This window comes from Polypterus senegalus, chromosome 5, assembly GCF_016835505.1.
Source record: "Polypterus senegalus isolate Bchr_013 chromosome 5, ASM1683550v1, whole genome shotgun sequence".
NCBI classification, from domain to species: Eukaryota; Metazoa; Chordata; class Cladistia; order Polypteriformes; family Polypteridae; genus Polypterus; species Polypterus senegalus.
This window is the reverse complement of record NC_053158.1, coordinates 64613857-64902214: the sequence shown is the minus strand read 5'-3', so window position 1 is coordinate 64902214 and position 288358 is coordinate 64613857. Positions and strand designations below refer to the sequence as shown.

Sequence of the window (288358 nt, the reverse complement as noted above, 5' to 3'; positions counted from 1 at the left end):
AAACATTTTCAAAAGCCCTTTGAATAAAAATATGTACAGTATAAACATTCTCAAATGTTTTTCAACAATCAACAAAATCATCAGATGCTTAATGAGAACATTTGGCGTGATTTCTGTTCAGACCTTTTCATTTAGTGAATGTTTATGTCATACACTGTATTTTTTTTGTCAACTGCGCACTAATATTTGGTTTGTTTTTATAAATTTGAACCATGGAATACAGTTGTGCTTGAAAGTCTGCGAACCCTTTAGAATTTTCTATATTTCTGCATAAATATGACCTAAAACATCATCAGATTTTCACTGAAGTCCTAAAAGTAGATAAAGAGAAACAAGACAAAAATATTATACTTGGTAATTTATTTATTAAGTAAAATGATCGAATATTACATATTTGTGAGTGGCAAAAGTATGTGAACCTCTAGGATTAGAAGTTAGTTTGAAGGTGAAATTAGAGCCAGATGTTTCAATCAATGGGATGACAATCAGGTGTGAGTGGGCACCCTGTGTTATTTAAAGAACAGGGATCTATCAAAGTCTGCTCTTCACAATACATGTTTGTGGAAGTGTATCATGGCACGAACAAAGGAGATTTCTGAGGACCACAGAAAAAGAGTTGTTGATGCTCATCAGGCTGGAAAAGGTTACAAAACCATCTCTAAAGAGTTTGGACTCCACCAATCCACAGTCAGACAGATTGTGTACAAATGGAGGAAATTCAAGACCATTGTTACCCTCCCCAGGAGTGGTCGACCAACAAAGATCACTCCAAGAGCAAAGTGTGTAATAGTCAGCGAGGTCACAAAGGACCCCAGGGTAACTTCTAAGCAACTGAAGGCCTCTCTCACATTGGTTAATGTTCATGTTCATGAGTCCACCATCAGGAGAACACTGAACAACAATGGTGTGCATGGCAGGGTTGCAAGGAGAAAGCCACTGCTCTCCAAAAAAAACATTGCTGCTCATCTGCAGTTTGCTAAAGATCACATGGACAAACCAGAAGGCTATTGGAAGAATGTTTTGTGGACGGATGAGACCAAAATAGAACTTTTTGGTTTAAATGAAAAGCGTTATGTTTGGAGAAAGGAAAACACTGCATTCCAGCATAAGAACCTTATCCCATCTGTGAAACATGGTGGTGGTAGTATCATGGTTTGGGCCTGTTTTGCTGCATCTGGGCCAGGATGGCTTGCCTTCATTGATGGAACAATGAATTCTGAATTATATCAAAGAATTCTAAAGGAAAATGTCAGGACATCTGTCCATGAACTGAATCTCAAGAGAAGGTGGGTCATGCAGCAAGACAACGACCCTAAGCACACAAGTCGTTCTACCAAAGAATGGTTAAAGAAGAATAAAGTTAATGTTTTGGAATGGCCAAGTCAAAGTCCTGACCTTAATCCAATCGAAATGTTGTGGAAGGACCTGAAACGAGCAGTTAATGTGAGGAAACCCACCAACATCCCAGAGTTGAAGCTGTTCTGTACGGAGGAATGGGCTAAAATTCCTCCAAGACGGTGTGCAGGAATGATCAAAAGTTACTGGAAACGTTTAGTTGCAGTTATTGCTGCAAAGGGGGGTCACACCAGATACTGAAAGCAAAGGTTCACATACTTTTGCCACTCACAAATATGTAATATTCAATCATTTTCCTCAATAAATAAATGACCAAGTATAATATTTTTGTCTCATTTGTTTAACTGGTTTCCCTTTATCTACTTTTAGGACTTGAGTGAAAATCTGATGATGTTTTAGGTCATATTTATGCAGAAATATAGAAAATTCTAAAGGGTTCACAAACTTTCAAGCACCACTGTAGGTGCTGCCAATGAATGTGATCAAAACATGGAGTAAATTGCTTTTTCCCCTTATTATGCACTAATTCAATTCTTGCCCACCACATTACTCCTTCTGTCACTTTTACCACTTTCCATGGGATTTTTTACCTTCCTTTTTTTCTGCTCTTTACACTATCATATGATATCAGTTTCTGTGTTGTTTATTTTTTCTCTCCCCTGGATATTCTTTTGTATTTCACTTTCCATCACCCATTCTTTATGTGCCAATTTACATTGTCAAAAAGCATACAATTGTAGACACTTCATATTTGGAATAATCCCACAACATTCTTTAAAAACCATCAGATGTCAGTCTCAGCAAGTAATCTGATTTGTAGACTCCCTCTGCTTACTGAAAGACATGGATGATGCTCATTTGTCACAGAGGGTATTCAAATGTAGGGTAGTGCTGATGTCTTGCAACAAGGAGGCCGTGGTTCAATTCCTTGGTCCTTCCTCTGTGGAGTTTGTATGTTCTCCCTGTAGCCATGTGGGTTTCCTCCCACAGGTCAAAGACACGCAGAGTAGGAGGACTGGCAATATTAAACTGGCCCTAGTGTGTGTGGATGCGCATATCAGTGTTCATGCTAAGATGGGCTGCCAGCCTGTCCAGGTTTTGCTCTCTAGGTAAGGCTCCAGCTTCCCCGTGACACTGCTCAGGATAAAGTGTGTTTAGAACATGAATGGCTGGATGGTATTTTTAATTTACCCATACTGTTCTCTATACCTAAATGCTGCTTCCATTTATCTAATAAAATGGCAGCAGTAGGAGAGCAGACTGCTTATTCAAATATACCTGAAGCTGTTAATGAAACTATTGTTCATGTTCTCTCTAAAACCAAAACTGACACCTAAAGTATATAAACAATGCTCCACTTTCTTAACATTACAGGACTAAATCCAAAAAAGTGTGTACCTGAACATGTGAGAGGCTCTCATTATTTGCGTCATAAAATCAGTCACGTATAAGCTGACTGGTAATCATGTATAAAGAGTAAAACAATGGCCAGTACCTCTCCAGCTGCTCAGTTGGTGAGTCACTGAAGAGAATTTGGTTTATTTCCACAGTGATTTATTCAGCATTCAGAATTAATAAGTCACATTAATCAGAAATATAATATCTTAAGACCAAAATGAGATTATATAAAATGAAATGGCTCCTTCTGGCATGTCTCCTCAGACAGAGTGGTGTCATGAAATCTCTTGTATCGGAAACTGTAAGTTTATTAGAGAGAACCTACATAAGAGTTTGTTTTATGAGGTTAAGCAACTGTGTCACAAAGTAGAAAGCAAAGACATGACAGTAAGTGTGTAATCTGTGACTAAACCTTTCAAAGTAAAGTAGTTATAATCACCAATCGTGGAGCTGATGACCAATGACTTTGATGCTTGTTGATTAGCACATCCAAGTAAGAATTTCATTGTACTCTGTACACATGACAATAATGTCCTTGTAAAACTGTGTGTGCAGCACTTAATTTTAGAAATGCATACTTCTAGGCTTTTTCGCTGCTTGTTGATTCCAGGTTTTACTACATATTTATTCTGGCACAAATCTTATGTAATTCTTGCCTACATATTTCTTAATACCACCCCAACCCCAATGCATTTGAAGAAACATATTTAATTACAAAGAGTGAAGATTTTACCTCCAAATCTATGACAGATAACAACAAAAATAGACACCCTACAATTAGACGTACCTAAAAGTCAACATACATGCTGAAATTAAATGGTTAACTTGAAGATAGGTCATCTGACTGAAATATTCTGCATGTGCATCTGAACAAACAGCTTAAATTACTAGGAGCTGCTCAACTACTGACCTGAGCAGGATTTCGTCCAGTCAGCTAGCACTTGATGAACTGCACCAATCAGTGCTGTCGTCTTCTAGGGTTCATAGAGTTCCTGGAGCCCACTGTGCCTGCAACCAATTTCACAATCTGAGTTAATGTACCAAAATTGATCTCCTTAATTAGCCATCCTCTCCCACCCTGCATGTATCCAAAGAGAACTCGCTTCCTTTCCTTAATAAGTTTGCAAATAGTTTTTTTTATATAGTTTCAAGAAATTGTTTCATTTTTCACCTAATTTCCCTCTTCAGTTTTGAAATATATTCAATTTAAAAACTTCCTTCTTTCTCAGTGTTTATTTTTCATAGACATAAGGTAATGCTGGGAAGATACACCTTGCTGACATCTTTATTTTGACTTTCTCTGAGATATTGGCAGTTTTCCAGATTTCATTCAGTGCTGTAAAAGAACTCTGTGTAATAGCCATTCTTGTTTGAGCCATCATTGCCACTTATTATCAGGCTACATAAGTAAACAAATTGGTCTACACATTTAAGTTTCTTTCCACCTACATTTATATCAGTCTTATTGTTTCACATCACCATTACTTTAGTCTCATCTTTGTTATTGAATAAGTCATATTCTTAGTCTAACACAGTTAGTTGCTCTTACAGATCCAGTTAATTCATTGTTAAATCCTCCTCCTAAATCTACTTCCATTATTTTCATTTTTCCTTCTAATACTGCTATGAACAACAGCTGTGACAATTAGTTCTTCTTGTCTGGTTTTTATTGTTGTCTTTACCCAGTTGCTCAACTCTCCTCCCACACTAACAGACTCTAAAGACAATCCTTTCTGCTCTCCAATCAGCTTGGATGGCCATGCTTTCCAATGCCAACCTGAATCAAATAAGTTTTTAAAATCTATAAAGCAATACTTTGACACCTAAACTTCGCTAACAATCACAACACTAACATCTGTTTTTCCTCACTAAAATGTGTATCTTCGAAAGGGTGTCCATAATTATTCTTGAAGGACATTGAAAACAACTTTTAATCCTCACACTACTTCTCTATTGTAAATTCAAAATATGAGAGTAAAAAAAGGTCAGCTAATAAAACAATGAGATTATTTAGAGGTAAAATCACTTGCTTAATGTGAAACTGGTTGGAACAAAATCCTGCACTCACAGTGGACCCGCAGGACTGAAGCTGAATTTTACTGTGTAGAGACTACCGTGGGTTCTCTAAACTCATTAGGTGCTTTCACATAACACACGTTTCCCAAAAACTGTGGAGAACACTAGTGTGAAAGATTCTTTCAAGTTGGAGAATAAAAGGACAAACCGTATCTAATTAAACTGTCGCTGTGACCCCCGTACTTGCACACAAGATTTCCAACCTGACAACCGACCTGCAACATCTGCGCAAGTGCGTTGAGTCATCCACTGGAAGATCCGCCTACAAAGTTCCGGGTCGTTGGTTCCGGAAGTAGAAGTAAACTTTGTGTATGCCGAAGCAGCGGAACACAGTTGTGCTGTTAGGAAGGCGACAGCTTGGGTGGGAAATGTTTTTATATTTTTTTGGAGTCAGGATGGCTGTATTTGTTGGGCACCAATATCGCGTTTGTAAATATGTAGAAAGAATACATTTATCTTAGTGGATTTTTTTATTTGTTTGTTTTCAATTATTTTTCCGAGTGGCATTGCCGCCGGTGAGTCTCCCGGTGCTCTGCAGCAGCCATGGACCTGCTGATGACTTTTTGCGAGAAGTGTTTCGGCTCTCCTTTCTAACGGAGTCAACGCAGAGAAACAGCTTGAAGGTGAGTTACCACACATCTGAGGAAGGCTATTTTTTAGTGAGTTTTTTTTTTTTCCAATGGTAATATACGTAAACTAACACGATTAGATGAGGCTGATGACTGCTCAAATATGTATTTATATTGCTGGGATAGGCTCCAGGTGCCCCTTCTCTAAATGAGCCGGTAGTGAAAATGGGTGGATGGTTCGATGAATGATTTGTCCAGGTTTCTTAAGAGTACGCGGCTGTCTTTGTACATATATATGTATACATATTTGTTTAGTAAACTCGTAATGAATGATATACGTATTGCCATGCAACCTGTTAGTGAATGAGTAGTTTCGCGATTTGGTGTGATTCGTTTCGATCATGCTGTTGTGTGTTATTAAATCTGAAATCCGAGTAACCAGATCATATATTGCTACCGGGCTTCATTCAGTTTGCATACAGATCAACAACAGACGTTTAAGAATATTATAAAATTACATTTTTTTTGATTATTCACGTAGGATTTTTTTTTTAAATCTCATTTTATCGTAAATTGCTTTAATTATATTTGAATATGGATTAAAATAATAAATGTCCGAAATATAGTTTATATTCGCTTAACATTGAAAACGTTTATCAGCATTTTAGATATTTACACGTTGTTCGATATATTCAGTTTGCTGAATATTCATGCCTGGGGGAAAAGCTGATGGGGACAGTTGTACTGTCAGTTGGCATTAGTTTAGCAGTTAGGTTTTGGAATCTATTCAAATTTCCAGCACTGTGAATCCTAAGTCGGTTAATGGAATGAGATGGTATGACTAAGGAACTCAGTTTTCGGGGAAGACACTGTCTTTCAGGTTTTTGTTCACAATATTTTTTCCAAAAGCATTTTTTCCCTCATTAAAGGCGCGTTACGTTTTATTTAGAATTCTTATTTCTGGTTTCCAATTTTTTTTTATTTGTATGAGTGTGTGTTTTCTGTAAAAATGGCAAAATGTTAATTTGATCAAATAGGCGTTTTACTACCCTCTCTCTGTCGACATTTTTTACTACTTTTACTTTCCAAGCGTTTCAGTAAAACTGCTTTTTGTTATACCCATGAGATTATATGATTCTAAACTTGATACTTTGCTAGTTGTGTCTGTGTCTCGTTGGTAAATTACCAGCTATCTTGAAAAAATAAGCAATTAATTTTAAAGAGTTAAAAGATTGGGTAAGACCTAAATAAGAGGTGTGGCAACGAATAACAAAAAAAACCTACAGAAGTAAAGTACACATAAATTAGTGATTTCTCTGCAAACAGAACAGTGGTAAGTTATCTAAGTTAAGGGGCTTGTAACATGGACACAAAGTAACTACAATTAGTTATAGTAAAAAGTGAAAACCGATTGTGGCTGTCAAGGAGCTGAGTGTAAGATCTCAAAATACATAATAATGTTTTATAGTGTTTGTTTATTTTTTTTATTTCAGATAAATTTTGTATTCTATGGAAGCGTATTAGGGCGACAGAGAAGAAAAAAAAATATGGACACAGTGAAGAAAAAAGTGTATGTCGAGAATACAGTCAACATGCCGACTTAATTCTCGACATTTCCAATTTAGTGTGTTGAGAAAAGTTGACATATTGACTTTATTCCTTGGGATTAATAAAGTATCTATCTATCTATCTATCTATCTATCTATCTATCTATCTATCTATCTATCTATTCTCGACATTTCACTTTACCCTGGACATTTATGCTGAGGTTGAAGTCGACATGTTGACTTTATTCTCATAGTTTATTTTGTCATTAAAGTAGAATGTTTATTTTAAAATCAATGTTTAACTTACTAGATTTTCTCAAACCCTGTCATAAGTAATGTAGCACTTTAAGTGATTTGTGTTTAGTGTTCCCTGACCCATGTTAATCGTTAATTGTTGTACATGCTTCTTAAACTGACTTCCTCTTGCACTGAGAGGAGGTGCAGACATTGATCGCCACACACAATTCATTAATTTCATGATATTCCTGCTCTTTAAAATTCTAAGATAAAAATACTTGATATCGTTTTCATGATGAAATGCATTAAAGCATGTATTAAACCTGCTGGCACAGTGGCGTGAAGTAGTGCTGGGCGGTGTGACCAAATTTCTATATCACGGTATTTTTCAAAATTCTACCGGTTTCATTGTATTCAACAGTAGTTTTTTCCCCATGCATGAGTGGATGTTAACCTAATTTTCCACTGCAATTAATGCAGTAGACTGGCTAAGAATAACCTATTCCACTGTCATGAGAATTGTTCATTGTACCAAAAAATATTTCAATGTGCACACAAGTATTAATACAGGTTTGCATGGCCCCATAAAGTGATAGTTTTCAAGGGGGTGGCACTAATGAAGAGAATGAATCACATTGCATGACAGTTGCAGTCAAAATATAGAACCTTTTTATTGAACAAATTTTGCAAACAACTTAAGATAAAATTTTGACAACAAATTGTCAAACATCCAAAGAGGCATTTAGGCTTAGTAAAACATCCAGAGGTGCTTGTCAAAAGTTGTATTGCACTGAACATGTCTTAAAAAAGGAATAATAGTAAATATTTCTTGTAAACCAACTACACTTTCTGTTAATGTTAACAATCTCTGTCCACTGACATGTTAGCTATATGGATTGTAATGGCGTTGGTTATCTCGTTCCACTGCTTGCTTTTTTTTTTTCTGTCGTAGGCAGTACCTCTAGCAAACGCGTTTACAAATGACGTCTGACTCTATTGTCCTCTAGCTTTCCCTGAGGACGTGGAGGGTGCCAATCTTAGTTCCATACATTCATGGTACTCCAAAGCATGTTTGTGGCTAAGGTGGTGCAGCAAATTGCTAACATGACAGCATTTGCAGTAAATAGTTGTCTGGTCCACATTTGACCTTTTTAAAATCAAAGTATTTCCAGACAACAGACACGGCTCCTTTTTTTTTGGCAAAAGTTCTTCAGGGTCATCATGTTCAACTTTATCGTCTGCAACAGCTTCAGTTTTGGAATGTTCTCTGTCCATTTTCACCACTCAATACCTCCACTAATGCATGTACTCCATCGCATGCGTGTTTAGCGGTGTAGCAGTGAAAAAGTTCCCCCCTTAAACATTTTGCCGCTGTGCCATGTTCCGAACGTTGTTTAGACTATTTAAACTTGTGTTGCGGTATAAGAAAAATCCATGTATAACCCAGTGCAATACCCATTCATACATCCAGCTTTTTGGAGCCTCGTCACACCTACCATAAAGGTTCTCTACACTCAACGTACACCTGGGGACCCCTTACTGCACGGGAGCAGCACTGCCACCATGCACCTGCCCCCAGACACACACATTTAATACATGCTTTAATGCATTTCATCATGAAAATTATATCAAGTATTTATCTTAGCATTCTAAATGTTCAGAGAGCAGGAATATTGTAAAGTGAATGTTTTCTTTGTGGCAATTGTTGCCTGCACCTCCTCTCAGTGCAAGAGGAAGTTAGTTTAAGAAGCACGCACCAATTAACAACTGGGTCAGTGAACTCTTAATACAATGTATTTAATGTGCTACATTAGTTATGGGGGGTTTGAGAAAATCTAGTAAATTAAACATTGATTTTAAAATGAAGTTTACGACATGGCAAAGTTAAACCAGAGAAAGAAAAAACAAGGGTTTAAAGTGGAAATGTCTACTTTAATCTCAATATAAACGCTGAGAATAAAGTGGAAATAATGACTTTAGTCTTGACGTAAACACCGAGAATAAAGTGGAAATGTTGACTTTATTCTTGACGTACACTTTTGTTTTCTTCACTGTGTCCATTTTTTTTTCTTCTCCATGGTCCTAATAAACTTCCATAGAATTCACAAAAGGATACCAATTACATTGGAACCTCGGTTCACGACCATAATTCGTTCCAAAACTCTGGTCGTAAACCGATTTGGTCGTGAACCAAAGTAATTTCCCCCATAGGGTTCAATGTAAATACAATTAATCCGTTCCAGACCGTACGAACTGTATGTAAATGTATTTTTTTTTTAAAGATTGTTAAGCACAAATATAGTTAACTATACCATAGAAAGCACAGCGTAAAAGTAAACTAAATGTAAAAACATTGAATAACACTGAGAAAACCTTGAACAACAGAGAAAACTAACACTGCAAGAGTTTGCGCTGTAGCGTTACAAACTGCTCGCTAAAAACACTTTTTTTAATGAGTTTTAATTAAGCACAGGGGAAAAATGAACATTTGAAAAATCCGTAATTTAATAAACCACCAAGAAAAGTAACATTGCAACAATGCACGCTATGAACCGATCGCTATAAACAGAAGTGAAATGGAGGTTAAAATCCAACAGAAAAAAGTCTTCATTCAATACAACGAGGTTAAAACAATGCTCAGATCTGTCTCTTTAAAAAACAAGCCTTATGCATCCAGCCGTCTCTCTCTCACGTGCATCTGTGTGTGTGTCTCTTGTGCACGCGTCTGTGTGTGTGTGTGTCTCTCTCTTGCGCGTGCGCATGCCTGTGTGTATGTCTCTCGTGCGTGCTTGTGTCTGTGTGTGTGTGTGTGTGTGTGTGTGTCTCTCTCGTGCACATGTCTGTCTCTGTGTGTGTGTCTCTCTCTCGTGTGTGTGTGTGTGTGTGTCTCTCGCGCGTCTGTGTGTGCGTGTGTGTCTGTCTCTCTCTCGTGTGCGTGTGTCTGTGTGTCTCTCTCTCTCTCTCGCCGCACAGGGAGGGACTGAACATGTGCGGAAATCATCGGCGCGCACAAACAGAAAGGGAAATTGGCTTGTTTCTATACCGAGTCAGTGGTCATGAATAGATGCAAAAGTTTGCCGAACTTTTTGGTCGTAAACCGATTTGTACGTGTTCCGAGACGTTCGTGAACGGAGGTTCCACTGTATGTAATTTAAAAAGTTATATGTAAATAGCATTAAGTAGTGTTTTTTAAAATTCGTTCTTATTTCAAGTAATTGCTGTGACACTTTATTTTTAAAAATTGTTCAAGTATTTGTATGTTTTTAGATATTGATAAGAATTAGCATGTGATCAAATACTGCCTTTTTTTTTTTCTTCAGAATGCAAACATTGAGAAGAAAATGTGCTTTACTTGATTCTAATATGAAGGAAAAAAAGCCTGAACAGTCCCAAAATGATTCCTTGTGTTCCACCAGGAGGTCCGGTAGATATAAGGGAGTAAGTGATGTGGAAGAAAGGCCTTTGTCTAACTCTCTGGGCAAGAAGAAGTGTGTACTTCTTCAGAAGAAAAATACAAATCTCTCAGTAGCTAAAGGGTCTACTCAACAGACTGCAAAAATTAATCAGTCAAAAATAGTTGTTTCCAAAAGAAAACAAAACTCAAAGGAAACAAGCTCTTATGAGGGCGACAGTAATGTTGAAAAAAGCCATAGGCCCTTATCAAAATGTAATTCTCGCACCTGTAAAACCAAAAAGGAAGTGAAAGAGACTTCCTCTAAAAGAACTCTAAGACCAAGTAAGAGCCAGCAAAGTGGCCCTGTTGGCCGTGACAGAAAACCGAATAATAATTCTGGGAACTCTAGCACTTTCAACTGTGTAAGACTAAGAAAAAAAACTGAGCCTCCCTTGGCCAGAAGTTCTCTGAGAAATGCACATGATATTGTGTTGAAGAACTCCCCTCAGAATCAAATAGGCATGAGGCTGAGAAACCGCCAAGAAGCTGTGAAACCTGACACTTTTAAGGGAGATGGTAAGGTCCAAATAAAATCTGACATCAAAAAAGAAGTTGGAACAAATGGGGACAAAGTACGTGCATGCAAAGATCTCTCTACTCTGTCTCTACGTACTCGAGAAAGCAACACTATAACAAATGCTTCTAAGACAGTTTTACTCAACAGAAAAAGGTCATCAAGTATAGAAGACTCACCTTTTCATTCAAAAAGAAAAAGACAGAAAATGGAGCCTATGTCCAAAACAGCAAATTCTTCTCAAAAGAGAGTTAAAACATCCAAAAGTGGAAAAAAGTTCAGGAATGGTATTATTCATATTAAAAGTAATGGTAATAAAAAAATGGTTAATTCTGGAAAAACAGTTGTAAAGGGTTGTAGACAACCTAAAATACCCCAAAATCTAGAAAAGGGTAAGGACAGAACAGGTAAAAATATGAGAAATCTAAGGGATCCTATAAAGAAAGTCTGTAGCAGAGTAAACAGAAGATCAGTTGCATCCTCTGAGAAAAAAACCAAAGCCAATTTAAACTCCAGATATATGAACCAGGAGCATGAATCTGTTCAATGTAAAGAGGGCACTTCAGTGACTAAGCACGTTGGTGCTAATACAAGAGCATCTCCCCCATTGGTAGCTCTGCTGAAAGTGATCAAAAAGTCTAAGCTCTACAAATCTACAAAGCCACATATTGACAGAGCATGCACAGCACATGTGCATGGTGAACATAACACAAAATGTTCTAGCTTAATAGAAGAGAAACAAAAGCTAGATCTGAGCTCTTCAGTTCAACAGAGTGGAGATGAAACAACCTGCAGCAGGAAAAAGAGGCAGAAGAAAAACAGTGAGCAGAAGTGCTCGGATCCCAAGTCAGGTGTAGTTGACGATGAAGAGAAGGGAAAGGAGTTAAAGACAGTGGCACATTTTTCAACACATGTTGTTGATCCATGTGATATTTCACTGCAGGGACTCGGGGCACACAGTCAAAGAGATCACTTTTCTAGTAGTGACTTACAGAATCATGACAAATCACAGACACTTCCAAAGAAAAGACATTCAGAAAAAAAAAAAAATTCTGGCTCTTTAGGAATACAAAAGGAGAAAAACGACAGGCAGTCTTCTGCAAATCGTAAAAAGCCCACAAGCCCAGGTGTACTGAAGACTAAGTCTAGCCACCAGAAACGCAATGAAGAGAATCCTCAAGCAAAGGCAAAGCCTTGCTTAACTGCTATGAAAGAAGAGGTTCCAAAACCCAGTAAGCAGTTGAACTTGCTGGCTCTATGTGAGGAAATTGCAGAGGAAATTGCTTCTGATACAGTAGAGGTGTGTAGGACTGATGAAGGCAATTTGGCAGGGGAAATCCAAGTACAACCAGCTGAGATGGATACAACAGAAAAAAATGAATCTGTTTCTCCCTCTGATGTCCTTCCTTTGCCACAGATCCAGGATGAAACCCCAGCAGAGCCACCAAAAAAGCGTTTTTTCACAAGCCAGATAACTGTACCTTTAAAAAGTAAAGAGAAAAAGAAAATATCAATGACTGAGAGATTACGACAAAGTGAACTTCTCAAACATAGCTTCAGTTGGGCAAGAGTTAAGCAATTTAAGGCAGCTGAAAATGCTCAAAAACAGTCCGCAGGCTCCTTGCTGGCGAGGGAAAACACAGTGCCCACTGTGCCTGAGCAGAAGAGATTACAGGCATTCAGCTGTAAGCTACGGCTACCAGATTTGCCAAATGGTATTCTTGGAAACAAGAGGGAGCCTACTGTGGAAAATTATTTCAAACCTAGAGCAAAATATTCTGCAGATGACTTTGAACTTGATGGCTTGAATGATGAGCTTAAGAATACTACAGAAGATAAATTGCAGCAGAATGTGAACCTGCAGCCTCAGGTGGAAAAAACTGTAAGTATGTTGATAAAATAAACTATGAGAATAAAGTCAACATGTCGACTTTAATCTCGACATAAACGGGCAAATTAAAGTGGAAATGTCGAGAATAAAGTCAACATGTCGTCACACTATTACACAGTACCCAGGTACATTACACAGTATTGAAAAAAAATAAAGTACAACTTGGCCTGAAATATTATCTAGTAGTATAGAAACAGTATTCACACATTTGAACATAATGGTCCACATCTGACCTTTTAAAACCAAAGTATCTCCAGGCAACAGGCATGGCTCCTTTTTTTTGGCAAACATTCTTCTGTGTCATCATGTTCAACTTTATTGTCCGCTAAAACTTCAGTTTCGGAATGTTCTCTGTCCATTTTCACCACGCAATAACTCCACTACCGCGTGTACTCCGTTGCATAGGTGTTTGGCGGTGTAGCAGTGAAAAGGGCACCTGCGCAATACCTCCACTAACACATGTACTGCGTTGCATGCATTTGTAACGGTGTAGCAGTGCAAAAGCTCCCCCCTTAAACAGTTTCCTGCTGTGCCACGTTCCGAACGTTGTTTAGACAGTTTAAACCAGTGTAACGATATAAGAAAAATCCATATCATAAAAATAAACGGTTTTCGCTATGAACCGGTATACCGCTCAGCACTACTAATGAGTAACTTAAAACTATAGAGAATGGAAAAAATCCTAAACAATGTATTAACAGTATGCTGCAGCTTATTATTTTGCTAGATACAAAAAGGAAATCAATAGTTTTTAATACAAGATTTTAAAACCATGTTATGCATTATACATTGTGGGTCACTAAAACTTGATCGATTAGTTACACTACTGAAATGACATATAAAGTAATTTGAGAACTACAGTATGCTGTATGTTTTCATGTTTAGAATCTTATGACTTGTGATGGACCATACTTATATTTCAAAAAGGTAATTCTGCATGTTGGTGAAGAAAACTAAAATTAGATAGATAGATAGATAGTGGAATAGTATAAGATATAATTAGTCCTTCTTATTAATAACTTTTTTTTTCCCCAACAGCAGCTTTAGGATTTTACTAAAGGCATCTCTGTTCATCCAAATCTATGCGAAAAAATTGTGTGTTTGCATTTGTCACCTTTGGAAGCTCTACTGGGCATTGACAGTGCTATATTTTGTAGAGGTTCAGGCCTGAAACGTTTCAGTGGAGTGTTTATAATGTTTTTTTTATTCTTGTATTTATGTACACAATGAGAATATCTTTTTCATTTGTATCTTGTATGTGAATCTGTGCAGTTGTCGTAATGCTTAAAGTACTCCAGTATTCTAAAGTACATGCATATAAAAGTGCCTTCCAATCAGGTTCACTGCCTGAGCTACAGTGAAGCTGTACAAGTAAAGGAAAAGAGAGGTAATGTTAACGATCACATGACTTTTTTTTCCTTGTGATTTAATTTCCATGCAACTTTTATCACTGAATAGTCTTCACTAAGAAAATCGCAAGCTAATGAACCACATGCACCTCATGTCAAAAAATGTATGTAGCGCCAATAATTTTAAATGCACATTTGCATATGTCTATAGAAGGAGTTCAGTTTGGCCATTTATGGAATTATGTCTGCCTTCCCAAGTGTGTGATTTTTGTATGTGGCAGTGTATGAATGTATCACCTAATTGTAAATCAATCTGGCATTTGTGTTACAATCAGGAAATTATGTATAGATATAGATAGGGTGGTCCAGATCTAATTATGCAATTTTCATTACGCTATAACGTATTAAGTTTATTACATAGAATATCGCCCAAAAAATCCTGGAAAATCGAGAAATGTGCAAACTGACGACATGAAGAATCGTCTTCGCGCTGAACTGGAATCGTCCCTGCATAAATCAAAGTCATCCAGACGATCTGGATCTGCATAATTAGATCTGGACCACCCTGTGTGTGTGTATTTTTATTTATTTTTTTTTAACCAGAATATGTGATTACCTTGGAGCATTTTTGAAACCGTGACATAAAATGAGAACCAAACCACTCCTATTTTAGAATACAGGCAGCAAACTACACAGGTGGAGGTAGAATAAGTGCTAGTATTTTGTGCTACTGTATTTAAATTTACATATACTTAAGTTTTATTTTTAACTGTTCCCTATCAGGATGTAAACTCCTTTCCTGAAAGTTCCCTTGATGGAGGCTTCTCTGTATGTTTGAAACTGAAAGAAACTCCAAAGAAACCATCTTCTAATAGTGAGTGCCTTATTTTATTTTTATTTCTAAATGTTTTTATTTCCAAGGAATTTAAGAAAATCTAGGCAACTAAACGTCAGCCCTCAACTTGCTCCATACCAGGCGAACAGTGAGGTTATGCATATAATGGATTTGGGAGTTCATAGATTTCCATTTGATGAAAACCTTGGATAAAGTTTCCCTTTTTTTTGTTTGCCAAATTCTCGCTTAAATCATCTGACACGTTCTCTACAAAATGGTAAAAAGTATAACCTAAACTATTGATTGAAAATGAATGTTTAAATGATGTCATTCATTTTGATGGGATTGTTTAGCATATATATTGTTGCAGCATTCTTAGTTATACTATCACCAATCTGACATTTGTTACAAAGTGGTAAAACATTAAAGGCTATACTGTTTATTGAAAAATGACAAGAATTAATAATATACCATATTTAAATTATTTCGTCCTTTGTCCCTGTTGCCTTTTTTGTCAGCAAGAGACAAAAGAAAAAGATATCGTAGTAGTAATTTAAAAAGTTATTAAAAAAAAAAACAGTTCTAATTTAGTAAAATTCTTTAACTCTAAAGCAGTGGATGGTGCAGAGGCAAAAACTGCTGACTTATAACCGAAAGTTTGCTGGTTCGAGTCCTAGCGCTCAGCATTTTGAGTAGTGAGCTGCTATTATTATTATATTACTATAAAAAAAAAAAAAAATAGATGTAATTGATTTGAGTTTGTAACACCCGGTTTAAATTTTGGCTACTTGTAAAAGTTAGCGCTTTTTTTTTTTATTTTATTATTTATTCTTCAGTTTTATTCTCTCAGTGACGTTCATGTTGTATAACGAACTTGCCTCTCCTTCTCTGAGTTCATTGTGTTTACCTCTTTTCATAAGAGCAGCAATGACCACAGTTGGTTGATGCCTGCTCAGAATTATTTGTTGTACTGACAATCAAAGATACAATTACCCATGACCTCTATCAGACTTGTTAAAGGCAGAACCGTAACAACAGACAAAATCTTCACAGCACTTTTGCTCGCTAATAGACTGCTGCACTGCAGCACAACTCTGCTTGGCACCATAAAGTCCAACGGGAACTTCCATCTAAGTAATACCATCGAAGAACACTTTCTTTTGATTGACATTTGAGCTTGGGTTTGTAACTCATTGACAGCAACATGTAAATCGATGGATTTTTTTTTCTTTGGTTATATTCTTGAATAAAAGCGCACACATTTATTTGATATTTTGACTAAAATCTTTACACATTATACCCTTTGTCATTATTAGTATAACATGGAAAAATTTTTGCTTTAGGTATGTGTTCAACATTTCTTGCCTCGCATTTCCTCTCATCCTACACTGACCCAGATCTTTGTAGACACGGAATACATGAAATGCATGTGTTGCAAATAACAATATCTGTATTATTTACCCTATACAACTCTGGGCACCTCAGACACCGATAAGGAGCCTTGAGCTGGGAGAACTTTTTGTCTCTTAGTTGAGCTCCATCAAGGGGGGTGGAGGGGGTGGGATTAGCAGGCTGCTTTCCACTTGTGCTGATCGACACATTTCCAAGACAAAAGACGCCGATGGAGAGGTGCGAAGGAATTTAAGGTGACCCAGGATTACGCGTGTTTTTTCGTAGGCGTCAGGGATTCTGGTGTTAAATACAATGAGGGAGTCGGCAGTATGGATGGATGTGGGTAGCCTGTTCCACCAACTCAGAACTACATAGGAACAGAGTCTGAATTGGTATGTGATACCATTCAGAGGTGGCATCACCAGACACTGTTCACTGGTAGAACTGAGTGAGCGAGAAGGAACATAGCACTGACAACAGTTTTCTAGGCAAGCATCAGGGATTTGAACTTCATATGCTGTTACAGAGAGCCAGTGCCCCCCAACCATGGGAGTTGAGGAAAGTGCTGTCAGTGTTACCGTGTTTTCTGGTTGAATCCTTGTCTCTATCAGACCAATCACTTGGAGACCCCTTTGGACAAAAGCTGGAGTAAAGTCTTAAAGTCTCCTTTGTTGACCACAGACTAGCAGTTGCACAAGCCAGAGTAGAAGAGAGTATCTGACATGGTGGCTTGATACAGCACACAAAGGTTGTCTGGGTCTCTTCTTCTCCTGGTAAAGGGGCAAGAGAAACATCTTTTGTTAATAATGGGAATGTATTGTTGAAACACATTGACAGCAAAACAAAGAACAGTACTTTGTTCAAGTAGGAGTGCCTATTGCTTTGCTCATTGGACTCACACAGGTAGACTCCCAGTCTTTACACAAGGAGGGCTGCAGATGAGGGCTGACGCTTGCATTGATGCTTGTGCAAGTGCACCCCAAGTCTCAAGTAGGGAGCAGTAATGAGCCCAGTTGAGAGCAACAATGCAAATAGCAACTCAAAGTAGGGGGCAGCACTCGTTAAGCAGAGCATTACTAAGCAGTAGTAGGCAAACAAAGATGTGGATGTATTGCTAGGTTTAGAGCACAATGCTAAGCAGTTAAATCAGTTTTATAACAATAATAACTACCGTAGATCCCGGAATACAGGCCGACCCGGTATATTAGCCGAGCCCCTTCTCTACCTACTAAATTACATGTATTTGCCGATGACCGGTATTTAAGCCGACCCCCTTTTCCATGTTCTCCACCGATGTTTATCGGTGAGAATTTGAGACTGCCGGCATTTTTGATATATAATATAATGTGCATAATTTACCAAAACGCCAATCATTTTTCTAATGCACTAACCAAAAAGTTATAAAAAGTGCCAAGCCTACTTCAATTAAGCTAGGAGCATGGCGGCAGCGGCTCAGGGCTCTCCTTTTCAGTGCACTTTTTTGTTGTTTTTGTACTTTTTTTTTTTGTCCTTGTTTGTGCACGATCGGTTTGGCGAACATCCGCTACACCATTCAGAACCTTATAGACATCGGTGTCCAGAGCCAGACATCTGTTTCGAGTGTTTTTCATCACATTCAATTCAATTCAATTCAACATCCCAGACAACATAGCGAGACCAGCGGGCTCTCCGTGGATTGTTGTCGGGTCTAGGAGACAACACAGACGGAGGAGGGAAAGAAAGCAGAAGCCGGGCCGCAGATCCGGCGTTATGCTAAAGCTAAAAAACAACCATACAAGCCTTATACAGAACCTTTTTCTGCACTGAAGGAGCTGCTTTTAATGTCCATCTTTGTTTCGATTGCGATCGCTTACTTTTACCTTCTTTTCCTTCCCTAGCAATTATGTGTCTTGCTTGCATGGTCTTAATGAATTATATATATAGGTAAATCACTGCAATGACGGAAATTACATCCACAAACACATGTATCTGGGCTCCGACTGACGCTACTAACGCTCTCGGTTGTTTGTTTACAATCGCGCAAGGGGATACACGTGACCGCATCCGTTTCGTAACGCAAGATGTTGATCGTAAATCAAAACAAAAAATTTCATTTTAAACTTCCTGATTATTTATTATAAATTTTATTAATAAAATCAACAACTAAAACACTTTTTTGAATAAATTCTTTATTTAATTTAAAGTACCGGCATGCAAAGTTACTTCTTCATCTGAAAGATGGCTCTGTGGTTTCGTCATTATTTACTTCCGTATTCATCGGCAAAACCGGCATTGCGCTGGAAATCTTGAATCTGAAACGATACTCGTTGTATAAACCGACCCCCAAACTCCAAGCCAAAAATCTAGGACAAAATTCTCGGCTTATATAACGGGATCTACGGTATGTGCAGAGAAGTGTGTGAAATACAAGTATAATCACTAAAGGAAATCCAAACTTGAAAACATTTACCTCTTGAAACAGAGGTAACTTCTGGATTTCCTTGGCATAGTATATAATATATAATTAATTATCTTCCCAAACATCATAAGTGCAATAGTCTGCACTTATATACGAAGATGAATGAATAAATGAACGAATAACTGCACCTCCAAACTAATAAGAGACTAAATTTGTAAAATACAAATGCCTAGCATCAATGCACAGTTCAGTCCCTTTGATTTACCAGGGCATGTATGACCAGTCGTATTATCCAATATGACATTCCATAGAGTGCAATCTCCTTCAGCAGAGCTCTGCGCTGGGGTATTGCTCGCACCAGTAACAGAAGATGCAGTTTTCTTTGATTGTTCATGGTACAATATATGTTTGCATATAAATATATATTCTAGGAATTCTTAAGTATGTTGTTGTTTTCAATTGCTACCAAATGAGCTTTAAATTGCAACTGAATACTTGTTTTTAAGTGTTTCAAGAACAACATTTGCAAATTAATACATTTACATGTTTTGATGTGAATAATGCCATTATTATTTAATTATGTAATGTCCTTATTCATAACTGTAACGTAGTTAGGCATTGGTCTTAGTTGTCTCACAGGCTCCCTAGTTTTCATAATAGTAGATGGCATTATTTTTTTGTGTTATTATTGATTAGTTATTATTTCTTGGTCAACTGCATTAAGGACCTCCACTCTCACATTTACACATTCTATTTTATGTCAATTACCAGTAAGTACAACTTTTCTAACTAAATAAAACAAAATTTTAAGCTGTCCCACAATAAACCATACATCGCAACAGTTTCATGGTTAAAGTCACAGGTACTTAATCTGCCAATACGGCATCATCCTGTGTGCTTTTTGTGCATTTATAGATGTTATCAAAGATTGGTTCTTGTCACTCATCTTTGATATTTTAATGACATCTTCCTCTTGTTGAAGGTATTGAAATAAACCAGCACTATGAAGCCTCTGTCAACAATCAGAATTTGTCAGAAAAAGAAATGTAAGTACCATAATACATTCTGATGTATTCTAAAATAACTTAGAAAATATCTTCACTGGCCCAGAATAAATGGATATGGGTGTTCTATGCACCTTGTGCTTCAGGGATTGTGTCCCTATGATGCAATGGAGTAGGCAGTTTCAGAGCATAGATGAAAGGATATTGTGGCAACTGGCTGTGAACCAAGAAGAAGCAGTAAACTAATGAAGCCTGTGATTATTTATTTATTTATTTTTTGTTTGTGAGTGTTCGCTCACAACAGTATTATGAAATAATTAACAGCACTCTAATCCACAGTAAATGCAATGTAAATGTCAATATTCTCCAAAATTAATTTGTCCAGTTTATTATTAGTAAACACATTTCAGTTTAGTCCAGTGTGCAAAAATAATAATGACTAATGTTGTTATTATTATATGGTTGGTGTGTTGAAGCATAAACAGATAAACATGCAAAATATATTAAGAGAGATGCTAGGAAATACACATTTATACTTGTGCCCCAACCAGTCCACATTCCAACTGTTATAGGTTAGCAATGTTCAGAAATGGTTTACACATTTGCTCCAGATCTGAGCAAGTACTACAGTGGAGTTTAAGAAGATAGATAAAAATAGGAAAGACGTAGTTATGGTTAATGAAAACCATGCTGTTAACTAAAAGTTATTGTGAGTAGGAGATACAAGGAAGATAGAGTAGTAAAGATAAATAGGAAGAATACAGAATGAGGTTTACTTATGGTCAGGATTCACAAGTTACCTAGCAGGGAGAGCTATTGTTTAAATCTCAAGGGTCAGTGGTAGCCCAAGATGGAAAATTAGATGGAGAGAGAACACGTAGAGTGCAGTGTGGATGGAGTAATTTTAAGAAGGAATCAGGATTATTATTAATGATTATTATGTGTTTAAAGAATCAAGGTGATGGTTAAAGGTAAAATTTCTAAGAAATTGGTAAGGCACCAGGGGGAGAACAGGATGTGGTAGAAATGAGAATGTTGAGATGGATGTATGGAGTTATTTGAAAAAAAAAATCAGAATAACAAATGAAACAAAGGGAGGAGAAGTATCTAAGAAAGTACAGGAAAGTAGAGTTAAGTGGTATGAACATGTGATGAGGAGAGACAATTAATATGTGGACAGAAGAGTGATGATAAAGAAACTGCAGGGGAAGAGATAGCTGGGAAAGCCAAAGTGGAGGTGGATTGATAGAGAAAAGAAAGACTTGAAAGAAAATGGTCAGACTGGGGAGGAAGTGCAGGACCAAGCTGTAGGGAGAAGGTGGGTCAAACAAATCAACCCCACACAGAACAGTTGAAGACGAAGTAGTAGAACATAGTTGCATCACTTCGGCAAAAGGTTTCCCATAACAACAGGTTCCCTCAATCATTACTGCATATTTTTATTTGTGTCACATACACTTAATCACTTCTAGTGGTGAAGTTTGATAATTTTCACAAATATGACTACTTTACAAAAATGAACATGTTATCAAGCAGATGTACTACTTGTTAACACTGTTGCATTTTGTCTTCTGAGAATAAGTATTAAGATATTTCATATAGGTGTAGAGAATAATTTCTGGTTAGAAAGATATACGTAAAGTGCCCCTTTAGCTTGAACTTCATTATTTAGTATAGATAATATAGTGTGTGCTTGGTGTGTGGGTGTGTTTGTGTGTGTCCTGCGGTGGGTTGGCACCCTGCCCGGGATTGGTTCCTGCCTTGTGCCCTGTGTTGGCTGGGATTGGCTCCAGCAGACCCCTGTGGCCCTGTGTTTGGATTCAGCGGGTTAGAAAATGGATGGATGGATAATATATGAAATGGGCAGCACAACTGTGTGTTGGTTAGTGCTTCTGCCATAGAGCTCCAGGGGCTCAGCTTTGATTTCCAGGCTGATTACAGTCTAGTGGAGTTTGAACGTTGTTCCCATGTTAGCATGGGTTGATTTGTGTAAGATTGTGTCTAATATTTAGTACCTAGTAAAAGAATGCTGCACCCTACAATACTTATGTCCAGCATCCTTTGTAGTCAAATGCTTCTGCATATTTTCCTAAAAGGTTTGTTTTGAAAGACAGCAGTGTTGATCACTGCACAGTATTTTTACTTTTTTGAAATTTACTTTTAGGCAGGAGACCTAACAGATAGCAGACCTGTTGATTGTTGATATAAACATTAAGAGAGACTTGCTTATTACAGGTTTTCAAACTATTAAAAATGTTCTTCATGGACAGATTAACACCGCTGATTAAATGTTGCATTCACATATACATTATGGCTTTTGTTGAAACTGTAGTTTTAGATTGGGTCAAATATATCATGAAGTTTAACTTTCCTCTTTATGACAGGGTGCCTTGTCCGACTCGTCCTCCTCCAGGAAAGATTGTCCCTCAGCCCTCTAATGTAAAACTGCAAAAAGAAATTAAGAAGTTGAAAGAAGCTGAAAAAGACGGCATACAACAAACAATTATTGTAAGTGCAGTTTGTTCCACCCAAAAAACGTAGCTTGAGATAGAAAGTGAACATGCACTGGTTCTGTTTGCTGTTATAGTCACTGTCTGTTGTTTTAAGAGTTTGCGTGTATCTGTTCAACTGTACTGTATTCTTCAGAGTTGTGATTAGCACCCTGTTATGGTCCATTTTGATTTAACACATAAAGGGGGCAGAGTTTAGAGTTTTAAGGATCTGAATAAAGTGAAAACTGATTTGATAGTCCATCATGTGAACTGACTAATTAGTAGCAATTCTCTTTACACAGGATGCTGGTCAAAAACGGTTTGGAGCAGTTTCCTGTAACCAATGTGGGATGTTGTATTCTGCATCAAGTCCAGAAGATGGGGCCCAGCATCTTCTATTTCATAACCAGTTTATGAGTGCAGTGAAATATGTGGTAAGCATGACATGGCATACAAAGTCTTGTAAAGTTAAGCAAGTGTTGAGGTCTATCTTTTTCTTCCATCACACGTCTGCATTATACATTCTCAATTTAATAAAGCCTATGAAAGATGTTTGTTTTCCTGTTCCATAATTAATAACCACAACTTTAGAGTCAACGTTCATTGATTTTTCCTGAAATGGCTAAATCTGCAATAGGATCACTGGGCCTAGTCCAGCTGTGTTGAGTGCTAGGAAAAATGCAACACTGAATGGCACAGCAGGTCACATTCTTACATGCTTTCATCAACTTAATATAAACACTTCTGGGGATATGGGTGGAAACTAGGCCTCTTCTTGTGAAAAAAAAAATGCACAATATGTTCAAAAAATCATTTTTAACACAAGCACTGATTGTAAGGCAGTAACTTACCCAGGAAGAGATGCTAATCCATTGCAGACCATATGAACTCATAACTACATTTATCAAAAAGAGCTCATTTTGAGACGCCTATTAACCTAATATGTACATCTTCACAGTTTGGGGGGAGAACGTCTGAAATCATCATAGTTAGCAACTATGTGAGGATTCAAGTCAAGATCCCTGGATCCATGAAATAAGAGTGCACACTACTTTACTTTCCTGGAACTCAGATTTTCTTGTAAGATCTAGGAACATGAAATTTGGTGGGCACTGCAAACCTAGTGATACTGCTGAGTGACAGAAGCAAGGATTTAACCAAAGTAGGAAATGTGACTGTATGTGTGGGTGAGAAGATGTTACTCAAAAGTGCTTTATCTGAATTTTTTTTTCCAATGTGCACCTGTTGATTTTTATTCCCCATATTGTACACACACATAGGACACACTTTAGTGTAATGTAATATTCTTTAATGTGTTTTATCTATGTGCTCATGATTTTAAGTGTTTTATGAAAAATAGACACTTGCAAGGGAAAATAGAAGATAAAAATTAATTCTTGGTATTTAAATTTTTGCAGTGGTTGACTTTTTTCAAATTAACTTTTTTTTTTTTTAAAAACTATACTAGGGTTGGAAAAAAGAGAGAATCTTTGGGGAGTACCCTGATGGCAAAATTATAGTTGTTCTGCCAGATGATCCTAAATATGCACTAAAAAAGGTATTGCTTAATTATAAAAATATGTAAAGTATCATCACTGGAATTGTTCACCCAGAACTTCATATTTATATTGCTTTTCAGATGGGAGGCAAAAATGGGTGGCACAGGATAGTGGTGGAGTCCAGCAAGGCTCCAGGAAGAAGAGAGTAACAAGTACTGGGATGGATATCCTGTTTTATCATGCCAGTGCTGAACCAAAGGCAAGGTTAGGGGCAGCACCTGGTGGGCATGCCTTCTGTTTGTTAGCAGTGTCCCGGAACGGCTAAGAATAAGAGTGATGTAGAGAGAAGATTTTGGCCATGGCAAACTTGCTGTTTCCTCTGATAGCTTATAGGGCAGGCAACCCTGCAGTTGTTTGGAACACCAGGATTTCTTAATAAAAAGAGACTTTGGTCATGAGAGCTGACAGGAGGTTCACAGACCTTTAGGCTGACAAGGGGCATCACCTCCCTCTAGGCTGAGAGACCCGGGTCAAAAGTTGCTGTTTTATTTGCAGAGGAACTATGAGTGCTGCACTAGATGCACGGTCCTTTTAAGGGTACTGACCGTTCAGGTCAGCAGGGACACCAAAGATCAATTGAAAACCATTTGCCTTCTGTTAGAATAGAAACCCTGCCCCTAATTAGATCTAGGGCTGCATTGGAAGTCATGTCAGGAGGGAAATCAAACCCAGATAATTATCTTAGGGCTAAAGAGACAGTAGAGTTATGGTTTTCTTCTGTTTAGTTTGTGCTTTGTGTTCTCCCTATATTTATTTCTCCCTAGTACTTACTTTTGTCTAATAAAGAAACTGTTTTTGAATATCCTGCTCTCCTTGGCTTTAGTTTGGGTTTGAGGGCTGCTAGTATACAGGCCACTCTTTATGACAATGAATATTGGGAAGCACAGGAAAATCAAAAAACAAAATCATTTCCCAAAGAGTTGGGTATAGAGATATAAGAAACACATTTTATTTTGCAGACTGGCAGTTGGAATGGAATTAAAATAGTGAGCTGGTAACATATTCCTTATATTTGTTTTTTCATATAGATATGCTTGTTAAGTCATTCTTAACATTAAAAAAACATTACAAAAACTTTTTGTGGACAAATGAGTCTGTGGTTTCCAGTCATATAACCAACTAACTATTCATGCTTTTATTTTAATTTTAATTTATTCTATAGGACATTTTTGAGTAGCTAATGAGAACTTGGTTACTGTGTTCATCATATTAGCTTATGGGTAGTCAATCTTAAACCTGTCATATGAGCTGTCAATGTGTGCTTAAAGTGTGTTTATTCCCTGCTTTTTCTGATAAGAGATCTGACCAGTCATAGTTCAGCTGGAGTTGCATTTGAAAGTGCTACTGTTGGGTACATTTTAGGCCTTTGCAGGCTGCACACACCCTTTCTTTCTTTGGTCGGGTGTCACCTTCAGCATATCCTCAGACCACAGGAAAAAACCAGAGCCCAGTGTTGTATTCAGTCTCATAAGATGTAAGCTTCCTCACTGATGCATTCAGTCCTTAAGATCAAAATGATGGGACGTAAAGTGATTTTACAGCATACATTTGTTTATGCCCATTACAGAATTGGTCAGAAATTTGGTTTCCCTCTACAATGACTTTTATATTGGCTAGTGCTGACAAATTCATGGAAATAAATGTAGTGCTGCTTTATAAATGACCCTTCTGGAATTTAGTGGTGTACTTTTTGAATTATTGCTCTCTTGCAAACTGCCATCCAATCCCACTAGCCGTGTATTGTCTCTGCAGTGAGATCTAACAATAAATCCTCCAGAATAACATCTCTGCAGCAATTTTTATTTGAAGCAATCCTTCCATTCACTCTGAGGAGACCAGCTTTGCAAAATGAAGAACAATTTTTTTGTGCATAATTTAAATTTAAAATAAACAGATTTTACACAAAATGCCCTTAAATGTGATGGAGAAACAGCCAGTTGTTTCTGAGAACAGGGTAAAAAGCTAAGGAATAAACAATATACTGGATGTTAAAATGTTAAACAGTTAATCGCTGTACATATTGGATGTACAATCCTGACAGAGCTTTCTTGTTTAATGCTTTATAGATCAACTTTTACAATTCACAAAACAGAAACGTAGTGTGTGTTTTATTAGGTGTACAATTTTATTTTAATGTTTGCTTATTTTCCTAATAACATTGTTTCAGGTTGAAGAGATAAGGGAGATGGTGGACAAGGACTTGGGCTTCCAGCAAGTCGAAACAAAGTGTCCTTCTAACACCAAAACCTTTCTTTTCATTTCTAATGATAAGAAGGTGGTTGGCTGCCTTATAGCAGAACATATTCAGGAGGTCAGTTGCTTAAACCTAAATGCTTTGCTAGTTTTGGTAATAATTAATCTTGCAAAAGACTATACAAAATAGCAGAACACATTCTGGTGTTTATAGAGAGCATTCTTGTAATGCTGTGCAACACTGTGATCCAGATGTATGTAAAAATTCCACTTCACTACTTTAAACATTCTACTCGTCGGTTGAAGAGGTAAAAGAATATTTATTTTGAAACTAAAATAAAAAATAGTAAAAAAAAATAAATAAATAAATTGAAGTACTCTCCAGTCTATCCATGTTATCTATGTATGTATTTATGCATTCCTTCATTCATACAATTAACCCAGTTTCTGTTTTTGTGGGCCCAGAGCCTATCTTGGCAGCATTGAACAAAAAGCAGTCCATCAGAGAGCCCACTGAAACACACACAGTGGGGTAGTCTGGTATTCCCAGTTACCCTAACAAGAACATGTTGGGTGGGGGTTATGTAGACTCCCAACAGTCAGAGGATCTGAACCTCAGGATGCTGGATCTGTACGGCAGCAGCACTAACCATTTTGCTAAGGAGCTGCCTTTGTTTCATGAAGTATTTTTTTTTTAAACACAAAGAGAAGCGTACTGTAACTAGATTCTCACGTGACGCAGCCTTAAAATCAGCAGTGCAAGTCAAGGTCAAGCTGTGCTCCTTTAAAGTGCGGCTACACTTGAGCAAGGCCTCTCCATAGTAACACTCTCTGTAACAGTCTTCTGAAAAGTGATAAATGTACATTCTAGTGCTGTCTGGCAAGTAATTCTAGGCATTCATGCCAGCACTTTGGGATCATTGGCCTTGTCTCGGTGTCTTTGTTTCCAGGATTCCTTTCACCATTACTAGAGAAAGTCAGTTAGCATGATAATCTGTTTTTACACAAGCTTTCGAGTAGGGCTTATGAGGCATCAAAGACCTAATGATGCAAAAATGATTGTGCTTATAAGTTTTTAATTGTTTTAGATTGGACCCCAAATCAATATCAGGTAATCAATAAAATAACTACTTCACTACATTGTTTATAAGTAAAATTAAGATTTATATTATGTCATTCTTGTTTATTGTCATGCAAATCATCAGTCCATTTAAACATCTTTTAGTTCATACACTCCACTGGTACAGAGCTTATTCTTTAAATTACACCTCAGTTTTGATAAACATTTCATATGCTGAATATTTAACATTTGAACTACCTTTTGTAAACATTTGTCTTGCTGATTGTGGTGGAATTTATGTAATCTTTTTAAGTAAGATTAAAACAAATTTTAAATGTAATTTATTAGGGATATTAAGCGCACCAAAGGAAACTTTGGTACCTCATGTAGTTACCTTTTCTTTTTGCCTGTGATATTATAACTTCTTTTTGTAGTTAATCCATTTATGGATAAAAGTGGCAAACCTATTCCAAATGAGTGTTTTCATAAAGTGCACCTTTATGTTAATCCCAGAACAAAAAACAACTGTTCTTTGCTGATCTTTAGGGTTTTAGGGTTATAGAAGAAAAGGTTCCAGACGGTCCAGAGGGTGAAAAAGTCATGTTTGAACGACAGCGAGCCTGGTGCTGCTCCACAACCCCTGAACCAGCCATTTGTGGAATTAGCCGTATCTGGGTGTTCAGTCTTATGCGGCGAAGAGGAATTGCTTCTAGAATGATGGACTGTCTGAGGTATTGTTTAGTCTCTTTCCTTGTCTGTGATAGATAATGCCGTCTAGCTGATATATACTGTAACGTTGTGTGTCTTAGTCTGCTATACATGAGCACATTATGCTGCACCCCCAGATTGAGATTCAAGTAAAAGCCCAGTAGGCTAATGGCCATTATAAATGGGACTAGAGTTCTTTACTACTTCATGCAGTCGTATTTAACAGAATTTAGTAAATCCCAATAAATCTCTTACTTCTAGCACATTCTTATAGCTGTTTATTTTTCATGAACTTTCAACTTGTTTTTCAAGTTATAACTAATCACTAATAACTATAACTAATCAGCAAGTCATAATTGCTTCACATGCCTAATGTTAAATAAACTACATCAGTTCAGACAAATATTTTCTGTTGTTTTAATCCTGTTGCTGTCGTTTTAGTTGCGCTTATGGGTCTCATTGTTGATGGGCACCATCTCACCCTTTAATGTGACCAAGCCCGCTGGTTTTAAATGTACCAAGATCACCATTCACTCCATTTTACGAGCACACCCTGCTGTTCATGGCATGTGGAGTATTTACGAGCAAAACGGAGGTGTCTGGAAGCTGCAGAGATACTAACTCGATGTTGCACTCTGGGTGCACTGCCTATCACAGAGGCGAGTCGCCCTTGGTTCAGTGTCAATACATTAATCTGTTGAATATTTTGCACTTTTGCTGTTTATTTCATTCCTTATCACGTATTTTAGATTTTAAATGTAGTACTTGATCTTTTGAAACAAACACTAACAGTGGGAAAATATTTTTTATCTATGCATTTATTTTTTGCAAATAACATGCAGGTGTTGCTTGTATCTCTTTTCTTGAAGTAGATGTCTTATGCCTATTTGTGGATTATAAAGTGTTTTTCCTCCCTCAGGAGCAAATTTATTTATGGTTCCTATCTCAGTAAAGAAGAAATTGCATTTTCGGATCCGACCCCTGATGGGAAGCTCTTTGCAACACGTTATTTTGGGACTCCCCAGTTTCTGGTCTACAATTTTGTCAGTGCCATCCATAAATGAGACAAAGTGAGGATTAAAGAGTCTGTAAAACTGTCAGCACATGTGGCTGCTGCTTCCAGTATTCGCATGTCTGCTCCATTTCACTGGATGACTGATGCTGATTTCTAAAGCACTGACTAAAATCCAAACTCTACAGCAAAATGTACTTTTGAAAATGTGATCAGTGGTGACGTTGAATCTTGTGGGCCTCCCTTGATGACCATTTGTAAGCCATTAAAGTTGGAATTGCTGGTCAATCCATTGGTTGTTCCTCACTATTAGAAAACCTTTTCGGCGGATTTTCCTCATGAAGGACAAACATGAGAGTTTTTGATTTCAAGTGCTCAGGTCTTCAACAACTATCTTATTAATGTATATTTTGGCTTTCTTTTTAACAGAAAAACAACTGTTTATTTTTTCCTTATCCTTTCAGTTCTTTGCTATTTTTAAAAGAGTATTTTGTGAGTACATTTTTTAAAGAGAAAATAATGTATTTTAAATGTAATTATTGAGGAATAAATTTTAAAAGTATTTTTCCTTCTTTGAGAGTGCCAAGTTAGCTAGCTCAGTGGATCATCAACTAATAATGGAGGTTTAATTTGGACGTACGGTATTTAGTAGCATACCATTTGACACAAAGTTGACCATTTGAAGAAGTATAGGGAGTTGTTTTTTCTTTTTGTTTTTTTTTTGGGTTATCAAAGCACTGGAAGAGAGAAGATGACTTTGTTCACCAGATTATTTAACATGTGGAAAAACTAGCACTTTACTTTTGCAAAATGAATGCAATGTCTGTAACAATACCTAGAGGATGCTGTTTCACTGGTCAATAAACCCAGCTCGCATAGGTGCTCTCTGAATGTGTTTGTGTTTAATTTTATTTAGTCTGCATCCAAATCAGGCCTTGACGTCTTACTACTCGTTGTCCTTTTTATCTGGCACCAGCAGGAGAGTAAAGAGAACATTTTAGTTTTGCATGCCGTGGTGTTTTTGTTCACTGTGTTGTTCATTGGTAACTAAACGCCGAGTCACATTAGACAACACTTCCAGCAATTTTCGGTCATAGCCTTCATTTACATAGTCTTAGTGCAGCGGTGGCAGACTGTGGTGCACTTCTGAGAATCCCTTCACCTAGTCTGACATACCCAGTGACTTGCCCTGATTTAGCCGCTGGGTCAGGCTTTGTGGGCATGAAAGCTGACAACCAATTAATGCTCATCCAGACGTACAGTAGTGATGGACCTTATAAACAGAAGAGAAGATCGTCTGTCTGACATCTCATGTTTTTGTACCGTGACAGAATAGAAAATGAAAAAGTGTAGAGACTGCAGCTGAGCTTGCTGTAGCTGTTAACCCTTTGTACAGCATTGTCTGCTGACTAGAAGTCGTATAATGTAACACGGGCTTAAGCATCGTGCTGAGGAAGGAGACCGATAGTGAAAGTTTCGGTTCAATACCAGTACTGATATCTACAGAGCGAAATACATTTCTATTACTGTATAGTTGATACAGGTCTCTGAAATTTGGCTCTAAAAGGAACATTTAGAAGGTGTGAAAAAATAATTGCGTTTATGAACATGTGATCAGTTAGCTTACTTTATCATTAGAAAGCTTTTTATCTACCTGCTTTCTTGTACAAATCCAAATCAATAGTTCCATACATCACTTTTATACCAAGGTGATATGGAACTACTGAAGAAGATCAGCAGGTATTCAAGGTCAGTTTTATATGGAGATCTGACCAGAACTAGACCTGATGTCAATGTACCAGGGGACAATGTCAGGCAATTTTGAGTGTTTTCTAAAAATGCTGGTAACCGTGACAGCAGCCAAAAAGGATTTTCAACTAGCGATGACCTATTCAATAAAATTCAGCCTTTTTTGGGCAAAATAATGTAACATCTGCTCATATAATATCCAGCAGGTAATTGAGCAAAGAGGATTTAAAAAAAAAAATAAAACTCTTTGTTTCCCATTGTATCACCGTTTCAGAGGAGCGACCGTGTCTCCTTGGGGTGCGTTCAGCCCCCCTCTTCACAATGCGAGCGGCAGACTGGCTACAACTGGGGGTTGGGTGCTAAAGGTGCCGGGGGGGCTTGCCCCTCTAGTTTTTAATAAAAATATCCAGAATATTCAATCCATTGCTTCAGGCAGTCAGCTCAGGTAAATTTCATTTGTTTCTTATAATCCCAGATCTTCCTGTGCAATTAAGAACAGTAAAAACTTTAGTTTCATTTTTAACTAAAATACACTTCTAAGAAGTGAGTACAAGACCCCTGGCTTGTCCGAGCTTTGCATAGGTGTTGACACATTGATTATTGTGAATTTCTCTAAGCTGTGTTGTATTGTCAGACTAAATGGAGGCCAAAGTTGTGCTGGTAAGCCCCCGTCTGTTATTGACAGGCCCAAATTCACACCCTTGCCAGGTTGAAGCCTAACAGGAGCTCCATATCATAGTTTACAAGGGCTTTATGTGCCTCCATATGGAGAACAGGTCATTATGCTAACTTGCTAAATCCTCAGAGTGATGTTATGACAGTGAGGCACACAAGTACAGAAGGCAGAAAGGAAAGTAAAAAGAAAAGGAAAAAAGATGAACTTGGCACCAAGCAAACCGTACAAACTGCAACCTCCCACAGATCATATAGCCTTTTAAAATGTGACATACAACAAGACTTGACGCTAAGCTGCTTTTTCTTAGTACATTAGTTTATGCAAACATTTTACTTTGTCGATTTTAGATTCAGAGCAGATTGCTCAATGTGTACCCAGCTGATAAAAAGTGCACCCAAAACAAGGTCAACATCACACAAGAACTTTATAATGCAGTATCTTGTTGATTATTACTTAAATATACAGTGGGATGCAAAAGTTTGGGCAACCTTGTTAATAGTCATTATTTTCCTGTATAAATCATTGCTTGTTACGATAAAAAATGTCAGTTAAATATATCATGTAGGAGACACACACACAGTGATATTTGAGAAGTGAAATGAAGTTTATTGGATTTACAGAAAGTGAGCAATAATTGTTCAAACAAAATCAGGCAGGTGCATAAATTTGGGCACCACAAAAAAGAAATGAAATCAATATTTAGTAGATCCGCCTTTTGCAGAAATTACAGCCTGTAAACGCTTCCTGTAGGTTTCAATGAGAGTCTGGATTGTGGTTGAAGGTATTTTGGACCATTCCTCTTTACAAAACATTCAGGTTTGATGGCTTCCGAGCATGGACAGCTCTCTTTAACTCACACCACAGATTTTCAATTATATTCAGGTCTGGGGACTGAGATGGCCATTCCAGAACGTTGTACTTGTTCCTCTGCATGAATGCCTTAGTGGATTTTGAGCAGTGTTTCGGGTCGTTGTCTTGTTGAAAGATCCAGCCCCGCAGCTTCAGCTTTGTCACTGATTCCTGGACATTGGTCTCCAGAATCTGCTGATACTGAGTGGAATCCATGCATCCCTCAACTTTGACAAGATTCCCAGTCCCTGCACTGGCCACACAGCCCCACAGCATGATGGAACCACCACCATATTTTACTGTAGGTAGCAGGTGTTTTTCTTGGAATGCTGTGTTCTTTTTCCTCAATGCATAACGTCCCTTGTTATGCCCAAATAACTCAATTTTAGTTTCATCAGTCCACAACACCTTATTCCAAAATGAAGCTGGCTTGTCCAAATGTGCTTGAGCAGACCTCAAGCGGCTCTGTTTGTGCTGTGGGCGGAGAAAAGGCTTCCTCTGCATCACTCTCGCATATAGCATCTCCTTGTGTAAAGTGCGCCGAATGGTTGAACGATGCACAGTGACTCCATCTGCTGCAAGATGATGATGTAGGTCTTTGGTGCTGGTCTGTGGGTTGACTCTGACTGTTCTAACCCTTCGTCGCTTCTGTCTATCCAAAATCTTTCTTGGTCTGCCACTTCGAGCCTTAACTTGAACTGAGCCTGTGGTCTTCCATTTCCTCAATATGTTCCTAACTGTGGAAACAGACAGCTTAAATCTCTGGGACAGCTTTCTGTATCCTTCCCCTAAACCATGATGGAGAACAATCTTTGACTTCAGGTCATTTGAGAGTTGTTTTGTGGCCCCCATGTTGCTACTCTTCAGAGAAAATTAAAGGAGGAGGGAAACTTACAATTGACCCCCTTAAATACTCTTTCTCATTATAGGATTCACCTGTGTATGTAGGTCAGGGGTCACTGAGCTTACTAAGCCAATTTGAGTTCCAATAATTAGTTCTAAAAGTTTTGGAATCAATAAAATGACAACGGTGCCCAAATTTATGCACCTGCCTGATTTTGTTTGAACAATTATTGCACACTTTCTGTAAATCCAATAAACTTCATTTCACTTCTCAAATATCACTGTGTGTGTCTCCTATATGATATATTTAAGTGACATTTTTTATTGTAACAACCAACGATTTATACAGGAAAATAATGACTATTAACAAGGTTGCCCAAACTTTTGCATCCCACTGTAAAAGGGAATATTTTATTTCTTGTACCCCCATGTGTTGGCAATGATTTTTGCTGTAGGATGTCGCATAATCTTAAAGAAAAGACGCACCTATGGTCAACGTGTTGTTTTATCAGCAGTGTCACGGTCAGTACTGGGCTACAAAGACTCTTAATGCTTAATGTCTGAATGCCACTCATTTACATGAAGAACGTGATGCGATTATTTACACCTAACAGCAAATGGTCAGGTTTACATGTCTGTTACACAAAAATGCTGTGTAGGTGTTCATAGTCCTCTGCTTCCCATTCACATTTCTTAATGATTCAGATCCATTGTGTAGTGTAGTGTCACCCCAGCAGTGAACTCTCATTCACTTATAAAATGCATGTTTGTGGTTGTCTCATGCAAATGTTGTCTGGAGAGTCCTCCATTGTCCATTAAGTCAGAAGAAATTGCAGAATGTTTCATTACTTAACATACGAGGGCGAGTCAAAAATGATCTGCACTCCGGTTATATTAAAACTTCTGTTGGCAGCACTGTCTGATCAGTGCTTTCCATACGAGGTCCCTGTCTCCCCAGTCACTGCTGTGCAGGTGTGAATGTTTTACATTAGATCATTTGTGACTGCGGGGCAAGAAACAATGGCTGACCCACTTGTGGTTTGCATGAAAGAGGAGCAATGGCACTGATTTTGTTTTTTTTGTGGTCTGAGGGTGTGCCTGGTGCTGATATTTATCGAAGACTTTGTGCACTGCATGGAGAAAGTGTTTCATCGCAAAGAAATGTGTATGAATGGATAGAGAAGTTCAAGGAAGTTCACACAAGTGCCCGCAACAAAGAAGGAACTGGATGCCTGTCCACGACTGAAATGACTCTGTTGAACAGACGAGTGCCAGTAGATGATGTGGCAAATCAGCCATGGCTCTGCCTATGCACGACAGACTTGGGTTTTGAAAGAAGAATATTCATGTGTGATGAAGAGGTGAAGACAGCGATGGATTCGTGGCTCGCAGTTCATCCTAAAACATTTTTTAACGAGGGAATAAGAAAGCTTGTTGACAGATAGACAAAGTGTATTGAAAAGCTGGGAGATTATGATGAAAAATTATGTATTTGTTTTTTCTGGAAGTTGTTTAAAATAAATTCTACTCCTCGTACATTCTCAAGCCTGAATCCAATTCAGGACTGTACACATGGAGATGCTTCTGCTGTGTGATATCCTGATACAAGATAACTTTTTTGGAATCAATTTATGAATGTTCTGTATTTTCAGTTAAATATTACTATCTTTTATCTTTTAGGGAGAACTACAAAAGCTGTGTTTTATTTTATAATTAAATTCTTGGGACTCTTGAAGAGCTGTGAACAGTGTCAGTGTCTATGTCATAGAACAATGACTGTGCGTTATGTCTTGCATAAATTTCCCTTTTTTGGTTAGACAGTTGAATGAATTTCCAAGCTGGCACACTCCTGGATTTTGTCTGCTCAGTGCTGTTCTGATTTGCTTCGGGTCTTCTAAATGGACAATGGAGATAAAGAGGCCGACAGCTATGTCTGCTTGGTGAGGGTTGTATTTAGATATTCTGGTAATAACTTGTTGCTCATTGCATTTTTTCTTCGGTTGGAAACAAAATGACACATTTAAGGTGCTGGTCCTTCATTCCCTCTCTGAACAGCCTGAACTCATCAGAGTGTGGGCTCAGCCAGCGGTGCTGCCTCATTTGCCTCTCATACTTGCTGCAGATTTCCAGAGGTTAATCTGTACTCAGAATTGCTGATGGATGGGTGAGTACATTGAAATCTGATGACTGAGGAGGTCACTGCTTTAGGATGAGCTGCCACATTTCTGGTACCTTTGTAGGACTTGACCTTGTACCAATGGACTCTTATCCAGCTGAGCAGACCTCGATTTGCAGATCGATGCACCTGACCCATTCTGAATTATACTTTAGCATTCACATGTCAATGTCAATTTTATTTATATAGCACATTTAAAACAACATAGGAATGCTGTGGCCAAAGTGCTTTACAATAATAGAATAAAAGAAAAACATACAATTAACATGAATAACATAAATCGAAATAAAATAAATGAACATAAATAAATAATAAATGAAGTAATGTTACATAATCACAATGAGGAAACCATCAGTATTGATGAAGGGCACGGAATGCAAATGAATAGAAATGAGTCTTTAATCTTGTTTTGAACAGGTCAATTGTAGATGACTCCTTTATGTGATGAGGTAAAGAGTTCCACAGTCGAGGAGCAGCAGCTGTAAAAGCTCTGTCCCCCCTTAGTTTTACACTTGGTATGAGGGACAACAAGAGACAACTGACCAGAAGATCTATGCACTCTAGATGGCTGGTGTAAAATGCACAATTCGGATAAATAGGCAGGAGCAAGCAAAATCAATTCGAAAACTGACAGGCAGCCAGTGTAAAGAAGCTAATATTGGAGAAACAGAATCAGACTTTCTTGCCCCAACCAGAAAGCGAGCGGCAGCATTCTGGACCAATTGTAACCTGAGCATCAGGGATTTACTAATCCCAGAATACAGCAAGTTGCAGTAGTCAAGGTGAGAAAAGATTAAAGCATGAGTAGCTTTCTCAAGAAGATAAGAAAGGCTTGATCTTACCTAATAGACAATGCTGGAAAAAGCAACTCTTGACTACAGAATTAACCTGTTTCTCAAAAGAGAGGTTACTGTCAAAGATAACCCCAAGATTTCGGACTTGTGGTTTGCAAAGGACAGAGAAAGCTGAAAAGTCCAAGACCAGTTTGGGCTTTAGCTGATGGACCCACTATAAGCACCTCTGTTTTATTTTGATTCAGACCAAGAAAATTATTAGCCATCCAGGATCTTAGTTCAGAAAGACAGTTGTGCAGTTGATTTATTGCAGAGATGCAGACAGGAATATCAACCTGTGTATCATCAGCATAGCAGTGAAAAGAAATGTTAAATTTCCTAAAAGTAGCTACAATAGGGTGAAGGTATATTGAGAACAAAATAGGACCCAAAATGGATCCCCTGAGGAACACCACATTTAAGAGGAAAAGTAGACGAAAAAGAGGAATTTAAAGTCACTGAAAAGTGTCTACCAGTTAGATATGACCTGAACCAGTTAAGAGCAGCCCCTTTAAGCCCAACAAGATGTTCAAGCCGCAACAGCAATATCTCATGGTCAATAGTGTCAAAGGCAGCAGACAGGACAAGGACTGCTGCGCCACCTGAGTCAGTAATAATAGAGATGTCATTGAATACTTTAGGAGGGCCGCTCAACACCATGATAACGCTTAAAGCCAGATTGGTAGATCTCAAATAAATTATTGGAGTTAAGGTGATCAACCAATTGATTATAAATAATTTTTTCTAATATTTTAGCCAGAAATGGCAATTGGGAAATCGGGCAAAATTTGGCTAAAACTCCATTATCTAATTCTGCCTTTTTAGACAGGGATGTACCGCAGCAGGTTTAAAAAATGAGGGCACAACTCCCTCACTAATAGAACCATTGATAATGGTTAGTAAAGATGGACCCAAAACATCAAAAGCTTCCACTACGAGGCGTGGTGGTACAATATCAAGAGGACTGAGAGCTGGTTTAAGGGTTTCAATAGTTCTTTTTAACTGTGAAAGTGAGACAAGATCAAAAGATTCCAAGACAATACCATGATTAGCAGTAGGAAGTTCATAGCCAGTTGGAACAATACCACAGCGAATTTTATCAATTTTACTGACAAAGAATGAAAGAAACTGCTCACATGAAAGAACAGTGCTATTTAATCCCATCACAGAATGAGGGTGATTGGCCGCATTATTTGAATTAAATAAGATCCTAGGATTCTTAGAATGATGGGATACTAAATCGGCGAAGAAATCATGTTTAGCTTTCATTACTGCAACCTGGAAGTTGAATAGAGAAGTCCTAAAAATCTGTTAAGAAACAATCTGTCCATCTTTTTTTCAACGCCGTTCTGCAGTTCGATAGGTGTGGTGCAGTGATCGCGTAGTTTCATTTAGCCAGGGAGCAGGTCTTCCCTTAGTACAGCGTAGAGTATCTTTAGCGAGCAATTGAGTCTAAAACCGTTTTACAAGAAGAATTCAATTCTAAGACAGAATCATCGATACCATCATATTGGATATGTACATCAAGACTAGAGAATATGGTTTTAAAATCTGATATAATAGAAGAATTTAAAAAGCGAGAGCAGTGCAGAGCACAATTAGTAGTAGGGACATCTACAGTGATATTCAAATCCATCATTATAGAAAAGTGATCAGTAAAAGAAACATTGCGTAAATCAATGTTGCTCTTACACGTGATATTTCAGTTAATGAGATCAAGGGTGTGACCGAGAGAGTAAGTTGGCGTATTAATATGCTGGATAAAATCAAATGAGTCCAATAGTGATAAAAAGTCACTAACCAAAGGTTTCGATTGACAACAAACATGAATGTTAAAATCATCAACAATAAATACTTTGTCATGGGAGAGGGTGATATCAGCCAGAAGATCAGAGAATTCAGAAATGAAGATATCATTAATTACAGGAGGTCTATAAACCACAGCAAACAACAAAGAAGGGGAGCTGCACACTTCGAAAAGTTGCAGTTTGAAGCTACTAATCGGACCCTTTGTAAGGCTCTGACACAAGAACATACTTTTAAAAACAGTGGCAATATACCCCACGATGAGTCAGCCAAGGAGAGTTTAAAAATGAATAACTTGATGGTACCAAGTCAGTGAACTTTGGAGAGTAACCATTTACAATCCAGGTCTCAGTGATGGAAAAGAAATCCAGATTATTTGAGATAATAAAGTCTTGCAGAATAAAAGTTTTATTAGATACTGATGTCACGTTCAAGAGAGCAGCCTTGATAGAAGTAGAAGAGCTCGCTGTGGGATGACCATGGGTGAGTGTGTGAAGATGATAATAAATGATAAATGATTTACTAGTAGTATGGCCAAATTAACCAATGGAAAGATGGAATGCTAAAGTAGATATACAGTAATCCCTCCTCGATAGATGAAAATCCGCGAAGTAGAAACCATATGTTTGTATGGTTATTTTTATATATTTTAAGCCCTTATAAACTCTCCCACACTGTTAACATTATTAGAGCCCTCTAGACATGAAATAACACCCTTTAGTCAAAAGTTTAAACTTTGCTCCATGACAAGACAGAGATGACAGTTCTTTCTCACAATTAAAAGAATGCAAACTTATCTTCCTCTTTAAAGAATGCGTGTCAGGAGCAGAGAATGTCAGAGAGAGAGAGCGAGAGAAAAGCAAACAATCAAAAAATCAATACGTGCTTTTAAGTATGCCGAAGCACCGATAAAGCGGCATTTTGTAGAGGAGCGTCCGTATCTTCTAGGCAAACAGCCTCTGTGCAAACAGCCCCTCTGCTCACACCCCCTCCGTCAGGCAGAGAGAGACAGAGAAAAGCAAACAATCAAGCACCGCTTGGGAAGCACATCGTATATCATTGAGGAGTTTTAGATAATATGTAATACATGCTCTGATTGGGTAGCATCTCAGCCATCTGCCAATAACGTCCCTTGTATGAAATCAACTGGGCAAACAAACTGAGGAAGCATGTACTTTAAATTAAAAGACCCATTGTCCGCAGAAATCCGCGAACCAGCAAAAAATCTGTGATATATATTTATATATGCTTACATTTAAAATCCGCGATGGAGTGAAGCCGTGAAAGTCGAAGCGCGATATAGCGAGGGATCACTGTACTTTTAAAAACAGTGGCAATGCCCCCCCTATGATGAGCCAGCCAAGGAGAGTTTAAAAATGAATAACTTGGAGAGTAACCATTTACAATCCAGGTCTCAGTGATGAAAAAGAAATGGAGATTATTTGAGATAATAAAGTCTTGCAGAATAAAAGTTTTATTAGATACTGATGTCACGTTCAAGAGAGCAGCCTTGATAGAAGTAGAAGAGCTCGCTGCGGGATGAGCACAGGTGAGCATGCAATGATTAGCAGCATTTACTCCCAGAGAGCACACCGAGGAAGAGTGATGCCGCCTTGAAATGGAGAAGTTAAATCCGGTATCCAGCGCCCAGGGATGGTGATGGGTCATAGACGACTCGCAGGCATCGGGAATCCAAGCTCTGGGATTTGAGTCGCCGTTGTTTAACAGCAATACCGGCTCTTTTTCCACAGCGGCGGGTGCCTTTGTGTCTCCAAGAGGCACACTGATACAGCTCACTGATACAGGTGAACACCGGCGTCCAGGTGAAGAAGTCAGCAGATGAATAAAACAAAGGTGGAGGTTCACATAATATACCATCAGGAGATGAAAACTGAGAGGAAAGCAGGCAAGAAAATATGTTAAGTACAGAATGACGATCATAGGACAGTGGCCGTTGAGATAAACTAATACATAAAAACAAAGATAAAACATAGATTAGCGAGACGAGCAGACGGCCACCCACACCAGTCAGCGCCATCTTACAGTATGTTGCTCTGCTTGTATTAAGAAATGCAATGTATGTGTTAAAAACTAAAAGATTCTTTCATACTTTAACTGGAATGGTTTAAAGGGTTTTACTTATCTAATTTTCAGTTTTACTTTTGGGCAGCTAACCTCCAACTTTTGAAACTTTAATGAGCAATTTATTACAACCCTCTCAGAGTTAAACTGCAAGCCAGTGACAGAAGATCTGGTACCCCACACTTGTTCCTCCCTTTCCTCTTGACTGTGTGTGCCAATGGCCATAAGATGCTGCATACGTAACACAAATCCTTCATTCATTCTTTACTGAGAATCTGCTATTGGTGCAGAGGACGCTTGAAAGCACATACTGCTGGAGATGGACTGTAAAAACAAGCACATTTTACATCTTATCATCTGAAATGTTTTATAGCCTGCTTGCTATAAAATTAAAAAATAATCTTAATTTAATTCCAGACTTTACCACCCCTATCAGACAAAAACAGAAACCAGTAGGTTATCTATTTATTTATTTAAGTCTTCCATAAGAGTAAAGGTTAATGTGAGAAGACAACTCCTTCTCTGCATTTTGATAAGAGACAAACTGACATTTTATTAATATTAAACCATTGTCTAATTATTCAAAATAGTGGTTCATGCCACTTTACCTTTAGGCTAGGTGTACTTGGGTAAGTACCCTGTAACAAGGCTCTCTCCAAATCAAAATGAGCACAGTGGCCGGTGAGACTGGACAATGGAGGTCGTCAAGGTCCTTATTAATAATTTGATCACTGCTGGCCTTTCAGACACTCCGCTGTATTTCTTGGTTGGCAAAAGATTCTTTGCCTCATGTGTAGGAATGTTCTGAAGGCTCTGAGGATGCTTTAGCAGAAAACAATCTTTTTAAAGATGATCTCACACATTTCTTGTTAATTCCTTGGCCTTAATCTCGAGTGTTACTTGGGCTTGCAACAATTTATTTCTGGTATAGCCCAGAATCACACAAGGAATGCCTCAATGGGATTTAACAAGTCCTACTTTTGACAGCCTCCCGCCCTTGACTCCCTAAGAAGACAAGAAAATTTTGCCCCCAAAAAACTGAAGAAATCTTGGGAAAGGCAATTCAGAGACCTCCTTCCAGGTAGGTTGGGTGTGCAATGGGTGTCAAAAAATGGGGTTAATACAATACATACATCAGAACAAAAGTCATTCTCTTCACAGAGCTTGATGGCTAATCCATCATGACCACCTCAGATACAATAGTATAAACTACAAGGCACAATGCAAGAATAGATTATACCACTCACTAAATACAGAACTATCACGAATGAGGATACAGATTTGTTCAAATACTTCAAAAACAAAATAGAAACTAATTAACAACAAGAATCTTTATATATAATACATTACCGTGGCTGTTCTTTTGTCTTTCCAGAATTTCAAATCACCTGTAGCTCACAAACCATTTGACCTACTGACCTGAAATTTGGTACACACATTAGAACGCTCTAGACGAGAACAGGCCATTCAGCCCAACAAAGCTCGCCAGTCCTATCCACTTATTTCTTCCAGAAAAACATCAAGTCGAGTTTTGAAAGTCCTTAACGTCTTACTGTCTACCACACTACTTGGTAGCTTATTCCGTCTATTGGCTTTGTGTAAAGAAAAACTTCCTAATGTTTGTGCGAAATTTACCCTTAACAAGTTTCCAACTGTGTCCCCGTGTTCTTGATGAGCTCATTTTAAAATACAAGTCTCGATCTACTGTACTAACTCCCTTCATAATTTTAAACACTTCAATCATGTCACCTGTTAATCTTCTTTTGCTGAAACTGAACAGGCTCAGCTCTTTTAATATTACTTCATAGTTCATCCCCTACAGCCCTGCTCTGGACTTTTTCTAGCTCTGCTCTGTCCTTTTTGTAGCCTGGACACCAAAACTGCACACAGTACTCAAGATGAGGCCTCACCAGTGCATTATAAAGGCTGAGCAAAACCTCCTTGGACTTGAACTCCACACATCATGCTACATAACGTAACATTCTGTTAGCCTTCTTAATGGCTTCTGAACACTCTTGGGAAGTCGATAGCTTAGAGTCTACTAAATCCTTCTCATAAAGTGTACTCTCGATTTTTCAACCGCCCATTGTGTATTCAGCCCTAACATTTTTACATCCTATGTGTAATACTTTACATTGATTGACATTAAATTTCATCTGCCTAAGGCCGGAGTTATACTTCACGCGACGTGACGCATGCTGCAGCGGACGCTCCTGCTACACAAGCATTGTAGTGTTTATACTTGTGTGCGTACTTTACGTAAATCTGGAGGAATCCACCAGGTGGCAGTGTGAGATATTATCACAGTGAGAACAGGTTCGGCTTCTCTGTGATGTGAATTGCCTGGAACACTCATTAAATTCTGATTACACCATACCGCAATATCTCTGAAAATTATGCTTATTGATTAAATCCATCAATCCAGGGATGTGTCCATTCTAGCAAGCATTGGGCACGAGTGAGAAACAATCCCTGGACGAGGCCTCCACTCATCGCAAGGTGAATACAAGCACAAACGTACACTAGCGTCATTTTAGTGACACCAAATCCCCAAATCTGCATATCTTTGGAAGGAAACTGGAGCACAGTGTGGAATACCAGCAACATAACTCCCTGCGAGACAGCAGTGCTATCGCTCCGCCACCGTGACACCCCCATGTGTGTAATTATTAACAGTATTCATTATTTAAATGAAATTATATGTAAAATGTAACATACACACTTTAATGCATTTCATCATGAAAGTGGTATCAAGTACAAATCTAAAGATTCAAAATGTGCAGAGAGTTTGAATATCATGCATTTAATTTATTCTGTGTGGTGATCTATTACTGCTTGCCACTGCTGTCAGGTCCAAGAAGCTCGTAGCGATTAAAAACTGGGATGACGTTTACGATGGTCTGCATTAATGATAAAGTAAACTATGAGGTTAAAGTGGACATTTTGAGATTAAAGCCAAAATTTCCTCTTTAATCACAAAATACACGTTTTCACCGTGTCCTTTATTTTTTTCTCAGTGGCTCAAATACAGCGCTATACATTATGTTGCTGTTGTTAAGTTGCAAAAAAGACGGCACAAAAGATGGTATGTGAGACTTTTAAAATGTATTGTGTTATTACGATTGGGAATATGCGACGCTTGAATATAAAAGTACCACGAATGCATCTGTATGTTGGCATTTTGCTTCACCACATTGATGCATTCATCCCGTAGGATCTGCATAGAGGCTTTCTGTCACATGTAGATAGTAAACAGAAACACTGATGTCACGTTCCGACTTTTAGCACACTGCGCCCCCTGACTTTTTGCTGGTACTGCAACTCGCACACGCGTCAATTTCTGAGGACCTGCTCAGAGGACGTGTGAAATGAACGCTGGGAACGCGTGGCAGCCATGAAGCGGGCGCATACGCAATCTGAGTGTGAAGTATAAATGAGCCCTAAGTCTGTATGCTATCCAAGTCCTTCTGTAATGATATAATGGATTCCAAATTATCTGCTAATCCACCTATCTTGGTATCATCTGCAAACTTAACCAGCTTGTTACTTATGTAACTTACTTACTTCCTGTGTTTGAGCCAATTCTGCACCCATCTAAAAACATCACCCTGAACTCCCACTTCTTTTAACTTGATGCCCAACCTCTCATGTGGCACCTTATCAAATGCTTTCTGAAAGTCCAGATAAATAATATCATAAGCTCCACTTTGATTGCATCCTTTTGTTTCCTCCTCAAAGAATTCCAGCATGTTAAAAACACGACCTCCCTCTTCTGAACCCATGCTGACTGTTCAGAATAACTCCTGTCCTTGCCATGTGTTGCTCAATCTTATCCTTAATAATTCCTTCCATTAATTTTTCTGTGATACATGTTAAGCTTACTGGCCTATAGTTGCTTGGATCTGCCCTGTCACCCTTTTTATATAATGGGATGATATTTGCCATTTTCCAGTCCTTCAGAATCTCTCCAGTGCACAGTGACTTCCTAAAAATATGTGTCAAGTGTTTATATATGTACTCACTAGCCTCCTTAAGAACACGAGGATAAATATTATCTGGGCCTGGTGATTTGTTTGATTTCAGCCTATTTAATCTGAGCAGCACTTCTCCCTCTACAATTTACAAATCCCTCAGTACCTCCTTAGTAGTCCTGTGTACCGCTGGGAGGTTATCTACTTCCTCACTTGTGTGTCTTTTAATTCCCCTTTACTATTCCTGATGAACTTGACCTCCTCCTTAACTGTTCTTTTACTACTAAAATACTGAAAGAATCTCTTGGGGTCTTCTTTCGCCTTATCTGCTATATTCCTCTCCAACTGTCTTTTAGCCTCTCTGATATCCTTCTTAATGGTTGCACTCATTTTCTCATACGCTCTACGATTCTCTTTGCAGTCATTAGTCTTATATGCCTTATACAGCAGTTTTTTCCTTTGCAACTCCTTTTTTAATCTTTATTAATCCACCGTGGAGTTTTTTTAGTTTCCTATTAATTCCAAATTTAGGTATGTATCTGTCCTGCATTACATGTAAAACATTTTTAAACCTGTTCTACTGCTCCTCGACTGTCTCCACATTTAAAAGCTTATCCCAGTCTATCCTACTTAGACTTTGTCGCATCTGCTCAAAATTAGCCCTACCAAAGTTCAGCTTAACAATTTTAGTCTTTGCATCTGTTCTCTTACAAAATACTGAAAATTATATTATATTATGGTCACTTGACCCTAGTGGTTAAATCACCTCTACACCCTCAATTCTGTCCTGATTATTACAGAATACTAAATCCAGACAGGCTTCACCCTGTGTTGGTGCTTTAACATGCTGTGTTAAAAAACAGTCGCTGATTACTTCTAAAAACTCCTGCTCTTGCGCTCCTCCATTTGCAAGGTTATCCCAGTTAATATTTGGATAATTAAAGTCCCCCAAGACTATAATATCCCCCTGTAAACTTGCCTTTTTGATATTACTAAAAAGATGTGTGTTGAAATTACTGTCTGAATTGGGTGGTCTATAACACACTCCTTATAAGACCTTTTTCCCGAATATTTTCCAGGCGAAGCCACATGTCCTCACTAAGATGGGGCTCATCATCCAACTGAAGATGACTTACATTTAAACCCTGTTTGGCATAAACAGCAAGCCCACCTCCTTTTCTGTTCTGTCTATCCTTCCTAAAAAATGTGTATCCCTCTATGTTACACTCATCCCCATCTTTGTTATTTAGCCAGGTTTCCGTTATTGCTATAATATCATAATTAAGCTCTGCTACATACAACTCCAACTCACTTACCTTATTTTTGATACTTCTAGCATTAAGACAAGCTATTTTTAATGTGTTAATCCTTCTACATTTAAATGTTTGCTTAGAATTTACATTACTCTGCATTTTTATTTCTACACCATTGTTTGTTCTTCGATGTACAGTATAGATCTAAATCTGGCCTGTCCTAAACTCCCTGCCCCCCCATTCCCTAGTTTAAACAATCCTTGACTAGCCTACACATACACCTCCCCAATACATGGGTGCCCCTGCGGTTCAGATGTAACCCGTCACGGCGGAACAGGTCCCATCTGTTCCAAAAGGAGTCCCAATGCCCCATAAACCTATACCCTTCTACCCTGCACCAAGATTTGAGCCTTCTAATCTCCTCAATTTTTCCTGGACTGGCGCATGGCAAAGGCTGAACTTTGGAGAAGACTACCTTGTCAGTTCTGCTCCTCAGCTTGACACCTAACTCTTGTTTGGATTGCAGAACTGACAGACTACCCTTATGTACATCATTTGTTCCAACATGGACAATGAAAATGAAAATGAAAAGACAACCGGCAGCATTTGCTCAGGAATAAGCCGTGCCTCTCATGGCCCTGGAAATAGAAGTGCCAGTGTGCCAAATTTACATTACGTGGAAATAAACCCTGATCAAGGCTCTGTGCAAAAAGAAGCCTCATTAACTAATATTGCACTGTTTAACTCGAAATCTCTTAATGGCAAAGCATTGGTGCTGTCAGAACTCACCACTGACACCAAACTTGATATACTGGGCTTAATGGAGACTTAGTAAAAACCAAACAAATCTACGTCTCTCAGGGAGACGGCAAAGTTTGACATGACACAACATGTTGATTTTCCCACCCACTCTGGTGGTCATATATTGGATCTGATCTGCACTTCTGGACTATCTGTTGCCAACATTTACAGCACTGATTTGGGACTCTCTGACCATAAAGCAGTATTTTTCACTGTCTCACTGCCTTTCCCTCCTCTTACCTGTAAACGACAAATTTCTTACAGAAACCTTAAAAATATCTGTCCCTCTATCCTTTCTGGATTCATTTCTGATCTTTTACTGTCTGCACACTAGATAGTCATGTTGACCACTATAACTCAGCCCTTCATTCAGCATTAGATAAAACAGCTCCTTTAAAACATAAGGAGGTTTCCTTTAAACGTTCAGCTCCTTGGCATAATTCAGAATTGCGATCTATGAAAGCAGTTGGCTGACGGCTTGGGGGAATGTCACGTAAGACTGGCCTCACTGTGCACATCCAGGCTTTCTCTGACCACCAAAGAGCTTACAGAGAAGCACTAACTGCTGCTAAGAACACCCACTATGGCAGAATAATAGAAAGTGGCCATGATAACCCAAGGGTTTTGTTTTCTGTAGTTAATAAACTACTCAACCCACATCTGGCCCAACTACCTCTTCTACTGAAGTCTGTGAGGAATTCCTCCACTTTTTCCGTAACAAAATTAAAGATCTAAATAATTCAACTAACATAAATACATCATCTGTTTATATCTCTCCCTGTTTTCCCACTCCATCCAGCTCCTTCTCTAAGTTCTCACCAGTCACATCTGTGTTTGTTAATAACCTGCTTTGTAAAATGAGGCCAGCTACTTGTGTACTGGACCCCATCCCCAGCACACTACTTAAATCCTGCCTTCATGCCATAATCCAGACTGTTACAACAATAATAAACTCATTCCCTGACACTGGCTCTGTGCCGCTCACTTTTAAAATCGCTTCTGTAACCCCAATGTTAAAAAAGTCTGGTCTTGATGCTGACAATCTTAACAATTTCCAGCCTATTTCCCACTTACCTTTCCTGTCAAAAGCTCTTGAGCGTGTTGTAGCCTCCCAGCTCACCAATTACTTAACCACTAATAATTTGATGGAACCCTTTCAGTCTGGTTTCAGGGTGCAGCACAGCTGTGAAACTGCTCTGCTACGGGTAACCAATGATTTGCTTATGGCAGCAGACTCTGGACAAACCAGCATATTAATTCTGTTAGACCTCAGTGCAGCATTTGACACTGTCAGACATGACATTCTACTGTCCAGAATGGAGAACATGCTGGTATCTCTGGCACTGCCCTCCAGTGGTTCAAGTCCTATCTGACTGATAGGCAAGAGTTTGTTAGTCTTGGCAACAGCAGATCCAGCTCGCGCCAGTCACACAAGGAGTTCCTCAGGGCTCTGTCCTCGGCCCTCTTCTCTTCTGTATTTATATGCTTCCCCTTGGCCATATTATTCGTAACTATGGACTGGGCTATCATTCTTATGCAGATGATACTCTACTTCAATGGTAAAAGTGGAACTTCATCAGAGCTTTCTCAGCTCACAACCTGCCTTAGTGAAATTAAAACCTGGATGGAGCAGAACTCTTTAAAATTAAACTGCAACAAAACTGAACTCCTGCAAATTGGGACTAAAATGCAACTTAATAAAATGAGCTCCTTCCCAGTCAATCTTGGTTGTGATCTCATCAGACCTGCCTCTACTGCAAAGAATCTTGGTGTCATTTTTGATTCCTCCCTTTCTTACTCCACCCACATAAATCACATTAAGAAACTTTCTTACTTTCACCTCCATAACATATCCGTGTTCGCTCCTTCCTCTCCTTTTCTAATGCTGAGAAACTTGTCCATGCTTTTATCACATCCGCATAGATTATTGTAACTCGCTGTGGCAGGTGCCCTTCTAATCTTATATCACAGCTCCAGCTTATTCAAAACTCAGCTGCAAGAGTCCTTACTCGAACCAGCAGCAGCGAGCACATCACACCCATCCTGCTCCATCTTCACTGGCTCCCTGTGTCTTACAGAATCGAATATAAAATCCTACTAATAACCTACAAAGCCTTAAATAACCTCGTGCCAAACTACATCAGTGACCTTCTCCATCATTATGTGCCTGCCCGCTCACTAAGGTCCTCTGATTCTGGCAATCTTGTTGTGCCCCACACTAATCTTCACTCCATGGGTGACAGGGCCTTCAGCTGTATAGCGCCCAGACTCTGGAATGACCTACGAAATTAATCAGGTCAGCTGACTCCATGAATTCTTTTAAAAAACAACTCAAAACTCATCTGTTCAGGAAGGCTTTTAGCTCTACTTGACTTTATTACCCTTCTCTCAGTTTACCTCTCTGTCAAGATGCTCATGTAACCTGTGTGTGTGTGTGCTAGACCATCAATTCTGTTGTCTGTTAGGCTTTCTCTGAATTTACTGTCTTAATCTTCTTTATTTATTTATTTGGTTTGTACAATGCTATATACTGTATACCCTGCCATTCTTTCTTATATTCTGTAAGTGCCCTGAGCATGGGAAAGGCGCTATATAAATAAAATGTATTATTATTATGATTATTAATGACAACTGGATCCACCCCCGCTCTTTCCAGGGAGGTCTCCCACCTGTGCTCCCGGAAGGCAACACACCGTGCGAGACCCTCTCTCTCTGGAGCACACCTGCGCTTCAATCCCCCTAATGATTGAGTCCCCAACTATCACTACCTCTCTCTTTTGGGAACTGGTTTTGAGGTGGCCCGTTGGGGCTCCTCAACCCTGCCTACCACCTCAAAATTATCAGAGTCACCGTCCAGCTCCGCTAGGACATAACGGTTAGACACTTCTAATTCTGGGGTTGATGCCCCCGGACAGTGTGCACCCTTTACCTTACGCCTTGTGACCGTGACCCACCTATTCCTACCTGTCTGGTCTGGAATCTCCTCCCGCGCCACCTTGAGAGTGCATACTATCTCTCTAAAGGACACCTGGGCCAAGTCCGCCAATTCTCTATTACAACGCAGGTCAGCCAACTCCTCCAGTTCAGCGACCCTGAGCTCGAGGTGCTGGATGAGCTGGCATCTCTTGCAGATGTAGCCCTCATAGACAACTGGCTCTTCTAAGCCATCATCTAAAAAGTCCAACATTCAATAGGACTTGCATAGATAGATAGATAGATAGATAGATAGATAGATAGATAGATAGATAGATAGATAGATAGATAGATAGATAGATAGATAGATAGATAGATAGATAGATAGATAGATAGATAGATAGATAGATAGATAGATAGATAGATAGATAGATAGATAGATAGATAGATAGATAGATAGATAGATAGATACTTTATTAATCCCAAGGGGAAATTCACAAAATTGCACTGGCCTCATTATTAAAATTGGATTTGGGATTAGTAAACTGCCTTAACTTTTTTTTTTTTTCTTAAAATTAAATTTCTTCTTCTTTCAGCTGCTCCGTAACTTAAATGGTAACACTAAGATCTGCTACAGATATTTTACACCTTTTCCCCTTAAGCTCCTGTACTGTTCTCCCTCTCAGCTGCCTGCTATTTGCCTTTCTATGAGGTTAACTTTACTTTTCTCTGCCTCTTCTCCTAACTTTGCGCTCCTCTTACTTATAAGCTCTTCACTCGCACTGTTTGTATTCCCCCGTATTAATGAACCAATACGCTGTCGCCCACTTAACTGTTTACCTCTGGACCACTAAGGACTGTTTAATATAAAATAAACAAATAAATAAAACTTCACTACCTTATTTGCTCCTACTACTCGTGCCAGATCGGCGTCTTAACGCTGGCCGCTTACCTGCGCACTGCTGAGCCTTCCTCTTTTACTGCTCTGAAGTCAGCCGCGGCCTTTTTTTCTTTTCCTTTAAACTAAGGAATCGCGGTTACAACAACGCAGCTATTTGCTTACAAATGCCGATATCAGTTACTGCTGCTTTCTACCCTACCTCCTCGATGCTAATTCAAATACAGATAAAAAGAACACGTACACGTACAAGTAACTTTTCCAAGCGCACCTCCAAACACCCAGCTACTTTTGCTCTTGTGCAGGCAAAAAAAAAAAAAGAAAAAAAACCCTTCTAAAGGGAAAAAGCTTCAAAAATTCCCACATGGTTCCTTAGCGGCAATCAAAACCCAAGTTTTTAACAGCAAAATTAATTTTTTTATTTAAATCTCACCACAGAACAAACCAACAACTCTCAACAGCCTCAGTGTTTGCAAAGCACACGTCAGCCACGTGACCGCATATACTACATGACGTCTACTATCTGCTTTCGGGGTGATGACTGACCTCCAAGGTTTTTCCTTTTTTTATTTTTATTTTATTGTAGAATGAGCTCTCGGCTGTGGCCAGCAGGGCAGCCATGTGGTGTATGCGTACGGACGCTGTTCTCATCCCTAGCACTTCCCAAACCTCTTATCTTAAATCATTCTTATGGCAGATTGAAGACTTAAGTGCCTGCTTAAGTGAACAATTAAAGAAAATGTACTAAGTAATTACAACACAGACACTGACTTAATCAGTTTTAACGCGAAAAGATGCAGACGAAAGAAGAGAAGCGGCGTGCCGCTAGGGTGGAGAAAAGAAGAGCTGCTCAGGAAGCAGCAAGTGCATCAACCTCTGAGCAAACAAATGCTAAATGTACAGAGAAAGAGTATAAAAACTAGGAATGCTCAAGTCAAGTGTATTCACTGCACATTACCATGCAGTGTGCCGTTACTGGTATCTTATAATTCTATACAATTGCAGTTTCCATTGAGGAGACTTGAGGTGATGTTTAATGATCCGCTTTTACAGTGTTAAGCTTGATTAACTCTCCAGACAGTATTCTGTTGCTACCTGGTGGATCAAATAACATGCTACAAAACAAAAAAAAATCACGAATAATTAGAATTCTATGGGTTTTGCCGTAACTCGTCAGTATTCTTGAGTGGGGCGTAGGTTTCTATCAAAAAACAATTACATGTGAGAAGATGTAAAGCCAATTTTAGAACAAAGTGAAACCATTAGTCGAATCAGCCGATAGTGATGAAACTGCAGTTCGGTTGTATCAACACCACATGCATCAGTTTCACGCCCCATGTCAACTTCAGATGACCAATTTGCATCTTTTGTCACTATTGCTCAATTCAAGCAATGGTTCAGTTTCAGCTTGTTCTGCAGTTGGCTTTATGGCTTTACATTTACCATTGAATATTTTGTTGGCGGCTCTGCCACAATCATGAATATTAATAGATTACCCTAGAGTTACCATAAAGTGGCAGAAAGCATGGAAATATATCTATTTTTTTCAGCATGATATTATTTCATGCACAAGATGGCAGCAGAATACCATCCTGAGAGTTGCTTGGGCTTAACACTATAATGTGCATTTTTACACATCACCCCAAGCCTGCCTTAGGTTTTACCGTAATTGCATAAAATTCTGAGCCCGAGCCTGAGTTGGGGGTAACGCCAAGGAGGTTTAGGCAGGCCTGAAATTAACGAACCCCAAAAGACACCCTCATGCTGATGTAAATATAAGGTGCCACCTGTATGAACTGAACTTTGACACAACAGGAGGACCTACCGCTTAAAACATAATGCTGCCCTTCCAAGATCATCCCTTTCAGTCTTGAAAGATTTTCTCTGAAATGTGTGGATTTTCCAATATGGACTCTCTAATTTTTTTTCTCAAATTCTTAAGCCTTCAAATCAGGTTGACTTGTACCCAAAGGTGGACAGCATCCTCACCCAGAGTTGGCGCACACTGCTTTTGTAGTATAGTCAGTAGGTTCCAATTCCTACATACAGGACGCAGCAGTTTAGAAATAAAAAAGGAACGGCTGCAGCTCAACTATAATTCCACAACTTCTTACTTGGTAAGAAATACAATAAAAAGCATTCTTTTGAATGGGACACAATTTCTGAAATGGCTGTGCAGTCTGTGCTGTTTTGAGTCATGTTTAATCTAAAAATGCAGGACTAAACTGTTCAAAGATGCTTCTGTTTCTGAGTTTGCCTCATTCAAGGTGAACTCCAGCCTTCTCATACGTATCTCAGATTCTACCAGAACTCTGAATACATGTAAATGTGTTCTGTTTCTCTGTTTGCATACATGCGTGTATAAGTACAGTATACAACCAAGGTCAAAATTATTAGAGCCCCCGCAGTGGAATTGATACAAAACTGTTACCTTTACCAAGGAAGTGGCCAGCAACGAAAGTGTTTGCAAGATAATCAATGTCAACCTTTTACAATTCATGGATTTGCCTTTTTACATATTTGTCATCTTTCCAGGTTTTGCAACCTACTATGGAAAACTTCAGACAACCTGTGCAGGGTAAAAATTTTAGAAAACTAAAAAGGCCCAGTAAGTCATAAATGTATTAAATATATAATTACTCATTTTATTGTTTAATACCATAAATATACACACAAATGCATTATAAGTTAAATTTTGTAAAGAGTTACCTTCAGCAAAGAACTACAGAACTAGGGATGCCACGCATTTTTGTCTTGGCAGTCAGACTCATACACGTGATTTACTTGCACAGTGATCATTTTATCTCACGTTTAACACAACTTTTTTATTTAGTGCAATAATATAATCATATGGCCAAGATGTATGCATGGATATTTACCTCTGTAGGGGTCCTGAGCCCTTAACCCCCACAAAATGCAAGGCCCGACTATACTTCCAAACGAATAAATACAAAATCCCCAATAAATCTGAGGAAAATATTTTATTGATGCAGTGAGGTGAAAACCAGAAAACAAAAATGTCAATGCCAAGATTATTAGACCTCTGCCAATGAATAGTCAATTGTTTGCTTACTCACAACTGACAGCAACGTGCTAGTACAGTCTTCAACAAGATGTCTCTTGGGGAATCTTATTCCATTCCTCTATGGCAAATTGCTCCTGCTGACCCAAATTACATGGTTTTCGAGCATGGACCTCAACCAAGAACACCCGCCAAAGATTCCCAATAGGACTGGAGATCTGGTAATTGGGAAGGCCACTCCAGGATTTTGATTTTGTTGTCCTTTAAAAATTTCTGGATCAACTTCAAAGTATGCTTTGGGTTATTATCTTGCTGGAAGGCCCAATGGCAACCTTAAACCAGACTGGCAGCAGAGTTCTTCACAATATCCTTCAAAATGTCAGCATACTGTTCCTTCTTCACGATCCCATATACCTGGACAAGGTTCACTGTGCCTGAAGCAGCAGAGCAGTTAATGTTATCACCTCCATCTTTAATTGTGGAACTGTGTTTTATGGCTGAAGGTCTCTCCCCTTCTTCACCAAACAACAGCAACATCTATGTGCTAGAACAACTCCATGTTTGTCTCATTAGAACAGAAGACAGATTTACGAAATTCATCACCACTCTTCAAATGGTTCCAGGCAAATTTCGGTCTGGCTTTTGATGTGCCTCTCTGTGAGCAATGGAGTTTTCCTTGAATGATGCCCTTGAAGCCCATTACAATGAAGAGCCCTCCCAACAGTCTTTTTTGAAACTTCCAATTCTGGAAGGGGCCAGTTCAGCAACAATGATCTTCTCAGAGATCTGGGGGTCCTTGTTGACATCTCTGATGATTTTCCTATCAAAAAGTATTTGATATCTTGCACGTGTGCTCATGCCCAGGCTTGTTTCAAACAGAATGGGTCTCCTTGTACTTTGCGATAAGACGCTGTACAGCTGTTTTAGAAATTGTTAAATGCTTGGCACTGGCAGTATAGCCTACCCTTAGGATGGGCATCTACTACCTTCTTTCTGAGGTTCAGACTTATTTCTTTGTTTTTTTAGCATTATGAAATTATTTGTTACAAAGAATGTAGGAGCAGTGCCTCTCAATCTTGTTTCAAGTGTGACTAACCCTGCACAACTGATCCTATTTGGCAGTGCTCAGTGTTGATTGACTGGGCCAATCAAGTCATATGGAGTTACGGTGTGGTTCAAGACTTGAAAACTTCAGTTTGCTCCGCTTTTTATGAGGAATTCACATGGGGTCACAAAACTTTGGCCATCCCTATTTTCAACATATTTATTACACAGTAACCAATGAGATTTTTACAAAGTCCAAAATGTACCAAATGGGGCCCTTTCCTTTGATTACTGTTTTACTCTTTAAGGATTCATAGTGTTCACAATGCAGAGAATTTTAGGAAAATCTTCAATTTCTACAGAGTGGGGGGTAATAATTTCATTCTTAACTGTATAAATGAGGATTAACCCCATTGTCCCAACTCAACCTTGGGATGAGAGGTGCTAGTCTTCAGGGAACTGGTTTCAGAACATGGCTGAATTCCTGCCAAAGAAAGCAACAAAGTGAACTGCACTGACTTTCATTCTTGTTTTAAAAGTTTTTATTACATTCACCATTTGTAACCAAAACACAGTTCAACATCATGTAAGCCACAATTTCCAAAAAATGCAAATAAAAAATGGTAAACACGAGGTAGATCACATTGGTGACAAACAGGCCACCAGTATAGGCTTCATTTTAAACACCTACAGAAAATAAAAAATAAAAATAAAGCAGCACTTTAGACAATACTTCAGGTGAAAATTACAAAAAGCGATTGCATAAATTATAAGAATAGCATTCATGTGTGTTTATGTTCTATCTAAAAAATAAAAAAAAATAAAAAAAAAAGTTTTTATAGAATACTGCTTACATTCAACTGGCAATCAAATCGCAGAAACAAAAGCCCCACGCTCCATGGCAGACGAAGAGCTTGTGTTCGGATTTTCATTTTGGTCAATGGGTTAGGCATTTGCCTACCAATAGTGCAAACTCCCTGTTCGGGACGCCATATTATCTCTTGAAGTTAAACACAAGCCTGTCAAGTTCCCTTTTTAACACTGATGTCTGAATGTAGTCACATCTTGGAAAACAAACAGGTTTGGCTTTCTCTTTGTTAATCCATCTCTTTGACTGCGTGACGTCCAGCATTTAGGATTCACCAGGACCACTGCTACTTGTGGTCTTTGATAAAGTGACTTATTTGCATATGGAGGATTTGTGTAGAAAAAGACTGATTGAGTTTTATATTATTATCAATAAATAACAACAAAAAATGATTGGAAAGTAACACATTTATACATAAATACAGCAGTAGTAAGGCAATCTAAAAAGGGTTTAGGGTTAACCAACCAACAGGACAAGAAGTGATTAAAGCGTCAAGAGGGCAAATGTTTGTATTGTAAAATAGAGCAACTACTTATATCCACAATAAAGCTCAATAAATGTTGTGTGTAAAATTAAATGAAAATAATGCCAGCATGGGAACAAAAGATTTTTTCCTCATTAGACTTAAGAGCAAGCCAGGGATCTCCTCTCTGGTGGCAGTTTTATGCTTATGCACCCCAAGTTCACTGTTCTGCACTGTTTAATAAGCAGAAATAAAAGAGTAGTGTAAACAGAAGCATGAGCCATATACAACATTTCAGTGAGTTTATGGTCCCTTGGGTTTTGCTAGTTTCAGTATCAATAAATGTGCAGATAGATAAAACTGGACAGATGTCTGAGTAGCTCTCCACTTAGAAGACCATGCCTGCTTTTTGAAGTGTGTCTGCCTACCTTGGTGTCTTAACTCTGATTGTTTTTCCAAGCTCTCAAGCTGGGAGGTTTAACAGATTTGCAAGTGGAAATCAAGGGCTTCTTCAAGTTTATCCTATAACATCAAGTATGAAATGATTACAAATGTGCAAGATCTCAATGGAGAGAATGGAGAAACGTATGCTCGGATTGACGCCAAACACTTCAGGGAGTGAGAATACCTCTAAAAAAAGAGATGTTGAAGGGTAGGCTAGATAAAGTCTAGCACTTGGCCAAGAGTGAGAAGGTGACTAGTTATCCAACTGTTGTGCAACTCCTCCATAAAACAGCCCAGTCTGAAGTGGGACAGCAATAAGAAAAGACAAATAATCCTCAGAGTGATGTGAGATAAGCAGGAAAATTACATTTCAGGAGTCTTTATAATTATGTTTCTAGAGTTACACCTCCCTTATCAGTAGACAGGGAAGTGACCACATTACAATGTAATTATTGTTATTATTATTATTATTATATCATCAAATACAATGATGGATCCCTATGTGTTTTTTACAGTAAGCTAAAGCCTACTTTAAAATTGTATCACTGATAATAGAAAAGACTAAACATTCATACTTGAAAGTCTAGACTCTAAATAATAATATTGTAATGAAGGAGAAAGTCCATGGGAGGAAATCAAGGTTTAAAAAAGGTCACAGATACAGATTCCAAATTTGTGCATTGAAATAACGCACAGTCCAACTATACTCATCCAACATCAAAGCCAATTAAGCACTTCTCTTATGATTAGACCAGCAGTTTACATCTCTTAAATAAAGAGATTTTGTTCTTCTGGCCAAAGCTGATTTTTGCTGTGTAATTGCTGTTTCTGGGAACACACTGATTAAGCATCAACTGCATACCCAGCCTTTCAACTCTTATGTAGAATTGATGCCACTGAAAGAAAAAGGTAACTTTTAATGATATAGCACAAAATAACTGACCAAGTTCTTTCAAAGAACTAGGAGTGCTAAATTGAAAGTGGGAAAATGACAAATTCCTATTAGAGTTTAATTAAAAAATTTAAAAAAACATCACAACCTGAAGGTCAGCAAAATAATAGGCAGAAAGGCAGAAAGGCTGGCTGCACTTGTGGAACTTCATTAACATTATCAATGTAACAGCTCTGCATCATAATAGCACAAACAAAGTGCTCAAATATGTGACTCTGAATACACATTGTACCCCCAATGATACATACAACAACACTGTAAAAGACAAAATCCTTTAAATTCTAAAAAAAGAAAAAAAATGGCACTCCAACCTCCATTGTCAAACGTGTTGTCCTATGGTTTTTTTCTTTTACTTTAAGCAACTCCACCAGGCATCCCATTTTCTTCACAGCAGTGTTAATATCTGGCCATGAATCGTGAAGATGACACTACAAGGCACACAAACAGAGCTATTACCATAAAGGTGTTGTTCATCAGTTCACTGTTTTCCACCTGAATTCTAAAGACTGGGAAGCACAGCTTTAGTAAAGTGTGTAGTTGTACCCCTGTAACAACATACTGACATTCAAGATTTTAAAACCATGTTTAGAAATGATCTTCTATAGCTGGTTAGCCATGACTGGAGTTGCTACAACAGCTAATTGAAATCCCAGTCTTAAATATGATGAGGAGAAAGGTATTGGAGGTGTTTTAAAGGAACTGGGTGCAAAGGTGATGCCCAAAAGGCAGTGTGTGCAGACGCCTGCATAGTACATTGCCCTGTTTTAAACAAATCCATTCCTTAAAAATATCAGAGTACACAAGGTGGTTAAAGAACTTCTTTTTTGTGTATCATTTTGATTTTTTTTTTTGTAAATTATGCTTTAAATTTCCATCGTATTTGTTCATTTTCTAAAACCCCTGAGATGTCTGTACTTTGTGTACAGCATAAGCTGAGGATTGGTCAACCCTCAATTTACAATAAAAAAACACACACAAACATTTACAAATCATTGGCATTAAAAATAGTAAAAAAAAAATCCACACTGATTGAGAACAGCTTCTCTAAGCTGCATTTTGCATTTGGTGATGGTGTGCCCAGTGAATGCAGACTGCAGGAAATGCACACTTCAATGAAAAAATTCAACAGTGTCGTTTTCTAGTATTTTTTTGCAGCTACTGGCCAATCCATGTTAGTGCAGATGCAGATTCAGAGAGAGTCTGTGCCAAAAATGGCTGTCCAAAATCCGAGGTGCAAGTACAGAAAATTCCCAATGCATTTTCATACAGTCCAATGACTACTTGGATTTAGCAGTTTTCTTTGGGTATGATTGTAATGTAGCAAAGGCCAAATGAAACTTCGACTTCTCATGATTAGCCTTTACGGCATAAGAATAAAAAAATAAAAATAAAAATATACTCTGTTTTCATAGTGTGTGTCAGATATGACGTCCAGTGAGAAAGTACAAAGGTCTGTCATCACTGCTGTTGGCTGTTTGGAATTCATCCCGCAGTCTAAACTGCCATTCATCCTCCAGCTCAAGACGTACAATAGTCTGCCGTAACGAACTTCTGTCCTGGCAGATAACACACAGTGTGGCACCTTAAATGAAGCAAATAAAAAAAAAATATAAAAATATAGTAGTAAATAAAAAGAGAAATTGAAAAATGAAGAGGACCAAAAATAAATTCTCAAAATAGCTTTTCCACTCCCACCACCCCAAAAAAGTTTACATTCAAAATTGGTCTAGCACAGATGACATGCAATGCAACTTGCCTGTGCAAAAAATTAAAAATAATGGCTATGATCAATGTGGCACTACCACATAGAATTATCACTTAATTTCATCCCTGCCTTTATCTCTGATGACAGTATGCATGTGTTATAGATATATTGTTCTAAAATATAAACAGTTTATTGAAAAACGCTGTCTCAAAAAAAATGGTATCAGGGCAGCAATATGTGATGAGATTGTTGTTTGGTTCTTTGGTCCCATTCTAGTTTGGAGGCAGGTTATCTTTAAAAGCACTTATTTTGAATCCGACAGAAAAGTAAAACCATAAAACCATTTCCATGTGTGGAGATTATGAGGCTTGAGCCTAGTCACTCTCTGCAAAAATAATGTTTCTCTGGTTGAGAAGTCAATTATGTGGGATGGGAAGGTGTATCTAATGAAGTGAGTGCTCAGTACAATTCTGAATGATACGCAGAAATCATTTATTATGTCAAACAGTTAAAGGTGACATCAGCACACTTGAGTCACTGGATCCCAGCAGCCGTACCACCTGCAGGTACTCCATCTGAAGCTAACCCAGGTGAAGCTATCTTAGGCCCAGCCTGTACTTAAATAGGAAATCATCTAAGAAAACCTTAAGCTGCTGCTGGAAAAGTTGTTGGTGACTCCAACAGGGGATGCTTACACTCTGGTTTGTGTGTAGATCCCAATGCTTCAGTGCAGTCATAGGAACACTGTGGCGTGAATACTGAACTTCGGATGTCTTATGGATTAGATGCAAAACCGAGATCCTGACTCCTGGTGGTCATAAAGATCCCTGGGAATATCTGGAAAACAGTAGGGTGTATCCCAATGTCCTGGTACAACTGCCCACCACTGTCTGGTCATTCTGGCCCCTTAATCATGCTTGGCCTTTATTTATTAGCTGTCTCTCTTCTTCACCACCTACTAGCTGATGTGTGGTGAGTGTACTGGCATGCCATTGCATCATCCATGTGGATGCTACACATTGGTGCTGGTTAAGGTGGTTTCCCACTAACAATGTAAAGTGCGTTAAGCAGTAGAAAAATGCTATATAAATGTAATTCATTATTAATATAAATATTATGCTCCAAAGCTGGATTACTGCTTTAACTAATTCTTCTGTAACAGTTTCTTGTATAATTTAAGTAGTAAGATCTCCTATAAAAATGTAAGAAAATAAAAATTAGATGATGAAGGCACAGCTTAGCAGACTGAAACTTTAGGTCAGGTTAAAGCTCAGTGTATAAGGGAATAGTGTGCAACATGGCTGTGTTAGCAGTCTCTACCCTAAAATTTATAATAACCCCAGTCCTTCACCTCTAAAGATCTTTTACCTTTGAGGAATTTGAACTTCTTCAGAAAGTCCGCTGCCACAAAGGAGTCACAGAGGTAAAGCAGCAGCCCGCTGAACACCAGTCCTTCATGGTTCAGGTTGACTGAATGAGGCCGGGAGCTCATGTAGAAGACAGTCACCTGAGGAAGTTGGAAGAAACGTTTTTTAAATGGTTGAATATAACTGGCAAATCAGTTAGTGATTTTTGCAATGACTAATTAAAACAAAAAAAGTTTTCTTTTTTGAATTTCAGATCTTTCACAAAGGAACTCCTGATAAATGTTTGACCATGACATACTATTGAAGAACTGAGTAGCTAAACACTCTGTGCTTGGAAATGCCAACACTCTAATATTAGCATCATATATCATATATCACCATATGAAAAAGATGACATAATCTCTAATTGTTCATTTAAGTTATGTTAAACATGTTTAGTTTTAATATACATGGATATACAACTGGAAAGCATATTATCATCACAGCAAGGTGCTGACACTCCTTACCTCTGTGCCAATATTCAGATAGCAGTCGATGGCCAACACTGGATTCTGTCCATTGCAGGTGGCTTTGGGAAACAACTTGTAGTTGGTGTGCTCCAAAAACTTCTCCAGTAGAAACTGAGCAGGGGCTGCCAAGAGCATCTGCTCACTGTCTGGGGCACACACATACTGTAACGGACTGATGGGAACCACTTTTTCAGACACCTGAACAGAAAAAAAGATCATACAAGGGGCATTCATAATTTATCTACCTCAGTAAGAAAGAAAAGAGTTTTCAAAAATTTTTGTTTTAGTTTTCATTATAGTCCCATGATATCTCCATACACTTATTCCCCTTTTCCTACAATGACTTTAACCCCTTCGAAAAAAAATCTTCTGTTTGACATTCAAACAAGGAGGTCACAGCTGCCTTGACGTCTTGTCTTCATCACCTGAAAATCGTTGTCCATGGAGAGATTTCTTCAAAACTCAGAACAGGAAATAATAATCTGAGGGAGCCAGGTCAGTGCTGTAGGGTGGATGGTTCAGCTGCTGGAACCCACATTCTCAGATGGCAGCCTGTGATTGATGTGAGATGTAAACCGGCGCAGTGTCGCGAAGAAGCTTACTTGATTCACGTGAGGACTTTCCTGACATCCTGTCTCTTGGGAATGTTAGACTTGCACTGAGTCACAACTATGCATGAGTAACCTTGAGTCATGTCATAACATGCTTAGACTTATTACAACATTCTTGCTACTTTCTTTCATTCTCAGGTGGATAAATTAAATAAAAAATAAATAAGGCAAACTGGGAACCTAGACAAAGAAAAACAGCCTTTAGCCGATTAGACCCTTTGCCTCTTTGTTTTAAGTCTAATTGGACTGAAGACATGTTTGCATTTTTCAAGCACCTTTTAGCCCTGTTACTTGTGTTTAAAGAAGACTAAGGGGAGGGGGGATTGGAGGGTTCAGGTGGGGGTTGGAAGATACCACAACTGTCAAGAATTTTCTGTAGAAGTCCATCATGGATCTTTTTTAAGGAGAGTTTAAATCAGATACTGAACTAACTAGACCTGCTCAAGCACTAAGCTTTTCAACAAGCCTTCCCTTTATATCAAAAAAATTCAGATGCCCTTTATTAATGTAAGAAAAGTTTTTCAATTGGCCACCATTACATCACATGCAACACAGCACATGACCAAACTGTCCGGCAACATGCAGTATAAGAGAGACCAAAATGGTGGTGCCATCTAACAAATATAAATTAAAATAAAATAAACAAAAGTGTTGCTATTTGTACATTTCTGACCGTGGCAAGTCTTTAAGGGGGCACTTGCATGGTGCTGATAAACACGAAACTGATGAAGACTGCTTTTACACCAACAGGCAACAGAGTCTGTCTGTCATTATAGGTGAAGATATTTAACTGCAAGATTTCTACTGCTCTTTGTGTGGCCATGAGATATAGAAATGCAGTACTACAGCAATAACGATGGTGGCCCATGAGGTTATGTGTACAGTACATTGGGAATTGCACTGATGGCTACTGAAATGCCTGACTTTACCAAAGTGATCAGATTTTCTTTGCTGAAGTAAGCTGGCTACAATGATGTTTGTCCAAGTTCCTTTACTGCTAAGGTATATGGTTGTTACACTGGATTCTACCTGTCAAGCTCAAAGTTGCTACCATTGGACTTTGTGAGATAGTTTGAATTGTTTTTCTATACTAATAAAAGTAGCCAAGTTTCCATCCAGTTTTTTGCGACGTTTTGTTATCGACAAACAGAATATATGTAAAAAAAATGTGCGAAATTTGCTGTCTCCAGCCTGTTTCCATCCAACTGGCTTTTTATCGATAAAATGGTGTGCGTGAGTACCCTCTGTGCGACGAAACCCACGGGTATGGGAGAGACGACAGAATAAGACCTTCTGGGAGGAGGTGGTGAGGAGACACTTCACAGAAAATCTCTGGCTGCAACATTTTAGAATGACACGGCCGATGTGTAAGATGTTGTGTGGATTCATCAGACCTGACTGACTGACTGACTGACTCACTCATCACTAATTCTCCAACTTCCCGTGTAGGTAGAAGGCTGAAATTTGGCAGGCTCATTCCTTACAGCTTACTTACAAAAGTTAAGCAGGTTTCGAAATTCTACGCGTAACGGTCATAACTGGAACCTACTTACGTACATATATACGGCCATAGCCTGCAGCTCGGTCGCTGTGAGAAGCGGAGTTGTGTCCCCCATCATCAAGCCTCCCACGTAATTGAGTGCCTGCCCATATAAGGCCGTCCGTCAGCAGCAATCCAATAGACACGCTGCCGCTAAATATTCACGGGTGAAGGACTGTGCTTATGCAAACGAAGATGAGATGGTCAGGGATAGACTAGTGTTTGGCACAAACTCAGCGAAAGTGCGAGAGAAACTTTTAAGTGCCGGGTCTTAGCTAACATTAAATAAAGCCGTGGACAGCTGAGAACCTTCAATGCATGTACTCCGAGTGGCTCACCTGAACTGACTGTGAACGCAGTACGCAGAGAACAAGCAAAAGCTCCAAAGAGCGCTGAACAAAAAATGCATTACACAATTCAGAAGGCAACAAAAGAATATGAAGCGAGTGACGCATACAAGCATATTCATAAGTGCAGCTGCTGCGAAAACAAAGCACTGTGTGAACCGTAAGTTTAAATTAAGTTTATAGACACGCTCCCGCTGCCATTTGTCATGCCTACGACGAATACGGTATTCGCGAGATACAAGTTTAATGAGAAGACACGAGGAATAAACGAGACTTTGGATCACTTTGTAACGGAGTTAAAGAAGGACTGTGCTTGTGCAAACAAATAGGAAAGAAAGGTGTAAAGCTTAACTTTAAATTAGGTTCATAGACACGCTGCTGCTGGCATTTGTCATGCCTAAGACGAATACGATATTCATGAGATACAAGTTTAATGAGAGGACGCAGGGTATAAACGAGACTTTTCATCACTTTGTAGCGGAGTTAAAATTGCTAGTGAAGGACTGTGCTTATGCAAACGAATATGAGATTGTCAGGGATAGAATAGTGTTTGGCACAAGTGAGAGAGAAACTTTTAAGTGCCGGGTCTGAGTTAACATTAAATAAAGCCGTGGACATCGCAAGATCGCACGAGATAGCACAAGCACAGCTGAGAACCTTCGATGCATGTACTCCAAGCAGCTCACATGAACTGACTTTGCAGGACTGGGAAAGGTAAACCCGTGCATGCAGTGTGTGATGTCTCAGATAAAGAGGAAAACTAGCTGCTTATTGATGCAGTAGGAAAGGAACAACCCTCTGACGCTGAACAAGCCTTTGTGGACATATCAATAGGAAAGCAAGGTGTAAAGCTTAAGTTTAAATTACGTTCATAGACACGCTGCGGCTAAATATTCGCAGGCAAAGCCACAACTTAATACCGGGAATGCCTGTTAAACATCTTAGATTCACGAGTACCGATTTGGGTAGTGATCACTTTGATGAATGAAACCTGTTATCTTTACAACGGTTGACAACGAAGATGAGATGGTCAGGGATAGACTAGACAAACACGGAATGTAACTTGAACACAACACATCCTCCAAATACGAACCTGACTGAAAGAAATAATGATAATCAAATCCTTGATGACAGCAACACTCATAACAGTCACAAAACAATTACATTGACAATCATGTTACATTATTTTTAAAAGGTTTCCTTTTCTTTTTTGTAACTTCTTTAACACACTACTTCTCCGCTGCAAAACGCGGGTATTTTGAAAGTAAAGTATAAATTGGATGGTTTTCAGCATGAAATACACCATTTGAAAAGATAATTGACAACTCAGCTGTGGATAGGTGTCAGGCCATAGTTTTATGGCTTGTGGTTTCAACTAATTAATGTAAACAATTATACACCAACGAAAACAATATAAAGGGCTCATGTCCAACCCTATGCATGCTCAAGCTGTCATTATGTCTTATGTTTATTCCTATGCACTGGGGGTTAAAGCATGAGTTCCGGTTTTGCTTTTTAACAGCTTGTGGTGAGAAAAATTCCTTACCATCATTTTCGGTTTAACAACGAGGTCCTTCCGTCCTCCAAAAGGGATGTGTTTCTTCATGAAACTGAAGTTGTTGAAGCGACAGATTGGTAGGCTACTGCTGTTAATCCTCAGATTAAAGTCTATCTCCTCACAGAAATACCTGTTGGAAAACAAAAAAATTACAACTACAATGACATGCTTTCAGGAGAGAATCATATCTCCTATGGAGGAATGAGTAGAGGCAACTCACCTGCTCAAGTCATACTGTACATTCTGAGTGAGATCCACATTGAGTAGCACAAAGTTATGAATGTGGCAACAGGAGAAAGGGTTACAAGGTTGTCTGGCTGCAAGGTGGCGATTCCACTTCTGGATACCAAGCATGGCATACTGGGTAATGTTAGGTGTGAGCTCCATGTGCTGCATGACTGCCTTAAGAGAAACATTCCTGAAACCAGGGGCTTCCTCTGAGGATGAACTAAGAGAAAACAGAAAACGTGTAGCAAATCAAATAAAAGTAGACTTTCTGAAGATGAATGTTTGAACCCATTCTTTCAAGTTCATATTTGTAAGCAGCTGAAGTCATTCCTGTGAGCAAGGTGAAACACATAAATACACACACACACTCAATGTGTCAGTTTAGGTTTGTCAAACAGTCAAACAACATGTCTTGGAAATGGGACAGCAACCACATGAATATGAAAGAATTTTCAACCTTCAGAGAGAAGAAACTCTCTTAAGATACTACCAGCTGCACCAACACATGCACAAAGTATATATAGTGGCTTTGGAATATGTAAAAATGTATGAGTGTGAATAAAACAGTTATGGAATGGCTAATAGGCATGAACGTAACTGCATTTTGTCTTAAACAATTACTGAAAATGTATGCAGCTCTCTAAACTCTTTCTGTGTTTAGATTTTTAAAACAATGCCTTAATGTACAGAGCTAACACCATAAACTACAAGACAGTTTATTGAATGACTGCAACTAACTCAATCTGTGACCTTGACTTAATCATTTAACATACATGTGCTCTAAATGAAAAAGAAGTGATTTATTAATTTATCATAACTTTAAACTTCTAATTTACCATGTAACGGTGTTCTCTTTGTAAAATAAAGGTAATTTGATCTACCTCCAATATTAAGGATGTTTTTAAAAAGTACAGGAGTATAGAACACCAAGCTTAAAAAGCTTGAATAAACAAGATCCTTTCTGTCATTACCTGCTCTGATCTTGAGTGCCATGAGCATTCCACAATACACAGGAGTCGTCCATAATAACAATGAATGGCCACACATCTGTCCTTCTAACACCTAAATCTTCAAGGCGGTTTCGCTCAAGTTCCAGGTTGTGGTATGAAAGCTCTTTGATCATGAACTTAGCTGCTCCTATTAAGAAACAAGGAATATTACATGGTCAGCTAGCATTTACACAGAGTTCTACTTTAGTAAGGTGAAACCTTGAAGATATAGAAATACCCAGATTTTCATTTTATGTAAAAATTACAACTTGTTTTGAAGGGAACAAGTTTTAAAAAGTCTCTAGGCAGCAGCTCACCAGTGGACCAAAAGAATAATGTCAGAGAAATGACCAACAAAAAGAATCAGGGTTCAGATTTATAAAACATGCATATGCATAAAAAGACGCTTGAAATGTCTTCATGAAACTTTCCATGCAAAAGTCAGGATTTATACAAGTAAACTTGATGAGAGAACTTGTGTATATTTATGGTAAATTTGACCCAACCATATGCAACATTTTACATTTTCAAGTGGGAAATGAAGACACTGTGATAAAGTACAGAAATGCAGCCAAACCAGCTAAATATAGACTTGTGCTCACAATAATTAATATAACTAATATCACTATTATAATGTGCATTGACATGGCAAACATATTAAACCTGAAAAGCGATGAATATGATGTACATATTCTATTTTAGTGAGGCCTATTGCTGTGTATTGGCACTGAATAACTTTTTTGTTTTTTCATCGGTTTATATTGGCTACCTGATGTCACTCCTTACAATTAGAAACTAATGCAATCTCTTGTTGTGAATAATTGCATTAAGTAAATTCACAGGCAAGATTCACTCCTGGCATACAGAAAACTATAAATATCGTGCCCTACAGCCTAATGGTGTGACACAACATTGCTTGTTTGGTGCTGCTTGAAGACTAAGCAAACTGTCACATACAAAGTGGATGAACTTTTAGGGACCGGCAGGATTTGCTTCAAAGAGCCATTCTCTTGAAAATATGTGCTGAATTAGGCAAGGCATTAGAAAGACATTACAGCCGTAACAGCCAGTAGGTCCATTAATCAATGAAAGAGAGGGCTTGAAGAATATCAAGTTCTGAAAGGAAGATCTCCATAACTGAACAAAAAGTCAATTAAGGGCATTCCAGGGAGAAGTCATTGCCTGCTCAGCACCAATTGTATCCAAGGATACAATACTGAATAACAGAACACTGGAAAGTCTAGGAGAAATAGTATGTGAGGTGAGAGAAAAATCATTAAAGAGTATCAAGGAAAGACAATTATAGACAAACAGGCAAAAGGAGGAATGTTCCAGAAATGTGTAAATTACAGTAATGGCAGTATGGTCTGTAGTGAAGCCCTAAGCAAATGTTTGCAAGATATAAGTGATAAAAAAATTAAACAAGTATGTGGGTTTTTGGAAGAAAGAGTGACTAATTTAAATATTGCAAAGTAAACAGCATGGGGTGGAAGTCATACTACTACACTGAACTCAAAGGAAATGGCTTGTAGGTTCCTCCACAGCAGTAGTCTGCAAAGTCAGTGCTAGAGGGCGATAGTGGCTGCAGATTGTTGTTCCTAACAGATAGCTGAATTAGAAAACAATCCTTGCCAACAACAGATCGTATTTAATTTCAGGCATTTTATTCAAATTCAAAGGGAGTTTAGGACAGGCCAGGTTTAGAACTACTACTGCACATGGAGGAACAAACTATGTAGAAATAAAAATGCATAGTAGTGTAAATTCTAAGCAATAATTTAAATATAGAAGGAGTAACATTAAAATAGCTTGCCTTAATACTAGAAGTATCAAAAATAAGGCAAGAGAGTTGGAGCTATATGTAGCAGAGTTTAATTATGGTATTATAGCAGTAACGGGAACCTGGCTAAAAACAAAGATAGGGATAAGTATAACATAGACGGATACAAATATTTTAGGAAGGATAGACAGAACAGAAAAAAGGTGGGATTGCTGTGTATGTCAAACAGAACTTAAATGCAAGTCCTCTTCAGCTGGACGATGAGCCTCATCTTAGTGAGGATATGTGGCTTTACCTGGAAAGCATTAAGGAAAGAGGCCTTATTTTAGGAGTGTGTTATAGACCACCCAATGCAGACAGTAATTTCAACAAACATCTTTTTAGTAATATTAAAAAGGCAAGTTTACAGGGGGATATTATAGTCATGGCGGATTTTTAATTATTCGAACTGGGCTAAACTTGCAAATGGTGGAGCACAAGAGCAGGAGTTTTTAGAAGTAATCAGTGATTGCTTTTTAGCACAGTATGTTAAATCACCAATGTGGGGTGAAGTTTATCTGGATTTAGTATTTTGTAATAATAAGGATAGAACTGAGGGTGTACAGGTAATTGAACCACTTGGGTCAATTGACCATAATATAATATAAGTGCCTTGAGCATGGGAAAGGCGCTATATAAAAAAAATGTATTATTATTATTATTATTAATACCTGGGATGCACGATAATATCGGCCACAGATAATTATCAGCCGATAATAGACAATTATGACGTCATACAGATAATTCCGATAATGAAAAATCCACCGATAAAATGGACCGATAATAAAACCCTCAAATTGTACACTTGCCCGACTGTTTTCTCCCCCTACTATGCTCTCGGCTCCTCACCCCCGCCCATCCTGCAAGCTTCTGTCGCATGTAAGTGACGTCACAGATCTGTCTGCAAGACAACACACTGGAAAACATGGCGGTGAATTCCTCCGTGTGGGCTTTCTATAGCGTGTCAGAGAAAGATGATTCACTCGCTGTTTGTAACGCATTTTCTGCAAAAGTGCCACTAGGGGGTAAAAAAAGAACAAGCTACAACACAACAAATCTTATAAGTCACTTAAAAACCAGACACCGCGACAACGTGTGGAAGGAATATGAAGCTGCTACCAGTGCTAAGGTTAGCGCTCTTCTCGACAACAAACGAAAAGCCTCTGGACTGGTAACTATTGGCGAGGTATTTGATAAATGTAAAAACTTTGCTAAAAAGTTCAACAAGAATGACCCATGAGCTAAGGGGATTAACGACAGAATCATGGAACTAATAGCCTTTGCTGACCAGCCGTTTTCTTTCGTAGAGGACCTAAGCTTTCAGCAGCTAATGCACTATTTGGAGCCACGTTATGAAATACCCAGCCGCTACTTTTCAGACACCTGTCTACCAGATCTGTACCAGGTTCTTGCAACACACATTCATAGTTTGCTTGACAAAAATGCGAAACACATCAGCCTTACCACGGACATATGGACTTCTGATGTTAGTCAGGTGAGCATGCTAAGCATGACTGCTCAATGGCTTGATGAAGAATACAACATGCACAGGGCCACGCTCCACGCACAGGAACTCCCTGGATCCCACACTGCCCAAGCGATCAACAACACATTTGAAAAAATATTTCAGCACTGGAATATAGGGAAGGAGACTTTGCATGTTGTGCTGCGGGACAATGCACGGAACATGATCAAGGCAATGGAGTTTTGCGGGGTTGCCAGCCTGGGCTGCATGGCCCATACTTTACAGCTCGCAGTAAACGAAGCTGTCCTATGTCAAAGGACTGTATCTGACTGTATTGCTATAGGGCGTAAAATTGTTGGCCATTTCAAGCACTCACAAGTAGTCACTTCAACTCTGGCACAGTTAAACATGAGACTTGGAATAACACCTGCACGTCTTCAACAAGATGTGCCCACTCGATGGAATAGCACATTTTATATGCTCAGGAGCCTATTGCAGCAAAAGCAGGCGTTTGCAGCGTATGGAGTTGACAATAAATTACCCACAACACTGAGCCCATTGCAATGGACCCTTATTGAGAACATGCTTACCATTCTAGATCCGTGTGAGCAGCTGACGAGAGACATAAGCAGAGCCACTGATACAGCTGCTGATGTTATTCCTGCAGTTCAAGCTTTGAAACACTTCTTAACAAAGAATGTTCCCACAGACCATGGTGTGAAAACATCCAAGAGCACGCTGTTAGAGGCTGTTAACAAACGGTTTGATCACATTGAAGCGGAGCCACTGTACGTACTGGCAACCATTTTGGACCACAGATACAAGGACCGGTACTTCACTACAAGCAAACAACAGGCGAGAGAAATGCTACAGGAACGGTTGGAGTCCAGCCTGGACCCCTGTGATTCACTATGTAAGTTTTTTTTTCATATATTACTTTTTAAATAAATGTGTATTAAACATTTTTAGAGGACTAGCGCTCAATTGCAGGTTGTGTTATAAATTGACATGAGCAGTTAAAATAATAAACCTTGTTTTTTGTGTCCCAGCAAACAGTCCAGATGAACCACAGGCACAGACCACCAAAGCAGATGGGAAGAGTTCAACTTCTCTCCTTGACATGTATGCTGAAATCCTTAAAGAAAATGATGATGGCACTCAACATGCAGGGCTGAGCGATACTGTTGTTGTGGAGGTACATTGCTTTCTTTTTTTTTAAATTAAAATTTACTGAAAAATGGACTGACTGAACTTAAAAATATTTCTATTTTAGATGCAAACATATCTCTCTGAGTCTACACTTCCAATGAGCCCAGAGAACCCACCTGAAAACCACGAGAAGACCATGACACCACTTGAGTACTGGAACAGCAACAAGTACCGTTTCCCACACCTGGCACAGCTTGCACGCAAATACTTGTCCGCCCCCTGCACTAGCATTGATAGCGAGCGTTTGTTTTCTGCTGCTGCAAATGTACTGGATGAGAAAAGAAACAGACTAAGCTGTGACAAAGCAGAGATGCTGCTTTTTGTCAAGAAAAATCTCCCACTGATCAGACCCCAGTTAACAAAGAAAAAATAAATGAAATATAGCTGTTGTTCTATGCCTTTTTGGCATTCTGATTTGTAAGGTCATGCTGTTGTTATGTTTGTGAAAAGTCCAGTTTGTTAAGGCCCAACTTTATAAGACTTAGCTAGCAGCCATTTATTTTGCACTTAAGTTGAAGATTAATGCACTTTATTACAAGACTAAGCAAAATTCACTTTATTTGAAGAGTAAACAAGCATTTTATTTTAAGAGTAAGCTAGCATTTTTTGCACTTTTATTTAGGCTAATAATTTTTGTATTGAGAAAATGCACTTGTTGCATTATTTAAGATCAAGTCTTATTTGTTCTGGCAATTGTAAAGGCCTTTCATTGTCGACAGATTATCAAAGCATGTTATTTATGCTGAAAAAATTTAATAAAATAACTTTTTGTACAATGTGTTCAGTTTCTTTACAGATGAATATAGTGCTATAGGTTTATTGGGTTAAATCAGAGCTATACTTACTTTGTACTTATACATTTTTACTCAGGTATTTTAAAAATGTAATTATCGGTTGGTTATCGGTTATCGGATATAAGAAGCAGGAATTATCGGTTATCGGTATCGGCTGTGAAAATTCATTATCGTGCATCCCTAATTAATACAGTTTTCAGTGTTTTGTAAGATTGACGTTACAAAGACTAAAATTGCTAACTTTAACTTTGGCAGGGCAAATTTTGAGCAGATGCGGCAAAGTCTAAGAAGGATAGACTGGGATAAGCTTTTAAGTGTGGAGTCCGTCGAGAAGCAGTGGAACAGGTTTAAACATGCTAGCTGTTCAGAAATACTCCTGTACTTTCCATGTGCTGCTCAATCTTATCCTTAATAATTCCTTCCATTAATTTTCCTGTGATGCATGTTAAGCGTGCTGGCCTATAGTTGCTTGGATCTGCCCAGTCACCCTTTTTATATAATTGGATAATATTTGCCGTTTTCCATCCATCCTTCCATTATCCAACCCGCTATATCCTAACTACAGGGTCATGGGGGTCTGCTGAAGCCAATCCCAGCCAACACATGGCGCAAGGCAGGAAACAAACGGCGGGCAGGGCGTCAGCCCACCGCAGGGCACACACCACCTAGGGACAATTTAGAATTGTCAATGCACCTAACCTGCATGTTTTTGGACTGTGGGAGGAAACCGGAGTACCCAGAGGAAACCCACACAGACACGGGAAGAACTTAAAAATACCCTTTTGTAAGTAGTTGTTGATAATACTATAATGATTATTTTATTCTGTCAGACATAATCAAGGACACTAGATATATTGACATTTAAAATTAAGCTTTGAACAACACAGGAAGTGGCTGGTAAGCTGGACCCATAACACCACAAGCTGGTCATGAAGCAGATAAAAGATAGTCAAAACCAGAAAGCAGAAAGGGTAAATAGGTAAACTAAAGGCACATTTATACTCAAATGCAGCCAGCTGCAGACACAGTCACATACAGGGGATGTACACACTGGTCAGTTTATTGTTCAAGTGTTCAGTGTATGGCACTGCGTGATGCTGGAGGTGCGCAACCTCTCAGATTTTCCCCCTAAGTTTTTTCTTTACTTTTACATATTGATCTCACAGATATTTTCATTTCTGCCTGCACAAACTTTCATCTTTGTCCAGAGTCCAGGTGATGTTTTCTCAGCATGAATCTGTGGACATTTGGCTATCGCTGCATGCTTTTAATGTTGTAATGTGTTGGTGCAGGTAACAATACTCAACACAACTGTTCCTCCAATGAGTGTGTGTTTTCTTGTCTGGCGCATTTGCTGTTGACGCGTACAGGGCCAAACAGTTCCAAAACTCTGAAGCCATGTGGTCACCGACGTGAGGGTCTGCATGCCAGGAGTGATAATGCAATTTACATCACATGCAATCACATCAAATATAACCATGCCTTAAGGCTCAGCCACATCGCCTTGGCCAATCACTTTTGATAGTAAAAGACTTTAAACCTACCCACAGTCTCCTATCCGCAAACCCACCCCATAAACCCTAAACCAGTCAACAAAAAGGAGTAGACACTCTTCTCCACATTCTGTACCCACTATGCTTGCAGGTACTACCTATGAGTAATCTAGACACAAAAAGACCTTTTATTCCTGAAAGCACACTTTCATGATGCTAACTTCTCACCATATGATAAGAGAAAACATAGCAGAGAAGTACTGAAAATAAAGCCCAAGTCAGGAACAAAGAGGGATTTGTACAACCTGTTAAAACATGGAATAATAAGGCAATAACTATTATTGTACAGTACATAAGCAAGGGAAGTATCATGTAGAAGAAAGAAGAATGTTACTGAATGAACACAGAAAACATAAAAATGGAAAGAAAAAGTACAGTCTAATAAACAGCACTTGAATATCCTGATGGTGGATATAAATAGGGAAGTCTGAAAAGGTCAGTAGGTTTGAGGGTGGAAGGTTTCCTGCAGCTATCTAAAGAATATTTTTTGTAAAGTTTTGTTGTACACAAGTGCATAGCACTCTTCTCTAAAACAATATAAAGTCAATCTGAATCTTGGAAGAGAATATTTTAGCAAATAAATGATTTTTAAAGGATTATATAAAGTTGATTTATTTTCTTTTCCCAATGTACACAAAAATATTTTATCAAAAATCAACTGAAATACTGCATTAATATTGTATTCTCAAATTTTATTTTCAGACCTAAGTTATACCCCACCAAAAAGCTTCTCTGTTAAAAACATAATCAATTTGACTTTGTCGTGCTGTGGCCATTAAGATGGTCCTAATGTTAGTGAAAAGGAGGATTACACTTGAAAAAGCATCCTTACACTCTGCAGTGTTTGGCCCAGTAGTAAGAAGCATTTTCACAACCTTCAGTATACCTGTTATGTGCTCTGCATAGGTACTGATTAATGGTGGGCATCTTATTTTTTTATAAGTTTCTCTCTGCGACTGTATGGGAAAGATCTGTTTGTAATGGAGATTATCTCTCTGATTTCAAAAGGTTAATGTCCACTTCCTGAGGCTGAATACTTGAAAATTTGTGACAGGAGCATTTTTGAAATATTCAAGCCATTACATGTGATCAACAAACTGCTGGATATCTTAGGTCATTTTTTTAGCTGTAGTATGTCTTGCAAGTTAAAAAGAGTTACAAGAGTACACTGGTGTATGTTTTTATTTCCAAGTTGTACACTTCCATGAAATGACTCTGCACTGCATCAGCATTTGTTAAATATTGCAGGCTGACTAGTAAATAGTCTGTTACTGTGCTTCATCACCTTTTCAACCCTTAAATTAGATTTGCCTGAAAACAAAATATTCTTTTATATGTGGTTATTGGACACTTGGATGTGATGTTTTCAATTGCCTGCTGTCATAGATATTTTGCAGAATATTGTCTGTATTTGACTTACTAAAAAGCTCCTTCAGCATCTGAAAAGTTTTTTTCTATTTATTTTTGTCATAATGCTGTTTTCTCCTCACTTGTAACTCGTATTGAAGCTGCAGTGGAACCGTTCGCCTTGCTCTATCCTGTTTTTTTTTTAACCCACAACAAAACATGCTCTCAACCCCCCTCCCCCCAAACAAAGTATGCATTAATTATTACTTTACTAGTTTATAGTTTACTTTATTATTGATTTATACCATGGTAAATGACGAAAGGACAAGATTTACTTTTGAGATTATTGTCCTCACTGCCCCTGTTGCTTTATTGCTATAGCTCTTGCTTGATTTATAGACGGGCTGCACAATTTTGCCATATTGCTAACTAGTGTGTGTGTGTAGATGCAAGCCCATTCACCAAAAGCATTATAGAGATAAAATTCTTGTAAGTGGGTGAGGGGCATGATGAAGTGCATTTAAAATATGTTTGAATGTCTTCCATTTGCTTTGATGACCTGTTGCTTTATATTCAGCCCTTCTCTTATCATTCTGGACCCAAGTAAACAGACTCTCCCCGAAATTCACCATCAGAGTACACAGCGTCAACACCTATACAGCCACGTAGTTAGAAAGTAACCAGATGCATCAAATATAAAATAAATCAGGCTTTAGCAGATGTTATGGCAGTCTGGTGCACTTTAAGCAGCTTTCTTTAAAAGCAACACCAAACTTAAAATTTTACATGAAGAATTGGACCTTCATGGACCAAAACTCCAAAACATCTGGTAGTCTGTAGTTTGATTGTCCAGAATTAAAAACTGTTAGACTCAAGCATCAAGACTACGGATTTTTCCACCCCTGCCTTCATGTTCATCAGGGCCTAAAACTTTGCTTTAACATCTTTTTGCTTCTTTTTAACTTCATAAGTGTGCCAATTTTTCAAGTTTGAAGTCCCTTCAAGTCTACAACTGGCACACAGCTCAACACTGTACTCTGAGTAGAATGCTAGTGTTAAAAACTTAACTTGCTTATATCAACACTCCTTAAAATTCACCCAAATTGTTTCTCATCTTTGTTATTGCTTTGATAACTCTACCTTTTTAATCAGACTTACCCACACCAGCATTGTTGAAAACCGCAGGCAACACTAACAAGATGTGGTTGGGCCAATACTTTCGATACAAAGGCATTTCATGCTCCTTTACCACCAAGATGTGCAAGTGCTCTGCACCTTCCATAGCATGGTAGATATTCAGCAGACCATGCTCATGACGACCTGTGGTTGGTGTAAAAATTGGGCTCTTCAAAATATTTGAGTTCTGTAAAAAGAACATCAAGGATTAACAATTTTCAAAATTGTTCCCAATACCAGATGCCAATTTGTTAGTTGAAACTTATTTATTGCAAACCTGGCCTCCACTATCTGTTTTGTGGTATAGAAGTTTGTTCAAGTAAATCAATATGCTTAACAAATGATTAATACTGCAGGACACACAATGAAAAAACAAAAGCAACAATTCTTTGCAACTATTCTGCTAGAGTTGAGAAAAATAAAAGGACTTGGTAGATAAACTTATTGAGAACCAATGAATCCAATAGCTTTGCTTGTCAGATTATGTTTAATTTTGTTTTTACTTACTATTGCACACAGCGAATTCAAATTAATTATTGCCCACACACCAAGTCAGATTTGTCATTATTAAATCAAATGTTATAAACCTAGATGCACTATAATTTTTGCTTGCCATCTTTTCCTGATGCAACAATGCTAAATATTCTGTGTACCAAAATTTAATTTAAAAAACTGTAATGAGTATTTTTAATTAATGAGTCCCAGACTATTACCTTATCTGAAACTAAAGGTAGCCTCAGACTTTCAAGATGTCTCCCTTGTTGGCTAAAAACAAAGTGATGCTCCTTGGAGTTGGGGATGATAAAGTGAAGCTGCACCTCTTCCCCCAGCATAGAGGATGAAAACGTGAATGAGTGAATTGTTGAATCACCAACCTGAGAAAAAAGAACAACCAAATTAAATTCACTACACTGTTATCTAGCAAGTCATGCAAGGCAATTTAAAAGTGATGTATATATATATTGTGACAAATTAGGGTTTGTACCCTCAGACCACACGTCAGACACCAGATAAAAAGTCCAATTATTATTTATTATAATAATAATGTGCACAAAGTACGCTCCTCTCCACAATTCTCAAATAAACAAACAATACTCAAATAACCAATCCTCCACTCCCAGACGCTTAGCCACCCTGCCTCCCAACTCAGCTCGCCGTCTGGGAGCTCCCACAGTCTTTTTATATCTCCTGACCCAGAAGTGTTCCTAATCCCCAGTCCATCTGGCTCTCAATCACTTCCGGGTCAGGTACAAGTTCTTTTCTTCACCCCGGAAGCACGCCATTCCTTTTGTCCACGTGTGCTTCCGGGGCCTAGGGAAAATATCCATTACTCCTCCCTGCAGCGTCCCCTAGTGGCCCCCATGGCATCCAGCAGGGCTGTGCATAAAAACTCCATTGTCCATGATGCCCTGCTGGTCTTCTGGGGACCTCCATGCTGAAAGGAGGGCTCCACCTGGCGGCTTGGGGGTATTGGCCGGGATAAACAGCTGGCCATTCTCCACAATATATATATTATATAAATATATATATATAGGGGTGGGCAAAAGTAAGTTTTCAGCTGTTCGTATGGAAAAGGACATGCAGGTTATGATTATTACAATAACTTTATTAATTCAATAGCTTTATTAACTTTATAAACCCAAAAGAATGTCACAACGGCACAGTGCATTTTGATACAATCTCATTAAGTATTCAAATTACTCAAAACGGTAAACAGGGTGATCGCACCCCAAGAAGATATAGACGCCCCTCGGAAAACCCCAACCCCTGAAACACAGACTACCCTCACATTGCTCCTTACCTTCTCACTTACGCTATAACGTGTAATACAAGCCTCGCGCTTGTCAGTTTGGAAATTGATTGTTTGCTTTTATCTCTCTCTCTCTCTGACATTCTCTGCTCCTAGCGGAACTGTCATCTCTGACTTGTCATGGAGCACGTTTAAGCTTTTGAAAAAGAAACTAATGTTTGTTTGCAGTTTTTGAATAAAATTCCTGTTTTCTACAACCATCTGTGTCTCTGTGCAAATCTGTGACCCAAGCGTGACATATATATATATATATATATATATAGTTACGCATGTGTGTAAAATATGTACATATACAGTCGACCCTTGACATATAACTGCCGAGAGTGTTTGTAAGCGTCAGTCAGAGCCCAGATACATGTATTTGTGGACGTAATTTCAGTCAGTGCAGTGATTTATCTATATATATAATTCACTATGACCATGGCAAGCAAGACGCATAATTGCTAAGGAAGGAAGAGAAGGTAACGAAGGTAAAGAAAGCGATTGTTAAGGGATGTTAGCTAGTGGGCTGGCGTGGCACATGATGATGTCATCAGGCTGAGTCAGCACCGGCTTGCTTTGGAGTGTATTATTACAGCAGTTCACAACACGGCCAGCTTTGAACTGAGTGCTCAACTACTGTCATTATTAACTTGAGAAACCACGATCACAATCAAAATGAAGAAGAAAATTGTGCGGAAATATGAGAGTGGCGTTCGTGACCGATCTCGACAATTTTACAAAGAAAAGATTTGCATAAGGAGGCTCCTTCTAAACAATAACCACCTTCCGTTTCATTCTCCTCCTCCTCCCTTCCTGCAGCCCAAAGATGTCAAATTAAATGGTGAGTGCAGTATGAAATTGTTGTTTCTAGAATAGAATAGAATGCCTTTTATTGTCACTATAAACATGTACACTGAGATTAAAAGCAGCTCCTTCAGTGCAGACATATGTGTAGAACACAACGAGTAAATACACAAATAAACAAATGGTGCAAAAAGAATCAAAGAAGTTGCAAAAAAAATGTTCTGTATAGGGCTCGTATGGTTGTTTTTCTTAGCCTTAGCATAACGCCGGATCTGCAGCCCCGCTTCTGCTTTCTTTCCCTCCTCCGTCTGCGTCGTCTCCTAGACCCGACAACAATCCACGGAGAGCCCGCTGGTCTCGCTATGTTGTCTGGGATGTTGTGATGAACATCAAGTGTGATGAAAAACACTCGAAACAGATGTCTGGCTCTGGACACCGATGTCTATAAGGTTCTGACGGGTGTAGCCGATGTTCACTGAACCGATCGTGCACAAACAAGCAAAAAAAAAAAAAGTACAAAGACAACAAAAAAGTGCACTGAAAAGGAGAGCCCTGAGCCACTGCGACTATGTGCGCCGCCATGCTCCTAGCTTAATCTAGCCTACTTCTGGTAGACTAGGCACTTTTTATAACTTTTTGGTTAGTACATTGGAAAAATTATTGGTGTTTTGGTAAATTATGCAAATTATACAACCCTTTTCTATTATGAAAAGGTTAAGTAAGTGTTGCAGTGGGAGGTTCGGAACGCATTATGGGTATTTTCATTATTTCTTATGGGAAAAATTGTCTTGACTTACAACCAACTTGAGTTACAACCAGCCCTCGCGAACGAATTAAGTTCGTAAGTCAAGGGTCCACTGTATATATATAGTGGTCCACAGCCACAGACATTACCCGGGACACCATACAGCAGCCCTCCTGGGTGGCTGTGACACAAAGAATTCCCGTAGGGCATGCCGGGAGTTTTGCACAGCCTTGTTGGGTTCCATGGGGGCCACCAGGGGGAACTGCAGAACCCTACCTTGGGCTTCACCACACCTGGAGTGATTCCAGATCTGGCTAACAAGCCACTTGGAACAGCCCCAGGAACAACATAAAAGGAGCCGCCTCACTTTACTTGGGGAGCCAGAGTCAGAAGGAGGTAGACAAAGCTTGAAAAAGAGGAAGCTTAAAGGCAGAAGGACTGAGAGTGATACCAGGGAGAAGGAAGGGACTGCGTCTCGTATACTTCAGTGCTGTACTGTGCTGTGGTCTGCACTTGTATCTCTGCCTGTCTGTGTTGGGTTAGGGTGGCTGTATGTACCCTGGGCTATCACAATATACAGTATATAACATATACTGTATATATAAATATATTCATGGGATGGCATGGTGGCGCAGTGGTAGCGCTGCTGCTTCGCAGTAAGGAGACCTGGGTTTGCTTTCCGGGTCCCCCCGCGTGGAGTTTGCATGCTGTCCCCGTGTCTGCATGGGTTTCCTGCGGGTGCTCTGGTTTCCAAAGACATGCAAGTTAGGTGGATTGGTGATCCTAAATTATCGTGTGTGTGTGTGTGTGTGTTCCCTGTGGTAGGCTGGCGCCCTGCCTGGGGTTTGTTTCCTGCCTTGCACCCTGTGTTGGCTAAGATTGGCTCCAGCAGACCCCTGTGACTCTGTAGTTAGGATATAGCGCGTTGGATAATGAATGGATGGATATATACACACACACACACACTTTTGTCTTTAAAAACAGGGCACCAGTTTAAGCAGTTGCATTTTAATCATATCGATGCTCATGATGGAATATAGCTATAAAAGGTGTGAAAACAACAGCCGACTTGTTTCCTTGAAATCTAATAAAATATGGGAAAAATACAAGTAATACGCACTTGAGAGATTTTTATTACTAAATTGCTAAAAATTCAAGAGAATAAGAAAAATCTGTTCAGTTTTTACTAAAATGTAAAATACAAGCTATACAATTCATACTCAAGTGCACTTGATTAGTTAATGTTCAGAAAGTGCTATGAGCCCTCTCTAAAGGAAAAATCTTTTGACAGTTCAGAATAAGGCACATAGAGGTTTCTTGTAATGTAACACATTGGAATATACCAAACATTCAGTAACAGAACCCCCTGCCTGTTATGAAAAATTATACCAGTTAATATCTACCTTTAAATATAATAAAAATCAGTACGGAATGGTCTATTTAGTACTTCCATGTAAATTTCACATTTGTGATACCGCAGGAAATCACTCATAACATAATACAATTGATTGTACTATATGATAATACACAATGAAGTACATTAACATATTTATAATGTACAGAAATACTGTAAATGTTGAATAAAATGAACAGGAAACTGTTCAACTGTATTGAAAGTGAACAATATTTAATTTGAAACTAAATAAATGCATGGGTTCAAATGAAGTAAACAAGCTGCACAGATACCTAGAATAGTACTGTGGTGGCTTAATGCCTCTCAGTATGTCAACCTCACAGATGTGGATGTGTGCATGTGTTTTTAATTTTTCTTTCTCTTTATCATCCAGCAAGTACTCTGATATGGCAAACAATCAGTCAGTTACCTTCATTTATAAATTTGAGTGTGTGAGTGCATGTTCATACATCCACACATGCGAGCGCTTGTGTGCACCTCCATCTCTGCATTCATGTATATTTAGATAAATTATTAATCTCAAAAACTACTCATGTAAAACCTTTGCAATTCAATAGACCCTGTCCCATGACTATGCTGGGCAGACTTCAAAAACCCTGGTTAAACTGAACAATTTCTACAGCAATTGACATAAATCAAAGCGTGTTTGAGGGATGTATAAATAAGTACTGTAACCGACCAAACTGTACCAACAATAATAGGAATGGACCAAGTAATGAGGCAAACATGATACAATTTATTTCAAAATGTTGAGTCAATTTTTTCAGAAGTTATATTTCTACACAAGTTTTCACAGGTAAACACACAAACATAAAGACACACATAATGACACCATGCTAAAATCAACTTTTCTCAGCGGTTTGAACAACCTAGAATCAGAATCTTAGCTCAATAGTGAATTTATAACCCCCCACCTAAACATAATTTAGAAATACAAGTAAAGAACCGGCAATTAAGAGCATCACAAAAAGCAGAATACCACTACTACCTTTTCTTATTTTTCATCAGAACATTAAACAGCGTGTCCTGACAGAGCTGTTTTTCATTGTAGTTTTACAATACACACATTAAAAATTGCCAGTATGAGTAACTCAGCAGAAGCAAGTGCATTCTTGAAGTAGATTTTTAGGTATTTTTGTTTTTAAAAGTGTGAATTTTGGACAAAACAGATATTTGGGTTATTACATAGCCTAATTCATAAAACTTGAATTTTTCAGCTCATGCAGCTAATTTAGAATTTGCCATTGAGCTCTACTAGTATTCAGCTCTGAGGTACAGTACCCTTTTGCACGTAATAGATCATAATAAATCGAATGTAGTGTTTGTTTACAATAAACAAGACAGAATAATTGCATTTCTGTTTACACACACAATTATTGACCAGGTTTAATGATCTTCTTGTACTGAAGTGAAGATAAAAGCAATTCCTATTTCATAAAAAATCTGGTCACTTCAGTAGAGAATTATTATCCTTGACAGAAGACTTTTTATTCCACTGCAAAGGACAATGCTTCTAGATAACACACACAAGCAAAAAAATTTTCTTGAGCTAAATGTAGACACTCAGGTCACATATTATTAAGGAAAGCAATTTGTTACTGACCTGTGCACCTAGACTGACTTCTGTATAATTCTGACATTGTTCACAGTGGTGAAAGCTACTGTAAGCAGCATATTTTGTCAACATTATGGATACAGTTTCCCTCTTCACAGGAGCATCTTGTTTTTTTTTCTCCTTGTTAACTGCAGAATAATAAGAAATACAGTACATCATATGCATTGTATACAGTACATAGAAAAAATATTTCCATTTACTCTTATATTTTTCAGATGAAGATCATGTCATGCAGATAGTTATAAAGCCAGTGTTTTAAAAGTGCATACCAATTTAAATTTCCAAAACTAAGCAGAGCTATGACAAGCTATCTGAAATCAGTTCAGAGGTGTGTACGGTATGCATGTGAACGTAGAATAGCCACAGAGTGCTGTCAAACACCGGTGTATCCTTGCTAGGGCCTATGTCTTTAAATGATCTTGTAAACTGGTTTGTCAGGACTTTATGAGACTCATATTTGAGATATTTGGAATCTAAAAATAAAATTGTACATGGTCAATACTACACTCAGCCAAAGTCTTTACAGAGCTTTAATTTACATGCTTTTATGTACAGTATTAAAATACACATTTAAATATATTTGACAATATCTAGTAAAGTGCTTTCATCAAGCAGTCATTTCAGCTGGCACCTACTGTAGTAGTACAAAACAAATTCTACATGCTGTGACTGTCTTTTAAATATATTCATGCAAAATGTACATACTTTGAAAATTTCCTCAAAATGGCACAGATTACTTTCCTCACAATACTTGTCAGAAAATGTTTGTGGTAAAGAATACAAAATGATTATTTAAACATAAATTATTAAAACCTGGATAAATGAATGTGATTTAATGGCACAGCTTTTTTTGTACTATAATTATATATTTCTTAGTCCTGGCTTTAAATTTCCACTGTCATTACTAATATTCAATGTTACAAAGCTTCTTATTACTCACTTAAAATACATTTAAAATAATTAATTATGAGTGTAAAAAAGGTATGCAACACGTAAGGAAGGTTTCACACATAAGTTTTCACTTAAAGATAGCTCAACACATATTCAAACAATAGAGTTCACCCTCCAATTTTAAGTTGACTCTGCCATATGAAAAACACATTAGTCCTAGGCAAGAAATAGATTAACTTCAGGAAAATGGTTATGCACTGTCATAAGGATAACTGATGCCTTATTTTTGGTACAGTGGTATAAAGTCACACATTTTAATGCCCAGTATTATGTTAGAAACCAGGTTGGAGTGGCAGTATACACAAAAATCTAATGAGAAAAAATACCAATAGTAAAATAGAATTGGCTATAAAATGAATGTACTGACCTTCAGAAGTACTGGACAGCTTTTCTGTGTATATAGAACTGGTATCACGAAACTGAGCATCGTGAGGGTGCATGTCAAAGGGCATCTTCGTGATTATTTCAATATCTGGCCATTGATTGTCTGATGGATGAATCACCTCAGGGTCATCTCTAAATTCTGCAAACATTTTAAATTAATTCATTTTTGTTTAATACAGCGAGTTTTCAACTTTTTAAAGTACTTATATTACAATTGAAAAAAACAATGCCCAGATGTAAGCACAAGTAAGTATAGTATATAGCGGAAATGTTATATAGCCAGTATAAGAGCCTAAATTAATAACAATGGACAACAAACATTTGTTTCCAATACACTTTTGGGTGTATCTTATGGATTCTGATGTGCTGATAACAAAAATCACCTTCAAAATTTTCTATAATGTACCTTTTTATTTCAATCACCTATTTCTGTGATTTCATCTCATATTATAAATACACATATACAGCAGGACAACTGGACCACAAGTACAACTAGATCTACAACTGTGGTGATCTAAAAGTAGTGGTACTGCTACTAGGAATGTAGCTCAGATATACAAAGTTCTGTTATTTCATTTGCAAATTGGACAGCTACACTAAACTGTCCCATTACAGGCTGCTCCATAAGCATTTGTTTTCAGTTGGTACGTAAACCACTTGTTGACTCAACAGGATATTTTCACCTCCTGTGTATACAACTTGGCCAGATGAAAAATTTCATGAAAACGATGAATGAGGAAGGTGAAGGACAGATGTCTCTATCAATAACTGATATCAAGAAGGAAGCCATTTTTGTTGGTCCACAAGTCAAAAACATCATAAATGACAAGTGGTTTGATGGCCTGCCAGTGGGGATGGAGGAAATCACAAGGAAGGTATTCAAGGATTTTGTTGAGAATTTCCTTGGCAACTACAGAGCAGCCACTACATCCAGCTGATTGGTAACATGCTTCAAGCATACAAAACTATGAAGTGGAACACACCATCTAAGATTTTCTGCATTCATACTTGGACTTTTTCCCTATTAATCTTGTTGTATTTAATGACGAACATGGCGAAAGGTTTCAATAGGACATTACAATGAGGGTAAAGCGGTATAAAGGCAAGTGGAATCCATTAATGCTGGTTGGCTATAATTGGATACTCAGATATGAAGCATCAAATGCCAAGTTCAGACGAAAATCTTCAGCAAAACATTTCTATTTCATCCATCCATCTATTATTCAACCCGCTATATCCTAGCTACAGGGTCTTGGGGGTCTGCTGGAGCCAATCCCAGCCAACACAGGGCACAAAGCAGGAAACAAACCCCGGGCAGGGCGTCAGCCCACCGTAAATTTCTATTTCAGTTGAACTCATGTCACTAACAATGTGTCAGCATCATTATGCGATTAAACATGCTGAATTCAATAAAAGCTAATTTAATGTTTCTCCAAATTCTAGAGCTACAGTCAATTTAAAATTCTATTCATATTCAGCTTGCAAATGTCTATCAGCAGAACATTTTCAGAAATCAAACCATGTGAGAAAAATTGTTGCCCAGTGTAATACATCACATACATGTCTCATACTTGGCAATACTAATATTATTGCTATTACTACTATTACTACTACTACTACTGATACTTTTGCAGGTAAACAACTGATTTTGGTCAGAAGCACTCTTTTTGAAAACTCTATTGTAGCTTTAATGAAAAGATGTCACTTTAGGATTTCCAGAACAAAGTCAATTAATTGAGTAAAGTCAATAAACTGAGTGTGGTTGATTTGTGTTTCATATAGAATATACTACAATATGTTTTTATTTCCCACTTCATCCTCACTCAAAATATAGTGAGTCTCAAGCATACCCCACTTAACAATAGTTATACATTCTAAACAGAGATTCAAGTACATTGTGTTCAATTGTTTCTCAAACACTCTGGTTGTGGAATATGCAGCTTGGCTTTCATTCAAAATTCCTTAATTATATCTTTCAATAAAATGGTAATAATTGAAAATTTCTTCTCAGATTTAGAGCCATTGCTTCTTGCAGCATAAGAGATACAAATTGATGTGGTCTGGGCATCTGGTGAATATTCCCCCAGGCTCCCACACAAAGTAACAATACTATTACTACTGCCACTACTGTGTATAACCAAATAGGACTGGAAACTGACAGCACTTTCACGATACAATATTCATTGTGATTAAATATGATACAATTTATTATCTTAAGACACTGTATAGCATGTCTGATTTAACACATGAATGATACATTTTACTGCATTTTAAATGCAAGTTCTTCCATCTAGGGTTATAGATTTTTTTGAGTTTGTTTTTGGAAGGAACAACTTCTGACCTGTATGTTCTGGTGTCAGAGAAACTCTATTGTGCCAAGATAATGTCACCAGCTGTGAAAAGCACCCTTTCTGCCACCACACTTATCCCTGGGATACATAGGACTTGTTGCTTTGCACCTAATAATCAAATTTATTAAGTATTCAGGAAGTTAGTGGCTCTTTACCATCAAGAGGCAAACTGTACTCATTAAGTATTATGTTACAGAATTGAACATATGGCAGTCAATGCCATTGTTTTTAAAAATTGCTTTGCAAAAGAAAAAATTACACTGATGATTTTTCCATACATTACAAAAATAATTCCATTCATTTTCATTTGTTTGTTTTTTAGCTGTTCTTATTTTCTGATAGCTGCCAGTAGTAGCAGACAATATATACTGTACAGTACATGTATAAGGCAAATTGCATGTTTGTTTTTGTAGATGGCTCATTAAAAATCAGCAGTCTAAGTGGTATTGGTGAAAAAAGTACAGTCTTTTTGCATACTTTTTTCTTAGTTAAAGTTTTCTTAGAAAACATCTTTCACTGTCAAGGTGAACGTAGTATCTTGCACCTTGTTTACACTGCATGGGCCTCTAATTTTTTTAAGATGGATGGATTTTTTATAAATGCACATACCTTGTGTGTGCACTACAGTAATTAAAGCAGTCAACACTAAATATATTACTGCAAAACACATTCATTTTCAGGGTTTCATCTGCATATTAGTTTGCTAGAAAAATCATCTTTTATTCATTTGTTTCTCATGATATTGAATTTGGCAAACGAACAGCGGAATAGTTCTCTTCTGGTTGTGCTGTGACCAGAAATGAGCAGAATTGAAATTCGACCTATGTAAGAGCAGAATAAGACCCTTTAAAAAACAGCCACGAGCAGGTTAAAAATATGACTTAAAATGTGGGCCAAATGCCAAGGCAATAGAAAGCAACTTTTTGCCATCCACATATCTATTTTTCAAATCCTCACAAGAAAGAAACTTGGTTTCTTTGGTGATGGTTTAATCACTTGAGTTAACTTGAATACTCTGAATGAGCCGAGAAAATAAAGGTGCTACAAATGACAAGGTACTAGTGTTTTCCGAAAATTACACCTGTCATACTCCTTAGTAGTTTCATTTCTTTTAAAATGTCTTTGGCATTGTTATTTTCAAAGTACTCCTCATTCATGTCAAAAGAGTTATTCCATCTTGTCCGAACATTGGTCATTAGCTCGTGTTTGGATTATTGTTAGTTTTTCATTTACAGTGCTGCTATTGCTGTAGTATGAAGTACAGGGCTATTCAAAATGAAAGAGCAGATTTCAAAAATGTATTTCAAACAAACTGTATAAGACAGAAACACATTCTGCACATAACAGTTTCTTTGACATAAATTTTTCAAATTTGCTCTTTCATTTTGAATAGCCCTGTATTTATTCTGAAAAATGTGAAAGACGGCTAACACTTTTGAAGTAAACCAAGGTGCTACATAGGTTTGCCACCTGCTGGAAATTGTGAATATCACACTCATATTTGAACATAGTATTGTTTTCTCATATGTGCATGCTCTACATAAAAAGTAATTTCATAAATAGCAATACAGCAATGACTGCATCAATTCACACATTGCCACGGGTTTATTTACAATACATTGCCATATCAATATTTTCAACACAGTCCTCCAACCCACTGGATAAAGGCAAAGGGGAATAGCACCGGACTTATTACGATGACTCATTGTGAAGACAATCTGTCGAATATGGCCTTATGGGGCATATGGATGGTACTGTTGAAGACAGGGAAATTTGGTGAGCCCTGCTCAGCCTTGAGGAAAATATAAGTATCACAAATGTTATCGCCTATGCAGAAAAAGGTAAGAAAAGTTTTGAGAGAAGATGATGAAAAGTTAATGAGAATCAAGCCTAGATTTTTTAACCAAAAGCTCAGCCTAACTTTCACCAAAACCAAGAAAACCAGATAATGAATTACTCAAACACACATCAACAAGGAGAGGTTTATTATCCAATCTGATACTAGGAAGTGCATGTACCACAGTAACACTACAACGGTACTGCACAACATGGTGGTATCTACGAGAAACAAAACAGTGTAGCAGGAAGATGTAAAATATTCTTAGAACACTTAAAACACTAGAATTCCAAAGAAATAATACCAGAAATCAATTACAAGAATAACAAAACACTAAACAGAAAAGAAATATCAAAAGATGTTAAAATAAAGCAAGAATGCAATTATATTTTGAAAGCAGATCGTGGCAAAAGGTAACAGAACAGGAATGAGATGCCTCTGTCAACTAACTTTCACAGAAAATCCCAGGTAATTTTTACTTTATTTATTGCTGCTAACTGCTGACTAAATATGAAAAAAAAATTTTGAAAAAAGGGATGCAGAATTATTATTACATTCAGAAACTGGGAATATTAGGAATGTCTTGGTGAGCTGATTCAACAGAAAACCACAACATTGTAAAAATAATGAAAAGGTTATGGAAAACATGTCAATCCCATAAAAGAGGTACTTCTAGCACAGCAAAAAAACATGTTACAGCCAACAGCATTATTTAATACTCAGCAGTTTTTAGTGTCTTCATCTACATGGTTTGGATGTGTCATACTTGGGAATAAACAGTTCTGTTAAGCAGGATCACATTTGCTTTGTTTAAAGATTAGAGGCAGAAACCTCAAAGTTGTAGATTGTAGACCAATCTCTGTCTCACTGGCTAGCTAGTGTTGTAAATTTAATAATATGCATTAAATTAGTAATATATGCAAATATTTTAGGTTTGGAGGTCAACCTAGAGCATACCAGTTAAAGTAAAAAATAACTGATGTAGATCAGGGCTAAAAATGATTACTTTGGAGGAAGCACAGGGAAGGTGTTTGACACAGTACGAAATTAATGTGATATCCATAATTACAGTTATTTCATAAATTGCATGGATTAGTTAACTCACCCATATTGATTTCCACCTCATCGTATATGTCCACCTCCAATAGTCGAATCAACATACGAAAAAGAATTCGTAAAAACTGCAAATAGGCCCCTGTTTTTCCCACCTGAAAGACAAGCCAGCCACAGTGACTCTTTAAGAAAGATCTCTTGTCCATTCTTTTGTTAAACCATACAAATCTTTTCTCTTTGGCTAGTATACAGTGTGTAAACTCACCTGTGGTGGTCCTGTTAATAGCAGTCGACGTGGATGGAAGACTGCTGACTCATTTACATCTTGATTGCTGAAATCAGCATGATGCTGCCGAGCGGCAGTCCACTGGCGGTAATAGAGTGATTGCTGTTCAGTGCTTTGGTCTTTGTAGAGGAGTGGTCTCAGAGAGCTGATCCAACAGACATCTGCATGTGGTAGCAGGGCGGTTGAGTGAAGTTGACCATTCTTCTTGCTGCTTAACAAGTTGTATGCAGACCGAGAAAGAATAACAATACGAGGATGAATAGTAGGACATTTCCGCTTTTCTTTTGAGGACTGACTAGGTTGCCAAGAGCTGTGTGAGGCAGAAGATGAGGTGGATGCAGCAGATGAGGAAAGTTGTGGGACTGCATTAATACTGCTGTTGGCCTGATTCCTCTGGGAGTCACACTCCTGTTTCACGCTCTCTGGGGAGTGGCTTATCTCAGTCAGATTACTGGCAGGGTTTTGCAAACTCTGAGAAGAGGAGGGTTTCTGGGATGTATCTGCCGAAGAACTAACCCCATTCTCTGCTACAGAACCTAGCATGAAAAAAGTGGACAAGTTTATTTTTGTACAGTAATCAAAATGCATTTTAGGTGGACATTTATACATGATTTTAGATGTTGACACTGTGGAAGAAAAAACATAGATTTATTTGTGACAGAAGAAGGACAGTTATATAAAACGAAGACAGAGCAGGTTCTTAAGGTGGTGACACAACAAAAGATTAGAATAAGAAGAACGAAATACTGTAATCAGGTAAAAGAACACAAAAGCAGATACACGCAGAACTAGAACAAAGTGCCAGTTTCATATTCAGCCTCATAGGAGACACATGACACTCCAAATGGACTTTTCAGAAGCAAGAGGAGTATAAACTATGATAAGTTACAAAATTTGACGACAATTTAAGGTGTGCTATGTCAGTGGTGGAAATAATTCAGAGGTTTTGTATGACATAGAGTAGCAACATTCCTACAGTAGGAAGCAAAATTATATGAGTTAAAAGCATGGAAACATAAGAACTTCATTGCTCCCCAAACAATTACCTTATAGATACAAGCTGAAAGGGAACAAGATGTAAGTTTGACCTGTCTTTCAAGAACAACAATTTGTAACATTTTTAGTTGTCCTGTAACTAAAATGTACAGGATAGGGATCAGAGGGCATCTGGAAAAGTGGGAGGTAAAAGGGTGCTATCAAAGTGGCGGGTCCTGCTCATCTTGAAAGGTGTCAAGACAGCAGCACAAATGTAGCTCTGCCAGGCTGTTCATTCTATGCGTACACATAAAGCAGTACTTACAACACAATTAAAAACCTTCTTCACAGGAGATTAAGTTCCTATTTGACATAACTGTGCTGTTTTATTTTATTTGTTTTCTTTAACTGAGGTCCAAAATAATTAAAAGGAGAGTACACAACCACCTCCTGAGTTCTAAATAATTATTTTCAAAAAGCAGACAAATATGTAAAGTATTCATTGGAGATAACTGTAACATAAACTGAAAAAAAATCTGTTTATGTAGCTTTATAAATGAACCAAGACAAGCTAATACTGAGTCTTGCATTTCAGTCACGACCTCATGAAGGTCAGGGATCAGCTAGCATACATCCAGTTTCTCCATCTTCCTGGTTGCCTAGATACAAGATAATTCACAGCTGATGAGATGCTTAGATGCTGCTACTGTTGTGAATTGTCCTTTGTGTGCAAAATTATACTTTAAAAAGAATCAGATTGGTCTATTTATGTTTGCATGAAATAATGTCCAGTCCATGGTAGGCAAAAAAATCTGTCTTTGCACCCAGTGGAGGTGAGAGGTGACACTGTCTACTAAATGTGGATTTGTTTGGCTTTAGAAAGCAACCGGCTATTAGCAAGGACTAGACCTAAGATGATTCTTGCTTAATGAAAGTTGCTTTCCACATACAGAGGGAAGAAAGTAATATGGTGATACTGTGGCAGCACTGTGAATCCATCAGTCTTTTTCAATTCTAAACTCCTGACATTAAATATATAAATGTTTTTGTTAAAATAAACTATAAGAAACTGTACTAACATCAAGAAAACAACACGTTTTCCACTTTTTTAGTGTATGGCTGGGCAAAATGCTATGCAGCCATCTTACTACAAATCTATGACTGATACCATTTCTGCAAGTTTGAGAGTAGGGATTTGTCCTGTTGTTAACATATTGAAATGTTGACTTAAAAAATGTAAGAGATGATTCAGACTGTAATATATAAACTTATAATGTTACGTCACATTTCTGTTATAAAGTAAAGAAAGAGAAAATAACTCCAGTATTCCCTCTAACAAAGTTCCTTTATATTGCCTCTTTTGAAAAACAAAAAGTACACAGGATACTATGTACATATCAAATAATTATCACTGCCTGTTAACTTCATTTGTATTATTTTAGATTACCTGAAATTTCAGAAATTGAATCGGCATAATATTTTGCTTTTTTGCCGGGCTAGGTTGCCAAATGGACTTTAGTTTAGCAAGCCTTCAGCTTTATGCTCTGCAGTCTCAACCATTGTGACAAATTATTGGAATTGTAAAAAAGCAGAAAGACCTTGGACTTAGATGTTTTAGTTACACTAATGTTTGCATATGTCAAGCATACAAATGAAGGAATTTTGAGTACTAATTCTCTTTTATTTAAATTCAATAGTAACATACCAAAGTAAAGAATGATGACATAGTGATAAGATGCACTTTTTGCTTTGGGTCTGCCTTCTGGACCCTTTAACTTACTATTTTTAACTTATGCTGTGTTTGGAAATCTTTTGTTTGTGATTAAATCAAGACCTGCCATTAAAAACCTACAGATTTAGGAAGTACAAACATTTCATATGGTGGCTGTGCTGGGGAAGGACTGACTTGATTGTTATTACTCGACTATACCCTGTATTGTGCATACTGCATATATAATTCAGAGTAGCAGCAAAATGACACACACCTTATGTAACAGTAGTTTCTGGATTGAGCTAAGTATTGTTTCAACCTCCTGCTGCTCCACAATTAAATAATCATGTTTGAAAAAAAATGATGCTAATTTTTTTTACTGATAACTTATTCATTTTGACTTTAAAATTCTGCTTATGGTTAATAATGCCTTAAATAATCTCGCCCCATCGTATATATCGGAATGTCTGACACCTTATATTCCAAATCGTAACCTCAGATCCACAAATGAGTGTCTCCTTAGAATTCCAAGAACAAAACTTAAAAGAAGTGGTGAGGCGGCTTTCTGCTGCTATGCATCTAAAATCTGGAATAGCCTGCCAATAGGAATTCGCCAGGCTGATACAGTAGAGCAATTTAAAACACTGTTGAAAACACATTACTTTAACATGGCCTTTCTATAACTTCAATTTAACTTAATTTAACTTAATCCTGATACTCTATATGTTCAATTCATCATAATAACTATTCATGGTGGCTCTAAAATCCGTACTGACCCCTACTCTTTTTTCTGTTTGTTTTTCCGGTTTCTTTTTGGTGGTGGCCTGCGCCACCTCCACCTACTCAAAGCTTCATGATGCTTCAACAATGATGGATGGATTAAAAGGCAGAACTCTACGTGATCATCATCATCAAGCCCTTCCGTGAGAACCCTAAATCCAAAGAGGACTGTTTCATTTATGTTAGGTAGAATGCCCAGAGAGGACTGGATGGTCTCATGGTCTGGAATCCCTACAGATTTTATTTTTTCTCCAGCCGTCTGGAGTTTTTGTTTTTTCTGTCCCCTGGCCATTGAACCTTACTCTTATTTGATGTTAATTAATGTTGATTTATTTTGTTTTCTTATTGTGTCTTGTATTTTTCTATTCTTTATTATGTAAAGCACTTTGAGCTACTGTTTGTATGAAAATGTGCTATATAAATAAATGTTGTTGTATTTTTCCAATAATTTTAATGGTGCAAAATGACCCATTATATCTGTTTCAGTTAAAGTTGCCAATAAATATCATTAAGTTCTGTCTTAATTGCAAAAATCAGACTTTAAATGTTCTTCTTGAAAGGTATAATTGACATTTCATAATATTCCTATTTAATGACAGTTGTGCAGGCAGTAAGGGTCACTGACTACTGTACTACTACTGACTACTGTATTTTTGTCTGGTGATTATGAATAAAGGACAGCACTAACCTGAAGTGCCAGTCACAGCACTTCCATTGCTCTGTGGTCTCTCAAGGTCAATATTAAGGTCATCACAATCATGGTCCCTTTCATCTCGCTGCTTCTCTGGCAGGTTTACAGCTCCTAAAGGATCCTGGATTGCTACCTGTGAAACATATGTACATGCTAGGCCAATTTCCTGCTCCAGAGCTGTACGTGTTACGTAGCTTGAGTCAATCAGCCTAAGATCACAGTACTTCAGGGATCTGTGCAAAAACAATGGCATCAACATTAAATCACACATAGTTTAAAAAATAAAAAAGAATGAAGCCATCATTAGTTTAAATAACTATACATGATCAAAATGCAAAGTACTACAAATTGATGCTTGCATATTATGAAATGAAAAGCTGTGGCAGAAAGTGGCTCATTCTGGCAGACTTCTGATTAAACTACTGCTCAACATTTAATGTAGCACAGCTGTTCAGGAAGAAAGGTTTTTGGCTATATCAGTTTTATTCCATATTTCCCAAGCCTACTATATATAAATCTTTTCTCTTTCATCCAGTTTCTGAATAGGTTCTTTCCATTACACCATCACAGGAAGTCTCAGCGTATCTTGGCACCATTAGGCACAACTCAGGAAACATCTCCTGAATTTACCAACACTTTGTAAGTCAAGCCAGTTTATAGTTAATGACCACCATTAGGGCAAGAGGAACTGAAGATGGACACATAGATGGCTATCCAATATAACTGATTTTTTAGAAATATAGATTAAATGTCAATTGCAAATATAGGGACACTGCTTTTGCTCAGAAAAAGGAGCTTACAAAAGTGAACACTTTAAAACCACATTTCATATTGAGTGTATATTTCTAACACTCACTTGGAAGACAGACATTCATGAAAAAGGGGAACAGAACCAAATAAGGGAGGACACCAGCAGTAAAACAAAAATAAAGTCAGGAGTAGACAGGTAAAAATACAAAAGACAACACCACAAACCTGATAATTATTTGCATCAAGGATATGGTAAAGGTATGATTAGTATCTGCTTAAATAACAAAGCTCATAAGTGCAAAATGACTCAGATAGTAACCAGGGGCCTCATGTATAAACGGTGCGTACGCACAGAAATATTGCATAAGAACTTTTCCACGTTCAAATCGCGATGTATAAAACCTACACTTGGTGTAAAGCCACGCACTTTTCCACGGTACCTCATACCTTGTCGTACGCAAGTTCTCCGCTCAGTTTTGCAGACTGGCGGCACCCAGCGTCAAAGCAGTGCTACTGTTCCTGTGTGGTTACTCTTTATTTTCCTGACACGGCTTTATAAATACACTGAAACTAACTGCATATTGTTTATTAGTGTAATGCATCTGATTGTAATTAACTTGTAACAATATAATGGTCCAGGGAATAGCCATAGTATTCCAAATACCATAACTGCTTTAGCGTTGTTACTCTAACTGCACCTTCTTCTTTCAGCTTGCCCTGTTAGGAGTTGCCACAGCGGATCATCTTTTTTCATAGTACTCTCACTGCAGCACTCAGAGTATTTATATCACTGTATCTTCAAACTGTATGTTTTGAAGAATCAGCGCTTTAAGCTTACAGATGGCTTAACGTGTATTACAGAGCGGAGTGTGTGGGGATCGGTTACTTGGAGAAAGAAAAGCAAGGACTGCATGGGCAGCCATGCCAATACTGTATATACTGAATATAAAACAGAAAGAGAAAATAACGACACAGCTAAAAATGCAGCGGCAAATTTTGACAAAAGTTAAACGCTTGTGTCATGAGCATGAGGCGGCTATGCAGTGTCCGCAACGGATGTGGCCATCCACTGTGCATAAGATACCATATTGACATTGGACTTTCTCTGTTGGACAGAGCCGCCCATGAGTACTGCTGCAATAAGTAATTTCATCAAAGGTCGCACACAATCAATAACATGCTTTAACTATCATCATGAAAATAATATCACGTATACATCTCAGTATTTTAGTTATTCAGAGAGCTATAATATCATGAATGTAATGGATTCTGTGTCCTGTCAGAGGAAGAGAGCCGGTTTAAGAAGCAGGTAGTGATTCACACACATAGAGCACATAGAAGATCAAATACAAAACAAAGCATTTAACGTGCTACTTTAATTGCGATGTGATTTGAGAAACTAGTTAAACAATTTTAAGATGAAGTTTATTATGTTCTATTTTAATGACAAAATAAACTACGTGATTAAAGTGGAAATTTCGAGATTGAAGTTGACATTTCGTGCTTTTTTCCCACTGTTTGTCTTTTTTTCTCTGTACCCTAATAAGCTTTCATATGACACTCAGACAGTGGGCTACAACTCGCCTTTTCACGGCGACTTTGATATGTGACTTCTTTTTTATTTCCAGCACTGTGCGATTTTGTGAGCGTGAGCTTTCAAGTTTCTCCAACACGCTATGTCACTCGATCAACTTCCTTTTGTTGATTATACCACGGTTTAATTAAACAAATAGTATGTTTTTCCTTTGCCTCCACTTGATATTCGCTGAAATTCTTATATTTTCCCCGTGCTTTTCCCATTGTCTTTTCACAGAAGGCTGCGCTTAAGGGCGATTTATATTGATTTGCATATTCAAAGAGGCGTAATTGTGGGAGGAGTAGGGGCGTTACATAAAACGCGTGCACGAGCATTACTTTTGACGCTGATCGGGATTTATGTAGCGGAAGAACGTAGAAGTTGGAGTACACACAGATTCCTGCATCTGGATTTTTCTGTGCGTAAGCACATTTCGGCTTTTGTGCTTACGCCATGTTATAGTGCAAATTCTACGCACGGCGTTATACATGAGGCCCCAGGTAATTTTTGTAGTCATATGTGGGTATGGCCAAGTATAACAGTATTAAGCAGAGAAAAATTAATTGAACAACTGTTAAAAATGCCAAGAAAATAAAGAGCTACGAGCTAATACATTACTCAGAAATAATACTTTGCCTATAAAGGTACCCACCCCATTGGAAATGTTCACATTTTATTATTATATAATATTGAATCACAGTGGGTTTAATTTGACATTTTTGACACTGATAAATGTAAAAAGATTCTTTAAAAGATAAGTTTGATATCTTCAAAATGTCAAAGTTATTTCTTCACAATCATGGCAAATATTAGTTTGCCACACAAAATTTCTTTCTGAAGTGAAGCATATTCTAAAAAAAAATCTATTCCGCTCTTATGTTTTATAGTGGAACTTATAGATACCAGGGTTCCGTTGTGGAAAAATGACTTAAACCTTAGCGAATATATCCACTTTGAATCAGCAATGGTTTCAATGTAAGAAAACATTGCTTAAGCATTTCTGAGGCTTGTGACAACAAAAGTAAAGTGGCAAAAATACATTTTATCACAGATTCACACAAACCAGGTTTCCATCCAAGGAGTTTTTGCGGAAAAATATTTAGCGCTTCAAATTTTAGCTGATGGAAATGCTAATTATCGATAAAATGTTGTACATGTCGACATAATATTTTTCCGTTTAACTTTACCGCATAAATTCCATATCGATACTTCAGATGTCGCAAAAGCTACACTGGAAACACTTTTTGTCGGAAAAAAAGGGCTTTAACGCAAATAAATGTGTCACATGATACATTTTCATCACGTGCAATCAAAACGAGAATAGCGGAGTGGTCACATGGTCTGATGAAGAGACTCGTTATTTCTTGTGATGAGCCAATGCAGTAGCGGATAGGCTGGATCTCCTGCTACCAAAAGGGGTACCTGAACTCCCTCCACATCAACTGTAGCCTGGGGGTGTCTCTCAGGATGTCTAAATAATACAAAAACCGCAAAGGTAATTTACTGTTCCAGTCAAAATATTTAAGAAACCGTGTGTTTCATTATCTAAACATTTTTTTCTTATTATCAAATGGCAGATGTTTTAGCATATATGAGAAATTCTCTCATTAATATTCTTTAGTTTTTTTTTATTAAACGTCGTTAAATTGTATTAATTCAAATTTCAGTTTTAATTAAAAACCTTAAGGGAAGCAGGTTACACTACTAATTCAGTTGTTATCGCACTGAGAAGGGATGTTGAAAGGTAGGCTCACCTGTACAGATCCGATGCTGCAAAAACAGCTGCATCATCGGCACTTCCAGGAGTGCCAACGCAAATGTCTCGTTTCATGCACCTGTCATCAACAAGGGCCTGGAGAACAATAGATGGCCACCCTTTGCGATTAATGTAATCGCGTAGCCTTCCGTCGGGGGAAGAATAGGCACATGCGTGCCATCCAGCGCACCGTAAATCTGTGGCACAAGATGCACCAAGGAATTGCGGTATGCAATTTCATTGGCCTCCGCTACAGTCGGAAGTCTGATATAACGCTGCATTCATTTTTCTTTAATAGCGGTGCACACAGCATATACACATCGATGGACGGTAGTTTTACTAACCCCAAAAGTTTCTCTAACTACTCTATACTTGGCGCAGGTTGCCAGCTTGTAAAGGGCGATGGCAATCTGCTTTGGGGTTGAAACCGGTGGTCGGTGACAACCTGTGATGGGCGCAACATCAGGACTGATGAATCCACACAACATCTCAAACATCGGCCGTGTCATTCTAAAATGTTGCAGCCAGAGATTTTCTGTGAAGTGTCTCCCCACCACCTCCTCCCAGAAGGTCTTATTCCGTCGTCTCTCCCATACCCGTAGGTTTCAGCGCACTGGGGTACTTTCTTCGAGCTCTAGGGCTATCAGACAAGCAACTGCTTCATTCTGCTGTCGTCTTCGGATATTATGTACAATACCAATTATTTGTGAAACTGAAATAACAGTAAGCTGGCAAATTTCAAAAAACTGTCTGAATAATCTCTCCATTTCTTTGTTTAGTGGAGGGGGTGTAACGTGGAAAACAAAAGGTAGATAATTTGCGACATACACAAAATTATGTATGGAAACGGCTCAAGGGCAGATTTTTTTTCGCGATAAAACAAAACTTATGCGACAGTTCGTTTTGGAGGGGATGACGTCATCACGCACACCATTTTATCGATAAAAAGCCAGTTGGATGGAAACAGGCTGGAGACAGCAAATTTTGCACATTTGCAAACATATATTCTGTTTGTCGATAACAAAACGTTGCAAAAAACTGGATGGAAACTTGGCTACAGATAGTTTTTCTCAAGGTAAGCATTCACTTCTTACTCAGAAATATCCTTTAATGTTCACGTAAAAGCAGATCTCTGCAAAGTAATCTATACTAACTAGAAACGCAAAACATAAAATAACTATGCACAAGTATTCAAGTTAGTATTTAGTAGATGCACCTCTGGCAGCTGGTCTCTATCAGCTTTGCACATCTAGACACTGCAATTTTTTCGTTTGCAAAACTGATGAAGCTCAGTTAGGATGCGCTGGGGATTGTGAGTTACCAGCCTTTTCTATTCCAGACACAAATTCTAAGTTGGATTGAGATATGAACTGTGAATCAGCCACTCACTCCAGGTCGCACCTGAAACGCAGTTGTCTGCTCAGTCTCTCAAATCTCAGCCATTGAAGCTTGGTGACCTCCCTCAGTAATCTTGTTGCATGATCACTCTGTGGCCAGCTCTAGGTCGACTTACAGCTTTGCAGTACTCTTTCTACTTCTTAACGATGGATTGGACTGCAAGGGATATTCAGTAACTTACATATGTTCTTGTCCCCATTTTCCGACTCAGGTTTTTCAAAATACTTTTTTCTGGGAGTTGTTTGGAGTGTATTAACACTATAATCAATTGAAACCACTATACTACAGACAGGTAATCTCCATTGGCTATTTATGTGACTGTACCAGTGATGATATGGTGTGTCATATTACAATACTTGTGCAATCAATTATTTTCTCTTTTTTATTTGCTATGCATTTCTATACTTTGCACAGATGTGTTTTTAATTTGACATTAATGAGTCTTTTTCTATTGATCAGTGTGATTCAAAGTTGTATAACAACAAAATGTGAAAATTTCCAACAAGGTGAATATTTTTTAAAGGTACTGCATGGTCGAAATGGTATGCTACATTTTTCAGACTAAACCAAAGTAGGGTAATCATCATAATCAAAAGTAAAAGCAACTGAAATTACCATTTCCACCTCCTCAGAAAACAAGGAATATTGGAAAAATAAAGGATAGTATAATAAAAACGGTGGTATTGATAGACTATAACAACTTCTGTCACAAAATAATAAACCAGGTCTATAGAGATCTGAATTATTTATTTAATTTTTACTTATATAACTGCAGAGACACACATCAACTTACAGTATTAACCAGTGTGAAATGCATTGTACCATCAGTTGATTTAGTTATACTGTATCACAGTTACTATTTTCCTTTCGACTGGAATGATTGACAGATCAGAACTTTTTGAGTCACCACTATTTATCCTGGAGTTATGGCTCTGACTTTATTTATTTAAGTTTCTTCCAGTCTAACATTTTCTGTTTAAATAGCAGGCTTTTGCAAATATGTTTAAAAGGTGTATACATTAATGCTAAAACATTGATAAGCATTTGTATTAAGTCCAATGTACTGCTGCAAGCTAAATAATTCCAAGTTTTAAGTGGTCTTCCACTGTATAAAAATGTCAATATTAATCTTATATTTTGTTGGTTATATCATTGTAGGGCAGTTTCAGAATCTTCTAGTCATAGTAAGAAAGATATTAGCAAAAAAGTTCAAGAGAAAAACCCTTTTACTTACCTGGGAAAAGTTTCTCCAAGGGGATCCTTTCCAGTAAGGATCAAAATACAAGGCAGACCATCAAGATCCTCATAGGTGCGAGGGACCCAGTCTTCATTTTCAAAGCCTCTCCATGCCTGTTTGAATGAAAAACTTGATTTAGAACCATCTTAATTTAGGAAACCTCAACAGAATGGCAAAGGTGAATCATATTTACTTTATATAAACTTGAAAGATTTGATATGCTGTGCATATAATCTGAGGGTGGAGAGTCTGTCTTAACAATTACAAAAATGTATAGGGCACAGATGATTCTACATGTACAAATAAAAGAAAACTATAGGCTTATATTCACAACTTGTAACAAACAGTCAATGAAAATAATGTGTTTTTTTGGTGAAAAAACTTGTATGCGTATAAAATACACTACACTATAAACTAGGATATTTGCCATCTGCTCAACTTAAATTCTCTTTAAGCCCTTCTGTTAACTTTGGTAAGTCCTCACCCTAAGTCTGGCTACAAAGTGCTTGGCAATGTTGAGCTCAGATGTGGGGTTGCCAAGGATGATCTCAAATCGATATTGGAGCCCCAGTTTATTGCGGACCTCTTCCAGTCTTTCTCTAGCCAGCATTGCCAGTTGCAACGAGGGCACTCGAATAAGAAGCATGTGACCAAGGCCATTCTGGTTTTTTCCAGGTAAACTGATGAGGTCATCCACAATGCTCAGTGTCTCAGGAGTAGTGTGATCTCGAAGAGATGTCATAAAAGTCAGTGCCATCATTGCCTCTGTATACTGCTGGATGAGGAGGTAACTATGAATCACCATACTATGCAGTCTTGGGTACCTATAAATCAAGGATGGGGGAAAGAAATCAGCAATTATTTTAGCAGTGTACAAAGCAAAAATTTGCTTTTAGAAACTTTTATAATTTTACAACATTTTAGGTTACAAGACACAATAATGCTGAGTAGTGCATCCAAGTTACTTCACTGTACGCTTTATATGTGACAATAATCCACCTTAATAAGACGACAAGTGTCTGTGTATGTGTTGTATGTCACTTGGTATGGGATTCATAGAAGCAGTTCCAATGTTTGTCACGTGCCATCTGTTGGAATGAAAAATGCAATGCATTTTATTACTATAATGCATTTCAAAGTACATTCTATAGATGGTGCACTGAAAATGTTAATGCCCAATCCATCCAACAAACAGTAATTGTCAGACAGACAGAAATCAGCTTATCCATCTTAATAAATGGACAAGTGTCTGTGTGGGTCTGTGTGGTTATTATGTCTCTGTTATATATTATTTGATATGGGATTTGTAAGTGCTAATGTTTGCCATGATCCATTTGTTGGAACGATACAATGCATTTTATCACCACATGCATTACAAAATAGATTCCAATAGATGGGGCACCACAAACATTAACGTGCATCTGCCCAGGCCTAAAAATAAGAAAATTGGTCTTGTAGGCCTATTCTGTTGTCTGACATTATATGCAGGCAACAGCAGCATGGCATTGACTTTCCTTCACTCTCTTGAGCCATGTGAAATGAGATATATAGCTGTAACGCTTATCTATACTAATAAAAGGCAAAGCCCTCACTGACTGACTGACTCACTCACTCACTCACTGACTCATCACTAATTCTCCAAGTTCCCATGTAGGTGGAAGGCTGAAATTTGGCAGGCTCATTCCTTACAGCTTCCTTACAAAAGTTGGGCAGGTTTCATTTCGAAATTCTACGCGTAATGGTCATAACTGGAAGCTATTTTTCTCCATTTATGTAATGGAGTTGAGCTCGAAAGCCGTGGGGGGCGGAGTTTCGTGTGACATCATCACGCCTCCCATGTAATCACGTGAACTGACTGTCAACGCAGTGCGTAGAAAACCAGGAAGAGCTTCAAAAAGCGCTGAATAAAGCATGCATTATACAATTGAGAAGGCAGCGAAACAATAAGAAGCGAGCGAATGACATATACAACCATATTCATGAGTGCTGCTACTTCGGAAACAAAGCAAGGTGTAAACCTAAAGTTTAAATTAAGTTCATAGACAGGCTGCCGCTGGCGTTTGTCATGCCCACGGGTAATGCGGGATACAAGTTTAATGAGAGGACGCAGGATATAAACGAGAGTTTTGATCACTTTGTAACTAAGTTAAAATTGCACGTGAAGGGCTGTGCTTATGCAAATTCCGAGAGACTGTGTTTGTGGGGGATTGACACTTAAGGTGGGTGGGGGAGTCACGTCATCATCTCCCCTCCCATTCACCTCATTTCGCTGTGAGCTGAGCTCCGTAGCTAACGCACGCAGTGTTATGGAAGCGACTTTGTGACGCTGCCACCAAATACTCACAGAAAAATCCACAAGTTAATACACATGCTGTCTCTACAGTTTCTCCACATTGAATCCTCCAGACACTACTTACAAAAGGTTACATTGATAATCGAGTTACGTTATTTTTAAAATGTTTCCTTTTCTTAGCACAAGCACAGCTGAGAAGCTTCGATGCATGTGCTCCATAACGCGTTAAAAAATCACACATTTAATCACACTTTGCAATACAAGCAAAGGGGAACTTATGTCAATGCATGATTTCCTGGTACACCGATTACATTGATCAGCGCTTCCCGATTCATTTTACCCTCGCACACCCTTGGTTTGAGAAGAAGAATGAAAAAATATGAGGTTAACACAGAAAAACAGATCACCAATTGAAGCTTTATGAATAATCGATTCGCCATCAATAATTGTTTTGGTAAAGCCATACTCAGTGTAATTCTTCATCCATTTTATAATTTTTCCGCCACTAGCCACGATTAAATGAATGGTAAAAAAGTAAGAGCGAAGCGAGGGTGACTTATTCAGGCAGGCAGGCGACAGCTCAATAGCTCGAATTTGGATATAAGTAGGTTCTATTTAGTCGCCAAAAATATCTTTGTTAGGAATGGAAGTTGAATTTAGTCTTTAAATTTCTATGGTAAAGAAAAAGTTATGCAATGATGACTACATTTAACTATATAAAGTCAAAACTTGATTATATAAAGTCACTGTCGGAATAAATAAAGTCAAATCTTGAATATATAAAGTCAGCACTGGAATATCCATCCATTTCCCAACCCGTTGAATCCGACCACAGGGTCACGGGGGTCTGCTAGAGCCAATCCCAGCCAACACTGGGCGCAAGGCAGGAACCAATCCTGGGCAGGGCACAGGCATCATTTTCAAAACATTCACCGAACAGTGTTTTTTTAATTTATTTTTCTAAATAAACTAAGTTTTTGTTCACTTAGTTCAGTTCAGAGTCGTTTCAATCAATAGATTTTGACTTTATATATTCAGGAATGAGTTTATATACACTCACCTAAAGGATTATTAGGAACACCTGTTCAATTTCTCATTAATGCAATCATCTAATCAACCAATCACATGGCAGTTGCTTCAATGCATTTAGGGGTGTGGTCCTGGTCAAGACAATCTCCTGAACTCCAAACTGAATGTCAGAATGGGAAAGAAAGGTGATTTAAGCAATTTTGAGCGTGGCATGGTTGTTGGTGCCAGACGGGCCGGTCTGAGTATTTCACAATCTGCTCAGTTACTGGGATTTTCACACACAACCATTTCTAGGGTTTACAAAAATGGTGTGAAAAGGGAAAAACATCCAGTATGCGGCAGTCCTGTGGGCGAAAATGCCTTGTTGATGCTAGAGGTCAGAGGATAATGGGCCGACTGATTCAAGCTGATAGAAGAGCAACTTTGACTGAAATAACCACTTGTTACAACCGAGGTATGCAGCAAAGCATTTGTGAAGCCACAACACGCACAACCTTGAGGCGGATGGGCTACAACAGCAGAAGACCCCACCGGGTACCACTCATCTCCACTACAAATAGGAAAAAGAGGCTACAATTTGTACGAGCTCACCAAAATTGGACAGTTGAAGACTGGAAAAATGTTGCCTGGTCTGATGAGTCTCGATTTCTGTTGAGACATTCAAATGGTAGAGTCAGAATTTGGCGTAAACAGAATGAGAACATGGATCCATCATGCCTTGTTTCCACTGTGCAGGCTGGTGGTGGTGGTGTAATGGTGTGGGGGATGTCATTTCAAGGACTTAATAAAACTAATAATTCTTTGTAGAGAAAGTATCGATTTCACAAACGTAGAATTTGTAGCTTGATTCAATTGGGCTCCCAGTCGCTAGTAACTGATAAACTTTGCGTGGTGGCTAATGGTAAGTGAAAAAAAAAGCATACATCAACAATCATGTTGAAAAACCAAAACCCTGGCACAACTTGGTTAGATTTTCTAAACCAAGCCAATGTAGCTATGACTACTGCAGCATTTTCCCTGCAAAACACATCCACATGCAACAGTGTTCAGTGTTGAGTGACACCAAGAGGAAGTGGCGAAAAAAGGTGGCTTTATCCAAACAAGAAAAAGCAGCCATAAGGGAAAAGGTTCAGGTTACATTATTACACCAGACAAAATGGACAAACAATTCATCAATTAAAAAAAAAAAGCATAAGTCTATGTTGATTACTTATATTTCAATCCATTTTACAAAAGTAGAACAGCTAGTGACCCTATAAACCTATAATGTTAAATGGCTAAGGTGAAAAGTAGTGATGGCTATAAGAGAAAAATCAGATAATGCCTGCCATTGCTAACAAGTTGTGCTGCCCCTGCATAGGGCATCTTTTACTTTGCAGATCACAGTCCACATACTTAAGATGACAACGCAAAATTTAGCCACAGCTAAGCATTTCAATTACATTAGATGAATTTCTGTCATACTGGAATTGGAGCTTTTGGAAAAACCTTACAAAAATAATCAAATTATGTCACTAAGTCAACTGTCTGTGCTAGATTCCAAATTTATATCTCTGTGGGTTTAACTAATGCCTTTATAAATCAAATCAAAGTGGTTTTATTCTGAAGACTCAAGAAAGAGACATACACCCATATATCCTACTATCCGATTTCTAACCTGATATAGATAGATAGATAGATAGATAGATAGATAGATAGATAGATAGATAGATAGATAGATAGATAGATAGATAGATACTTTATTAATCCCAAGGGGGATAATGTTGTTCATTGCAGTACAGAGCTGGTCGATGTTCTGGTAGCACAGGGCACAAAGTAGGAATCAAACTGAACAGGGCACCACACCATCACAGTGCACACTTGAGCACACCTCACTCAAGCCACAGCAATTTAGAGATGCTACTATAGCAGGCAAGGCTTTGCAATATGATAGGAAAATTACCCAGTGGGAAACATATAAGTAAACAGAGCAAATGTGCCCACTCAAAGACTCCACAAACATATCATTATGAAATCCACTATAAAGGTAGTTCAGTATTTTTCAAATCAGTTATTTCTTCACACTCCTGGTATATATTAAGTTCCTTCATGAAACTAAAGTCTAAAGTGAAGCCAATTTTATATATGTTTAAAAAAATAACTAGCCTGCTCTTGTGCTTAATAACAACAGCCTGTGCCCCATTATGAAAAATGCCTTTAATCTGATGCAGAGCCACAAAGTCCCAAAGCACTGGCCAATGCTGGATGGGGCACCTCAGGGTCCCCTCAAGCACACATGACCATGGTAGGCAACTGAATTGAAGTATAAAATTAACGTAACTTATAAAAACTAATTACTGTACTTTGTAAACAATCAATTAATTAAACAAATAAAAAACTAATTGTTTTCTATTTATCTGGGTGGGATACTGGTACAATGGTGAACTTTGGTTATTATATATGTTTGCTCTTTGTTCTTGTGTCCCTGTAGGTGTTACATGATATAGAATGTAACACCAGAAATGTGGTCAAAAGTCAGACAGAGCTCAAAACTGTAAGGACAAAGAGAATGAGACACACCAACATCAAAGTTAAAGTCGAAATTCAAAAAGGTGTTCAAAGACATGATACTTGGGCCTATTTGAGTTAAAATGAACAACTGAAAGTTGTTTTAAGTGATTAAGTGTATCCACGGACAGACAGCAAGTAATATGATTATTGCCATATTTAAAGCATCCTATCCTGTGGCAACAAGAATGTAGCTGAATTGAATTGCATAAACAACAAAAACAAGGTGTTAATCTTTGTCAATTTAAGTCAAAATAAAAAATAAACCACAAAAACTAAATCCTTAACATAAAAAAGCATTAACCGAATAAAATGATATGTATAAAATGTCCTACAACACTTAGAATAGGATTTTCCTGAGTGCTTTATTATGTATATGCAAGGATATATGATGATTTTACACTAGTGCATGGGTGTGCTCCCTAAAAGCCTGTTCTTCTGTTTAAAGTTACTTCCTGCTTTTAATCTGAGCAGGTTCTAGCTCCCCCACAAAAAGGAAAAAGCAGAGTTCAGAATATGGAATAAATAGCATTTAGCACCTTGCATACCCGGTTATCACTAGATTCTTGCTAAGCATTGTGAAAACTCAAAATTACACCTAAAACTATGTCTGTAGTCTAATCAAAATGGGATTACAGATTGAATTCTGATTAGTTAAAAGTAATTACAGATCTCTAATTTAAGTTTTAAATAGTTACAATGTAATTGTAGGTATCTAAAAACAAGAATTAGCAACAAAAATGGAACATTAAATAGTCTTGCCTTTCATTCATAAAAACATTAAGAATAACAAAATGCAATCACATAGCACCAAGAGAATTACAGATCTTTAAACCATGTCTACCATAGTAGTACATAATCTGTCTGATGTCATGTTTTACTTGAAACCTGGAAACAAGCGTCATTAATTTAGCAAGAGGTGTCTCACTTACTTTTCTAAAAGTGTGTTTACCATTTTTTCAAAGGCATCATCGCATCTCAGAAGTGGACTGGACACTCCCCAGTTCAAAGATCTACTATATTCATTTAGACTGAAATATACCAATTCCTCTGTGCTCGATTCCTCCTGTACATCGAAAGAAAATTAGATATGTAGTCAATAACTAACTTGTAAAGTGAACATCCAGAAAGTGTAACAAAATGTACTGTCTTTGGCACTGACATCACATTACAGATTGTTGCTGGATGGTGGGGGTTTAGGGGTGTTGTCTCTTGCAAGGATTAAAGTTTATAGCTAAACTAGGTGTTCAAAGATAATAAACACTTCTGAATTAAATGATGGTACTGTATATTGTGTATGACTTTCTGGAATACAGGACATATCTGATGACTAGAAATCTGTGTTACGAGTTTGGAAATGGGAGAGAAGCAGATACTCTTCTAAAACATAGTCAATAGGTACCACATTTAGCATAATTAGATTTATTTTGCAGTGCATTTGCCTTATTTTAACTTTTATATCTTGTATCATTTACCATGTTGTATTTACACCCTGCATGTGACATGCCTTTGTGGTTTAATTCTATACCTACTGTATGCATGGGTTTTAATGGGAACATTTGACCACATGTATACACATACTAAAGCATATAGGCAGCTTCCCCTCTTTTACTTCTTCAAGATTCTCTACTAGTACAAAGACACTTTCATAATGATAATGCCTCTATAATCAGAAGGCTGCACTGCAAAAAAACCCCATGTGGTTATGCAGATACCTGATGCTGTTGGTACACTTGACACTTCAACTATACCACTACACCAGGCTGCTAGTATTAAATGAGCTCCTGTTTCAGACCAACATAGATAAACAAGAGGTTTCTGTACTTTTGTGATGCCACCTAAATACAAATTAATATTCACTAAGACACAAAATACTTCCCTCTGACAGTTTTGCTCACATCTTATGTTTGGCAACATAAAAAAATCCTCATATTGTGTATGCTCAGTCACTCAAAATGATATTGCTCTTTACCACTAATTTTTATTGAGCTTAAACAAAAAAGGCATTTACTTCTCAATGGATGAATAAATAACACTATTTTTAAAAGCTCTAAAATTCAGACATGTTTTTACCTATAGTTGTAGCATACATGTTTACCCACAGATACTATGTAAAGTATAGTTTGTAACACTGCACCACTGTGAAAAGAATGGCACTTACATTGCACTGGTGTTGAGGCCAGTGGATCTCATTTGAAATGCTGATCCTGGACTGTTGTGTCTGCAGAGTGAAAGGGAAGGAACTGACCTGTAAGACCAACAGGTTTTGTGCATCCAGGACTTCCCTACAATTAATCACCCGGTCTGCAAGGCCTTGAAATTCTCCATGAGATGCTGACCCAGAGACCAGGCTATGGAAAGTAGACAGGGTTAGCATAAGGACCCTTTTAAACACATCTTACAAAAGTCACACCTTCTGTAAAATTTCTTTACCTGGTGAGATCAACATGTGAATTGTCATGAATGATAACAAACAGTGTATATGGACTCTGCTTCACTTTTCTTATAAAAACTTCAAATTTTCCATGCACATCATTGTCAAGGCGCACAATGTATTTTTCCAGCTTTTGATGACTTGTTATATTTTCCTCCAGGCCCAAATCCACCAAAACACCTTGAAAACAAAAAAGACTATACAATTAATAATTAATACTTTTCATGTCAGGTCGATAATTTAAAAAATTATAACAATAGTAGATTAAGTAATTTGATGAAAAGTCAACGGTCCAGAAACCTAATGAACTTTAACAAAGAGGTACTTCTTATTTTGGTAAGAAGTTTGATTACAGTACTAGCTTTCTACAACACCTTCTCCTCATCAATATGTAAAGCTTATCTGTCTTAATAAAACCAGTGAATAACCTAGAAATAAAATCACAAGGAAAATAAATCCTTCAACTAAAACCTAGAACTGAAGTTCCTGTCTTAAAATTCCCCTTTGCTGCTTTTCTGGTGATTATAAACAAGAAGCTATGTGAAAAATGAAAGTAAAGTGATAGTTATCATTTAGAACTGAGGTACTCAATTACAGTCCTAGAGGGCCACAGTAGCTGCAGGTTTTCACTTTAACCAGTTTCTTAATTAGAATCTGTTTATTTAATAATAAAGCAATCATTTTTTGGTCTTAGTTTTTGTGAACTTGTTCGTTATAATTCAGAAGCCTTTACTGCATATTTCTACATTGCTGCATTTCGGTTTTAATTCTTTCCTGTGTTAAAAGAAACTTCACCGTTCACTTGGGTATAAAGAATGAGTCAGGATCTATAAAATGGCCAGCAGCTTGCCACATTTTGCTTTGGTTCTTAATTTAGTTATCCACCACATTTAAGCAGCATTGAGCTCAAACTTAAAAGAAGCACCCAATTAGGGATATGGAAATTATGCACCGTATCTAAATAATGAAAACTGTTTTGTGCATGATACAGACTCAAGACTGGTCTATTGAAACATTACAAAAGTTAACTCATCTTACAAACAAAAAAGCTGCAGGTTTAGAATTCTTGAAGCCTATGAAAAAACTTGTAATCCCGAGCCACCTTAAATTCCTTCACACCTCCTCATTAGCATCTTTTGTTTTGCAAATGTGTCGATCAGCACCGGCAGGAGGCAGCCTGCTATCCCATCCTCCTCATTGACGCAGCTTTAGTCATACACAAAGTTCTCTCAGCTCAAGTCTGTTTATATGGGTGTGAAGTGCCTTGAATTGTATAGGGTAAATAATATATCACTATTTGGATACATTTCATGTGTGTTCCGTATCTACAACGAACCGTGTAAATGTTGCATGACAGGAAATGCGAGGCAAGAAATGCTGAACACATAACTAGAACAGAAACTGTTTTCATGGTTTACTAATAATTGGCCAAATGTTGATGTGAAGTATATAATGTGTGAAGACTGAAGTCAAAATATCAAATAAACACTTTCACAAAAGACACAGATATAACAAAACAAGTGCGCTTTTGTCAAGAATTTAAACAAAGTAAATTAAATTGGTATAGGGTATAACACACAGACATGCCCACAACATATATATCTGCTTGGCTGATGTAGAGGAAAGAGGTAGTGGTTCGATCCCGGGGTTTTCATGCATCAACTGTTTTGAGGACTGAGCTGCTATTATTACTACTATTACAGGATAAAAACATACAATTGATTTATTTGAGTCTGTAACAACTGGTGTAAATTTATGGTACTTGTAAAAGTTAGCATTTTGTTTCATTATTCAGTTTTATTCTCTCAGTCATGTTCATACTCCCCCGATCTGACACTGTTAGTTTTCAAATAAAGATGTGTTATAACAGAGGTGAACTCAGATGAGGATGAGGTTTCTACTTCGGAGAAAGAGAACAGAAGCCCTCCCAGCAAGAAATGTCCACTCACACATAAGAACAGCGCAGCTGCAACAGGTGTATAAGTGAAAGGTGGCACCATTTGGATGCAGCAAGACGCTGGGCATCATCCTGCCAATGAATCTAACACACGCATGTCCTTCAATGAAACAGCAGGGCTTATAGAGCTCACCAAGGTATCATGCAAATTCCTGCTTGTTATTATGTTTTGTGAAGGTCTTTATATAAAAAATATTTATATGTTACTTAAATAAAAGCCAGATCGAATGTTATTTAGTTATTTACCTTGATTTGTTTACTTATCTTCCTACAGCGTAAAGTCACAAGTAGACTGCAGCGCTTCCTGTGTTTGATCAACATGGGCATGCTGACAAAGTACATGTGCAGTGCTACAAAGTATGCGAATGACTGCAGGTGGACGCTCCTGTCACACTTTACACAACTGTTGTTACGGTTCTGCATCTGTCCAGAAACAGCTCCATAAGCTTTATGACCTGAAGTCTTTCCCCCATAGGACAACTGGCATCTTTTTCTGAATAAGGAGTGGCATATAATTCCTATATTGTTCCCAAAACACAGAACTTGGGAAATAACAGTTCACTTAATTAGCCCAGGAGTCCAATAAAAAAAAAAAGCAGAAGCTGGATGGAACAAAAACCTGCAGCCACAGTGAGTCCCCAGGACCCAGTTTGGGAAGCACTGATTTACAGTATCACACTAACATAAAAGAAAAGAAAGCTACAAAGTATCCTGGTGTTAGCAGACAGAGGAAAATCATTAAATAGTTCTCAAAGTAGAAGTCTTTGTGCTGTGTAAAATAAAACTATATGGAAAAGGTTCATAAAGATCTTGTTTAGTTACTGAAAGCAGGTCTGAAGTTCTTTAGTGACAACCCCCTCTATCACCTCTGCTAAGTATGGAAGGTTGAAGTTATGCCTGAAATATCAAGACAGAATGGATCAAGACTAGATTTTTTAAGAACTGGTATAACAGCAGCAGTTTTAAGGGAAGATGAAATGCAGCCTGAAGCTAGAGATGAGAAGTGAGACCAGAAATACCTGAGGCACCGAACCTAAGAAGAAAAGCAAGAGCAGCACTGAGTTGTGAGGATTTTCATTTAGTAATTAACTCAGAGACACAGAAATAATCAGTAATGGTGGAATCAGTGAAGAAAGGCTCAGAACCATCAGCAAGATTATCATTAGAGAGTTTAGAGGTGCTAATTGTAGAGAACTGTTGATAGATGTTATGATTCTATCCCAAGAAGTTTAAAAACAGCTCACATTGCTTATCATCTAGAAGTAGATGATATGAGAGGTTACAATTTTTGGGATTGCTACTATGTTAATTTATGATGGAAGAAATAAGAATAAAATACTTTACTCAAAGCATCCCTATAGTTAGGCATGTGTTCATTATAAGCCGGTCTCAACCAAAAACTACCTGTTGTTTTCATTAACCTAAGCTCTAGGGAGTATCAATAGTAAGGATGAGCAGCAGGAACCATTATGGTTCTTAGAGGGACAAACACTTAATTGTATTAGAACAAATGCAATTTTATCAAGAAACCATGCCATCTGGACAGGAGAGGACAAAAAAGCATACAGTAGTTTTCTCCTGTGCATTTGGAAAGGAAATGCAAGGGTTATTTTCTATGAGTTTACGATTAGAGATCCCAACCAACGAACACAAGACAGTAATATCAATAATACTAAAAGAACAAATATCTGGGGTAACAACATTTTGTGTGCCTACACACTTTTAAAAGATGCTGTCACTGATAGTATTTTCTTAACTGCATCCACGCATGAAGTTTAAGACAAATAGCATGATTGCTATGCACTGGTGACTACCTGCCTTTCAACTCACATTGGTCTTTTGTTCTGGTTCGAAACTAAATATGCATCTTGCACAAATCAGTCACCTTCAAGTCTCCAACTTTCATTCTTGACAAATTAAAGCGTTCTTGGAAAAGGCTTCACAGTCTATTTTTTTTGCCTGTCAAAGTTTTTACTGATAGCAAAACAATGTGAATTCACCATGCCATCTTTACTTGTAGCCAATGTATTCTGTCTGAAAAATGTCTATCTTACAGTTGTACTCCTATCTAACCTCTGCTTCACTCTTAATGTGTGCTATTCATATAGGCCAAGGAATTTTTTTTTAATTTTGTCCTTTTCCAGCTTACTTGTCATGTGGTTGATACCTCGTTAGAACTATTTGTTGTACTGGAAATCAAAGATACAATGCCAGCTATCAAAGTATCATGCGCCATTTGTTCTTTGACAACAAAGACACCCGTGCAAAATGTGTGAAAAACAACAGACTTGCTGCAATCTGCTTGCTGAAGGTGTATGGGCCCAAAAAGAAGTCTGTCTGAATTCTCAGTTCCATGCACCATAACGTGGAGAGTGGGCAAGATCATAAAAAAAAAAAACAATGTTCAAATGACATAGCGTTTTCAAATAATGCCGTTTTTATGCATGGATGTGTGTGTGTGTGTGACGATGCAGGTTCAGCTCCATGTTCCAATCGGCTGCTCGGGAGCCCTTGAACCCAACATCGTCGATAATGTTACCGAGATGAGCTAGACAGTGAGGCAACATAACAAGGGGATGATACAAAGTGCAAAAGTGCTTTTATTAAAAATCCAACAAAACAATGTCCAAATCAAAGTATTCAACATAAATAAAGTGCAGTGCCTTCTACAAAGTCTTCATTAAATAAATAATCCATAAAAACAGTGAAATTATGGAGGTTAAAATCATTAGAAACAAAAACAATCCTTTAAAAACGAGGTTAAAAAGCAATGCAGAAAGCAGTCTTCTAAAAACCAATTACAAGCCCAGTGCCTCTAATAAACTAGCGTCTCACCTGCTTCTTCCATTTGGGCCCTGCAGCAGGCGGGATGCTCTCTCAGCAGCTGTCCTTTCTTTCCACAACACAGGTCTGGAGGCCTCCCAATCCTGGCTTCGGTCTGGCACTCATCCTAGGCCCAAGACTTGGAATCCTTGATATCCAGGACACTCACACCAAGGACTTCTCCACCAAGCCTCCCGACTCCCGCGGCCAGTCGCCATTCACTGGTCACTCCCGCTACTCGTTCACTCAGCGGGAGCGACCACTACTACACCTCCTGGATGTCGGCCTAACACCCCGGCTTCCCATACAGGTGCCTGCGAGCGTTCGCTCACTTGCTCGCTCACCTGCACCGGCTCTCTCTCTCTCTCTCCTGCGTCCTGCTTTCTCCAGCTACCTCCATCTTTCTTTTTCCTTGTTCTCTTTTTGTTTTTCTCCCTCTTCTAGCCGACTCGTACTTCTATATATTGAGAAGGCATAGCAGCTGCAGCACATTAGCATCCTCAGGAACAATCACGGATGTGGGCAGTTCCTCACCTATGCACTTTGGTGAGAAACGCCCACACTGCAGACTGCCCTGAGATCCGCTACAGCCACCACGCCCCTTCCGTTAAGCCGCGAGCGCTGTGATTATTTATTTAATAAAACTGGCCTCTGCTTAGAGAGCTGTGGACCCATAACACCACAGTGTGCATATGCAAGAGAGGCAGAGGCAGATTTGATTTAATTTAAGTGGTTACTGGAATATAAAATAAACACTTTCGTAGAGGTATAATGAAACAAATGCGCTTTTATTCAACAATAAAACTGAATAACAAAAAAAACAAGATGCCAAGAAGACACAGTTGACCATGATTATTTTATAGTAAGCAAAAATGTACACCAGGTGGTACAGACTCAAATCAAATGTATGTTTTTATTATACAATAGTAATAATAGTAGTAGATCACTACTCAAAACAGGAAGAACCCAGGTTCGTACCGCTAACCTCTTGATTATGAATCAGCAGTTCTTACCTCTGCACCAGCCAAACAAACATGTCAGCTCTCTGTCGATTGACAGTTGGGCTTCAGTTTTTAGACATTGTCAGTAACATGTAAATTGAATGATTTATTTTTCTTTGATTATATTCTGGAATAAAAGTGTACTTGTTTTGTGTATACCTTTTGTGAAAGTGTTTATTTGACATTAGGACTTCAGTCTTCACATATTATACATTTCAGGTCAGAATTTTGTCAATTATTACTATAACATGAAAAAGTTTCTGTTTTAGTTATGTGTTCAACATTTCTTGCCTCGCATTTCCTGTCATCCTACATTGACACAGATCGTTGTAACAGGAATACACTTAAAATGTATGTATTCCAAAAAAATGATATATTATTTACCCTATACAATTCCAGACACCTCACACCCAGAGAAACATACTTGAGCTGGGAGAACTTCAACTGCGTCTGTGGGGGTGGAATAGCAGGCTGCTTGCTGCCAGTGCTGTTTGACACATTTGCACAACAAAGACGCTGAGGAAGAGGTGCGAGGGAGTTTAAGGTGGCCCAGCATTACAACTTTTTTTTGTAGGCTTCAGGGATTCTAGTGCTAAAGATTACACCCTAGGTGTATGTCAACTTTTGACTTCAACTGTATATCAAGATAATACATATTCAGCCAAATACTTACTAGAGCACCTAACACTAAAATGTCAAACAAATATTCAGCAAATTAAACAGTAATGTATTAAAGATCACATTGAATTGGTTGTATAGCAGCAGGTCATGGTCTTGGAGATGACCCTTCAAATCTGAAGTGTTTTCCCTTTTCCCTGAAAGTTTATTTCTTCATGCTCTGCAGACAGGGTAGACATTTTTCAAAAAAACAAAATAGGACCATACTTCAGACCTCGTCCTCTTCAATGAGTGAAAGAGCTCTAAACCATTATCACTGCCTTCCTCCATAGTTATATTAAATTGTTAGGTGACCATTTTACATACTATGCATGCTTCATTATGTATTTTTAGCAAATGCTCAAGTGTTTCAAAAACATAGTAATCAACAACAGTTACAGTATTTATTAAAATATAAAACAGTTTAATATCAGTCGAGAATTTCACACTGGTATACTGTAAAAACCAGTAGCCATTCTATCCTTACTAGTCGGACAATGGTCTTTAACTCTTACCTGATTGTCTGACTCTCTGTGCAGTCTGATGAACAAGGACCTCAGAAGGTGGTACCAAGATCAAGAAATCCACTCCAGAGAAACGGCCAAGATCCAGGCTGTGGCTGCCAGAGTCAGCAATGGAACACACCTGCGACAAAAGCTTACGAGCAATGTTGAGCTGTGGCGAATAGATCTGGAATACTTCCCCAGTAATGTCTATTGAATAAGAGAAGAATTGTCATGGAAAAAGAATAACAGACCTTTACATTAGAGTGAAAAAAGGGAAAGGAACAGCTGAACTTTGCCTACCTGCATTCCATGAAGGCACCATGGAAGCTGCCTCCTGGATCTGAACACAGTTATGAACACTTCCACGAAAAGGCACTACAACCTGATCTCTTCTCCTCTGCAAAAAACGGTCAAGCTGCTTTTCTAAATTATCTCCTAGAGAAATAAAAAGCCAAACAAGTTTCATTTATACTCCATTATCTCTCTATAAATTACCCTCTTTCCCAGTCCTCCCCACAGAGGTAAAAGTTACTGGCTCAAGTCAAAGTACCGTATATACTCCCGTTTAAGTTCTTCCGCGGATAAGTCAGGGCTTGATTTTACCGTATAATTTCCGATATTTTATAATGTTGGTCGTATAATTCGAATGCGGAAAACTTACGCTATTGGTCTAAGAGATTATGATATGCTAATGCGAACCTAAGAAAGTAACCACGGAGCATACTGCCTTTTATTTCTATGTATTGTTCCTATGTGACCACAATGTAATACCCCAACTATTCTGAAGTGACATTTGCACTGTTTTGTATTTTTTGTATCTCACACCCTCATACACCTTTATGATAAGAGCATCCCTTATCTACGATGGAGCATTCGATTAAAAGAAAATATGAAGCTAATATTTTTTAATGGCAAAAGAAATTGGTAACTGCACTGCTGCAACAAAATTCGATGTGTCTGAGAAACTGGTGCAAGATTGGAGGAAACAAGAAGATGTAAAAAAAAAAATGTAAGAGTTGTATTTATGAACTGGAGTATAAATCAGGGTCTGATTGATTTTTCAGGTTTCAAAACCCGACTTATACACGAGTATATACGGTAAATAAATGTTATTAAAAATAAGCCATTATAAACATTCTTGATATAAATTATAGGAAAATTGTTCTTGATCTGCATTTGTTAAATGATATCCAATTTACTATAATTTTATATAGTTACTCCAGGAAGTTGTTAACAATATTGTTATGAGCTGAGGATAAAATAGTATGGTCCATATAACACATTATCTGTTAATTCTGTTAATATCTGATAAAATTCTGTTAAAAAAGGAGAGATGCGATAACGTACATATTTTTATTCCTATTCTAAGTCACCAAAAGGACAAAACAAATAACAATGATCTGTACGTTCAATGCCTGCCAGAAAAGTTATTGTAGACTTTCTTCAGACACTGGCCTTACAGCTGAAGAATTTAACTATATACCACAAGAATACCTATATAGCCTGCACCACTAATTCAACAAGAAACCCTGAGCAAGGATCTTAATCTATCTTTATGCTAACTGCAGAAATAATGAGCAGCAGCACTATAGAATAAATATTATTAGCCTTGGAATGGTTTTTCACTATACAACCATGCTATATAAAACATTCTGTCACTATAAAGAACTTCAGACTTATTCAGTATATAGACAATGTGCAGTAAATACAGACTATTTTAGCCTACAATTCACACATGCTGTATATTTAATTAAAGCATTAAGTATGAACATACACTGTAAGGCTACGCGCTCACCAATATCCACCGTCTAGGAAAAAATTTACCTCATTAGTCACACTTTTTTGAAGCTCATATACAGTGGATGCAGAAAGTATTTAGACCTTTTCACTTTCTGAGAGAGATAGGCTCAAACTGATGAAAAAGAATGACACAAGCAAGAGGAACAGAATGGTCACCCATGGAGGGTACTATGTGGGATACAATGTTGGCAATTTTTTTAACAAAAAATCTTACAGACTGTTGATGATATATCAGAACATGTAGGAACAAAAGGATTAAGGAATTTGGTTATAGTGATAAATAAAATTGTAGGTGTATGACAATTATTTGCAGTAATATGAGAAAAAAACTTTGTTCTAGCATTTTTCAAAGCTTTCTCTTATGACTACTGAGAAAGAAGTCCTTCCGACAGGTTCTCCCATCTCAGCAGAAGACTTCTGAAGCTCTGTTAGAGAGACCATTTGGTTCTTTATAAAGCTCCCTGAACAAAGTCCAGTTACTCGGTTTGGCCAGCTGGACAACTCTAGGAACAGCCCTGGTGTTTCCACGTTTCTTCCATTTCACAATTATTGAGAAAACTGTGTTTCTAGGAATACTCAAGGCTTTAGAAATGGTTTTATATACTTGCCCTGATCTATGACTCACCACAGTTCATCACAGTCTACAGCAAGTTCTTAGAACTTCTTATCTAGGCTTTTGTCCTGGCATGCTGTGAATTGTGGGGCCTTACTCATGTGGACTCCAATCAGGTTCTAAACACATCTCAAGAACAATCAAAGCAAACAGTATGTACCTAACCACAATTTGAAGTGTTACAGCACCTTTCTGAAAGCATGTTTCACTTTCTCAATATGGATATAATGGCACAATTGTCAACTTAAAATTAAATCTACAACACAATAAAAAGTGTAGAAAGTGAAGAGTTTTTAATACTTTCTGAAACCCACTTTATATACAAGATATACTGTATATCTGTAAAGAGGGGCTTTCATGTGGTATAGAACTGTGAGAAATGACTGGTTTTTTTACTGCATTTATATGAAAATGTGTCCTTAACTACCTGGTCTTTTCATTTTAATAATATTTTAACTGTTAGTACTGTTCTTTGATGTGAGCAGTTTCTTTCATTTTTTGTCAGTAAAATGGATACAATCCGCTGTGGTATTGTTACAACTGGCTATGAACGTCCTACTGTTATTCATGGCATTGTCTTGGAATCTTTTGATCTTGTCTAATTTTCACAGTTAAAAAGTACTATTGACACCCTTAAACCTACTCTCAGTCCTCTTGATATTGTACCACCATGCCTCTTAGTGGAGTTCCTTTAGAATTCTCTGATATAATTCAGAATTCATTGTTCCATCAATGAAGGCAAGCTGTCCTGACCCAGATGCAGCAAAACAGGCCCAAACCAAGATAACTACCACCACCATGTTTCACAGATGGGATAAGGTTCTTATGCTGGATTGCAGTGTTTTCCTTTCTCCAAACATAACGCTTTTCATTTAAACCAAAAAGTTCTATTTTGGTCTCATCCGTCCACAAAACATTCTTCCAATAACCTTCTGGTTTGTCCACATGGTCTTTAGCAAACTGCAGACGAGCAGCAATTTTTTTTGGAGAGCAGTGGCTTTCTCCTTGCAACCCTGCCATGCACACCATTGTTGTTCAGTGTTCTCCTGATGGTGGACTCATGAACATGAATATTAGTCAATGTAAGAGAGGCCTTCAGTTGCTTAGAAGTTACCCTGGGGTCCTTTGTGACCTCGCTGACTATTACACGCCTTGCTCTTGGAATGATCTTTGTTGGTCAACCACTCCTGGGGAGGGTAACAATGGTCTTGAATTTCCTCCATTTGTACACAATCTGTCTGACTGTGGATTGGTGGAGTCCAAACTCTTTAGAGATGGTTTTGTAACCTTTCCCAGCCTGATGAGCATCAACAACTCAGAAATCTCCTTTGTTCGTGCCATGATACATTTCCACAAACATGTGTTGTGAAGAGCAGACCATGATAGATCCCTGTTCTTTAAATAACACAGGGTGCCCACTCACACCTGATTGTCATCCCATTGATTGAAAACACCTGACTGTAATTTCACCGAGGTTCACATACTTTTGCCACTCACAAATATGTAATATTCAATCATTTTCCTTAATAAATAAATGACCAAGTATAATATTTTTGTCTCATTTGTTTAACTGGTTTCTCTTTATCTACTTTTAGGACTTGAGTGAAAATCTGATGATGTTTTAGGTCATATTTATGCAGAAATATAGAAAATTCTAAATGGTTCACAAACTTTCAAGCACCACTGTACTCCCTTTAAACTGAAACTAAGGTATTTCATACATTTTAGATTTTTGAAAGGTAGGAAGACAGAAAAAAATCACTTTACCTAAAGATGTAGTTTTAAAGTGTGAAGCAAGGCTGCTAACTTTTCCAGTGATCAACTCGTAACTGATTTCTTTAAGAAATTCACTAGTTGTAAGCATGCTCTCTGCAAGTATCCGGGACTGATATTGACCTAGAAATAAACAAGAACAACAAAAATAAAAAAAGTGTCATAAAAAGAACTAAGGTGAAACCTTGAACATTTCTACAACTAAATATTAACACAAATGCTTTCATTCATTTCAGATACTATAGTAAAAAGGAATGCATTTATATGGGTTTTTACTTTATGTATCTTTTTGTTTTTGCCTCACATTTTTATCATTGAACTACTAATTTTATTGACTTTACTTCTTCTACATATTGTTGAATTGGTTGAAGAATACAAAAAATGGAAGAGCTGAGTTTTCTTCCTGATGACCAATGTTAAATGTGAAAAGGAAGTAAAAAGAATACAATTGAAGCAAATAATTAATAAACCTAATATAACTGTAATATAATATCTCCAACTGTATGAGACTGTTCTACAGCAGCAGATGAAATGTCAACACTTTATTACTGGGTGCTGAGTCAATTTACAGTTGCCTTACTCTAAAATGTACTCCTTTATATTTGAAAAAAAAAAAATCCAAGTATACCCATATTCAAATCAGTAGCCTCCCCGGGTCTATTTAACAACCAATGTAATTTTTATTAAAAAAGTAAAATGAAAACTGATTTAAAATACAATTTAAAATGTATTAAAACAAAATTATTTATACATACTCGCACACACACACATACTGTATATACTGTATATTACACATATATATATATAAACACACCGTACATTGTGTGTACTGATAATATGTATATTCCAATTACGAACACTGGTTACATATCAATAACTGAATAAATTATGGGTATGGAATTTTCTTCTTTATATATGCAGAATTTTTACATGACAACTAATGTAGTAGTACAATGAAAAAGTCAACAGAATATTAAAAGCTTTTCCTGCCAATTTTTAAAGATAAAAGGTATTATAGAGTGCCTTTTTATAGAGTACATTTTTGGCTTGGCCTCTTTTTTTGCCCAAAATAAAATGGCATCTCAGCTATGGTTAGAACTGCCTCTGGTTCACTGCTGTGGGCATCATTGTGGTCCTATTTTACAAAATTTCAGCAACTTTTTAGTTGTTCTAGAAGTTAATGTTAATACTGTTTCAAAACACACTATATTAGATACATGTAAGACTCTCACCAAGCACTAGCACACAGAACTCATTGCCCCGAACTTTGGAGGAACAGATAACTACAACGTAATCAGGTAGGCGCTGCTGAGGTGGGAGTTCAGTAAGGGAGCGAAGAGTCTCTGAAATACCCTCTCCTAAGGAATTGTGTGTAACAAGGACATGCACAGTATCACGGGAAACACTGGCAGCCAGCCGAGATAGCCAAGGTAGCTGTGCTGGGGAAATGCAGTGGTAAGGGAAGGTGGTACTGCCAAGCTGCCCAGTCAAGCGCTCCTTCAAAGGCTGGCCCTGCATGACTTTCATAACAATCTGTTCAAACTCCTCCCGCATTGGGATCTGTTCTGAACCTGCACAAGAAATATAAAAGCCATATGAATGTAGTAATTAATTTTTAAATGATAATAAGAAATAACTGTACTCCAATTTCAAATTTACTTAATGTCAGCATTAGTTTAAAGTACAGTTTACAGTATATTTGAATAACTAAGCATCAGAAATACCTCAGATTTTAGTGACAGAATTCTTATTTTTAAAGAGCACTAGTAACATTAAAATTATTAATAAAACATCAGATAAGACTGGAACATTTAATTTTAACAAAAATAATATAGCTACACTGAGTTTATTCCCTACACCACAAAATTTGCTAGAGCACACTTATCAGTTTTGCTTATAAAAACACTTTAGGACATTATACTATGCAAAATCTGGTCATATTTACGAATTCAGGATGCATCATTGTGTTAAAGCATGCGCGCTCTTCAATATTGCCTTTAAAGCAAAAAAGTGCCCTGAACTCCAGGCTTTGCAATATATTATTTTTATAAAAAACAAATATATAAATGATTAAAATCTTATTTATGTGGCACACTCTCTCTGTAAACATACACTGTCTGAGAACTTACCAAGACGGACCAAATACTGGAGTGTGAGCAAGATCATAGTCTCCACGCTGAGAAGATGATTGCTGGAAATGCCTAATTTCTCCATAGCTTTTACATTCAGCTGCTGGCTCTTATAGCAATTTACAAGTAATGGACTGACCACAATATCACCCACATTGCCATAAAAATATGGTAAAGTGCCATAGCCTGGAAAGAAAAAAGAATACAAGGTCACCAACTGCAATGCATATTGCCTGTTCACATGCTACTTAGTTAGCAGGGAATTCAACTCCACTTTCCTCTACCGGTGCTTTATTTCTGATACTCACTCACGTCCACATACATTGCTTAATAAAGAAATTCTAGTACTGACAAATTTCCCTATTCAAACACATTTAGTAAGATATTTATTTTTTCTTTAAAACCAAAATGAGATTAAAAACTTAATTCTAAACCTATTGTGGCATTTTTCATTCGTAATCCTTAGAAAAAACCCCTTGTTCATGCCATGATACACTTTCACAAACATGTATTGTGAAGGGCAGACTTTGATAGATCCCTGTTTTTTAAATAACACAGGGTGCCCACTCACACCTGATTGTCATCCCATTGATTGAAAACACCTGACTCTAATTTCACCTTCAAACTAACTGCTAATCCTAGAGGTTCACATACTTTTGCCACTCACAAATATGTAATATTCGATCATTTTCCTTAATAAATAAATGACCAAGTATAATATTTTTGTCTCATTTGTTTAACTGGTTTCTCTTTATCTACTTTTAGGACTTGGGTGAAAATCTGATGATGTTTTCGGTCATATTTATACAGAAATATAGAAAATTCTAAAGGGTTTGCAAACTTTCAATCACCACTGTATGCCACTGCTGGAAGATTCGCTGGACAGTACTCTTTGACATACTCGCAAGGGTGGCTACTGTCCTTTGGCATGGCCAAATGCAATAATACCTTTTTGCCTATCATTCATGAATTCTTAAAAGCATGTAATCTAACATAATAATAATAAGTTCATAGTCACATACAAGTACGGGTGTATTATACCACTGTTTATAGAGATCTTACTTGTAGTTCTGACAAACATGCAACACATTGCCTACGATTTGTTTAGGAAGTAACCTGAAAATCTCAGAGATAATAGGTGAATATCAGAATTAATTTTGTCCTAACACTGTTTAACATTTTCATCTCTTTTGTAATTGTTACAAAGGTCTTATTTATTTTATCATGGAAAGTTGTTGTTGTAGTGTCAGTAGCATTAGTACTGGTGTTTAGGTTGGAAACTTCTGTATTCTGTATTTGGTGTTCTAAACATTTTTTTGTCTTTCTCATTCTTTTCAGTGTGATCAACCTGATTTAAACAACTGTTGTTCAGTATTTTTGGTAAATAGGAAACACACATTGGAATGTAAAAATCTGAGATTGGCATTTTTGATCTTCCTCAGTCTTCAAGATTTAGATCTGCCAATTTTAGTATTCTCCATATGGAGTGGTGGCTGTGAGGCTAGGTGTTTGTGCCAGCAATCCGAAGGTTGTCGGTTCTAAAACACTGGAAGTGACTATTCTGTTTGGCCGTTGTGCAAGGATCTTAACTGGCAATTGCTTTGTCCTGGGTATGATGTTAATCTGCATCCAGCTCTGCAAGCATGTCCACTAACTTGCAGGGAAAACTTGGGGGTTGGTGGCAGGACTGGCACTGAAGCCACCACAAAAAGCCTCACACTGTTCTAATGTGGTGTTGAGGTGTCATCCGCTGCACTCAGGTCCCAATCCAGGTGGTTCGTTGTTTGGTGTTTTGCTGCTATCAGTGCATGCTCCGAACCTCTCCATATATTATTTATTTAATACTTTTTAAAAGTCTTGAATTACTTGAGCAACCTCTCAGATATTTAATTATTAAGATTGGGTGTATGATTAAATTAAAAAGTGCAGTGTAAAATCATCATTTACTTTGTGTTGGTAAACAGACATGTTAAGGTGATTGCAGTGGCTTCAGTCATGTAATTTACCCTTAAAAGTCTTCTGTTTCCTATTATATTAAAACTACAATTGCAAGTGAGCCTCCAAGAACAGTGATGATACAGGAAGAATTGGCTTAAACAACAACAACAACAACATTTATTTATATAGCACATTTTCATACAAACAGTAGCTCAAAGTGCTTTACATATTAAAGAATAGAAAAATGAAAGACATAATTATAAAACAAAATAAATCAACATTAACATCGAATAAGAGTAAGGTTCAATGGCCAGGGGCAGAAAAAACAAAAAAACTCCAGACGGCTGGAGAAAAAATAAAATCTGTAGGGATTAAATATCATATATATTATATAATATATAATAATAATAATATAATATATATATAATATAATATTAAATATTATTATACGTATTTTTTTCATGTTTTGGAGTGGCATTTATAGAATAATATCTGTTCCAGTTATCCTTCACTTATTATACAATAATGCCTCAAACAAATAAATGCTTTCAGTAAATAAAGCAATAATAGCTTTGGGATTACTGAGGTATGTTGTCACTTTTTCCATTATCCACCATTTCTAAAACTGTTTTTTTTATTAATTTTATTGTAATCATTCCATACAAATCAATGAATTTTTTACAAAAAGTAGGATTGAGAACAAGTCAACCCCCACCCCTGAGAGAAAGATCATGGCCAACGGCGTAAAACTTAAGGCTTGTAAACATACCTAAATTGATAAGTTTGATAAGCCAATAGAGATGCATGGAGAAGAAAAAGAAATGCAGAAATAATTGCTTCTTCTGTGCTTTAAGAGCTTATTCTAAAATATTATTGATTAGATCCTGCCATGTTTTGAAAAAAATCTGTACAGATCTTCTAACTGAGTATTTAATTTTTTTCCAATTTCAAATAGTATAAAACATCAGTTTCCCACTGACTTAAAAGAGGAGAGTTATGATTCTTCCAGTTAAGCAAAATAAGTCTGCGTGCCAAAAGTGTAGTGAATGTAATCACAGTTTGTTTGTCCTTCTCCACTTTAAACCCATCTGGAAGAAACCCAAACACAGCTGTCAATGGGTTAGGAGGGATTGTGAGACCAAGGCCGAAAGGTAATTAAAATTTTTGGTCCAGAATGATGTTAAATTTGGTGGAGGACATGTGACCCAGTGAGGCTGGGACTTGATTGCAGCGTTCGCAGGTTGGATCTTTCCCTGGAAAGATTTTGGACACTTTTAGGTGAGACAGATGTGCTCGATATATAATTTTGCGTTGAAAAATTGTATGCTTTGCGCATATGGAGCTCAAGTGAATTCTCTGCATTGCTACTTTCCACTCCTTTTCTGATATATTGATTAAGAGATCTTTTTCCCAGTGTCCTCTTGGATCTTTGAAAGGGAGGGATTGTAAAATAATTTTATATATTGCAGAGATGGTGTCTGAGTCCTTGGAATTGAGCAATATTTTTTCCAGCATGGACGAGGGTGCAAGATGAGGAAAATCGGGCAGGTTTTGTTTAAAAAAGTTCCTAATTTGAAGACAATGAAAGTAATGTGTAGCTGGAATGTTAAACTTGGAATGTAATTGTTCATAGGATGCAAAGATGTTGTCTATATAAAGATATCTAAGAAAGTTAATTCCAATTTTTTTCCAGATATTAAAAACTGCATATGTTTGCGAAGGTTGAAAGAGGTAGTTCTCTTGCAGAGGTGCCACAGATAAAAGCTTCTCCATCTTAAAATGCTTTCTACATTGGTTCTATATTCTGAGTGAGTGAAGCACAATTGGGTTATTAGTATATTGCAGATAACTTGCATTTATTTGGGCACACAGCAGGAAATATAAAGAAGTACTGCAGGATTTTATTTCTATTGCAGACAAGGCATGTGTATGTTCATCTATTTGTGTCCAGGTTTTCATAGCTTGTATGTTTGCTGCCCAGTAGTAAAACTGAAAGTTATATAGAGCCATGCTACCCTCTGCCTTTGGTCTTTGTAGGGTCGCTCTTTGGATATGTGGATGTTTTGAGCTCTAAATAAATGAGGTTAGTGTTGAATCTAATTGCTTAAAAAATGATTTATTGATGTATATTGGAATGTTGTAAAATAAAAAAGCTTAGGAAGAATATTCATCTTAACAGTGTTAATTCTTCCAGTTAGAGTGAGATGAAGGGTTGACCATCTATGCAAGTCTTGCTTAATTATTTCCATGCAGACGGCAACATTTTGTTGATAAAGAGCTTTATGTTTACTTGTGATGTTTACCCCTAGGTATTTAGAATCTTTTGCAATGATAAAAGGTAGGGTGTCTAATCTATTATTATATGCTTGAGAATTCGCTGGAAAGAGTACACTTTTATTCAGATTAATTCTGAGACCAGATATCTTTTAAAATTCTGTGAGTGCTGTTAACACTGCAGGCACAGAATTTTGTGGGTCTGATATATACAGTATCATATCATCTGCATATAGGGAAATTTTCTGTTCCAGTCCTTCTCTGATAATCCCCTTAATGTGATCTGTATTACGACAGTGAACCGCCAGTGGTTCAATAGCGACTGCAAACAGCAGCGGTGAAAGGGGCATCTTTATCTGGTACCACGATCTAGTTTAAAGTAGTCTGAACAAATGTTGTTGATACAAATTGAAGCTTCTGGATTGGTATACAGTAGCTTGATCCATGCACAAATGTTTGGGCCAAACCCAAATTTCTCTAATGTAGTAAAAAGGTATTTCCATTCAATCATGTCAAATACTTTTTCTGAATCCAATGATAATAATATTTCTGGGGTGTTTGACTTAGTTGGTGAGTATATTACATTAAACAGGCGTTAAAGATTGGAAGATAAGTGTCGACCCTTGATAAATCCAGTTTGATCTTGTGATATTACCGAAGGTAGCACTTTCTCCATCCTTCTAGCTCTAATTTCACCTTCAAACTAACTGCTAATCCTAGAGGTTCACATACTTTTGCCACTCACAAATATGTAATATTTGATCATTTTCCTTAATAAATAAATGACCAAGTAATATATTTTTGTCTCATTTGTTTAACTAGTTTATTTTTATCTACTTTTAGGACTTGAGTGAAAATCTGATGATGTTTTAGGTCATATTTATGCAGAAATATAGAAAATTCTAAAGGGTTCACAAACTTTCAAGCACCACTGTACATTGCAGTTAAACCAACCTCTAATTGTCATGAGGACTGCTGCCAAAAGATGGTGCTCACAGATAGGGACCATCACTGTGTGCCACACATTGTGACAGAAAACTTCTTTGCCACCAGGCAATAACTGTTGCAGACAGACAATGCAGGCTCACAACAAGCCATTTCTGAATGAATACTCAGTAGGGATCTGCATGCCATGGATACCTGAAGCAGGGTACTATGGAAGAGGCCCATGCTAACAGCTATTCACAAATCTGCACTGTTACAGTGGGCACTGAGCCACAAACACTGAACTGTTGGCACATAGAAACAAGTTATTTGGTCTGAGAAGTCATGTTTCTGCTTGTACTGGAATGATTTGAGATGACAGGTATATAATAAACTGCACGATGCCTTCCATAAGGGCTGTGTTCAAGATGCTATTCAAGCTGTAGATGAGTCTCTCAATGTTCTGGGGGTGTTTTAATTAGGAGGGAACGTGCCCTTTGGTTAAGGTGACTAAGCACTTGAACCAGAAAGGCTACATTGGGCTACTGGAGAATCATGTGTTACCTTTTGTGCTTCAACTCCAGAGTAAATACAGAATAGCTACCCCAATCTTCCAAGATGACAACTGGTACAAAGAACATTCCGAAGAAGCAAAACCCCCGGATTTAAGTCTTAAAGACAATTTGTGGGTGTATTTGCAGCAACTAGTGAAGCACTGACTGAGTCATCTAACCAATCTGGCCGAACTATGGGATTTGGTGATGGAAGAGTGGATGAAAACTGATGTTGCCTACATCTGCAAATTGGTAGCTTCCATGCCAGACAGAAATACAACTGTTCTTTTGTCTCTGAGGAGTTATGCACTATTAGATAAGATTTAGCTAGTGATTAGTTTTTGTCTGGTAAGCTTTATTATTCCCCAAATTTCAAAAGTAATCAAATGGATATAAACATTTTAAAAAAATAGTTCATCTTCACTTCATACAAATAATATAAATTTAGACACTCCTCATTTACATCATGATACAATAGAAGCATGCCCTCTTTTTTCTTTCCTTATTGCTGCTGACTTCCATATTAAGCATGATAATGTGTAAGCATGGGAAATTTAAAAAGGTGCTCAAGTTGTCCTTTTATACTGATGATATTTATCCTATTTATCATACCAGTATCATTCACTTCAATATGCACTGTAGATAATGAAAAAATATTGAATATTTGAGAGGCCAAAATAAATGATTAAAAGAATATTATTTCCTATAAATTACAGTGCAAATCAGTCTAAATCTGAAGAGTTGTCTCTCACTGCTTCATACATATTGACATACGTATTTAGGAGTCATAAGTAATGGCAATAGCATTAAAAATTTTACACAAATTTTTTTTCTCCTTTTGGACTGCATCAAACAGGACATTTCTAACTGACCAAGTATTTCATAATTGTAGAAATAATTAAGACACTTAAAAATATCTACAAATAATTCAGATTAATTTGTTTATTTATTTGATAACATAGTTACAAAAATCTATGAAAGACAGTGGTGTAACACTACCAGGTTTCCTGCTATTTATTTGGGCATGGGTAATGGAGCTTTGTATGAAATACATATTTCTCACTCCTTACCAACAAGGATTACTTTGGAGAGGAAATCAAGTGCATTAATCCATTCTTTACATTTCCAGAGCAATCCTAGATCTTGTATTGTTTGCCACCTAATATGCAATATTATTTAGTGGTGACTGACTGAGATTATCAAAATGACAGACAAAGGATAATATTTCATATTGGATAAGTTACAAATACAGAATATAGCCTTGCAATATTTGTTTTTCAAAACTCCAATAAAGATATTATAAACATACAGAAAGAAAGATTCGGAAAAGGGAGGAAAGGTCCCTAGCCACTGTTTATGAATAACACAGTGCCATGCTCTTTACTGAAATGCCTAGGATTATTAATGGAATAACCCAGTATCTCTCCTGACTCAGTTGCACAATGCGGCACAGTTCCTATCCTTGTTCTATTATTTAATACAGTGTAAAGTTAGGAGTGTTCCCTGGACAAAAGTATGTCTTTCAAGCTGGCAAGCTTTCAAGATGATTCTGGAAATTAACTGAACTGCAGAAAGACGACCAGACACTAGTGGCAAAAGAGTTAGAAAACAGGAAAGATGTTCAAACAAAGTCATTTGTAAAGTAATGACACTTGGGGGTCTAAGAGGAGAACAGATTAGCTGCCCTCAACTGCCCTCTTTAGTATATATTGACTCCTGTAACAGTGAAGTGGCTACTCTTAACTACAGCACTACCATACTGCCCCAAAATCAAATACATGCAGTAAAATAAAAGTAAGTAAATCCTCATTTAAAGTAAAGTCTGTCATGTGTTGTTTTGTCATCTGAGGTAAGATTTAGATAACTTAAGGAGTTGGCAAGGACAATATCATTTGCAGTTATTCTATGTCTATTGCAGAATTGAAATAGGATGTACTTATCTTTCATATTAATATTTTCCTGTAAAGCAATGGGATCTCCAATGATTTTATTTTTAATCCACATCACTGGTGAGTAATGTGACTACTTTAAAATGTCCAGATTTACAAGAGAAATAAAAGTATAATTTCACTTGAATAATTTCAGGTATGCTATACTTACTCTCATCCATTCTTTTCAAAATAAAATGCAAGCAGATTAACATACAAGCGTAATACTGGTTATTACCTATGATTTTAATTTGTATCTCTTATTGACACAAACATACTGAATGTTATGAATTCTTACCAATTAGAATAACTGGCCTGATTCCTGAGTTATTTAGCAGATTATCTGGAACAATCACTGTTTCCCCTGCAGGGACAGCTTGAGGATGCACAACACTGGAAGCTACAGGCTGGGGTGAGGAAACTGATAAAATAGGATCTATGAAGAAAAGAAAAAGCAATTGTCAATATACTTGCTTAAACTTTAGATACTATATACCTGTTAACATCTTTATAGATAGAAATTATTTTTGTTTTGTCCATCCAATGTTATGCCACAACATCATCAAATGTTGCAAAAATTAGCATGAAGTATTTTTTAATAAAGTTGGCGTATCTACATATAATAGTATAAATACTGTACATATTTGCTTTGTAAAGCAAGAAAAGCAAATTGAAATATGTATGGTTCTTAAGCAGCAACATTAGAGTTAAAAGAAAGATGCAGATACTACATGCCATAAACTTTTAATTCCACATATTAGTTGAATGTGTCTTTGTGATTCAGATACAAATGGCAATAAATCTGGACTTGAAGTAAATTCTGCAACAAAAACGGATGACTTTGCACTATGCCATTCCTGCTGGCCAATGTTAATTTTCTAGATAAAGAAAATCTTTTTTCGGCCTTTCAGAACCACTGTCACTTCTCATGTGAATACCATCAACTAAGGAAAATGTAAAGTCTTTATAACATGTGTGAATGAGTAAATCCAGTTAAATACATGAGTGAAAGGGGCTTAAGACTCATGCTAGAAACTTCCTACTGAACAAATAAAAACTGTGGTAATCTGTTGTTAGCACAGATTTGTAGTCTTAGTTGATAATCTCAGATTAATTTTGTTAACTTATCGTTAATTTGCATTTTATGTATGGCTTCACCAAGCAAACAGAAGGCATTATTTAGGGGTTTCAAGAGAAAAGATGACAATTGTCACAAAGTTACACTGATTATGCACTTTCTAATTCTATTAATTTTGTGAATCCAACATTGTCTTTCTATTAAAAGCACATGTATTCCTCCTGTCATAATACTCTACATTAAGAGAGTCTGATTTCAAACTCAAAAATGCCACATGACAATAATGCATTACAGCTCTCTGTCTGTCCTCCATACTCCTTCACTGCTTCTGGCTCACTATACATAAACTGCTTGTCAAAATGTTATTTAATATGTAAACCTCATAAGAAATATGTTGAAATAAAAGTTATTAGTTCCACCAAATACAGGATTTTCACAGATATATTTTTCAATATGTGTTAAGAGTTACAAAGCTGACGCATGTTTTGTTTGAACTATAAAAAATAAAATATTGGAAGAAAGCACTTCACCAAACTCAATAAGGAATAACATGACCTGTTTTATTAAGAGCTGTTAAGTCTTCTTAAAAGGTGTTATTTTCTTAGAAATGTGCCTATAATACGTCATATATTAATTATTTCAAAAAGATTTCTAGCACTTGATTGATCAAATTGAAAGTCAGGGCAACATGGCTTTTATTTTCTTGCAGCACTGACCGTAATCTAATTTCCATGGAAACCAACAGCCATGACCTAATAAACATTGTAGAATGGTTTTCATACAAGTGAAAGGTAGGCAAACCAATTATCTCAGTTACTAAAGCAGGTGACTTCTATAATGATAGATCAATGGCTCAATACCTCAGCAAGAAGAAGAACCTAAGATAAAGATATTAAGTGCATGCTGTGGGGTTGAGTGAGTGAAAGTGAACAAGCTCTGAATCTTAAACATTCTGGTTGCACATTTTATTAAAAATTATGAAATGTTCAAATACAGAGTTTACTATAATTTTGGTAGTTTTGTCGTGCCTCAGTTGTCATTTGAGCTATATGTGCAAAGCCTTATGGAGTCTTTGTTCAGTAATAAAAGGTGGATCTGTTTAACTGACATGTCTCTTTCTCAAAATTATGGCTCCCCAGTAACAATATTCTGGCAACAATGGTTGCCTTGCTGACTGGAGTTTCACATGCTTTCAGAAAAACAGTGAAAATGAAATTTAAAGTTAGTTTCCTTGTTCAAATTGTTGTTGGAGACACTAACAAATGTTACTTTTTGATGTTCTTATATCTTTAGTAATAACACAGAAACAGGCAACAAACCCTGTACTGAAAATGGAGATAAGTCACTACAAATGTGAATTTTCGATGTTATGTCTTTTAGCATTATTAGTATACCTTCAAACATGTATCTTGGGACTAGGGAGACGAGACATGATCTTCTCGGAAGATAATTTGACATCCCGCAAGAGACACTTAAACTTCACACGATACAAGGCAGTGAGACAACATTTAAAACAAGTTCACGGACATCTACCCTAGCAGATGTTGGAATGCTTTTGACAGACACACATCATGTGCTCCCAGCTCTTAAAACAAAGACAAGTGACAAGCAGAACACACAGCTCGCCAGCAGCAGCAAGCCAGCAGATGATCCGACTGCTTCTCCTGAGTGTGCATTCGGCATCTTCTCTTCTGAGCTTGAATTTCCCCATGGGATTAATAAAATTGATCTCGTACCTAGGTGGGGGCTGGGCGGTCTCATGGCCTCAGAACCCCTGCATAGCTTGTTTTTTTCTCCAGCCCTCTGGAGGTTTTTTTTGTTTTTTCTGTCCTCCCTGGCCATCAGACCTTATTTTATTCTTTGTTAATTAGTATTGCCTAGTTTTATTTTTATATTTTTTCTTTTTCTTTCTTCATCTTGTAAAGCACTTTAAGCTACAGCATTTGTATGAAAACATGCTATATAAATAAATGGTATTGTTGTAATCTAATCTAATCTAATCTTTCTTGTTAATGTCTTGTGTTAATGTATCTTGTCTTGTGTTAAGTAACAGCATAGTAGATGTGCAAAAAAAAAACCACTCTGTTACCTGGTGTTCGAGTCACAGGCCGTATAGCAGGTACAGGAACTGCTGTTAAAGGAACAGGAACTGGGGATCCTGGATACCAGCTACGATGTCTTTTCTTAGGTGGTCCTGAGCGCATGGCAGCTAAAGTGAAAACAAATTAAAGTGCAATTTGTTTAAGGCAAACAAACAAGCTAATTAGGACTTTAAGGAATGCCACTAATGGTTAAGGTGCAGCTTTACACTCAAATAAAATCCAGTACTTTAGTTTTGATGCAATCATACTTGACTTGTAGCAACATTTATAAAAAAAAAAGGTTTTAGTTTTTCAGAACGTCATGTAAGGAAATTGTACAGCATATTGAGCCTACATAATTATCTATGAAACAATCTAAGTTACAGTCATGATTATATGGAATTTGTTTAATTAGACACAGGTATTAATTAATTATAAAAGCAGTGTGAAATGACTAACTGAAAGATACTATGACATTAAGCTGTAATTACCCTAATTCCAACAACTTCTGAAATGGTTCTTGTTGAAGAGTCATTCTAACACCCTCTGAAACTCTCTCTCCTGTTTCCTACCAAATTCAACTTCAGCTCTAGGTTAAAGACACTCATCTTCTCAATTTGTATTCTGAAATTTATTTTGTTGAAATGATTTTCTACACCACACTAAGATGTTTTGCATTACTGATTTTAGAGATTTACTGTACATATAAAAAATGTGTGTATTAACTACTTTGCACAGATTTCAGAGGCGGAACTTAGTATGAGAGACTCTATGCACAAGAAATATTGATTGATCATTGATTTTAGTGTTGTGTTCTTCAGGGATTGTAGCCCTACTAGAACTACCCTGAGCACCCATATTATGACAAATAAAGCATGGTTCTAAAATAATACATTTATTTTAATGCTATCTTACATATCATATATTTGGGGGATAAATTACCATTAAACATCACAGATTATTAGTGTGAAGACCAATGATCATTTGTGAAGTCATGAAGGGAGCAAAAGCCATTATCTGAAGATATGGGCAACAGGATGTCATGTTTGTCCATGAGTAATCTTAAACTTCACTGGATTATGCCAAAACACTTACTGTGTGTACTTAAGAGCAAACATAATACCACTCCACAAATGGGCACTCAAATGTTGGCTTGCTGTAAAATTACATTTTTTGGGTGGAAGTCCCTGCCTCTAAAATATCATAGCTTGTGTTTTTGTTCCTATAGTTAGCTAAATATATACATTAAATAACAATGAATTCTCAAAATTATTTATTATAACTCAAGAGTTTCAGGGGGCTCTCATCACACTCAGGAGCAAAGCAAAACTATAGATGGGGCACCAATCCCACTACAGAAAATATATACCTGTACAGTACATATGCAAACGTATATAAATTGAGCATATCTTAGCATAATACTAAACAGCTCACAGACCAAATTTAATTATTGTTACCTGCCCACAGAACACTGGAACAAACCAGCTACCTTATTAACACCCCTTTAACTAGTGGCTTGAGGCTAAACAACAAAAAGTAAGTCTCTGGATACACCAAGCACCTGAAAATAACTTTCTCAAGTCCTTAAGCAAACTTAAGAGACATAACCTATAGATCAGAAGAAAAAGTGTTATTATAAAAATTGCAATTGCTTTTTTAAACTACACAGAGAGAAGACGAAAGGATGGGATTACCTGTCTCTGAAGCAAAGTAACCTGAACACAAAGAAGATGTATGCACAGAAGAGTGAAAGGATTGCGGAGAGCTGAAAATAACGCTTTTTCCAGTGCTCCCATTAGCTATGCCATCAGGGGGAGCTAAACAATAAAAGCAAAAATAATAAAACAAATTGCAAAGGGGGCTAATTGTCACAAACTAATCCAAACATTACATAGAACTGAAAGTGGTTACTTTCAATGCATACAATTAAGGCTACAATTTCACATAGTAAAAGTAGACAATGTATTATACTAAATTTGCTATTTACATGCTGTATATACAAAAAGGGCATTAAAACAATATTGCATAACATAGATGAAGATTAAAAGGAACCTTAAATCTACAGTATATGACAAGGTTAATAATGTATACATATGTGAGACTGAAGTTGGTGAAATGCAACGGCACTCAGAAACTGGTGCTGCAATACAAGTCAAGTCCTTGGACAAAACTTTCAGTTTGACAATTACGTTACATCTCTGTCCTCAAGGTTAATTGTAAGAACTGGTTGGTGATGGTAAAAAATTAGATTCTAAGTACAAGGAGGCAAAATTAGATTCCTAAACATGATTAAAAGGCTTAGATTTTAAAGATTCTAATAATCTGTGATTATATCAGAGCAATTTATGTTTCACATTGAGAAGAAGCAACTCAGGCAATTTTAACATCTAGAAAGCATGTTCCAAAGGTATTTCCTAGAAGACCATTACTTTTCATAGAAGACTAGGAGGAGACCCATGATACAGTAAACTATACATCTAAAATAAAGCAACTTGGGGATTCTCCACAAGATGTCAGAGTCTACTGGTTAGATAGGGAAGTCTCATTAGACATTCTCAGCTTATTATTGCCAAGACTATCACCAAAAAAGCAAGAGAAAATTTACATGAGTCTGAGTTCCAGTAGGCAAATAACTGAAATTTAAAGTATACATTGGAAAAATCACCTCTGACACATAGTAATTGCAAAAGAAAAATGTATTCATGATTAAGTCTTCTATTAATATTCAGTTGAAACATTGCTCAAAATGAATAAAAATAACTACCTTACAAGATATTTGTCTCAGTTAAAATAAATAACTTAAACATAAATTGGCCACCACGGAAACTTTTTCAAAATGTTTTATAATCTACAAGTTATTTAACTTTATAAACTCTAGCTATAAACCATGCATTATTTAAATAGTGAAAAACATGTTATTGTGGTAGAAAAAAGTAATACCAACCTGCTGCTAGATTCTTAGACACTGTCTGCATGGAGAGTGCAATAGGCTTTACCAGGTTCTTGTCCCTGGAGAGGTCCTGGCTACCAAATAGGCTGCCCATAGAAGATGTCAATGTTCGACTACATGGGTAATCTGTCAAAGAGAGGGCCTTTTCTGTTAAATTAACGTAACTAGATTTACTTTTAAAAATTAATAAGAGTCAATTTTAAGTTCACAGGTAATTTTTAAGAAATCATTTTCCATACCAGTCTGTGCAGATGTTGTGCTATATTCATTACTTGGTCCACTATCTGGATTCACAGTAGGGGACGTAGAAGAACTTGGTTTGACAGACAGCTGACTGGGAACCAGCTGTCTTGTTTTGCATTCTAGAGTAGAAGGAAAAATAAGAAAATCTTACCTGATTAAAAATGTATAATATTCCGTGTATTTTCAGAAATATTTTTAATATTCATTGCATCACATTCACATTTTACTTATCTGCTGAACAACTATAACGCTTATTATAAAGTATATGCTAGACAATAACTTCCTTTATAGAAGGACTACAAAATAATTTAAAGTAATTTCAAAAATTTCTACTCTGTGCTCTTTTGTCAAACACCCCTCTTTGCCACTGCCCTAAATGGGCAACTTGTGCTTGGCTACATCTCTCTCTCTTTTTAGGTTGGAGACACCAACCACAAAGTGGCTTTGTGATGTAAACATAATATCTTTCTTTATAGCTCCTTTAAATGTCATTTAACACTTTCCCTGTATTAAAATGTAAACCAGATAAAAGGATAGAAGAAGAGATACTGCAGTGGTCTTAGACCGTTGAGGATAAAATTCATCATAAGGCATTTTAGAAGAGCAAATGCATGCATTAGTTTTTCTTGATCTTTTTCCCACTGAGACCTTCCTTTGGTGTTAGTACAAACAACACAATATCCATTTATGGCATGTTTGGCAGGTCAGAACTTTAACTGAAAGTGAATATATCATTTACCTCTGCACACAAAGTTGCACAAACAAGCGAAGATTAAGTGTCTGGGTATATAACAGGAGGCTTTCCCTACCTCTGTTTCCTATTCATCGATGTTAAGTTTTGTCTGGGCTCAAAATTGAAATGAAATGGCGGCAACAATGTTATGTCCCTTCTAAAATGCTATCCTGTTAACAGTGAGCAGCTCCAGACTCTAGGGTATTGACATACAGTAATACAACAGAAACACCAAAACACCAACAAGTTACCTAGTTATTTAAATTACTATATACAGTTATTCAAATCATAACTGCACATTGAGGAACCACTGCAGGAATGCAAATTGTATTACATTTGAAAAAAAGAACATTTGGAAATTAATTGTGCTGACTGTACATTTAAAGCTAAATCATTTTCTAAATTGTATGAAGAGAATAATTTAGATTATAAATAAACTTAATCCACAGCTGTCTGTATTCATTTCTAGCAGCAACGGTTCAAAAGAAGGTTCACATTATTTAATCACTGCATCCTTCTGAATATCTGTGGTGCTTTATATGGATTATGAAATCTTCATTTATAATTTATATATAACACAGAGGAAAATAAACAGTAGAATCTTGAGTAATTTATTAGAATTCAATGTTTAACTTGGTTTTCTTAGCGTTCTATGCTTTTTGTGCCTTAGCAGTATTAAAAGTTAAGCTAAGGGGTATTATTCTCAAATATTCAATTATTTTGACCTTTACTATCTGTGAATTTTATGTTTATGAGATGATAAGTGCAGACAAGAAAATAATAATATTTTAGACAGCTTGTATACTCCCAGTGAAATAAAAATGTCTCATGGAAGCCAAATTTTCAGTTTTGTGTGGGTTCTGAAAACCAAACACAAACTAGCCGTATGCACTGTGGTAACACAGTCCCACCTGTATCTGCTGCAGTTAATACCTAAACCCACCCATACCCGCGGAGGTTTGTAGAAATTAATTCACCCTACATACACAGTAGATTTACATTTTCTGATTCTGTACAGACTCTGGCTGTTAGTTGTTACTTAATAAAAAACAAAATAACAGTTCCCTGTAAAATATAACTTTTTTTATCAAAACCCAGATACTGTCTGTATGGACTTTGTAATAAAAGTTCTAATGGGTTATAATTCCTCACATATTAGGATTGGCTGATGACCATATGATGTGATGAGTTAGTGTGTGCCATGTAGACTGGAATCCCATTTAGAACAGCTTTTTGTGAGGTGCCTATTATTGTGATATTTTCTTTTGCACTATGCACACATCTACAAGAGAAAATGGGCGGATATGAAGAAAATAGAAACAAATATGAAATAATGACTACACAGGCTCCCTTTCAAAAAGAACCCTTATCATGCCAAACAAATAAAAATGTTTAGGAATGCATCCCTCAAAAATTGGCAAATACCTAGTTCATCCTATAAACATGCATAGAGCATTGTATATACGGTATTTAACTTCACTTCAATGTAACATGGATACAGTATTTACTCATTACATGAAATGGTTTAAGAATAAGTTTGTAATTTTTCAAGTTAAACTTACTTCTTTATAATCATGGTATATATTAGTTGGCCACATTAAATTGTGGAGTTTAATGAAGCATATTTATAAATATAAAAAATAACTAGCCTGGTCTTGCATTTTATAATGAAGCTTATGGATACCAGGGTCCATTTATAAAGAAAAGCATTAAAACTTACATAAATATGTGTATTTTTCAAGCCAAAAAAAGTTGTCATGTATTGACCAGCATCTTAAGATTACACATACATTTAAAAACTTTATTATCAAATTATTACCAAAATATTGGTTCTTATGATATCCCCACTTCAGAACATAGATGTTTTTTTGTTACAATTACAAAAAAAGAAAAAAAATTAAACCACCTGCTGTATTTGGTCTCTTTACTATAGTCAATGTCAGCAGCAACACAAGTAAGGCAGTTACTTTTTAGAGTGGATGTTATTCCTTCAGATATATATGTTTGCTTTTGAACTGTTGGAAGAAACTGGAGTCTCTAAATGAAAACACTGAAATACCTGGGGAATGTTCAATCAAGGTTCTACAATTACTCTAAACAGATGTAAAAATCACTACTCATTTCAAAAGATGTGGTAAAATTGTGCAACATGTTTGTACATTAGCCTTTAAAAAAACAGCTTTCAGTGTTTCATGAGGATATAAAGTTAGGTATGTTGTCCATCAGCGCTCAGTACTGGGACTCCTACTGTTTTCACATTATTTTTTACAGTTCAAAAATATAATATTCTGTTTCATTCATATGCCGATGCCACTCAGCTAAATCTAACAATAAGAGTTTGAGACTCTATTCTAATATTTTGTAAGTAACTGCTTCCAATTAACTAAAACAATGAATAACCATGATGTACTAATATGTAATTATAAAACTATACTTGAATTGTATAGAAAGTAACAAGGTGCTGTCACATTTTAACTCTGTTTAAAATTAGTTTTGTAGAATAAGCTCACAATTTAAATGTTAAACCCCTATGACACTAATCTATCCTTTTGGACTTATTACACTGCACTATCCATGATCTGCTTTATACTGCAAAAGTTTATCATCAATTTAAAAATCCTGCACATTCATAGAACCTAGTTAGCTTGTTCTGTTGTCATTCTTACATTCACACACAAATTCACACTCACTCATATAGGGCCAATTGCAACAAACCAATTAACCTAACACAAGGAATAAGGGAGGGAAATTGGAATAGCCAACATAGACATGGGGAAAGCTGCCCAAAGCAGGATTCAAATGCAAAAATCAAATGCTAAAAGGAAGCAGTGCTAAATGTTCCCCAACCATTACACCTCCTTCTAATGTATTCTAATGTGTATATAGTACCCCTCTTCACTTAACAAACCTTATTAATTCCCACATTCTAGAATTTACTTTGTGAATGGAATACGGAAATTTCCTAAAAATTTCAAGGGGAACAAAACTTTCTCCAGTAAATGCACACCTTTAGCTATGGGAACCCTAGATTGTGGAATTATCTGGAATAGTGTAAAGAACTCGTCATTTGTCTCAGCATTTAAACGCGGGATATAAAATTACTATTTCAGTCAATTCACACCATTACTAGAGTTGCCGAGTGAACTGTAATTTCAGTTATTATTGTAGGTATTTTCCAAAAGTGATTTACAGAGTGATTAGAGCAGATTTTAATATAGGACCAGACCATCTATTTTTCCTACATTTTTATAGTTTGTACTGTTGTGAATTTCAACATGTGGCATATAAAATTGCAGAACAGAAGGTAGGAGGAGGAACTTAAGTTGGCCTAGGTACACAGTGTTCTGTTTGTGGATTTAGTTTGTAGCATAAACATATTGTTCAAATATGCTACATACTAAGTTTGTGCACACTGATATTATTTTGGGATGGTACTTAAAAATAAAGTAATGCAGTTTAATAGAATTATTTTATCTGGGTACTATCTTTGTTTATATTTTCATTATTGCATTAATGTAACTGTACAAAAACACAACATATAGGCAACGATAATGAACTTTAAACACTGATGCAGTTAAGCTGAACATTATTCACAACAAAGAAAAAAAGAAAAGTGAACAGATGCCAGCTTCTGCAGAAAAAGCAGTGAGTCAACCGAATTTAATACAAAACTGAATAAAAATGTCAAGGATATATTAGAAATAGCGTGTTTGACACGACTGCCGAAGACTGGCCTACATATATTGAAAGGGTGGAACTTTTTGCAGTCAATGACACTCAGAATGAAGAAAAAGGTAGCGCTGCTACTAATTGCCATGGGTGCCAAAACATACTGTTTACTCCACAGCCTTCTAGCACCTTAGAAACTATCTTTGAAAACATTCACAAACATCAATGATATTCTTCAAAATCATTGAATCTGTAACCTCTAGTAATTGTGGGGAGATTTTGTTTTCATAAACAAAACCAGCCAAGAGGAGAAAGTATAACCAAATATACTGCGGAATTAAGGAGATTAGCTGAGCACTACCAGTTTGCCTCTGGACTTTTGATGCATTGCGAGACAGGCTAGTTAGGACATGCACTGTGAAAGCATACAGAAATGGTTGCTTTCTGAAAGAGACCTGACACTGGAGCAAGCACAGCATATTGCAGTTTCAATGGGAATTGCTGTAAAAGATGCATCTGAACTGCAACAAAAAGAACTTGAGTGTGCTATGAATAAAATGTCAGAGAAACAAAGCAGCAAATATGCATGTTTTCGCTGTGGTAGAGTGTCACGCAAGTCAGATGACTGTTGGTTTAAGCAAAAAACACAGAAAAAGTCTCAAACGTGGTCATATTGAGTGTATGTACAAGGTAGCCAAAACACTCACAGATAGCAAACAGAGTGCCCAGAGAGTGAAACGGAGAAAGTTAAATGTGCATTAGATGATTGGAACAGATTAGTGAGACTGACTCAGACCAAGCTGAATAGGATCTGGAATATGGAAAGGATGGTCATTTATGGCTTGAACTGTGTAGTGTTACTGAAAATGATCATGAAACCATATGGAAGTCTCCCGTAGTGTAAGGAATACAATTATAAATGGAACTGGACACAGGTTCTGCCTTATCTGTGAGTTTTGCAACAGACAACAAAAATTTGTTTTCAAAAATACCATTAAAGGAGACTGCAGTTGTACTCAAGACATACACGGGAGAAAAGCTGTCCACCAATGGAAATATTAATGTACCAGTGAGGTATCAGGGCAAAACACAGTATTTAGACCTCTATGTGGTAGAGAAGGGAGGGCCAGCCTTGTTTGGTTAGGTATGATTAAGGAAAATTAAGTTGGATTTTCCTTTAATTAAAGTACTAAACAATGTCACCTAAAGGTGTTAGCTGCAAGAACACTGCTGAAGGACTATAACAGCTACTCAAGGTAGTCACAAGAAGTTTCTGAAAAAGAAACTGTAACTTTAAGGACAATAAAGCATGTATAGAATTAAATGAAAATGCCATTCCTGAATTTCATAAACTCCACCCAGTGCCATATACTCTTTCTCCTAGAGTGGAGTTGGAATTACAGGACTTAGAATTACAGAACTTAGAACGTTAGGGGTTCTGTCAAAAGTGGAGTGGAGTGAGTGACCTACACCCATTGTTCCTGTTTTAAAAAAGAGAAAAACAGGTGTTGTCCACATATGTGGGGATGTTAAAGTTACAATTAATCCAGTACTTCACACTGTTCAATACCCCCTGCCTCGCATAGAGGATAATTTTGCTTCTCTGTCTGGAGGTGAACGCTTTACAAAGATTGATCTGCTACAAGCCTACTTACAAATGGAGAATGAAGAATCTTCTAAGAGGTTTTTCCCCATAAATACACATATGGGGTTATTTCAATATAGCTGTCTTGTTTTAAGTATTGCTACAGTACTGGCAGTCTGGAAAACAGCAATGGACCAAGTACTTCAGAAAAACCTAATAGATAGTGCTGATGTTGATAATATTCTTGTCAGAGGTATGAATGATCAAAAACGACCTGAATAATTTAAAATTAGTGTTTGACAGACTTGAGGAATATGGACTTCATGTTAATAAGTACAAATTAGAATTTTTCAAAGATAAAATTTTATATTGTGAACATATAAGTGATAAAAATGGGTTGCAAAAATCTGAACGCTGAAGCCATAATAAAAGGTCCACCTCCAGAAAATATGTCTCGGTTGCAATCACATTTAGAAGTTGTTAACTACTACCACAAATTCCTGCAAATTTTTTCTACAGTACTACACCCCTTGAACTATCTTTTACGAACAGGGTCAAAATGGAAATGGTCTAAGAGTTGTGAACAAGCCTTCCAAAAAACTAACAGAATGATAACATCGGACAAGGTACTTATACACTTTAATCCACTATGTCATAAAGGCTGCCATGTGATGCATCATCATACGGAATAGGTGCCATTCTATTACACAGACTAAAGGGTGGCAGTGAGAAACCAATTTCCTTTGCTTCACGGTCATTGACCAAGACTGAACACAATTACGCACACATTGATCAAGAAGCACCAAGTCTTGTGTGGGGAGTGAAGAAATTTCACCAGTACCCTTATAGCCAAAGATTGATATTGATGACAGTCCATCACCTTTAGTGTCAATTTTTAACCCCAAAAGGCGTGTCTGTCTGGCTACCGCAGCATGTTTACAAAGATGGCCTCTTTATCTGGGAGCCCACTTATATGATACTGAATTCAAAGGAACTCAACAACATGTTAATGCTGATACGTTATCACGTTCACCATCACAAACAGAAGAGCATATATCTGCAGATCCACTTATATTATCATAAAATTGTTGAGCAGCTGCTACAAATGCCGTCATTCCAAAGAGTGACAAGGAATGATCCAACATTATCAAGTTGTATATGATATTGTTATTAGAGCTTAGACAAAATGTAGAAAGTCTCTCTACCCAGAATTTGCTGTTAGAAAAGAAGAACAACTATTTTTTTGTTATGGGACTCTGATATATAGATCACATGTAGTGATTCCTTCAAAGTTGTGTACCATAGACACAGCATGAAGGACATTTGGTTGCTGTAAAAATGAAGACTCTGGCCCATAATTACGTATGGTGGCCTGGTATTGATAAGCAAATCTAAGACCTTAAAAAGAACTGTACAGGATGTCAGCTAGTACAGAATTCTCCTCAACAAACACCTCTGCACCCATGGGAATGGCTTTCAGCACCACGGCAATGCATACATCTTGATTTTGCAGGGCCGTTTTTGAGCTCTATGTTCATAGTTGGCCGTGGATGCACATTCTAAATGGCCAGAAGTTATTTCCATGACTCCAACAACTTCTGAAAAGACTATCTCCATACTGAGCACAATATTTTCAAGAAATGGCTTGCCAAAACAAGCTGGCAGTAATAATGCACCACAGTCCAGTTCAGTAGAATTAAAAATCTTTACAAAACAGAATGGGATTGAACATATCACATCTGCCCCTCATCATCCAGATATAAATGGTTTTAGCTGAAAGATTTATTCAAACACTGAAAAGGGCTATTGAAGCCATGAATAAAGAAGATTTGTCACTGCAACACAAGTTTGACAATTTTCTATTTGCATACGGAAATGAATTCATGCAACAACAAACACCACTCCAGCCTTAATGTGTTTTTGAATAGAAATTTAAGGTCTCACATCTATCTCATGAAAGCAGATGTACAGAGGGAGGTACAAAACAAAAAATTTAAACATATAACAAAGGTACCAGGAGTTTAAACAATAGACAAAATCTTCTAGTTTGAGATTACAGAAATAACAAGTGGCAACTAGGAAAAGTTATTTCTAGAATAGGTTCATTATTGTATATTGTTGATGTGGGAAATACCATGTGGTGAAGACCGATACGGAATGCTCAAACACAGGAAGGTTCAACTAAACTAGGTTCCCCGCAGAGTATAAATGCAAATGAACATCAACTGAACAAGCAAGCATAGATTTCCCTCAATCCTGCAATTTTCCTGGAAACCCAAGTAGTTGACCAAGAACAAGACAAGACTGAAGATCCTCTTACTTCTGAAGTTTCATCTCACATGTCTGGAAACACTGCTCCACAAAACCAACAAGAAGCAGAACAACATTATCCTGAGAGAAAGAGAAGACCTCAGGAAAAGCTGAATTTTTAATAATATGTAATGATGCATTCTCTTAGCATTGACTGTATATGTTATATTTAATGTTCGAACATGGTTTCTTTAATAAGTGTTCAACTGGTAGGAGAGAAAGTGTTGTGTTTGGGCATCTAGTTTATAGTGTAAACACATTGTTCAAATATGTTATATGCTAATTTTGTGTGCGCAGATATTCTTTTCAGACGGCACTTAAAAATGAAGTAATGTACTACAATAGAGATATTTCACCAAGTTACTATCATTGTTTATATTTTAATTATTACATTAATGTAATTGTACAAAGACACAACACACAGAATTGTTGAGTGTGTCTGTTTCAAAGGACTGTGGAAATTACTGAAAATTATTTTATTAAGTAATACTAGTAAGCTATAGTTTTTGTTTTCATCTCCTTTGATGTTAGCTGCATATATCTTTTCAAAGAGAGAGAGAGAGACACACATAGTCATAAACAGCACATGCCATTGTGGGAACATAGTGGCTGCTATGTTATATATACAGTATATACTGTATACAGTATATAGAGAGAGCAAAATATCCTGATTACAGAGCATATTGTCCCAGAGCTAGGGAGATGCTTTAAAGTCCTGGCCCTTAAAGGGCAACTAAGAGCTCCCAGAGTCCAGGACTGCTAGGGCATTTCCTTGAGTAAACAGAAGAACATTCTTGAGTTCAGAAGTGATTGTTTGACTTGGGATGGAATTCCAGTCTGCCAAAGGCTTTTTGAGTGAAGAGTCAAGTAGAAAGTGTGAAAAAACACTGAATAGGTAGGAGGAACAGAGGACAGGCTATGAAAAGACAAAAGGATACACCTAAGAAAGACCGAATGCGTAGGATAGTGGTGCATGAGGCAAGCTGACAAACCATCTCATCAGATGAAAGGGTGCAGAGGACAGGAGGCTTATTTTTTGTTTATTTGTATTTATTTTATACTTTGCCTGCCTCAGTTTAACCATCCTATACTTAATTTTGTTCATGAAAGTGTTTTCATTTATCTTATCTTTATTAGTCTAACACAATCTTTGCAAGCAATCACAACACTTTCTAAGTATAACTTTTGCAATTAACAACCACAATCTGAACACATACATATGTCATAATCGGAAGCTGTATCAGAAGCTTGTCAGCTGTATAAAGACAAACACAAAATTGCTACATCAGTATCATCTTAGCAGATATTTAGCCTGAAGACACTTTAAATGACCATGAAAAACTTAAATAAAAATGTAGATTTACAACATCTAACTATAGGCAATAATATCATGTACATTTAAAATAGCAATGTAGTAGCAGTATATATGCAAAGATGTCATGAAGCTATAAATAACTTAATCAGAACATCAAATCAAGAATTATGAAATAACTGAATGTTAATTCTAAATGAATGTCTGAATGCGGCACGGTGGCGCAGTGGGTAGCGCTGTTGCCTCGCAGTTAGGAGACCCAGGTTCACTTTCCGGGTCCTCCCCGCATGGAGTTTGCATGTTCTCCCCGTGTCTGCGTGGGTTTCCTCCGGGTGCTCCAGTTTCCTCCCACAGTCCAAAGGTTAGGTGCATTGGCGTTTCTAAATTGCTCCTAGTGTGTGCTTGGTGTGTGCCCTGCAGTGGGCTAGCGCCCTGCCCAGGGTTTGTTTCCTGCCTGTGTTGACTGGGATTGGCTCCAGCAGACCCCCGTGACCCTGTAGTTAGGATATAGTTGGTTGGATAATAGATGGATGTCTGGATATTTGACAATATTCTATGAAATGTTTCTGTAATTATGATATTTGACAATATTCTATGAAATGTTTCTGTAATTATGTGAAAATAATATATAAAGGAAAACAACATTAAAATAAAATTATCCTTTCATTGAAAATGTATGCTCAGTAAACATTTCTTAATTTGTATTCTATAAGAAGTATAGAGATCACAAATCTTATTTTACATTATAATGGATACCAGGTATGGGCTGGTGTTCGGGCCGGGATGGTTCATAGTTCCTTACCCGGCTGAAGGTCAGTTTAACGGAAGGGTGGGGGAGAACAATCCCATGGACAATTTGTTCTTCCAGTATAATAGGTGGCAGGCTTCCTGAGCTATGGTGCCTGCGTGGATACCCAAGGGGCAGGCTGGGAATTACAGTCCTGTCAGTCAACCCTACGGAGTTCCATGGGTGCTACTAGGGGGAGATGCAGGAACAGATTGTCCAGACTTTATGGAACTTCCGCCTGACCTGGAAATGCTTCCAACCTGTAGTGCAGTAACACTGGAAGTACACCCGGGTCTGGCATAAAGGAAGCCACTTGACCTCATCCAGGCAAGTCAGAGTTAGGAGAGGACCTGGACAACGCTGACCTGGAGAAGAAGAAGGAGAGGAAGAAAGAAAGAAAGCAAGAGCAAACGGGAGGTATTGTGTCTGTGCTTTGTTTGTGCATTACCTGTGAAGTTAAAATAAATTATTACTTTAACTGGGTCTTGTGTTGATGCTGGAGGATTTGGGGGCTCAGTGAAGCCTGCTAAACGTCACAGTATACATACAAATTGCTAATAAATACATTTCTTCAGTCCTATTTTTATTTTGCAAACTACAATATCTATTGTATTAGTTTATTTGAACTTGCACTGATCTTTTCTTTTAGTTAAATAGTTTACTCTTTTATGTTATGCCTCCACTCTTCAACTTCTCTTTACATTGCATTATATTTCTCTAATCTTGTACACAATACTGCAATATCTACCTTTGTTTTATTTTTTGTCTTTTCAGTAATAGTCACGTTTGCCGTATTCTTTATATTATTCTTAGCAGTGGCCCACTGTGCAATGAAACACCGTGCCTCACAGTTTTCTGCTTATCCAGTATTATACAATTTTCCTTTACTTATTATATGGTGTACTGTCATGTATCACTAGCTTTTATTCTTGCTTATTCTTTATTATACCCCCAGGTGTCTAGTTTAATTAATTGATTGATTGATTTATTGTTGTACATAAAATATTTCAAACTTCTAAACTGTACTTTTTGAACACAGTGCAGTCGTTATACATCTAATTTAAATTCCTCCTGTCTTCCTTTATTATGCTTATTACTTTGTATTCTTTTCTAACCAGAACTTTTCCCATTTCCTGACTGTTTTAACACTACACCAAACTGTACCTTCCAATTAATGTAATGAACCCAGGTCATTTCACAGTTTCTTCTTTTCAATGCTTTTATCTTTTCTAGCACTAATAAGATATAAACACCTTAATAACACAGCTTATTCTCTGCTGAATCATTTTTAATGTAACTACTTGCCTCCATCTCCTTGACTAATAAAACGAGGAATACCCTTGCATGTGCACCTACAGAAGCACAGACTATAAATGTTTGTATGTTTTATGAAACATAGTCACTATAGTAATCATTCAGCCTGTTACCTTTCCAGCAGATGAGAGGCCCTTTACACAAAGCTCCCTGTGAATTTTTCACAAGGTAATACTTTAAGTGCTTCTGCTTCTTTGGTTGAGTGGCCAGCTTAAGGTTGATGTGGTTGGAAAACTCAGTAAAGTAACGAAATCCCTTCTCCCCACAGCCTATACAATTTCCTGAAAATCCTGTAAAAAATAAATGTACAATATGTATCATTACAGCGATAAAATATGCTTTTATTACACTTACTACAAATTAAAAAAAACTAAACTCTCCATTGCTTTTACTTCCTACTCCAATATACGGTCACTCAGAGGCTGTCCTATATCATAAGAAACATAGCAAGAACTAACCCTAGACAAAGCACAATAGCACACATACTTGGCATATTTATCATTATATTTTCTAATGTGGTTGTCTCTGCAAGGAAACTCAAACATCTGGCGAAAGCCATCAGCATTCCTAGGAATTAAATGAACATCTCAGTAGCAGTGAAGAAGCAGTGTTAACTACTTTTTCACCATATACTCTTTAGTAAAAACAGTTACTGAAAAAAGAAACTTGAGAAAATAAAATATGCAACTTTTAATGATGTTAGAAGCTAGAAATTACTATATCTAACAGAATCTATATGCACTCTGTGATGAGTAATCAAAGTAATCATGAAGGGGAAACACCCATCCTACCACCCTTTGTAAAATTAATTATGATAGCCATGTCCACTCTAGATGTAAAATCTGGAAAGATCATCAGAAATTATGAACATACCCTACTGAATTTGCTATAAGACCATATTTGAAGTATTATCTAAAGAAGTAAGTTATAACAGTTATTTTTAGACAGATGCCCTTCCAGATTGCAACTGAAACTATTAACAATAACAATAAGGTATTTACACACAAACATTCAGGAAGATTATGGTAGAATTTTTCTCAATTGTTTTGGCATAATTCTAGATAGATTTGTCAATTTATGCTTGTGAAACAATATGTGTAACTTCCAAACCATTAGGTCACTTGTACATAAAAGAAAAAATATTCTCATTCTTTCCCACAAATGGCAAATGTTCAGTACATGCATGGAAATGATTAAGTACAATTGTTCACATTTAGACAAATGATCTTTTTTATGCGTTGTTGATCAAAATTAATTTCTGTAGCTTCTCAGCCAGGGCTGTAGAGTCAGAGTCAGATTTGGAAGCAATTATTGAGTTACTGGAGTTGGTGTCAGAGTCTGTAAAAATGTACTAAACGTAAATGGTAATAGTATGTTACAATTTTAATTTTCATATATACTAATTTGATTAAACTATTTTTTCTTTTAAGGATATGTTTTAAGTCACATTGAAAGGTGAATTCTAGTTCTCTTCAAATTTTAGGGTATTACATATTTATGGTAGTTTAAATCTATCATGCAAATTCTCAATGGCAAATACAGGTCTAACAAAGTCAGAAAATGGCACTTATACTGTTCATCCAAAGATGCTGCACTTGAGATAGAGATCAATATCAATATTCCATCTACTTCAGAGCTTAAAAAAGATCAAAAATCTCCTTGAAGACAAACACAACTGTCAAGATTATTTACTACTGACAAAACTGCAATAACAGTGACATCACTTGAGATCAGAAATCGCATCATTGAAATGGTGATGAAAAATAGCGTACCTCTATCTTGTTTTTTATAATCAGCCTTTTTAGGCATAAATGGAGAAATGGCTAGAAAACTCTAGTTTTTTCTGGAAAGAGAAAAGTATCAAGAAACTGGTAATTGAATTGGACAAATATAAGAAAGAAAAATGTCTGAAGTGAGATTTTGTCTTTATAAAAACTGATGCATGCACACATCACAGAGTCAGCTATTTTGCCATTAATGTTGCATTTGTTTATGAGCACATCAATGATAACTCAAACACTGGTGGTAAAGGACACCCAGGAAAATCACACCAGCAGATATATTCAGAAGTTAGCGGAAAACGTTTTAGGTGATTTGACATTAAAAATAATAGATATAATGAAGTGTAACAAATGATGCTTCAAATATGTTAAGCAAAATTGAGAAAATGAATAAAGCTAATGAAGAGACTATCCAAATGATGGAAGTTGATCACTTTTCCATAAGCAATCCATAAACAGGAGAGGGGGTGAAGTTTAGATGATATTGTTGAAGAAGCATGCAAGCTATTTCCACTTCAACATATGTTTTATGCTGTATACAAACTGTAACTAGCAAAAAGAGATGGGTTGAAAGATCATCACTTAGCTACTCTCATTAGAAAGTTGAGGCAAGTAGAGACTGCAGCCAAAATTCATAATAAAATGCTATTCTGCAGAGGTGTACTCGAAAAGGAGCCATTTTGGATCAAAGAAAACACAGTGGAAGCACTTATTTAATGATCAAGCATTTATCTGAAGTGAAATTCTTTGTTGAAGTTCTGTATAACAAAACTTTTTCAACAACTAAAAGCCAGTGGGCACAAGTGACACAATAAGAAAGTTTTTCACCTTTTTAATGTTACCAAGAAGTTGCAATCTGAAGATTTAACACCTGGTAGGTTTGTTGGACTAGAAAAGCTTGATATATTGCCTGATCAAAAGTGAAGAATTAATTGCTGATGGCACTGCATCTCCAATGAAAAAACACTGGGTCACTTGCTGGATAATCAAATCCTATTAGCTTTGATTTACATTGATCCTATTAGCCACCCATCCAAATCAGTGCTGAAAGACTGTTTTCTGCAGAAAAATTAATCAACTAAGATTTAAGGGTTTCTATTAAGGAGGACCTGGCAAAAGGAGTTTATTTCTAAGAACAAGATGTTACTACATTTTGGATTTGGAGTTTTGCTTTAAACTCTGTTCTACAGATACAATGTGTATTTAATTAATTTTGTACAGATAAACTTTTTTATCTCCAAAAAATAATTTTTATTCCAATTAAATGGAATATTGCTTGTTCCATTTACTTAAGTATTACATTCAAACAAAACACTACTTCAATCTTAAACAAAAAAGGATATATACCTAAATTAGACTATTTGCTTTAAAATAATCATTCCTTAAATTGCTTTAAGTTTTAATTTTTATTTTATAATTTGAATTCTTTGTAGCATGTAAAATATATTTAAGATTTCTGAACTAGTATAGGTAGATTATCCTAATATTCTTTTTTTTTTATATCCTTTAACATGATAGCCTTTTATAAAAATATAACCTTTTATAACTTTGTAAGTTTTGTCTTATGTTTAATGATACTTATTCTTTGTAACTTCTATAATAAATTATACAAAAAAGCCAAAATGGCATAGCTACATCCTTTAAGTCTCTGATTTCAACAGCAGAAGGTTTTGTCCTGTAAAATTTCACTTTTGATCTCACCGAGTCTGATAGCATTATTTTCTATTAACTGTGTTGCAGATTTGTTGATCTTGCTGAGATGTAAAAAGACCTCTTCTGCCACCAGTATGAGGTGGTCATCTCATTCTGTATTCGGAATTCACAAACTGAACAAACTACATGTACTGTACTGTGGGATACATGGATTTCTTAACGAATGTCTTTTAAACATGCAGTACACTATTGTAACTATCACTAGATATATTGCTAAAACTGAAACAGCATAAAGAATTACAGTATTGATTTACATCCTACATTACCTCTTTTTTTATATGCTACACCGATCCCTCTCCCACTTGGACAGAAGCAGTGGTGCTGCAAGAATTATGTTTCTGGACTTCTCTAGCGCCTTCAACACCATTCAACCTCTGCTCCTTAGGGACAAGCTGACAGAGATGGGAGTATATTCATACCTGGTGGCATGGATCGTGGAATATCTTACAGACAGACTTCAGTATGTGCATCTCGGGAACTGCAGGTCTGACATTGTGGTCAGCAACAGAGGAGCGCCTCAGGGTACTGTACTTTCTCCGGCACTGTTCAGCCTATATACATCGGACTTCCAATACAACTCGGAGTCCTGAAACGTGCAGAAGTTCGCTGGCAACACTGCTATCATGGGCTGCATCAGGAGTGGGCAGGAGGAGGAGTATATGAGCCTAATTCAAACCACTTACACCTGAACACCAGCAAAACCGTGAAGCTGGTGGGGGATTTTAGGAGACCCAGGCCCCTCCTGGACCAGTGATTATCAGAGGTGACTGTGGGTGACTGAGGGTACAGACCTATAAATACCTGGGAGTGCAGCTGGATGATAAATTGGACTGGACTGCCAATACTGATGCTCTGTGCAAGAGAGGACAGTGCCGACTATAATTCCTTAGAAGACTGGCATCCTTCAACATCTGCAATAAGATGCTGCAGATGTTCTATCAGATGGTTGTGGCGAGTGCCCTCTTCTTCGTGATGGTATGTTGGGGAGGCAGCACAAAGAAGAAGGACGCCTCACGCCTGGACAAACTGGTGAAGGCAGGCTCTATTGTAGGCATGGAGCTGGACAGTTTGACATCCGTGGCAGAGCGACAGGCACTGAGCAGGCTCCTGTCAATCATGGAGAATCCACTGCATCCACTGAACAGGATAATCTCCAGACAGAGGAGCAGCTTCAGCAACAGATTGCTGTCACTGTCCTGCTCCAATGACAGACTGAGTAGATCGTTCCTCCCCCACACTATGCGACTCTTCAATTCCACCCGGGGGCGGGGTAAACATTAACATTATACAAAGTTATTGTTTGTTTTACCTGCATTTTTATCACTCTTTAATTTAATATTGTTTTTCATCAGTATGCTGCTGCGGGAGTATGTGAATTTCCCATTAGGGTTAATAAAGTGTCTGTCTGTCTGTCTGTCTGTCTGTCTGTCTATCTATCTATCTATCTATCTATCTATCTACCATCTTCTGCCATTGTAAAGTCATGCTCCACAAATGTGGCCCGTCTTTCATCAGGGACAGCTCTGTTACTTTGCACTCTTCTAGCTCTTCCTTTATCTTATTGTTATCCCTCATACCACTGCCATGCATCTGTATGCATTTTCCTCCTCCACAATCAATCTGTTGCCCAAATTCAATTTTTGCCTGTGCAGGTTCCTCCATGTTGAAAAATAATACAAATTCAGCAGACATTCAGTCTCTATAGATGTGTTTGGCAATATTCACACTCATGAATTCCAACTGAGAGCTAACTTCACAAAAAGTGTCACTGGTTGATCTAAGATGTGAAAACCTTTGTTTGTAAAGTTTATATTCCACCTAGGGAACAATTTATCATTTTACGAGTCATTACAACAAAGGAATATAGGACTGACAGATATTGACAATAGGATGGATTTTTGTAGATGGTATGACTTACACAATGAGAAAAATTATTACATGTTTTGAAGTGTAAAACTATTCAACTGAGAAGCAACACAATGCAAAGACAAACTCAATTGATAATAGTTCAAATTCTGGATGACTGTACTTGTATATGGGCGGCACGGTGGCGAAGTGGTAGCGCTGCTGCCTCGCAGTTAGGAGACCCAGGTTCGCTTCCCGGGTCCTCCCTGTGTGGAGTTTGCATGTTCTCCCTGTGTCTGCGTGGGTTACCACCAGGCACTCCGGTTTCCTCCCACAGTCCAAAGATATGCTGGTTAGGTGGACTGGTGATTCTAAATTGGCCCTAGTGTGTGCTGGGTGTGTAAGTGTCCTGCGGTGGGTTGGCACCCTGCCAGGATTGGTTCCTGCCTTGTGCCCTGTGTTGGCTGGGATTGGCTCCAGCAGACCCCTGTGTTTGGATTCAGCAGGTTGGAAAATGGATGTACTTGTATATTTATCAAATATACTAAAGCATTTACAATTTGTAAAAAAGAATGAGAAATGCAATTGTGTTGTAGCCAAATAACCATGACTTGTGGAGAAATTCACATGTTGTTTTGAGAGCTTAAAAGTATCTTTAGAGAATTGATCGACAGCAACTGAAAAATAATAGAAATGAAAATGTGAGTGCTTTCTTCTACCAACGATGTTTACATACTGCAATGTGGAACCTGGCAATGTTCAAACTAGTGACTGTAGCCTTAACAGCAATCAGTTTGTTAAAAAAAATATCAGTGGCAGAGTGAAACTATACAAATTTTGTAATTCAGAATTTGGACATAAAGAGTGTACTTTCAGAGCACACTACCATTTTTGCTATAAGTCTAAATATTTTAACTGCTATGTTTTAAACAATGATGAGAGTACATTTTACTTTGGTGACAATTACTTTTTCACTGTAGGAATTGCCTTTGGCAACTTAATTACAGTGTTTTGCTATACCATGTAAATAATTTTGACAAATGTGCTCACAGTAATGAGAATGTTAACAATGTTCCTGGATTTATGCCAAAACAACTGAAAGCTATTATCTGTTTTAAAAGACAGAGTGATGGACATGTTATGAAAATGTGGTTAATTAGTATTATCTTTAGACACAATTAAAATGACATTATAATGCTAACCTATTTGTTATGACAAACACAGGATCCCTGGGTATCAGAATAATCCTCCATGGAAGAAGTTCTAAGGATAATGGTTAATGCATTGAAAAAAGAAGTGACAGAAATTCAGACAGAGAAAAAATAAACTGCATAAAATGATACCATGAATAACTAAGAACCCAGGGCAATGTGGTGGCATAGCTCAAATGTTAAGACCCCAAACTACATATTTGTAAAACCAAATGTTTCCACTACCTAACTGTAAATGTAAATAACATAACCAGTTGTCACTAAAGTAAATATGAGTGAATATGTATGTCAAAAAGTTGTACATTCTTTTGGGGTGATATATTTACCTTACAATTGACAAGACCAATGTAATAATTTCTTTACTGAAATTGTTTTATCCAGTGCTGGGTTGCAGGACACACAACATGTCATTTCAGTATTGGACACTACCTTGTATATACAGTAGATCTGTAACACTAAAGAAACTAATTTAAATATGCTGAAATAGATTAAGAGGGTCTAAAAATGATTGAAGGATGATGTTAAAGCAAACAGCTCCTCACAATAATTTGCAATCAGTCATATTTGACCTTTAACGTTCAGAGCATTTTAAAAGATGCCACAATGCTGGTGACAAAGTCTATTCATAATTTCAAGCTATAGTTTGAGAAACTGTATATTCCCCTGTGCTTACTTCAGTATTACATGCTGTTCAGTGACAAATCTGAATGTTGTCTGTCACTTTGCTCCATGAGAAAATGGAAGGTGTAACTGTACAAATTCAGAAAATTAAGATGAGCTATTCCACCCCCATCCCCAATGTTTTAATGCTATCACCAAACAGATTGCATAAAATACAAGTGAACTGCATCTACAGTAACGGCTCACCTAAAAGTGCATTTTTTCCATTGCCATCTGGCAAAAACCTCTTGTCTACTGCACAGACTAGAATGTGCTCAGGGATGTTTGGTGACTTTGCACCAACCAACTCAAACCCTGCAGGAACCTCAATCTGCTCCAGGCTAACAGACACTAGTCGCAAATCCTTTCCCGCTTGGCAGAAGCCTATAGAAAGAAAACAATAAAAGGGAACATAATGGAAAAATAATTTTAAAGGTAGTTGTTTTCAAAGATTTTCCATTAGATCTACAACTGAGTTTCCAGAATAAAGTATTATCCTCAATAAGACAGAAAATTTTAACTATTCCAATTTCCATTACAATTTTATCTTAATTTACACCTTGTGTATCATATTCTCAGCGAACAAATGCCGCTGTATGACAAAACACACACAAGAAAATGTGTAGCATAAATGATTTAATTGTCTTAAAATACCAAATGTCTTGGTGACTGAAACACTGAGCTTATATACACAACCTAAAATAACATTCTCTCAAACATACTTAATCCAAGTCAGAGATGTAGGGCACCTAACATAGGGCAGAAATTCTAGACAGAGTACCAGACCATTACCCCCATGTTCACATGGCACAAATTAAAAATTGACATTTGACCTAACATCCATGTTTTTGTAATATGGGAGGAAAACCTACATGAGCATGGTGACAATATGTAAAGTCCTCATACAGAATGGGCATGGGAATCAATCCTTGGATGCCAAGGAGCACAAATTGCTTCATTAACGTGCTTATTCACATTGAGATTGCTAATTATGTTTTAATGCCCTTGATCTCTGCCAGCTTTTTACAGGTTATGTAGCCTTTTGTCTGTAAAGGCATATGCTTCCTTTGCATTTGAGGATTTTCTGTAGAGTGTAACCCTAGTGATTCTCAGTGAGATCTTGATAGGCTTGTGTCAGTTAGTTTGAATTGTGTTAAAGTAAGATTATTCTTGAAAAGAAAAATAAATTATTAATCCAAACTTTTACAGATACTAATCACTTACGTTAGTATTTTTGTGCAGCATTTTTCATTGACACTTCAAAAAATGTTTGTTAGAACAGGCATGCAAAAATCTGATCTAATTTTTTTTCTGGACAGTGTAATGTAATGAGAACAAACTAATAGTAATGTTGTACTTCGTAGTCTATGTTCATTCCTTTCTGCAGTTACCTTTATTGTGGCAAAGCTTTACAAATAAACTTCCAAATTAAAATTTCACATTCAAAAATAAACATATTTAAAATATTTGTATATTTTGTCAATTTAAGCACTGGCAGGTTAAGTGTCTTTTTAAGGCTACAGTACATAAGGTAAATATTTTGAATTTGGAAAATTAAAATGGAGGTAGAAAACAAAGAAAGCAAAGAATGATTTCAAAAAGGAACAACATTGTTATCTTCATTTAAAATTTAGATTGTTCATAACCGATCATAAAATTTCCCAATTTAAACAGAAAACTGTTTTTAATATTTAATCATTAAGACAGAAAAGTTTCACTATGCAACATAACACAGAATTTTCAGCAGTTACCATCCAAAGTGCAAGAGCCTTCAGGGGCTGGTTTCTGCATGTAAGGAGTTGGAGGACTACTGGTTTCTGACAGGTCTTCTTCATCCTCTTCCTCCTCATGGTCCACTCCATTTGTTACTTGTCCATTGACTCCCTCCTGCAGACCTCTTTGTGGATGAAGTGGGGAGACTTCTTTGTCCAGGTCCTCTATCTTTGGTGTCACATCTACATAATTAACAAGGGCTCTGAATTTAGAAAGCATGTTGATAGAGATTAAGATAAAAGCCAATTTCACACCAGCACTTAAGTCCAGATTGTATCAAATCAATGTCAGCCTGAATACTTTCCAGTCTGGGTAAGTAGTTTCTCATCACCACACATTTAAAAAATGTATTACTCTAACTGCCTTAAAACTAAGAAGACACATGTTTTTCTCTTCTTTACAAATTACCAAACAGCAATGATATTATGTTTTTCAGAAAATCATTTCAATTCTATTTTTTGCATTCTGTTTTTAGATCATTTTTATTCAGTGTTCTCAAGATTGTACAAAATATGTTATTCAACCTTTTTAACACTAACTCTAATTGTTCAGTATTCTTAAGTTTGTTCTCATCATGTTATCTTTGTTGTTTTTGTAGTGAGGATCACAACTGTTTTATTTTCTAACTGTTGTGTTTGTGTGTAAATGTTTTCTATAAGAAGCAATAGACCTGACTGTCCTAAGGGAAAGTAGTATTTGGAATAAAAGCAGAATTATATATCACCAGTAGAATGTGTGTCCTGGTTTTGGGTGGATATGTTTGGTAAGCCAGCAAGAAAAAGTTTTTTATGGTACAGGAAAGATGCATACCCAGGTCTACAGTAGCTACAATCTGCCATAAAATTATGAATCTGTACCAAGGACGCATCTTTTCAAAGCATGACATACTTATTTGCTTAGTATCACAAAACAACAGGTAAATAAGTGAGTTAAATTTCCTGTCATATTATTTTCTATTATAATAAATCTAGACCAGAGTCACAGGGTGGACTCTATCCTAACAAGCAAAGGGTACAAAGCAAGCCACCAGTCCATCACAGTTGCAAAAAAAAAACACACACATGCACACCAGAGACAATATAGCATTGTTTAATTCATCTAATACGCATTACTTTTGACAATTGGAGGAAGCCCACAACGACACAGAGAGAGAATGTAAACTCTGCACAGGGGTGTCCCAGGACATGAGCACAGGTTTCCTTACTACAATGCAGCAGCACTACTACTGCACCACCATGCTGCCCTTAAACATCCTGTGGCAAATAGTAAACTACACATGGAACAAGTAATTCTGGCCATTGGGATGCTGAAATAGAGATTACTGTACTTAAGAAGATGTGCTTTAAAATGAAGTCTCAATGGTCACATTCCACGTAATGAACTCCCTTCATAAGGATGGACATCTTTTACAACAATACAAATGAAAACTTGTAAAAAAGATCAATTGTGTTCTTTGTTGCAGAAAAACAAAAATATATAGGTGAACCGTTTTCCAGTATAATTTTGTACAACACAGTTCGTTCCATGAACTGGCATCTGCTTATCATACCTTAGCTACAATCTCACATATCTCTCAAGTAGGTGGCCATAAATAATTTTGTTTAAACTGTGATATTTTATAAATGTAAAAATTAATGACAAAGTGAATCAATACCAGAACCCCTCAAATTCAAAAACCTGCAAAATCATTAGTTTCAAACTTTCAGAAAGTGTTGTAATAATTGCCAAGAAAACAGTGAACTGAATGGAATCTCAAACACAGCAGAGAACCGTGAGACCGTATACCATCTCCACCTAGCATAAAAGTTTACGTAGGGGTTAAGTTGAAAATAACTACATTATCCCTTAAATTACTGATCTTGTTGCAGTTCAATTGCTAAGTCAGAATGTGCTCATCTCATATGGAAGTAAACCTGGATGCCTTACAAAGAAGACACCCCAAAAACATCACTAGAAAGGGACCCCATTAAGAACACTGAACTGCCTCTTCTGACTAAATGACCCAGTGATTGGATAAGAGAAACCAGAATCTAATGTAGACTTCAGTTCACTTCCAAGAGTCAAGAATGGAGAAACTCAACTTGAAACCTGTACATTATAAAAAAGGTCCCAAAACTCTTAAAAACCAAGGATTGTTCCACCTTACACCCTGGATATTACCTGAATAGAAGCACTGAGGACATTAATCTAAAATTAATTTGGTTGTGCAGTTTGCTTTTTTTTGGTGGGGTGTGTGACAAGAGAGTACGGAGGGGTCTGCAAGGTTGGCCCTTGATGTCAGTAGTGGATGAACTTTATGTGGACAGAACAAATGTTAAAATCTTTTGAAAAAAAAAAGACATGCAACACAATGTTTACAGCAAAAACTGCACTGTATACTAATACCAAAGTCTCATCCTAGCTGTGAAGAATTATGGAGGAAGAATCATTGTTTAGTACTGCTTTGTTGCCTTAGGGTGTGGACAGCTTGCATTATGTAATTTTACAGAAAATTGTCAGGGTAGCAATTTGTCATTTGAAGCTTAATTGAAGTTGGATGATGGAGCAAGACAATGACTTGAAACACAGCAGTAAATGAATATAATTGGCTAAACAGAAAAAAACTGTGTTCCAGAATGACCATGTCAGAGGTTCAGAACTCAGCCCAACTGAGACTCTGTAGTGTGACCTGAAGGGAGTTGTTCACAAAAGGTATCCCAGAAATATCAATGGACTATAACTGTTTATCAGTTCCATTGAGGTTGCGCTTTTGAAGTGAAGAATCGCTTCCCTTCTTAACCACTGGTCTTAATTGAAAAGCTCAAATTCATTTGGATGCAATTCTGTTTCGTGCAAAGCTTTTATTTTTCTTGATGTACAGTGAATTCACTTTCTCTACACTTCACTGTGTTTTAGACTTAATTTTATATAGATACGTTTGCCATTTGGGTGTTGATTTTCCCACCCACTCTGGTGGTCATATATTGGATCTGATCTGCACTTCTGGACTATCTGTTGCCAACATTTACAGCACTGATTTGGGACTCTCTGACCATAAAGCAGTATTTTTCACTGTCTCACTGCCTTTCCATCCTCTTACCTGTAAACGACAAATTTCTTACAGAAACCTTAAAAATATCTGTCCCTCTATATTTTCTGGATTCATTTCTGATCTTTTACTGTCTGCACCTGTTCCGTCAACACTAGATAGTCGTGTTGACCACTAACTCAGCCCTTCATTCAGCATTAGATAAAACAGCTCCTTTAAAACATAAGGAGGTTTCCTTTAAACGTTCAGCTCCTTGGCATAATTCAGAATTGCGATCTATGAAAGCAGTTGGCTGACGGCTTGGGGGAATGTCACGTAAGACTGGCCTCACCATGTACATCCAGGCTTTCTCTGACCACCAAAGAGCTTACAGAGAAGCACTATCTGCTGCTAAGAACACCCAGGATGGCAGAATAATAGAAAGTGGCCATGATAACCCAAGGGTTTTGTTTTCTGTAGTTAATAAACTACTCGAACCCACATCTGGCCCAACTACCTCTTCTACTGAAGTCTGTGAGGAATTCCTCCACTTTTTCTGTAACAAAATTAAAGATCTAAATAATTCAACTAACATAAATACATCATCTCTTTATATCTCTCCCTGTTTTCCCACTCCATCCAGCTCCTTCTCTAAGTTCTCACCAGTCACATCTGTGTTTGTTAATAACCTGCTTTGTAAAATGAGGCCAGCTACTTGTGTACTGGACCCCATCCCCAGCACACTACTTAAATCCTGCCTTTATGCCATAATCCCAACTATTACAACAATAATAAACTCATTCCCTTGACACTGGCTCTGTGCCGCTCACTTTTAAAATCGCTTCTGTAACTCCAATGTTAAAAAGGTCTGGTCTTGATGCTGACAATCTTAACAATTTCCGGCCTATTTCCCAATTACCTTTCCTGTCAAAAGTTCTTGAGCGTGTTGCAGCCTCCCAACTCACCAATTACTTAACCACTAATAACTTGATGGAACCCTTTCAATCTGGTTTCAGGGTCGCGGCACAGCTGTGAAACTGCTCTGCTACGGGTAACCAATGATTTGCTTATGGCAGCAGACTCTGGACAAACCGGCATATTAATTCTATTAGACCTCAGTGCAGCATCTGACACTGTCAGACATGACATTCTACTGTCCAGAATGGAGAACATGCTTGGTATCTCTGGCACTGACCTCCTGTGTTTCAAGTCCTATCTGACTGATAGGCAAGAGTTTGTTAGTCTTGGCCACAGCAGATCCAGCTCGGCGCCAGTCACACAAGGAGTTCCTCAGGGCTCTGTCCTCGGCCCTCTTCTCTTCTGTATTTATATGCTTCCCCTTGGCCATATTATTCATAACTATGGACTGGGCTATCATTTTTATGCAGATGATACTCTACTTCAATGTTAAAAGTGGGACTTCATCAGAGCTTTGTCAGCTCACAACCTGCCTTAGTGAAATTAAAACCTGGATGGAGCAGGTTACCTACTTTAACTGCCTTCTTGCGCTCTCTCCCTCTCTCTGGCTCGCTCACTCGCTCTCTTGCACTCTCTCTCTTGCTCACTGCACAGGGAATGCACAGGGAGAGACTGAACACTTGCAGAAATCATCGGCGTGTACAAACCGGAAGGGAAGGCTTGTTTGTCACCCGAGTGTGTGGTCATGAACAGATGCAAAAGTTTGGTGAGTGTTTTTGTCGTAACCCGATTTGTACATGTTCTGAGACATTCGTGACCCGTTCCACTGTATCAGGAAATTTAAATGTATTCAAATATTATTTGTAAAGTACAGCAAGATCCTGTACTTTAGGTACATTCGGACTATAAATGAAAATAGGCTAAAGATGATGTTTGTTTAAAGCAATGTAGTGATTAAATACCTTCTAATTTAATTGGCTGTTGGTTCTGGATAAGGTAAAGCTGAGAGAAAACAGGCTGAGGAGCTTCATTGTTGGAGCGAAGAGATGCCTCAATGGAATTGTGAAGAGCTTCCTCAAAACGGGCAGATTTCAGTTGCCCTGCATATGAATTTCCCATTGTCTGAAAAGGTGGAAAAAAAGACAGTTATTAATCGACAAATGTATCAAATATGTTTTCATTATAAAAAATGTTCTGTTCTAATTTCAACAACACTCAGAATTATATTTTTGTGCACAAAAGTAACTAGAAAATATAATACAAATATACACAAATAAAAATTATGAAAACAACTCTTGAACAATCCCCTGGGAACTACAAGGTTTTCAAAAGGGAAAATAAGACTGAGGTGTGATTCAACTCATTGGACCTAAAGAAAAATATTAAAATGATTAAATAAAAAAATCTTATAAGTACCATTTACCTGCAGATGGAACCTATGTAGCCATTACATATACTCTTATATTGCACCTTATTATCATGAAAAAAAGATTTTTCTCTTTTAATATGGATAAGTTTTTCAGTCTTTATAGTTCTGTCAAATGCAGGGGTGTCCAACTCTAGGCCTGGTGGGCTGCAGTGGCTGCACGTTTTCATTCTAACTCTTTTCCTTGACCAGTTTTCACTGCTAATAACTCCTTTTCCCTTCATTTTAATAGCCCTGTTTGTAAGGATTCAGCCCTCTGAATTGATTCCTTTCTTCATTAAATAACAGCCAAACAGAAATGAGATGTGAAATGAGCCAGGAGATGACCAGCTAAACTGGGATTTCAAACTCCAACCAACCTCTTAATGAGAAGCAGAATCTTGCTGTTAATTAAGCCTGTTATTTAATTCCATGGCTTGTTGCTGCTCTCATTCTGCCAAAGCAGACATTTCCAAATATGTTGATTTTTCTGTTTTTTGAAAGAACACCATAAATATGTTTTGGTGACCTGAGAGATCAGCCTTACTGAGGCCTTCAGCTTTCTTTATTTTCAGATATTGTGTGATGGGCACAGGTAAGCTGGTCATGTGTTTTGTGTCTCATTATTGTTTGGCTGCTAATTAAGGAAAAAGAGACAAGGGGTCTGAGTCAAGTCAATTAAAACTAAAGAAATAGGAGTAAATTAGCTGCAGAAAACTGGTCCCTAATGAAGAAGATAGAATGAAAAACCTGCAGCCACTGCAGCCCTCCAGGACCGGAGTTTGATACCCGTGGTGAAATGTCTACACTTCGAATGCCACTTAACATGTAGAAAACTGTCAAAGGAGCCACAAATATCAGTCTTTCTTTTGTTGTTGGGTTTGTGGCATGGTACTAGATTCTGTCTTACTCTTGTAGTTCATACAATATGATTAATATTAAAAAGGGTATAACTTAAAAAGTGGACTGTCTCTACAAATCAGATCCTGCAAAATCCTGTAGTAAAGACTTGAATACAGCAGACCATGTAAAGTATTAGTGAGAGAGCAGCAGGTCAACAGCTGGTATAGAGAGGGCTCAGAGGGTCACAATCTGTCAATACTGAGATCCTCTTCTTCAGAGCTTGCATTTTTACGTCACTTCACATTACAGCACAATGGTCCTTGGACTGTGTTAACCCACACTGACTCAAAAATCTTTAGCTCTTTATCATGCAGAAGTAGTTTAAGAGGTAATCTTCCACATCCCTGTTTATGCACTACTGCATTTCATAGAAAGCTTTAGAGGTCATTATGATTTGGTATTTCAGCAGCTTAATGGGCCACTGTACCTTCTTTTTTAGTAATAAAATAATTTCATATGAATTCTTGAATTCAAAATTCAAAAACGTTTCACTGATTTATGTCAAATGCCTTTTTTGAACGAGTATTTATCAAAAGTAATTTACAATTCAAAAGAGCATAAACAGTGCAGATTTTCTTATTAGGCGTCATATTAAATGATTTGCTGAAAGTCACAGTTGGAGTTGGTAGTGTGGGTTAAACTAGCAAGCAGGTAATTTACAGTTCAGCTACTTTGCTACTGCACCTTACTGCTTAAGAAAAATCTGAAACTTTAACAAAATATTCTCTTATATGACAGTGATTCATCAGTTTTCAAGATCTTTTTTTTATATCACTGCCATATATTTCTTAACAATACCAGACAACCAAAAGTGTTCTTTTTACAGTATGATATAAAAAAATGCAGCTGACTCACTAGCTTTGTTTCTTTTTGCACAGAGTTTGCATGTTCTTCCAATGTTCACATTAATTTTGTGCAGAGAATGTCAGTCAGTCAGTCATTATCCATCCATTATCCAACTCGCTATATTCTAACACAGGGTCACAAGGGTGTGCAGGAGCCAATCCCAGGCAACACAGGGCACAAGGCAGGAACAAATTGCCAGGCATGGCGCCAGCCCACCGCAGAGCACAAGCACACATACACCAACACACCAAGCACACACTAGGGACAATTTAGGATTGCCATTGCACCTAACCTGCATATCTTTGGACTGTGGGAGGAAACTGGAGCACCCAGAGAAAACCCACGTAGACACGGGGAGAACATGCAAACTCCACGCAGGAAGGACAAGGGAAGCTAACCCAGGTCTCCTTACTGTGAGGCAGCAGCGCTACCACTGCGCCACCGTGCTGCCGGCAGAGAATGTCTGATGATGTCTCACTGCACCTTTAAGGTTTGAGTGAGTGTGGAAATATTTATGCATATACCTTGTGATAGACTAACAATCCATCTTGAGTTGCCTCCCTCTACCCTGTACATGAAAAATTAGATTCCAAAAATTAAGACATTCTAGAGGTCCACATAGATCAAGCATGGGAACCTTAAAGAAGGCGTATTGTCTTGCCAAAACTCATTCACATTTTCTTATTGCTCTTTGTAAAGAATAGGAAGCCTTGAAAGTTAATGGTATTTACTAAATATTGAAGTCAATCTCTACATTGTTCTTCTATCCCTCCTGAATTTTCCTTTTATTTGAAAGGATAGCGGGATGCTATAGCATATCCTAGCAAGATCAGATGTAGAACACAATCTAACACACTGTAAGGTAAACTCATAACAGGTCAGCTTAATTCCTTATGCAGATATATAATTTTTTGCTGTGGTATGTTATGTTCTTTATAATGACATTAATAAACATGTGATTCCCCTCAAAAAATGGCCCAGCTGAGATTTTCTAGTTAATCTACTATGTACATAGGACATATATGAAAACCTACGGCGTGAAACCCCTGCTGACAATGTTTAGGACACGACCAGGTTAGAAATGCACTACAGATCCTTTGTGTCTGAGACAACAATCATAACCACAAATTGCCACAGTGCTTTTTAAACAGTAAAGTACCTTAACATTGCAAGTTAAAAGACAGGTTCAGATTTCACTCAAAATGGCTCTTGAAGCTTCCATTAACTAAGTTTGTTTTTTTTTTTTTATTCAGTCAATATTAGTGGAGCGTTCTTGTTTGCCTCGGACCTGTTTTGCTGAACAAAGTTATATTGAGTTATTAGATACAACACCAGTAAGCTGATAGTTTCCTGAAAACTGAAATTATAAACTTAAATTTCTACAAGTTCTAATCTTTCCTGTAGCCTTTTAAGATGTTTTTGTTTACATCTTCAAGGCATTTATATAAACATGTTATCACTTATACTATAATATATCAGACTACACAAGTGCCAGTGATAAAATATTAGGTTGTTGACCTTACCTATAGTTACGACTATACTGATGTTACATGCAACACATCAAGAAAGTGAAAATAAAAAGACAGGAAGTACTGGAAATACAAAGAATGGAAAATGTATAACCTGTATTTTTCACTCACTGGAAAATAGGCAGTACACTTATAAGAATAACTGCAGGTAGATTGTTCAAGACATCTTCAAAAACTTGTACCAGTTTTCCTGTAGACTTTGGCTGTCTTGCTTATTTTCTGTCTCTCCAGGTAATCCCAGATCAAATTTGTTGAGATCAAAGCTCTGTGGAGGCCATACCATCCTTCGCTGAACTCCTTGTTCTTCTTTTTGTTAAAAATAGTTCTTTATGATCTTGATCGTCTGGTTGGGGCCAGTGCCTTGCTACAGAGCTGGGTCCTATTAGATGCCTCACTAATAATATTGCATAGTGGATGAGAATTTGATTATACTTCAAACCACTGAAGATTCCATTAAAGTTGACCAGACAACAAATTCATTTACAGAAATGCAGCCCCAACCCTGCAAGGAACCTCAGCTGAATTTTGCTGCTGGAGTTGCAGACACTTATTCATGTAGCAATCTCCAGCTCTTCAATGGACAAAGTGTCTTTTGTCTGAAACAAAAAAAAATTACATTTTGGAGCTTTTGTTACCATTGTTCAGCACTCCAGTTCTTGTGTTTTTGTGTATAGATGAGTCTGTTGGCTTTATTTCCACTTCAGAGGAATAACTTTTTAGAAGCAAACAGGAAACTCCATGCAGACCACTTCTGACAAGATTTTTTCAAACCGTAGAGTGATTGGGTCCCGGTGGTGCCTGTGACTTCAGCTCTGATAGTAGTGATGAACTTCTTCTGATTTCAGAACTTTGATCTATCTCTGATATGCAGCACTTATTTTCCCTGGCTGAACACTATGTTTCTGGCCTTCAGCCTTGCCTGTATCATTGCTCTTCAGAAATGTTTGGTAAGCACATCTTGAAACTCCTGTCTGACATGAAATTTCTCCTTCCTTGTGTCCTTGCTGATGCAGGATAACTACCTTTTGTCTTGTTGTTAGGCTCATACTTGCCATTTTGTAAAGAACTGATAACTTGAAGGTTAAATTGTCACATATGCTTCATGCTCACCTTTTAGTTCAGTTGTCCTTCACCTAGTTTGATTCCTCTTATACCCGTTTTAGATTCAGTAAGTCAGTTTGGTTCAATCAACTCATTATATCACTAGTCATTAGCAACTGTTTGTTATGTTTGTTTAATTGTGCACTGAGATATATACAGTACATACAAAGTAAACATATTTTTATTTGAAAAGATGTCTATTACTTAATATATTTCTTTAATAAACTACAAATATTTCTTTGTAACATTTAATTGTTTGGAAAACAAATATTTGGTAATCTAATTGTCTCTATTCTACTGACACATAATGCAGAACTCAAAAATAAACATCTTCTTTGTATTGTGGGTCAATACCCTTACCTTCAAAACATAACAAGTATACTTAACATTTATGTAATAATATGCATCTGTTTTATGTGTAGTTTTGTTTCTTTTTGAAATTTTTATACATGAACTTATATTTTTCAACATATGTTTCACAATTGGTTTTATAATTTAAAAGTTATTTTAATTACCATTAGATTCAATTTACACTATGTCATTTTGAGTTCAGTTACGTGTCCACATGCATCATGTGCCTGTCATCACAGGACATTGTGCTGTAAATATGTCAGTGCCCTTATACTGCATTATTCCTCTGTAGATTTAACATCCACCTGAACTATAACAGCAGTTAGTTTCTTATTCAAGTAAGCCCTAGAGGCAGGATTGATTTTTGTCTTTGTCTTGTTTCTGGCTTTGATGTTTGCTTTGTCCTTTGATTGTCATCCTGATTTGGACACTTAGCTTCTCAGATTGACTTCATCTTTTCACTCCCTTTTCATCTCCTTGCTCACAATAATTCTTGGGCACAGTACATGTCCTATTACAATTTATTAAGGAAGACTGAGCTATAACCTCTGTAAATTAAAAGCAGTGTGGACCAGAATTTAAATAGCTTTTCATGGGGTACTATTAAAAAGTTGAACAGAATAGGTCATTAAAGACTAAAGTCACTAATGTGGTAGGAATCAAAAGGGGTAAAGAACCATAACGGGTAAGAAGAAATCCTAAGAAGCAGGCAAGACATCAAAACCAAAAGAAAATCTGACTACAAATGAAACTGTGTAAGAATCTAAACTTCTTGTCCTAACAAAATTTTCCATTTTAGAAAAGACAAAAAAGTAGAGACACAAATGATCTACGTATTGATTTTCAAAAAAATGGTTGCAACAAAGAAACAGGAAGTCTCACTGTGGTGACATCACCCTCAAGCACATAAAAAAAGAAAGAAAAAAAAACTCCAAATGCAAAATTTATGTGAACACAGAATTTATCAAAAGGGTGCATTTATCAAGATTAATAAAACAGGGTTACACAAAGGAACAAACTTAAGTATCAAATCAAGCAAAAGAAAGAAAACAACTATATATTCCAATGGGCTTGGCTGTATCACTCTGCCAGCTTGAGTGGCTTATCCACTTGCCCACTTACCATATAGACCATCGTATTAACCCTCTCTCCTTCCTGGTCTCTGTCTCATGACCATGAACTTTCTCCTGGCACTGAGCCTTTGCCCCAGACACTCCTCTACACTCCAGCATTTTTAAAGTTCTGGTCTATGGGGACTTTAAACCTCAATTTCCAAGAAATTAATAACTTCCATGTTTAGGGTTTCATTACATTGACAACAGACTAAAACTGCATCTAGCAAATACTGCTGTTCCTGCACCTTGAGTCTTCAATAGTTATAAAAGGGCTCTGTCTCCAATGCATGGAAAGGTGAGCAAAAAGAGAAATGATTCCAATCAAAAGGGATACTGTATGTTGTCTGTTCTGATAGTAGATGTTACCTGAAGGTTAAGGCTAAAAACGTTTTGTAAATAGGTGAAACTTATAATAGCCTCTAAGATACTTTAACTCTATTTAATATTAACTTTCCATGTAATAAAAATATATATTTTTATGATTAAACTAACAGAGTATCAATTTTATAGGAAAACTCTCTTTATATATAAAAGTTAAGTCATCTGCATATGACTGACAGTTAATAATGAGAGGCACGTGTGTCCTACTCATTCTTTTACCACACACCTAAGGCCACCTTTCCAGTAGAACATCACTTATTTTGACAAGTAGAGTTCAATACTCTTTTGTTAGACTAGAGGTTGAAAACAACAGTGATGTAAAACGAGAGCCTTGCAGCCCCATGTGCTCTATTGAGAAGTTGATCCTCACAAGACAAACAAAGGTCAAGAGGAGAGAAGGGCCCACATACAAATACCCGTAATTTGACACAGCAGTAAAGGCAATGACTTCTCAAAAAATATCATTTGCTTCCCACTACTTTCTAAATACAACACAGTGAACAAAAAAAGGAGGCCGCCAGTCACCTAATATAGCACATAGGTCTGATTAATGACAAAGAATACCCATTTGACAGACAACTATTATACATATGTTAAGTATAATAAAACCAAGTATAACAGCTCTCTTTTTCATGCACAAGCTTCTACTTATCTCTGAAGATTCAGTCAATACCACGACTATTGCATTCCTTCTGTTCCGAAATTTAAATATAGATTTAAAACCTACTATGTCTAATTTCAATCAAATAGCAGACTGATCACCCCAGCCATATGTCCTATTGTATTATTCTGGACTATATTTACCTTTGCTTACAAACCATACACACTTCTACTTCACTTCAACTATATAATTTTTTATTATATTATTCCCATCTGTTTTCTGAAAGAAAATTTTCTATTACTGAGGTACAAGAAGCCCAGTGTGCTATGTTTCAGCCACTGTTCCCAACTGGGTGGGGTTCACATTTATTTTTATGTACTTTTTGATCATTTAGTGTCTATGTGACTATATATCTTCTACTGTGTTCCGTGTGTCTTGTGGGTAGTTCCCCAAGAGGCAGGACCACCTTCTTCTCACTATCAAGAGGTCGCCCTCAGACCTATAAAGACTGAGATGGAGTCCCTTGCAGTTCATTTGAATACACTTAGTGGTTCTTGTGAGTTATAATGATTTATTGTGCTTTTGTGTATTTCTTGGATGTTTTGATTATTCTGCTCTATTTTTGATCTCTGTACTGGATTTTACATTAGGACTTTAGTTTATTTTTGGATTGCCTTTTCAGGCAATTCCTGCTGTACCTTTTGAGCTCTTGGGAGCTTTTTGTCACAAACAGCATTTTGGTGAAATCTTTTTTTTTCTATAAATAATCTCTGTCTGCCCTTTACACTTTAAGCAGAAGGTCGACGGTCTTTTGTATTGAAGGGGGCTTTTTGCTACAGTTTCTCAGGACTTTATGCTAATGTACTCACTAGTTCATTACAGGCTATTCCATAAGCGTCAATTGCAAGGTAAGAGCCAACCCTAGCTAGAATACCAAACTACTCACCAACATAATTGTGTGTAGATCGAAACTCACTCATCAACAATTAATTCTGCAAATACTTCTTTGGAATGTAGAGAAAACAGGCAAGCTCACAGAAAGGCTACTGAAAGGAAGAACTTGAAAACTCTAAACAAAACCCAGACTACAAACATAAAAGATCTTGGAGCCTTGAGAAAGCAACATAAATTACTGTGACACTGTTATTATTATTATTGTTGATATTTTTATTATTATTATTGTCTTTAATGCCTATATTTTATTCTTTCAGTGAATATCAAAAGAAATATTTCCCTCCCCTTAATTTGTTATGTTTAACAAGTTTTTCTAAAGTGTTTCCCAAAAGCATTCACAATTAAATGCATTTTAAAAATGGTTTACTAAGTGAAAAGCAGGCACAACAATTCAGAGACACTGTGAGGAAAAAGTGACTAAGACTCTTGGAAATGTGAATAAATATCATAAAAGAAAGATGGACATGAATGCATTACAGAAGATTTAAAGCCTTAAATATTCCAAATGGTTTTCAAAAATTAGAAAAAAAAGTTATTTATCCAACTGTATTCTATAGGTAAAAAAGCCTATTAATGGTAAATGGTTCAAATTAAGTGATTATTTGCAAGTTCAAAGTTCCAAATAAAACTACAGCAAGTGTTCTGTTTCTTCACACACAAATGGGAAACCTATGTCCGAGTGTGTCTTTCAAAAGAGTGATCCTTTGTGTGAAAATGTATAATCCATATATAAAATCCAATACCCCAGAGTTAAACTTATAAATTGATAGACCTTTGTATTGTATGAGATAAACTCTTTAGTGGTGACACTGTGTGCAGGAGCAATACTATAATATCTTAATGTAATATAGTTGCTGTCAGGTATCATCTCAGTTCAAGGTATGCATGTATTTTATAATTTCTCTGTATAACTAGCCCAGAGTCTGCTGCAATTCAAGTAAACCTGTGCAACCTGTGCTCCACATATCTTACAATGACAGTGCAACAATGCCTGATAGCCACCTGACAGGCCTTAAGAGGTGAAACACTTTAAAGTAGTTTCCACAAAATACATGGTGTACTCTTTGATGGCATATCCACTTTTGTCAATTAACCTGGCAGATATGTGAAACCTCTATCTCACCCTTCACAGTTCATTCAAAAATAACTTACTGCTCACCTCACAGCAAGAACGGCTGCTGCATGGCAGTCTCTAATACCTTTTCTGCAATAGAGAGGAAGACAGATTGGCATTTTGTTTAATGGCTCTCTAGTGTGCCTGCGATTAGCTGGCTCAGTTCTCGGGGTCAGTGTCTACAAAGCCCAGGGCCATGTGCTGTGAAGCAGAAAGGTTCACTCTGGCACGTGCCTGATCCCCAAGCGCCTGACCTTTTGTCACTCTGTTAAGAGGAACTGCCCTCTGAGGCTGCCCCCCTTTTTCCCTCGTCCTCCTTTAATTTAAAGTTACAATTAATATCAAATTTTTTTACTTCAGTTTTTAAAAAGACAAAAATTCAAAAAAGTCTCACTTGAAAAAACTAAAATGTTATGCAAAACAGTGTCTCAATATTGATCAATTTAACACCTGAAATATATAAAAATGAGTAGAAGCCTAGAAAATATTTTTTCAAACACTATAAGTTTAATGAAAACTACAATGTAAAAAAATATAACCCAACAAAAGCCAACTGTATGGGGAAGGAGGCGTGGATGTGGGAAGTCCCACAATTAATCTGCTGAAAGTTCAAACCTCCAAGAATATCAGTCTTTTAATCTTGCATATCGATTGCTAAAAACATAATGTTCCACTTGAGAGACCCCAAACTAAATACACATTTAAGCAAATCCCTAGAGATGAACACAAAAAAAATATTGATTTTGATAACACAGCATGTTATGGTGGGTTTTGAAACACATACATTACATTTAATAATAGTATCTACTTTATAAGCAATGCAAAAGTATCTCATTGTACAAATGGATGTTCCTCATCCTCATCACCAAAAGTATTAAACAGAGCAAAAAATAAATTAACAAAATCCAGAGTAAAAGTTAAAATTTATCAAAACTACTGAACACTTCAAATGAACTGCACTTATTTACTTCAAGTATGTGCTCTGCATAAATTCTACTGAATAACAGATGCCATCATTGACTATCTCCTTATGTTAATGTTAAAATTCACATTCTTATTAAAATTTTCTCCTGCATCTCCTGGCACACTTTCTGGCACATTCCCAGGGAGGCTCAACAACTGAGAATCAATTTATGCTGTCCAATGTAAAATACTGAAATTTCTTTTCAACTAAAGATATTTAAGTTGTGCTCGTGCATCTCTTTATTCAGCATTCCTAATTATTCAGAAAAGACAACATTATTTTCATATCATAAGGTTTTTTCTTTTTTTCAGTGAAAATTGAAGTTTAAGTTTTATTTTTCTACTTAACATAAATTGAGTATGAATAACCACTAATGTCTCTGTCCACAATCTCCCCACTCTTGCAGTTCTTTAGCTTCATTATTTGATCAAGATATTATAAGCAAAACTAAATTCAGCATCTTTGATCCATCTTGTCAAGTTATTTTTTTATGTTGGATTGACCCTCTGTATCTGTAGCTCTATTACACTAAAGATATTACAATATAATGCATTATATAAAACAAACTCTTATAAGCCAGCTGAATAAAAGCTAAAATACAACTAAGTACTATATTATGCCTTTGAAAAAACATTTAAAACCCAAGAGTTCACGAAATAGTGGAAACTAATTAGCAGTACAAAGTGTCATCTCTAGCAATATTTCTGACAAATACCTCTAGCTCTGGCATTTGTACTTTGGACAACTGACAGAATCTGTAGCATGCACAACAGTATTGCAAAAAAATTTTACAACCATCAATAATCTTTTTTTTCAATTTTTCTGTGTTTCTTTCCTCCTTTCCTCATTTATATATTCTCAAATGAATCAATAATAAATTTAAGGATGAGTGTAGAAAATAAAACTCAATCTATAGACAAAAAGGAAGAGATTAACACCATCTACTTGTTTCAGGGCAATTCCACAGTAGATAAGGTGCTTTCCACAATCTGGCTACAATAATTCTATTTTACATGTTAATTTGTTTTTAGGGGGCCATGGGTAATGTATTTATATGAAAATCTTGAAATCTAAATCTCAGCATAAAGTCTAAAAACTTAAATTTCTACTCCTGTTTGTCAGCACAGGCCAACTGCGCACAATCCACCAAAGCCTGTGTAATCTGACATTCCTTACAAACACAGAGTTCTGTAGAAAAATTACTGGAATTTTTAATGCATTGTAAATGCCAACCTGCAATCCTTAGCACTTCATCCATCACAACTTTTATTTCTAACGAAAAGAAAACATGATATTGGAGTAGTAACACATTCCATGAACTGGGATGCATGAGATGTGAAGTGTACTCATCATCCTTAGATTTAAACATATTTTTCTCTGATGTGCCTAGTGGAAAGCTTTTATGCTGATGAGAATATGTATTAGGTTGACTTACTGCTTTTCTCATTATTGCACAAAATCCTAAATTAAAATTCTTGTTTCTCTATTAACTCATACTAGAAATCCATGTCTTCACATACTGGTTCAAAATGAGCTGGGCCTGGATCAGGAACAAGGCCTATCCTGAAGGGGATCTTAGTCCATATAACAGCACAGTCATAGTATGCACACACTGATATTTATGCACACCAAGCCAATTTTGATTTTTTTACAATATAATCTACACATCTTTACTATGTGAGTGGAAGTCAGAGCAGCCAGAGAAAAAACACGTACAGTAAATATAAAACAGGCAATGAATGGATTTCAACTTTAGCCCAAGCTGTGAGGTTGCTGTGTACTCGACTGTAACAATAGATCTAGGTGAAAATTCTTATATATTATATTCTTATATTACTAATAAATTGGGACTTGAAAGGCAGTGTAAAAAGATGAATTGTCCAAAGTTTGAAAGACTAGGCAGTGCTGATGTTATGAAATTAAATGAAGTTTCTCAAATTTTCCACATGCAAATTAGAAAAGCTCATGTCTCTAACTGACAGACAGCTGTTACAACAATGATGTATATAGTATTTCAGACTTTGTAAAGGCTGGACTCTTTAAAAACTAGACATAAACAATTTTATTGTTTTAACTATGAGAAATGCCAGTTTACAATTTTTTCCCAGCCATTCTCATTTCTCTTATGCCACCAGCCACAAACTGTCACCTTGCAACTTCATAAGTTTTCATTTGAGATTTGCAGGAATAACATTCATATGTATGAAATAAACAGAAGCAACAACTATCATACATTGTAAAATCATTCTTATTCACAGTATTGCTTGATACACAATTTGCTACAATATTTGTTGCTTATGGATAACAACTTTTTTATTTGTTCCTCTGGTTGAATACAGTGCTTTCAAATATTTTATATTTCTCAAAGAAGAATCAATGCCCCAACACTTATAGCCCCTCCCTATTCCCACAAGGATAAATGCCACCACTACTTATAGACTATGCTGGTAGCCCAAGCAGAATAATAGGGTTACAGCGAGTATGCAGGTTACCTCCTAACTTGTTATTTATCACCCAATATTAAACAACAGAGAGAGCACTTGTTGTAACTGCCTTGAGACTTTGTTTTGTTGTCTACCATATGTAATTTAATTGCACCTTACCTGTGAGCAGGGAAATGTACTGGAAGAAGATGGCCTAATCTATTTAGATTAAAAAGCCCCTTTATAGCTGGTTTCGAAATAATTTTACAATACAATACAATACAGTTTATTTTTGTATAGCCCAAAATCACACAGGAAGTGCCGCAATGGGCTTTAACAGGCCCTGCCTCTTGACAGCATTGTTCATAAAGCAAACACTTTGTGTATAAAGATCAACACAATCAAATTGTGGTGAATTTTGACTCAATATTAAGATAAGAAATTCCAAAAAAAACAACTGCCCCTATCACTACCACCACCTGCCCCCACCCAACCAGCTATGGGAAAAGGGAGCAGAAGAACAAGAGGCACTGCTAATTTAAAGTAGCTTCAAAAAACCAAACTGCTTTTTTTGTTCATGGCCAACATGGTGCTTAATAATGGAATTGTTATTAGTGTTACCGTTTATACAGAGTAGGGTGGAGGATATGAAGTTTGTATACTTGTACAAAACAGCCAAAAGCCTCCAATGGAAAACTTCACTTGCCTTGCTCCAGGATGTTAATTTTCTTGGAACATGATCACCTCTGGGTCATTGCATAAATTCACAGCTGGCTCACTGACATGTCCAACCCTTTCTGCAAGGTAGAATTCAGCACCTGTGAAAATGAAAAAGAAGTCAGTATACTTTGCACTCTCTCTACCTCTTTTATCCACTCCTCTTTAAACTGAAACGATACACTGACCTACTATTTTAGTGATTCAACCTAATGCTGATACCCCAAAGGACTGACAATAAATAATAACTCAACAAACTTCTTTTTTAACCTGTATTTTACCTTTGCCCATCTTGGAATTTAGTCACTTCTACAGACAGCCCTACTACTATAACCTACTTATTCACTTGTGCAGCACCTTCTGTTCTGGCAATGTCTTCTCTTTTCAATGTCAGGCAGAATGTGTGCCATAGTAACAGCATAGTAAGGGAACTAAACCATGACTTCTGCTGGCTCAAAATGAGTGTTAGCTCTTTGAAACAGAATGTTTTAATTGAAAATATTAAAGGACCCTGTACTAAATCACATGTCATCTCTAAAAAGTAATCAAAATAAAAAACTATTAATTTATAATGAAAGGTAAGTAAACAATGAATTTAAAAGTAACAGATTGAGCTTAAATAATAAGCCAGTGAAAACATTCATAGTCTTGTATACTCTATATAAGCACTCCTCTACAATCCTCACTTCCTCTGCAACACCAAAAGATATTCCAATACAACTAGAACCTGATGGCCTTGGAGTTGACAAAGATGGACCCTCTCTTAAAAAAAGTTTCCTCAAAAATAAAAGTAATAAACCTCCATAACTTTTCTATTAATTTCTAAACATGTGTATTATCTACAGGCCTTATTTGTTTGTTTTCCATAATACAACATTTGTTCCCGTTTCTTTATTTTTTTTTAATTAATGTTTTATAATAGAGTAGTCAGGGTCTAAACTAGATCCCAACTTGAAGCATGTCTGCTCTTATAGAACTTGTCCGTCCAACTTCTAAAACTTTTAATCGCTCAGGATTACCATCGGTAGAGCTCTGTTAGTGAATTCATCAGCTTAAATGTTCGTAGCATCTTAAGGGTGCACAATCTGTTTGAATAGTGAATACAACTTAGTAGTGTTTTGGGAGTTCATCTTGGCCACCATATTCAGTAAAATGTTTGTCCCAGCACAAGCTTTATCTATGTATCTTTCAAGGTTCACTTCATCTGTGCAGGGAATAAACACCTGGATGCATCAAAGTACTGGTTGCATCTCTATCAGAAAACTTGGATTAGTTACTTTCTACAAAAATACAATAAATATTTAAAAAAAGTTAAAATATGCTACCTGTCAGAAATGTTAGAGACAATTATGAGACAAAGGAATTGATTTGCTTATGGTCACAGAGTAGAGACAAACAAAGTAGTGAAATTTAAACTTGTGACTGCCCTTAGGTCATCAATTCTAATTCACTGGCCATGATATGATACAACCTCTCAAAATCATTTTGAAAAAGCACCTGCAAAAAATTGCATCTTAAGGTAACATGGCTTTACTATACTTCCATCCTTTTTTTATTCATACAATCCTTTTATCTTTTTTTTTGCTTATAAATTGTAGTAACATAAGTAATAAAAATTGTTCATAATCAAAAGAGAATTGAATTGTTTCTTGTACTTTACAGAGCACCCATCTATAGCCCATGGCTGTCACATTAGGTTTCCAGAGATTTTCCTGAACTAATTTGCCTTTGAAATAAAGCACAGTGTATAAAATAAATGAATAAATATGATTGTGTCATTTCAGCTTTATAAAAATTACTATATGGTCCCAGGTTATTAAATTTAACTATAATAGTTGAATAACAGCTAAATAAAAACTGGTGACAGCGTCACAGTAAGCAGACTATTTTGAGGCTATGCAACAATCTCAGATATCAAATACATTTAAATATTTACTAGAGACCACACACACATACACACACAACAAGGCTTTTTTCTCAACCCATTTAATCCTGAGCAGGCTCATGATGGGCTGGAGCCTATCTCAGCAAGCACATGGAACAAAGTAGGAAAAATCCACTTGACAAGCTACCAGCTCATCGCAGGGTGAACACACTCATCATACACATGCCTTGGCCAATTTACCATTGCCTATCCACTTAACTTGCACATCTTTGGACTGTGGGAGGAGACCAGAGTTCCCAACGGAAACCCACGCAGACTTGGGGAGAACATGTAAACTCCACACAGGAAGGACCTGGAACGAGAACCTTGGTCTCCTCACTGCAAGGCAGCAGTGCTACTACTGCACAACATACTGAAAATATTCAGCATTTACAGAGAAAGAAAGAGAGACAGAGAGTGAGAGAGAGAGCATTCCAGTTAAATATGAATGTGTATGTTTGTAATACATATGTTATTGTATATAGGAGAATAGGGTTTCCTGAAGAAATCTTTATGAGTGTGGGATTTCTTTCCACTGAATAGTGCATGGGTGGAGAAGATTAAATAATAATAATAATTAACAATAATTTTGAAAGACAATACTTGGCTGTTGAGCCATCAGCCTAGAACTAACTGTAAAATCTTATTAGAATAGTTGATACTGCTACGGTACAACATAGCTCCAGAATTCAAATTCCTGTTACTGGAAAACCTTCAAACATTTAAAATTCAAATTATAAAATAAGTACTAAGATGTTACATTTACTTTGTATAGTATCAGTATTAAGAAGTAAAAGTTTATGTCAAAGTACCACTAAAATTAATTGCTCCGAGTCTCTACAAATTATAAAATCAGAAAATCAGAAAAAAATAAGAAATTACAGTTTACTAGCTCTACAAGGAATGCCCAAGCAGAACAATGTAACAGTATTACTTACCCGTAAATGGGAATAGAATTTTCCTCACAACTCACTAGTGTGGTGAGATTTAAATCTGCTCATGGCCATGTGAGACAAACCTTCAAAAATACTTTATCATCCATTCAATTTGTAGACAGATAAACCCTAGGTACATCCGTATCCACATGCCCTACTGAACTGGGTTGCATGCCACAAGCCCGGCCCGTGCAGATGGTCAGTAAGGTCAAGCTGCAGCACTCCTCCAACAGAACCTCACAAAGCAACCACCGTAGTTGTAATGAATGAATCAGTGAAACAGCAGTAACCCAATCCCAATAGCTATCCACTCTGATCTCTCAGGGTATCTCTCAGAGCCACACGCTATGTGTTCCTGGGTAATAATGACATTCAGGGAACATTTTAGTCAAGATTGTAATGCAAGAGAAGACCTTTGCCCTCAGGCTGTGGAATATCCATTCAATCAGCACACATTCTCTTCAACTGCACCCCCACCTCTTTCTCTCTCTCTCTCTCACACACACACACACACACACACACACACACACAATCACACATGCTCACATAAACCCCTTTGTTGTGTCCTGCATTTACATAATTACCTCCACCTTATAAAGACAGCAGCAAACAGTATTTAAATAGACATCTTTTAATCATCTAAACCTACCCAAAATGAAAAAGCACCTTAAGAAATAAAAACATATTAATACAGTTTAGTGTTTTCATATGAAAGCAAATACAATGTCAATATTTTTAAAATGGTAAGACTAAGTAGATGATGAGTTGGTAGTGTTATTTTTTTTCATTAGTTAATAACAAATATGTCATCTTCAGACTTACTAGTGAACAGTCCATTCAGTTTTTCAGTGCTCTTATGCAACACATAAACACATACAAAACCAAGCAAACAAATATAATTCAAGACTTCAGTTAAAGAAGCTGTACTTTGTTAAATGTGTTTTGGGCTGATCTGTATGAGGCCCAGCTGCCTGGCCAAACAAATCACCCCACCCCCCTCACTCACTTTCAAGGTACTCTGCACAGCAGGATCCAAGCCACCATTCCCATTCATTAGCACCTCCTGGTGCCTCAGGGTTTCAGTTTACCTCCTAAGACCTTACTAATGTCTCCCTTCAGTAACCACCCCAATAATGAAGCCATCCCACGACAAGAAAATAAAAATTGAGATGTTGCTGACCAGCTGGTCTGGACACTGAATCCCTAAAAGCAGCTTGGTGACTTTGCAGGCTATCTCCCCAAGGCAAGGCCACTGTTCTCTCCATGTAACATCTCACTCCATACAAGAGGGTCGTTTGCTCTAAAAGAGATTTCTTATTCCACATTTTTCCTAACTAATATCCCCCAATATCCTCCCAACACTTATTATTCCCTTCCCCCTCTTTTTCATTTATACCATTTGCTCCCAAACAGCAACTCACATGGGACTCATCCATCTTGCCAGACTCTTCCTGAAGTGACAGATGCTCTTAGGAGGACTGTACTGCTGAATGAACAAAAGACAATGTCTCCAAAAACTCCAAGGAGATAGTGAGAGCAACGAAACAAGACCCTCATCTCCTACTGAAAGGCATCTATTTGCTGAGTCTGCAGGTCATAAATCTAAGAAAAACACTAGTCTATCTCACTCTTTCTCCCATTCTTCCTCTCTCTCTACACCATTTGGTGCACCTTGGAATATTAGAAAACTTATGATGGAATGTTGTCTTTCATTGTTTTCAGACCTGGCGAATAGCATACAAGGCTTGCTGATGCACCAATATACTCTCAGGATCATTTAGGATATTCACAGAAAGACATTAAAGGGAATCCCTTCACAATGGTTTAACCAATAAAACTATGCAAAGAAGAAGGTCAAACGAACAGACATTTAGTTTACTTCACTTGTTGGTTTAACATAGTGCTTATAAAGGTGTTAGGTTAGGTAGACTTTTACTATACCAGAGAGAAATTACTTTGCAGCAAGAAAATACAAAACATAAGGCACTGTTACAGAATACAAGAACAATATTCCAAAAAACACAACTGACAACCAATATTATCATAAGTGTACACACTCAAGAATTGTACAAAAAAGAATAATTACAATGAACAGTACACAACATAATAATTTCAAAATTCAACTGCATCTCTACAAATAACAGATCCAAAATGCTTAAAATTATAGGAATAAAAGAGTTCTTAAATCTGTTGCTCTTCACCCTTGGGAACCTAAATCTGCAGCCTGATGGTAACAACTGAAATTTAGGAAAAAGAGGATGGCTATTATCTGACAAAACTAAGTTGACCTTCTTTCTGAACTGTTTTTTTAAAGCAGATGTCTGCTGCAAACCAATAATTTGATTATTTAATTTTAGAATTTGTTAGGTTAGTTCATCTTCTTATTGCTAAGGGTTGCCAAACCAGCTTATAAAAGATGCATAGACGCAGTATACATTTTACATAATAATCGGTTGATTTCATTTTTGCAACAGTACGAGTACACTGTGCTGGCTTCAAAATGTGAAACAGTGTGTTCTTACGCTTTGTCAGTAACTGTCAAACTTTCCACACACACACACTACTGAATCCTAAGATTATGTGTAAGTTTAAGTGTGCCTTGCACAAATTATTTTCTACTCACCCACTTTCATTATTCTCTTAGCGATTATTACTTCAAAATAGGTGTCACATTAAACTAATTAATGGACTGTGGCTTTTTGGTGTTGTATGACACATTCATTAACTTCCCCAGAACTAAATAACAGGGCTGCACCAAAACACTAATTTTCAATATTTCCTATAATACTGAATGATGTATATACAAAAGGAAATTTTATACTGCTAAACAAAACATTCTTTGATTAACCACACAATGCATCGTGACCAAACCACTTAAAATATATTTGCAGGTGAGTAAAATACTAATAGACTGTGATGCTGCCTGAGATTAACATATTCAGCTAAAAATGTCTTTCAGTAAACAGAATAAACCAGATAATAAACATAACAATAGTCAAACATATGCACGCTAGGTTATCCTGTGGTTCCAAATAGACCTTGTGTGAGGGTGGGAGTGTGCATGACTGGGTCCTGTGACAGACTGTCAGCTTATCCAGGGCTGTTTCCATTTTTGTTCCACTCCTGCTAGGACAGGCTATGTGCTCTTACATCACTGAGTTGGACTGTCCAAGTAGGTTTGGGAATTTAATGTTAGGTGGTGTAAATTTGCTAACTTTAACCAATCTGCATTAACTTTGTAGTTAAAATGTGCATATGAAATTAAATGCATGGAAATTCCAAGATTGATAAAAAAAGGAGCATTTTGGATTCATTACTATATATATATATATATATATATATATATATATATATATATATATATATATATATATATATATATGTCTCCTTGCTTCTCTCAGGGTGCTCCACTTTACCTCTCACATCCCAAAGACATGCATAATTGGTTTAGTTGGTTTGTTGTGAACTTTAAATTGACCCAGCATGAGTTAGTCTGCGTGTGAGAGTGGCATGCCCTGTGATAGTCTGGTCACCTCCAGAATTACATGTTTGGATAGGCTTTGGGCGCCCTGAAATTCTAAAAAGGCAAAGTGGGTTAGAAACTGAGTGGATGAAGAATAAGAGAAGAGCTTGCCCTGAACAAGTATACAATTTTTCCATGGTTGCAAGGAGCAAAAAGGGAGATACTCATAAGCAACTTCAGCTTGCACTGGAATAATTACAGAGACTATAAATTCCAGGAAAGGGAATTTCAGGAATACTTCGGTTGAAATACTGCAAAGCAGCTAATTTGCTTTGGATGTGTTTCACAAAATTTGACCGCAAATTAAAAATGGAAACAATGCACCTCTTGTGCCCTTTTTACCTTTATGATCCTCAATGGTAATACTGACATGTTTGTTATCATTGTTATTTGTCCCAGAAATGTGTGGTATTATTAGATACAGTTGAACACTATTACTAATGCAGTATAATATTTGCATATTTTGCAACTTTAAAAGAAAAAAACTATCTTGATCATAAATTAATGTGGTTAATTTCAGATTTGGGTACAACAGCCGATCCTAATGTGAAGTGGAAGACCTTCTGTGACAAGACCCTGAAGGTTGCTGAGGGTTGTGTTGGTGTTACCGGTGTTCCCAGAAGAAGGTGTTTCATCTCACAGGGAACCCTGGATATCATCGAGAGGAGTCGCAGCACACGGCTCAATGGCAACTCTGGTCTGTACCGGGAACTGAGAAGGATGGCTACAAGGGCTCTGAGGGCAGATAAAGAGGTGTTTGTTAGAGGAATCTGTGAGCAAGTGACACACCATCTGTGGTCTAATGACCCACGTCCTGCTTACAGAGGAATTAAAGCATTACGCACATTCGAACCTGTTCCTTGGAGAGTCGCAGTCAGGGCAGCTGATGGAATGGTCCTTATGGATGATGCTGCAGCTGTGACCCGCTGGGCTGGCTATTTTGAGCAGTTGTTCAAAGCTGATCCTCCGGCTAGGACGTTGGATATCTCTGGGTCCACGGTTCTTGAGGCTGATCCTCCAATTAGCTGTGAACCACCCAATCTCACTGGTATTGCACAGGTGGTGAACCTGCTGAGGGGGGGAAAGGCTGTAGGGATCTGTGGTATCCGGGGTGAACTTCTCCAGGCTGGTGGTAAGGCTGTCCTCCTGGCATTGCAAGAAATCCTTGCTTCCATTTGGGAGCCTGGCATCATCCATACTGACTGGAGAATGGGACTTGTCGTCCCAATCTGGAAAGGGAAGGGTGATCGCCTGGATTGCAGAAACTACAGGGGGATAACACTGCTCTCGGTGCTGGGTAAGGTCCTTGTTAGGGTTTGTCCTCAATAGGATCCGTGATCACTTGCTCACCTACCAGAAACCGGAACAGTCTGGTTTTACACCTAAGAAGTCTAACATCAACCACAGCATGGCACTGAGGGTCCTCATTGAGCAGAAACGCGAATATCGCGTTTTCGCAAAGCGTTTGACTCAGTTGATCGAGCTGCCCTGTGGGACATCCTGAGGGTTTGTGGGATCCCCTTGAGGTTTCTAGATATCAAGGCCGGCTTGTACACTGGTACTGTGAGTGCTGTGCAGAGTGGAGGCAGGAGTTCTGCATGTTTCCCAGTTGATTCTAGGGTTCGTCAGGGGTGTGTTCTTGCTCCTACTCTGTTCAATGCTTGTATGGACTGGGTGTTGGGCAAGGTCGTGGGGTCCAGCGGCTGTGGGGCATCTGTTGGTGAAGAAAGATTCACGGATCTTGACTTTGCTGACAATGCTGTGATCTTCACAGAGTTAATGGAGGCTCTAATTGGGGCGCTTGAGAGACTGAGCGAGGAGTCTGAGTGTCTGGGCTTGTGAGTGTTCTGGATAAAAACCAAGATCCAGGCCTTTAATGACCTCTTGGGCACAGCCATCAGCAGTGTATCTGTTTGCCGAGAGAGTGTTGACCTTGTTGAGAGGTTTACTTACCTTGGCAGTGACATTCATGTGTCTAGTGACTCTTCCTATGAAGTCAGTAGACAGATTGGGAGAGCTTGGGGGGGGTCATGAGGTCGCTGAAAAGGGGCATGTGGCGCTCCTGATATCTATGCAAAAGGACGAAGGTCCAAGTCTTTAGAGTCCTGGTGCTTCCTGTCTTGCTATATGGTTGCGAGACATAGACACTATCCAGTGACCTGAGATGAAGACTGGACTCCTTTGGTACTGTGTCTCTCCGGAAAATCCTTGGGTACCGTTGGTTTGACTTTGTGTCGAATGAGCGGTTGCTTATGGAGTCCAGAATGAGGCACATTACCTGCATTGTGAGGAAACATCAGTTACGTCACTACAGCCATGTGGCGCGTTACCCCAAGGGTGCTCCAGCTCGTAGGATCCTCATTGTTGGGGACCCGAGTGGCTGGACCAGGCCATGGGGTCACCCATGTAACACCTGGCTGTGGCAGATAGAGGGTTATTTCCGGAGGGTTGGACTGGACCGCGTGTCTGCCTGGGGGATTGCAAACCGGGACCCCGAGTTGTTTTGTTGTGTAGTGGGTGCAACAATGCACTGTTACCAGTGCATGCTCCCCAACTTGACTTGACTTGTTAATGGAGCAATTAGGATTATTCTATGTATAGTTCTATGTATAGTGCACTAGGAGGGGATACAGAACAGAGTAGTGCTACAAATCAGTTGTTTTCTGTTAAATTTTAAAGTAAACCAACTTTCTTTCCTTTTACTCATTATACTTGTGTTTTTGCTTTATGACAAGCACTATGTTTTCATAATTATCTCTGCATCTTGACTAGTGACTACACATTTTTAAAAAAGGAATTGTTGCTGAGCTACAACAAAATGTCATAAGAAATTTGAAAATAAGAAACGCAAAGTTTGCCAATTTCCCACATCACATCCAGTAAAAGCACTGCTGTAAGTTTTGATTCCACTCGGCTCTGCTAACACAGACCTTTGACCCCCACTCCCATTAGCATTCTATCAATCTTTATTTTGTATTGTGCCTTTTGAAAAGTACACTATCACAAGGCAGTTTAGCCTGCACTATATTCATCAGAATGTTTGAGTAAATCATTTGGCTAAGTTTTTATAAAGCATAATTTTTTAACCACTAATGCAACTCTTTAGACAAATTTAGTTAGCCTATTTAATAATGCGTCCTTTGTATGCAAATCTCCCAAATCATTGTGCTCAAGTCACCACTTCATTCTTTCAAGTGTAAAAATATACATGTAGTAATGGCTACAGGCTGCCTTTTTAAAACTCAGCTTTTATCACAGGTAAGCAAAAGTATGTTAAATTGTATACTGTACTCATGTGTTTGCTTCCCTTCTACCAAATTTTCATTAAAGAATTGATTCAATTTTACAAATGAATATTGAAATACAGTACATGATTGCCTGTGCTCATCAATAATTATATTCAGGGCTGGAGTGTTAGTGTGACTTCATTCCTTTTCCTAAATTCAAGAAAGAGTGTCAAAGACTATTTTATTAAAAAATCTGTGGAACTTTAATTGCTGATACATAGTCTAAAATCCTTCAGCAAAAATCATCCTTTAAACCTTATGACTCTCTGTAATCCTCCATCTATTTACTCAGATTTCCTCAAGAAATTACTAGACTGATACTTACTTGTACATGTCTCTATGTATGTAAAAAAATGAACTTGAATATGTTCTCCAGGAAAGAAAATACAGAAAGTTGATATATGTTACAGATACTGTGATCAGAACTAGCCAGTGTGGTTATTTATAAATTTCCACTACCATTTAAGAGTTTCGTTCAATTTAAAATATACAATCAAGGAGATCCAATTCATCCATTGATACATAGTAAAAAATGCACTGATGTTCTATTTAATTGTACTATACATGTTATGATGTATTATGATCATCTCAAAAACTGGAATTTGCTGTTTTATTGCCAGGAAATTAAGACAAAACGTAAGGAGGAAAAGCCAGAGAATGGTCTGGAGAATACTGAAAAGTCAAAACCAGGAAGATACCCATAGGACCAATCATCAAAGTTTCAAACAAAGAACAAAGTGATTATCTGCATCCTTTTCTTAAACAGCTAGTTATTGAACAAAGATTAAGTTTTGAGTTTTTAACTCAAAATTTGGATGCTTGTACAGCATTGCAGGTCAGGTCAGGTTGGGGAGCATGCACTGTTACAGCACAAATTCCGCACCCATCACACAAAGAAACAGCTCAGGATCCTGGTTGACAACCCTCAGGCAGACATGCAGTCCAGTCCCATCCTCCAGAAATTACCCTCCATCTGCCACAGTCAGTGTGTTACAGGTACATCCCCTTGGCCTGGTCCAGCCATTTGGGTCCTCAACAATGAGGATTCTGCGAGCTGGATCACCATAACTGACGCTCCCTTGCAAAGCAGGTAATGTGCCTCATTCGGGACTCCATGAGCAACCCCTCATGCGACACACCAGTCAAACCAATGGTACCCAAGAATTTTTCGAAGAGACACTAAATAATAAAACAATATTAAATAATAGCTACAACAGGCCCCAGCACCTCATAAATTAAGACTACATTGTGAAGACTGCATTGGCTTAGGGTGATTTCAATGTACAGTTTATAGAAACTGATATGATTATCATGGACTACAATCATTTATTTGAACATGTGTACGTACTAAATTTATTCACTGACATTTTCATTTCAGTAACTCAGAAATAAAAATTACTTAAAAGCAATACTAAATAATCCAAGTTCAAACATTATTATATTAACACCAAATGAATTACTGAATATCATATTATTCCAAAAATTTACATTTACACAAACCCTTTAAAGACGCTTTTGTAACAACATCTCTTTATTATAATAAAAATATCCCTGGGACGAGACGTGACTTTTTCAGAAAGATACTTTCATGTCCCGCGAGAGAAGACTTTGTGCCAAGAGATTTAACCACGCCCATGGCTGGAAATAAAAGACAAATCAGAACGTTGTAAAGAATTAAAAAATGCTGGAGCAATACACATGCAGAGCAGGTTAGAGAAAATGAAAGTACTAAAATTCAAAAGTCTTAAAAAAATGGTAGTAAAGATCGCATTAGCACAAACAAACGGAAATTATTAAAGTGAAACAGTGAAAAGAAGTTGAATATATTGTTCGGATTTATACTTTAAGTCAGAGACTTGTAGATTGTCTGATTCGTGTTGCCATCAGGGAAAAGTAGTGTTTCTTCCCAATGAAGAGGCGTATCCGCGAGAATTAAAAGATTTGTTGTTTGGTGAAAGTGAAATTCACATATGCGAGTGGCAGAGACGCGAAGTGGCTGGTGGGGTGAAGCCCCCTAGTAATTTTAAAATCAGTTTTGTCAGCAAGTCACTTAGTCAGGTTTGTGGAATTTGTTGTTATAAGATATATGTTTGAATCAGCACGTGCAGGACAAATTTGTTGGTTATCAACACATATTGAAGTTTAATATTTAATTGAAGTCAAATTCAGAATTTACATTTTTTTTTTAATTTTCTAAATCTCTCCCTTCTTTTTTAAATATATCCCATTTTTAAGGCTATCTTTGTTATATCAAATCTGTCAACTGAAATTTAATCAAATATTTAAGAACTCCTGTAAAACTATCTTTGTTCTGTTGTTTTCAAGGTGCATCATAGAAGTGATCAACCTTATTGTTTAAGTCTGTATAGTTAAACTGACCTTACCTGCAGTAATTATTCATAACTGAAAACAGCATCTCGTTTCCTCGCATACTATTCAAATATATGTGGTATATGAGATCACTACACTCATCACATTTTAGTTGTTACTTCAATTACATTCCTTTAGGTCTAAACAGGTCTCTGCTGATTCATTTTTAGCAATTACATATGTGATTATGTGCTTCTGCTTGTGCACTACATGTCAAATCACTAGATCTGCCTAATACTTTAAGTAATCGCTCAGATATATACATATATGGCCAAAATAAATGCTTAAAATTTTATTTTGGAATTAACCTGTAGCCTAGCAACAGGTATAGACAAAGCCAGGGTATAGACAAAGCAGCAGCAATAGGTACCAGCTTGCTGCAACACTTAAGTGGAAAAGTTGGTTAGAAAATAGATGGTTTGTTGTGTGGATAACTGTACCCTCTACTACATTAAGAAGATGAATGTAAATGGATTCTAACATCATTTCTATCTTCTTCATTCAAATACATTACATTACATGTAAAAATTACAGCAAGTCACAGCTAATTTGGTCACATCATAGCTCTCTCAAATCATGCAAGAATCATGGATATTTATTTCTGACCTAATTCTAAAGTGGAATACAAGTGCCAGTAACAAAAGCATTCTTTTCCTTGAAACAACACTGAGATTTTCCAGTTTTATTAAGTTAAACTGTGACAGATTTTTAAATAATTGATACAACTGCCGCAATCCTGTGCTAAATTTCAAGCTCTCCGACTGTAATAGAATTGCATGTAGCAATACTGCTCAGCCATATGATCAAAAATGGATGATACTGGTAAAATGATTGCAGCCAAAATGGTGTCATTATTTTCTTTTTCCTCTTCATCTTTTTTTACTTCTATGGGATTAATGCGCTTGATTACTCCTACCTTTTTTTTACTCCTACTTTCTCCACACAGCTCAGACCTATACACCTTCCCCATTCAGGCCCCTTTCTTTCAGATCTTCCTTTACTTTATTCATCCACCTTCACTTTCGCCTTGCTTGCCTTCTCTTCCTCTGTTCTGTTTCTTTCTGCTACATTTAACTTCTACTCCTGTGCTCCCTTTACTGCCAATGTCTCAGCTCTATACACCATTGCTGGTCTTACCACTGTCTTAAAAACCTTACATTTAACCTTCACCTTAATTCCTTGATCACATAAAACTCCAGACACCTTCAAACAGTTGTTCCATCCACACTGCACTTTGTGTTATCTCTGCATCTAATTTTCCATCTTGGGCTACCACTGATCCTAGATATTTAAATTTATCCACTCTTATATACACACATAATTAGGGTTGTGAAAAGTATTAAAATATCGATAAATATCTATTTTAACATTTTAAATGTTCTTCCCCACTCATTTTTCATGGTATCGATTCTGCAGCCTGCATTACAAATGTACTCCTGGTTTGCTATTGTTAGAGTTGCTGCCCAGTTTCCACCCATTCACAGGTGTAAACATACAGTATGTAAACCTCAGCAGCTCTGGAGCTGCTCTGCGTCCAGAGGGTGCACTATGAAACACTACGCAGCAGGAGGGAGTGTTCCCCCTCAGTGTCCGGGGCATAGGCCCCTTAACTTACCTAAATGGGGCCACTCCGGTAATTTGTACCTTTAATGGCCACCTATGTCACCTAATAGGTTCAATGGCTCTGCTTAAAGGACAGACATGCAAATTGATTTTGAGAAATATCTTATTTCTACATTACAGAACAATTAATTGAGTATAAACCTTAAACTGTTGCGTCTGAAATAGGTATGCGATGCTATTTTTTTCCTACAGGTTAAAATTTTTTTTATTGTCAGTCTAACATTTAATTAAGTTAATTAAGACAGCAGTCTGAAATCATTTTTACCTGCAAGGTCAATTTAATTATGCACTGTTTATTAGGTGCAACACTCTTTGGTAATGGGGTTCTGTGGCTCCATCAAATCTTAACCTTTTGATGTATGCTGCCATAGTACTTTACTTTCTTTTATTTTATTAAGTGTGATTTTAAAATTATATTTCATCACATTATATAATTATATAATGTAAGACGCTATAACTGTTCAGTGATCAATTGCATAAACAGTGGCAGTACTCCTCCATGTGCTCATTTAATTCCAGGTAGCTGTGCTTCAGAGTATGTATTTATTATCGGAGGGTTCATTTGTGACCCAACAAAAGCATGCCCCATGGGAGAGCACATCGACATGCTAGTCTTTCTTGGAAAAAATGTGTAGTTTATAAAGACATTGGAGTTTATTTATACAGAAATGCAATGTGCACTATTTGCTTTTATGCAAAACCCTCAAATATGTTACTGGTCTGTTTGTGCGTTTCTTTTCTGAAAAATTGTTTACAAAAGACCACATTAATGTTCCTTTTACTTGAATGTTTAGTCCATGTTTGTTTGAAAATGTTTATATACATTGTTTACAAAAGGTTGCAATACATATTCATTTAACATTTAGTGACATTTGTAGCATTTTATTGTACTACCTCAGCAACAGTATTTGCTTACATCAATGTAAAAATACTGTTGACAGGATTTAAACTTCTTCACTTTTTTTGTTTAGAGAATTTTACTCTTTTTTCAAAAGATTGCACTACTTGAAGTATGTGCATTTAATGACTACATTTTCTATTATTTGTTTTCATCAATCCATACAGAATTTTTTTGTGTTACATTATAAACTGTATTCGGTATCAAAAATGAAATTGAATTTCATGACTTTTCTCAGTATTGTATCGAAGTTTGAAATTTTTGTATTGTAACAACTCTGCAAATAATGTTTTTTATGTTACAATATTTATTATTATGACTGGCTGTTCAAGTAACCTTATTGTCTACTGGTGCAAGTAAATATGGTCCTGTACCGTTTAACAGAAGGAAGAAATGAGAAAAAAGAATGCGCAGTATGGCTGGGATCTTTAATAATGTTTACTTTTCAAAGGCAGTACATGTTGTTTATTGTAAGTCTTGAAGAGAAGGCAGCTGGGTACCAATAATATTCTGTGTTGCCTTCTCCATCCCGAGCAGGTCTTCACGATGCTGAGTCAAACAGGTGTCATCACAAGATGTTACACAGTCAGTTAGGATGAATTCTACTGTGCACTTATAGAAGTTAATGATAATAAATCGAGAAATCTGAGCTTTCCTTAGACATCTAAGGAAGTAGTGATATAGATCAACCTTCTTCATAATGACTGAAATATGTTGTGCCCACTTCGGTTAAATTATGACGGTCACCCCAAGAAATTTAAAGTTGCTCACTCTTCTAAATAAATACACAAATACTCATTTTCAAGAAGCTACTTCAAAAAGTACACTATATTTTGTTTCAAGAAATACACACAATATGTCCAACTAAACAGTCCTCCCAAAGAAATTTTTAACAGCTTACATAGCTTTTCCTTTAGTTTCATATGGTGAGGAAGAAAGATCTAAATGTGACTGACAGATAAAACTTTTAACATACAACTAATCTAATTTTGTAGCCTGTAATATATGTACTGTAGTACAGTATAGTACAGTATACACTGTGCTGAAATCAATGAAACAAAAATGTAATATACATATATAAATTGCTCCTTATTCAGCTTTTGGAAATGTACACCAATAGTCTTTTTTGGTTACACCATTATTATACATAATGTAAATGTTTTCACATACATTGATAAACTACCCCTTTTTATCTTATATTATCACTTTTAGAGAAATATGAATTAGGTGATCACTTACATACATAAATAAATCTGAAATTTTTGTTTATGAGGACATGAGTTTGAAAAACATATATCTAAGCAACAAATAAACATGTATAAGCACTTTCCTACTGCAGGAACTTTGTTTTTAGGAACCAATTAGTTCCAGTGCGGTAAAGACCCTAGGCCACTCGTGGTCCCTGGTCACTCTTGTGTGTTGCATTCCCACCACTAAAAAGAAATTGCAACCTTTATGCAAAATATGTGACATGCAAAGAAGTGTAATGCTGTGTGAACGGCAGTGCGTGCAATAGGCAGTTTACAAGTTTCTTTTTTGGGAGTGCTGAAGAAATTCCTGAATTTCTAAAAAGTCTCTGGTTTCTGAAAACGTTCCTGTGTTGGGAAAGTACCTTATGCTTGTAATAATTTCTCTAGTCAATTCATGCCATATATCAAATTCTTTCAGCATTGATCCAGGCCTGTTTGATTAAAACAGTTTGTGTAAAAGTGTATTAATGGATTTTGAAGAACTTGATAGTCATTAATATTCATTCATTTTTCAAACCTATATAACTCAATGCTCTTAAGCAAGAAACTAAATCACTTCCTGGAAGGTCTGGATGTTTGGCATGAACCATCCCTAGGAAGAACACTAATTCGTTTCAACACATTCACACAACCACACCCCAATCACATCAGGTTTGGATTTGATTACCAGCTGTACCTGCACATCTTTGGGATGTGGGAGGAAACTGAAATAAAGGGAGAGAACATATGGGGAACCTGTACTCTCCCACAGACAATGGCCAAGCTTGAACCTGAACCCAAGATTAACCTTTGAATCACCATGCTGCCCAGGTCAATTATTTAATTAATACAATTGACTGAGCTCCTTAATGATAATAGCACATATCCCTGTAACCTAACTCATACTTACTTCCTTAGAAGACTGGCATCCTTCAACATCTGCAATAAGATGCTGCAGATGTTCTATCAGACGGTTGTGGTGAGTGCCCTCTTCTACGCGGAGGTGTGCTGGGGAGGCAGCATAAATAAGGAAGGCAGGCTCTATTGTAGGCATGGAGCTGGACAGTTTGACATCCGTGGCAGAGCGACAGATGCTGAGCAGGCTCCTGTCAATCATGGAGAATCCACTGCATCCACTGAACAGGATCATATCTAGACAGAAGAGCAGCTTCAGCGACAGACTGCTGTCACTGTTCTGCTCCATTGACAGACTAAGGAGATCGTTCCTCCCCCACACTATGCGACTCTTCAATTTCACCCAGGGGGGTAACATTATACAAAGTTATTGTCTGTTTTACCTGCATTTTTATCACTCTTTAATTTAATATTGTTTTTTATCAGTATGCTGCTGCTGGAGTATGTGAATTTCCCCTTGGGATTAATAAAGCATCTATCTATCTATCTATCTATCTATCTACCTATCTATCTATCTATCTATCTATCTATCTATCTATCTATCTATCTATCTATCCATCCATCCATCCATCCATCCATCCATCCATCCATACAATATCCCCTTCTTGTGTACTTCATAAACAGCCTTTATTCCAATAAATTACAGCAGTGGTGAATGCAAGGTTGATATTCATACATCGATAAAATGTATAACATTCCAAAATCTACTTAATCTAATTCATGGTCACATGGAGCTGGAGTCTACCCTGGCCACACTGGGTGAAAGGTAAGAAGCAGTCCAGGTCAAGACACCTGTCCACTGCAAAGTCCACTCAGATATATATAACTTACACAGGGGCCAATATGAAATCATTAATTAATCTAGCCTGCATGTGTTTTGAGGATGTGGGAGAAAATAAGTATACACAAAGAAAACCCATGGAAACACAGGGAGTACCTGTAAACCCCACATAAATAATGTCTCAGAACAGACTTTTTGGACTCTAAAGTTTAATTCCTATATTTTATTTTAAGGAATCACTAGGGGGTTTCACCCCCTGCTCGCTTCGCTTGTCAACCCCTGTTTTTGTTTTTCCGGATACACACTTTTTTTATTTGAATTGTTGCTATTTCATTAGTTTCACTTTTATTTCAGAACTTCTGTAAAAACAATACTTGGAATCTTTCAAGTCCCAATGTGCTGAATCTTTTTAATGAGGTCAGTGAGACATGTGTTTAATGACTTTGTACCATAATTCAGGATAGGTTTCTCTGTTTGCAATTTCAAGCACAGATAAAACGATCTACATCATCAGCAGTTAATCATTTTTTTGCAAAGTAACCAATAAATGCATGTGAGGTAAACTCCGTTTTTGAAATTCTCTTGACTTAAACTTTAAAGCCTTACAATATATTTACATATTTCTGACATATCTGACATGTCTATATATTCGATCTCTATTCGCCTTTTCGTTATTTCTCCGAGTAATAATTTATCTTTGTTTGCGCTAATGCAATGTTTACTTTCTTTGTTTTGACACTGTCGTTTTTTTCTGCTTTAATATTCTGTATCTTGCTCTGCATGTGTTTCTACAAGTCTTTTGAATTCCACTTTTCATTATCTCTAACCTGCCCTGCATATGTTTGGCCCCTTGTTTTTTCAACTCTTATGACATTTTACTTTGTTTTCTACTCTGTCTTTTATTTCTGTCCTCACTTTATCTTGCTTTTGTTTCAATGACACCTGGTCCGTGGTGGTTATTTTCCCTTTTTCAAGTAATAATTTCCATTTGTTTGCGCTACTGCGATCTTTACTTTCTTTTTTTATACTTTCTAATTTTTATACTTTCATATTCTTTAACTTTCTCCACATGTGTATCGCGCCAGTCTTTTTTTTTTGAGTCTTTCGAATTCCACTGGTTTCATAATCTCTTACCTGTTCTGCATGTGAATAGTGCCAACGTCTGGATTGAACGTGCTTTTTTTTCAATTCCACTTGTTCTGGGTTGATAATTACTTTCCTTATTTTCTGAATTTGCACCTAGATTATTCTTTTTCTTTTTTGTCTCTCCAACGCTTTTGAGTCTCTTTTCTTTGCACTGCTTTCTTCTTCGTTTAGTCGTCTACATTTTATTTATAATGTATTGTCCTTAATACGCTTTATATGCACTGTGAGCCCTGGATCTGTGTGTGCTCAAAGCCAAAACAAGACTGAGTGTGTTATTGCCCGTGCTCTTATTTGGTGTGTCTTGCAAGAATGTCATGTTCTGTGTCATTGTGAGACGGTCCTTGGTCAATCTCTTGGCACAAAGTCTCATGTTTAAGGTCCCCACGAGACGCTCCGCGGCCAATCTGTTTAGTCTTGCGGGTCTTTCAAGTGTCTTCCGTGATCTTAACGTGAAGATCACGTATCGTCTCCTAGTCATTCCCTCCCACAGGATTTTTTTTTCATAATAGAGAGATATTAGACATTTGCATGTTTCAAACCATGCATGAATCTTCAAGTGGTCAAAACTTAATGTTGTGACAGATACAGAACTCCCTACCAGGGTTTTTATCGCAACTTAGATTTGTTACCACATTTTACTAGTATTTTTATATTTTTAGCTAAACAAAATGAATATACCTCTTTCTGCAACTCCGTATAGCAGTATCTGCTATCAAGATTTATATTGTGTAATGTGACCGAAGAAATTCCCAATTTAAGAAGCCCAGATTTGGACCAAGACTAAGATACATTTTCTATTTATTTGTATCTGACTGTTTATATTTGATTTATACCTGATTATTACGTAATACACCATCTTCTTTGTCTAATTTTTTCTAAAATTCCATGCAGTAAAATAAAATAGGGTCACTACAACCACATATGCAAAGAATATTCTCCGTAATATACAGTACAGTATAATCCTGATTTTAGTAAGCTGGTAGCGCGAATGGCATAAAAAATGGATGGTTGAATATGATAATATGCAGTACAAATACTACAAAAACAGCTACCATGAAAGTGTTATATTGCAGTATCATTTAAAAATAACCCAAAACAAGTCCATTGAAAAAACAAAGTCAAAGGCTTTCCATTTTTTTAATTGTTTGCTCCTCTTCTACTCCCAACCCATAGAATCTGAAAGCACTTTCTACTACCAAGCCTGTTTGCCTTGACATGTGGCTTTTTACTGAGAGGGATACTGATGACAATACCTTTTCAGCTAATGGAATGCAAAGTATGTCACCAAACATCACAAAAAGTGCACACACTTGGTCTTAGCTTGAGGTGGGGGGAAGGAGTGCAAATTCAGAGCTGCTTGTCTGACTTAAGTAAAATATAGTCTTCAGATGGCAACTATTAGTGCATGCAATGCTTACTACCTACAGATCAAAATGCAGAGCAAAGGTTTACTAATATAAAACCAACTGGAGCACAACCTTTTTTGGGGGGTTTAGTGTGAGGAGTTCTCATTTTAAAATTTGCATGGATTGAAACGTGAAAGTATGCATACACCAAAAAATAAAAGAAAATGTGTATATCAAAAAAAATCTGATTTAAAAAACCTGCTATACACACATTTCTGTGCAAGTTAAACTTTATAAATCACACTCATCTTGTAAACATGTGTACATTAATGTATCTCAAAACCGTTCAGTTACCATTCTGAAACAAGCATATATGGATCACTCTAATCAACACTATACTGTACATATTCAATCACAATGCTGCAGACCATCACTTGCTGGAAGAGCAGCCTCCCATGTGACAGATCAAAACACTGCCACCTAGATTTGAGTCCCATGGTGCACTCCGCAACTGAGTGTGCAACAGCATGCACTGCATTACAACATCTCTCCTCTGCATTGTGAGGGCTGGGAATAGTCTAAAGTAGTTAGTAGGTAGCCACTATCACCTGGCACATGTAATGACATAATTGTTGTTACAATGAAGTATAGGCTAGTGTTTCTTAACTAAAGGGTTGCTGGTGGCTGCCACTGGTTTAGCAATTGAGTCTTAGTAGGTTGCCTAAGCGGTCAATAGCACTACACAGTATTTATCCCCGTTTTATCTGCAAATGCATGCCCCACCTGCTTTTTCCATTGACATGTTCAATTCACAATAGAGGAATCCCCTCGGCTCTTACTTTCATCCCTGACTCTCCAAATAGGAATTGCCCCCACTCTTACATTTGCACTTGTCCCAGCACCATACAATTAAAAAGGTAAAACTTTGTCAAGAGATAGTAAAGGGTGAGAAACACTGGAATAGGCCATATGAAAAACTGTGGATTCAACCAGTTACCTTACCAACAAACCAACCAAATAATTCATTGTCCCAGGCCACAGAGCCATGACATATGTCAGTCTTATCTTGGCATCACATATGACTTATGTATTAATAGAACGTTATTGCTTACGGTTAACAAAAGCAGCCTCGTTTTCACTTGGTACTCTGCTTGCTGTATCAGTACAGTCAATTGTCCTGACTATGTTAGGAAAACTAGACACTGTTGCAAATTGCCTTTCTGTGTTGGCAAAAGCATACTACGCTTTATGCACTGTATGTTTACCTACACCAAGCAGAAACTGAATACAGTGCCTTGTTGGTCGGTTATTAGCTTCCAGCACAGCAGATGCAATGAAGCCGAATCTTGGCTGAAATATTCCAGACCTGTCTCAGGCCAATTCCCTTAGAAGTGACAATAGGTAGCTGATATAATCTGTATGAAAAACCAAAAAAGATCTTCAGTGCAAATACGCAGCATTGGCCCTCTTAAAAGGCAACTAAAATAGAGTATGCACATCATTGTAAGTTTATTTATGTTTATCACATCAAAGCACATTATTATATCAGCTGTAATATGAATTATTAGACATGTGTGTTATCATTATCTGGTTTGGCTTGATCAAGGGTGTTGTCATTTACCAGTTTACCCGAAATCTATACTAATAAAAGGCAAAGCCCTCACTGACTGACTGACTGACTGACTCACTCACTCACTCACCACTAATTCTCCAACTTCCCGTGTAGGTAGAAGGCTGAAATTTGGCAGACTTATTCCTTACAGCTTACTTACAAAAGTTAAGCAGGTTTCATTTCGAAATTCTACGCGTAACGGTCATTACGGTCAACAACGTCCACCATATTGAACTTTCTTATTCATGGCCCCATCTTCACGAAATTTGGTAGGCGGCTTCCCTGCGCTAACCGAAACCAATGTACATACTTATTTCGGTGGTATGATGCCACTGTCAGCCGCCATATTGAACTTTCCAACGTCACTAATTCTCCAACTTCCCGTGTAGGTAGAAGGCTGAAATTTGGTACTTATTACGGTGGTATGATGCCACTGTCGGCCGCCATATTAAACTTTTAACGGAAACCGATGTACGTACTTATTTCGTTGGTATCACACCACTGTCGGCCGCCATATTGAACTTTCCAACGTCACTAATTCTCCAACTTCCCGTGTAGGTAAAAGGCTGAAATTTGGCAGGCTCATTGCTTACAGCTTACTTACAAAAGTTTAGCAGGTTTTATTTCGAAATTCTATGTGTAACGGTCAACAACGTCCGCCATGTTGAACTTTCTTATTTATGGCCCCATCTTCATGAAATTTGGTAGGTGGTTTCCCTGAGCTAACCGAAACCAATGTACGTACTTATTTCGGTCGTATGACGCCACTGTCAGCCGCCATATTGAACTTTCCAACGTCACTAATTCTCCAACTTCCCGTGTAGGTAGAAGGCTGAAATTTGGCAGGCTCATTGCTTACAGCTTACTTACAAAACTTAAGCAGGTTTCATTTCGAAATTCTACAAGTAATGGTCATAACAGTCAACAACGTCTGCCATGTTGAACTTTCTTATTTATGGCCCGATCTTCTCTAAATTTTTAGGCGGCTTCCCTGAACTAACCGAAACCAATGTACGTACTTATTTCGGTGGTGTGATGCCACTGTCGGCCGCCATATTGAACTTTTCAACAGTCTTTGTTACTTATGGGCCCATCTTCAAGAAATTTGGTACACGGGTTCCCAACGCTAACTGAATCCTACTTTCGTACATATATACGTCCATAGCCTGCAGCTCGGTCACCATGTGAGGTGGTGTTGGGTCACCCATCCCAACGCCTTCCACGTTGTTGGCTGCCTGCCTATATAAGACCGTCCGTCGCTCCGGTCTCTACATTCCCTTCCTTGCTTCGCCACGGGATTCCTGTCTCCCTACTGATAACTACAGCCGTTTTGTTTAATCCATGGCTTCTCCGCTGTTTTATTGTTTGTTTATTACAATTATAGTTATTGTATAGGTATTTTAGACTTACTTTACATTGCTCAGGTACCCATTTCCTTTATCATTCCAACCCCCATTACCATGTCTATCAAGGTGATCACTATCAATCAAAGAACTGTCACTTACCGAGTGGTTTCCATGCTCGGAGATGGCACCTACCTTTTCCATTCTCTTTGTTACATATTGCATGGCCATATCAGGCTCACTCTTGATATCTGGAGGAACATTGTGTCTTATGTATTGAATGACTGGGACAGGTTCAAGGTGTGGACTGATGACGGTACAGGAGATAATTATACCCTACAGGAGCACTATAAGAGTGAAATGCTTAAGCCCTTCACCTATGGTTCTGCATGTGAGTTGATGGCTGCCGCTGAATTGTTTGGTTGTCGCTTTCAAGTGTACCGATATGGCCAAATATTTTAAACCTTTGGACAACCGCCAATGCCTCTTAAAGATCTTAGAATCAAAGGGGACGATTTCAGTAGTGGACACTTTGATGTTTATGCATGTTTAAACTCTCAAAAGCTGGATGTGATTTTATTGATGAAACCGGTTGTGTGCTTACAACGCTTGACAGATGCCGAATGTCACTTTAACACAACAAATCCTGCAAATACTGTCATAATTGAAACAAACCATGAAACTCAAACTGATTATGACAGCAGCAATCCAAGCTGTGAGATTTGAGACAAGATTACTGTTCACATGGCCAACTGTAAATTGCATGCTCAAGAGTAAGCTCAGCGCACAGCTTGGTCATATTACAACCGGAGGGCCGAAATGACAATGTGGTATACAAAGAGATCCTTAACAAATAACTATTGGTATATTTTCCCTCAATTTAAAAATGTTAAATTTTCTTCTTAATAAAATTTTTAATGCAGTACTTCGACGCTGCGAAGCGCAGGTATTTTGCTAGTATTGTATAAGAATGGGTCAGAGTTGCTCTACATAAAAGCACATTCTTCCATCAAGGTTTCTTTTACAAACCCAGACTTTTGCATAAAAAGCACATTTCAGGCCTCTTTTTGTGCTTACATAATTTTTACATATCTGACCCGTGGAGACTCCCTCAAGGATTGCAGAATAGGAGTCATGGATAGAACATTAAGCCAAGCTCAAATGCACCTTCCCACTCACTCATTCTGACTGAATTCAGGGTTGCCAATCACCTAAAAAGCACATCTGTTTACCTTTATTGGAAGCCTGTATCTTTTAATGTATTTTGCTTCCTAGATGCTGCCACCATTACAAAAGTGCTGGGCCTTTTTTTTAACATGCACCACAGCTTGTAAAATACCTAAGTTAAACTGCTTGTAGGAAAGATCACCTAGTTCTTAGTACAACTAGTAAAATATTTCACAAAACAAAGTACCTTCTTTCATCACGATGGAATGCACATGGTGTTATACACCCTATTCCTCTGGAGCTTAAGAAGTCATGCCATAGCCATCAAGCTGGGGCGAAGATAAAGGCTAGGAGATTGAGGCACAAGCATTTTCTTCCATTCATCCGCATGGGGAATGTCAACTCTTTGTTTAACAAGTGAGAGGAGCTAGAGGCACTTGAAAAGAACCAGAGCATGTTTTGTGAGTGCAATCTAATGTGTTTTATGGAAACTTGACTGAATCAAACCGGCTTCACCATGGTATGAGCAGACAGAGATGCGAGAATGGAAATGAAAGAGATGGAGGACTGCTAGTCTTTGTGAACAATAAATGGTGAAACCCTGGACACAGCTGTGAAGGAGAAGATTTGTTGTGGAGATACTGAACTCTTGGCAGTTGGTCTGAGACCTTATTATGTACTGAGGGAATTTTCTCACATTGTTGCTATTATTGTTTAAATTCCTCAGTGGGCAGAGGCTAGAGTGGCGTGTAACATCACGCACGAGACTGTTGCGAGATTGCAGACCCAACACCCTGACACTTTTGTTGTTATATCTGGGGTTTTCAATCATGTCAGCATTTCCTCCCACTTGACTGGTTTTACACAGTATGGCAACTGTCCATAGAGAGAAAATAAAACACTGCACTTGTGTTATGCCAACATTATGATAATTTACAGTGCTTCTGCATTACCATTACTTGGTAAATCAGACCACAATCTGATTTGTCTGCGGCCAGTATACGAATCCTATGTAATTTGGCAGCCTGTAACTATCCGATCATTCAGGAAGTGGACTCCTGAGGCCAGAGAGTCTTTTAGGGACTGCTTTGAGTGTAGAATTGGAATATTCTGCTGGAGTCACAGGAGAATAGCACAGACATGGATATTGACAGGGTGACTGTTTGCACATCAGACTACATAAATTTCTGCAGGGATATTATTATACCAGCAAAAACAGTTCGGTGCTAAATAAATCTTGGATTACCAGTAACATCAAGAAACTCCTCAACTCAAAAAACGTGGTTTTCAGGACTGGTGACAGGGAGAAGCTTAAGCTGATACAGCAAAACCTGAAAAAGAGATTAAATTAGGCAAAATTAACTATAAAGAAAAGTTGGAGGTGAGGCTACAGCATAACATCAAAGATGTGTGGAGGGGAATGAAGACTATTGCTGGCTGTGTCTCTGGTAAGGTAATGTGCAATGTTGGGGACCTACAAGGGACTCTTCTGGCCCTTTTCCTGTTCACATTATACACAGCACACTTTAAATATAAGTCAGATTTTTTCCATATTCACAAGTAAATTGATGATACAGCTACTGTGGCATGTATAAGGAATGGGCAGGAAGGAGAATGTATGGATCTTATTGGAGCTTTCAGTGACTGGAGCAGTAAGAACTGCCTGGTTCTGAACACAACGAAGATGAAGGAGATGATTGTGAATTTCCACAAGTCAAAACTCCCTCTTCAGCATGTTAACATCTGAGGAGAGGACACTAAGATGGTGCAACCTTATAACTATCTAGGTGTCCACCTTGATGACAGACTGGACTGTGAACAAAGATGTCCTCTACAAGAAAGTGCACAGAAGGCTGTTTTTTCACAGAAGACAGATCAATCAATGTATGCTGCAAAATGTTGTCTGTGCTTTAACGGACTGTTGTTGCCAGTGCCCTCTTCTTTGCTGCCGTGTGTTGGGGAGGCAGTATGATAGATAAGAACACATAGAGGCTGGACAAGTTGGTGAAGAAGGCTGGCTTGGTGCTAGGTAAAACTGTGGACTCACTGGGAATTGTGAAGGAAAGGTCCATAGAGAGGAAGATAGAGGCCATCCTTGACAATAGCAGTGACCCTCTCAACAACACTTTAGTAGGTCACAGATGTAAGCGTAGCAGTCATTTTCTCTCACTACACTGTAGAACATAACGCTTTAGAAGATCATTTGTTCCTACTGCTATATGATATCTTATTACTCTGTTGTCAACATGAGTTATTCATGACCTAGCCACCACTCTACTTTCTGACATTGTAACAAATGACCATTTGTACTTTTTACTATTTATATATTTATGTTTTGTTCTCCTTTCCTTTTTTAATAATTTGTAGCAATTGTTTACTGATGTGCTTGAGCTACTGAACACCTGAATTTCCCTAAAGGGATGAATAATCTATCTATCTAATCTATCTATCTATCTATCTATCTATCTATCTATCTATCTATCTATCTATCTATCTATCTATCTATCTATCTATCTAACTTTGTATAATTTATTAATTTCTAAATGATCTAGTCAGGTAAATAAAATAAATTGATAATATTGATGATCATTTAATCTACCTTTTGTTGTTGCATTCATTGAATTGTTGTCCCTTAAATAAAACAATTTCTCCAGTTCGTTGACTGTGTTGACATGGATTCACAGAAACCAATGTCACTTGAACAAAACAGGCCAACTGATTCGTCAATAGAAATTTTACTTTAGTCTTACTTCATCAAAACATCATTAAGTCTGTGATTGAATTAAATGAGAAAAAATAAATATTGCTCAACCAACCCAATGAAGGTTGCTACATTTTAAATGTACACTATATGAATGTTTGCTAATCCAAATGAAGATCAACAAATCATTGCATAAACATGAAGTTAAAACTCCTGTAATTAATAAGCTGTTTTAATGAACATATAGTAGTGCACAGTTCAAGTAAAGAAAATGAACAGAAACAGAAAGTGTATTCTTTAGATTTTAAGAAGTATTCATCTTTATGGTATATTCTTTCCATTTTCTGCAGCTGATGTTCCTGAGATACGACCATAACCATAAACTGGATTAACGCAGTATGATTTATGAATGGATGGATGAATGGATAGAGAGACTGATAGATGTCATCCTCTACAGTTTTAATGGGACATTAGTTGAATTTTTAAATTTTGTAGTGGTGTTAGGCTTCAAGTTAGTAATCTAAAATTATGGTCATGTTAAAATAAATGAAATAAAAGTACTACATATATTTGTGTCAAAATATTAACATGGCACATGGTGATTCAGCATTTTGTCTTCTCTGGTCCTACTTTCTAATAGAGACTTAGGACTGCTTAGGGTCTAAAATCCAGCCAAATCCTTAGGATGGAACAAGTGGCCTAAAATCCAGGGCATACCTCCACAGGGGCACTGGAAGTACATGGAACCTAATACCTTCAAAGAAAAGCAACATGCCTACAACAGAACCGTCTTTTTCAGGCTATAATTATAACAGAAAACCAGGACCTTGGTAAGACAAGTAATTGTGCACCTAAAAAGGAGTGGAACTTCACAAGGACAGCCAGAAATTAAATTGCTTATATGCCCTCTACTAAAGGAGTCTTTTACCAAAAATACTGATATATAAACTAAAGGTGGTTTTATAAAAAAATACTGGTATGTAATTGTAGATAAAAGTAGGGAAAAGTGATGGGACACTAAAATACCTTTTCCATCCAGACTTTTTTGTCAGCTAAGTGCCCCCTAGTGGTTACAAATGTTTGAAAATCACAGAATGTTATGTCCTTTTGCTATTGATTTCTTAAATAAACAACTATAATATAAGTATTTCAAGTAAAAGGAAGTGAGGGAAAGTTGAGGATGAATTGAACAGGCAATGGAAACATAGGCAAAAGTTCATAACCAGATTATGGAGATAAATTAACCCATATTCACAATAGGAAACTCACGTGTCTTTTTATGACAAAATTCCCAAGTGGGACAGGCCTCCAACTTGAAAGAAGACATACAGTAAATAAATCAAAAGCTTGTGTCTTTTCACATTCATATGAAGTCATACTAATTTTTTCTCCAAAATTTCAGAGGATTTAATTTACAGAAATTGTTTCCACCTAGAACACATTAGTAGAAATTATCCAATATTTGAAAACATAACTGCATTCTCCTTAAGTGAAACAAACGGAATGACTCTGCTGTTTTTCATCCTTATTATTAAACTGTTCCTACATAGTATCACTTTGCACTTTGCTTGTGTAAGCTCTTCTGTTTTTCTTCTATTTGCTTATCATATTTGAAATATCCTGTATCACTTAGTATCTTGATGATATGAATTGTATTCTTGAGCACTTGAAGTGGCGTGTACTTCTAACAGCACTATATAAAATAAAATGTGACTAATAAAATTGTAAGAAAATTCTTCTTAGAGCAACAAAGCCCCTTTTACTTGGATGAGGTATTTAAAATGTCTGCTTCTTCCTTGAAGTTTGCAAACTTCTATTTTTTTTTTTTAGGATTAGTAATTGTTCTGTATTTTTTAATAGTAATCGCAGGGTACAAAACCAGTCCCTTCATATTTGTCTGTTTTTTTGTCTTCTTTTTATTCAAGTGTTACTTACTAGCATGGTGGCAGTCAAATGCCCTCATAAATAGCAAGTTGTGACTGCCGTGAAAATCACACCAGCAAGGAAAACAGAGCAAAGAACAGCCTTCAGCCAAAGAGAGATAGAGACAAAAGGCAGAATTCCAGTTGAATGCCATTGCTGAAGTCAGCATCAGAGGAGCCCCAGTGAATAAGCCAAAGGCAGATTAGCTACGGGAATTTTCAACAGGCAAAGCAGAAGAGCAGCCTAGGTCGGGGGTAGGGAAACACAAAAGGCACATTTGACTAGATGAAGAAGTCATCATCATTAAGCTGTTGGACATTTATTGTCCAGTTATAAAAGTTATTTTTAAAATCAAGAGATGTAAAAGGGGCCATGGATGTTAATGAGAAGGAGGTATGTGTATCACTAGGGATTGCAGTCAATTCATTAGGAGGCCAGAGGCTTTTGTCATTTGTGCACAGCTGATTGCTGACCTCCCAGTACACCCTGATAATGTGTTTAGCTGTAAGGCCAAGGCATTTAACCTTAAACTGAAGTTGCTTTTCAAACAAAGGTCATCAGCTTCCCTTAACAAAAGACTTTCAAGAATCACACTGTGGAAGATCCCCACTGAGAACAGGGTGGGCAGTAAAACCTTCTCTGTCTACATTTTTGCCCTTTAGGCTATTTCCAGTTATTTTTTATCTTGTTTGGCAGTCCTCTTTACATACAGTGCACATGGAGTTGCTACATTTTTAATAATCAATGTAAATAGGTATTCAAAATTATTTCAAGAACCACAATTCTCTTTCTGCAATAGGGCTGCATCTTTTTCTGTTAGCTTCACAAATAAATTATTACAACTTTGAGATATGTAGGAGAATGACTGAAATTAGAAGAACAAAAACTCTCAAGCACACCTTGAACTTTAAAACCCTTGTGTTTCAATGCACCATTTTGTGCAGTTCTCAAGCACTGTGATGTCCTTATTGGGTGTGCATGCATTTAGTCACTGTATACATGGAATTTACACATTATGGGCACTTAGATTCCACCTGAACACATGCATGTTAGTTTAAGTGGCGAGTATAAACTGGACTGCAGTGAGTGTGACTGTAAGTTCATCTTGCAATTGATCAATATCCAATCCAGGGTTAGTCTGTGCATTGTTTCTAATAATGCTGTGATAATCCTGAGCTCACTGCAAAAATAAAATGTAAATAGTGGGTTTACAAAAGGGATCAATAAATGTTTTGAAATTCTTATAATAAATATTGAGACTAAAACTACACACAGAATTCCAGGCACAAATTCATAATAGTGACTGTGTGTGTTTCTTAAGTGTTTCCTGCAAGTGCCCTGTCCAGGTGTTGGTTGCTGCTTTCCATCAAGTGCTATCAGGATAGGTTATAATCTTCCACAATACTGAATTGGAATAATCTGGAGTAGAAACTGGTTACATGTATGATTAATTAATAGACAGCTGAAAGCATGACCTGCTCTATAACTCTGAATGCTTTTGTGATGTCTTACCAGAGGATGCTATATTAGTATAACAGGATTTCTTATTTACTGAGAGTTCACTAATTTACATCCATGGAACAACTGGTTTCAAACTTGACATTTAAATGCACTTCTTATAGGTTTACTTTATGATATATACTGTAAAAGAAGGCAGAGAGTGGAATAGCTTTAGTTTTCTTTCCCAGATGGGACTGAATAATGTAAGGACAGGGACAGAATGCTTATCAAGGCAGTGTACCTTCCCAACATGTTAGGTGGTGACATTCCTTGACTGGATCACTCATGCACACACCCGAAGGGCGACCTAGGTATTGTAGACCAATATGACAGTTCTGCTGGCTGCCATTGATGCTGCCAATGGGCTCTTCTGAGAGTGTGTTTATCTATTTAGTGTAATATAAGGAAACTTTAAGTACTCTTGGGTCAGGCATTAAAGAAGCCACCTCGCCTTACTGAGATAGTGGACAGCTGGAGGAAAAGGTGGACATCACTCGCCTGGGGATGGCAGACGAATGATATGGAGATGTATGCTTGTGATTGTATTTTGTTATAAAGAAGACTGGAAAAGTATTTTTTGTAAAGTCTTTTTGAATTCAGGACTTGTGTATTATGTAGTGGTGCCTGAGGTTTGGGGTCTAAAATACCCCCAGCTGGCCACAACAAATCTGTAAGTACCATAATCTGCATGATTTTCCGCTCCTAAGAATTATTCTTCTCTATAACAACCTCTTAAAAATTTGTTAAGGTTTATATATACTACATATTCACTGACTTCTTTGAGGACTGCAAAATAGTCAATTTATATAAATTTTTTCTACCTTTTTAATCAGATTACATTATTATCTTAGTTCTTTAATATAAGCAGATTACCCGATGCTGCTTGCAACTATATTATTGATTCCTTAACATGCTTCCTAATTCTATCTCACAGGATTCCAAACACTTTGCTTGCTCAGATTAAACATCACTGTAGTATGATCAAGGACCTGCACTCAGCTGTTTTAACATTTATGTTAAGAAAACATATAATTCGAATATAACACTTTGCAACCTCCTCTCTGAAGTACAGTATACATTAATGTAATAAACATCTTCAATCCACTAGCACATATATATACATCCAAAAAAAAGATATAAGGGCTAAGGATGGGGAAAGCATGAAAAATGTTATTTTGCAAATGAACCTAATAAGTTCACCTAGTTTGAGAAAGTTCACCCAAAAATAATGTGTCACTGACTAGGAGAACATCTCTCTGCTTTCTGCCTTAAGGTTAGTATGATCATGTGGAAACCTCCATTAGGTAGAAAACCAGAAGCAAACCATCTCAAAAGTAGATGAAAGAAAAGGCATTTAAGAAGATTCTAAAGTACATAGTTTCAGGTGCAAGGCCCAAAACATGATAAGCAGTACAGCCATGGATCAACAATGCAAAATTCATTGCAGTCACTGGGCACAACAGTAAACCACATATAAACGAACTGAGTATATCAGATGGCTGCAAAGCGGCTGTGCACATGGGGTAATTTCCAATAGGATTTTGAGCCAGAACATTCCTCAAAAGTGACATTGTTGTCTTTTCTTCCAGTATATCTATAAATGCATTCTTTTGGCAATAAACCCCACAGTATACCTCACTTTCTAATAATTTCATTGTGAAGAAATCTGGCTTTTTAAATAAAAACATATATGAAGTGGTTGCTAATGACATTTTCTCAGTGATACTGAAATGGTGTCGCCATTGCCAAGTAAATGTAGCAATTTGAGGATTCAATTCCCGCATTTTTGTAGCTAGTGATTCTAGCATCAACAGCATAAGCAGCTTGCTACAACAACAGCAACTCTAGTCCCCAACTGTTTTGTTCTCTACTTTAAAAAAATCTAACATAATATTATCAAACCAATCCATGTGGGCAAGGCTGGTTGGGTGAGTTAGACTGAGACTATCCTGGCAGGATGGTACTCTGAAGCCAATATAGAGTTGCCAATTAACCTTAAAATGTCATATGACACAGACAAGGGGTTGAATGTGCAAATCCCAAACAGAATAATCACAAAGCAGGATTTGAATCAAGGCCATTACATCCATGAGGCACCAGTGCTGCCACTATGTATAATAAAATGTGCTATATCTATATGAAAACTCCTTAGAATATGGCATAATATATAAACTTTTCTGAACAGTGAGTTCTTAAGCTATAACCTTCACGTCCATAATCCTTTTATTCTGAACACATTCGATTACATACAGTAGTAGTTTTGTTTTCAGTAACATTAACAAATCTTACAACTTTTTAATTTCTTATTGTAACCAAAGGAACTCCACACTTATGCTCTGCATCTGAAAGTTTAGTTTGGTAAAACACTCGGTTTCAGTGTGTCATAAAACTGGCAAGCAAAATAAAATCAGATTAATTATTTACTAAAAACTACCTCCTGAAATCAGTCATAAAATCACAATCACTACATCTATGGTCGCATTGGAGTCATTATATGTCTTGTCTCATCTTGATTGGACTGTATTGTTGCATACTTTTTAAACAGCTTTCAGATAATTTTTCTTTAAATGGATCAATATAAAATAAAGATTTAGTAGATGAATTTAACATAGTAACTGACCAAATGTTTAAAGCATAAAAATCTTAATACAGTTTAAGAAAAAACTAATGTACAAAAATCCATAGATAGATAGATAGATAGATAGATAGATAGATAGATAGATAGATAGATAGATAGATAGATAGATAGATAGATAGATAGATACTTTATTAATCCCAAGGGGAAATTCACATAGAAAGTGACTGTGCTATGCATCTGTTACAGTGTACTGTTACTACTGTGATAATGTGATTAATCAAGTCTCTCTAGTATAAAAAAAAATCCTGGAGAGAAACAGTAGGGCGACGAGATGTGATCTTCACGTTAAGATCATGGAAGACCCGCGAGACTAAAGAGACTGGCCATGGAGCATCTCGCAGGGACCTTAAACATGAGACTTTGTGCCAAGAGATTGACCCAGGACCGTCTCGCGATGAAGTAAAATATGAGATTCTTGCAAGACACGCCCTACTTACAACCAAATAAGACCACAGGCAGCAACACACTCAGTTGTGTTTTGACCTTGAGCACACACAGATCCAGGGCTTACAGCGCATATAAAGCATACAAGGACAATACATTATACATGAAACGTAGACGACTGAGCGAAGAAGAAAGCAGCATGGAGAAAAGAGATTTAAAAGCGTTGGAGAGACAAAAAAGAAAAAGAATAATCTAGGTGCAAATTCAGAAAAAAAGGAAAGTAATTATCAGCCCGGAACAAGTGGAATTGAAAAAAAAAGCACGTCCGATCCGGACGTTGGCCCTATACACATGCAGAACAGGTTAGAGATTATGAAAGCAGTGGAATTCGAAAGGCTCAAAAAAAAAAATGTTGGCGAAATACACATGTGGAGAAAGTTAAAGAATATGAAAGTAGGAAAACTAGAAAGTATAAAAACAAGAAAGCAAAGATCGCAGTAGCGCAAACAAACAGAAATTATTTCTTGAATAAGGGAAAATAATCACCACGGACCAGGTGTCACTGAAACAAAAGCAGGATAAAGCGAGGACAGAAATAAAAGATAGAGTAGAAAACAAAGTAAAACGTCATAAAGAGGTTAAAAAACAAGGGGGCTAAACACATGCAGAGCAGGTTAGAGATAATGAAAACTGGAATTCAAAAGACTCAAAAAAAGACGTAGGCATGAAACACATGCAGAGCAAGATACAGAATATGAAAACAGCAAACAACGACAGTGTCAAAAAAAAAGAAAGTAAACATCACATTAGCACAAATAAAGAGAAATTATTACTTGGAGAAATAACGAATTTATGAACATAGGTGATATGTCATAAGTATGTAAATATTGTAAGGCTTTGAAGTTTAAGTCAAGAGAATTTCAAAAACGGAGTTTACCTCACATGCATTTATTGGTTACTTTGCAAAAAAAATTAACTGCTGATGATGTAGATCGTTTTGTCTGTGCTGAAATTGCAAAAAGAGAAACCTATCCTGAATTATGGTACAAAATCATTAAACACATGTCTCACTGACCTCATTAAAAAGATTCAGAACATTGGGACTCGAAAAATTCCAAATATTGTTTTTACAGAAGTTTTAAAATAAAAGAGAAACCAATGAAATAGCAACAATTCAAAGAAAAAAAATCTTAAAAGTGTGTATCCGGAAAACAAAAATGGGGGATGGAGAGCGAAGCGAGCAGGGGGCAAAGCCCCCTAATTTCTTAAAATACAGTCTAGTGTCTGGTATAGAAGTAGTGTGTTACAACCCAAGTTAGAGGGGCGGTATGGAAAGAACTTTGAAAATGGTAGCCTTTTACAGGTTTTCATTGCAACATCACTTTTTACTTATATAAGCACCTCCCTTTAGACCAATGATTTTACATCAAGTTTAAGCTGACTTATTAGTCATGGTTTGTAAATGTGGGCATTAAAAGCCATGTGTAATGTGGCACATAACATAATAAAACATTCACTCTTATCTGATGACAAGAGCAATTTGGGGTCAAGATCAGCCACAAAGTTTTAACATAGTTGTTCCTTTATTTCTGAGCCATTGCAGAAGTCCAAACCAATAGACCACTGAATCTAAAGAACATCCTGAATGTAGGTCCTGGACAAATTTGACACAGCTTGAAATATTTAGGTTTAATTGACAGAAAATGAAACATAATATCCTGACAAGTTGCTATCAATAACAAGTATATACCCTCTCAATTTTCCTCTCAATTTTTTTAGGTTATTGACTGCAACCATATGTGGAAACGTGTCCTTCTGAGGAGCTTCAATTCTGATAATGATAGTTTGGTGTCAAAATGTATGACAGTTCAGAGTCTGCTTTATCAGTGCAATTTTTTCCCTAAAGTTTTATTTAATATCACACAGTACTTAATATCGTACATACACCATATAACATAAGACATATTCCTTTCTACCCATTTTCCATGCTTTTTAAACTCCCTTTGGCATAACCGGTAAGCCAGAGCTTACCTCCAAAGCACATCTTGATCAGTATACTTGTTTATCCCACTCTCAATATAATAATTATGATTACTTATCACTGCATCCATTTTCTTAACCTTTGCTTTACATCAGAGTCAGAAGAAGCTGAAGCCTATCCTAGCAGCATCAGGTGTAAGGTGGGAAATAACCTAGACTGAGATATCAGTCCATTTCAGGGTAATTGCACTTAGTTAAGCTTGCCTTTTTTGTTGTATATAAAAGATGAAGGAAGACACAGGACAACCTGGAAAACATATGAGCACAGATAATGAGGAGAGTATGAACAGTTCAAACACACAATGACTGATTTAAAAATGAAGCACAGTTCTCTAGTAATGTGAAGTAGTAGCTCAAACCAAGCTTTAATAGTAATAATCATTACAATTACTAGAAGTGCTGATCAGCGAATTTTAGCAAAGTGTTACTTGCAACGAATTTGCTGCATTTGCATTCACCTTTATTCATCAAATTATTTATTGATCATTCGGCCTGTTTAAAAGAACTTTTTATTTCCCAGCGCCTCATAATGCTTTGTGATTATCTGCATCAGAGACACTGTGGAACTTAGTGATAGAGCTAAGAGTGAGTAAGAGTGAGTAAGAGAGAGAGACAGAGAGAGAGAGGCTTAAGAAAGAAATTAAAGGACTTAATTGTTGTTGGGATTTTGTTTTTCTTAAGTGTTCAGTGCTGTTGTGAAAGTTATTTTTTTACTTATTGCTAATTTGTGACAATTTGTTGTGTTTTGCGGTTCCATCTACATCCTTTGTTGTTAAAGGCGTGCACATATGTATGTGAGGGTAGCGGCTTTCTGTGCGGCACTAAAGTGACAAAAAAAAAAAACCATTATTTGTGCTCCGGTTGTATTGTGTGTTTGTATATTTTATGTTTTTCCCCCAGAAAAACTATTCAATTTTCATGAAGGCTGGAAGAAGGAGAGCTGGTTGTGGCCGTAGCCGTGGATTTGATCAAAGACATGTTACCACTAACCCATCCACTTCCTCTTCGCCACCTGCAGCAACACCTGTCAGTCTTGCGGAGACAACTTGTTTGCAGCAAACAAGCTGCGGCCAGGACTCCAGATCCTTAACAGGTGTCCCTGACGAAGAATCCCCTTGCTCTTTGATCACACCTTGGGGGATCTCTGGGAAGAAGTCCAAAAGGAAGCAAAGATAGGCCTGGAAAGTGACAGAGGAGGAAAACAGTGAAGACTCTGAGCTTCCACCAGCTATAGCAACTCAGAGGCAGTGGGCAGAGGCAGTGTATCACCTGCTAAGGACCAGACCCTGGCAACAAGAGAGGAGCAGTTGCATGTTCCTCTTACAGCTGCCTTTGTTGACCTGGAGTCTGACTCAGCGGAAGAGGAGGATGGTGAAAGTGACAAGACACTGGGTGCCACCTACCCAGTCATAGCAGCAGCTCCGGCGGAGAGGTGGAGAGACACCAGCAAAACAGGCCATGAGAGGGGTGCAGGGCCACCACAGAGCCCAGTGCTAGACACTCTCCTGTCTTGGTAGGCAGTGAGTGCCACTGGAAGGCAGCAGCCGACACCCAGATCCATGATCTGCCCCCTGTTGCCTCTACCAAGGCAGCCAGGGTGGTGCTGCATATGTCACCCGTCTGGGCCTATTTTACCAAACTAACAGAAGATCAGGCCACTGCAGTCTGCAACCTCTGATGGCAGAAGGTACGCAGTGGGTAGTCTGGCTCCCATATGGGCACTACCCCCTCATCAACCACATAAAGACCCACAACAGCCTGCTGTGAAATCAGTATCAGGACAGCATATAGTAGGGCTGGCAGGCCACCACCGGTCCATCTTCAGTATGTGTTACCTACCCCCACTTTCCGGCACCCCTCAAATCAGAATTTGCCAGTGGAAGCCAGTCCTCAGCTGCAGAAGCTCACACCAAGAGGCAGCCAGTGTGCTGCTCTTCCTCTTCCATGCCCTCTTCTACCATTCCTGTTAGCGTACAGCAACAGTCACTATCACTATCAAGTGCTGGAGTGTAGAAGGCCACCCAGCCACCCCCAAATAGAGCATCTAAACGGGCACCAGGCAAAACTGTTGGCACTGCAGCTCCTGTCCTATTGGCTGGTGGACACGGTCCCCTTCTGCCAGATGATGACTTGCGGCATCCCCACCTAGTATATCCCCAGCTGCTGTCCCAGTCCTCCACAAGCACATGGCACAGAATTTAGGTATGTTACTCGATCATGCTGTGGGCAGAAGGGTCCACTTTACCACCGACATATAGCCAAGCAGTCATGAGTAGGGGTGGTATATATTATTTACTGCCCATTGGGTCACCCTGCTAGGGGCTGTGGAGGGTGCCATTATGGGGCACCAATAGAGCCCTTGGTGCCACCCTAAGGGATCGGGGTTCCCTGCTCTGCAATCCTGGGTGCCTTAAAGGGTCAGTTCTTGAAGTGGATGACTCCCTGGAAACACCAGACAGGCAGTGTGGTGTCAGTCAATGGTACGAACCTCCTGACTTCCCTGCAGCTCGGCAAATAGACCCACATGCCATGTTTTGCTAACGTGCTCAAGTTCATGGTGAAGAGGTTCCTCTGAACTTACCTGGGGTTGGGCGAGTTTCTGAGCAAGGCACTGTGGGTGTGCAGCCATTTTTGCTTGCAAACATTCTACTGCCCCTCTATAATCCTCACCGCCACCCCCAACAGGATGGTTTATTACAAGCTGGAAATCCATCCTGTATATGGTGGAGTGGCTGTGAGAACAGGGCAGGGCACTGAACCACTGCATGATGGAGCACTGTATATGGGAACAAGAACTATGACTGGAATATTTTACTGGGGACTAGTGGCAGCAGATGCAGCAGCAGCTCTGCAAGGTGCAGGCTCTTTTCAAACAGGCCACTAAGTTTATTAGCTGGGGGAACGCTGGCTAGAATGCGCTCCACCTAATGTTCCTGCTGGCCGAGGAGGAGGAGAGCATGATCAGCAGGCGGCCCAGAAGGGCAGGCGCATTCCAGGAGGAAGAGGAGGCAGGAAGAGGCATGGGGCTAACATCAGTCACAGAGAGTAGTGCCTATTGTCAGGTGGCGGGGGTACACTGACCAGCAGGACAAGGAGGAGGGAGGAGGAGGAGGAAGAAGAAAATGGTCAGGAGGTGGTGGGCAGGGGGCACGTCTTCAACATGGGTGCTCATATGCTGCAATGCCTTAGGAGGGGCCCCCAGTACAAAGCCAAGATGGGGGAGTTATGGAGATGAGCCAGCAGGAATGGTGGATTAGCCACCTCTGTTTTATCCTGACCAGCAAGCTGCTTGAGGCATACCCAGACCCTCACCTCCCCGCTACCACACCACATGTCCATCAGAGAGCTGACAGCAGCATAGTGGTGGCAATCTGATGGATGTGTGGAAAGACTTTTTCCAGCCTCAATGACCCAGATGATACAGTGTGGCAATAGCAGCAGTCATCGCCAGCGGGTGGACCACATGGTGAGTGACTACCTGGGGTGCATTGGTATAAATGATTCTATTCGCACTAATACTCCAGTTCTGGGTGATGAGGTTGGATTTAAGCCGGGAGCTTGCTCAGGGTTTGTTTCCTGCCTTGCACCCTGTGTTGGCTGGGATTGGCTCCAGCAGACCCCCATGACTCTCTAGTTAGGATATAGCAGGTTGGATAATGGATGGATGGATGGATGGATGGATGGAAGTATTCTCTTTGGCAATTGTTTCTTTGAATTTCCTGGTTTTAAAGATCTCATTATTTCTGACTTTATAATCCAACTCAGCATTTTCTCTTTGGTTTGATTAAACATAGGATTGCTTTCTGGTTACGAAGCTTGCGTATCTCTCACTAATTTCTTTCTTCTTTGATCTCACAAAGGCACAGTCGTGCAGTGGTTGGCACTTTGAAGAGCACACGATAGTACTCACAGTTAGTATCACTGGTCTACTGGATTTGAACACTGGGAGAATCTCAGGCTTAGCAGAGAAAACACATGCAGATACAAACTGTACATGCAGATGTCATGGAAACCAAAGGTGTTAAGGCAGCGGGTAATCTAATATAGCATCAGTATTGATACCATTTTTTTATATTTTCCATAAAAACAAATGCTATAAAATGTTAAGCCATAAAGGCACATTAATACTGCAGATGAACTAAATTTAAGGAGCATAAGAGATAAGAAAATAATGCGGGTTCTCAAAATGTTATTTTTATGAAGCAAATACAGCATACAGTAAATAATGAGTTATTTCTGTTAGTCACCAAATGTGCAGGTTGATTTTCAAATTCCACATCAATATAAGAGAAGGAGGCGCATGCCCTATACATACAAATCTACCCATAGCTGTATATATCTTTCTTCGGGTACTCTGGTACTCCAGTCTTATTTTATACTGGCCCTTTTTTGACATGTGCCTGAGCAAACCCTGCTATGGAATGGTATCCCACCCTGGATGTGTTCCTAATTGAACTAAATGCTACCCAGGACAGCCTCACTGCCCCACAATATATAAATGGATGTAGTGAGTTTGACAATGTGATGTTATATAACATGCATGAATGTTACATTATCTTACAAACTTTGTAATGCAAAGTTTTGTTGTCTCTAAACATATCTTCTCCTCCCTCATAGCACCATGTTGCTTTGGGAAAGTAGCCTCAAAGACTCATGAGTCATGATAAAGTATCCACCAAATATTTAGAATATTATTATCAAGGGTGTTTACCTAAATAGAGGAGAAAGTGTAAGGAATGAATCAACATTTTCACCAAATCCCTGGAGTTTTCCATTACAGCTTATAATAAAGACCAATTTTAGGATTTTGCTTTATTTTATGCTGCCTTTACCTGTTGACTACAGGTCCTCTGCAGCAGGTATAAGCAGTGTCATATAGCTGCCTTTTTTAACAAAAGGATGACTTTTTGATCTTGTCATGATACTTAGTATCAGAAGAAACTGAAGCAGAAAAACCAACCATCAGTTTTGCTCTTGAAGGGCCTTGGCATTATGGGCTGTGCTTTTCTAAGTGACATAGAAAATAAGCAACTACAGATTATTCATTAAAACAATGAAAGAACACTAGACCAAAGCAGGGAGTGTAAAGTGATGGGAATTTTGCAAAATTCCAAGTTATCTATATTTGCTTTGGTATTGCTTTGGTACTGGTACTGTGGCGTGTTACCAAAGTCAAAATTTTACTATCAATCCAACACTAATAAGAGGTAACAACTTTTTGCTATTACTATGAAATATTTGGGTATTTTTGAAACACCTGTCTTAACATTCCCTCCCTCCATTAAACAGGAAATAACAAAGAGAGCTTCTGAGGGAGAACAAAATGCTTTTGTTAATTAACTAAGATCAGGTTTAGCCTTCTACCTCAAAATATGAAAAAAATCTGGTTACTGAACATATAACAATATTTAAAAATAACCCTATAATGCAGAAACAAACACAGAACAGCTTCAATAACTCATCATAATCATATGATGAGTCAAATCATAAACAATAACTAGTTTATGATTGTTTGTCCTTTCTATTATTTTTCTGATGTTTTTAATATGTGCAGCTAAACATGGCATGACTTCAATGTCTGAACACAGCCTGTTGGTCCATTTTGGAAACCCTATGTAAAAAGAGACAATGTCTGAAATGGAGGCTGTTCTAAAGGGAGGTAGACTGACATGGACTTCATTAAATTCTTATAAGAAAACAAATGGTTGTCCTTGAATGCACGTGTAGGACATGATAAGCAGGAGCAGTGAGTTGTCTGTGACAAGGCTTTATTCATGAAGGCAAACAAAAGAGCTGTCTTCAGTAGTTTCCAATACCGAAACAGTCCAACTTTAAGTACATAGATTATTCTCCTTAGTATTTACTCAGGTAGTGGAAAAATCCAATAAGGTATAGCACTAAATCGATGAGATCTAACCTTTTAATTTGTCATTAACATTACATAAAATGAATTCATATCATTGCTCTTATTTATTATCACTGTCAGCTGAAATTGACTGCTTATTAGCTATATATTTTCTTCAGCTGATTTCCTTTTGTTCTGATCTATATATACTGTATCTATTTATATATATATATACAAATAAGTATTTGAATATGTAGTTGCCTATATTTTTGGTTTTATTATAGTGAATATATGTAAATTACAGAGCTGTCTCTAGATTTTATATATCTTCATCCTCAAAGATGCATTTCTTGATTATTACCATCCTTTTAGCTTTTCCATTTATTACATTTGTTTACTTTTATATAATTCTTTTTCTTTCATTTCTATTTTTTCCTGTCCAGTGTTAAGTCAGAACTCATTTATATTGTGTTACGTGTTCAAAAGTTCATCAGGATTGCTTATAGCATAACGACTTAAATTTGTCATTTATGCCTAATGTAATGCTGTATAGTAATTTTAATGTGCATTTTTGGGAAATGTTAACAGGCTCCACAAACAATCACGGTGCTGATAATGGATCTCTGGAAAAAAAACTCTTGTATTTTCTTCTCGCCTGTTTGGTCTTACACTCTTTCATTGTAATTGAAATACTAACTGCAGAGGTCTCCTGTATTTTGGCATAATTTAAGCCTCACTGGAGATAAGACCTAGACAATAACCTGATGTCATCAATTTCTAACCTTTCTTTAATTCTTTCTTCATGTGACAAGCCTAACTTGAATGAAGTGCTGCTGACAAAGTGACGCCTTGACAAAGAAGTCCCTCTACACATCAGCAGAAAGATGCCACTGTCCACTTCCTGCAGAGACAAGAGGGCTTGCCTTATCCATCATCTTCCTTTCCTGCCCCCTCAACCTGACCGCATTTGCAAAGCTACACATCAGCAAATCCTGATGACACACTGGGAGGGGGGAAGGGCAGGGGTGGGTCAGCAGTGTCCTCTTAACTGAGGATAGGAAACTTCTTTACACCAAAAAAAAATGAGAAGAATGACTTGAAGCAAAAAAGTTACACTTACTTGCACATCTTGCAGCACTGTTATTAGTGTATACTTGGTAACCCCTATAAAACACAGAAACGAAGTACGTATTTTCACATAATAAAAAAAAAAAAAATCAAATGAAAACTTTGGGTAGATTTGGATTATGTATATCAACCTTTTGTTTTAACATTTTCAAAACAGAAGCCTGGATTTATATTATTTTCCCCTGAAGATCTTGATTCAGTATACTTTTTTACAATATAAAACATAACAAGGTATTCTAATGCTTACACATTGAATGGTCAACATTTAGTACTACATATGCAAACACAACTCTTGGTCTGCAAATACTGGGGGATGAATTGTACACAGTAGCAGGAACCTCATACTTTTATATCACCCTCCACACCACAACATAGAGTACACTTTTAAACTTTTTTCTAAATCAATGAGGCACACAATCACAGGATTGGCAAACTCACAAGACAATGTCAAGTGAGAAAGAGTTGGTCCATTGTTCCATGACCATAGATGAATCCATACTGTTCCTCCTGAATCAGACAAAGCCTCCATTCCTACAACGCAATGTGATCCTTTGGTTATTTAAAAATATACTCTTGTTTCTCTTTCTAAAAATGAGGATCACCACTGAGGTTTGCCTATCAACAGGCACTGTCCTTGCCATCCATATAACAATGAAGGGGTAAAAGTGATTGCATTTACATGCAAACACACAACCCGGTTAAGGTAAAAAAATCCAGTTAAGTCAGAAATCTGGTTTCTTAAAAATCTCCTGAGAGTTCCCTTTTGGCAAAATGCTCTGATTTCATTAAACTGCCCAAAAAAGAGTCAAATGTCTTTGGCCACCATGTATCCAAAACAATCATGAAACTCTGAGATGATTTTCATGTGTTTTATAAATATGCTTAGTCCTTCATGTGCTCAGATGCATATCATAATTATACCCTTTTTACATCCTTGACCTCAGCCTCTGATGATACGCGATATGTAACACTGGTCACTGCATTATCTGATCACACATTTTCACCATATCTATCTATACGAAATAGCTGGGCTGAAACTAAACTGACATTTTATTAATATGCACACAGTACACACTTCTGCTTAGCTGTGCCACTAAGCTCTTCATTACACCCAGTGCTGCAAAAAATAATAATAACACATATTCTCACTTCAATAAAATAAGCATTGTGTTAGTTACTTGCTACTTTAAAAAGTACTTGGACTACAAAATGAAAGTTACTTTTAAAGTGTTAAAAAAATGCTGCTCCCATGATTAGCACCATACATTCATCACATCAATATAAATTTAGAAAAATCCGAAATATTCAGACAGATTATTTCCGCCAGGAGAAGAAATAATGTGATTGCTGAGTGCTTGCCTCAAGAAATGTATCTTGTGGATACTTCTAACTGTGGCTGCTGAAAGCATGTGTGGAAGGTAAAACGTGCAAACTATAAAATCCTTAACTATAACCTGGTTAAGGTTTTACATTGCCAAATAGCTGGGTTACTCACAGAGAAATCAACATCTGTTAATTAGGTTTTATCAGAGCCCAATAATGTGGTTTTTCTAACTGGAATAAAGCTTTACAAGGCATTTTAAAATGCAGATTTCTGTGACCAACCAGGTTATGAAGCTCATGTAAATTCACTGGCTTAAGTGATACAAAGTGAAAGAACCTAATTTGTGAGAACGTAACAATAATTGATAAACCCAGATAAAAGCTATAACGAGACACACACACAGACACACATACAGTCACCGGCCACTTTATTAGGTACACCTTTTGCCTTCAGAACTGGCATAATTTTTAATGGCATAGATTCAACAAGGTGCTGGAAACATTCCTCTGGGATTTTGGTCCATAATGACATTAAAGCATCACATAGTTGCTGCATATTTGATGGGATCTGGTGAATTTGGAGGCAACTTGAATAAAGTGAACTCACTGTCATGTTCAAGAAACCAGTTTGAGATAATCTGAGCTTTGTGACATGGCATGTTATCCTGCTGGAAATACTCATCAGAAGAGGGGTACACTGCAGTCATAAAGGGATGGACATGGTCAGTAACAATACTCAGGTAGGCTATGACATTTAAACAGTGCTCAATTAGTACTAAGGAGCTCAAAGTGTACCAAGAAAATATTCCTAACACCATTAAACCACCACAACCAGACTGAACCATTGACACAAGGCTGGATGGATCCATGTTTTCCATGCTATCTTGATGACGCCAAATTCTAACGCTGCCATCCGAATGTCACAGCAGAAATCATGAGACTAGGCAACATTTCTCAAATTTTCTACTGTCTAATTTTGGTGAGCCCATGTAAACTGTAGCCTCAGTTGCCTGTCCTTAGCTAAAAGGAGGGGCACACTGTGTGGTCTCCTGCTGCTGTAGCCGATATGTTTCAAGGTTCAACGTGTCATGCATTCAGAGATGCTCTTTTGCATACGTCAGTTGTAACAAGTGGTTATTTGAGTTACTGTTGCCTTTCTATCAGCTTGGACCAGTCTGGGCAGTCTTCTCTGAACTCTGGCATCAAGAAGGCATTTTCACAAAGAGCATTCTCTGTAAACCCCAGAGATGTTTCTGCATGAAAATCCCAGCAGATCAGCAGTTTCTGAAATAATTAGACTAGCACTTAAATCACCTTTCTTCCCAATTTTGATGCTCAGTTTGAACTTCAGCAGGCCGTCTTGATAATGTCTACATGCCTAAATGCATTGAGTCTTTGCCATGTTATTGGCTGATCAGATATTTGTGTTAACAAGCAATTATGCAGGCATACCTAATAAAGTGACCAGTGAGTGTATATTTACACATATTTCAGATTGTGTTTACAAGATACAAATATTTTCTTTTAATTCAAATATGTAACTACCATAGAAATAACCTGGCAGTAGCAGTGGCAACAATCACAATTTGCTATACAGCAGTAGGCAACCTAACCAAAAACTTAAATTTGTTTTATCTTACCTATTTCATTTTAATACAGTGTAATTAAAACTAATTGCCTGAGAACTTGCCACAGAACCTAGCTCTCACACTTATAGCCCTGTCACAGGCCATACACGCAAGAAGTTACTTGACTATTTATTGCAACAGTATTCATTGCAAGTTAGCAGAGAAATTAATGACTCTGTGAATCAGCATAAAACTACCATGCTTTAGTGCAAAAGATATTTAATAAAAGCTAGTACTTGAATCCTCAAAGTATGGACTCCAAGAGTGAAGTAAATGAAGAATTCAGGTAGGAACCAGGGGACATATGTATAATGTTGTGCATAGAATTCACACTAAACTATGGCATACGGAATAAAAAAGAAATGTGCATACGCACAAAAAAATTCAGATGCATAAAACTATGCATAAGCAAAATTCCAGCACAGGGCCCACTAGAGGCCATTGGGCCCTCAGGCCACCCTCATGAAGTCTGTTTCTGATTGTTTGCTCAGTGACATTCACACCAGTGGCCTGCTGGAGGTCATTTTGTAGGGCTCTGACAGTGCTCATCCTGTTCCTCCTTGCCCAAAGGAGGAGATACCGGTCCTACTGATGGGTTAAGACCTTCAACAGCCCTGTCCAGCTCTCCTAGAGTAACTGCCTGTCTCCTGGAATCTCCTCCATGCTCTCGAGACTGTGCCTGGAGACACCGGCAAACCTTCTGGCAATGGCACGTATCGATGTGCCATCCTGGAGAGGTTGGACTACTTGTGCAACCTTTGTAGGGTCCAGGTATCGCCTCATGCTACCAGTAGTGACACTGACCGTAGCCAAATGCAAAACTAGTGAAAAAACTGTCAGAAAAGATGAGGAAGGAAAAATGTCAGTGGCCTCCACCTGTTAAACCATTCCTGTTTTGAGGGTCGTCTCATTGTTGCCCCTCTAGTGATCCTGTTGTTAATTTCATTAACACCAAAGCAGCTAAAACTGATTAACAACCCCCTCTGCTACTTAATTGACCTGATCATTATCTCAGAAGTCTCACTGACTTGATGCTATACTCTCATAAAAAGTGTTCCTTTAATTTTTGAGCAGTATATATACAGTATATTATATATATATATATATATATATATATATATATATATATATATATATATATATATATATATATATATGAAATACTCTGATCTACACCCTATCAAGTAAGCAAACCAGCCCCAATGGTGCAACATATAGGCATTGCCTGAAGTCTGAGGTTTGATCCCCACATGGTTAAGCAAAAATGTGTTTACCTGATGAGCCCCAATTAGGGCAAAACACGTGTCGTGTACTCTTTTTATCATTTGGCAGGTACTATATATCATGTCTATGACCTACTTCTTGCACGCATTTCCTGGTAGGTAAACACACAAATATCAGATTGTAATCAGACCTATGCATGTAATATTCTGATCTACATACTGTCAAGTAAGCAAACCAGCCTCTGTGGCACAACGTGACTGGGGAAGCAAAAGTGTATACACCTGATGAGCCCCAGTTAGGGTAAAGCACATGTTGTGTACTCTTTGTATTATTTTAAAGGTACTGTATATCATGCATAGTACTGTATATATCTAAGACAAAGTATAGTATGGTATATATAGTATATAGTGCATAGCATACTGTGTAAAAGTAAAGCTAGGTATCAGGGCAGTGTTTATTTGCCTGCTAAGTCCCAGGGACCCCACATGGTTATAGGTTTTGGTTTCAACCAGTTTCATAATCAGTGAGTCATTTTATCTGAAACTGTTCTCATTTAATTAGTTGATCTCATTTAATATGTTGGTCTTTATTTCTCTTCTCTTATTCTGTACTCTATATTTATAATACATTTAGAAATATATACCATATTTTTCGCTCCTCAAAACGCACCTAGGTTTAGAGGAGGAAAACAAGAAAAAAAATATTTTCAACCAAATGGTGTACTAATATATTTAATAAAGTACAGCAGAATAATATTTCAACTATGTAAAGTCAACAGTGGTATTAAGAGCCATCATCACTGTCATTAACAAATGAGGACAGACTTTAAGGTTCAAGCACTCTTCTAGTTTTCTGGAAACCCCAAGAACTCCTCATCACTAGTGCCAGAATTTATGAAGCTCAGTTGCTCACAATCACTTTGCAGGTGCACGTACCTATCACGCGGCATAACCTGTCCAAAGCAACCAGGGGACAAAGCATGTTTGGACCAATGCTCCCTGAAGTTAAATCGCCGCTCCCATCTCTATTTGTAATGCCACAAAGCCCTTTATCTCGTCTTTTGTTGTGGGTTTCCACTTTGAAATACGAGACTGCAGTGCAAGCGCAGCCCGCGATTCAAAAAATTGCTCTGCATACCTGTTTGTCTCATCTGACAGTAGCTGAAAGGCAGCCTCAGGAAAAAACAGCCTAAAGTAGTCCGGCTGGTAATCTGTCGAGTCCAACAGCAAGTCATGCTGTCTTGTGAAGTCCGGAAGCCAGTTTGGCTCCCATGGATCAACGTCTGGGTATTCCTCCCACACGAACCTTGCTGTAGGTGCATCGGCTGCGCAAATGCACTCAGCTGGGGCGGCATCGACTTGTGTCCAATCAGCTGATGCCAGTTCCTCACTCTCTTGATTTATCTCCTGATCACTCTCAACAAAATCAGATTCTGACAAATCAGAGTCTGACTCGGCGATAATGCGCAAAACATCATCTGCTGAGCATTTTGTTTTATGCATCCGCTATGCTCCCTCGTGAGATGTTGATGCCATCTTGCCTTTGTTTACATTTCATAACTCACACACGTGCAAGGATTAGGTGCCGAGTCAATGAGTCTAACATTCCTCCAAGTAGAGAGGGAATGCCTGTAACATAACGGTGAGTTTTGTCGCCATTAACAGCTGATTGTCGCCCTCTACCCCTGGATGTTGACTTTTGTCAGGTAATACACATCACGGTCTGTGATGCAATATTCACTCCATAAGATGCACAGACATTTCCACCCTTCTTTTGGGGAACAAAAAGTATGTCTTATGAAGTGAAAAATACGGTATATATTTTGCTATAGATTTAAATGTGCAATTCCCTTGTTTTCCTATTCATTTCTCTTTTGTCTCTTTAGTTTGCTCCCTTAATTGTGTTGTAATAATGACAATAAGAAGCCAAGTGGACACCCAGGCAAACAACGCTGAATGCTGAATGGCTGGCACTACTTCAGTGTCAGACCCACTAACATATTCATTAGTAAGTAATAGTGTAAATAACCAGAACACCTCCAAAAGCAGAATGAAAATCATACTGATGATGACAATCATAAAAAACAAGTTAAAAAAAGACAATTTTCTCCATGTATCATATGTAAACACTTGTTAAATTATAATACAAATGTACCAACTTTGGATTTGTAACTTCTACGTGGATTATAAAACATAGAAACTGGGAAGTAGCAGCTTGCTTAGTTAGGCTAGCTGTCCAATTGAAAACAGAAGCTGATTGGAACAACAACTGAGAACCACTGATATAAAGTATAACAATATACCAATAAACATTGTTAAAATAAAAAGGAGCAAGAACGTGTTGGTTCTTTTTGAAACAAATTAGTATTTTTGTTACATCTCTTAGAATGCAAAACCTAAGCAATTTGTTTTGGTACTCTGGTATTATGTGGTATACTGCAATATAATTTTTCAGGCAGTCCTGTTCCAAATGTTTCCATGCTTCTTCCAGAATTTGTCATAACTCTTCTTTTGAAATTGGCTGTTACTTCTCCTATCCCAATTCAAGTGATCCCCATACAGCTTCAGTTATGCTGAGTACAAGTAGCCAATCTAATATGATAGTGTTGGGTGTTCATTTTGTTTGCAGAATGTTTGGGTTTGTTATCATCAAGGTTTTGCAATATATATGTTTATAATTTCTCAGCAGAAGTCATTCAGCTAATTCTCTACAATGTGGGGTGAAATGCACCCAAATTTGTAACAGAGCTGCCACTGTGTTTCACAAAGGGCTGCAAATAGGCAGTCATACTTTTTGGCTACTCTTACTAAAATAATTTGTCAACTAAAAATTTCATATATGAACTTATCATTCCATAAAACTTTTTGCCACTAACAGCTATGCATTGTTTTATGACACTTGATTTTCTTTTGATCCTTAAGAAAAATACTTTTAAGTATTGTTCACCAGATGCAGACAACTGTTTTGGTCTTTCTTGGCATTTTATGCCATCAAATTGGCTAATTTCTTCATATTTCTTTATGACCACTTAATATGAGACATCATGAAAATCCACTTTGATATGCTACTGCTCAACAACTATATTGTTATCGATATAAATCTATTATTTTTATATCTGTCAAAGTGTGTTAAGCTTAGAATTTTCAAACCTCTCCTCAAGGCTCCACAGTATTTGTGATTACTATAAAATACAGCTATTTATTTGATAAACTGCACCACTATTCAGCTTATCACTGCCCCATTATTTTAATCAGGTGTGCCATTGGTGGAATTTAACAAATAAATTGCTGGTGTCCCTTGAGGAGAGGTTTGCAAACCAAATAAATGTTGTGCTAACAATCTCACAAGAAACTAGTAGGCTTTCTGGAAACGCAATAAATTCTTCACAATTTTTACTACTGTTTTTTTGTATTTATTGCTTTCACAAGCAACTAAAAATTCTATGTCTAGATTCATTAGATTTAAAAATGATGTTCTTGAGTGGCTTAAGATGTTTGGACACTAGTATCTGCAATACCAAATCACTAAGGTCTGTGTGTGTCCTGTCCCTCAGAACAATCTGATCAGCCAGTTTGATGTGTGATTGGTAAGTTTGATTCTGGTGAAGAAATCGAAAGGGCATGTGCAAGTGTGAGATACACAAGAAGGGGTACAGGCGTAAGAGGAACACTGACAGTTGCCTTTAAAGACAGGAAGATAAAAGTGGACAGGATGTTAGCAGGGCACCTCAAAAATAATGACAGAACAGTATTTACAGGAATGTACTTCATATGATGCCTGTTAAGAGAGGTTCAGATACACATGGATACAGAGGAAAAGTGCTGAAGATACAAGCAGGGCAAGAGATATAAAAAAAAGTAATTGTTCTGTTATCTGTCTTCCACAGGTAACATGGTTACTATACTATCCTTATATATAATTTGATATTATCCGTATGTATGGTGTTTGCGTCAATACCTCGACTCAAAACAAGTTAGAACCACACAATGGGACTCTGTCTCTGCAGTTAGAACATAACATGGCAAACACGGATGCAGTATTGCATGATTGGCTAAGAATGTTTGAATGTTTCAGTGACGCTGCTAGACGGCCGAGTATAGTAAGTTGGTGTTGGTTCGAGCAGATAACAGTAAGTTCAGCTGGTTTTTGGAACGTTGGTTTGGTGGGGCATACTTTCCAGGACTAACATCATCGACTGACTTAAACCCTTCGACAGCTCCGGAACCGTAAGTAAGTTAGAACGTATCGTCATTTGCTTGGTATGTCGAAATCTATCTTCTGGCAGTTTGGTTTTGGCGTCCATCCTTCTGACATCTATTGGCAAACTGAGTAATGACGGCTGGGTATTAACAATGGTCACTGTTTAAATTTTAGCCGGTCTCAGATCTAAAATGACCATGCCAACATAATTATTACTCCGATTCTGATTACAGTCGTAAAATACGGTTTGTTTTGAAAATGTGTTTGCTGGAAAAAATCAAATGAGGTGCACCGAAGAGCTGAGTTCACATCTCGCAGCTCCGTTTAAACAGGAAGCTCTTCATTACATCTGCTGAAAAGGTCTATTTTAAGCACAAATCAGTGCCATAATAACAAAATCATTTCAACGACTTAAAAAATCAAATAATTCTTTGCAGAGAAAGCATGGATCTCACAAACGTAGAATTTGTAGCCCGATTCGATCGGGCTCCCAGTCGCTAGTAATAATATATATTATTGATGCAAATGCAGTGTAGGTTCTTTTAAAATAATTTCAGAATCATCACCAGACCTTTACAAAAAGAAAGAAAGATTTGTTATTCCTAATATAATCAAATATATTGTAATAGCTGTAAATGATACCAAACCAAGCTATATGAAACCTCCTGCTGTTTTGTTTTGTCTTTGAATTTACATTTTGTGATCAATGAGTACAAGAGTGTGAATTTACTTCACTGATTTAGACTATCCCAAACAAACACTATGTTTTGAATCAGAATTATTAATATAGCAGTTAACAGTAACTGTGTCCCATGTCTGAAACTAGTTTCATAGAACAATCCCACAGGAATAAGGATTTAACTTGTCAAGTGAAGTCAAATTTATTGTCATGTACCTGGTGCAATGAAATTCCTACTTGCCTCATCAAAAAACTTGACAATAACACAATAACAGCAAAGGACACACTGAAAAAAGTATACACAGTACGCACAGTACAGTGGATTCAGAAAGTAAATTCAGAGCCAGACCCCTTTATTTCCTACATATTTTATTATGTTGTAGATTTAAATAGACACATTTGCCATTTTTCCCATCAAGATGCACTCAATAACCCATTCTGACAAAGTAAAAACATGTTTTAGGAAAGGTTTGCAAATTTATTAAAAATCAAAAACTGAAATCTCTCATTTACACTGTATAAGTATTGAGACCCTTTATTATTACACTACAAATTGTGGCCAGATGCATCCTGTTTGCTTTGGTTATTGTTGACATACAGTATGTCTAGAGCTTGACTGGAGACCACCTGTGGCAAACTGAATTGATTAAAAGCCATGAAGTCCAGGGAACTCTCTGTAGACTTCTACAATAAAACTGTGATAGGGCACATTTCAGACCAAGGACAATGGCCTCAATACTTGTGAAATGTAAGAAGTTTGGAACCATTAGAACTCTTCCTAGAACTGGCCAACCAGCCAAACTCTTAAACCAAGAAAAAAAGGTCTTTGTCAGAGAGGTGACTAAAACCCAGTGTTTACTCTAACCAAACTTCAGAAATCATCTGCTGAGATTGGCAAACCTGTCAAAAGGATGACAACCTCAGATGCACTACATCAATACAGCGCTTATGGTAGAGAGGCCAGAAAGAAACCACTCAAAAAAAAGGCATTTGACAGCCCTCTTTTAATTTGCCAAACAGCATTTAAAAGATGATGAGAGCATGAGGAAAATGATTATCTGGTCTCCAAGCATTTTGTCTGGCAAATCCAGGTAACAAGCAGTGACTGGTCAAATACCATACCTACTGTGAAGCATGGTGGTGACTGTATTATGCTAGGGAGACTGGTCAAAACTGGGGCAAGAATGAAGGCAGCCAAATACACAGAGATTCTTGAAGAAAATCTGGTCCAATGTGTGCACAAATTTAGACTGGGATGATGATTCACCTTTCAGCATGACAATGACCTGGAGCAAACAGCCAACACTACAATTGAGTGTCTTCAAATAGATCTCTGACTGTTCTTGAGTGGCACACCCAAAGCCTAGACCTGAACTCCATAAAACATGTCTATGCAATGTGTCATTATGGGTTATTAAGTATAGATTGTAGATTGCACATTAATCCATTTAAAATTAAGTCAATAAAAGATTAAAGTGTGTTAAACACACATATACACTGTTATGTTTCAATATTTGTTATTAAAATTTGCTGTTCAGTAACCTTATGACTTGTGGGTAGAAAAGATCCATGACTCTGCTAGAGCCAATGGTCTTCTACCGTTTTTCAGAAGTTAGGAGTGAGAAAAGCAGTCTGTAGATAGCAAATTCCATAACCGCTTTCTTTCTTTATCAGAACAATCTTTCATTAAAAATCTTTCTAACTGATTCATTTGACTTTAAAAATGTAAAAACTTACTAATATGCATTAAATGGTTTTATTATATGAAATATTTGTTATTCATGCATCCATTTTCTAACCTAATTGGTTAGGTCACTGTATGGGGAGTCAGTAGTATCCATTAGGGTAGCAATAAACAGAAAGTAAGAACCAACCCTAGACAGGACACTGATTCATTACAACATATACTCACAAAACCACACATACTCGGACTCTGTTTCTATGTACCAACTAATTTCTGGACAATAGTGCCACATTGTAAGATGGTGGAATATGGTTCAAATTGTGGAGGCACTTTTTTGGAGAATAAATCCACTACAGTATTGTATTACTTTTTACAAGGGTCTTGTTTTATACCTTTTCTTAGCACCAAATATATTATCCTAAAAAAATTTAAACTAACAATTATTAAACAATAAAATGTACTATTATTATTTTTTCATAGATATTAACTTTTAGCCCTGGATATGGGGTTGCTTTGTCATGATTCAGCTTTATTTATATATACATATGTATTGAGTTTGGATCAATTTAAATCATATATAAAATAAACAATAAATGTAAATTTCAGAATATCCCGTCATGAACCTCTTACTATATGTAAATCATATACACCTTGAACAACTTATTTAGGGGTTCAAATCACCTTACTGGCATGAGCTGTCATTACAATTGCCAAAAATTTTAAATCAGACTATTGGGAAGGCACTTGGACCTTATCTGCGAATCCAGAGATTCAGTATCCAAACCCACAATTCACAGGTAAATAGTTGCCCTTTTACTTATCTATGAGTGGTGCTGGGAGTCTAGATTTTCTCCTGCATCTAGGCTTGCAGGGAATAAACAGATAATTATATATAAAAAATAAAAAATAAAAAAAAGAACGCATACAGATCTATCTCCATCAAAGCATGATCTGGAGCAGCACTAGTAAAATATGTACATGAACTTAAAAGTGTATGTGGAGGTATTCAAACTGTCTACTTCTAACTAAACACTGTTATTTTATAGACCAATTTTTTCCTACCAAGTAAGTATAAATAAGGAAACAGATGTCAGGTAACCAAATGCCTCTCTTCTTGAATGTTCAGTCAAATGTTGCTAACTACCAATAAAATCCTACAGGTATTACTTTTAAATATCTATTCTAATAAAACAAATATGCTTGTACATTTCAAACTGAGAAAGAAAAGACACTATCCTAACTTGCCATTTATCACAAATCCCCACAAATCCACACATTTTACAAAATATAATAATTCAACATTTTCAAGAAATATGTTTTTTTTTTCATTTTCCTTTTATGTAGTCAAATGGACTTTCAGTCAGAAATACCAGGTAAAACATCAGAACAAAAACATCAGTACTGGATGACAAAGTGTTATTTGTATAGTGTTTGACAAACATGGCTCTCAGGTCCTTCACAGACAATTTCTCCACTAAAATAACTTTTAACACTTAGCAGTTAAATATGCCCTGTGCTGGAAATATAGCATTCTTTACATTTTAAAATTTGATGTATATAGAGTTTAATTGATCAAACAGCTATAAGAGTATGTGTAAAATCACCATCTGGTCAGCATTTACAATATTTTCTTTGGAGCACATTTCAACTGTTGCTCTCTATACCAAAGAAACAAAATTACAGTATGTTAATTAATAAGCCTCAAAGAGTGAAAATTTTAAATATCTACCACAGACATAACATTTTTGGCCACCAAACTTATCACATTATATAATAAGTATGTAAAGAATAAAACCCGAGTATCCTCTATCTGCCCCATTATCTACCATGATCTTCCAAGTAATGAAGCCTCCACAGGTTACAATTAATTACATTTTAACAAACACTTGTACATCAGAAACTACAAGCTGCTACTTTTATATTTAGCAGTGAATCTAGCCCATAGTAAAACCAGAACAACACATGAAACCATTTGTCTTTATGGAAAGACTGGGTAGATCCAAGGTGAGTTTTCAATTTGAGCACATAGTAAGTTTTAAAAACAAATGTCACATTGTATTTGCAAAGTGAATAGGTCATGTTTTCTCTCCTGCCAAGAGCTACTAGGACTTTAGCCTCACTGGAGACCTTAATTTGCCTGCTCTTGCCTCTCTCAATAGTAGACAAATGCTTGTTTTCCCTTTTTTAATCTTTGTGTTTTCAAGCTAAACTGTAGTATGTAGGCTTCCAGCGCACACTTTTAAGTTTACATTCTCATGTTATGGAATTCTGTTGAAGCACAACTTATTTGTTAGACTTGAGCAAAAAATATTCAAGCTAAAATGTTCATATAGCACTAATTGCTATATAACTGGAAAGAAATAACACTTGTGAAAGGGACAGGAATTAATTTTCTGCATCTTTCAAATACAACCATTTTTTAAAATGTAACAAACAACAGATTTTAATCTGTTGTGGATGACCATGTTTCAAGCAGTAATGTAAAAAATGCCTGTTGAAGAAAATATTTCCAGACAGTTGCATGTACCCACTCTTTGGGCACAAAGGTTGTGTGCAATTTCAAGATTCCCAGGTTTTCAACTGGCTTAATTTACTTTCAAATTCAAAAACACGGGATGAGCAGAAGAAAATTACAGAGACATCATCATACAAGCACAAGTTCATACAATAATCTGACAAGTACAGTAAAAAGGAAACTGATGAAGTAATTGTCAAATTAGTGAGAATTATAGCACGAAACTCTAAAAATAATGGCAAAGGGAAAGGTAAAAAATCTAGGTCTGGATTCAACAAATATTTCAAAAAGAGGAACACTTCGAAATCACAATAAAATAATAGTATGAGATTTCAGAGATGTGAGATGTTGTAGAAGTCTGATTCATTGTGAGAAAAATTATGCTCACACAGAGTTTCATATGATTGGCAACAGCATGTAAAGTCTAGTTTGAAGTGTGGTCAACACCACATATCACTGCCATAAAGATATAAATACACATATCTTCAAAAACATACAGTATATATATATATATATATATATAAACTGTTCAAAAATTAAAGGAACACTTTGAAAACACATCAGATCTCAATGGGAAAAAATCATGCTGGATATCTATACTGATGTTTGTATGGCCCCCACATGCTAGTATGCATGCTCCTAAAGAGATGATGGATGGTGTCCTGGGGGATCTCCTCCCAGATCTGGACCAGGGCATCACTGAGCTCCTGGAGAGCCTGAGGTGCAACCTGGCAGAGTCGGATGGACCGAAACGTAATGTCCCAGAGGTGGTCTATTGAATTTAGGTCAGGCGAGCGTGGGGGCCAGCCAATGGTATCAATTTCTTCATCCTCCAGGAACTGCCTACATACTCTCGCCACATGAAGCTGGGTATTGTCATGGACCAGGAGGAACCCAGGGCCCACTGCACCAGCATAGGGTCTGACAATGGGTCCAAGGATTTCATCTTGATACTTAATGGCAGTCAAGGTGCCATTGTCTAGCCTGTAGTGGTCTGTGCGGTCCTCCATGGATATGCCTCCCCGGACCATCACTGAGACCCTTTCACGTCTGACAGTGCTCAGTGTGAGCCTGCTCTCATCTGTGAGAATCATAAGGCGCCAAGTGGACCTGCCAATTATGGTATTCTATGGCAAATGTCAATCGAGCTCTACAGGGCTGGGCAGTGAGCACAGGGCCCACTAGAGGATCTCAGGCCCTCAGGCCAGCCTCATGAAGTCTGTTTCTGATTGTTTGGTCAGAGAAATTCATACCAGTGACCTGTTGGAAGTCATTTTGTAGGGCTCTGGCAGTACTCATCCTGCTTCTCCTTGCCCAAAGGAACAGATACCAGTCCTGCTGATGGATTAAGACCTTCAATGGCCCTTTCCAACTCTCCTTGAGTAACAGCCTGTCTCCTAAAATTCCTCCATGCCCTTGAGACTGTGCTGGGAAACACAGCAAACCTTCTGGCAAAGGCATGTATTGATGCACCATCCTGGAGAAGTTGGACTACCTGTGCAACCACTGTAGGGTCCAGGTATCGCCCCATGCTACCAGTACTGACACTGACCGTAGCCAAATGCAAAACTAGTGAAAAAACAGTCAGAAAAGATCGAGGAGGAAAAAATGTCAGTGGTCTCCACCTGTTAAACCACTCCTGTTTTGGGGGTTGTCTCATTGTTGCCCCTCTAGTGCATCTGTTGTTCATTTCATTAAGACCAAAGCAGCTGAAACTGATTAATAACCCCCTCTGCTACTTAACTGACCAGACCAATATTCCAGAAGTTTCATTGACTTGATGCTATACTCTGATTAAAAAGTAGTATATATATATTTTTCTTGAGGTATTGCAATATAGAAGTATGGCCAAATAAAAGCTATGTACACTACCAAACGAAACACCTGCGATATAAAACTTACTGTCGTGCTGTGAGGCGCCTGTCATGCAAGCTACTGACCCCCAGAAACTTGTCTTCTGAATGGGTTGTGACTTTCGGTCTGCCAGATCTCTTCCTATAAGAATTTCTTCCAGCTTCTAATTGCCTTTGGATTGTGTAGGACACTATACTCAGTGACACTTCGATTTTTTTTTGCAGTTTCTCTAAATGAAATGTACAACTTTCTACAGTGTAATATTGTCCAAGTCGTACTTCAAAGGGTGTAGTGTTCCAAATCTGCTTTAAAAGAGACAGATGGTTTTAAAGTAATCAACAAAAGTTGGAAAACCAGTGCAAATTGTTTGCTTTACTTGCAAGGCTTAATTTACTTTAATTGTTGCAGAACATCTGTAGGTTGTAACCTATTAGTTATTCCCTGAAGAAGACTCATTTATAATATTGTGAAATTCCATTTTTCAGTTTTTGCTGACCTAAACTTTCAATTTAAACTAATGATAGTTTACTGCTAACTTTTCACAATTTTAGATCATTCATTCCATTTCAACTGGTTACATTAGAAGAAATACTGGAATAACTGAGGTATTCTAAAACATTTGACCGTTATTATGTGTGTGTTTATATACACATATATATATGTATGTACAGTACAATCCGTCTTAACTGGCCTCGCATTAACCGACCGATGGATTAACTGAACTGTTAACCAAACCGAGACTTGGATTCTTTTCCCAGCGGCCAAGGCGCTCACGCTGGGCCTAAACCAGCTCAAAGCCTGCATGACTGCCGCTGCCTTTCGACGGCCAGTCATCAGCTGGAGCGACTGCTTTCTTCAGCTCCACCGAGTGTCGGCCAAACACTCCTCTGCAGCTCCACCGAGTGTAGGCCAAACACTCCTCTGCAGGGGTTCACTTCCCAGCTGCCCTGCCTTTGCTCCATCGTATCTGCTCTCTCTCGCTCGCTCTCCTGCACCGACTTTCCTCTACCTGCTTCCTTCTCCATTAACCTCCCGTTCTTTCCTGTTCTCCCCTAGCCGGCTCGCGCTTCTATTTATCACGGGGACGTGGATAAGATGTGGCAATTAGCAGTTCCCGGGATCAATTACGGATGCGGACGACTCCTCACCTGAGCACTTAAGCTAGGATTGCCAGCATCAATAATTCCCTGGGAAACGATCGGCCACACATACCATGCCACCTCACTAAGCCATGAGTGCAGCGATTATTTATTTTAAAAAGTTGCTGTGGACCCACTACACCACACTGTCCAGTCGTTGTACAAGAAAAAAGCCTGTGTGCGAAATAGTGGATGAAGCCTTGTGGATATGGTTTCTTCAAGTACGTCGAAGAGGTACAGTACATAGGTATGCGTCGGCTTAACCAGCCAAAATGTAAACCGGCCATGGGTCCAGTCTTGAGGTGGCCGGTTAAGAGGGATTGTACTGTATGTATATATACATATATATATATATATATATATATATGTATAGAGATATATATACAGTGGAACCTCGGTTCACGACCATAATTCGTTCCAAAACTCTGGTCGTAAACCGATTTGGTCATGAACCGAAGCAATTTCCACCATAGGTTTGTATGTAAATACAATTAACCCGTTCCAGACCATGCAAACTGTATGTAAATATATTTTTTAGTTGTTAAGCACAAATATAGTTAATTACACTATAGAATGCACAGCATAATAATAAACTAAATGTAAAAACATTGAATAACACTGAGAAAACCTTGAACAACAGAGAAAACTAACACTGAAATAGTTTGAGCTATAGTGCTAGAAACCGCTCGCTAAGAACACTTTTTTTAATGAGTTTTAAGCTCAGGGAAAAAAATTAACATTTGAAAAATCCGTAATTTAATAAACCAAGAAAATTAACATTGCCACAATGCACGCTATGAACCGATCGCTGTAAACAGAACTGAAAACAAAAACAAGCTTTTTCTACCTTAATGGTCCAGCCTTCTCTCTCTCGCTTGCTAGCTCACTCTCTCTCTCTTTCGTGTGTGTGTCTCTTTCCCGAGCCTTGAGCGCCTGTGTGTGTGCCTCTGTCTCGTGAGCCTGTGTGTGTGCCTATGTCTCACGCGCCTGTGTGTGTGTGTGCCTCTGTCTCGTGTGCCTGTGTGTGTGTGTGTGTCTCTCTCGTGTGTGTCTCTCGCGCATGCGCCTGTGTGTCGCTATCTCTCTCTCTCTCTCTCTTGCTCGCTCGCTCGCTGCACAGGAAATGCACAGGGAGAGACTGAACATGTACAAACCGAAAGGGAAACTGGCTTGTTCGAATACCGAGTGTGTGGTCGTGAACCGAGGCAAAAGTTTGGCGAACTTTTTGGTCGTAAACCGAGTTGTACATGTACCGTGACGTTCGTGAACCGAGGTTCCACTGTTGTGGCAGATGCAAGGAGGATGGAAGGACAAGAGAGAGACAATTCCTCCCCCGGGACAAGAGAGGGCAGCCCCCCGGTTTGCATCGGGGCCACAGGATTGGAGCTCGGTGTCTTGTCTGTGTCTGGGCTGATCCCTCTGCTCGTTTCGCTCACCAACACCCCCGGCTTGGATTTCACTTTCAATAAAAAACAAACCTTTTAATTCTCGTGGATACGCCTCTTCATTGGGAAGAAACACTACTTTTCCTTGATGGCAAAACGAGTTAGACAATCTACAAGTCTCCAACTTAAAGTTTAAATCCGAACAATATAGTCAATCTCTTTTCACTGTTCTGTGATTTCACTAAGTAATAATTTCCGTTTCTATTCGCTAATGCAAACTTTACTATAATTTTTTTGAGACTTTCAAATTTTAGTACTTTCATTATCTGTAACCTGCTCTGAATGTGTACCGTGCCACAATTTTTGAATTCTTTACGACGTTCTACTTTGTCACCTACTCTTTATCTTTTATTTCCGGCCCCGGGCATGGTTAAATCTCTTGGCACAAAGTCTTGTCTCCCGGGACGTGAAAGTATGTCTCTGAAAAAGTCACATCTTGTCCCAGGATTTTTTTATTATAATGGAGAAATTTATATACACACATATATATATTGTAAGGTTTCTAAACTTTTTTAGGACTCCCCGCAACCGGACAACATGCAAAAAGCATCTCGAAGCACAATCGCCATGTCTGTGAAAGAGAGCTTATCCAACGCCAGGGCAACTGCATCCTCCCAGTGCTGCAGCAGCTCATCACAAAACCAAATCCAAGCCAACCATGATTGCACAATAAGTGCCATCGTTGATGGGTGATGCAAGGAACATTATAAATACAGGGAACAGTATTGCCTGGCCACTAACCTGACTAAGACCCAGCCTGATTGCTGTGTCTGTATATAAGAGATTGGTAGATCCAGCTAAAATAAATAACCATGCTGTTCCTGTTTCAAGGTGAAAAAGGCTGGTTTTGCTAAAGTACTGAGACTCAGCCTCGTGTTTTGGGGTGCAAGACAGGGACTCACATGTCACTATATATATATACAGTATATGTATATATATATATATATATATATACAGTATATATATATATATATATATATATATATATATACACACACACACACATACATATATGTTGCTTAACAAGCTGTTAGTAAAATTAAAAAGAACAAGCACCTGCTTTCAGCTGAGCTGGAAGAACTTGGTGTTCTTTTTAATCTCTTGAGTTATTATTTATATACTTCATACAAGTACATGCATACTTCAATTCATTTTAGAAAAAAGCACTTTAGTCAGCAGACAAACCAAACATTTCCTGGCAGTGATTGCCTGAGTCTGTTCCAAGAGTTTCTGGTGACCTTTCAGCTAGTAGACAAGGTAGGTACTGGTCGTCTTGCCCTTTGAACAGCCAGTAATGCATGGACAGTCTAACAACATGCACTTCTCTAGCCCCCTCTTCTCTAAGTTTGGCAGCATAGCAATCAAGCTGCCTTTAGTAAATTCTTGCTGATGTAATACAGAAGAGAGTGCAATCAAAGTCTTTATGTTACAGTTCTGTGTCACCAGTAATAGCTTTGTTTTTTCTGCCGATTGCTCTGTTTCTAATCTAATAATTTTCTTAGTAACAGCTGTAATGCAGCACAAATCAATGTTAGTTTTTATGCAAACCACTACCAACAACGTTTGACAGTCTACTAAATCTAAATGATTTTAAGCTTAAGCACAATCATCTTCTTTATGCTCCCAGTTTGTTAGCAAGTTTGTGTCAGCATTCCTAGATTTCACAAAAAAAAAGGTAGAGAAGGTAATTCGATAACAATGGACCAATGTATACACTCCTTTGCACTGATGACTCCAAGAGCCATACAGTAAGCTCCAGTCAAGGCCAAATATTTCCACTTTTGGTATAGGCTTTATCCAAAGCAAATACCGGCAACATCACCAGCAAAAAAGAAATCAACCGTGGTCTTTTGCACATACCAGATGAATTTAGATCTGCCAATTAAAAACCGAGCCCACATGCAAATTCTTTGAAATATTTTAGTTGAAGCCTATAAAACATCATCTTGTTGAGTAGGTAATCCTTTACATGCACTTTTTAAAGTCTCACACCTCTAGTCATTGAGTAGACATTGCTGGCCTTCTGCTTTTTTATGTTTTATGTATTTAACCAGATATGTGACCTATTCAGGGACACACAGGAAGTCTGATAAAAAAAACATATGTATATATGAAAAAATAGATTTCAAATTCATTAAGAGACATCTATCTTTTCCATATATATGTTTGTTTTTACTATAAGACAGAGGCTCCAGGTTGATCAAGCCCAGTGTTACTATATGATGTATTTCGCTAGACATGTAGTGTCCCACCTGTGCAGTTAAAAGTCAGTACCAATATAGCAATCACTATGCATTCCTCCAGAAAAATATACTTAGCTATCACAAGGCAACATAAAGGACCCAATAACCTTTAATGGACCCATCACAATTTCTGTTTGTAAAATGGCCACTATGGCAAAACATGGGAAATAGATATCACAATAAATGATACATTATCCTCACCATGTGATTTAAAAATATTTTTGTTTACTTTATGTTATTAACAAATACATCAAGATAGGAAATGCAATTTTCATTTTCACTTTATACATTTATGCAGTCATTATTATCTCGTCTAAAGAGTACTGTGATATTCTTACTTATATGTACTAATCAATATGCAGCAGGTTGTCAATCTTCAGTACCGTGAGTGAGTATAACTAACTTAACTTAAATAACTACCTCAAAAGGTTTGTTGTTCTTATCTGTAAAATTTCAGAAATACATACTAATATATAGGGTGTAAAGCTGTGATCCTGAAGGAATCATTTATTGTAATGGTCATCCTTTAATAGATATTCTGTAATAACAGCAATCTGATTTTTTTAGGGGGGCATGATGCCACAAGTTAACTGCTGTCTCACTCCTCCAGAGTCCTGATTACTATTTTCTATATGAGTTTTTACCATATAACCCAAATCCCAGGGTTGTTCCCCACTTGATCCTAATGTTCTCTGGATAGGCACTGGCTCATTTTGAGTCAGAACTGGATGAGGATACAAGAAAACGGATGTACCTACAAATTTCTATCTATAGATTTCACTATAAAAACATACAGCACAAATAAATCAAAAACAGTTTTGCTTTATAATAGTTGATAAATACACAAAATATCCTTGAACACTGGTCAAAGTCAAAGTCAAAGCAAACTTTGTCTATTGTCACCTCAACCATATACAAGTATACAGATAGACGAAACTGCGAAGCTCAGGATCCACAGTGTAACAACATGAAGTGCAAATAATAAATTAAAAATCGAATTAAAATTTAAATTTAAATTTAAAATTAAAACACAAACAAGACAAGATATTGTGCAAAGACAAGACAAAGAAGTAACTGCAATATTGACATGTAGTAAGCAATATGAACATTGATGCAATGTATGGTATTTGCAGTCTAGATACATAAATATAGTCAATAGATATGTAATATAATAAATAAATAATAATAGATATAGATAATACAGAAATGATCAGTGTATGATAATAGTTGTTTAAGACATGTGTAAACAATGACAGGTCAGAATGTTTCACAACAGAAGGATATCGAGTGTCAAAATACTTAAAGGTCAGTATGAGATTTTCAGTTCTTTTTTACAAGCACACTAGTCTTTGCAGGAAAGTGGCTTGCATGTATAAAAGTTCTGTTTCTAGAGGTGGTTGAGGCATTGTGGAAGATTCCAGATGTTAACATAGATAATATTTGTTATACTGTATATCAATGATTAGAGAAGAATGCTGGCTTTGAGGCTAGGGATCTGCCCCGGCAATCGAAAGGTTGCCAGTTTGAATCCTGTAAGCACTAGAAGTGACTCTACCATTTTTGGGCCTTTGAGCGAGACCATTAACACTCAATTGCTTTGTCCTGGGTATAATGTCAATCTGCCTCCATCCCTCTAAGCAGGTCTTCCAATTTACAGGGAAAACGTGGGGGTTGGTGGCAGGATTGGCATTCTAGCTGCTGTAAAAAACCTCACACTGTTTCAGTGTGATGCTGAGATGTCACCTGCTGCACTCAGGTCCCTTTCTAGGTGGTTTGTCATGTGGTGGGTTCAGCAATGTGCTATCAGTGCATGCTTCCAATGTCTATCAATGATTTAGATAGGTTCTTCCTAAATAGGTAACAACTAGAATGACACCTTACGAGATATTTCCCATTTCTGCAAAAGAAGAAATTGGATTAGCTTCTCATCTTCAGTTAGCCCAACTGTAACGGATTCTTTAAGCAAGAAGGACCAGCTTTGACAAAGAACTAAGATGACTCCAGGCTTAAATTAAATGTATTGCTCCAACAGCCAAAGAGGCAAGAATGTATTTCTTTTATTCCACAAGGTGCCATTCAAAGCGCTTCCTTTGGTTTGCTAGATTTCATGTTGTAATAACTGTACGAGCATAATTCATGATTTAAAGTGTTATTTATAGAAAAATACAACTTACAGAATGTTATAAAAAAAACTGTTAAAATCCATCCATTTTCCATCCCGTTGAATCTGAACACAGGGTCACGGGGGTCTGCTGGAGCCAATCCCAGCCAACACAGGGCACGAACCAATACTGGGCAGGGTGCCAACCCACCACAGGACACACACAAACACCAAGCACACATTAGGGCCAATATAGAATCGCCAATCCACCTAACCTGCATGTCTTTGGACTGTGGGAGGAAACCGGAGCACCCAGAGGAAACCCACGCAGACACAGGAAGAACATGCAAACTCCACGCAAGGAGGACCCAGGAAGTGAACCCAGGTCTCCTAACTGCAAGGCAGCAGCGCTACCACTGCGCCACCGTGCTGCCCAACTTTTAAAATCTTTCTCCAAAATGTGTATTTTTGCCTTTCAATTACATAATGTATCATTTTTTAACCATAAAGAATTTAACTTAAAAAGGTAAATGATCCATACAGACCATATCAATCAACTTAATGACTTAATTGTGCCTTCTGAATTTTGTTCAGTGAAGGAGACAGGTAGAATTAAATTGAATTAAATTGACCGCACACATTCCAAAGGACAAAACATTAGATTTGTCTCAAAAAGGTCATACGCAAAAGCCTCAGTACTTCTGTGCAGCAATTACCATTTCAATGGCACAACACGAGTCCTTATTCTTTTTGTCAGCTTCCACACGCCTGTCGCATGTGCTCATAATAGAGTGTCAAACAAACCTTTCTTCCACCAAACACTTACTTCCGTTGCCACATCCATCAGTAACACTCAAGTGCTTTTTTCATTGCTTTTTGGCTACATATCAGGAAATGTGGCAGCTAAACAGCCTGAGGGTCATGTTCACAAACACTCTGCTTCAGAAAAGCCAAAGGGCAGAACAGATCTTTTTCCCTTGCTCCATGTTTCATTTATTATAAGCACTGAAAACACACTTGTGACAGCTATGCAGTGCATGCTGCTCAGAGTGGATTCTCTTACTTTTTATTCATTGCCACAACAGTAAACACATTGTTTCCATAAAATAACATGTCAAATTAGCTTTGGTAATACAGTATTACTTAATACATCCATGTACACATATTTCAGTTTAATTCAGTTTTACTCTCTTATTGTTATTTGTTTGATCTGATACATCCTGTGTGTTCATATCTATTTGTATTTACTGTTTTATAAATTTGAAATGGTCACATATTTATTTATTTTTATAGCAGTTTTTGCTCTGCTTTTAAATTTGTATAATATGTGAATGGTTTTAAAATACAGGGTATACTAACACATGTTTTCATTGTAGTGTAATGGAAAATGACAATCAGCTGAATTGAACATACCACTCACATTTAGACATCACAAAAACAACATTCATAAATCAACATTCCAAATTCATTCATTGTATTTCTGGATTGCAGGGCAACAAAGTCAACTTTAGCAGCATTAGGTGCAGCACTAGGTGCAAAGTAGCAACCAACCACAGAAAGAATACCAATTTTTCACATTAAACAAATTTGCCCACAATTACACATACTGAAACCTTTCCATATAGTTAGCCATCAAACAAAGCTGCTACTTAATAATGCAGTCAAGGAAGGTTGGGGGTCGGGGGTTTGGGGGTTCCAACCATGAGGTGCCAGTACACAATTATACTAACCTCTGCTAATAAAATTATCACAATGCTGGAATAGTACAGCTTTAAGAATTTGGTAGTTACTTTTTTAATACTGATATACTGCCCAATACTTGTGAGTAGTCCTTGACTGAGACGGCCAAGGAATGCCATGGGAGCCTAAAAAACTGAGAGGGAAGGCTGGATATAAAAGCTAAAGGGAGGTGCAAAAAGCCTAAAAGAAACTAGTGACACTGCAAGCACCAAAGTAACTTTTGCACATTTTAGGATCTTTGGTATATGTATGTTATGTTTTATTTTATGTTACTGGGAAAAATTTTAAGTACAGGCATGGCAAAGCATTTTATCCTCACAGCCCTATGATGGTAAAAACTATTTAAATGCCAGTTATGTAGGCAAGTTTGAAAAAATTGCAAAAAGAAACTACTGCTTTTACATCATGGCTTGTCTGTCAGCATAAAAGAACTCGGCTTCCAGTGGAATCCATCCATCCATTTTCTAACCCGCTGAATCCGAATACAGGGTCACGGGGGTCTGCCGGAGCCAATCCCAGCGCACAAGGCAGGAACCAATCCTGGGCAGGGTGCCAACCTACTGCAGGACACACAAACACACAGGCCAATTTAGAATCACCAATCCACCTAACCTATCATGTCTTTGGATTGTGGGAGGAAACCGGAGTGCCCGGGGAGAACATGCAAACTCCACGCAGGGAGGACCCGGGAAGCGAACCCAGGTCTCCTAACTGCGAGGCAGCAGCGCTACCACTGCGACACTGTGCCACCCTTCCAGTGGAATACTTTGTTCAAAATTTAATACAGTTATTCTTAAAGAAAACAAGCTCCGACCCCCTGCTCGCTTTGTTCGCCCACCCCCTTGTTTACCGGATATACAATTTAAAGAGATTGTTATTTTCATGGGAATTATTACATATACATTATTTTCACTTTTATTTTAAAAACTTTTGTAAAAACAATACTTGTCCTTTCTTTCCAGCCCCGGGTGTGGTTACATCTCTTTCTCGCAGTACGTATAACACTGCTTGCGTTGTGAAGGGGGGGGGGGCCAAACGCACGCTAAGGAGATGCCATTGGATCATCTGTTGTCTTTCTGCTGCTGGCGAGCTGCCTGTTCTGCTTGTCGCATGTTGTTTTAAGAGCTGGGAGAACATGATGTGTGTCTGCCAAAAGCAATCCAACAACTGTTAGGTTAGATGTCCATGGACTTGTTTTAAATGATGGCTCACTGCCTTGTCTCGCGTGACATTGTAAAAACAATACTTGCCCTTTATTTCCGGCCCCAGGCGTGGTTAAAACTCTTTCTCACAAGACGTATAACGCTTCTCACGTTGTGAAGGGGGGTCAGCTTCTGTCGCGCTGACCATCGATCATTTTAAAGCCTGTACAGCCACTGTACTTTTTGACACTTCATGTCTCTGCTGCTCACGTTGTGAAGAGGGGGGATTAGGGTGGCTGAACGCACACAAGGAGAAGTGGTCGGATCATCTGCTTCGAGCTGCGTGTTTTGCTTGTCACCTGGTCACTGTTTTAAGAGCTGGGAGCAAGTTAAAGTGTCTCTCATGGGATTTCAAAATGTCTTCTAGGAAGATCACGTCTCGTCTCCCTAGTCTGCCTCCCCAAGATTTTTTCTTATAATAGAGAGATTTGTCATATCATCAGCATATCTGAAATACAGCACAACATGCACATTTTTGAAATATAAAAGGCTCCTCCCTTTTAAAAGTATTGGCGTATTTACAAAACCATCTGCCAATTATCCATCCATCCATTATCCAACCCACTATATCCTAACTGCAGGGTCACAGGGGTCTGCTGGAGCCAATCCCAGCCAACAAAGGGCACAAGGCAGGAAACAAACCCTGGGCAGGGCGACAGCCCACTGCAAATCTGTCAATTATTTTTTTCAAATTTACTTTCAGAGAGATTATTTAAATTTATAGATTTTATACATCTTACTCTTACTTGTACCATAGCTGCACCTGATGTCTAAACAGATTCCCCTGTATGCCATATTGAAACACAAACAAAATCATGTGAGTGCAAGAGGGAAAACACAGCTGCTCGTGCAAACCTCTGCCAACATCAACTCAGTTTTCCTGCTACTTCAAGATTTGTCAAGGAATCAAAATAACCTCCGAAACCATAAAAGTAAAAAAGTGCAAGCAAGGAAAGAAATAAAGTCACCCAACTTACCAAGAAACTATTTGAAAAACAAATAAAAACAATGCATGGCTCTGTATACCATTACACAAACGGTGATCAAACATGTGCTCAAAATATACATTACACTAAAAAGAACCCTACAGCTTCATTAAGGTTATAGGGATTCAGATATATCACTGGTTTTACATGTAGAATTTTATTAATTGGCTGTATTGTAAATTCAACAGTGTTGCTGTTTACATTTCCTGTAATAGCAATTACTTTTGCATTGATTATTGTTACAGTTTTTTATTATTAGTTGTGTTATTTTGATCAAAATGTTTATTTATTTTTGATGTTATATAAAAAGACTATGTGGTGTATTCTTTAATGACCCCTCCCTACCAATAACTGCAGTAATTTTACATAAAGTTAACAGAGTAGGCAAAATCTTTAACTAGCAGAGTCAAACTTAAACTTCATTTTGATTTTTGAAGTGGTGTTTTCTTCAGGTTTATTCAAGAAATCTAAAAACATGTTGTTACTACAGGCTGACTACTGGTCTGATTTTATTATAGACGTATTCTACAATCAACTATTAACCATTCCAGACATGGTTCCTGACTTACACACATTTCAACATAAACACAGGCTAATCTTATCTAGTATCAAATATAAACAGGTGAAGATGGAAGATGGAAACAACAATGTACTATCTGAGCTACCTTTTTGTCAGTGTCTCCCAGCCTTGACACATTTTCAAAGTTTTTTCTAATGTGTAAAAATTGTTTACATTTTAACAGAATTGAACTTAGTTTTTTTAATTAAACACTGTTTAATTCAAAGGGCAAGCAAAACAAATATGAAGTGAACTTATAATGGTAAAACCTAATTTTCTGGCATCTTCAAAATTTCTAATTTTTAAAAGGCAAATATTCTTACAAATATGAACATATTACTAGTGGTAAATTAATGTTAGTTGTTGTATATGAATATTTAAGCACAAATTAAAATGGACAATGATATTTATTCTAAATGCTTTTCACTTCATTAGCTATTGCTCCTACACCAGAAAACAGTCCTTAAGTGACCTACTGACCTGGATTTCCTGTAACATTGAAAGCAACCACCAAAATCCATTTGGCCTTTGCCATGTTCTCAGGTAGCCACAGAGATTTATTATAATTGGACAGATTGCTAAAGGTTTTCAGGTTAAATGTCACTGCTCCTGTTACAAGGCTGAATCAAGGAAAACTATTCCTCACTAGGCTGAATGTATATATTTTCTACAGAGTTGACATAGAGTACAATTATTAATAATGTGATAATCAAAATTCATATTAAACTGTCGAATTTATCCTTGTTTTATGACTCATAATGGACTACTCCATGTCCAAAGCCAAATAATCAAAGAGGAGAGATGTACTTCTCAGTGGAGTACAGATCTTTGTTGAGAACAGAGGAGGCATACAGTGTTGTTCTGGTCTCCACAGATGTGTAATGCAGTATACAACAACATTTCCTAAGTTGTGGGGACAACAGAAAAGTGTAGGTTGGAATCTGTACTCTGTTCAGGACTTACACAGACATTGAGCAAGGAGTTTTGAGAACAACAAAATAACCATCTCTTTCAGCCATTACCATCAAGAAAATGACACATGTCACCAAAAGCAAAAAATACATATTAATAGTAGGGCTGGGCGATTTGGCCTAAAATCAAAATCTCGATTAATTGAACATTTTAACTCGATTACGATTAATGAACGATTATTTTATTTATTTTTTATTTTTTTGCCCTCATAGTTCACTGACAGGTTTTGTACAGTAAATATGCTCACATATTACAAGTGAGAGATTTTTGAATGAAGGGTGCATTACTTGATTTTAAAATAATTGAAGGAAACACAAATCTACTATCTGTGATTATTTATTGAACATCAATGTTGAACAACAGAAATTAAAGCACACATTGCCTAAAACGAACAGTCACTTTGTTCTTATAAAAAAAGTAAAAATAAATAACTTGCACTTTTGGAAGCAAAATAAATTATTTTCAATGTTTTTCTTATTAAAAGTAGAAAATAAGCAGTATCTCTTCTAAATAAAATAACTCTTATATATCCTGTAAATAATATTTTAAACAGTGCATTTCTTGCATCTTCTGTAAACAAATATTTTAATGTGCAATGTATCAATGTAAACAACAGATTGTTGTAATGAAAATAGAACTCTCTAAACACTGTTGCATGAGGTGATCTTATCGATCTTGTCATGTCACTATATGAACATGAATTTACTCTAAGTTCTTACTAAGAAACACGAGCATGTTAACCTTTTCAGGTTTCAGGCAGGACCTGAGGCATGTAACAATGTTTCCGCCCGAACTGAAAACCCGCTATGATGAGGAGCTAGTAGCTGGTATGCAGAGATACTTTTTTGCCACCTTACTTAGAGTGGGAAAGTGTACATGATGCTTCCTCCACCAGTCCAGTGGATTTGCCTCACTATCCAGCATGGGGGACACCAAATAGCTGCTCATCTCTGCACCGTTGTCTGTCGTAATGGCTGAAAGTTTTTCTTCCACGAGGTCCCATTCAGAAAGCATATCTTTCAGACCTTGCACAATCATATCTGCCGTGTGATCGGCTGGAAAATATGCAGTCTCAAGGCATCTCTGGCGCAGCTTCCAATCGTCGTCAATGTAGTGCAAAGTAAGGCTCAAGAATGGGTCCATCGTCCTACTTGAGCAGAGATCACATGTGGCTGCAAAGTGTTGAACATTTTTCAGTTCAGCAGCTACATTTTTATAACATGTCTTGTACATGTCTGGCAGCGCAGTGTTAGAAAAATGTGATCGCGCTGGCACAGTGTATCTTCTGTCGAGAGTTTTAACGAGGTGTTTAAACCCGCTTTGCTCCACTGTAGCCAAGGGAGTTATATCCTTTGCGATGTAATAACATAGCGTCAGTTATTTCTTTCCATCTTCTTGAACTCTTCTCATACTGTGTGGCATTTGTGAACGCTTGTGTTATCGACATCTGCTTTGTGGAGGCACTTGTTGCTGGGCGCTTGTCAGTCTCTTTTAGTTTTTTGAGCCATGCACTGTTCATATTCACTGTTTTTCTACAGTGTCTACATCTGACTTCATTTTGTTCCTTACTGAAGCCAAAATGTGTCCAAATGACGGAGACTGCGTTTTTCTTTGGTACAAGCTGCTCTTGTTGCTCAGTTGTGTCAGTGTTTAAGCTCTCCATGCTCGACATGTCGGCTGAATAACGTAAAGTAACGGAGTGGGGTCACGTGACTCCACACGCGGTAGTGTTTTTAAAGGGAAAGTAATCAAAATAATCGACCTGGAAAAATTTGATCGATTATAGGTTCTGAATGTCGATTTCGATTACTTTTCGATTAATCGCCTAGCCCTAATTAATAGTTTTCTGCAGCAGGTATTCTGATTAAATGAAAGATTTCATTCACTTCTGCTTCCACATGATCCCACTCCAATATCTCTCTGTTAAATTAAAGAAGTTTTCCATTGTGTCAACGTTATTCAGCCTTGACCACTCCCCTCCACACCGCTCACCCAATCATTACTGTTACTGCTCATATCCTCTCTCTGTACCATCCTGTGAACTCTCCATATTGCTAACTCGCCCTTCAACATAGTCGGTTATAATGGCTAAGCAGAGAATTAAATTATCTACTCAAGAACGTCGAATTTTAGAGCTAATAATGAATGTCGTAGACTCGATATTGTCGATAACAACTAAGGACCAAACTGTGTTCCTCCCACACCCTGCATACTCTTCTATATACCAACTCTTTAAATACAATCGCTTTCTCTAATGGAGAGGCACTTTGTTGTCCTTTGAGTGGCCCAGCCACGAGATAGCGGGTGCACAGTGCACATCTGTGGGTGTTGGCAAGTGAAGCGAATAAGGGGTGGAACCCCCTTGTTTCACCTTTTAAAAACTTTATAAGGATCAAGGAGGCATGAAACCTAAGCACCATTCCACAAAATAACATTTTGATTTATAAATTATATATTAAATTAGTTTAGATAAATCCCAAGGGGAAATTCAGAATGGGGCAATATGTGTTATACTATACTATGATGTTGGAAATGTATATTGTCTTAGTTTATGTAATACTAGCATGGATACCTAGCACTGCCAAGGGTGGAATAAAGTGCAGGTTTGGTTATGAAATAAGTTTCTCAGAACAAAAAGTTTTGCCCAAAATTTCACTGACTAAATCCACCATGGGGAGCAACTTTGCATACTTGTACCAAGACCCAGAAGTACATTCCTGGGGCACTTCCCGAGTAAAACTTATGCATTCCCAAAATAAAGCTCCCCAAAGGAAACATTTTCAGAACAAAATATTATCTATGGTCTTTACCTGTACAAATAAGAAAATGAGCAAAATCTGACAGACAGGTTGAACAATGTGGTGTTACATACTAGACAAATATCCTTTAAGCTTTAATGTAATTAAATTGCTGATGTTAAGCTTGGAACACCAATACGAATTTGCAAAAGTTATGCTATATGGCAATAAAGATTGTAACATAACATATCCTAACATTTTCAAAACCAGGACTGGGGTATTGATCTGACTGATGCTATCCTAGCAGCACTGATTCAAGACAAAAACCAACCTAATTGGAATGCTAGTCTACCTCAGGGCCCACTCATATAAATACTAACACAGGGCTGATCTGTAATCATGAATTAACTAACCCTGCCTGTTATAATGTGCAATAAATTTCAGTCAAAAGTTATTTATTTCTTTAGCAATATGAACAGCCTTTAGATAAATATGGACACAAAAAAAGTCTTTTAAACACCAGCAAACTATAATTTGTGTGCATACTGTTTAGAAAGATACAGTTGCTTGCCATGAAATTAGGAAATCATACAACTCCAGTAGTCCAAAATATAACACAACAATTGGTGTATTAAGCCAAATGTCACTAGGGAGAAGACTGAGCATATTGAAACAAAACAACAGAAATCCCTGCTACTTCACTGACTATCTGTTAAAGAAACCTGTCTCTGTCTAACTGGTGGTGTGACTCCTCCATGTGTCTACCTGAAAAGCATACTGCCCCAGGGCGCCAATGATAAAAGATGTGCTCCCATATCATCTGTCTCTTATTTGCCATGTTTATTTCACTGCTAGCCAAGTCTTAATTCTGACCTATCTCTCTACTCTAGGCTCATTTATGAACTGGCATCTGTAAACATGCAGTACATCCTCTGCAATCCAAGGAGTACCAGACATAACATCCTTCCAGTAGACTCAGTATTAAATGCACACCAGTCCTGAACCCTTAATACATTAAAGCCATGGCCACCTTTGTGTTTGCTCTAACATCACATCCTGGTGTCTCTTGCTGTGTTTTATGAATAACTAGTTACCTTTGGCAACTTTTCAGCTGCCTTTCATGCACAGATGAAGCAGGATCCCACCTGTGCCAGGTGTGACTAACCCTCCCCACCGGTTTCTTTTTATCAGTGAAAGAGTTCCCCTGGCCTTCTGTCAGTCTCCCATAATTTCTCACTTCTTCAGATGACTTCTGAGATTTCCTTTGTGAGATACCTTTAACATCGACTGGACTACCCAATTATACTAGAAGAACTATCTAGTCATCAAAACAAAGAATCATACACATGTCAGTTCAGGAATTGTCAGAAAAGAATACTGTATGGCAAGTTTGTGCACTTGAGTAATATCCTAAATACAAAGGGGTGGTGTTATATTTTCCTCTATACATCTGAGGAAAAAATACATTACAGATGTACCAATTAAGAAGTAGGGCAGCACGGTAGTAAGGAGACCTGGGTTCGCTTCCTGGGTCCTCTCAGCGTGGAGTTTGCTTATTCTCCCCAGGTCTGTGTGCAGGTTAGATGAATTGGCAATCCTACATTGTCCCTAGTGTGTGCTTGGTGTGGGTGTGTGTGTGTGTGTGTGTGTGCCCTGCGGTGGGCTGGCGCCCTGTCCAGGATATGTTCCTGCCTTGCACCCTGTGCTGGCTGGGATTGGCTCCAGCAGACCCCCGTGACCCTGTGTTAGGATATAGTGTGTTGGACAATGATGATGACAATTAAGAAGTAAAGATTAGGAAGACGGATTTACATTTTAGAGAGTACTGATGATTCACAGTGTAAAGTTAAAACATGCACCCTCCTTTACTACATTTTCTCTACTAGATACTCTAGCCTAGCATTAAATAAAACCTTTCATAGTCAAGAGGGTATAGCCATGGGAAAACAAACCTTGATTCTTGGCTACTTTAACTTCTTAAATACGCCTCAACATTATAAAATCAAAGACCTGGCTGGTATGAGATGAATGTATGTGATCCGATCTAAAATTACCCACATATCAATTTCGTAAAAGAAGGGAAACAACCCAAGCTGTATGTATAAAAGCACCTAAATGCATCAAAGTTGAAACATAAATATAAAAATATTCTGAATTTGGCAAAGGCAGCAACAGAAAGCACAGTCCAGAATGTGCTGTTCTTTCTATCAAATCTTAAACCTCCTTCCAAAACATGAGGTATGAAGTACTTTCCATTTGTTGAATATTCTCCAGATAAAACATTCCCTTTACTGTTTTATTTTTAAGGAGGAACCACAATTGTTCTAACAAAATATTTTAATTTTATTTTGCAGCTATTTTCCAATATAAATATGTAAAATCTGGTTGTGATCATCAAGAGAACAAAATGCAGACCAACAAAAAATAAGGGGCAAGCATTCCCTAAATCAGACTGCAATGCACATTTCCAAAAGCACAACACATTTCCTTTTTTTATAATTATTCGACAGTTTAATTACCACTCCATGAATCTTCAGACAAATCAAGAAGAATAGCAATAATAATGCTCCCTAAAAAGTATTGCAAACATGAAGAAAAGCAGATGTGCAGCATTAAAGTGACTCTTTTGAGGTCTGTGCCCTTTCACCAGCCTCGGGCACTCTTCTTCCATAAATCAAGCTTACACAAAAGCTCAAAAGAGACACTTTAAGTGTATATGTGAGGGTCAAAACCATAAACTGGCCACAGCAAAAGCCAATTACAAGAATCCTGGAGTGAGGAATCCAACAATTCCTTTTGGTGTTGGCCTTAAGAGTGATGCAGGCTCATAGCCAAGGTTCCATTAAAATGTGATAACTAGCCTCAAGCAAACATCACAATCTGCTCTTGTGGGTTCACATAGTTTATACCAGTAGTGCACTGTGAGATGCCCATGACTGTGACCTTCTTGCTCATGCAAATTCCTCCTGATCTAACCCCAAGCAAACTGACATCACTCAGTGTGCCTAAAGAGCAGGTGTTGCTCTCAGTTACCTACAGCACCTCAGCACTGCCAAAAGCAACACCAGTAAACTTAAAAATTCAATGTGCACAGATATCTTCTTGTTTATGTATAAAACAAATTAACAAAAGCACATGATCTGAGGGGATAAACAAGAAAAAAAATAATCATTCAGTTGTAGCTGGAAAATGAGAAAAATATTTACGAGTCACCCCCTAGAAAATTTCAAGGCCATGAATGATGGCAATTATTTAGTAGCTACAATATCTAGCTGTTGAATATTGACATAAAAAAATTAAACAGCACTCAGTTACTTGAAGATTTAAATGCAAAACATAGTTAATTTAGTTTGTTTATCCTTCCAACACTATCTCCTCTTTCTCTTTCACAATGAAGAATGGGACAAATAACAGTAAACCAATTACATGTCCATAATATGAGGTTTTAGACCATTCAATTTTTACTGTCAGCTCTACCTAGCCTATTTAAAAATAATAATTCTTTTGAGCATATCCCAGGAAAATGGGAAAAAACTTGAATCAATGGAATATTTACATTCTAATCAACCCACTAGCATGCATAAAATGAGTCGATTCTAGAGTCATATACTGCAGAGGCACCAGCTAAAAGTAGTGGAGGTATTATTATGTAAAAACTATTGCTTCTTCCACAATTTTAGCTGAGGTGTGACTACTACTGACTACTGAATGAGAGTTGTGAGCTGTGCTCATTGCGGCAGAAGCCAAGTTGATATAATGCAAATTAATTTTTCCAAGCACATGCATAATGCATTCACTCATCCAGAGTTTGATCTACGTGAATACATTGGGGCACAATGCAAGATGCACCATCAATAAAGCACAGCAAGTAGTGAAAAGCTAGCACATGGAACGTATATAGTATCTGAGTCATAAAGAAGTACCAGACGTACTTAATTACCAACCCAGTAAATCTCTTATGCAAATGAATAGATTTTTCTTTTTATTTATTTTTGTCTTGCAGGCAATATGTGGGATTGGCTCAATAGCACCCTCTAGAGACTACAATTTATGTACAACCCCAAACCAGAAAAAGTTGGGATGGCATGGAAAATGCAAATAAAAAATGCAGTGATTCTTAAATTTAATTTGACTTTTATTTAATTGCAGACAGTATGATATTTCATTTTGTGTGTGGTGAACTTCATTTCATTTGTTAATATACATCCATTTGTGCATTTCAGGCCTGCAACACATTCTAAAAAACATGAAATATCTTGGGTCCATACAGTCTACAATAAATAAAAGCCAAAGCAAATTTAAGAATCACTGCATTTTGTATTTGCATTTTCCATATTTAATCCAACTTTTTCTTATTTAGGGTTGTATGTAGTGTTTGATTGATACAGAGGTCCTGGATATATACTTAATTACCTACTCCATAAAATTGTTACTTAAAGGAAATGATGCCTGACAAAGTACTTAATTTAAAATTGGAGCCCATGAGTAAATAGGGTTAATTCTTTAGTTTCTTATACTTCAGATGGAACAGAAGCCCTGACATGAAAAAACAGTATTCAATTTAGAGAAGCAAGGTCATCTCACTTACATATAAATGAGTAAACAAGTGGTAAAGAAGACAAATATTGAACTTCCGGTGTTTTGTTTTGGAAGCTAAAGAAACTGTATTGCATTTCATATTGTACTTTTCACCAATAAAGAAACAGCATGTAAATATGAAAATGCCCTTGTCTGTGTATAACAAGACTGATTTAATCTGTGTTAATTTTTTTTCAAACCTACCACATATTGGAGTAGCAAAACAGAAACTGCTTCATTTCTCCATGCCATCTCCATTAAGGCAGTTCCTGTAGATGGAACAAAGCCCAAAAATTATTTGGCCAAAAGTGTCAGAAGACACACTAGGCAAGATAAAGAATGTTGCTAGTGGGTGCTGGAGATGGAAGAATGCTCATTCTTTAACCAGTCTAACACAGCAATGTATGATGTAAAGAATGTGCATCTGGCACAGAAATTTAAATGCTGGAAAGGTTTTGGGATTTTCCATTTATAGTTTTAGAAGACACAGAAATTTAAAATGCATGAAATTAAAACCCTAAAACAAATTAAATCATGCAAAAACAAATCAGAAAACACAAAAACAAATTGGAAATACAATCACAAATCAGAAAACGCAAAAACAAATTGATTATGCAAAAGCAAATCAGAATGTGCAAAAACAAACTGAATACTAAAAAACAAATGACAAAATGTAAAAGAAAAATTGTATACACACAAACAAATCAGAAACAACAACTGAGATTGGAGCAGCATACAAACAAACTGACAACTGTACCAACAAATTGAGAAGCATGAAAGAAAAAATAGCAGCGCATAACCCAAATCGAAGCGGAAAAACAGTAATAAATAAACATTCATCACAATTCAATCACAGCTTTTCAGTGAGTGGTGAGGTGGAAGTGAGAACACTGAATAGTAAAAGATTTAAAAAAGTAAAAATTTTTATATACTTCAGCAGAAAAGGTAACTTTTACATAACTTCGAGCACTCTCAGCCAAAGCAGTTTTGTGTTTTCTCATTTGTTTTTGCATAATAATTTGTTTTTGTAGCTTCTAATTTGTTTTTGTATTTTCTCATTTGTTTCTGTGCATTCAATTTGTTTTTGTGTTCTCTCTTTTTTTTTGTGTTTCCAATTTGTTTTTGCATTTTCTCGTGTAATTTTGTATATTCAACTTGTTTTTGCATTTTCTGATTTGTGTTTGTGTTTCCAATTTGTTCTTGTTTTTTTTCTGATTGGTTTTGCATCATTTAATTTGTTTTTGCCCATTGCACTTCAGGGTCACAGTACTAATAAGTATAACCTGCAAAAAAAATTAAATGACAATTACTACTGCAATTGTACGCATAAACTGACAACAAATCAAACCATACATGAAAACTACACATGCATCCACTTTAAACAAATCTTTGTTCCTTATCATAAAACTTTGGCAGATGAAGGAGGATGACTGCATGATGGCAATGAAAAGCAAGTACTTCAGTGGCAACACATTTATTGACTTAAAATGCAACATGTCAAATAAAACTAATTGAGGAAATATTGCTATTAATAAAGTAAGCAACCTTAAAAGCATTAAATGTAACCATCTGAAAACAACACTTTATTCGCCTATTTAATTTACATCAGTTTCTTAATGACAATAATTTGATGCATGCATTGTACTTTCAGCACCTGTTTTTCCCTTAGAATCAGATTCAAACAGTTCTGACATGTGCAAAGTCCTCTGTTCTCCATTAATGGAAACCTTCACCATTTTGGACAAATGATACAATTATAATTAAGCCTACGCTGTTGAGATTGTTTAAGTACTTGAAATCTATTTCTCCGCCTTGCCTGAAGAAGGGGCCTGAGCTGCCTCAAAAGCTTACATATTTTAATCTTTTTAGTTAGCCAATAAAAGTTGTCATTTTGCTTGACTTTTCACTACTATAACAAAATTAATCAAGTCAATTTTTTTTTTCAAATTAAGGGTAACCAAATTACATTTTTACCTATAAGGATATGATTTCAACTTTAAATTCAAAATCAAGTCTCAACTCTTAAAATATTGAAAAAGCACAATAATTTCATATTGTGATCCAGATATTAGGACAGTATGGTATCATTGTGTTTCTTGCAGCTGCAATCCCTTGTATCTATCTATGCAGAGCTACATTGCTGGTATTTCACTAGTGAAATATCCACTGTTACCTGCCATCTGTTAATCCATAGCCAACTAAAAAAAGAAACACGGCAGATTTTAACTAGAATCAGTATTACTTGAGTCCTCTCTCTGTTTCTCACATTAACAAAATGTATATCAGAACCTCAAAATTTCTATCCATTATCACTTCTCAAAAATCTAATGGAGAGAGAGCAATAATGCCAGAAGGAGTGAAAAAGAATTGCTCCATCACATTGTGCATAGTCAATAGAGACTTATCCAAATAGATTACTAGCTATCATGACTGTGGTGGGCTCATTCATCTAGCATCTACTTTAAATACATTGTCTTCTTCTATTTTCTTTCTTATTTTAAGGCCAGCTACAAAATGGACAGAACAATGACCATGACAAGGAGTGTTAAGCTTTTGCAAAACTGATGCATACTTGGGGGAGGTCTACCTTCGCAACAATCAGTAATGTCAACAATTTTCACTCTTGTAGAAAAAAAACTTAAAGAGTACCTAGCTGCCTGGAGCTTACTGACAGAATACCAGAAAACATTTGGTCCAACAAAGCCTTATCTTTTTGTTCAACCAAGTACATTTGTACCCCCACTCACAACAGCTTTGAGCCTTCACCCTTTAGACTCCCAGATGGCTTTTACTGCCGAGTAGTAAGAGAACAAAGTGAGTGGTTTTTTTTTTTCCCTTACAAAATAAACGTGTAAAGAAGACCACTGAAAATATGACAGGAATGATTATTCCTTTGATAGGTCTCTCTACATAATTAAGGTCCAATACAATTTTTTCTTGATGTTGAAAACTGGTATCAGATGCTTCCTTCATTAGTTAATAACATTCTCTACTGAAAAAACATCACATTTTTTTCAGAACAGCAAGTTATTACAAAAAAGGTATTAAAATGAATTATTCATGTAGCACTGCAATTAAGTACCTATATAGATATTTTAAGTAATAAATATTCGCAGTGTTGCAAATACTACCACTTGTAATACAACATGCGTTAAAAATGACATGTGTAGTAGACACTTCAGATCATAAATTCAAAGCCACAAATAAAAGTATAAACAAAAACCTGCTCCTGGCTTCTTAGACTAAATACTTGTACACCAAGTATAAACTTACTGTACCTAGACACTGGCCCTGAAAATTTTAGCTATACTGCAAACAAAAACGTGTACAATTAAATATTTGGGAATCTTATTCACAACCATTAACTCAGATAAAACCTAAATTCCAAAAAAGGAGTATTTTTTGACACTACAAGTTACCTTGGCAACAAGGATTAGAAAAAAAAACAAGAAAATGAATAAACTCACTGTAGCAGTGCTGTTTCAAGTTATGTGAATTCAACTCTAAAAACTGCCTGCTTTCATCGCTTCTTTGTATTTCCCAGCAGGTCCTGGACCTTTAATAAAAGAAAAGCCTTGGTCTATTGCAACCTATTCAGGACCAGGCAATGAGAATGACTCTCTGTTGTGCTAACCTGCTAGTAATTGGTAAATGAGAACACACAAATATTTTTTGTTAAGGAGACTGAAGGAAGACCTGTATCAAGATGACAGTCAGAGCAACAGAGGTGGAGTTAAAGAGGCTTTTAACAATATCTGCACATGTCAGATCTGACATGTTAAACAAGAAGAAAATGAAAAGTACCAATCCATCCTGAGAAAAAAGCAATCTAAAAACTAACAAACAATACTGTGACAATCCTACATAATATATTTGGGATGATGCATTTACAACAGGTTCAACAAATTATAGGATTTATTATGTATTCCATTGACTTAAAAATAATTAATAGTTAATTAAACAGTAATATGAACTTATATTTTCCAAAGGATTATTCACCTTTAACTTACTGTTCTGGGATCACTACCTACTACCCCATTTTCAAACATTGCAGAAAAAACTGCTGTCATATTTCAATTTGTTTATTTGCTTCAGTTATGAGTATTGGTGTGAACAAGATATTTACTACCAGTGATGTGAAGCAATATTGGCAGGATCGCAATGCACATCGCCTCCATGCATGCTAAAAACTACAAAACTCAACCATACTTTTTTTTGCCATTACAACATTAATTGCATAATATTTGATTTGTTAAACACCAATGACTAAACTAAACAGATTATTCTTTCCACCACAGGAATTTTACATTAAATTCCTCTACTAAAATCAATCCTTTTTTCAAGTTTCGTTAATTCAATTCTTATTCTGGCAGAACTGGGAAATCAGAAGAAGTCAAAACTGGATTAGACATTTCATCAGAATGAAAGTAACCCCTACAAGCTCACAGAAAAAGATAAACAGAGAAGAAAAGAGTTAAACTTTGAAATAAAAAATGGCAAATGAGATGCACTTTGTTTTGCAATAATAACCGTGTAAGTGGATAATTATGATATCAATATATTCATCAAACATAGCCAGTCAGTTTTATTTTTTTCCAAAGACCATGCATGCAGGTGCAGGAATTATGATTAAAGACAAATTTCTAGCATAATAAAATCTAATTCTACCAGTGTTTTAAGACACATAACAAACTGCACAAATAGAAGTGCCATGTTAATTAGACAACATGATTTTGTTTTTCATGTAATCATTTTAAATTAATTACTTCTTGCGTGTATTGTTCTTTCACATTTATCTTGCTGTTACTGTTCACAGTAAATAGTTAATCATACATATAAATATAATTATAGATTGTATTTATTTGTGTTTTTAGAATATTAACTGGCCACTAAAACAAACAAAAAAAAACATGGCAACAGGCTTTTTCACCTTGACAGCATTAAATCATGACTAGTCAAAGAGTTTAGTGGCATTACGAAAACCTGCCACCAAACAAAAACAGCATTTTGTTTTTAGAAAATTGACAGCATTTTATGATGGTAAAGTATCTTAAAGGCTTTCAAAAATAACATTTATTTAAAAGGAATCAGATATTGCTCAAATTAAACACAAATACTTCATATTTATTTGGGCACTATTTAATATGGTATTCCATCCATTACTCTATCTGTGCACCAATTTAACACATCAACAAATCAAAAGAAACAGAATGACATAGATAGATAGATAGATAGATAGATAGATAGATAGATAGATAGATAGATAGATAGATAGATAGATAGATAGATAATGAGTGACATGAAAAGCTATAATATTCCTCACGGAGATCATTATATAGCAAACAAAACTGAAAACTGCAAATACTGTACTTGACTATCTTTTACAGAAAGATGATTGTTTAGAGTTTCTTTTGCAACTTTGGAGAGGTGAATTCAAATAATCAAACAACAACCAGTCCCCACAAATGGTGGAGAAGACTAATCCAAAAAGTACCGATTAAAGTTGGTGCTTTTAAAATTTAATGTCCTTGTATAACTTGTTTCATTAATACATTCCTTTACTTTTATATTTTGTTTGCAGTGTATTCTTACATGTAAGAGTTAACCTACTTTTGCAAAATGTAGCATGAAACAAAAATGCCTAAATGACTATGCAAGTGATTGAAAAAGGGGGTAGATGCAACCTGGGTTGGATGTCCTGTAAAGGTACCTAAAGACAAACAGACAAGAAAATAAAAAATAATATAAGATTAATAATCATTAGTCTCCTACAGCAATGTTCTGCACTCCTGGTCTTGGGAGAACAGTGTGGTCTGGTATTTTTCATCCATCCATTCATCCATTATCCAACCCACTATATCCTAACTACACGGTTGCACCAATTTCTTAACTAGGGGTAATTTCTTGCATTCAAAGAAAATCCTTGCTTACGTAAACTTGATATTATTCTCGGTCTTCATTTGATTTGCGAATTCAGAAATACTGTATAGCATATTTTTACATTTTAATAACCAACATTGTGTACTTAAAAAGGTGAAAATTAAAAAACAAAAATTCTTGTTCTGTGCTTTTGTCTAAACTCAGGTTTTAAGTAAGGTTAAGAACCGATCACTACTTATGCACTTATGCTAATAACAAGTGAAATCTGAAAATCATAAGTCACATGGCAGGCATTTACTGCTTAGCAAAACTTCCTTGCTTAAAAATCAGAATCTGAAACTACTGTATTCATGTTCTAGTCATGTTATAGGCCTGTAATTTTTATTACAGCACATTACCCAGTGGATTATAAAGGTACAGTAAATAGAAAGAGCAATATATGGCTGTTTGGAACACACAACATATTTTAATCCTAATCAAGCAATCAGGAAATTCAGATTTGGAAATATTCGGTTTGACATGTGATGAATTTTAGCTAATCATTAAGTGTTTCTTAAAACTAAGCTACAGGACAGTTTAGGTTTTATTCCTTGCAATAGTCAACGTTAATATTCAACTATTCATGACTATATTTTCACCAATTTAGTCTTAATTCAATTTGAAATTACTGGTAAACAGCCCATGCTATCAGAAAATTGTCAAAACTAAAATCTAACAGCAATCTAAGGGCAATACTGTGAAGAAATCAGATGTAAAGAAGCTACATTTGTGTAGAGGTAAGCATTAAATAGAATTATTTTGTTTAAATATGGAAACTACTTTATAATGTGCATTTTTTATCATTTTAATAATATATTTAGTAAATTAATTCTTTAGCTAAAATAAACAAAAATTCTTCAACAAAGAATTTCTACAAAGAACTGCCACTAAGGCAACACATTATCAAGATAAGCAATAATTTCTTTACTCACTCTTGCTTAATCCAACATAAGAGGATGGTAACCCCTACTGTGATCCTAAGTGCAACAAGCCAAAAAAAAGATTACATTTGTCAGCAGAAGACAAAAGCTTGCTAAGACATTTCTGTCAAAAGTATCTCTTTTTTTTGCATGCACAAACATTTATGCAAAGTTTTTTTTTTCTATTGCATGCAGTAATGTATTCTGAAAATTAAAACTGTACTATAGTGTCTTCTTTGGTTAAAGTATTTTAAGTATAAGACAAGTGCATTATACAGGTTAAACTGGCTTCTTTTCTGCTCATCTTCAATGTAGTTCTACTTCAAGGCTGTCGGGACTACCACCCTTTTGAGCTGCCTTCTCAAAGCTATTGTTATCTATACAGATTAAGTCTACCAATTGTTCAGATAAAACAAAGACAGACTCATAGCTAACTGACCCCTCAGGACAGATGGTCAGTGATTTCAGCAGCACCCCTCCCCTCTTGAAACAAACCTTGCTAATCTTTTTTTTTTTTTACAGCTCTGTAATGCTGAGAAAGAAACCCATTTAGCCATAAACATGCCACAGCCTTTTCACCAAGGAACATTTGCTCTCACTAATGTTTCTCAGAGCCAATTTGACAATAAACACTTTCCAAACTCATTACCAAGTTGTTTATGCCTGTAATTGAAAAAAATAGTACAATGTAAAAAGGAGGTGTTTATACATTAATGCAATACCAAACAACTCCCAGTATTATAAATGAACCTAATCTGAGATATAGCCCTTGAATTTAAAATTTCAGGCTCTATAACAGACAGCTGTTTCTGATATGACAAAGACCACTAGAATTATGTTACATGCCTGAATAAAGAGATGCAGTACTTTACAAGTAAAGTACACAATCAGTAAAAAAGTTAGTTTGACTGCATATAAGGGAACAATTCATTCTACTGCATTACAAATGTCAAAGAAATCATTTTTCATTTTTTATAATAGATTTAACTCAGAGTACCTAAATTCATAGTACCTTTATTCTCCCAGTTAATCTTTTTCAGATCATAAATAAAAGAACAACCACCACAGAAAGTATTCATTTTGAGATATAATTAGAGAGTATTTATACAACAGCCTGATCTCTCTGTTGTATAAATAATCTAGATTACCCTGGTATCTTCTTTCAAATGTTATTTCTACAGATAAGTAGGGAAAATATTAAGCTGGTTCTGTCCAGCTTGTATGTCTTGATTAGAAAAAGTTATTAAGTAACAGGGCCTTTAAGCATCAACACACTCATGAAACTACCAATGAGATCAGAAATTAAACTGAATATGTCTCAAATGTGGTATGCATTAATTTTGAATTTATTTAAGGTTACATTTGGCATTTGTAGATAACCCTAAGTCACAGTCATGTTTATAATTTACTTGACAACTTTAAGTAAACAAACATTTATGAAGATAAAACGTTTTAGTAACAATTAGGAACCGTTCTGTTTAGCCAATTGTTACATAGTTTTGTAAAAGTTATCATCGAACTTCAGATTCTCTCAAAACATTGTGAAGAGAAGTGCTTACTGACATCAATCTTGAATACGTCAATCCATCTAGCAGTCTACCAACAAGGAATCTTTTAAGTTTACAGTTGAAGAGCTGAAGCATACTTTAAATATATTCTATCAGGAATACAGCTTTTTAAATCTGCATGATAGTTATGTGTTATTATATAAAATCATGTCATGTCATATTCTGCCCTGGTAAATCCAGACTAGGCTAGCACAATTAGTGCAAAACACTTATCAGTCCGTACCTGACATGAAAAAGGCAACTTAGATTACGAGTAGAAATGTCAAAGTTAAAGAAACCATGAGATTTCTGTATAACTCACTGATTTTTACTTAAGAATCTTGCACACTTCATGTTATGAAATAACGTCACAATTGGGCTTGACTCTAAAACTGAGTTTACCTTAAGTGTTGAAAACTGAATCAGAGAATGACTAGAAGAGTAACAATATAACTAAAAAATATACTATTGCAACGTGTTTCTGTTCTACTGAAAAAGGTCTTTTACTTGAAAAAAACAATGTGCTCAAAAGACTTTTTCTGTATCTGTCAACAAAGTGCTTCTGACTAAGCAGCCTTAATAAAACTAACTCATAGATCAGACTGAACCTTTCACCATCATAGGTCCCAAAGCCAAGTTTCCAACAGGAGCTTCAAACTTGGCTTGCCTGAATAAGGCATTTTGGCTCCGTCGTGTCTGTATCCTGCAGGGATCCAAACTAAAGATCGGGGGCTGGGAAACCATGGAATGCTATCAAAAACAGTGTCATTCTACCTCTGGGAAAACTGCAAAGTCCCATTTACTCCACATTGCAGATTAAGATCATGACAAGAACAACTGGTTTACTTAAGTGGTGTCATAAAAATGCACTCATTAATGTATGCATTTGTTTATTCTATCTATCCTGTTTGTCTGAGCTCCCAAACACATTATCAGTCAAGTAAAAGTAAAGCCACACAGAATGAACAGTGATAGATGCTGGTGGGGGGGTATCAATTAAAAAAAAAACATTACTAAACAGTAATGAAAAATGAAACAAACTTTACAATTGGAAATGTGAATTATTGGGGCTGTGAATGTTATATTATAAGGCAACAATCAGAAATATTTTATAGTGATGCAACTGAAATGCTTCAAAAATTAATCAATGAAACTATCACAGTCTATATTCTTCCCCGGAAACAGAAAAACAACAGTAACAAGCTTTTCTTTAAGTCTATCTTCTGACACTGTTCTATATAAAATGGTTTACAAAACTTTAAGCCATTAATATTGTGGGTATTAACAAAGTGCACTTTTCATTGAAAAGTAAATGTGAAGATGAGCATGGAAATGAACATGTCATTTTTTCCATATCAGCACCAGCTTTCTCCACTACAGGGTTATGAGCAGCTAGAACTCATTCTAGTCACACTGGGCATAGGACACAACCCTGAATGTGATGCCACAGATCATATATGAAAACACACATCCTCACACAAGCTAATGATGTGAGTATTGTGGACATGTCACATGTCATACCTTTTCAAGTGATTGTCAGTCATACCCTTCATTTACATAATCTTAGCAAGTCGGAGGCAGTGGGTGACACACTCCCTTGAATCCAACTGTGTAATGTAACTCACTATAACTAAGTATAATGTATATATGTAATGACAAGGAATAAGAGTCGTGGTTATAGGAACCTATCCCAGCAGCACTGGATACAAAGCAGGATCAAACAGTGCTACAAACTGCTAGTTAATCACAGGGTCCACACTCACATGGGGCAGATATAGAATTACTAATCAACCTAAAGTCAATGTCAGACATTGGGCATGTCAGACGTGTCGACTACAGCTACCAAGACTGAAAATCGCTGCCCATATCACATTTGTCAAGTGAGTGCTGATCTTATGGCCCAGTCGTGATTACCCCTTTTTTCTGACAGCCAATAATGTGCTGCTTGAAGGAGCTGACATTGCACGTGAGGTTAACAGCCACAATCTCTGTCCTTTTTTCTTTTTTCTAATTTGGCATGGTATGTTAAATGCGAGACATCAGACAGACGATCTTCTCTTCTGTTTATGAGGTCCGAAACACACCGTGTACCTTAGTCATTGACACTCTATTATATATGTTACACTTTCAGATGAGCAATCCTTGGTTGTCAGCTTTCATTCACATTGAACCCACCCCTATGACTAAATACAAATTTAAATCTGTTTGATTTTATCGTGGGAAGTAATGCACTAGTAGGAGTGAGTCACTGGGCATGTCACATTACACAACAAGCTTTGTGCACTGCAGACTGCTTCCAAATCGTTAAGATTAAGTAAATAAAGGCCACAAGTGAAAATCACTGAAAAAGTTGCATAATGTGACATAGTCATTAGTAGATATGAATGGAATGGTGTAAGGTAACCTGAAAAGTACATTCTCAAGCTGTTGTCAAATCACATGACTTCTTGTGGGGTATGACAGGTTTGCCGACCACACTTTCAGGTCTCATAACTGGACCATGTCAGTACAAAACGAGTAAAAAATCGCTGTCCATTTCAAAATTACCGACTGACTGCCAACACTGGCAATAGGGGGCTACCTGACGAAGCTAGTGCCAAGTATATACGTCCAGAGCCTACAGCAACCCCTCTCGCTGGCCTTGAATGAAGGGTTAACAAGTACAGCGAGTTCAGCCACAATTTCTAGCCTTTTTCTTCTGTTCTTTCTTCCATTCTGTTGTGGTATGTAAAACATAAGACAGACGAGCTTCTCTTCTGCATATTCCTCATCACTACATTAAATGCATTCTACTTTCAGATGAACATTCATTGATTGTCAGTCCTTATGAACACAGAGCACAGCCACAACTAAAGACAAAATCAAATCTGTGAGCATTTATCAGACTGAGTCACAAACTAGTTGGAGAGTCGCTGAGCATCTTACATTTGGCGAACTGCAACCGCTGCCTCCAACTTGCCGAGGTTGTAAATAAAGGCTATCACTGATAAGCACATATTGTGACAAACTTTAGTTGATAAAAATGGCAACCAGAAAAGTACAGTCTTGAGCAATAACATAATTTACAGAGAGTACTGTTTCATACCATTTGATTCATTGTCATATTATAAACATTAGGTAATATACCATCACACAAGGACAAAAACACAACAAAACCAACTTGAAGAGTACAGTATATCAAAGGTAAAAGAGTATGCCTGAGAAAGACAAAGAGTTGAGATCAAAGCAAGAACGAGCAAGAACAGTATCTTATGTGCTATCAATTCTGCCTAAGGTAAAACGTTCATAACATTAAAGGTCCATAAATCATCCACAACAAATTTCATTTTAAACTTATTTACGTATATGCACATCATGTGAGCAATCAGGAATAAAGCCCTGGTTGCTTTCAATCTGCTTTAAACCCAAGGGGCTGACAAACTGCGACTAATCCATACACCATCTGCATCTGAGGTAAAAAAAAAAAAAACTGCGCTGCTGACAAATGCGCACTCTGGTTCACCCAAGAAAAGCCGAACAAGCGGCATAAAACAAATGTAAAGCAAGATAGTCACCTGTGTCTCCACGATGTAATATGAAATGCCCCGGACAGGCTGGGGAGGGGTGAAGCTGTTTCAGTAGACAGAGATATCACAAGCCAGCGCGACACATCTGTCGCCCACCCACACTCTCGCGGACAAGAAGGTCCAGCCGCGCAAGCAGTGATGCATAGCAGAGAGCCTGTGACACGACACACAAAGCATCCGATTCATGGCGGCAGATGTCGCAAATCATCTCACGTTTCTAAAGCCCTTCACAAGTTGAGCAATTAAAAAAAGAAGCGATGCGCCTTCCCGCCTGTGAAGATCACGCAGAGCGCCACTCGCAGGGTGTGTGTCAGTCTTACTTTTTCCCGCCTGCGCCCAGTGCCCGTGCGCCCGGCTGCTACCTCACCTGGAGTGTCAACAGAAGCAGGCCAGCGAACTTTGGCGTGTAAGAGGGTATGGAGCAGCAGTTGACTGACGATGAAATGTAACATCTGTTAGTCTTTATTTATATTTAGTCAAATTCAAGGACTTGGAAGACCGTTGCTGTAAAGTCTGCAAAGCAAAATACAAACGACGCGTTTCTGACCCTATCGGGAGCTTAAGAGTTTCGCCAGGCAAGAGGCTTGCGGCCACGTACTCCCCGGATTTGTGCTCGTGATGTTTTCACCGATAACGCTTACACCTCGGCTTGAGGCAGGACCAACCAGACGACACTCGAATTTGGTGATTTCCTTGCCTTGCGTCACAAGTGGGGGAGACCTGGCAGTAGGCGACGCCGTGCCAGCGAAGTGTCACAGTGAACGCTGATGAATAATCAGTAAAACGACAAGAAACTACAATCCGCCAAGCAGAGCCACGAGCTAGGGAAGGGCTGTCAAATGAACATTGTGAATCTTTAGAAATGAAATAAGAGAAATTGTAAAGGCACAAGAATTGCATGATAAGGGTGTGGACATTTTGCGAGCCCTGATCGACAAACCGCGCAGAAGGATTCGTACAAATACGATAATTACCTCACATTTGGCCTCTCTGTGACGGCTGCAGGCCACTCGCTGATAGCCAAGGCCAAACATACCTCAGCCCCCTGTCTCTCCCTGCCGTTTCCTAGTGACACACACACATACGTGCGTATACATCTCTGATTCGATTTGTTGCTCACGTTGAGATTAGTGTATAGCTATTAATTCTGCACTTCAGTTCTGTTTCTAAAGGCGTGTGTGTTTAATGGCTTTACAATCAAACCATCACCCCCCTCACGTAAACGCCATTGCAGTGTAAATAACACAATAATGCGTTCTGGACTGGAATGAATGCATATGGATCCATGCATGAGTGTGCCCAGTCTGGGCTTGATTACTGCGTTGTGGCTTTTCTCTCGATCGAATACAGTTCGAAAAATTATTGCAAGGATGGATGGATATACTTCGGTTAAACACATAAGTAAATCATCCGTCCATTTTCGTGCCACCTTAACTGTATTCACGATCGCGTATGGCTACGTGCGGGTCCATCCATCTATTTGAAAACCTATTTATCCACTCTGGAGTCGCAGCAGCCGAGCCATATCGCTACAAAATTGTGTGCAAGACACGCTAGTATGTAAAGTCACCTATGTTAAATCAATCATCCATTCTTTTTCCTAACCTTCGTTTTTTTAATCATTAATTAATACCCTATTGGAAAGAGTCAATCTTGTCTGTTTTAGACGAGGGGTAGGGAAAAGCTGCAGGACGGAACGCCTGTATATTCCAGGTTAAACTCACTCGCACTGTGCCAATTTTGTTTAACCAGTTTACTTTCATTTTTTTAATTATTTGTTTCCAGCGTGTCATTTTTAGTGTTCATTTAACCAGGACAATTGAGGATCGTCCCTCTGTCCGTTTCAGTTCCGCATAATACACACTTAAAATAGTAACCAGAGTGGACTCACTACATATACACGAAAATCTAATCGATGATTTTCTCAACCCGCTTTGTTCGATGTCAATACTCCAGTCCACTGCAGGGCAGACTCACAATGCAGACACACCCACCGATACCATCACTGATGTTGGATCAAATTCTGATCAATCCGCCCAACATGCATATCATTTGAAAGCACAAGAACGTGACAGCGATCGACGTTTGGAGTTGTGAGGTTGCGAAGCTAGTCACTGCGCCATTATCTCGCTCATATAGGAAAAGACGGATGTAGCATTGGAGGTTTTGCTGGAAAGACTGTGTTTTCCTTCTATGGAACGCGTGGCTTTTTGTTGCATATAGTTAAAAACAGCAAAAGCTACTGACGCACGCATTGCAGGAACCAACCCTGGACGGGACATAACCACACATACAGTGCTTATTCTCATACACACGGTCCTGGGGATATGAAACGAGCCCAGATTACCCCGGAATGTGCAAGCGAAAACACGGTGAGAACGTGTGCACAATGAGCTGGCAGGAAATCAAAACTCTGGTCCCTTGAGCTGTGCGGCACCAGCGTTAACCACTGCGGTACCACCCGCATAATTGGCAGCATTGGGAAATTCCTCTGTTATGTGCATTGCTCAATCTTCATTGGTAAATTAACAGTGCACATACGTTTCCAATGCATCTATCAAACATGCATCAAGGATTTTTCCACGTTGCGATACGTGTATATGCAGTTAGTCCACCATGAATAATGAAACGTGCGCTCAATTAATAGTAACCTAGCTTCCAGGTTAGTAAGGCTTATTAAACATGACAACATTTAAATACTTAACGTTTTGCCTTTGTAATCCACTGTTCTTCTGACTTTGTCGTGCTGTGTTTATAAGTTTGCACTTAAGTATAATACTTGCACCGTATCTTCAACACCTTAAATACGTGGTTTCCAACTAAGTATACGCCGAGCATACGTGTCGATAATTATTAAAATAAATGATAAAACTCGTTTCCTCGACTATATTCTAAATAAAGCAGCACTGAAATGAACAGATGGATGATCCTCAATTGTCCCGACTAAATTAACACTAAAAATGACACGCTGGCCATGCGTGCTTGAACATTAAACCTGTTAAAAAAAACACATTCTTTGTATTCTAATGGTTTCAGAAAACTGTTAGAAATAAATCAATTTTGCGTAATAGTGTGTATTTACGCATATAAATAACTGTATGGACTACTATAATCCGAAGTGTAATTATGACATGTGAATTTAAGAATACACGCGTCTCGCTTATTTCGAAATCTACGGCGAATAAATAAGCTCGTTTACCAAAACTATTGCTCGTAAAGAGACCAGACACTAATACACGTATTTTCATTCTCGCATTACACAATGCTCCTTAAATTATTGTTGTAGAATAAGCGAAGACAGAAAATAGACACTGTATTAAATATTCAGTTTACTCGATCCTAAAACACATTATCTTGCGTGCGTAGTTTAGAATCTGAGAGTAGGGGGAGGGGTTGAGGAGAGATTCGGGATTTTCTGTTTCATGATCACAGTCATAATAAGGATAACATGAACCCGTTAAATAGCGGAAAAGTTCGCGGAATTGTAATGATAGCAAGCAACACGTTACAGTCCCAAACGATCACTGTATAGATCAATACTGAAAAGCAGTCGCTTATGATAAAACAAAACTGCAGCAGTAAATGAAATGGATTTACCTTCCAACCCGACTCTTTGGCCTCCACGACTTTTGCTTCCGTAGCTGCAAAGCTAGCCGTGCGCGGCGCCGTTTTAATTTCCCTGTGCAGATGATGCTCCGAGAGTCGCGCGTGACCCCGGTTCTTAGAGCTCAAGGCGTGTGGCTTGAGTCACATACCAGTGGCGACTGGGACGGCTCACTGCGAGAGAGGCGGGGGTGGTAAATGGGACGCGGAGTTTTAATTGTGCTTAAAGCGACAAAAAGGCATTTTGAAAAAAAGCTGTTTTTTTAAACTTTATCGCAAGTGAACATGTATCGGATTATTCAACTTTATACTGCAACCAAGAAAAAGAAAAAGTATACCTTCAACATAAAGTGGTACGCTCTATGCGAGCGCTATGGAAGGTCAATGTAGTTCTTGGCGCATCGTTTGGTCAGCGAGGAACATTTATGTATACATGTAGATGCGAAACGTCGACTGTGTATTCTCCATTGTCACCGAGCAGTGCAGAGGAAAATGACTGCAGGGACTATTAAATAGACAGTTTATGAGCATGCTTTACTTGCAATGTTAGGATCATAAGATAGTAAGACAGCGATATCTATCTATCTATCTATCTATCTATCTATCTATCTATCTATCTATCTATCTCAGAGTCATACGTACACTTTACATACCCTATTTGCAGAAAACCTATATACAGTAATAGGAAAATCTATAAAAAATATTTTTTTCATGCAGACTAGTGTTATGTATTAAACCTGTTTATTACCAATAACAAGGAAGGATTTTACCAAAACTTAAGTATGTGCAGTTTTTGTGCGTTCGTTTTATTATTCAACGAATGTTAAATGTCTTTTATATATGTATTTTCATATTATTAAATATATATATATATAAACCCATTTTTACTCCTCTTTTATTGAACCATATTATCTTGAACTGCTGTTTGTAGTCTCTGAAAGGTTATTCATGCAACTGAATGTCTCGGTGAAATTATTAATGTATGAGAAGGATCTGTCATGTGATAATGAGGAGATGGTTATGTATTCAGTGTCAAGGTTGACTTTGCTGCTTGTTCTTCCACTCTGGATTACTCTACGTCACTGTAATTTATGCAACAGTTTGTTCATCCCAAGCTGCTGTTTTTTTGTATTAGCCATAAGTTAATATTTTCTTATTAATGAATCAAATCAGTATTGGAGAAAAATTGTCCATCCTCAGAGATATACAGAATGTTCTTCCTAATAGACAGTTGCCCACCCGTTTCACTTCCTGTTTGAATACGTTGCTCAATTGGACAGATGCTAACATTTCTTCTTGTCTGACCCTTTGATTTAGATAATTCAGGGAAAATGTAAATTTGACTTTGAAGTTGTAGAAGATGATGTAACCTGTGTCAAAAGACAAGAGCATGTGGGTAGTGCTAATAATAAAGGAAAAGCAGGTATGTACTTGGTGGGTTGTAGTGGGTAGGTATCTTGCTACTGCTATTCTATCATTCTTAATCCATTACCCTCATGGTTGTTCATTGGCCAAGCATCAATAGCTTTTTACAAATGGATTTAAAAATGAAACACTGTGAAAATTCAATCCTCTGTCAAATGTACTTGATTTAGCCAATTTTTCCTGCTAAGATGACAAGGGGCTCTAACCCCTACATTGAATCATGTGTCCTACTTTTTAGAGAATGTACTGCCCCCTAGTGTTCTCTAAATACTATTATTGAATTAACGTCTGACAGTTTATCTAGATCACCTTACCTGCCAACTTTACTGCATTTTTAAATAAATTGTGACATCTTGGCCAGAAAATTGCAATGAAACCGAGACAATTCAACATATTATATTTTTAGTTTAAAAGGTCCAGAAAATGGGACATATAAATTATAATAAAATGCAGCTTTTTATCTTTTCATACTAACTAGAGCACTTTTTAAAACTGAATGGGATATCTAGCATAACAAGTGACATCAATTGCTGTAGTAAGAGGCAGCTATGAAAAATATGAATTTCTAGAATAAATAAGGCAAGATATTGAGACATGCTAATGGTAAAAGGTTGCATTTTACTGTCCTTTATTTTGTGACAGTCAAAAATACATTTCTTTAAACTTCCCAAGGTCTTGCATGGTTGGATCAAAATTATATGTTAAGGATATGTCTTTTTTATTTATTGAGGAGCATTACATAGCATTTGATGCTTAAAGCAGAAGTGTTAGCTTACCTTTTATCTATAGGTAACTCAGGGTCAGATTTACAGCATGTGTGCCAGCACATTTCAATTAGAAATATGTTTATTCTTAATTTAAAATAAGCATTGATATCAGCATTGTATTAAAGAATTCCTAGTAACCTTCACTTTTGGCTTTGTGAAAAATTCTGAAATGTTTTGTGTTTCAAATTCTTAGTATTCTAGCTCTGTGTTTTGTTGCATCATGCTGCAGGATTTGGCTTATTCTGCGATGGAAACATTCACTGATCTCAGGTAACCTTAATTAGAGGCTGCATGACTGTGCAAGTTTATTTGTTTGTTTGTTTTTTACAACTGGAGCACGTGCAGGTTAAGTGGTTTACTTATTGTGAAACAGTGAGTTGAAGGCAGGCACTCTTGTTGTTTAATTTGTAATTCTTCACACTGAAGTATATGAAAATAAAAATGGGTGCATTGTTGTTTTATACCTTTAAAATATTTTTTACCCATTAAAAAAAAATCACACTGTCTTCTCTCTAAGGCATGAAAAGGCTCACACCCCTGATTTATAGTAGAACTCTTGCCACATAGGTGACAGCGTTTGTATTGGATATATGTGAATTAACTCAAGGTTTGTTTTTACAGGAGTTCATTCTTTTGGTTGACATGGAGTATTTGTCTTCAGCTATGCAAAAACAAACACTGAAACTTCCAAGCTGTAGGACAGATTGAAGGCCAGGGAAACATTAATTATATGGTGGCAAATAAAAATGTATCAATTGAAGCATACCTGGTACAGCAGCTTGGTCCTGATCCATTATTTATTGAACATATCTCACAGATAGACAATAACAATGAAAAAAATTCCAAATCTAACATCTCTTAAATAAATCTTTGGGAGTCATCTTTTTTTGTGAGTTGAACATTGGGCACAAGCCCAGCAGCTTTACGAGTTCTGGTACATTTTTTCCCAATAATATATTTTAAAAGTGGGTTACACTTTCCATAAATGTTGTGTCATTTCCTCTTGAATACCCCAGTAATGCTGGTGTATCTTCTGGGTTCCTGAAAGAAACATTTTGAAGATATATTATTACACCAGTCAGCCACAACATTAAAACCACTGACAGGTGAAGTGAATCACATTGATTATTTAATTACAATAGCACCTGTCAAGGGGTGGGATATATTAGGCAGCAAGTCAACAGTTAGTTCTTGAAGGTAATGTGATGGAAGCAGGGATAATGGGCAAATGTAAGGATATAAGCGACTTTGACAAGGGCCAGATTGTGAAGGCTAAACTCTAGGTCAGAACATCTCCAAAACGGCAACTCTTGTGCAGCTGTTAGTGCCTACCAAAAGTAGTCCAAGGAGGGACAATTAGTGAACCGGCAACAGGGTCATGGGCTCCCAAGGATCATTGATGCACATAGGGCTCAAAGTTTAGTCCATCTGGTCCGATCTCACAGAAGAGCTACTGTAGCACAAATTGCTTAAAAATGTAATGCTGGCCATGAGAGTAAGGTGCCAGAACACATAGTGCATCACAGCTTTCTGCATATGGGGCTGCTTAGCCAAAGATCAATCAGAGTGCCCATGCTGATCCCTGTCCGCCATCAAAAGCGCCTACGATCATCAGAACTGGACCATGGAGCAATGAAAGAAGGTGGCCTGGTCTGAGGAATCATTCTCTCTTTTAGATCATGTGTGCAGCTGGGTTCATGTGCATCATTTATCTGGGGAAGAGATGGTAGCAAGATGCACAATGGGGAAAAGGCAAGCCAGCAGAAGCAATGTGATGTTCTGGTCAGTGTTCTGCTGGAAAACCTTGGGTCCTGGCATTCATGTGGATGTTACTTGGACACATACCATGTACCTAAAGACTGTTGCAGACCACATGCACCCCTTTATGGCAACAGTATTCTTGATGGCATTGGTCTCTTTCTCTGCCCCGTCACAGTACAGAAACCGTTCAGGAATGGTTTGAGGAACATGACAAAGAATTCAAGGTTTTGATTTGGCCTCCAGATTTCCCAGATTTCAATGTGATCGAGTATCTGCAGGATGTGTGGAAAAAACAAATCAGATCAATTGAGGCCCCACCTCACAACTTACATGACTTTAAGGATCTTCTGCGTATGTATTGGTGTCAGATACCACAGGACATCTTCAGAGGTCTTGTAGAGTCCATGCCTAGACAGATCAGATTTTTTTGGCAGCATAAGTGAGATCTTCATAATATTAGGCAGTTGTTTTTGGTGTTTTGACCAATCAGTGTATTTCTTCATATTTAAAATGTCAACACTATTATCGTGTTTCTTCTGTTCATCAGAGGAATGTGAAAACTTAGCATAAGTTTCTCTAACTAATATTGTATTCTTTTGTTAGTCTAGCAAAATAAATAGTAAGCCTTCTACTGACCCTCACAAACTGTAGATGTGCAGACAGTGACTGGTCCTTTTGCTTCAAGGTGTTTCCTAGGGGTCTTAAAGTAGTTTAGATCTCTTTGTATAATAAATTCTTAGGTATAATGCCTCAGTTCTTCATGTTGCCATTTGTTTTTTGAAAATTCATCTCCCCTGCAGCTTTTTTGCCAAAGCATGTGACCAAAACAGTGTAAAAGTAGGTGCTGTTCTGTAATTGTGTGATGTTTTTCAATGTTATGTGTTTTTATAGAAATATTAAAATCCTGCATCTTATGTCTTTCCTTATACTAACATTTATCAAAATAAACAATGTTGTTGTTATTGTGTTATTTGGTCAAAAATAAAAAAGGCAAACTGATTATTTTTACTTGCGGCACGTATCTAGGGCAAAAGTGTTCATCCTTAACCAGAGAAATGCGAACTGCCTTCCACAAAGTTGGAAAGAGTGGATTTATCACCTTCTCATGACCCCTTGGGATGAACTCAGACCCCAGAGTCCTCTGGACCCCTAAATCTGTGTTTTGTGGTTTTCCTTCAGAGATTGCTTCTGGCTCTGAAGCTTCAACTGTCCTTGCATCTCTGCCTTGGATTTGGAGATTCTGATGTTCTTTCAAGCATTGAGATTCTCACAATTTTTTGTTCTTTCATGAAGAAGGAATAAAAACCTCACCAGAAAAATCTATTTATAATCCAGAAATTTGTTCAGGCTTTAAATGTATACTGTCTGCTTGAAAGACATCATCCATCTGGTCCTAATCTGGTTTCTGCAATAAATGGGAGATGTGTTCTTCCAGCAGGACAGTGCTTTACACATTTTCTGTCTTTGCAACTCATCAACTATTGGGACTATTTGTAAACTACCCTGACCAGCATGTTAACCACACTTTTCCCTGATAAAGCATATATGGGACTGGATTAAATGGGATATTTCCTGCATCCAGCCACTGACGATGAACCTTGACCAGCTGTGCCTCCGGGATGAAAGAGCATGGACTGACATTACACATTATAAGATTTTATAAGAAAGATTTTTTCAACAAGTTGTTTTTCTGTGAAAATGTCCATTAGATACAGGACTAGCACTCAGGGATATTGGTGGACATGGAAGGATATCAACTTCACAATGGAAGACACTACACAATTCCTTATAATGGGATTCAGCAGAAAATCGTAACATAATAATTGTACAATTCAAGGAGACATCCTGTTCTGTTTTAAAGAATGATCAGATTGACACCATTAAAATGCTTGCCTATTATCTACAGGTAATAAACTACATATTGAAGAGAAATGAAAGATGTAGTGCCAGTACTGGGTGCCATTATTAAATCATTTCATCTCATCGGACTTTGTAATTTTTAGACTTGGGAAATCTGGACTGTGTGTTTTAAGTGTAGAATGACAATTGGTTGGACTATGAGCTGCCTCAAAAAATTTGTTTATTCAATATTATTAAGGTGTTAAGGCAGATGTTCCCTTAATATTGTGTAGTCCCATGGTCTAAATATTGAACCTACAGTAGAAATTTCACCTCACAGACAGTTTAATGGTCACTGTGAATGTTTTCCTTGGAAATACTGCCTTCAAAAATAAAAGAAACACTTTGTTTTTTGATAGCATACATAATATTTTCATTGAATTTTAAATACCATGTATGTGTCTCACCTACATATATCCTTTTTTGAACCCACTTAATCCAATTCAGGGTCATTGGTTGCTAGAGCTCATCTCAGCAGTTCAAGGAGGAAACTAATGGCGAGGTCATCAGCTTATCACATTCATGTCTACACTCATTCATGCAGAGTGAATTTGAAGTCACTAATTAACCTATAACCTGTATATCTTTGTGAAAAGGAAATCAGAACAATGAAAGAAAAACCCACACAGGCACCAGGGCAAATGCAAACTTCACAAAGACTTGAATAGGCTCAGGTTTGAACCCAGAACTCTAGAAATGTGAGACAGCAGCACCAGCCACTGTGCTATGATGCCACACATCTTGGTAGATAAAACAGTGAACCAAGGTCTGAATTAGAAAATAAAGTATTTAAGAAGCCTAGTAAGGACTGGCTTCATCACATCATGACTGTCAGAAAGCCTGGGCAAGTTGGCCCCTGAACAGTATTCTTGTGAGTTGCAACATGTGCGTAATGGATGTTGCTAAGGGCAGCCTAAGTTGCTGAAGGTTTTCCTTCTGTTTGCAGCCAGTTCTTTGCTGATCAGGTGGCAGCTTACTGCAGGTTTCGAGTAACCTGCCTCGTCTCTGACTAATTCTGCCCATTAGGTAGCCCTGACCCCTTTTGCCTTTGTTACCAGAAGATTAGATTCCACTTCAGGGAATAGCGCATTCTGTATACAAGTGTGCTTGATGACTATGTTTAGCCAATGCAAATTTAAAATTCAGAGTGCCTTGAAGTGAAGGTCAGTGAAAACTGACACATCCTGGATGCGACAGCTGCACTGATATCCCAGACCTTAACGAAAAAAGAAAGGACCTGTTCTCCTTCCAGCAGTTCTCACCAGAGACATTTACTCTTGTTTCATCTCATGCATTGCAGCAGTTACAGACTTGTAAGTGTTGGCCTCTACTAATTAGCTCTGCTTTTTATATGTTGACATCTTGAAACACAACCTTGTATTTTTAATATTTGATGAGCCGGGAATTTTTTATTCTAAATGTGTTCCTTTCAATGGGAGCAGTTTTACTCGTCAAAATCTGACACTACAGTATATTCAAGGATACATTGTAGCAACTCATTTATATACCATCTTTCACCATTCCAGAGCATTTTATACAACTTCATATTGATAACATCACAGTATGGGGGTGAATAAGGTAGTATATACCTAAGAGCTAAGGCAGATAAAGTGCCTGGCATCCTGAAGCTTTTACGTCTAATAGTCCTTTGGCCACTAGTCTATTTGGCCTTCCTACCATAGCCTCTCAGTTTTAAGTGTAGTTAAGGATGAAGGATTTTTCTACATGTTAAAATCAAAGATAGCATTTAAATTAAAGCTTAGAATGTACCATTTCGTTATATGAATATTTAGGGGTAAGCCCACCCCCAGATGCAAAACTACATAAACAAAAACAAGAACACACCCCTGACAAACCCTAGAATCAACTGGGAAAAACACAGAGGACCTGCCTCCCCTCTGCACAGCACTCACAGTACCAGTGTACAGGCCAGCCATGATATCCAGCAACCTCGAGGGGATCCTGCGAATCCTCAGGATGTCCCACAGGGCAGCTCGATCAACTGAGTCGAACGTTTTGCGAAAATTGACAAAGGCTGCAAAGAAACTATGCCGATATTCTTGTTTGCGCTCCATGAGAACCCTCAGTGTTAGGATGCGGTTGATGGTAGACTTCTTAGGCGTAAAACCAGACTGTTCCAGTTGCTGGTAGGTGAGCAAGTGATCACGGATCCTATTGAGGACAACCCTAGCAAGAACCTTACCTGGCACCAAGAGCAGTGTTATCCCCCTGTAGTTGCTGCAATCCAGGCGATCACCCATCCCTTTCCAGATAGGGACAAGTCCCATTTTCCAGTCAGTTGGGATGATGCCAGTCTCCCAAATGGAAGCAAAGATTGCTTGCAATGCTAGGAGGACAGCCTTACTACCAGCCTGGAGAAGTTCACCCCGGATACCACAGATCCCTGCAGCCTTTCCCCCCCTCAACTGGTTCACCGCTTGTGCAATCTCAGTGAGATTGGGTGGTTTACAGCTAATTGGAGGATTAGCCTCAAGGACCGTGGGCCCAGAGATATCCAACGACCTAGCTGGAGGATCAGCTTTGAAGAACTGCTCAAAGTAGCCAGCCCAGCGGGTCACAACTGCAGTGTCATCCGTAAGGGCTGTTCCATCAGCTTCCCTGTCCTGCGATTCCTCTCAATGATATCCAGGGTGCCCTGCGAGATGGAAAACCTCCTTCTGGGAACACCAGTAACACCAATACAACCCTCAGCAACCTTCAGGGTCTTGTTGTGGAAGGTCTCCCACATCACATTAGGATTGGCAGTCGTACCCAAATCTGAAAGTTCCTCACACAAACCTTGTTGAGAGGTTTACTTACCTTGGCAGTGACATTCATGTCTCTGGTGACTCTTCCTTTGAAAGCAGTAGGCGGATTGGGAGAGCATGGGGGATCATGAGGTCACTGGAAAGGGGTGTGTGGCACTCCCGATATCTATGCAAAAGGATGAAGGTCCAAGTCTTTAGAGTCCTGGTAGTTCCTGTCTTACTATATGATTGCGAGACATGGACACTATCGAGTGCCCTGAGACGAAGACTGGACTCCTTAGGTACTGTGTCTCTCCGGAAAATCCTTGGGTACCGTTGGTTTGGTTTTTTATGTCGAATGAGCGGTTGCTCATGGAGTCCCGATTTAGGCACATTGCCTGCATTGTGAGGGTGCGTCAATTACAGCAATACAGCCATGTGGCGCATTTCCCTAAGGGTGATCTGGCTCATAAGATTTTCATTGTTGGGGACCCAAGTCGCTGGACCAGGCCAAGTGGTCGCCCACGTAACACCTGGCTGCAGCAGGAGGGTGGGACTGGACCACATGTCTGCCTGGAGGGTTGCAAACCGGGATCCTGAGTTGTTTCGTTGTGTAGTGGGTGCGGCAACGCACTGTACCAGTGCATGCGCCCCAACTTGACTTGACTTGACTACTAATGACCCGTTTCAATTCAAAATTATACAGTTTCCTGTAAAATTGTGCTTTCGAACAATAGTCAAAGTCAAACAGTTGGAAAAGTAGGAAATGATCTATGGCACAATTGTTTTACTTATGGCCAATTGGTTGTAGCACATTCAAGAGTAAAGAACTCCAGTGAACTAATAATGTAAAAAATAACTATAGTATACAGAAAAGTACTCAGTTCCTACTATAGTACTGTGGTATTTCTGATATATTTAATTAACCCTGCTATAACCTTTGTATAATTTTTGCTGCATTCCTAATTATTCCCTGAAGTGCTTGTAAGATGCATTCTGATTTTTTTTTGTTCAAAATGGAAGCCACCATTTTGAGGCTGGTTTGTTTATTTGTTGCTAAGCATGGATGGCTAGAAGTGAGTGGTATGTGATGTTATCATCACAATAGTACAAAGGTCAGCACCATGTACTTTCTGGTTCGGTTGTGGTGGATTGCAGATAAAACAAATCCCTAGTGCTATTTTTCTTAGTATAGTGTGCCTAGATTTGATATTTGGCTCTTGATTTTTTTGACAAAGTTTTAGTTAGTGTTTTTGTTTTGATGTAGGGTGTATTAGTGTTGGCAATAAATCAATTTTGACTCAGCTTTTGACAATAGTTCATCTACTTATCTCTTAATTCGATCAATCTGCTTCCATTTCTCTCCAGGCAAAATAATGAGCAAGGGTTTCATTACAGGTAAGGGGAATTGTTACAAGGAAAACACAAATTACAGATGTTAAGGAAGAGCCCAAAGGTCTACCTATACACATGGCTGTCCCAGACTACATGATTGGGTGGCTGATCCACTTGCACTCAGGAACACAAGTCATTTCTTGATTTACCTTTTCACCTACTACTTTGTGGCCAGAAGTGCTTTTAAGACCCAGCCAGCCTTCACGAGCTAAACACTTTTGGGATACTGGATGCCATGCCAAAGCACTGGAGCCATTGCCTTGAGATTCCTCTTCCAGCTGCATGTGCCTCTGCTCTACCATACATTCACTACCATAGTGAGGGAAAGGTGAATCTCTGCACAGTGGTAAAAAGAAGAGTATATACATAATGAAATGGGATTTTAGTAAAATGGGGGACTTTATATGTATGAAGGATGATCACAAAGTTTTGTCCCTGACCCAGAAGGGGGTAATCTACTGTACTTATTTTGTAAATCACCAAAAATTATCTTTTGTGTACATGATCCAAGTACTTAAACTTTATTTCAAGCAGATTTTCATTACTGAAGTTCTGAACCATTTTGGTAGTGGGTACTATTCCTTTGTAAGGGACACATACACGCAACTCACTCATATGAATTAATTTACAGTTACCAATTAACCTAGTGTGAATGTTTTTGGAGTATTCCATGAAATCTGGGAGTACCCACATTAAAATGCATGCAGGCACATCCACAAGGGCATTGCACAGGCTGGAATTTAAACCATGGAAACACAGAAAATGCAGGCTGCACTTATAGGGGCTTGCATTAGTCAATTGTGCTGTTGTGTATCCACAGAAACTGTGATTGGAGGAGGATATGAACCCAGGTTGTAAGAGATTTAAGGCAGTAGCACTAATCATTGTGCCAGCAGAGGCTGTTTTACATTGACTGATCATGATTCCAATCATTGACCATGACTGAGGTTTGAAAATGGCTCTCTGTAGCTGTGAGGTAGATGAGCTAATGTGATGTTTTAAAGTAAACATGTCCTGTAATGTTAGAGGTCTTTCATACTATTTTGGCAGAAGGGTTTCATAGCAGATGCCAGAGTGAAAGCGTATGTGTGAGTGAATCTTGCTGAGGCCATGGCCTTATAAGGTTTTGGTTAACAATTCAACAACTTAGAAGGGGAAGATGGGATGTTGACCAGGCTATACTCAGCAAGGGTGTGGAACCATTTATGTCAAAATGGCATAGTGTCGAGAAGCAGGAATGAGAAATTCCTAAATTCAGGGGCTACAATCTGCTCAAAGTGGCCATATCCAGAAGTACAATATTGAATGTCATTGGTCCATTTCTGCACCTTGAGGTCACTGTGCTTATTTATAAGGTCAATAGTGGTAGGGCTGCAGGATATTGGCTGTTGTGAGGGTGTGCAGGATAACACACCTCTTGATTGCTGCATGAAAGGCAAAGGAATTGCATCAAGAATGATTGACTTGGTTAGGTTTCCCAATCTTTGAGAATGGAGACGACAGGGTATATTCCAACTACAGAGGGATCACAATCCTCTGCCTCCTTAACAAAACTGACGTTGGAGCACTGAAACAGAGTCTCTATCTGACTGCTCTGAAGATAAAGCAAATTAACAAAAGTTATTTTTTAATTACTTGTTACTGGATATAGCAGCTTTCTCAGTGAGCACAGTCACAAATGACTTTTTTTGCTATATATGTATAACCTAATAGCTAGAAGAATCAAAATAAAATGAATACAACAGTCAAATATGAATGGTACTGTATATTGGACTACACTGCCCTCTAGTGGTTTTAACCAGTACCCATTTTTGTCTAGGTTTGTCAAAGAATTTCATAATTACTCAAACCATACAGCATCAGTCACATTACCTATTGACACATATGCATTATAAAGATACAAGGGTGAGAAAAACATGGTACTAGTGTTAATAGGTAAAATTATAGTAAGGGATAAAATTGATATATTTAAGGTAGTTTGCTGTCCTCGATAGTAGATAACATGATATAGTCAATATTATCGCAAAGAATAGCAATTAAAAAGCTTAAGAGTCTTTAACCTCTATATGAACAGCAGGACAGTCGTTTAAAGAGTGTTCCAGAAGGGAGAAATCAACAGGCTGAATGAATGTTTGTAAACGGTTACATAGTGGGCCCTTGGAATAGTAAAGTGGCCAATGTTAGGATATCTCTGATGTCTAGAAGATGGATGCGGTGTAAGCTAAGTCTTGTCAAGCTTTGGAGTAAGCAGGTTTGTAGGTTAAATTCATGTGCATAGATGGTCTGTGTTCATTTTTTTTTTCATTCAGAGTTATCATTAAATGAAAAGTCATCCTAAAATGTAACATAGAAATGGGGCAGCATGATGGACCATACAGTTCTAGAGTCCTCGGTTCAAGTTTTGTCCTGTTTTTTTCTAGTTTAGCTTTCTTTCCTAACCCTTAAAGCAGCCTAGTGTGAGTATATGCATGAGTGTGCCCATCAATGGTGTGGCACTCCATCTAGGGCTGGCTTTTGCCTTGCACCCAGTACTGCCATAAACAACTCCAGTGCCCATGACCCTATTATGGATTTATCAGGTTTGAAATGGGATGGGAGATCAGATAAGATATATGATCGTTTGAACATGTCATCTCCTAAGAAATAAATTTAAAGAGAGCTATATTACTGTGTTTCTAAGCATTCATCTTCATGCGATGCTGATCCTGTTTGCTCAGTCTTAGCACTGCAGTGCCTAAAGTATTCTTGAATATACAGTAGTTAAAAATGTTAACTTGTAATTTTACAATTTCTGTTTAGACAGGGCCATGCACATCCTGTTTTAAGCACAAGATCAAACCTAATAAAGGTTTGTTAGAATACTCAGTGTGCATCTATTTTCGAATTTTATTAAGATGGACAGATGACAACTAGAATTGTTTTAATTCTACTAATATTCATTAGCATTTACTCTTTAAAGGACCTATCATATTTAATAGGCTTTCATGACTGAAATAATGCATAACTTGTGTGAAGGACAGCCAGGTCCCATGCCTGGCAGGGAGGCCCCTGCTGCTTATGTTCCGGGGGAGCCACCATGGGCAGTCCAATATCTCCCCCGGGATGCCATGGGAGATGGAGTCCTCCACAGCTTGGTTGGGGCCCGGGGTGGCTGCTAGGGGTGGCTGTCTGCTTCCAACAGCCAGGCTAGATGAGTCTTCAGCCCCATCCGGAAGTGCAATTAGGACCAGGTGGTCAATCACCTGGATCGCTTCCGGGTGGGCTATAAAAGGGCCCAGCCACCACCACTCGGAGAGCCAGAGTTGGGAGGAAGGAGACGTTGGGAGGAAGCTTGAGAAGGAGTGGTGGTAAAGGAAGAAAGGTGGTGTTGCTGTGTGTTGGACTGGTGTTTTGTGGGACTGTGTATTGCTTGTGGGTCACCGGGAAGATGTGCGCCCACGGGTGAAGAAAAATAAAAGTCTTTGTACTTTTTATACGTGCCTCTGTGTCCATCTGTGTTGGGTCCGGTGCCTATATAGCGCCTTTGTTACACTAGATACATATTCACATAGTTTGAAGGAACTTTTGCTACTGCCATTATTATTAGCATCATAAGTGATATTATTGTTTAATTTATTTTCTAGGTCTACTTTTAATATACATAGTACAGCATAGCACTTAACAAGACTGAGTGTAAAGCATACCATCACCATTTTCATGATTACAACTTTCAGGCATATTGAGTTTAGCCATTTATAGTAGGAGGTTGTACTGTACCATGTTTAATTTTATTAAAGTTTTTAGGAAAAAAATACATTCAGTGATAAGCTATCAGCACTCCAAGTACCACAAGATGGCGCTACAGTCTGCTGCATCGATGCATTTTGCTATCTGTCAAATTAAACTGTCACCCCTGGATAGCATTCATCCGCTTAACAAACAAATGCTGTATTTGTTGTCAATGGGACAGACAGGAAATGCAAGTTACCCATCTGAAAATTCCATGTGAATGTACTATTTCCCAACAGCCATGCCACACGCAGTTCAGAAATGGTCATTCACCTGAAGCTAAGCATGTTCAGGCCCAGCCAGTACTTGGATGGGAAACCATCTAGGAAAAGCTTGGGTTGCTGCTGGAAGAGGTGTTGGTGAGGGCAACAGGAGTCACTTAACCTGTGGTCTGAATGTGGATCCCAATGCCCCAGTGCAGTGATGGGGACACTGTCTTGTAAAAATGGCACTCTCCTTAAGATGAGACATAAAACCGAGTTCCTGACCATGTGGTCATATAAGATCCCTGGGAATCCTTCATAAAGAACAGGTTATATCCCAATGCCCAGGGTAACTCCACATCCTAGCCCTTCTGGCCCCCTAAGCATCCCCTATCACTAATTGGCTGTCTTTTTCACCACCTAATAGCTCATGTGTTGTGAATGTATTGGCACAAAAGTGGCTGCCATCTCATCATCCAGGTGAAAGCATTTGAGTAGTGAGAAAAGCACTATATAAATATGAAGAATTATTGATTATTATTATTATTATGGATCAATTCATAGAATAGAATGGCACCCTAATTAGTTGAGTTGAGATGTAACATTGACATTTCATCTCATTCAGTGATAGAAAATAAAAAATAACATTCATAGTACAGAGAAGTGGCATTTTGGTATTTGCATCAGTGCAGTGCACACTTAATGTATTTAGTTTACTTTCTATCTTCACAAAAAATATAAACTGGAGTTGATCTTTGTTTGTTTTTCTTCTGAACCAAATAGCAATCAACAGAAGCCTGATGTTTGTTTTTCTAAATGCCAAATGGAAATTCATGTGAGCATAACAGAGTGGGAAAGTGAGAAAACTCTTAAAATGTCCGTAGTACATTAATGCAGCTTGTGGGATGAAAATATCACAGTATTCGAAGTATTATCACCTCCCCTTAGGTCTTAGGATTTTCCTCAGCTGTTACAATTGGAGGTTCTATAACAAGCTTTTACTCAAGATAGCATGGTAGGGCCCTTTTTCCAACTTCTATTTTGTACCATTGGTTATTTTTAAGTGGAGTTTCTTCTCCGTCTATAGCTCATATAACCTTCTTCATTCTTGTTCCTACTTTATTGTGACTATTTCAAAACCCTTGGTTACATAACTGGAAATGGTGGTATTCAAATTTCTCATCAAGACTTTCTTAGATCTGGCTGCCTCCTTAGAATTTTGGGTTCCCTACCATTACTTCTATAAAGTTCTTACCCAGTGTTCCCAACTTGCCGTGCAAACCCAGACAGGTACAGTAAGAGTATCCCATACCATATATATAAAATTTTAATGCGCACTACTGGTTAAATGTTTTAGAACATCACAGTTTTAATGTAAATGTACACAGTTAATGTACACTTAATGTTGTATGAAATCAAGGTAGAGAACAAATAAACAATAACAATTACAAAAAATAAGTAAGAAATAGTTAAGTTTACAAATTGTTTTTTACATTTTTTTCTTTTTCAAAGTAGCCACCTTTTGATATAACAGCGAAACTGTGGTAACCCTTTTCAGTCAGAATGCCAGTCACTCTGTGCAAATCACCAATTCTGCCTCTAGACCCCAGACCGTCACACTTCCTGCTCCATGGTTTACAGTTGGTGTCACACACTGAGGAACTGTCCTCTCACCAACACGATGGCATACAAACATCCTGCATGATGAACCAAAGGTCACAAATTTTGATTCATTGCTCCGTAAGACTTTCTTCTACTGCAGTAGTCCACAGCTGGTATGTCAAGGCCCTATTTTGTCATTTAAGGAATGGCTTTCTTATTGCCACTCGCCCTGTCAAACCTGCAGCACAAAGTCTCCTCTTCACTGTAGACACCAAAACTTACTTTTTTCCACTACTGTTAGCTGTGCTTGAACCTGTTGTGCTGTGAGGCACCTATCATGCAAGCTGGTGACCCTCAGAAACTTGTCTTCTGATTGGTTTGAGACTTTGGGTCTGCCAGATCTCTTCCTATCAGAGTTTCTTCCAGTTTCCAGTTGCCTTTGGATTGTGCAGGACATCAGTGTTACACACTGCCACTTTGATTTTTTTTTTTACAATTTTTCGAAATGGAAGGCCTACACTTCTAAGGGTACTAATGATCTGTCTCATTTCACATCTGATTAAATTTGAACAAATAGTGGAAAAACTGAGGTTTTCTGAAACATTTGACGGTAGCGTAATAAACAGATGTTTGGGAACAGTGGCCAAGACAGATGGGGTTCCCTCCACTGGACCAATGCAAGATCGGGTATTGCAGAGTTTCCGGGAGTACTTCCCGATAAAGAGGTCCCTCCAGCCCATTAATTAAGGAAGAGGTAGCTAGGCAGTTAGATAGGTAAAACGCCATCGTTGCTGGCCAATCACAGATCACTTTCATTGGCCCATGCAAATGTGGTGTTCCCTTTAGTGAATGTTTTAACACCCATTTCATTCTTGCGTCTATCCTTTTCTTTTTTTTTCTCTTGTCAAGCACCTCTGCTGACTTTCTAGTCTGCTTGCTGCTTTCTCCCTAATGGTGCCTAGAACCTGGCAAAGTCCCAGGCGCGAGCAGCGACTTTTTTAGAGTTCCCCAGCCAGGCTGGCCACAGCTAAGTTGCATTGCATTTTGCCGTTTTCCTGGTTATCATCGTCTGTGTAGTTATATTGCTGTCTGTTTAATATCTGATAGACTTTTCCATCTGGGGTGGTCTGCTGTATATTAAACAGATGTTTGGGAACATTGGCCAAGATAGGTGGGTTTGCTCCATTGGGCTGAGTTGTAATTCAGGTATTGGTGAGTTTCTGGTAGTAGTTAAATTAGTTCTATTAGTCCATTAACCCAAGAATAGTTAGATAGGCAGATAGATATGTAAGATACAAATTGAAATGTTTTTTATGAAGTCACTGTAGGTGTCAGGGAAAGGATGTTCTTCATGCCTTCCAGCCTATCTATCTAGACTGTCCTGGCAGCAATGCAGCCAGCAGAAGTGGGTGGGGATAGATGTTGGTGCTGACCAATAACATATCACTTTCATTGGCCAATTCAAATGAGGTGTTGCCTTTATTGAATGTTTAAAGCACCTCTGTTAGCTTTCTAACCTGCTTGTTGCTTTCTCCCTAAGGGTTCCTCCAACCTGACGACATCACAGCCGTGAAAAGTCACTTTCTCTGAGTCCCCCACCAGGCCCACCTCAGTTAAGCATCATTGCATCTCAGTGTTTTTTGGTTACAATCGTGTCTGCGATCGTATTCTTCTCTGTTTAATATCTGATGGGCTTCCCCATCTGGGATTTTCTGCTGTATACCATATGTACTGTATGCATTTTAAAGTAATTTGTATATATTACACATATATATTATATGTTCTGTGTGATGCTTCTCTATTTCAATAATGGGTTTTATGTTTGAGGAGTTTCACTTTAAAGCACTATATTTTAATTATTGAATAATCTGTTGGGCTCTTAGATGAAAGTACAATTAATAAGAGTAAACTTAAAATTGAAATAATCTCTGTCATATTAACTTTGCTGTCCTAGCTTGTCAATAACAATTTGCCTTGTGATTCATGGAAATGTGTTGTGACCTGTAGGGGGCACACATGCACCCCAAACACCCAGACACAATTAAACCACACAGTCAGGGGTTCAAGGAAAGAAGTTTTTATTCAATACAGTTCATGCAGTTTTTATCAGTCCCAATTCCATTTCATTTTATTTCTTTCCTTTACTTTTCCAGCTCCACTCTCCTCCAAACAAGCTTTGTCCCCTTCCTCTTGAATCCGACTGCTAGATGAGGCAGAGTAGCTGCTTTTCAACATGAGCCCTGGAGTACTTTCACTGCAGCAGGATTGCCACCTGGATGCACTTATGGATTCAGTGAAACCTCTCCGTAACAAGGGAGCCTCTCAACAGCTCTCCCTAGCGGCACTCGCGAGACCCACCATGGCTGCAGAGCAAAACAACAACCCCCATGCAGCCCTGCAGGTGTCTAAATGGGAATCATACCAAAGGGACACTGGCACCTGGTGTACTCGAGGGACACAAAGCCTTGGGAGTCAGTTGCCCTCTTTCCTTCCCTTATAGTGGCCTCCTGACTGGGAAAGGTACCACTAACTAACCAGGTCCGGGTGCCCTTTTATCTATATTCTTCTTTTATCATTGCTTCCTGACTGGTTAAGGAACACCATTGCAGCCAAGGTTCCAATCAACCCATGTCTTCTATGACAGTGTTAAAATGTTGAAACCATGATGTCCCTTACCTCTGTATATATACAGCATTCTTACGTGTTGTATGTGTACTACAGATGGGTGCATTAACATACTACTGACACGATAGCCCCTCATGTCACCATATTCCACCTGACAGTGTAGTTTTCCAAATCACGACTGCTCATTTCCAGGACAGGATGTCCTGCATAAGCTGTGGTCTCCCACAGTGTGTGAACGCCACTTCCACCACTGTACAGGAGGCACTGTTTATCACCAATGTTACTAGAGAGGATTTTTCAAAATTTTTTCTGTGATTTCTATTACTGAAACAAGAGTTTTTATTACTCAGTATGACATTTCTAATTTGAAAAATCTATTTCTATTGCTTTTAGTGTCATTTTCTTATGGGAGTAGTGGATATTAATTCAGATTTGATCGGAACATCATTTTGTTTCTTTGAAGTCATTGTTTTTGTTGTTTCTAAAGTTTGTCTAAAATGGTGGATTTCCAAAATGATTCTCTCACACTTTCTTTGTTATTTGACTTTCTGGCTTTAGACTATTATTCTGAATGTATCAGACCAGGGGTGGCGAACTCCAAGCCTCGAGTGCCACAGTGGTTGCAGGTTTTCATTCTTACCATCTTCTTAATTAGTGACTAGTTTTTGCTGCTGATTACTTCTTTTAATTAACTTGACTCAGGCCCCATAGTTGTTTCTTTTTCTTTAATTAGCAGCCAAATAATAATTAAACACAAAACAAGCCACCACATGACCAGCTCCCCAGTGCCCATCACACAATACCTGAAAATAAAGTAAAGTGAAGGTCTCAGTAAGGTTGATCTCTCAGGTCACCAAAAATTTTGAGTGTGCTCTTAGAAAAAACAGAAAATCAACAGTTTTAGAAATGTGTGCTGTGGCAAAAAGATTGCAGCAACAAGCCATGGAATTAAATAACAGGTTTAATTAACAGCAAGAATTGGCTTCTCATTAAGAAAGTGATTGGAGTGAAATTGGTTGGAGTTTGAAGCCCCAGTTTAGCTGGTCATCTGTTAGCTCGTTTCACATCTCATTTCTGCTTGGCTGTCATTTAATGAAAAAAAGAATCAATTCAGAGGGCTGAATTCTTCCAACAGGGCTATTAAAGTGATGGGGAAAAAGTTAATTAGCAGTGAAAGCTGGTTACTGATTAGGAAAATGGTTAGAATGAAAACCTGCAGCCACTGCGGCCCTACAGGCCTGGAGTTTGCCACCTTTGTATTAGACTATGGCTAAGGTTTCTGTTCTTGCTTTAATGCTTTTTTTTAGTACCAATCAAACACAATTAGATTACAGGAATGTGACAATGAGTATCGGTACAAATCTTTAAATAAATCAGTTGTTCACAGGTTATCTTGGAAGTCAATTTCTCCATTTATAAACCTCATCTTCCAGCACAGAACAGAACTCAGACCTAAACAAATTCCAGTTCTTCATTATTAGGAGAATATATACACAGTCATTGGCACAGGAGCAATTTGAAGTTGGTGATTAACCTAACATTCCTGTCTTTAGGATAAAGAAGAAAACTAGAGCACCAGGAGTAAACTGATGGATTTTGAAAATATTAGTTACTAGCAAAATACCCGCACTTTGCAGCGGAGAAGTAGTGTGTTAAAGAAGTTATGAAAAAGAAAAGGAAACATTTTAAAAATAACGTAACATGATTGTCAATGTAATTGTTTTGTTACTGTTATGAGTGTTGCTGCCATCAAGGATTTGATTATCATTATTTCTTTCAATCAGGTTCGCATTTGGAGGACGTGTTGTATTCAAGTTACATTCCGTGTTTGTCAACCGTTGTAAAGATAACAGGTTTCATTCATCGAAGTGTTCACTACCCAAATCGCTACTCGTGAATCTAATTTGTTTAACAGGCATTCCCGGTATAAACTTGTGGATTTGCATGTTAATATTTAGCGGCAGCGTGTCTATGAACTTGTGGAATCGCCTACGAGTATTTAGCGGCAGCGTCTTTATTAAGTTGTGGAATTGCCTGCGAGTATTTAGCGACAGCATGTCTAACTTATGGATTTTTCTGAGAGTATTTAGCGCCAGCATGTCTATTAACTTGTGGATTTTTCTGCGAATATTTAGCGACAATTTCTCTATGAACTTGTGGATTTGCCTGTGAGTATTTAGCGACAGCGTGTCTATTAACTTGTGGATTTTTCTGTGAGTATTTGGCGGCAGCGTCACAAAGTTGTTTTCGTCTAGCTGCATCAGAAAATGTACCACAACGTCTGACATGCCTCCTTTTTACTGTTTTCTCACAGCTTGGGTTGCTGCTGTCATAATCGGTTTGAGTTTCATGGTTTGTTTCAATTACGACAGTATTTGCAGGACTTGTGTGCTGAAGTGACATTCGGCACCTGTCAAGTGTTGTAAGCATACATCATCGATAACTTCGCATCCAGCTTTTGAGAGTTTAATCATTCATAAACATCAAAGTGTCCACTACTGAAATCATCACCTGTGAATCTAAGATGTTTAAGAGGCATTGGCGGTTGTCGAAAGGTGTAAAATATTTGGCCATTTCGGTACACCTTAAAAGCATAACCAAACAATTCAGCGGCAGCCATCAACTCACATGCAGAAGCATAGGTGAAGGGCATAAGCATTTCACTCTTATAGTGGTCCTGTGTAGTATAATTATCTCCTGTACCATCATCAGTCCACACCTTGAACCTGTCCCAGTCATTCAATACATAAGACACAATGTTCCTCCGGATATCAAGATTGAGCCTGATATGGCTGTGCAATATGTAACACAGAGAATGTAAAAGGCAGGCGGCATCTCCGAGCATGGAAACCACTCGGTAAGTGACAGTTCTTTGATCGATGGTGATCACCTCAATAGACATGTTAACAGGAGTACGGTTGGAACGATAAAGGAAATGGGTACCTGAACAGTAAACTAAGTCTAAAATACCTACACAATAACTATAATCGTAATAAACGAACAATAAAACAGCGGAGAAGCCGTGGATTAAATAAAAAGGCTGCAGTTATCAGCAGGGAGACGTGAATACCGTGGCGAAGCAAAGAAGGGAATGAAGAGACCGGAGTGGCAGTCAATTACGTGGGAGGTGTGGGGATGGGGGATACAACTCCGCATCACACGGCGACCAAGCTGCAGGCTATGGACGTATATCTGTACGTAAATAGGATTCAATTATAACCGCTACACGTAGAATTTCGAAATGAAACCGCTTAACTTTTGTAAGTAACCTGTAAGGAAAGAGCCTGCCAAACTTCAGCCTTCTACCTACACGGGAAGTTGGAGAATTAGTGATGAGTCAGTGAGTCAGTCAGTGAGGGCTTTGCCTTTTATTAGTATAGATGAATTATTTTTAGAGCTTCTAGTTTGACTAACAACACATTTTTCACATTGTTAATATCTTTTGGATGATGTCATCATGGTGCCATTTTGTGCTTTGCATCGTGTTAGCAATAGCATGCATCCTAATCATGTGACTCATGGAAGCACAGCAAACAGACTATCTACATTGCAGTTGCAATACTACTGTCATTTAAGTTTTTTGGATTCAACACACAAGTTCTGCAATCCTTGCAAATGGAAATAGCAATTTAGGGAAAGATTGAGCAGGCAATCTGGACTTCAATTTGCCATGTTACAGTCAGGATTTCTTCCTTGGCTTATGAAAGACTGCCCTCAGCCAATATATTGTGGGGCTGGGGAGAATATTCTTCAGTTGTTTCCTCGTTTCTTGGACCATTGCTTCTATTCTTGAATTTCATTTTTGTTTTATGGACTTGGACTTGTTTGCCTTGGATTACCACTTAGGGCAAGTTCTTTTGACTTACTTTGCCTTTTTTGCCATTTTTTATTTTTCTTTTGTTTATAAAAATAAAAGTTTCTTTTATAGAGATTTTTGCAGACTTGTTTCTCAAGTGAAAGTTTTTTATGGTCTTCCTTT

General features: G+C 37.5%; 2 protein-coding genes across 4 annotated transcripts; one reads left to right on the top strand and one right to left on the bottom strand.

Annotated features, from left to right (window-relative positions):
- The first annotated feature begins 5133 nt into the window (after nucleotides 1–5133).
- Nucleotides 5134–31031, top strand: esco1 (establishment of sister chromatid cohesion N-acetyltransferase 1). Its single transcript, XM_039754724.1, has 10 exons — nucleotides 5134–5453; nucleotides 10504–13033; nucleotides 15175–15265; nucleotides 19999–20062; nucleotides 22405–22528; nucleotides 22815–22946; nucleotides 23981–24070; nucleotides 26239–26382; nucleotides 27871–28055; nucleotides 28952–31031. The coding sequence occupies exons 2-10, from the start codon at nucleotides 10505–10507 to the stop codon at nucleotides 29094–29096; spliced, it is 3504 nt and encodes a 1167-aa protein (XP_039610658.1). The 5' UTR covers nucleotides 5134–5453; nucleotide 10504; the 3' UTR covers nucleotides 29097–31031.
- Nucleotides 31032–54484: 23453 nt separating this feature from the next.
- Nucleotides 54485–266283, bottom strand: greb1l (GREB1 like retinoic acid receptor coactivator). 3 transcript variants are annotated; one of them, XM_039754721.1, is made up of 34 exons: nucleotides 266182–266283; nucleotides 173554–173665; nucleotides 160123–160282; nucleotides 155214–155417; nucleotides 153670–153846; nucleotides 146366–146542; nucleotides 134539–134661; nucleotides 134294–134425; nucleotides 133044–133166; nucleotides 131358–131477; nucleotides 128489–128626; nucleotides 120573–120758; nucleotides 119676–120014; nucleotides 118438–118566; nucleotides 114558–114692; nucleotides 114267–114464; nucleotides 107313–107493; nucleotides 107041–107230; nucleotides 105812–105945; nucleotides 99495–99834; nucleotides 99008–99123; nucleotides 92291–92526; nucleotides 88116–88672; nucleotides 87903–88005; nucleotides 82593–82748; nucleotides 81263–81402; nucleotides 75618–75779; nucleotides 74887–75091; nucleotides 65524–65689; nucleotides 64545–64772; nucleotides 64313–64454; nucleotides 60266–60466; nucleotides 59761–59899; nucleotides 54485–58269 (listed from the first exon to the last, which is right to left on the bottom strand). In XM_039754721.1, exons 3-34 carry the CDS (start codon nucleotides 160277–160279, stop codon nucleotides 58106–58108), a joined length of 5898 nt encoding a protein of 1965 aa, XP_039610655.1. In that variant the 5' UTR covers nucleotides 160280–160282; nucleotides 173554–173665; nucleotides 266182–266283; the 3' UTR covers nucleotides 54485–58105. The 3 variants fall into 3 exon arrangements, with proteins under 3 accessions (XP_039610655.1, XP_039610656.1, XP_039610657.1); XM_039754722.1 differs by lacking the exon at nucleotides 266182–266283 and adding an exon at nucleotides 262573–262717; XM_039754723.1 differs by lacking the exons at nucleotides 146366–146542; nucleotides 153670–153846; nucleotides 155214–155417; ... (1 more) ...; nucleotides 173554–173665; nucleotides 266182–266283 and adding an exon at nucleotides 144954–145289.
- Nucleotides 266284–288358: the final 22075 nt, after the last annotated feature.

Excerpts from the sequence above, each read along its gene's own strand:
- esco1 (XM_039754724.1), top strand. The coding sequence starts at position 10,505 with ATGCAAACATTGAGAAGAAAATGTGCTTTACTTGATTCTAATATGAAG. Across the intron at positions 13,034-15,174 it reads AGCCTCAGGTGGAAAAAACT|GATGTAAACTCCTTTCCTGA; the intron begins GTAAGTATGTTG and ends GTTCCCTATCAG. Across the intron at positions 24,071-26,238 it reads CTAAATATGCACTAAAAAAG|GTTGAAGAGATAAGGGAGAT; the intron begins GTATTGCTTAAT and ends ACATTGTTTCAG.
- greb1l (XM_039754721.1), bottom strand. The coding sequence starts at position 160,279 with ATGGGAAATTCATATGCAGGGCAACTGAAATCTGCCCGTTTTGAGGAA. Across the intron at positions 81,403-82,592 it reads GCTGTCCAGTACTTCTGAAG|TTAACAAGGAGAAAAAAAAA; the intron begins GTCAGTACATTC and ends ATTATTCTGCAG. Across the intron at positions 75,780-81,262 it reads AAGTCAGTCTAGGTGCACAG|GTTGGTGATTCAACAATTCA; the intron begins GTCAGTAACAAA and ends CTTTTTTCTCAG.